The sequence below is a fragment of the Passer montanus genome, unplaced genomic scaffold, assembly GCF_014805655.1.
Source record: "Passer montanus isolate IOZ18808 unplaced genomic scaffold, ASM1480565v1 scaffold29, whole genome shotgun sequence".
Lineage (NCBI taxonomy): Eukaryota > Metazoa > Chordata > Aves > Passeriformes > Passeridae > Passer > Passer montanus.
Window position 1 is genome coordinate 10,368,227 of NW_024367596.1, and position 285,577 is coordinate 10,653,803.

Genomic DNA, 285,577 nt, shown 5'->3' on the forward strand with positions numbered 1-285,577 from the left:
TTGTGTGTCAGCAGCAGCTGATTTTTTCAGTATGTTAGATACCATTTTATAGCCAACCACTCTGTAACCTCTACCCCACCAAAATGGAAATGCCTTCTAAAGAATACCTGTAGTCTGCCCACTGCTTAAAGACACTCACCTGAATTTCAGCTACACCATACTCAGGGCTGTGGTTTCCTGAGCATGAGGAGCTGGGTGCAGCCAAAGGCAGCATTCCCTGCAAAGCCAGGTGTTCTCTCCCGCTGGCAGCTGTGACTCAGGCTGAGGTAGGACACACACCACAGCACTTGGATGTGTGGCTGCAAACCAGGTCTTCTTCAGCTGCCAGCCAGTGCCTCAGGCAGTGCTCAGGGCCACAGGCACTGCACTTTCCTCTGTACCTCCTCAGTGTGCAGGAAGAAAGAGGCATCATTCGCCTCATGTAGCATCAGGATGATGTTAAAAAAGGTTGGCATAGAAAACAGGTTTTTAGGCCTGTTTAAAATCAAACCAAGTAAACTAATGCCCAGTTGAGGAAGAAGCTGGTAGCAGCACTGTGGCCAGGTCGCAGGTGCCCTTGGTTAACTTCCAATCTGCTAAGCATCACCTGCCTTTTCACTGGTACCTTCCCAAGTTCTGGAAGGCAACCAGCAGGAACCTCAACAAGAACCTTGCTGCAACCTCTCTCTGACCATCAGGACATGCTTTTGGCATCCAGGCTTTTGGGAAAGGGGACAGAGATGAGTAGGTAGGCCACGGCAAATGACTCCAGGTAAGTGTCATGGAAGCTGCAGGACGTCTGGAATCTGGGAATATGGGAGCAGGATCAGGAGCCTGAATTAAGGGGTATGTTCAGTGGGGATATGCCAGCTGCAGGCATCAAACTCTCACTGTGATAGTCAATTGTGTTGTCACACTGATCTCTCTTCAACCAGGGAGGGATGTGCAACCCTGAGGGCTGCAGAAGGCACTGGGAGAACAGAACCTGTGTCACAGCTTTACTGCCATGCACTCTTCAATCTCTGCAGCTAATGCAGCTCATTGAGAACCACAGCCCAAGCCACATCCTTCCTCCTTCCTAACCATCAGGATATGCCTCCTTTTTGTGGAGCAGCGAGAAGAGACACATGCAGATGATGAGAGGTGCAAGAGAGAAGATTACTCTTTTCTGGCAACTTCACTCCTTTTCCACCTGGTGTTGGTTCCTTTCTCAAAAGCATACTTTGAGAAGACATGACCCCTTCCAAAAGGTGCAGGAGGCTGAGATCTACATTGATATTTATCTATTATTGTTCTATAGTGTACGTAAGTGATGAAAACAGCTACTGACAGCCTTGCAGGTTAGGCAGAAATAAATTGCCTGGAACTACAGGTTCACATCCCAGCAGTAAAATTTCCAGTCCTTGAGATGCAGCTAATATCATAGCCAGGAGCCTGCTGACTGTTCAGAGATTGATGTTAATGACCTGCTATGCAAAAGCATTTCTTCCAGGACAGAATCTTATTCCCCCCAGTGCAGCACACACAGTTCCTGCTGCCTTCCACCCCAGAAGTGGCTGCATGTCTGATTCTGGCCATGTACACAGCAGTTTGTCATGCATGCCAAGACTCTCCAGCATGCAAGGCATTACAGAAATGTAAGACAGGATCTGAGCTATGACAAGCAGAGTGCAGGGCATCATATTCCACTGTGCAGAAGGGGAAATAGGGATGCAAAATATGTTCTTGAGCTGAATAAGCCATTTCAATAAAGTAAGGACTGAGGTGTACTTTTGCCTCCAAATTTTAACCAAAATAATACCATAATGCTTCTCACATTGTTCTGTCACAGTTAACTCATGAAATTACCCCACCTCCATTGCCACTAGCTATTTTCTAGTGTAGGAGTTTAATTTATCATTCCAATCACTGTAAAATACCCAAAAATTAGGGCAAAGCAAACAGGAAATCTTGTAGCTGGACTGCAGCAGGGTGAGTAATTTCAATATTCAGTGCACTGTTCATCCTCTGACCCCAATGATTACTTTTAATTTCTCTTTTGACCTTCTGTTAATTTGACTTCCTCTTTGAGAAAGCATTTCAGATGTGAACATTTTTTTAGGTCTTCTTGCTGTTTCATGATTTGTGGTTAGTTTCTAGCTGGAGAAAACCAGAGAAAAATCTCTCTGGTTAGCCCAGTGTAATCTAATCTAGTCCAGCTGCAGCCCCTGAGCAACAAATTGCAACATCTAAAGATTTTTCAAGCCAAGTAGCACCTCATCACATCCAGTCACTGCTTCCACCTGGAGCAAGGGGAAGATGGGAGCCCCAGCAAGAGGATGATGTGTTTGGGCTTAGAGTGCATCCATGGGAGAGAGACCCCCAGTGCAAAGCAGGGCCAGCCACTATCTCTGCCCTTTAGCAGGAGTTGCAATGTGTCAGCCAGGAGTCTGAGCTCTCCATCCTTTGCTGGTTACAGTGGTGAGGCTGTGCAGCCTCATGCCTGCAGGAACTGTTCAGCAGCATCTGCAATCTCTGTTTCTTTCTGCTGTGGGATGGGCTGGTGGGTGCAGTGCTGGCTTGTGGAAGGGCTTGAGGAGGGTGATGGCTTTCCTGTGCTCTGCAGGGTCCGTGTGGCTCCTGAAAACCAGGCAGTCAGCAGCACCAGTGTGCACCAGAATCTCAGCTTGCACAGGCTGGGGCTCCCATCACACTCACAGCATAGGTGGCACTGGGTGTGCAGGGAGGACAGCTGGCTCTGTGTGCAGCAGTAACCCAGGAGTTCACACTGCTTCTCAGGAAGGATTTGCTGAGCTCTCTGTTATGTGTCTGTGTAGCTCTGGACAGCTCAAAGCTGCTTTGGCCACCCGTGCATCAGCTGTGCTCAATGCCTAGAGTTGCTTGGGGATGTTTGATTGACAAAACATTTTGGTATCAAGGGCCTCTCCACACCCTCTGGTGCGATGTGATCCCTGGCTCACAGACTGAGCAGGACTGTTTGGGAGCCCATCCCAGTTCTATTTAGACCCACACTGAGGGTAAGAGACCACGGTGTCAAAACTATACCTGATGTGACACTATCTGCTGGGATGGGTGAGGTGCTGGGCAGGCAAGCTCTGAGGCAAAGCACAAGTGTCTGAGCTCATTCATCTGCTGTGGCAAACGACTGAACTGAGGACAGCAGAGCCCAGGCCTTCCTGTCTCACCACAGCCTGGTGTTCTTGAAAACAACCAGAGAGGCTGTTTCTTGTTTTGGGGAATTTATTCCCTTCCGCTTCAGTTCTTTAAGATCTTTGCTCTGGGCTTGCCACAGGTTTTAGTGCCTGGTGCTCAACCATGGCTCAGTGAGCCAGGTTCAGCTGTTGCTATGCTGGGCCTGGGAGCTCTTCAGCTCCTCATGTGCACTCCAGAGGAGCTTGTGGTGGAGCAAAATCTGCTTCTGCACCCAATTTCTGGATAGGATTGGCTGCACTGTGCTCAAGGAGCAGTCCACCCAAGGAACAAGGGCAAAAGCTGGCATGTCTCAGGCCCTGGGCTCTGTCCTCTCCAATATGTGGTGCTGCAAAGGGGCACAGGCAGCAGCTGCTGACGTTCCAGAGTGCCCAGCTCCATAACTAACCTGGCAATCTCCCTGCTGGTCCCCACTGGGTGCTCATTGGGTTATCACAGCCATCAGCAGCCCCAACGACTGGCAGCAGCAGCAGGGTGACTCACCTGGCCTGGCCCTCCTTGCACTAAATCTTGCTATCAAGATGATAATCTGCCGGTAATTTTTGCTCCAGCTGAGAGCTGTAGACCTGCTCTCACGCATCCTGCTCTCCCTGCAGGCAGAAAGCTTCCCCCCAAATTACCCCACCCTCACTCCCTGTACCCACAGCCTCTGGCCACTCTCCAGCACATTGTCTGCTTTGGAAACCAAAAACCTCTGCCCTAGTACCTAATTTCAGGAATTAGGCTCTGGAGGCCAGTGAGGTGCTGTGGAAGATTCAGGCAAGTGCATTTTTGTGGAGGTTGCAGTGCTGAGGCCATCCATCATTCAGCCAGGGAGGCGGTGCCCACGCTGCCCTGCTGGGCGCAGTTAATGCTGAGCAGCTTTTCCCTCAAAGTTTCCTCCAGGGCCTGTAATGCCCAGACAAGGACATGGCACATCATGGCACAGCAGTGGAAGAAGCCATTGGACCTTCAGCAGCTCCAGAGCACAGACCACAAGCTGTGAAGTGCAGATGGGCATTGCTGCACTAGTAACAAGCACAGGTCATGACTGTGTGTCCTGCTCTCTTCTCTGTTCCTCCTGTCACCTGTCTACCCCCCTTTTCTTTCTCCCCCTCTCTCTCTTGTGGGATGTTATATGTGATATGGGGCTTTGTTCAGAGAGGATGCTGTACTGCAGGGCTGGGCTGAGAACTGACAGCTGATTTCTGGCTGAACAACTCACTCCAGTCTGCCTGGGCTCAGTAGAGGTGCCGAGAGAAACTTTCTGAAATCTGCAACTGATTTCCCTGGTCTGACTTTGGGATTTGGGGTCTTTGTGAAAAAAGAGCCAGGCATGCACATCTAGACCCTACCGCACAATCACTGGCATTTAAGAAAAAAAGAATAAGAAATTAAATAGGTGTTTTGCTTCTTCTGATTTCTGGGAGGAGCTCCATGTTGAGCACTTGACAGATTTACCAGTTTAAAATGTCCTTGGAATGGGAGTCTGAGTCATCTCTTCTGCTGGAAAATGAGCAGTGCTGAAGCTGTGCCACCAGCCATCAGCCCTGCAGTGACACTTCCAGGGATGGTGAGAGGCCCATGGGAAAGCTTTCTGCTGGAGGTAGGCAGAGATTTCTCTGTGTCCAGAGGAGAAGCATCCCTTATCCATAGGGATATCAGAGCTACCAGCAAAGCTGAAAGGTCTGGCTGATATTATGAGGGCATCTTGGGGCTGGGTTAGAAGCCTCTGGGGTTTGTCTGAGCTGGGACTGTGAGGAACCTTAATGATGTGTTTCTGTTTTACAGCTACTAGAGATACAGGAAGCAAGTATCCCCTTCATATGTGAATCCACAGACCAGGAGTAGAGATAAGGATGATGTGAATGATCTCTTCTTGCACATCCCCTTCCTGTGGACCCCTTTGATCTAATTTACATTATTATTTATTTCAGGGTGACCAGTGTCCCACGTTGCCTTGGAGGTCAATCGAAGTTCACCTGTCGACTTCATGCACAGGATTTCAACCCGTGTCTGTGATGAGTGATGAAATGAAATTCACAGCTTGGAATAATTTATCCAGCATACCCAATCAAACACAAACATCCTTTGTGCTTGAAAATGAATCAGGGCTGGAGGCAGCTAGCCTGCTGCAGAGGTTTGTGATAGATTAATGAGCTGAGAACAAGCTGCCACCTCCACCCCCATCATCAGTGACTTTCCAGTGTGAGGAAAGGGACGCTGAGCTGGAGGTGAAGGATATACTCTCTGATAAGTGTTGCAGTGGGAGGTGAGAAATAAGAGCTCCAAGTGGAGGAGGAGAGGGGAAAAAAGACAAGCACTGTCCTCTGTTAAGCAGGGTACAGCTTAGACAGAGCAGCTGCCTGACAGTCTTCTGGCAGGAGGGTCAGGGCAGGAGCAGCCCTGTGCTTGCAGCACATGTTATTGAATGCTACCCGCAGGTACCAGGGCAGCACCGACTGTGACTTTCTGACTTCTTCCAGTCACATGGGAAGGTCAGGGGCCTGTGAGACGAAAGGAGATGATGAAACAGCTGACAAGGTCTGCCCTCAGTGAGGTGCAGTAACACCAATGCAGAAGGGCTCATATCCCAGAGGTTTTTTGTGTTTAAAGATGAAAATAAAGTCTGAATTTGAGTGTCACAACTCAGTGATTTTTAATTGGGAAATTCATGTTTGTTACTCTTTCTTTTCTTTCCCCTTTAACATGCCAGCTCTGGAACTGTGACAGAGGGTTCAGGCTGTGACAGTAACATGCTTCTCCTGGTGCAGAGTGGCTGCAGCATCAGCTGAGCTCAGCTCAGGGGGTGATGAGCCTGTGGTTCAGCTGGGGAATGGTTGTACATGAAGCCAGGGCCAGTGAGCCACTTGCACTTCTCTGCCCTCATCTCAATACTCACTAACATCAAAGTGAAATTTCAGTTCCCAGATTAGCAAGTTTGAAAGGGTGAAATGTATATTGCCTGAAAGTGAAGAAGCCAGAAAGCAAAGCCAACCTTTAAGTGATCGTTTTGAGTACACATTTTTTGTGATTGTTTTTTTGTGGGGCTTTTTGTGACTGGGATAAACCATACTTCAGAGAGACTTTGTGATATGAGGCTTTTATAAGTGATTAGCTGATACTGTAGGTTTGACAACAAAAGAAGATGAAAGAGACATTTCAGAGCTGAGACCATGGGTTGAGCTGGTGCCTAGTGAGGAGAAGATTTTTAAATTTGGTGCCACTCATGTGCCATGTGCTCAAACACAAGAACACTGCACTGTTGGGCAGCTGGCAGGAGAAGCTGCTACCAAAGGCAGAGCTGGGGAGCCTGCTAGGTCTCCACCCTGACAGCGCTGCATTTTTGGGCTGTCTTCTAAAACCTCATTTATCAGTGTGTGCTGGGGGTCCACAACTGCATATGGCAGGGGAAAAAGCTGTGCTGATCCACTGACTGGCTGGGATCAGCATCTCCTGCCTGCAGGCTCAGATGAACAAAGGTGGTGTGAAGTTTTCCTTCCAAAGGCAGCAGGCAAACTAAGCTGATTTCATAATTTAAAGCAGCTTCTGGGGTTCTCTAATTATGCATCTTCCTGGTGCTACATCTCAAACTCCAAACCCACACACTTTGAGTGAAAAGAGTAGCTCCTGCCTCTTGCTACCTGCTCACTGTTCTGTCCTTTCACACCAGCCCTGGAATGGTACTCTGGAGGGGTGGCTTCGCCCTGACTCCTGTAACATCTCTTTATGTCCAAAGAGGAAGCTCCCAAGAGACAGAAATTTGAACCATCCTGTGCAGGGCCAAAAACTGGAATTTCATGATCCTCCTGAGCTCTTTCCACATCAGGATGCTTGATGATTCTGTGAAGCTGCAGTACCAGCCACTGAATGGACTCTGGTAGCTGTGGGAACCAGGCACTTCTCCTGCTCCCTTGAACCAGTTTCTGGAAGCACATCCCTTTGAGATGAAAAGAACCTCATCACTGGAGCACAGCTCTTGCACATGGAAACAGTACTGGCTTTCTTAAAGCACTGTCCTATCTGTTCTTTTGCAAGGAAATGTGAGAGATTTATTTTTAAGCCACATCTAATTTAAAAAAACAAATAAAGGAAGTGGTTTGGGCATATTTTACTGTGCACTAATGAACTGTAAAGGATATAGTCTAAAATTTTCAGATGTTTCGAAAGCAGCCCTGCAAAAAGCAAATACACTTCACAGAAATCTCTTTGACTTCTAGGTTGTTTCCTTTGTGTTGGTGCTAAACCAGAATCTCCTTGAGCTGATGATATTTTCACTGTCCTCCCACCCCCCCTGCTTCCTAACCGCTGACAGTGGGTGAAAATATTCATGTTTCAGTCCAATACCTTTATATGCATTTCACACTGGGTTTTTTCCATTCCCCTGGGGTTGGGCAGGCCATGATTATCACTCTAATAGAGTTAATTAAGAGCCTTGAGGCCCTGACGTTTTGTTTTCTTTGGGACCAGACCTATGGCTTGGGCCTCTGAGCTACCTGCTCTGCCCCATCCCTTTTCTTAGAAAAACAGCCAGGCAAAATCTGGCAATGGGCTCTTCAGGAGCTGTGTGCAGCCTCTGGCCCGAGCTGGTGCTACAGGATCAGATGCAATGTCTCCTATCCTACAGCTAAGGTAAGCTTCCTGGAAAGGAGCAACGTGTGCTGATCCTTAACTGTGAATTGGACAATAGCTCAAAGAAATAAATTTACCCTAGGAAGTGAATCAGCAAGACAAGACATGTCCCCAAGAAGTCCATCTCCGGGATGGGTTTGATGCTGGCAGAGCAGCAGCCTGCTCAGAGAGCAGGTGAAGGCCATCAGGTGGGGGCTGCACTCACTTACCTTTAACACCTGAGAGAACCTGCCCCCAAAGGGAGCTTTTCCACTTGCCCCAGCCTTATTCAGCTCAATGGGAATCTCTGAGATCAGGTAAGGACTTTTTTTTAATAAATCCAGGAGCATAGGATCACTCCCAAGTGTGGAATAAAATAATAAAACACTTTCATGTGGGAATCTTGCTGTCCTCTGGAGAGTTATAGAGATCAAAGGCTTAAAACAGTGTCTAATTGCAGGTGAGGTTATTCCTGTGAAACAATTGGCCTGTGTGCACGCGTGTGAAAATGGAGAGGGCGCGTTGCTAGCAAACTGAACTGTGTGCTGTGAAACTGCCTCAGTTTTAGGGAGTGTTAACTATTCCCTTGCTGGATTATGATTCTTTTAAGCAACCAGTTTGAGTCTGCATGGTCTTAGTACCCCACTGGCTCCTGTCCCCTTTCTCAGCTTGTAACTGGAATGCAAGTCCAAAGAGCATGCACAGGACATAAGTGATGGGGAGAAATGAGGAAAAACTGCTGTGGTGTTCTGGAGAGGAGACCATGTCCTTTAGCTTGTGAAAGCTCCTAATGTAGCAAAGAGGAAAATGGATATTTGAAAGATAAAATTTGGGGGCCTGAAGCATTTGTCTCAAATCTTCACAGGAGTGTTCAGTAACTTAAAGGATGAGAGTAAACTGTAATTGTAAGTTAAACAGACAAACATAGAAAACCAGGGTGAGAACAGACAGTTTTACATCAAACTGAAGGCTCCCAAGGAGGGGCTCTGAGCAGGACAGTCAACCCTGGCTTGTTTACTGCTTCTGTGGAAACTATGATGAATGAAAAAACTAAAAACTGTCCTTAAGAGTAGCAAGGAGGGGAAGAAGTTGAGCTGGTAACTGACCGCACAAATGGCCTTAGGAATTCCTGTCTGAGAAATGTGAGTCTGGAAAGGATGAGCAGAGCTGAACAGGAACAGCCCTTGGATGCAGGGTAGCCAATGTTCAGGACACAAGGCCTGGGGCTGGCTCTGTGGTGAACCCTGTCTGGTCAGAGGAACAAACGAAACATGACCAGTGAGGAGTAGAAACCAGGACCTGAAGTTTTCAAGGGTCATGGCCTGATCTGGGGTCTTGTTTTAACACCCAGGAGAGGAGAGGCTGAAAAAGCCAGGGAGAAGGAACAGGAACTCGAGGGACAAGGAGTAGTTCTGTGTCAAAGCAAAGTGAAAGGCTCTGCCTAAGAGAGTTCTTGAGATAGTAGAGAATTGTGAAGAAGTGATGAAATGGAAAATAACGAGTAAAGTGCACCTATTTTCCCATTGCTTCTCTTTCCTATGAAAGAGATGCTCAGTGAAGAGGTTAACAACAAGCAGGTTTTCAACAGCTTGAAAGTAACCAAGGCAATGTCTTCTTTTAGCTTTTAGGCAATTTATTGTGTGTTTTTTTTTTTTTCTTTTTGAGAGTATCTATGAACTCTGCAGATTGATAAACTGTGAAAAGGCTACTGACATGCATCTGAGCCTCAGGGGCCTATGGGCTTGTAAGAGGGCCACTAGTCACATTGTGTAGTCATTTGAGGTCTTTGTTCAGAGACAGGAAGAAAAAAGCCTGCATCCTTGTTTGATCCTGGGCTTTTGAGGTTCTGCTTCACATCCTTATAAAGTCTGAGGCAAGACACTTGTCCTCTGAACTTTGGAACATGGCTGTGGCTGCCACTTAACCCCTCTTTTCACGACAGGTATCTTCTCTCCTCCCTGCACCAATGGCCTAATTGCATGCATGAGTGTTGACACAGGGTGAAAAGAAGAAAGTCTTTAGTTAAGCAATTAGTTGTTGCCATTGCAGGCCCTGCCACAAGATAATTGAGCGCCATTAAGTAATGTTTGGTTCTGAAATGTAGCAATTATCTTGGTAATTGCAAGGATGTTCCTTGAATTCTAACCCAATTTTATTGACGTGTTGAGTGTTTCTGCTGCCATCCAAGCTGTTGGAGAGCCTGGTGTGAGACAGCAGAGAAGGAAAGAAGCTTGTTCTCTGAGAGAGCCTGCCAAGAGTGATAATTTGGTGATGCTTTTCGTGTTGCAAGCACCTGATATTGAGCTGGCTTCACCCTGCTCTAGCCAAGACCTCTCAGCCTGGGCAGGGAGATCTTGCCCTTCCTAAGACCAAAGCAGAGCTGGGGTGGTGGACCCTGGGATAGCATTTGACCTTGCCAGGGCTCTGTTTCCTTTCAAACGTGCAAGTCATTTTTGCACAGCTCCAAGCTCTCTTCTGGTCTTGAAGGCTTGCAGTCCAAGGCCTCTCCTCTGCCAGGAGTGGAGATCCGAGCTCCAAGGGGATGGCATTGGCCACTAGAGGGTAGCACAATTAAAAACATAAGGAAGTCTCATTTCTCGGAGTGGATCGGCTGTGCCGAGGATGCCAGCAGGGATGGTCAGACCCCGTGGGCACACAGTGCCTCCAGGCTGCCCGCTGGATGGGGCAGTGCAGGACCAGGAGCAAACTCATGGCCAGGAGGGGACTTGCCACAGTGGATCAGGAGCACGTGGCAGCAGAAGCAGAGCAGGACTCCCAGTGCTGCTGCTCCTCTTCCTGGCCACCATCCTCATTGCTCCGTCCTCTCCAGAGTCCAGGCTCCCAAAGGAACCTTTTAGCTTGGCTCTGCTGTTGGCTTAATGTAATTTCCTGGTCTGCAGCTCTGACTCCAAGCTCAGAGCTGGGATACCACCATGCCAGATGGCCAATACCAAGGTCTTTCTCCCTTTGTGAGTTAACACATCTATAAAAGACTTCTTGGGTTAAAAATAAAGAGTATGTATTGTTCTTCTCTTGGCCTTTGCTGGCGTGTACAAAGTGCCATGCACACTACCAGATAGGAATGCAAATGGTTTTTAGAATGGAGCTATTGTATGAATGGAGATAAATTGGTGGTGGGTCACAGAAGAAGAAAGGTTTTAATTTTAAAGCGTGCCTCTGGATCCAAAGGTCAGAGTGGAGCCATCCTCCCTTGAACAAAATCCCCACCACAACACTGTATTAACATGATACTTAAAAATGCAGCTGCGCTCTCGGGTTAAAGTCCTGGCTCTGCAGAGAGCACACTCTGGCAGGATCAGTTTCAAGGATGGAGAAATGCGGTGTCTGACGCACACTAAAATGTCTGTGCCCTGATCTGCTGTGCAGCAATGCATCAAGCACGTCTTGAACCATGGGCTCTGCCAGCTGCCAGCACGCGCCAGGCACAGGGGGTAGTTATGATGGTAATGCAATTAATTGGGGGGATGGAGAAGGCAAGTGCTTTCCTTACAGTCGTGTGGCTCATTAGAGCAATTGCATAGCACTGGCTGTGTGAAAGAGCTTTTTCTCTTCAAGGGTATTCGTAGCATGCCAAGAAGTCTTGTTACCTCATGGGGGTCGTGATGATGTTTCCTTGCAGTGTTTGGGGCAGCATCGGGTCACAAGCAGGTGCATTGCAATAGCACAGTGCAGTGCTATGACACTGCTGTGAAAGAATCCGAGTGACTCAAGGTAGAAGTTTTTCATTGCGTAGAAAAGGGCCAATTTGAAACTGATCCTCACTAGCTGCAGGACATCACCACTGTGGTAGCAAGACATAAGAGCACAGAGTGCTTGTTTAACTGTGAATATACCCTTGTAACTCATGGGGCAAAACTGTAGTCTTTGTGCTGTGTCTGCCCATTTAAAACCAAAATATTTATTCACCAGATTGAGACCTATCAGTTTGATACATCTTCAGAGGTCATGCTGGTCAGCTGACACCATGGAAGGAAAGTTTAACCTGTTTTTTAAATCAAAATATTTATTCACCAGATTGAGACCTCTCAGTTTAATACATCTTCAGAGGTCATTGCTGGTCAGCTGACACCATGGAAGGAAAGTTTAATCTGTTTTTCCAGAGTACCCTTAATGTGAAGTGACTCCTTGCCCATTCACACACGCACACTCACACACACATACACACCAGTTAAACTCCAAGAATCCTTGCAGTATTTCCCCTTTTGCATGGGTTTTATACCATTCTCACACACACATACACACCAGTTAACATCCAAGAATCCTTGCAGTATTTCCCCTTTTGGATTGGTTTTATACCATTCTGGTCTCAGATACATAATCCCCTTGGAGCCGTCATGTTCAAGCCCCACCTTGTGGTTTTACAGGCTGCAGGGTGACCTGGGCTCTTGAGTTTGTGCTTTGGAGAGCACTCTGTGTGTGTTATAGTCATATCTACAGTGAGGTCATTGCCTTCTGGAAGAAAGGTGTCTTTCCTAGAGACATGGGCAAGGAGGCAATGGACCTTGGATGCACCAATTCCTCAGAAATTGAGCAGCACGTTTCCCCTGTGCCTTCCCTTATTGCCTCTTGCTGCATTGCTCTGGGCTGGTATGTGGGCAGGGCTGCCCAGGGTGGCCAGCAAAGGCTGGGAAGCTCTGGAGTGCCTTGCAGAAGGAAATGAACATTCACCAGCTGGAAGCACAGGTGTGAACCATTCCCCTGGGACATTGGAAGGACGAGCAAGTACAGTAGTGTGTTGAGTTGTGCTTGTTGGCTTTTTCCTTGTTGCCTTAGGCAACAAACAAGCCTCTCCTTAGCCCTCGGGTGGCCTGGTCTGGGCTCTGTATTCAGCGTGGCACACACTGCTTCCCTGGCCTGACCCTGACCCTGGAGTGCAACGGGAGGAAGATGACTGGGAGGGGGAGAGCACTGGGGCTATTTTTGCTCCCATATCACTATCTAGTTAGACTCCAAGATGCTGTCCTTCACTGCTGTCTGCTGCCTCGCTTGCTCTGTGGCTCTCAAGTGTTTATCACTGACAGGCTGTGAGCAGATGGACTGGCAAGAAGAGATAAATTTGACCCAAGAAGATGTCACTTGAGGAACAGCTGAGGCTAGTGTTTCACCAGATGTCCCAGCTTTAACCCATTAGCAACTTCAAGGAACTCAGCATTGTCAGTGGCTTAAACACTCTCCATTACCATACAGTCAGGGCACAAGAACTATTGTTACAACTTGCACAATAAGCAGATATTCCAAGTTTTTCCAAGGGGGCTGCCATGAACTCGAGCCCAATAGGGGCCTGCAGTAGTGCTGTGTACCATGGTTAATGGTGTCCTCTGCAACCTTGGCTCAAACAGCTAGAGTTAGTCAAAATGTTACCCATTTAGTGCTAAATGAGTCCAGCAGAGATGCCACATTATGGCAATACTGGCAGATGCTCCCAAAGGCATCTGTGTGATTGGGGTACTGATTTTCCCCTCCGTGGTCTGACTTGAGTGTCCGAAGAGGCACTGCTGCTTCTGCTGCCAGATTAAATGTGCAAGCATGTGCCTGGTGGCAGTGTACCTCAGGCTGTGTCTATGTGGGCTGTTCATCACCAGGCTGTGCCTAGAAAATACTGCAGAGCAGTGAATGAGCCCATGTGGGTGGGTGGATATGCACAGCCACTTAGTTAGAGCATAGAGAGCACTTTCCAGCACCCTGGATGGAGAGAACACACAGCACAGAGCAGTGATGGCTCTGCATCTCAGCCACTGTTTCTGTAGCTCTGCCTCTCTGGTCCTCCAGGAAGGGCTCTCATCTGCTGCTCAGATAAGTTTAACAAACCACATTTAAACTGCTTAAAGGAAGTTGTGGCTGTAAGGTCATTCCTGAGTGCAGAGATGTGAGAATCTCTAGATATTTGAACCAGTGAGAGCATCTGGTTGTAGCCTGATCATGGGATCATCCCCCACAAGGACATTTTCTCCCAGCTTCTGCTAATGGCTTTATCCTGGCTTGTTGGAGATGAATTTAACACTGGTTTTGTTGGTGTAGCAGATCCTGCACTGGGACAGTGTTCAGGGTGGCAGAAACACAGGCAGGTGTCTGTCATTTCCCCATGTGCCCCTTCTTGCTGTCAGTCTTGTCAAGACCTAAGCATCTTGGGGTTATTTCCTATGTGAAGTTTGAAAAATACAAAATACCAGGTTTACAGTTTATATCTTGTGTTAAACCCCAGCTTGTCACCTTTAGCTCTGATGAATCCATTACCATGTACACTCCCAACTGACACAGCCAGAAAGCCCAGGGGAAACTGAGCACCTTTTCACTTGCTGGTGTTATTTAATGGATGTTTTTTTACTCCAGGCAAAATTGAGTCTAATCAAATTGCCCATTTCAAATTAATTGCCTTGCTCAAGGCTTGATCTGGGAGGTGGAAGAGCAACTCCTCTCACTTTATCTGGGAGAGTGTGAGGGAGTGTTTGGCACTGTATGAGCCTATTTCAAATGCAGCACTTCCCTTGCTGGGTCTCCACTGTGTGATTCTGGGGAAGTCACAGGTTCACATCTGCCTCTATCTTTCCTCTAAAGCCCCAAAATGAGCATCCCTATTGGCAGCAGTCTGTGCAGTTTTCTACCAAATTTTGTAAAACATTAAGGGTCAGATTCTCAGCCGGTATAAAACAATGTCCTCAGATCCCCACAAATCCTTTTCTTGCTGAGGTGATGCCATACACTTCCAGACCTAATTCTGCTCAGCTGGGAGAATGCTGACACTGAAGTCAGGGTTTGATGTGTACCAGCAGAATATTTTCTTGGCGATCTTCAGGGGAACCACTCAAAGCTGAGAGCTCCATACTGCAAGGATTGTACTGCAGACAATTTTTATGCCTGAGCAGGGTTCCAAGGGCTTGGCTGTGAATGCCAGCATTTACTCAAGCTGCCCAGCTGCTTTTGGATGTGTGTGCTGTTTACATGCAGACTCCAGCTGGTTGCTACAGTAGGATTTAGCAAGGCAGGGTCTGTTGGGAAAATGCTTCCCTCTGCTACAGAGATGAGGCAGTGTCTGTGCTGCTAGCAGGACAAGCTGGCTGCTTTTATCACCCTGGGACTTGCCTTCTGGACAAGAAAAGTCACCAAATCTGCCTCAGAAAGGCAAAGGAGGTAGTGGTGTTAAGCTATACACAAGATGCTGGCACTCCCAGTGCAGGGGCATTTGATGCCTCTGCTGCATTTGTAGGCACAGCTTTGCTGTCACTTGGGAGGGCAAATAAAAACTGAAGTACAGAAAGAAAGAACTCCCTCTTTCTGTCCTAGCAGTTTTGGTTTTGGCCCCAAAATGGCCTCCTTTCCTAGGAGATCACCTCTTCCCAATTCTCCCTGTCCCTCTGGATGTCACAGACAATCTTCACATGGGAAGATACAATAACAAGGACTGAGTTTCTTGAAAACAGTGCTCAAATGGGGAAAACTTGAAGCTGTTCTATGCACTAGGCTGGGAATCCAGAACCACTGTGGGCTGACTTTCTCAGACTGTCCATATGTGAGTGGGAGTTTTAAATATCAACATTTCATTGGCATTTAATTCAATGTTTCATTCAAAAGGGATTTTTTATTCCTCCAACTTCTCTCCCTCCTCCCCAGAGTGCTGGGAAGTTCATCCCAGAAAAAAAAAAAAGAAAAGAGAGACTGGAAGATGTGTGTCCCTTGGGGTTTTTTGAGAACAGATAAGAATTGTGGAAAGTCCCATAGGTATGCATTTTCCTTCATTACTCAATCAGACTTGGCGTTAATATTTCTTAGGAACCTGCTGCTCTCTATTTCACACAGTTTGATTGTTATGACATGTACAGTAGCTGAAATTGAAAATCCATTGAACTGGAGCCAACATCTTCTCAATGGCCACTGATTGGGAATTCTGTGATTTATTTATTGATTTTTTAGATACCTTTAGATACCATGGTTCACCCCTGCCTTTCCAGAGGAGCTGAGCATTTGTGAGTGCTCTGAAATAGAGCATGACATGCTCCTAGGTTGGCAGGTTTAATGAGATCTGTGGAGCAGCTCCTGCAATCTCATTATTCTACTGCCTAGTAATTGTTAATGAGAATTCTCTTTGCCCAGAAAGTGGGATTTATCATAAGGCTAGAAACTGCTGGAGCTTATCAACTAGTTTCTTATTAGGTTCCTCAGTCAATGTTTGCTGATTAGAAAAAGAAGAATGTATTAGAAATGCTACTTTTAGGAAAACTACTCTTGAGAAGTAGAATTTTGAGAGTTTGCTGATGTATTTCTGATGCATGATGAATTTTTTTTTGTTATTGTTTTAAAACGTTGCATGAGAAAATGTGGATTTGATTTATTGGGGATTTTTTATTATTTGCTTTTTAATCAAGAGAAAAGCAAGAGAATAAGATGCCTTACATCATTTTACTGGGCAAAATTGTTACTCTTTCAGTATTTTAAATGTATAGCCCATGTTACGCCATAGAGCAATGCTTCCTTCTTGATGGAAGAGAGAAGCCACAGATGTTATAATCAAGGGCAGAACAGTATGAGCTGCCTGGTCACATCTGGGCTGCCTGCTGGGCAAGGTGCTCCTCTTGCCATTCAGTCCATGCTCTCCTTCATCCTGCACAGCCTGGATGCAAACCCACACGTGGGCCGTGGCTCAGGTGACCTGGGAGCAGTGGGGGGAGACCTCAGTGCCTTGTGCTGTCCCCCACCATGCACCATCCTGCAGTGCCAGCGGCACAGTCATGTTTTGCCTGACCTGGCTTGCCCCTGCACCTCACCCTCCTTGCAGCAATCCCAGGTGAGGAGAGAACCATTCTTAGAAAGGCCCCCAAGACCCAGAGCTGCTGAGCTCAGTGGTCCTCTGAGCTCGAGCCAACAGGGAGCTGGGCAGACATTTGCTGGTGAGCTCGTGTGGCTACAGAGCCCTTGCCTTGCTGAGCCCACACGGGGCTTGGCCTGGCCTCAGGGCTCACCTGCTCTGAGAGCAGCAGGTGATTTCCAGAGCAGCCTTCCTGGGATGGCTGGGTTCACCTCCGGGACGGATCTCGGGGGTTCACTGCGGGCCAGGCGTGAGGAAGTCACTGCTGCTGCCTGGCTTAGATCTTCCAAAACTGCTGAAGGCACAAAGGAGAACAAGCAGCAGACAGCAAAGGGAAGATTAATTGGCCAGCTGCCCGAAGGGCTGGTTGGGGTTGTATTTCTTGTTCTTACTCTTGCAAATTTCTTCAGGATTGTAAATCTTGAGTTGTTTCCCAAATGGGGAGACTTCAGGTGTGTTTTTTTAAATAAGTAAACCTGAGCATACTTAACTTTGACTCAACACCCAGGAATTCCCATTGGCTTTATTACACACTGACAAGCGTGCTGGGGAAAGCAGAACAGATCAATGGCTGTGTTTGAAGCGGGCCATAAATCACTTGTGACACCAGGCAGCAGATTGAGTGACTCGCCTTGTTCCTCCTCCCCTCCCAGCACCCAGCGCTGACCCCGGCTTGCCACCGAGCCCCGGGGAGAGCTGCCCGTGGCTAATGCTGCAAATGAGATTCTGCCCCAGCCAGCAGCAGGCAAACCCGAGCCAAAGGTCTCTGCAGGGAAAAGTCAGAGGACAACAGAACGAGTCCGACAAGGAGTAAATTTAAATGGGTTAAATCCTGCCCAGCTCCCAGCACCTTTGCTCCGTGCTGTACCCACCCTTTTCTCTGTGCCCCTGTGAAATCCTGGCTTTCCATGAGTGCCTGTCCCTGCCCCAAACACGCTGTGAGAGCCTTTAACGTCATGGGTTGGGCAATGATGATGTTAGAGCTGCAAATGGGAGAGGAATATTTGTGATGCCAGACGTGGGAATTTGGCCTCTGATGGGTTTTGACTTTTCGGAAGGAGCCGAGATGGGCAGATGGTTTTGAATTTAATAATTTCTTCACTGGAAATTGTAGCCTTGGGGTGATAGAAAATCAGACATAGCCCTGGTCTAGACAGGAGAGGGGTGTGAGAACCTCCAGAGTGCCAAGCACTCTCCTCCCCTGCCCCTGTGCGCCAGGGCTGGCGTGGGAAGGCAGGGACAATAAGAAAAACTGCTGGAAAAATCACACCATTCTCTTTTGAAGCTTTCAGACCGCTCTTTTGTATTTAGTGATAGATTGAGATCAAAATTAGGGAAATTATAATTTTAAAAATGAAAGCAATAGAAAGCACAGCCACTCATCCAGTCTGGTTGAAACCCTTCTTTTTGGTGGGAGGAGAGAATGAGGTCTATATTTTCTTTGTGCAGGAAACAGTTAAGCAACTAAAAGAAACCCACCCCTGCATGCACAGAGCTTGCTCCTTCCAAAGCAGTACAGGATACTGGGAGTGCCTTGTGCTGGCAGATAAGAGATGCCAGGGCCGTGGGTCTGCCCACAGGCAAGATCTTAATTAAAAATTATCTGTATTATATCAAATATTTTACTGAAATTTTTCAAAGTTGTTTCCATGTCTTGTGCTAAAAAGTAACCAAGGGAATATTTTGCAGGTTCCTGACATTCATACTTATATCATGGACATCCTTTTTTTGTTCTAAAAAAGTCTAAGCCCTGTGCTGATACAGATTTGGTAAATAAGAGGTCTTGGTAACATTGACAGAAATTTTTTCTTTTTTTTTCTATGTCAATAAGAACTGTAGGAGAAGCAGGAAATGCCATTCATGATAGCATCTTCAAGCTTTTCCTCTTGAAAAAGCAGACCTGTAATGGACACCCAAGGGCCCTGCCCTGTCTGTGCAAATAACCTCAAAATTCAGGAAAATGCAGTAGAAATCAGCCACTCTGGGGATGGGACCCTTCCAGCCTCGCAGGCAGGGCAATGTGCAGTGTTAGCACATACCAGAGGACTTCTGCCAGTTGTAAAAAGGGAGTTTGATGTTTGTTGGCACTTTGGTTCCTGTGCTCTGGGAGTGGGCAGGCCTGGCCAAGTTGCTTTCCTTTGTGGGTTTGGGGTTTTTTTTGGGTTTTTTTTTTTTAAGGGAGTTTGATGTTTGTTGGCACTTTGGTTCTTGTGCTCTAGGAGCGGGCAGGCCTGGCCAAGTTACTTTCCTTTGTGGGTTTGGGGGTTTTTTTGGGTTTTTTTTTAGTTGTGTGTTGGGTTTTTTTTGGGGGGGGGGTGAGGCAAAGCAAAGCATTCAAAAATGGAAACTCTGGTGAGGAGATAGATTTTCTTTCCCTCCATCGTGCTTCTCTCAAGCACCACTCAGTTTTATTTTACAGGGTTTCCCTTTCATCTGAAACCTTCCAATTTCAGGCAGGTTAGCTTGCCAAGGTGCACCTTCCCTTTCATAAATATTGCAGTAGCTACAGGCTATGGAGAGTTAGCCAAGCCAGTTCTCTTCATCTATCATAATCTCACCCCTCCCTTAACCCCCTCCTCTCCCACTCGCTCATTAAATAAGAACAAAAGGTAAACCATAACCCTCTCACATGCCACATTAATATATGGTATAATTTTCCAGTTCTGCCCAGTTCTGGTATGGCAGCTGTGTGCTTGTGTAGAAAATGGGGCATCCCTCATGTTGGGAGCACTTGCAATCTTGTGTCAAAACTTGCTGAACACTGGAACATCCTGGGCTGCCCAAATGCTGCTCAAATAATGAAGTCTTGGGCACTTTTTGTCCTCTGTGCATTAGAGGTGAAGGACCCACCCCTGCTGCCCAGAACCCAGGAGGCAGCTTCCCAGACTCCTGTTTCCCTGGCCTTCAGCTCATGGAGGGTTAGCAGAGCTGCTGTCTCTGATGTTTTGAGGGTCGGGTCTTTGGGGAAGTGGCACTTGCTCTGCCCTTGCCTGCTGTGGAGGTTTTCTTTCGGGTCTGGGGCTCTGGGAGCTCTGCAGCTCATGCTCCTGCCAGGAGCCGGGGCTGCTCTGCCTCCCACCTGGGCTGCAGAGGAGCTCAGTTTAGTTCTGCAAACAGAAATGACTTGAAATACAGGTTCCCAGTGCTCAGCTAAGGAGGGAATGCTTTTCATTCCCTGTGGCTTTCTGGCACTGCTAGCACACAGGAGAGTGGGTTTTGTGTGCACCCTCAGTGCTGGTCTGTTTAAGGCTCTGTACACAGGCGCTCGTGTGACTGCAAAAAGGCACTCTTTAAATCAGTGTGCTTTTAGCGTGCTTCCAGGATAAAATTACTTCTGGTTAAAGCAGCCAAAGCCAAAGATAAGCAACTAATATCTTATGGAATTAACTCATGGAACCACTCCTTTGTTGTAGTGTCATAACACCAGATTCTGCACTGTGCCTAGTCCTGTTAGTGGCTGCATTACAGCAGTGTCCAGAGCCCTGGATGCTCTGACTGTGCTCACCCCCATGCACAGTGAAGTTTACAAATGCATGTAAGCCTGAGAACATAAGATGATGAAATGGGTGAAGTATGAGACCAGAATCTATGAAATTATTTGGAAAAGTTCTGCTCAATAATTTCATGTAAAGAAGTATAGCAAGGAAAACAATTCTTCTATTTTCAAACTTTCTGGGAAAATGTGACATCCAAACCATTGGCATTTTGTTTGTTTACTGGGTTTTTTGTTTGTTTGTTTTTGGAAAACACAAACAATTATAAACAAAGTACAAAACTGCGATAAAATCTTAACTTTTCACCAGAAGATGGCTCATACCTTGCCACTTACACGCAAGATACATGGAATTGATCTCACAGTCACAGGGGTGACTATGTGATGAATGTGGTCCAAAACCAATATTTCCCTTATGCTTTCTTAGAAACTTTCTAACAAACTCTGATCATCACTAGACAGAGCAGGTTATATGGAGATGGGCTTTAGGGCAAACATGCTTTGTCTTAGCACCCTCCTCCATTGCTCCCAGAGCAGAGATGCACTGCTCTGCATTTTCTCCAATCTCTCTTTCCCCTTCACTCTGAGTACCTTTTGTTTCTGTCCAGGGCTGAACTGTTCATCAGGGGCTCTGCTGGACCCTTGGCTGCTGCTCAGAATGGTTTTCCCTCCTTCCCTCTTTCTAAAGTGTCTCCCCTTGCATGCCCACACTTACGTCTGTCAAGGACACCAACAGGTGACACCTTCCTCCTCCCCACCACGTCAAGGCTAGAAAAGGCTGTGGCAAAGGGAGCACTTACAAATAAGGCCAGATTTGGGGACCAAGGTCCATGATGCATTTTTTTATTTATACCCATGCACGCACACTCGCGCGCATGCTACAATGACTTCAGGGGACTGAGGGGACTTTCCGCAAGGATTAACTGAGTGTGCCTCCAAGGTAACACAACGAGCTCGCCTCGGCTGCTGCGTGCTCAGCTAGGGCTTTTTGTCACAGAGAAACTGGTTTTTTAAAGGGCTTAATGTGGTTAATGAAAGATATACTGGATCCGACAGTCCTAATCTGGTGAAAACCTCACAGGAAAACTAAGCATGTGTGTAATGGGACTTCTTTTTAAATCATTGCTAGATTTTGTTACTGATAGTGCACTACTATAGAGATGGTGTCTGCTAATTGTCATCTGTATGTGAACAATGTGCTCCTGCTCCAAAGAGTGCACAGATCCAGATGCTGGGTGCAATCTGATGAAGAGTGAAGAAGATCTGAAGACTGAAAAATACACCAGATTTGTGCCAAGTAGAATTCTCTCCCTAAAGTCCAAAGTAATATGCATTATGGTTGAACTAGATCCTGAAAAAAAATGAGGAGGGAAGAGTATGGACCTTCCTTTTGCACCACCCTTACCTCTGTCAGACACTCAATTCACCAGGTAGATCTTTGCAAGGTGACCAGGCAGTGGTGACAGAAAATGCTGGTGGTGTGGTGACAAGGTGGAGTATTCAAGGGTCTCTCTCTCAGATGTTTTGAAGAATTATCTGTCATCTTTTTAATGTCCATGGCATGCTCTTGCTCTATCTAAACCTTAGTACAGCATCTTCTAAAAAAGCATTTCTAGTTCATCATTAGTTTAAGGCATCCAGACAGTGTATTATCTTAGTACCTGTATTATCTATAAGGTACAGAGATCTGTGGGCATCACTCATTGATGCTAAAGACCTCTCCTGAGGCAGAAATGAAGAAGTAGAGCTAGAAAGCTGTGGGTAGCACCCATATGAGCAGCAGTACATGTAATACATAACTAGCATTTCCCAGTGGAAGATGCAGTGAGTGCACCTTGGACGCTGGGTGTGTTACAGGGTATTGAGCTTTGGGACAGGTCTCCTGCTGTGGGTGGTACATATGCATTTGAAGGCTCAGATCTCAGGGAGCCTTTACAAAGCATGAGAATACTGCTACTGACATCATGGGACCAAACTTCACTTCAGTCCTGTATGCAGACACGTGAGTCTGTGCTGTATGTTATGAAAATAGGCCAGTTTCCAAATGAGAGGTTTGGTGCAGACCTGTCCCAGAAACTGTCACAAAGGTGGGGAAGAAAGGTTGTTGGTCAATAGTTTTTGGTGCAAGATGAGGAGCCAGTTGTGCTGGTACCCTAAACTGAGTTGAAAATGCTGTGAGGGTAGAGTTTCTGGAAAATAACCCAAAATGTAGAACAACCCAAACCAAAAAATGCTCTTGAGGTTATGCTACAGTGCTGGAGAATGACAGATGCGTGTAGGAATAAAGAGATTTAGAGAGAGTGAATTTAGACTTTCCCAAAGGACAGTTTCATGTGCTGCAGGGAGCTGGGAGAAGGGATCAAAACAATTTGTTTTTATTCTGTCCCAATCCACCCACTGATTGCTGACCTCGTGTCTTTGAGTGGCTGTAAGGCAGAAGTGAAATTCCTGATGTGAGTTTTCTCCTGCACGCTGAGCATCAGTGAGGGAGCTGCTCCTCAACAAAGGTCTTGCCGTGGTGCCTCCCAGACTTACCACACTGCAGTCATGGGGAGCAGGAGCTTCAGCCTCTCCTCCACCTGCTCTCACCACAGCTCCTTTCATGAGTTATGTGCACACTGCATTCACGAGCACAGGCAGCCACTGAAGAATAATTTAATAGGGTTAATTTGCACAGCTTGACCCCAACATGTTTCTGCTCATCCCAGGAGTCAGCTGGTATCAGTAAATTATGATTTTGACTAACCACATGCAGTTTAGTGTCTGTAGAAGCACTTGAGGCTCTTCAACACTCATACTTGCAAGAAACACCTACATGGGGTGACCAGGAAAGATGAGTGGGGAGAGCCTTATCCTGCCCAAAAACCCAAGAGTGCTGCTGGAGAGAGCAGGAACAGATCAGCAGAGTGGCAGCTGAGATACATACTCTGCAACACTTTGCTTTCCTTCTTGTTTTTTTTTTTTTTTCCTGGCTGACATTTAGGCAGTAGGATAGGCAAGGTAGTATTTTTAAAGTCACATTGTCCCATTGGGGATGTAAGGGGGTTTTGGCCAAAGGTCATTGCTCATGAAGCAGTGCAGAGTTTTAGGGAGGCTGAACCATTACCATGTTGTTTGGCTCTGGCTGAAGCACTGCCAGAGCCTGGCCAGACCAATTCCTACTGGTTATTTCATTAATGCCAAGACCTTTGTGCTGAGTTTTGCTACATACCATCAAAGCTCTTTGCTTGTCAGTGGGACAAGGGCTCCTAAGGCCCCAAGGGTTCAGGGATCAGCTTAATACTTGCTCTCCTGTCCAAACCCAGCCTCATCTTGAAAGCTTGGGGTGGCTGGAAGTGGTTACTCCTGGTGACTGGGAACTTAATTTTGCTCCTATTGACTGAGTACTGATGGATGAACTCAAAAAGGCCTGGTTATCCTTCATCAAGGAAGTATCAAGCATTTGAAAAATTACCCTGCTTAGCAGTTTAATCTTTTGATACTTCTTTGAATGTTAAGTAAATTGAAAGGTTTTTCTTGACAGGTTTTTATTTTCTTCTTCTGGTATCCCCTGGAGAAAATAAGATAATTTAGCCATGTGCTTTACAAGGGTCTATTCAGTGTTGGTGGGGCTGAGTCACATGCTTGCTCTGACTGATGCCATCACACCCATGAAACACATAACATGTTATTGCTCAGTGGCTTAGCAACATGCACTCTACCCTGCCTCCTGCAAGCCTCTCACCTTTGCCTTCCCTTCAGGGCCAGTATTTAGCAAATAGAATTTGCAGTGCCATGGTTACCAGAAAGTAGGGCTTGGGACCTTTGAGCCATTTGCCAGTGTCTTGGGTAATTTCATCAGCTTATAATATTATAGCACCTTTTGCTAATTCAGCATTTCATAGAATTGTAGCTGCTGAGGCGGGAGTCAGATTTTGGGGAGTCTCGAGATGGTGTCATTTTGTCTCTCACTGCAATGACAGCTGGAGCTTTCACATGTTGAAACCCAAGAGAGAATTAGGGAACTTGTGTTTAAGCTTTCCATACCATCTGCCAGCACTGGCCAGTGAACTATAACATGTGTACTGTAATATAATGGACATCTAAGCATTTATATGGAAGGGAATTAGTTGCAAGAGGAGAACTCCAGGAGCCCAGAGATCTGCTAAAGGCTAAGGACTGGAGTAACCCAAGCGCTGCCTCCGAGTGTACCCATGTATGGCTCGGAATAAGTCTGAAAACAGGACACGTCCTGGTGCTTGCAACCAGGTGCTTTCCCAGACCATCCTGATACTTTCATGATACTTAATAGCTGCAAATTCCATGAATGTGTTTGGTCACCTCCTCCACTCCTTTAAGCTTTTATTGACCTGCCCTTTCCTTGAGCTGATGACCCCAGTCCACAGTGCCCAATCCTGCACATCTTGCTGCCATTGAGTGCCAGAACCTTGATTGTTTTTTTCTTAATATTCTGCCTCCTGGATGTGATCCTGGAATATGGCTTTTACTTGGCAGACCATGGCCTTTCCCATCCAAACAGCTGTCAGAGCATTGGTGAGGTTGAGGTATGTCAGGTCAGGACCAGGCAGAGGAAAAGGGGGCCCTCAAATAGAAAACTGACTCTTACAAAATGTCTCCTTTTGTCTCCAAAATCCAGTGAAACCATCACTTCTCACCTCAAGAGCCAAAATTTAATTTTATTACCAAATTTCTTCTGAAGTCTGAGCTCATGTTGTGCAAACAGACAGATTTACGAATTTGTTTGTGCAGAATTAATCACCCCAAGTCTGGTGGCTGTGTATCCACCCTGCTGGTTATTCAGATGTTCTTCAGTGCAGGGATTGTTCTGACTGTGCACCAGTCAGCAGCTGCTCCCTGGGGTGTCTCATTGGTCACCTGCCTCACGAGCACAGCTCTCACTCCTCAGTGAGCTGAAGCCCACAATATTTTCATGATGCCCACACAAGCACTTTCAGGGTGAATGTGCCTCAGTGAAGAGCATTTGTGAACCTTCCTTGTCTTTCTCCAAGGACCTTGCCAAAGGAAAGGACCCTCCTTTTTCTTTTTTAAGGAAAAATGCTCTCCATTGTACATGAAGTGAATGCACTTGGAGCAAAATTGTTCCATGAAATCTAGTATTTATTCAAGATCACAGATGCAGGTATTTAAGCACCTGAGGCTTCACAGAAGCACCCAGAGGCACCAACTTTCAAACATCCCTTGTTCTGCAATGCCAGGTTTTTTTCAGACACTCTCAGGAGAGGTGAGAGAGAGCCTGGAAGACAGCCCAATTCTGAGACACTGCTCAGTCCATATTTTTCTCTGTAGGTAAAGTTTCTTACAAAAAGAAAGCTAAGAATTTGGGAGTTTAATGCCTCTGGGAAATTGCATTTCAACCCCTGTCTTGCTTTATGCATCTGGTTTTCTTACCAATGCTTTGCAGGATTGCATTTCTTTGATCAAAACCAGGAAGGATTAGCTCAGCTGGGATTAAGAAGGACCCATGAGCCTGGCTACCATCACTGAGTTTCAAGCACAGATCCCTGATGGAGTTGCAGAGAGACAGAGGTGCCTTACTCAAAAAGAGTGCCAATACAGAAGCAGTTGACAGGAGATCTCTCCCTGACTGGTGTTCAGATTTTCAGGACCTTTCCTTTCCTAACTTTTTTTGCCTAAATTCATCTTGTTTTACAAGCCATGCCATTTTACAGAGTTTTCATTTAAGAGGTTGAGTTCCTGCCTATTGTGTCAAATGCAGCTCCCTAGGAAAGGACACAGGCACTGTTCCCTTTACAGCAGCCAACAATATCCATTGTCCTATGAGAGCACTGCACACACACAGACACCTACTTTTCAGTGAATTGCATTTAAGGTGAGGAAAGAGAGCCAAGCTTCATTTGCTGCAGGCAAAGCCCAGGACATAATCTCTTGCACCATGTCAGAGGATGTGCAATAGCTCATTAGGCAATAGCAACTTCATCACACCTCAGATCCTCACATCCTGACCAGTGTGGGAGGAGGATGGGAAGTAGACCATCCAATTTCCTGACATCCTTGTGTGTTGTGTCATCACAGTAGCTGCAAATCTATCTTGAAGGTATTTTTACTCAAAATTTCACTCCAGCCCAAAACCAGTGTACACACTCCTGGTTGAAAAGAAGCATGTCTCCAAGCAGGCAGCTGAGCTCAGATCTCCCAGAGTGGCAATAAACATTCTCCAAAGGGCAGGACAAATTCAGAAAAACTGTTGAAGGCTCCTTGGCATCATCAACTTTCACTTTGGTTTCCACTTAGCATCTTCCTGAGGCAAGGCAGATCTCCCTCCACCTGTGCTCTTGTGTGCCCTTTGTGCTGAGATCACAGCATGGGATATTTTTGTAAATTATCTAATGACCAAACTGAAAAGACAGTCTTTCTAAGGTTACCACTGAAGGCAGGGCGCGACTGCAGAGCACAGTATCCAAGCATCTTTGCTTACCCCGGGAGGGTGGTTGGCTGCAGGGCCTGCCCCGTGCACCCAATGAGAAGGGCTGCAGGGCTCGGGTTAGCAGGATCTCCGTGATATGAGCCCCCATAGGGTTTATGTCATACCTATATTTCAGAAGTTACAGAATGTGGAAGATATTATTACCAAAGAAGCATGTTGCAGAGCCAGCTCCTCTGGCCTAACGACACCTTCTTTTTAAAGGTGTCTGTGTAATGCAAATTTAAAATAAGGGCTGTGGAATGGCTCTTTATGAGAAGTAATATGAATTCCTCTTGTCCCTTTACACAGAGAATGGAATGGTTGTGCAGCAGTAAATGGACCTCAGGAGAAGTCCAATGTGTAAAGCTGAGATCTGGTTTGGGAGAGCACAGTATTAGCAAGGGCAAGTCTTGTGTTCACAATGACACTCACAATCTCCCTTCTGTACCTGATGCGAAGCTGAAATTATTCCAGGACATGAATACTGTCGTATTGATTCTGCTGATGCATCTGTTAGTTAAACACACTGTTCAAATATTGTAGTCTTGGAATTCAGGGTTTTTTTAATGGTTGTGAAGTCAGGAAAAAGTTTGTCCTTGTTTTTTTAATGGAAAGTTATAGGCCCTTTGGTTTGTGATTTTCAGTCTTTCTGAATTATTTTGTTTACTTGTAATCCTGTAATGTAAATAAGCTTACAGTAGCTCTAAAAAAGGGAATCTAAAGTTGGTGGGGTTGGTTAAAAGAACTTTTCATCTAACAATTTTTTTCTCACTTTGGTTTACACTGTGGTGTTTGAACTTTTATACTTTTTTAAGCAATCTCTCCTGGTTAGACAAAGCATTTCCTTCAGAAGCAGTCTTTACTTTCCATATGTGCTGTGCAATGAAATCACCACTCTTCTGTCTGCATCCCAGGACACCAGAGTTCTCTCATTCTGATTATCAAAACTGCCTGTGGTAGGAAAGCAGTGATTTTAGTAGTTCTGGACCTTGGGCTGAGCAAGGGCTCCTGCTCTCCCCTGGAAAGAATGCCAGATCCCTGGTCATGCCTAAGAGCATCCATTCCTAAATCTGGGACTAAGCCCTTGACCATGGCTGGAGAATTTTTAGGACTGAGGCACCTGGTACAACAAAGGTGGTCCCAGAAGTGACTTCAACCAGAAAATTGCAAGCAAATATGGTTCTGTGCACCAAAAAACTAGCATAAGAAAATTCTATGGCCAGCTCTAATGGAATAGGAACTTTATTTCTACTTTTTATATTACTAAATGTGCCCAAGTGGCAGTATCTTCTATTTTGGGGAGTGGAGAACTCTGGAGGTGTATCTCATCCCGCAAATGCAATGCCAAGAAATTGTTGTAGAATGATTCAGAAAGACTATTATTGCCTTTGCATGGCCTAATCCCCATCATTCCCCCAGAGCTAGGAAGACTTGGAATGATTCACTGCACCACCTCTTTATACAAATTGGGCTGCTGTGAAGGAGGAACCCCCAGAAAAGTACAGCAGAGAATGAAATCAGGGCAAAGTTCTCAGTCATGGCTCTGAATTAGCAGAAATTTTCAGTGTGTAAAGGAAACAAGGCACTCAAGCCCAAAGGTTCATAGGCATATGTGAACACTTGTCCCTCGAGCAACAAGGAATTGTTTAAAGGTAGGATACTGGAGAGATCAGGTTATAAGTTAAGAGGCAAAGTTGGGCCATTATGAAGGGTTCTCCTGAAGTGCATCTGGGAAACTCTTCTGCTTTTTGAGAGAGGCTCATACACAGGTGGCTCTCCTTTGTAGGGATACATTCTCCTGCAGGAGATACAAAACCTCTTTGGATGCTTGAGGTCCTTATCTGGCTTTGGAAAAGAAAAGATGCAAAACCTTTTCTTAAAAGACAGAAAATGGGGCAACATTTGACTTAGTCTATTTCCAGTCCTAATTGCCTCTGCAGATTTTTGCTTTTTGATATTTTTCCTAGCCCTTTTCCTTCTCTCACACCCTCTGTAAAATTGGTTGGACAATATCCCATCTCTGCGCCTGACTTTCTGTGCCTGACAGGCAATTCTACTTTTGCCTCCTGCCAGGAGTCATCAGGCCCAAGGGGATGATGGGCAGGGGTGATGTTTGCAGGATGGTGTGAACTGGAAAGCCCTGAAAGGGTCACCAGGTGTGATCTAAGGCTTGTGAATTTTTGTAAGGTTTGAGGAGCAAAACAGTAGAAGCCCAAAGTGTGTTTTTGCTTTCTCTCTCCCGACTTCATTTACTTGCTCATTAAACTCAGAAGCATGTAGCTACACCCAGAGAAAATTACTGCATTTCGTAACCTTTAATTGATTTGCCTATTTATGGGGAAACTGGTTTCGGGACTATCCTGTGCCATCACTATCACCTTTTCCTGGGTCTCTGTCTGCTTGGTTGCTGCAGAGAAGCCCTGATGTGTGTTTGCCTGGCACAGAGCTGGCAGGTCCACAGGCTGAATTCCTCACTGCAGGTTACTGAAATCGGGAGAGCTCTTATTTGTAGATGGGGCAGATATTAGTTGCAGCATGCTCAGCTCTGTTTTGTTTGCCTGGGTGTTGGTATTCCTGCAAAGGTTTTGAAACACATCAGCGTGCTGTTTGCTGCTAGTTATGTTCCTTTTCTGTGCTGTTAGGAAAGGTAGGGACATGGCTGGCATGGAAAGCGCTTCAGCCCGCAGTTACTGACAGGGTAATTGCTCCCCATGTTACCTCTCAGTCTCCCGGGATTTTCAGCCATTGTAAATTCAGGGATGTGGTGGGATGTGGTAGGATGTCCATGTGAGCTGGGAAGGAGGTAAGGGTCCTTCCAACTCCTCTTCTGTCTCAAGGACACAGTTGCTGAAAATCCAGTTCAGTGGCCCCAGCCTTTGCTTTGATGGTCACAGCTGTAAGGAGACAATGCAGGACGAGAAAATGCTGCTTAAACCACTTTGTTGACCTCAGTTTTAACTTCTGCTTCTACCTTCTGAGGCTGGAAAGCCTCACAAGACAATGCACTGGCCATGAAGACTGATCACTTGGTGTCCTTTCTGTATCTGTTGCTGGGTTTGGAGCTGGTTATACTGCTAACCCTGCTGGTGAGAAAGGTATTGCTTCAGGCTTGGATGTTACAACAGTCTTGCCATGCATAAATAATGATTGAGCTGCCCAAAATAGCCCAGGACAAGACCACCCAACCCACAGCTGATGTGTAAGTCAGAACTGAGGGTCAGCTCCAGCCTCAGCTGAGGGGTTTGCAGCTGCTCAGAGGTGGTGCTGGGTACTTGGTCCAGTAAATCCCTCCTCAACAAGCCTGGTTTGCTCAGGGAGAGCAGAGTCCCAGTGTGCTCTGCTCTGCCTCCAGCAGGAATTTGGAACATATGAGCATTGTGGAACCTTGTTGTGGGATGTCCAGACCTTCTTGGTGAAGCTGCAGCCAGCTTGGGCAAGCCCAGGGTGTGCTGGGGGACAGCAGGGCTGTGGTGGCAGGGAGACCACGGCTGCTGCTGCCAGCTTCAGGAACTGATGTCCAGCCAAGCTGCAGCACTGGCAGGAGGACAAGCAGGGCAGGCAGGAGGCTCTGCAGGAAGCTGAGACCGTATGACACAGCAGTGAGGAGAAGAACCTGCAGCCCAGAGGCACCTGAGGTCACTCTGTGGCAGCTGGGACTCACTGAGGCTTTCAAGCCAGGCTGGCTCACAGCAAGCTGAGGGCACTGCATGACCGTAAGGTGACCTGCCTTTCTTTCTAACCCAAGAGCATGCACACTTATTAAATTTTCTATGTCTGATGGGAAACACCATTCCTCAGCAGCTAGAGCTGATGCAAGAATGCTTTGTGGAAAGCAAAAAGAACATGCATCTGTAAAACACCCTGCCCATGCAGTGGGACCTTGCAAAAGTGTTAGCCCAGGGTCGCTTTGCAGCAGAAACTGGAGCTGTCAGACAGGGCTGTACTCACAAATGCAAACCCAACAAAAGCAGCCAAAGAGGAGAAAGAGTCTGTGTTTTCTTGAAAACATTTTCAACACTTCAGTCTTCATGGGTTTTCTGTTTCCTCCCCCCCCACCCCCTGCCCCCCATTGTTCCTCTCTATTTCTCCATCTCTTTCTTTCTCTTCTTTTTGGATGCCAAGTTATGCCCATTTGTCCAAGCATCTCTGCAAACCCCAGTCTGAAACCAGTCACATCATATAGGAGCCTCATTTCACTCCATCCAAACTGTGGTTCTCAAAGGGGTCAAACTGACTGGGGCCAGGAGCTGGATATTCCTTGGTTGCACTTGGCCCAGTGTCTGGAGCTTATTGCCACACCAGAAGCCATCACACACCCTCTCCCTTGAGAAAAATGACCTCAGGCCATGCCACCATCTCCAGGTTATCCCCTGCTAATTGCAGGACATCCTGGGGAAGATGGTGGCGTTTACACCTTTGATCCCAGTGCTGCAAGGTTGGGTTGTCTCTCCTGCAGGCTCAGAGAGAGTGTAGGTGTTTGCTTTAGGCTATGATGACATGAGAAATACCTTAGTGAGGCGAGGCGTGGGTGTATTGGGGCGTGACTCAGAGGAAGTCAATGTACAGGGATTTGTTTTGTGTGCAAGAGATCTATTCACTTTAGTTACCAGCATGGGTGTAATTACCTTTTTTTTTTTTTTTTTTTTTTTTTTTTTTTTTTTTCATTTTATTATTTTGATTATTAATCATGGCTTAAGAACGGCTGAGCCAATGAAGATTATGTATGCAATTTCAAAATGTCCAAGATATATATTACCAAGGGCTGACTTGAGGGAGCCAGGAAATTTGATGACAGTTTTCTAGATTCTGATGAGGGACCAGTGCAAATCAAAGGGGCTGGTAGCCTGGGGCAGGATATCTTTCTTTAGAAAGAGAATAGTGAAGGATATACTTAAAATTGGGCTTGGAGTAGTCTTGTCAAGACAACTGTGGAGGAGATCATTATAGAAACAGCAAGAGTCAAAGAAAAGGAAGCTGATTGTTTAATTAATCCAGATGTCCTTGGATTTGGAGTTGGACCTCTTATTTGTTTTAATTGACAATAGACAAGATTAAGTACATTTCTTACACAGGACAAGAATCACTCTGAGGTTATTCAAGTTTGCAGAGCCCTTAGTTTTGTCTTAATACGCACAGAGTCAATCTCTCTGCAGCAAAAATCTTGCCACAGTTTGGGGCCCTATTCTGGTTCTGGACCCCTCAGTACAGGAAGGACATTGAGGTGCTGGAGAGAGTCCAGAGAAGGCCAATGAAGCTGGTGAAGGGTCCAGAGCACAAGTCCTTTAAGGAAGGGCTGAGGGATGAGAGGGTGTTCAGCCTGGAAGAGAGGAGTCTCAGGAGGGACCTTATCCCTCTCTACAACTCCCTGGAAGGAAGGTGTAGCCAGGTGGGGGTCAGGCTCTTCTCCCAGACAACCAGCAACAGGATGAGAGGACAAACTGAGCCAAGGCAGGTTTGGGTTGGACATTAGTAAAGAATTCCTCACAGAAAGGGTGATTAACATTGGAATGGGCTGTCCAGGGAGGCAGTGGAGTCACTGTTGCTGGAGGTGTTTATGGAAAGATTGGATGTGGCATTCAGTGCCATGGTCTAGTTGACATGATGGTGTTTGGTCAGAGGTTGGACTCAGAGATCTCAGAGGTCATTTCCAACCTAATTGTGACCTGATTCTGTGATGTGCCAGTAGAGCTGCTGTGGTGTGTCTAGAACAAACCTGAGGAATGCACAAGGACCACACGGCCCTGCTGCAGGAAAGCTCCTCTTGTCACCACCCTGCTGCATTCAGCAGTGAGATCACCACAGTAATACAATTTATGCCAAACCAAGTCAGCAAGCAGGTTGCAAATCCTATAAAAGTTAACTTGAGAGAAATATTACTTCAAAGCCAATGGTAATTCATTTTCCGAGAAGAAGAGGGTAGATTGAAGTGAGAGGCACATGAATCATGCTGCCTGTAATTTGACTTCTGCCCCACTTTGAGACTAAAATCACCATGTTAGGAGGTGAGTCAAGAGAAGCAGCTGGGCTGTCTTGTGCTGATCAAAACCAAAAAATGTTCCTACAAACTGTGCAAGCCTGGAATGTTCTAATAGGCAAGTTCAGAGGATTTGATAATGTATTTCTGTTCCTTTGGAAACTCTAAGATGTGTTTGCATTCATCCTAAGAGGGAGAAACAGTGTCAAGATATTCAGGAAATAATGAGGGGATTTTTTACAAGTACAGTATGTTGATCTGGATATATTCTCTAAAATTTCTGTAATATATTTGATTAAAATGAAACTTTTATTGGCTCTGGAAGTATTAAGAATTCTGAAGCAGTTCTCAAAAGTTGGTTTAAAATGAAAGGTTTTGGTTTGCTTTGAAATTCCAATTCAAATTATACTTGAGCCAAGACAGGCAAGAGGAAGAGTGAGGTCTGGAGGTTTTTGTCATGGGAAGAACTGGGTGGTTTTTCCATGGTAGAACATAAAATAGTCAACTGGACACATGAGGCAGTACTTGCAGGCTGGAAAAGAGCCATTTCAGTGTGTTAACCCTCTTCAGAAACAAAGTGACTGGGTTTGCACAGCAAACCTGGAAGTGTGACCAGGCCGCTCCAGAGGTGGCTGGTGGTGTGCCATCAGCACAGGATGATGGGCATGCACTGCCTTCAGGGGGGATGTCAGCCCAGGGCTGCCACGTGCAGAGCCTGCCTGGGCTCCTCTGCACCCACTGCACTGACACATCTGTGTCTGCTGTGTTTTGGGAGCAGTGACAGCCTCTCTGCAGCCTGGATGGTTGTAGGTCTCCTGGAGAATCAACGAATCCTCTTCCCTGATTCATTTCCAATGCTGTCACAAATGAGGTGCCAGCATCTTCCTCTTTTTACTGCTGGAAGGGTGCATGTCACTGCTGATGTTGAGGTGTTCTCAGCCTGTAGTGCAGAATAGATGAAATTACAAAAGTCTGTTATCAAGAACAGAAAAGGGAAAGAGACAGAAAGAGGCTGGTGCTGGTGAGTGTCAGGCACAGTGAGGACTAGGAAAACTTCCAAGCTCTTTCTTGCAGTTTGTCAAATCCCTGGTTGACTTTTCCACAACTCATTCCTTGTACCTTATAAATAATACTTAAGTCAACGCAGACAATTGTGGCTACTGGTGAAAACCACAGAGAGCAGCTAAACACAATGGAAATTACTTATTCCACCATTTGGTTTTACTTTGGAGCAAGCAAAAAACTTATGAAAAGAAATGAGTCATTTTTTTTTTCATCTCCCTTGGCTTTTGTCTGCTCAACAACATGTCCTTTTTGTGTGTCGTTGTGGTCTTAATGTTTTTTGTTGTTGTTTTTTTTTTTTAAAATTTTTTTTTATTTATTTATTTACTTTTTTTCTGCTTTGCCTTCTTGGTTTATGATTGTCTCCCAATGACATTTTTTTAATTTATTTATTTACTTTTTTCTGCTTTGCTTTCTTGGTTTATGATTGTCTCCCAATGACAACTGCTAGCACCACAGGGCTAGAACCTGGTAAAAGACAAAGCAAAACCACCATGCCTTTGGGGAAATGACTCTGCTACCTTGCCAAGAAACATGTTTGGCAGGTTTATAAGCCAAGGTGGAGTTGGAGTTCTCTGAGCCCTTCTGCCCTCCTTGAAAGATGTCAGGTGGGAACCTCAGCAAAGCTAATATCTTGAGTAGCATCTCCAGGGTTGGGCAAACTGGTTCAGGTAGAAGAAACTGCAGCTCACACTGAACCTTTGCCCATTTCTTGATGGGCTGAGCCTAAATTTTGTCTTCTTCCATCTCAGAAATCTAAACCTGGAATATGTCTGTCCTCAGAGCTTAACCTTCACAGATATTGAGAAATGTATAGCTGGTATCTTACAATCTTCCTGCTGCATGTCTGCCCTACCTTGAGGGTGATTGTTTGAACATCAGCCAGAGTTTACTCCATGCACACCCATCCCAGAGTGGTGTGGGCTTCAGGCCTCCCCACAGGACCACAAACTGCTGTGTCCTTCTGGCTTTGCCAAGAGGGTGTCAGATAGTAGGGGCTGTGGGGATGCATGTGGTTAGCCCAAGCAGCCTCTTGTCATTGTTGGGGAGTCTGTGTGGTTTTTGTGAGGAAAGGGATTGAATAGTCTTCCTCTGAGTTGACTTAGAAAAAATAGAGAGAGGGGCTACATGGAGAGGTTTATTTTTGCCCTTAGGGTAATCCTGGTCATCACACCTCCATAAAGAATTGGTCTTTGTACAACAAAGTTGTTTTCCAGTTGTACTAGCCCTAGCTCATTGCTGAAAGGGTTACAAGCTGCTCACCCAGCCTTTGTCCCAGCTGCTCTAGGAGGAAGAACAATTAGCCAGATTTTGTAAAAGGACACTTGGTTTAGGGAAAGATGATCTGCTAGTTACTTCCACAGGAGTGACCTGTTAAAGCATTGGTCCCTCCCAGGTCATGTAGAATGGGAAGTGCAAGATGGCCCAGTGATAAAGAGATGCCCAAGGAAAGGAGCCTGCAGGGATGTGGCTGCAAGAGGGCATCCAGTTTACAGATGGAAAGAAGGGCTACAGGACACAGAGCAATGGGAGAAGGCACAGAAAAGGGAACAGCTTCTGGCAGGGTAATCAGAAGCATTTGCTGTCTCAGCATCTTCTGACATTTACCAGCCACTGGAGAAAATGGTGAGTGATGAAGAGCAGGGCTATGTACTGTATCCCTGAAATCTGGGATGGGCTCTGGGCTGAGGATGTCTGTGTACATTTTGTCAGTGACCCATAATGAGCAGGACAACACCAAGATTTGTTTTAAATTAAATTAAGAATTTTGGTTTAAAATGGCTCAAAATCCAGACTGCTCCAGTCTGTTTTCTTATTTTGCAACTGCAGCTGAATCTGTAAGCTCATGATGCCTCTGCCAAAGGGATGGAGGCACCCTTAACAGCTGCTTGAGCCTATAACATCAGCAGCTCTTCTAAGCAGAAATCAAAGTCCTTGAGTTAGCAAAACAATGCTCCTCTGGCCTGAAACTCAGCTCAGAAAATGCTTCCTGGTCTCCTTATGCAGCTGCTGCCCTGCTGCAGATCTTCACAGAGCAGAGAGCCTTCTGTTTATATTTTTGCTTGCAGTTGGCAGGGGTTGGCAGGTTATCTGAATACTCTATCTCTGTCTATATTTGCCTACTTCTGATCTATTGACAGTATAAGAATGTCAATATTTTTTTCCTTGTAAGGTGATATAAGTAACTGCTTAACTGTTGACTCAACTGAGGATTACTAATTCCAATAGCTAGTTAACAAATCAGCCTACACTCCAGGGAGAAGGTAAGTACCTGCCACTTCTGAAAGAGCCCTGGGAAGCCAACAGTGATCAGTTGCTTGGAGCCCAGGGCTAAGCCAGGGTGGAGCACAACGATGCTCCCTTTGGGAGGTGGCTCACCTGGCCAAGAGATAACCTGGGTGGGGCAGGAGCGGGAATGGTGCTCCATGGGATGCATTATTTCTTCTTCCAGATCTTTGGATGGTAGTTTCCAGTTACTCTGCATTTAAATTGTGGCAAGTAACTGTTGGATTCCTTTCTTTCTCTTAGCATGATTTTGTAAAACTTATCCATCTTGCTTGAATATCTTCAGAGAGACAATGGAAGAGCAGGCTGTAGTTAAGGTTTGTAAAAATGTTTGCAGGGAGATTGCCAGCCCAAATCTCACCTGGCTGGGTCACAGTGAGGTTTTTTTGCCATGTGGCAGCTGTGGAGTGCTTTTAAAAAGTAGGGTGGTTCCATGTTGTGCTGAACTGTCTTCCTCCAAGCATACAGGCATTGACTCTGAATGTGCACAGTGTGTGCAACACCTGTGCCTGCTCAGTAGTGCTTCTACTCCAATTTTTTATTTTTAGTAATCTTTGAGATACCAGAAAATATCTCACTATAAATCTCCTGTTCCATTTCTCTTTGTCTTAAAATGCTATTGAGATGGCCATGAGAACATGGCACAGGCTGGCTGTGTTTATCTGGCTCTGCTTTCTATTTGTTCTGCAATTATCTTGTAAAACACTGTGTATGCTTTTAGGCGTGTTTTGTTTCGTTTTTTCCCAGCTCTGCTCATCCCTTTCTTTTTCACATATGCACTTACAGTTAATGTTTTCTAATGGAAATAATGTCCTGCAAAGGTCTCGGGTTGAGGGAAAGGGAGGAGCTGTGTGTGAGCTCTTTTCATTATACTGAAATGAGTGTTGATCAACTTCCACTGGAGTATTTTCATGCAACAATAGCCTGGAGATGACTTTTTTTTTTTTTCCTTACAGTTCTGCCATTTGTATGAGCAAAATGAGCTCAAAATAAGTAAAAGATGTTGTGGTGGTGGGAAATGCCCATCTTGGCAGTTTGGGCACATGTCCACATTGCTCTGTTTATAGTTGGTCTGGTGTCCCTAGCTTTCATGAATGTTTTTGTCAGCTTCTGTGGAAAATACCCCAAAAGTATCAAACCTATTCTTATTTTCTATCAGTGCTGAGGGACATCCATTGTGCCCACAAAGCTTGCATTTCAGCATTTCAGCATACCCACCCGAATGCCCAGTGACACACAAAAGCAGCTGGCAGCTCTGCAGGACCAGAGCCACAGTTTAGTTACAGGTTCTGTTCTTTGCCACAGATTCTGGGTGCCTTGCTGTTTCACACCACCTTTTACATGTGAAAGGACTTCTCACATAGATTGACAAGACAAAGAGTGGGAGAAAGGAAATATTGTCCCTGTTTCTCTGGGGGAAACTGTTGCCCAGAGAATTTCATCAATGCATCTGAGGTTGTGTGAGGAGCCTGTAAGCAGATCTGAGCTGCAGTGGAGTGTAAGAACATCAGCCCTCTTCCTCCTACACAGCTGGGACAGCCACGGTGTTGATGTGACAGAGGGAGCTGTGCACCAACTCTGTGGTCAGCCCATGAACAGAGAAGCTTCCCAAGGGCCTCTAGGTCTGTGCAGAGACACAAACCTGCACCTCCTGGTGACTCACTCGGTGCCTATTTTGAGCACTGAAGACCTTCAATTTACAGACTCAGCTGCAGTTTCAAAATAGAGCTGGATTTTGAGCCACTTTAAGTAAAATCCCTAATTTGGATTAAAATAAATCTTGATAGTTTGGATCCATTATTTCTCTTTCAGTGATTAAAAAGTCCCTATCCAGGTTGGTTGGGAAAACTGTTTGCTCTTTACCTTCTTGACAAGAACAGGTATTTCCCTGCTTATCTCACTCAAAATCATCTATTTCACATTCATCATCTGAATTCAATTAAAAATAACCTGCAGCTGTAATTGTTAAGGGCTGTTTTTAACTGAACTCCATCCCAGAGCATGTGGGATTTCCCCCTACAGTTTTAAGAGCAGGTGGTCAGTGGGAAATTCCTATAAGCTCCTCAGTGTAGGGTTGCTCTTGGGGGCTGTTCTCAGAGTATCAGATGTGATTTAGCATTCATCCCTCCAAAGCAGAAGACTGATTACTTCCCTGTTGCCCTTTCTATCAATACTTGACACAAGCTATGTGAAAAGGGGGGTTATGGGGTGCAGACCCATCCCTGAGTTCTCCAGAGCATGTGTAGGTTATTTGCAATAGCCAGCCAGAGCATCCTTCTGCAAATAAGTTTGTGCAACCTGCAGTACAGTGCAGGGGCAAAATGTGCCACAGAAGCATTTTGGTTCATTTTTAACATACAGAATAGAAGTTCCCTGAAAAACTTGTGTGACTAGCATAGTTTATATCATACAACCATTAGAAGTGAATGGCTTTGGAGAGTATGTAAGCATTCATTTGTCATCCATCTCTTATTGTAAATGGGAAGCTTCCTGTTAAGAACTGGGTGAGGCACTGCCTTGCAGAAATGTGTACAAGCAGCATGAGAGATTCTTGCTTTTGTTTCTACTTTGTGGGAATTGTGCAGTGTCTGCAGCTCAGACTTCTGCAAAATCCACACCTCAGTCATGGAGACAGAACTTACTGTAGATGAGAAAAATGTGATTTGGCTTGAGTGTCTTAGCTTTTCTATCCCCTGTTCCTTTTTCAGGAATGTTGGTAAAATGTACAGTCTCTTTTTTTTTCTGTTTAATTAGACTGATTTTTTTTTTTGTGGAAACTCAAGGCTCAGTGGTTTAACTTTCCTCTCTGACTAATAGCCGAGAAAAATGTTAAAACTTGTTACTCTTTCTTTTTATTCAACTTGGCACGTGAGGAGAAATAGTTTACTTAGAGAAAATTTGGCAAGGGAGTTATCTTGATTTCATTCAAGGTCTTTGAGTGTTGTAGTGAAAATGGGTTTTGATTAGACAAAGTCAAAAGCCCTTGAAATTCTAATATGTACAGTGTAAGAAGTGGAATCCTTCTCTTGCAACTTGTCATCACCGTGTAAATTTGAGCTTTTGGTACCTCTTTCACTGGCTCTGAAAAGGCTTTGAATCCAAGAGCTGCTCTTAGAGAAAAAAGGCTTCTGCTGTCTGCTTGTTTACTTGACAACATGGTCTTTCACTTGTGGGCCAAGACAGAGCTACACTGTGCATGTCCCACCCCACTCGAATAGGAGCAGTCAGTGTGGAGCAATGCTCCCCACAGCCTGCTCGGAATTAGGGATCTGCTTGCACATTCTGCCATTTTTCAGCTGGAGAAGCTCCATTTCTACTCCAGCTAGGGAACTTGACCTCCCCTCCCCTGCTTCCTCATCCCTTAGTATCACCTTTAGTGTTGCATTAATTTAGAAAGGTACTTGGCATCCCAAATAACACACTCATACTGGAGCTTGTCCAAATTTGCATCTCCAAAGCAACTAATCCTATGCCACTGATGACTTTTTTCAGTGACAGGGTGGGTGTCCCTGAGGTCCGGGGATGCATCTTTGCAGTCATTCCCTGGAGCACTGTTTGGCTCCTGTTCCCACCTGTGTCCCTCCCAAAGCCCAGCTCAGGTAGGCAGTTTCACTGCAGTGATGCTCAAGCGGTCGCAATCAGAGCTGCAATCACAAAACCCACCTCGTGTCACTTGTGTTTTGCAGGGCTTTCCTTGCCTGTGCACATCTGCTTGGTGTGTCCCCAGGCCCTGACAGGAGCCCAGAGCTGCTTCCTTCTGCAGCAAACCCACCCCAGCTCCCTCTCAGGCCAGTGGGAAAGCAAAGCTTGCAAAATGAGTGCTTTTCCAGGCTCTCTTTCTCCGTGCTTAGACAGACCATGACATTTTTCACTTTTAACAGCGGGCAACTGGGTTTGGTGATTGGCAGACAACGGAGCCAGATTTCCTAGGGCTTTTTCTGGTGGATAATGAAGGGCTGGCTTTGTTTGGGTTTTTTTTCCAAAACTTTCTTTCCCCTACTGCATTATACTGAGGCTGTAATGTAATAATGAACATCATATATGCAGAGCAGAGAGATCCCCTGATGGACAAAGGGATCCTCTGCTGTTTAATAGAATAGTCTCCCCCGTGGCTACTTCTCCTACATCCTAGTTTTGTAGATGTTCTCATTAAAATTAATTTAAATCTGATGAAGGCTGAACCACTTCTTGCATTCTTCCCTTTAAAGAACATAGGGCACTCATGTTTTCTACCTACCTGATCACCAGGCAGCATAAAATTTGTAAGAACTGGGAATTTCCTGATCATCTGTCAGCAGCAGTGGGTACTAGCCAGTTCCAAAAGGAAAGTAGGGAAGTTATAAAGGCAGAGGGAGGAAAAACATGTTATTACAATCTTTAAAGCTTTCTTGCAGAGACAGTACCACCTTCTGCTGAAACCTTTGTAAGGAGAAATGGCAACAAAGCATTCAGAGACTGTCACTGTGCACTGGACCCTGAAGAAAGACACCTCAGCTGTTCTCTGGAGGGTTCTGTATGTGTGCTTTGCAGGGATGCACACTGGAACACACTTCTTTTTACTTGTGCTTGAGAAAATGGCTCAGTTCTTGCAGGCCTGTCTCTCTCAAGTTGCTTACATTTCCTGTCCTGTTCCCCAGCACCACCACATATCTCCCCTACACAGAATGGTTTTCATTCACTGATTCCTAGAAAGCCTTACCAGGTTAAGAAGAGTGTCTGGATGTGGTTAGCATACAGATTTTATCTGAGCCAAGGCCCCACTACAGCTCTTTGCCCCTTTCCATTTCTGATACCTCTTAAAGGACGTGTGTGCATCTCCTAGTGCTGCTTGAATCCCAAGCTACAAGGCTTTACAGAACCATCCAAAGCAGTCCAGTAATGTCCCTTTACTCTGTGCTGATCACATGGCAATTTCAAATGACTGGAGCATTTCACATTTTTGTGTAATCTCCTTAATGTGGGGGCACTTGGGGAGCTCTCGGATTGCAGGGAGTTCAGGGTAACTTGAACTTGTTGGAACACTACAAGTTTCCGCAGATCTGAGGGGGATGCTTGGTGGGGTTAGGAGCTGCAGTGCTGGCCTGGGAAATGAGGAGAGGAATCAGTAGGTCCATTTGCCTTTCTGCTGCAGCAGGCATTTACTGAATGAGTAAGGACTGGCTGTCACCTAATAGCCACCTTGCAGTGATGAAGGCACAAGAAGAGCTGCATGTGGTCTTTTGCAGAGGTGATATTTCAGATTGAAGTGGATAATGATGCTGCCTGGAAAAGTTAATGTTGGTATTTGCTGAAGATTTGGACTTCTTTTACAAGGTTACCATTCAACCAGGTTTTATTGACAGCTCATTGACACACAGATTATTATGCAAATTCTCAGAAATGCTTATCTGTGGTTTGTTGCTCTTGATCTATTCACAGTTATAATCTCCTTGCCTCCATAAATTTTCCTGCTTTTGGGAGATGTAAAATGTTATAGGAGTAACAGCTATTTAGGTGTAGCAGTTACCCTGAGTTTCTTGCTCATTATATTTCCCAGTGAATTTTTGAGAAACATTTAGGTTTATGGTAATTTAGTCAAGATTCAAGAGAATAAATTGATGAGTAAAGACATGAAGCAGTTGTGATAAGAGACAGCTAAGGAGGTGATAATTCCAGCCTCAGAAAAGTGAGGGAAAAGCGAAGAGTCGGTGAGTGACATGGAGAAGGTTATCCAGATGCTTCCTGCTCACTTTCTCTCAGAAGCTGGAGCATAAAAGTAAATTGGTGGCTGTGAAGTGCAGAACAATCCAAAGGAGACTGCCTGCAACTTGCAGCTGTGTGTTTCTTTCCTCTTATCAGAGCTGCTCTTGTCACACTTAGCCATTACATGATGTAACTTGTTACTAGAGGAAGCTGTGAGTACAAAAAGCTCCTTCCAGTTTAAAATTAGGGAACTAATGAAAGATATATGACTGGGTTATTAAATGCAATATTAACATTAAAGAATTATAAAATGCAGCAGATGGGGTCCTGGTGAGGCTGGTGTGCTGTAACCCATCTCTTTAATCCAAGGATGAGCCTGGTCCCTCTCCCTTAAGCTTCTCTTCAGGGTCCGACAGAACAGCAGAAAATGTGGGAGGTGAATCAGCTGTGGGATAATGAGACTTGCAAGGCACCAGCTTAGCAGGAAAGGTATTGCTGTGGTTGAGATCCCACCGTTCTCGAGTGGTGCAGAAGGAATCATTGAAAGCTGGGTTCGGCCCTCAGAGGGCAGAATTTCTGTCAGCATCAGTGGGGAAAGGGGGATGCAATAAACTTCAGCCTCCCTTTTGTTTTTTTGGAGAAACTCTATCTCCTCCTTGTCCTTCATCCTCTAGCTGAAGCCCAGAACATGAACCTTTGCCTTGTGTTTGTCCTTGGGAAATCATGAAGAGAACAAATGCTGAGCCCAAGCTGGGTCCGCTCCAGCAGTCACAGAGAGAGTTTGCAGGGTTATGTGGAACACTGGGGCTGAACACAGCAGTGACAGAAAGCAGAACACGCTGAAGTACAATGCTGAATGCGTGTTGTCTGGCTGCAGAGAAGCTGGTGCTCCCTGAGACATTAGTTCTGGAAGCAGAGGACCTGAAGTCTGAGAGGTTTCCTGTGCAGCTCTCCCCAAGGCCCGAGGGCATCCTGGTCCTGCTCCATGCTGGGTGCAGGGTCGGGGCTGCAGGTGCTGCCAGCATCCCAGCCTCTGCTGGCACCTGGGAGAGATGTGAGGAAAAGGAGCTTGCTGCCTTCAACAGCTAGACTGCAGCTGATTGTCAAAGACAGCTTAATTTAATTAGAGTCGAACTGGATCTTTATTTAATGAGATCTGAGACTAATTAATTTTTGGAGTCACAGTATGAAAGACGTTTTGTTCCTTTTGAATAGGTAATTAAGTGAGGCATATGCAGACAGTCAATGCCCTGCTGCATTTGCAAAGGGTTTGTTCTCCTTCTTATCTTCATCTTCTTTGTATAAGCACTTTGGAATTAGGAATTAATTGTTTTGTTGCTAATGATGTTGGGTATAATTATCTTGCTTTAGAATGACAGACTTTGTCCGAGTCATGGGTCATGGGTACAGAGTAGAAGACAAGCTGCCCAGGATGCTGAGTTGTCTTTGAACTTCCCAGAGCTAAAGCTACTTTTGCTCAGGAACAGAGTGGCCAGATGGGATCCACTGCAGAGTGGCAGGTGACAGCATTTTTCAACACCAGCTCCAGCTGGCTTTCCAGTGTGGACAAGTTGTCTTTCATGTGGTTTATCCTCATCTGGTTCTACCAGAGTAGCATGGTCACACCACAATATTTAGCTGCCTGGTTCTTGGAGAAGGAGATTTTTTTGTCTTTTTCTTTCATTTGTAGTGGTGCTGTGTGTACCACTGCACTGGATCAGAACAGCTTGGCTGTTTTGATCCTCATGCCCATAAAAGCCTCAGGGGCTCCAGTGTTTGCAAACACAAGGCAGCATCTCCTTAATTGAAGTGACATTCATTTGCAAGCCAAGAATTAATATTTTGAGTTCTGATGTTTATGAATTAATCTTGTGTGACTTGTTCCCCATTGGAACCAGCAAAATAACCCACAATGTTCAATATCTAGCAGGTCATTTCCATTAGAAAGCAAACTTGGTGTTTGAGCCCAGCATTTCTTAGCGTGTCCTTTATGAATCTTTTTTCATTTGTGATGCTCAAGACAGAAGTTCATGGTCACTGGCAGCTGAGTTAGCACACAGATGAGAACAACTTTGATTTTTCTGAGAACCATCCTTGTCCTGACTATTTTGTGGGCTCTCTTTTCTACCTCACTGCACATTTATGTGCATCATCTATACCTGGGATGTACATCTGTATGGGTCTGCTAGGAAACCAGGTAACATCCAGAAGAGTTTTCTTCCATGTGCACATGTTCTTTGTTGCAAAAGCTCAGTCTTTGAAGGCTGTGGGTTGGTACCAGATCATGGCTGTATTATCAGTTCAAGCCATTGATACAGCGTATGTGCAAAAACTTCTGACCTCAGCTCAACCCAGTAATCAAAAAAAAAAAAAAAGTACTTCTTGGTCGCCCAACTTTATCAGAAAGAAAAGGAATAGTTCATATTGACAATACATAGAACAATACATGGAAGCTAAGGCAATGAGAGTGTGTCTCTGTCAGGATACCACCGTGCCACATCTCTAAGCTGATTTCTTATTTTTTCCTCCCATCCATATTTTTGGAGATCCATTCTCATGTTCCAATGTCTTTCCAAGATTGTACCAAAACCTCTTCCAGTGGGCTGCTCCAGAATGCCACGTATTTCAGACTTGTAGCACAAACAGGGAATGCACTGTTAAACCATTTCTGTCAACCCCAGTTTCTACAGCTGCATATTCAACTTTGGAGGAGACCTGTACTCAAACACATCATCAGAGAATCCCTAAAGCCTTAATTTTGGGACTCCTGTCTATCATCTCTGCTGGGGTCTGTCTGTGCTGAATACAGTTTGCTAAAATCATGATTTTTATCTTTCATTGCTTAAGGGCTGCTTTCCTAGTCCCTGACAGAGTCATTAATTTTTTCCTACGCTTATGAACCTCTTTCTACACTTTTAGATGGTCCAAACCTCTTGGGTTTTCTTCAGAAATTCCCCACAAGAGGCATCTGGTGCTCTTGCCTGCAGGGCACTCTCTAACCACAGGCAGTAGCCTGTTTTAGCTGGCTGCCAAAATGCAAGGTGTCCTGGCAAAGTTGCTCTCCATTCCATTGACATTGGAGCCCAAGAAAGCCATGCTGGTGGCCACACCAGCTGTGTGCCTGCTGCAGGAAACCTTGCCCATATGGCTCTTGCAGGGTAGGGGATGTTTGCAGAAAGGGGCTGCCCTTCCTTTGATCCTTTCCACGTGGCAAACAAGCAGTGACCACAGGGCTCTTTGCTCTTTCTCTTACCCTTTCCAGCTCCCTATCCCAGCTCTGCCCCTCTCCCTGCTCCTGTTCCTGCACTGCTGGGAATTCCTGAGCTGCCTCAGGCACGGAGAGGTGCACTGGGCTTGCATTGATGTGGCAGGGCAGGAGGGTGCCGAGGGCTGGAGCAGGAGAGCCTGAGAGCAGGTGCACTGTGGTTAGGGCATATGACTCTGCCCATTTAATCACCTCCGAGCAGGTCTCCACCTATTCCTGCCTCTCCTTTTCTGGAAAGTTACTGTAACTTGCATATTTGTGATGCTTTCTGCTGCTGCAAGCAGGATGACTTGTTTACCTGCAAATAACTTGCTTTTGGTCAGCTGCACTACCTAAGGACAGCCTGAATCTGCTGAATGGCTTCCCCAGCCTGGCTTGCACAGTTCTTGACCACTGTGACGTGCAGGAGTTTCTCCTACAGCCTATGGCTGTTCTGAACTGAGATGATGGGCACAGAGCCCTGTGGGATCAGACCTGGCTGGATGGAGAGGGTGGCAATGCAGCGTTTGCAGACAGATGTGAGCCCCTGTCTGGCCTGGACCAAAGCCAGCACTAGGCTGAGCCATGGCCATGCTGGTGCTGGGTATATTGGTCTGGGGTCTCTGCCAGACTCAAATAACTGCACAGCTTTGGGTCCTGAGCTGGATCTTACCTGTCTGGGGCTGAGCTTGCCATGGGTCTGCCCAGGGAGCAGCAGGACAGCTCAACATACATATCTCACAGACATGGCAAATTTGTCTACAGAATCTAGTATTTGATCCATCCAGATTTCTCACCACTAGTTTTCATCTGGCATCACACATCTTGAGGTCAACAGTGTTGAGATCAGCCAAAATCAATATAATTGTACATTGTGAGTGTATCCTCGGTGCAGTGCAGCTGTCCTTGCTATGCAGGGAGCATAACTTCATCTCCCAGAGTGACGTGTTGAATTTATTGCTTGGGATGTTCAGTGAACATGGGGTGGTGGGTGGGGAAAATCCAGGGGTTTGATTAAGAATTTGTGCTATATTTGTGAGTAAGAACATGCATCTGACTCCAAGCACGCAGCTCCTGTTTGGCCTCCTGCCTTCCACTGTGCTGCTTCCTCCTCTCTTGGGCTTTGCAGTACAGAACTGGCTGGCTCAGGGGGGCAGCAAAGGAAGATCAGGGACAGAAATCATATTCAACAAAATTGATCATGTGTGGGAAGAAAAGCAGGTTTTTATCCTTTTAACTTAGTTCTTGAAAAATGCCACAGTGAGTTATTTAACCTCCTTAAGCAGATCCCCTCATCTGGCTTCCTCACAGGCATTTGCTCACAGTGTCCATGTCACCCTCAGCACAGGGAAAGCTGCTCACAGCTCTGACTCCTGTGCTGAGAGGGATTTCTGCATACCTGTTCCCCAGGCTGCTTGCTTGCTGAGCACACCCCAGGGCATGAAAAGTGAGAAAACACAAAAAAAGGGAAAGATACAACTGGAGCCTGTTAATTAAACTGAAACAATATCCCAGTGGCAAAAACCTTACTTAAGCCAGTAAGAATTCTTTTATGACTAGAATAAGGACAGTTTCAGCCCAGACCTGGATCCATGTGTCCTGTTTATATTGTTTTTGGGTCATTTAAACCTCTGATGCTTATATTTTGGTTTTGAACTTCATGTTGCACTCTCAACCATGGGCTTCTCTTGGCTCTGGTCATTTCTCAAATGATTCTTGAATGGAACATCAAAGTCCAAATCAAACAGACCTCTGTGGTAGAAAGGGAAGACACCAGTTTTCAGGGTCTTTGCAGAGATAAATAAGACGTTGCTTCGCCCAAGGGCATAACTCCACATATGATTCTGGAGAGCTTTAGGAGTCTTTGGAGAATGCTAGACTTTGTTCTGCTTCTTCCTTGAGGCTGAAGCAACTGATATTATTCTGCTGTTGCTTTCCTTATGGCCTAAAGTTGAACTAGAACGACAGAGCAGGATTTTCTGGCTCTAGGACCAGCTTCAAGGAAGTCATCATGGAGAGTGGCTTCTTTTCATGCATGGTGTCTCCTGCAGGGTTATTCTCAGTGTGCATGTTATCACCTTGTGTGATATATAATCACCCAGAGGCTAGGACATGCAAGCACATGGTTATGAATACCCACAGAAACACTGTGATCCCTTGCCCTGATGTCAGAGATAAATACTTTGACTCTGGACTCTATTATATTCTCAGAACCAAACCACTCAGCAAACCTGCCTCGTGATTCCACTCAGCCCTGTCATAATGATTTTAGAAGAAAACCACAAGAAACGTGGTGGTTTTGGGTCCTTGTCAAAGCACAGCAGAGGAGTGTTGGTTGATTACTTTTTAAAAATTCAATTTAGCTTTACATTCAGAGTGAAAGTCTGGGCGTATACCTAAATGTTAGAAATGTAAAGAGGGTCTTACCTATAATTGTGGTGAGCAACCACTGGATATCATTTGAAAACTTAGTGTGGATGCAGAAGATGAGATAATTTAAATATAATTATGTGAAATCCCACCATGGAAACTGTATGAGCTTACTCTATCCTTTCTTAGCTTTCTCTTCTGTCTAAAAAGCTATATTCTTTCTGGTACACTAACAAATATAAACATTCACAGTTCAGCTCTGTGAATTCAACCTTTTCTTCTCCTATCCTCTTTGTCTGTGCTTTCCCCAGACATGCACACAAACAAAAAGTAGCCCATGGCATGTACCTGGAGAGGACGTGCCCTCCTCTCCACAACTGGGCACGGACGCAGTTGCAGGCAGCTGCTGTGAAACCAAATCTTTTTGTGATGAATAACAGCTCTGGAGCTCACCAGGCATCTGACTATGACTGGTGAAGGGGTTGCTGAGGTCAGGGCGGCGTGTGCAATTACAAAACACTGGGCAGTTGTCCAGGTGGTTGGTGGAGGCACAAGCACAACCCTACAGCTACGAGTGTGCTTGAGGCTCTGGACAGGGCAGGGTTCAGGACAGGGCAGAGTGGTGGTGGCAGCTCAGGCCACTGCAGAAATGTCTTGTGACACTGAGCAGAGCTGTGGGGAAGGTGAGTGAGAGGCTCCAGAGTCTGCAGCAAGCTTCTCTTCCTGGGCTATCCAACAGCCTATGGGCACAGAGAGCCAGCCCCAGCTGTGCAGGGAGAGGGGGTAACCAGGCTCCCAGCTAGGCCAGATGTGCTGCTCTGGATGGTTGGGGTGCTATCATGTCTTCATCCAACCCTCGTCTCTGCTGGGATAATTATTGTTGCAGCAGCATGGAACACAATGGGGGATTTGTCTTCAGGTGCTGCTGAGCACAGTATGATGTCTGAAGTCCCACCTTTCTTCATGTGGATGAGAAACTGGCCCATGAAGTGATAAAGCTGAAACTCTTGCAGGGACTTACCCTAGTAGGATGCATGTGGTGTGAGAACAGCCGCAGCAAGAGGAGCCAGGAGCTGGGCACCTTTAGCATCCATGCCAAAAAAACCCCAGAATTTATGTCAGAGTCCTTTCCCAATGCTGTAACTGCTGATGCATCAGCTGTTCTGAATTGCTCATCTTTCTTTCAAGCCCTTGTGGGACAGGAACATCTGGGTTAGAGGCCACCAGCACGTAGCTCTGCCGTGGCCCTCTGTGCCCTGGCACAGGGAAGTTTACACTCCTTGCAAGAGGTGTGACATAGCAAAGGTCTCAGTTAATAACAGGACCTTCTTCATGTGCAGAGGATCCCCTCCTCTTCCCCAGTGCTCAAAAAAGGAGTGCAGAGGGCCCCAGTGAAGCCAACTTTGCACACCATAGATGGAGCTTTCTTAGATCTCTTTTAACGGTTGGGATTGTGAAATATTTGTTGCATCTGTAATTAGGGAGTAGAACAGATGGCTAAAGCTTGCTTATAATTAAAGTCTAATGCACAGGAAAATAACCCAATGCAGCCGGTGATTCAGCAGCAACCAAAGAATTTTAATTCTTTCTTTGCTGGGCTTAAGCTTCAATTGTAGGAACTGGGACTTCAGGGAAAGTCTGTTGCATCACTTATTACATAGGGACATGGCTTTATATTAGAGGATGGTGTGGAAATTTTTGATTGCTATGTATTAAGTTATATTGTGTGGTCTTGCTTACCTTAGTGGCTTGAAATCATGTGTGAAAAAGGCATGTGAATTGTTTTAACAGCACAGAATTGGCATGTTGCAATTCGTTTTAGAAGAGACTTTCTTAAAACCTGTCTACCTAGTCATTGATTGCCAATGCTTCAGGTTAAGGTATTTGGAGAGTGGCATTACTTAGGTGCTCTTAGACAGGAACATATTTTATTTATAAATCTGTTTTAGAAGGAGCTTTCAGAAATATCATTTAAATCACATTTAACACCACTTTCAAGTGGAGACCTCATGACAGGAGAATTGGAAGCAATTGAATAAGCTCTTATTTCCTGAGAGGCAGACCAGATTAAGAGTTAGCATCAGGCAAAGAAATACCAAGTGGTATTACTGTGAGCTTTGCAGACTCTGGAAATGGTTTATATGTTTGGGGTTGTTTTTTTGCACCCTACTCTTATTAGAGCAGAGGGAGGTCTATAATACATCCTGCCAGAGGTATGTGAAGCCAGCTCTCCCAGAAGGAGAACGTGAACAGTTCTGGACCATTCCTGAGACTGGAGAAAATATCTGAGAAAAAACCTTATGAGCATTCTCCTTCCTCATCTTCTGAGAAGAATTACTGGAAAGATTCACCTGTATCTCCCTGGGATATGGGGACATCCATTGGTCCATTAATGATGCACTTGCTGGGGCTACAGCTGCCTGAGAGGTTTGACAGGTGTCCCCTCCTTCCTGTGCAGCAGGCTGGAAAGAGCACTGTTAAGTGACAGGTTTTTCTCAAAGCTGTCATCAGCCTTGAGTGGCCACTGCTCTTTCAGAACCTTCCCTGGAGGACCTGGGTTGGCACCTCTTTGATAGTGAGCATGAAGGGAACAAGGAATGTATCAAACAGTTATTTGATATTTATTGTGGATTGTAGGCATGCAGACAGCCCATGACTGCTCAGTGGCAAATCAGCATCCCTTGCATTTTGGTTGTCTCTCAGTGCTGTCTTAAGCTATTGCAGATTTTGGTGCAGGAGTTGTGTGTATTCTGTCTGGACTCCACAGGACTAGTGAGAGATGCTAGAATTAGTGGAGTTATTGCTGGGAATCCTTGAGCAGGAGGCAGGTGGAGTTAAGATTTCTGAACTGATGTTGTTTGACCAGCTTGTGCCATGCTTTGGAGCCCTACTTTTAAGAAGGGTGACTTACGAAAAAAAAAATAAAATCAAAACCACCACAAAAAAAAAAAAGGCAGGAATATTTCCCATCTCTTCACTTTTCTCTAATGTGGACCTAGGGGTTAAAATACCCTTGTTCTTCAAGGGTAGTGTAGTCCTGCAAGACAGAGCTGACCTCTGCTTTCACACCCACACAGACCATGGTCTCTAAGTGAATCTGCAACAGGCCCCTGGAAAAAGATATGGAAAGTTAATGGTCACCATGAAAGGCAGGATTTGGCTCATGCAGCTTTTTGATGGACAGCAATAGGATGGAGAATAGAGGGACCTAGCTCAGTTTCTCTAAAACTCATGCCTGCAGGATGACTTAGGAAAAAAAATAATTTAAAAAAATCAAATAAATAAAATCAAAACCACAACCAAAAAAAAAAAAAAAAGCAGGAATATTTCCCATCTCTTCACTTGTCTCTAATGTGGACCTAGGGGTTAAAATACCCTTGTTCTTCAAGGGTAGTGTAGTCCTGCAAGACAGAGCTGACCTCTGCTTTCACACCCACACAGACCATGGTCTCTAAGTGAATCTGCAACAGGCCCCTGGAAAAAGATATGGAAAGTTAATGGTCACCATGAAAGGCAGGATTTGGCTCATGCAGCTTTTTGATGGACAGCAATAGGATGGAGAATAGAGGGACCTAGCTCAGTTTCTCTAAAACTCATGCCTGCAGGACTTTCCAGGAAAGCAGGGAGAACAAAAAGCACCCTCCTTCACCCTTATCCCTGCTCTGGAGTGTTTTTGACCTGTTACCCCATCAGGCAACAGCAGTGAGACTTGGCAGTAAGGGGTCTGTGGAGCATGTTGGTACCAGGAGTTAATGCTATGCGGAGGGATCCCGGTGGCAGGGATCCCCAATGACAAGGATCATCAGAGGACAGGGATCCCGGTGGCAGGGATCCCCAGTGACAAGGATCACCAGAGGACAGGGATCACCAGATGGCACTGTTACGCGCACTCCCAATAACTCCCTTTCCTGCAAGGTGCTGTCTCGGGTCAGGCAGCATTGCCGAGGTTTTTAAGAGGCTGATTGCTCTGATTGTTCAAAACCAGCTGTTGGTTCTCAGCCTGCCCACAGTGTTGCTGCCTGGGGGAGATTTGATCCCCTCAGGAGGAGGGACTGGGCTTCTCAAATGTAGGATTGCCTGTGTGTGGGTACCTCTGTACCGATGGTGTCACTTCTGGCAGCTTCACCTCCCAAGGATGAGCAATACTGGCTTCTGCCATCCCGTGGCCGTGGGAAAATTACCCTGGTTTGAAGAGCTGAAGGCTGAGTTGGGAGTTTGGGACAGGGAGTTATCTTTTGCCTACTACAAGGGTGCAAAGTATGACGTGCTTAGGCTGAGTCACAGCAGAAATTGTTTCACTTTGGAAAAACTGAGGTGCTAAGATTTGATTATATCACATATGAGGCTTTGTTTTTTTTCAGGGATGCATGTATGGTTATTAACATCAAAGCACAAGGATGGGGGTAATGCAAGAGACTCTCTTTTAGTTGTTATCTTCTCCACAAAGACATGAAACACTGGCTCTTCAGCTTTCCTCAGCTTTGCTCTGAAACAAGAAAGAAGGTTTTATTAACTTAACACCAAACTCTTTATTTTATGCCCATGTACTGTACTGTCACTGATTAAGTGGATTTTGTGCTCCATCCTGAGGAGGATGGACCAACTAGCAGAGTTAAGCACATCCCACCCCTAGTGTTTTTCAAACTGTAAGCCTGGAAAAGGACCTGTGCCCCTAACTGCAGGCATTCTTGGGCTCTATCTCCAGCACAGACAGGAGGGAAATTACTACCTATGGGAACACACCCACCTTAATGGTGAGCTGGGTACTGCTGGCAGGGGAGTGGAAGTGCAGGCTTTAGCAGAGGATGTGCAGGTTTGCAACCAGGGCTTCCATCGCTGGTGGTTAATGCTTTAGGGATTTTTGTTTTAATTGCTACTGTTCTTGAACTGGCTTTAATCCCATTAGTTCAGGTATGCCTGCAGGAGCTGTGCTTGCACCTTGGCTTGCAGGAGAGACATAGCCTTAATGCTGGGAACTAGAGCTCTGCCAGCCAAGCAGTGAGTTTTTGTTGTATCCTGTTTGGAAATGAGAAATTCTTTTGAGACCGATGATTTTGCATTGAGGATTTATTTTCTGCAGCTGCCAAAAGGGCAGAGAGGTTTCTACTTCTGCAGAGCAGGCAGGAGATGGGAAGGTGCAGGAACAGCAGGGTTGATAGCAGCAACATGACATTGCTACAATTCAGCTCAGCTCTGACTCACAAGGAAGAGTCAGAGGCTGTGAAAGATGAGTGATGCAGCAATAAACTTGGTTTACTGCATTTCTGTATCTTCCATCGAGGCTGACAGTAAATGCTCTCCTTGTTAGGAACTTTCTCTCTGAGTCAATCTCTCCACACAGACAACTTGATTCAGCAAATCTTTTGCTTTGCTTCACGTAGGGGAAGCCTCTTCTGTCATTTGCTGCAGGGCTGGTGCTGCTGCCTGTCACCAGCACTTCAGAAGCTGATACCCTTGGAATTCCATGAACCAGCCTCTGCAGCTTCTGATGTGAACACCTGGAAGATATGAGCAGAGCGTGAGAAAACTCTGGGATGGGTCTGTGGTGAGAGGATGAGCGTGAGTCTGGGCTTACAAAACTGATGGGAAATAGCAGGGAGCTCCCAGCCCTGCCCTCCTTCCCACCCCCTCCACTGCACAGCAGGGCTGGGGCAGACCTTCACCCACAAGGGATGTGGTCACTGAGGTTCCTGTCCCCAACCTGGGCTTGACCCTCCAGGGTGTGATGACACCGTGTGTATTTGTGGCGCAGCTCTTGCCAGAATGCCAGACATGTCGTGCGGCAGCTGAATGGGGAGACCAAGCCTTCCACCTACACAGCCCCTGCCACCCCTTTGATATGCAATCCTGACCCCACGGCAGGGTGTTGCCACCTGTCCTGGGGTGCTCTGGCCTCCAGACCCGCCTTAGACCGGGCTGTGGCCCCGCTGTGTCTCGGAACGCCTGGAGATGTGGCACAGCTGACGTCAGGCAGGGAAATTCCCTCCCTCCTGCCTCGGGTGGCAGGAGTTTCCCGTGGGAGTTGCACAGTGGCCTGCCAGCTCTCGAGGACAGGGCAGGCTCTTCTGGGACCAGAGCTGAGAGAGAACCTTGCTTCTGATTTGTCACTGTAGTCGCTGCTCTGTGTTTTTCCTTCTTCACCTGTGCCTGAATAACCATAAGGCTTGGCAAGGCAGATGGAGCAACATTCCAAATTTGGTCTCTTAGACCTGTTTCACTCTGCTCCCTCTTCTTAGGGAAAAGTGCCCTGGTTCTTAGTAACAGTAGAAAGAAACCTCTCCAGTGCTCACATCTGCTCTTTGCTGGTGCTATTACCCTTATAGTTAGCTTTGTTTGATGACTCCTGAAAGGGGAGAAAATGGAGACTGCAGCTTCCAAAACAAATGTTCAGCTTCAAGTCTGCTCCTATGCCATCTCCTTCCAGCTTGAAAACAAGGGTCAAAAACTTTCTGCTGCCCTGACGTTTGGAGAAAGAAGACACAGTGTGGCCCTCAGTGGTGGGAATGTCTCCAGGAGAGGGGACATCCATGGCTGTACTGAGGCTTAACCAACAGACTGTGACATAGGAAACTACAGCTCTGAGGACCTTGATGGGGGGTCAGTGAGATACAAGGCTGATGGATTAGAAGTGAGGCCAGCCTCAGGCAAGCTTTTTGGCTTGGCCTGATCCCATGGAAACACAAGGAGTTGGCATTTCCAGGCAGCCCAGAGCACAAGTGAATTAACCTGCTGAGATGGGTGCTCTGGGCTTTCTCCTAGAACCAGTCTCTGCTCTGGGACTTGGAAGATGGGAAAGCCTAGAGGAAACAAAGGATGCCACTCAGTGTCCCATGGGAGCTGGAAGTCTCCATAAGCATGTGGGAGAACAGGAAAAGAGTAAAAAGTGCTTTGCTAGAAGCTGTGGGGTTGGAGTAGAAAGGGAGGCGATGGGAAACTCCTGTTGTAACTGCTCTGGGTTACTTAAAAGTATTGATAGTTTCAGGATTGCTCAGGCAGAGAACTAGGGCATGCCCTGAAAAAACTACAAAGCAGATGATGGTGAGGGATGAGAGCATGGAAGACTTGAGCTTTTCCCCTCTGAGGTGGTCAGTCTTCCAGCCCCTGTCATCTGATCTCCTGCTGAGGCAAGATCCTGGGGACAAAGACTCAGGAAATGGTTTGTGCCTCATGAAAGTATCTGTTATCCCTGCAAAGGAAAACACCAAGCTATACTGACCTTTGCTGTGAGTGGATGATGCTCTGACACTACAGATGTGACACAGGAGACACCAAAGGCAGCCAGACAGCTCTGAAAGCAGTTCCTATTGTCCTGTTGAGCAGGGCTGGAACTTTGTTTCCTCCTAACCCTGCCTCAGCAGCTGATGGCCAGCATGAGGATTGTGCAGAGCTCCAGGTGTGTGGTATTCACAGGGAGCTTGAAGCTGGTGTGTATTTTAAAGTCCACAGTTGTTGGCTCTGAGATGTCCAGGTTTAGCAGGAGAAGGATGTGGGGAGTGGTGCATTGAGACACCTTTGCCATCTTCTCTCCAGATGTGCCTGTAGGGTTGTGCTGGACTGCTGGCCCAGGGCATTGTCATCAGTCCTGGGCCACACCTGGCCATCGGTGATCAGGCATGACCTGCCCAGATGTTGCACAGATGTGGGGAGCTGCTGCCTGGGCTCAGTCCCTCAGGCCCCACCAGCAGCTCTGTGCTCCCCAGGGAGGGCAGTGCCAGCACAGGGGGCCTGGGGTGTGAGTGCCCTTCTTTACTGCTTGGTGTTTGCACTGGGCACAAAAGTGCTGGGGGAATGGGCAGGATCGTGTGTGGAATTGTGGTGGTTTTATTTATTAATTTATTTTTTAAGTTTGCTCTCCTCCCCATCCCTTGTCTCTCAGTATGGAAGGTGCAGAGGGGAAGGCTTGGAAAAAAGCCAGAAATTTGACACTTCTGAAGCAGTGGGATCAGAAATTAGCTGGAGGCAAAAATCTGAATTCTTAAGGAAGCTTTTCCCCTACTATCACAGCATTTGGGTACATCCTCCAGATCCTGTGACAGTCATACTCTTCTTTCCTCTTTTTCTTCACTGGAGTTACTGAAGAGCTGTCTTTTCTTACTTCTGTTCATGAAACTCCTAAAACTTTAATTCCTTTGAAACCTTTAAACATCCCTAATATTTAGTTAAAAATTGAAAAATCTGCTCAAAAGGCATGCTGATGCGGCTTTCTGTTCCCTTGGATAGCCAACCTAAAAACATTTCATTGATGGTAGGAGGGAATGATTTGATTCTCTTCAGCTTTTTCTAATGAAAAAAAAAATCCCCAAATATCGCACAGACTTCTTGCTCTTAAAAGAAATTAATTATAATTTAACAAAAAAAAAAAAAAAAAGAACCAAATAAACCAGAAAACAAAAAAACCCAACCAAACCAACAAAGGACCACAGCCACTCCCCTGGAAACCCCGAGCTGTGAATGAATCGTTTCATCCCCTGGCACAAAGGGCGGGTCTGATTGCAGGCAAATCCTGAAGCCAGCAGTTGCAAAGGTGGCTCAGAGCAAAGCATCTTCCTGTCTTCTTCAGCTCCAAGTGGTTCAGAGGTCCCCGAGCCACGGAACAGGGCGGGAGGCTCAGGGATGTCAGGAAGCTGCCTCTCCCTTGTGCCCTTTTCAGGAGCGGGGCTGCTCAGGCATCCTGACCTTGGGTGGCGGTGCGGGGACCACCACAAATCCCCCGCAGCCTCCTCCCGGGATATAAATGTTTGCCTCTGCTCCGAGATAATCTCCCGGTCATTTCAGCCGCAGCTTGAGCGGAGAGAGGGTGCACGGAGGGGTAACGGGAGAGTGTCCCACAGCTGTTTCCTGGCTGTTTGTCTGCCGCAGACGTGGAAGCGGCGGAGCGGAGCGGGGCACCGCATTCCTGCCCACCTACACACATGCTTGGTGCGCTGCCTGCCGCCAGCCCCGGGCCCGGCTGTAAATCCCTGTCCAGACACGGCCCCGCTCGCTGCGGGACGCGTGCCCGAGCGGCAGCGAGCGCCCAGGGTGACACCAGCCCCTTTTCCTCTCGGGATCTGCCACTGTCAAAAGCTCCCCCTCGCCTGTGCTCACAGGGTCACAGAGCTGTGGACTGGTTTGGGTTGGAAGGGACCTTGAAGGTCAGCCGGTTCCAAGCTCCTTGCTGCGAGGAAGGGACATTCCCACTTGAACAGGTCGCTCACAGCTCCATCCTGGACTTGAATGCTTGCAGGGATGGGCTGTCCACAGCTTCTCTGGGCAACCTGTTCCACTGCCTCACCACCCACACTGCAAATAATTTCTTCTTAAAGTAAAGAATTTCTCCCTAAATTTCTTCCTAAATGAAGTTTACTAGTCCTCATGTACTCAGACCCCCCCTCCTCTGAAATCCCAATTCTCAAACATCTCGGGCTCCATCTCCTAGTAGGTTTCCTTTAAGGCAGTGCAAATGAACTTGGCCAAATACCAGGGAGCCCCGAGAGCCTCCCAGCTATGCACGGGGCACTGGCAATTCACACAGGCACACACCCTGTGCTTGTGTTTCCACTGCTGACTGTGCTATGCAGCTGAGAGGAGCTGCATGCAGCCTCACTGCACTGCTCAATATCTCTGCCCAAATTCCTTCTCCATCAACCCATAGCTGTGTGGCTGTGAGCAGGAGGGACGAAGGCTGTTTGGGTTGCAGGAGAGAAATCAGGACACTTGCTGGCTTTTGCAGGGGGCTTTTGTACACTACTGCAAGTGGGTTTCCATGGCTCTGTTTTCCAGTTAGTTAAAGAAAAAGGCATTCTGAGGTACCTCAGAACATGTCCAGATCTCTGTGGGAGGCTGAAAATGTCCAGTTCTCCAGGAAAAGCTGATGTGTGCACTGCCAAAGAAAACCAAATCATGAGCAATTTGCATTTACCCAACCCCTGGCATGAGGGGTGGCACAGGTCTTAGGTGGCCCCTTTTGAAGTTTTTGTGGAAATGTCCTGGCTAGAAATGTCTCTCATCAGTGCCTTGTGAGTGAGAAGACAGCCCTGCTACAGACCACTATTTCTCATCAGAATTATGTGGTGCTGCTTTTTTTATTTTTTTAATTTTTTTCAGGAGAAGTTATTCTTTTGCTCTAAATTGCTAGCTGGAGACTACCGCTTCTTAACTGCAGCACTGCAAGATGTGTTCAGCACTGCAAACAGGATCCACAGGATTGGGGGTTTGGGTTGTAACAGACTTGTATTTACTGTGCCTGGGGTACCAAGGCTGTGCAGAGCTAAGGCAGTGTAAAACCAAGGGCAGCTCCACCCTTGGAGACAGGGGCCAGCCCAGCAGCAGCAATGTCAGGAGCTGCCAGTTTTACTTCACAAAGCCCTGGGGATGTGTGATCTGGACATGTGCTGGATGAGGAGGCTGGCCAAAATCAGAAGAGAGTCTGTCTCCAGGTGGGAGTTACTCCCTGCTCCCAAAGCATTGGCCACTGCACCCAGGACATTCTGGGAGAGACTCTTCTCCAGCTCCCATGAAGAAGAAGTAGGTGGAGCAGGGTTTCACAAGAACAGCACTTTTCTCATGACGTTTCTTTTGCCTTTTAGGATGAAACCTATGAGGAGAGACAAACTTTTCCAGGCTGTTTGGAGAGCACACAACGCATGGCCACTCTTCCATGAAGTCAGGCTTGAGGAGGTACCAGCTAATCCTGCCATGGGCATGGTAGATTAAATCCAACTAGCTTCTGGTATTTCTCCAGGAGCAAGCATGAGGTCTCAGCAGTGTGTCCAGAGCCCAGGCTGCTGCCTGTGTGCATGGTTGGTTATCCATGCCCACATCCATGGGTGCAGATTGAAACCACGTCCTGGAGTATGAGAGCATGAACCCAAGCTCTTGCTCAAATGGTCTGGGCAGGGAAAGCACTTCCATGCTGTGTCTGTGCTTAAGGGTAGATGCTCAAGGCCTAGACTGAAACCAGCTGGCAGTGTGGACCATGAGTTGGTGTGGCCCTCCTTGCCCATTCCCTGGAGGTATTTGCCCACAGCCCCAATTTCAGCAGCAGGAGAAGATGCAGCCACTCTGAAGCTCTCCCTGGGCTTCTCTGTGTATGTGCAAACCCTGCTGTGAATCTTTCCCTCTCCTCCCTAGCAGATTTGGAGATTCCCATACCTCTTCCCCAATAAGACAAGCTAAAAGGTTTGATGTTTATTCCAGGGTTCAGCCTAAGAGAGAAAAGGTATTTGATATTACAGTTCTTCCACGGGCCAGGCAGGGAAGCAGTGTCCAGCAGTAGGGAGCCCTTAACTCCAGTTAATAAACATATCCTTCACTTCCAGCCTCTCTTCCTTGGTGAGTGCCACTTAGTGAAAGCTGCTTGGACTTGGCCGGGGATCAGCCCTGCGAGTTTACAGGATTCACAATTCACAGATGTTAGAAACTATCAGGCTGAGTGTGGGTGGAGAATGTCAAGTCTGAAATAGCTCTCCTGCCACCCTGGCACAGGCAGCAAAGAAAATGTTTCCACGTGACATTCTTCGAACCAACATTTCCTACAAGGAAAACAGAGGGGAAAAATAAGAGGCAATTGCTGCCATCTCAGAGAACTCCTGACTTTTGCTCCAGGGGTGGCTGGAATTTGTGCTGACACAAACTATGCACTATAGGTGAGCTATAGGGCAGTCCCTTACACTTCTCCTGTCCACACAAATGTATAGGTCTGCCTGAAGATGCAATCCCTCTGGTGCACAGATATGTGGGTGCTATTTTTTTCCTGCTGGAATCCATTTTAATTTAGCTCCTGATTCATATTTCATTCATTCTCCAAACCCACAAAACCAGGATAGGTTTACAGCCTGTACTATTTGGATAAATCATGGAGGGGGAAAAAACAGGGGGACAAAACAGGTTGCTTTCCTGAATGATTTTCTGTGTGACTCAAAAGAGAGAAGAAAAAAAGAAAGAGGTGGTAGAGAGAGAATTAAAGCCATCCTTTCTTCCTTTCATGCTTCTTCAGGAAAATCAGATCTGCTTTTCATCTTTGGTAGTTTGTTTTGGTGGATTTCACTCTTGTTTCTCTAAGCTTTAGTGCCTGAAAAAGATGTGATTTCTATTTTCTTACTTTTACTTTCTCCTCAAAATAATTGAAAATTTTGGGGGTTTTTTAATGTGTAAAATGTATATGTTATTTGGAGGGCACCAGAACAATGCAAGACTTCTGTATCATCCCACTTTTTTGGAAAAAAATGAAAAGGTATAAAGGGAAAGATTAACAAATATATCTGATAACTTTCTTGCAGGGAGGAGGGCAGGAAGGGGAGGCAGAGAGACAAAAGTTTAAAAAAAGTTATTTTTAATTGAGGAATTTCCCCGTATTTTGTCATTCAGTTTTGAAACTGTGACCACAACAGATTGTGTGAACTGTGTATGGTGGGAGGCAGACCGAAAATTTCCCCAGGCAGCTACAAGCAGGTACTAACCCCAGAGCTGACAAGGGAAGCTTTTAAAGTAGGATGAAATTCAGCACAGGCGCTGCACCCAGCAGAGGAAACTCCAGCCATCTGGAGACGAGGATGACCAGCGGCCACAGCAGTTTGTAAAATTGCAAGAGCTGCCAAAATTAAACTGTGAAGTCAGGCGGGAAGGCAACCAATGACCGGCGAGATCAGAAGTTCAGAGAAGCCCCAGATGAGCTCCCAACAACAAGTGTGGCCAGCGTACACCAAAGTTTATTAAGGATGTTGAGAGGAGGGGAAAATATCTGTGCAGAAGATGCCCAGCTGGCGAGGAGGGAGTGGTGGTGATGCTCGGGTAACTGGACGAATCCCATTGGCCAAGCCCCTGGCAGATCCCACCCATCCGCAAGTGTAAAATAAATCTCTAAAGTTGTACCTCGTGTACCACTTGACCTTATTGCTTTTAGCCCGCTGGCTTTATATCTATTTATTTATTTTATTTCAGTTTGTCCCCAAGGAGGGGCTGGAAGGAAATGAATTTTGAAGCAGCACCTTTCACCACCTTGCCGTACTACCCTGATCCCTGCATCCCGCGGTGAGTGTGAGCGTGACGTAACCCCGCTATCGCCGCTTCCATCGCGGTCTCCCCTGTAATTGTTAACTTTCCTGCTGTCGGCAGCTGGGCTGCACGCGGAAAAAATGTGCCGCTCTCTTCATGCTCAGTGGAGCTTATTATTATTTTTGGCTTTCTAACAGGTTACTGTTTAATTATAGGCATCCGTTTAAGATATCCCCTTTTCCTCTTTGGCATTAGAGGGGAAAAAAAATATATGATAAATAAGACAAAGGCTGATAGTATCTTTCCCTGGTGTTTTGGAGCAGAAGGTTACACTGTGCTTTGGGTGGTACAGGAATGGCTTTAGGTTTCTGTTGTGTGTTTGTTTGTTTCTTTAAGTGAAAAAACTCCTGGGAATGATATGAGCTGAACTATTGAGCCCTGAGATTTTGAAATTTAAAGGATAAATATTTAATTCAAAAGATTCAGAGAAGAAAAAACTGCCTTCTAAGAGAGAGCAATTTTCCAGGAATATTTTTTCCTTCTGTCTAACAGCCGGAGTCAGAGCTTGACAACCACTCTTATTTTAGCTTTGTTGTTATGCCGAGTTTTATAATTTTCCAGTAGATAAAAGAGCATGTCCACACGAGGTGTCACAGTATCACATTGTCGGTTTGTTTGTTTCTCCCAATAGAAGATACTATATTTAAGCATGCAAATGACATGTAGATGGTATTTTTCCAGTCGTAAAGTTCGGAGAGGTGAATCCTCTGGGCACAGTCACTTGTTGAGCTGCTTTATAAGACTGGTTTCTGTCTGTGTTTTGTAAAAGCCCTGGCTGGTGTCTCACTGAGGCATTAATCCCTGGAAGAGTTAATAGTTAACTCTGCATCCTCCACAGGGTGCTGGGGAAGTGTACCCTGCTGCATGGCTCTGTGTTGGAGAAAGGGCTTGGCCACCATCACCAGCCCATGGCATTGCAGGCAGCTTTGTGATCTCTGGGTTTTTTCCCCGCTGTTGCACTTTGTTACAAGGTTTGTGGGGGCTTTTCCTCCCCCCTAATTCGGGTGTTTGGTGCCACTGCTGTGTGAAGGTCCTGGGGAGGAGAGTGGAGACCTGGCAGCGAGGAGGGGCCGCGTTTGGGGCCAGCAGAGGGAAAGGAGAGAGGCTGGGAAATAGCGCACGGTCCTTGGCCGCGCTGCCGTGGCACAGGAAGATGGAATGAAGCCGGGGGTATTGGATTCCCCAGGGAGACCTTCCACAACACGAGCCCAGGGCTGGCCAGGCACATGCAGCCACGCTCTGACCTCCTGCAAATCCACCCAGCCCCGCTGAGCCCGGCGGGGATGTGCCTGTGGCCAGGAGAAAGCAGTACCAGAGCAAGGTGCATTTGGGCTGGCAGCAGTGCAGTCTTCAGCACATTAATGTTTCCACGGCTGGAAGCCCCAGCCAGGCAAATTCCAAAACTGAAAATGAAGAAAAGGGAAAAAAGGGAAAAACCCCTGACGTTGGAAAGTGAGAAGGTGCACTGGGAAGTGTACCTGAGCTCTGGGACAGCTTCCCAACCTGTCAACTCCTGTCAGTTTGTATCCCACCTCAGCCCAAATAACAGGTTCTGAAAACTGGTGCTGTGGCTCAGGCAAAAAAATCAGCTGGAGCATGAATTAAACACAAAATGAATCCATTGGCTGTATTTGGTAGAATTTTTTAAATAAGCCTTTCAACCCCTAAAAATCTGCCTCATCCAGCGAGTCAGGCCTTACAGTAGAAATGCTGCTCCTCTCCACATGCCTTAGCAGCATGATGACTTTTTAAGTGACCATTGCAGTGTGGGAAGCCTCAGGAGAGATAGAATTTGTGACACCCCTCAGTCATAAAACCTGTTTGAGATGTAGCTTAGAGTAACAACATGTCTCAGCTGTTATGCATGTCTGTTTACATGAGCCAAGAGTGGCATTTGTTCAATTGTTAGTGACTGTGCTCTGCCACAGGTCAAAATCAGCTCAAAGATTATCCCAAAGATACTTTTCTCAGTCTGAGACATAGATGGTCTTCATCTTTAAGCTCCACTGGCTGCATATTCATGATGTGTTATGTGACATTTCTGACTGCTTTAACAAAATTCAGTAGTTTCAGAATTGCATTTATTTTACACAGTTTGAAACACTTCTGCTTTGATGTGGCCAAAATACTGCATTTAGCTAATACCAGTGCACTTCTTTGCAACTTTAAAATTACATCTAGTAATTATCTAACCAGCAAACTGATAACATTGAGGTATGCTGCCAAAAAACCAATAGTGAAAAGTGTTTTAAACCCTATTAAACTGGTGGGAGGGTATGCATGCCACACAGATTTCCCTGTAATTCAGTGTGGAGGGGGAAGCAGTTATAAATCCCAGTTAACTCTAAGATTTGTGGCTTTGATTTACCCTCTGCTGTTGCTTCATCTACTTATCTCTTCAGTTTGGGGGTGTCCAGCAGGAGGACACGTGGGAGCAAGATAAAACATTTCCTCTGTCAAGAGGTGAACACAGAGCACACCGAGGACCATCAGCTAATCTACCTTTATGATGCTCATGTGCCTTATGCCTGTTATTTCACACACCACTGTGAAAGGATATATCCATAGAACACAGCAATTCAGTGCTGCAGATGAGGAAAAACAGCTGAGTGCCCAGAATCTGTGCTGTGTGTGATTGTTTAAGCCACTTCAGCCTCTGTCTCAATAGGCTAGCTCCCTCATTTAGGCTATTAAATTATTTGTAAATGTGGGTATCAAAGCAAAGCATCACAAAAAAATCGTAGGGAACTCAGCTGGGTGACAGGTCACAGCCTCCTCCTTCACAAACCCACTCATGGCTGTGTGCTGGAGCTCAGTGCTGGAGCTGCAGCCCAGCTGACAGAGGGGCAAAGGAACTGTGGGTGCTGAGATGGGGATGTACATCCTTTTGCAGAAGTGAAGGATGCAAATGTAGGTTGTGACTGAAGTGAGGTTGTTTGGACAGGTGTATCCTGAGTCTGCCCATCTTTCTTCTTCTTGAATAGAAAGAGCTGAGAGATGCTAAAATTCAGCAGACCTCAAAGCCTTTCTCCTTCTACTTCCCCTGTAAAGGGAAACACTTGGAATCAGGAATATGCACACTCAGTGCCCTGGTTTTGGGACTTTGGAAGTGCTGCTGTAACAACAGAAGCACCTGCACTGGAGTGCCAGGCCACTGACCCCCAGGAATGGTACCGTGGGAGCTCATCCTCTGCTGCAGAAAACCCAGGTCAGCTCTGAGTCATAAAAAGAGCTGATTATCTGAAACAGGCGGGATTTCCACCTTCCAAGAAATGCCCACCTAGCTGCAGCTGAAAGCCACTAATGTAAGATGAAAAAGGCACTGTAATTATGATCAAAGTCCAGCTGTTGAGAGCTATGTAATTAGTATCTCTCCCCAAAGCTGCTTTTTTTTCAGCTAATGCCTGGTTGGGGGAGTGATGTTTACAGATAAGTTACTTGTGTTCTTGGAAATAATGGTCATTAGGCTGTGTTTTACCCAGGAGCCCTCTTCTTTGGGGGCTGTTGGGAATGCACCTGCTGGTGCACTGGACTGTAGTCCTGCCTGGCTGCTCCTCCTTCTCCCCATGCCCAGGCTAATTGGTGCCCTCAGGATTTCACATCATTGCTGTTTTGAAGGTGTTCACCGTGGCTCACTCTTCCCTTTTGAATGAAAGGGCTCTCACACAGGCTGCTCTTTCTCCTTTCATTTCTCACTTTGTATTCTCAGCACAATGTGATACAGTCCAGCCTCCCAGTTCTTGCTAATAACAGAGGAACAGCCCTGAAAACCACTGCTCTCTGCAGCATCTGTGCTGGAAACCTGATTTCTCAGACATGGTCCTGGGTTTTGAGGAGGTTGCTAAAACCAAAAAATCAAACAAACCCCCCAGCCAGGTATGTAGAAAAAATGATCTGTTTTTTAGAAAACAATGAGGAAAACTGTAAGAAATTACTTAAGGAGGGTATTATAAATTAGTTGGAACAGAGGGGAGTGTTTGACCCATGGAAACAACATCTGTTGGGTGCTGTATCTGGGTGGATTTTGGTGAGCAGGGCATAGTTCCAGGCAGCCAGAGCTCCAGGGTTCAAAGAGATCTTTCATCAGGAGCACTGCATGTGTCACTTCACCTTCCCTCACTGGTTCCCACAGGTATCAGACAGGGCTGGTGAACGGACTGCAATGATCTGATAGGAGTCTGGCCAAGGTCAATGCTGCAACACAGCACAAGGGTGGAAACTCACTGTACCCCGTGCTCATCACTGCCAAAGGCACCAGTGACACTGCAGGCTTCTGTCCCTTGGGCTGGGAGGGGACAGATCCAGGCAAAACGTGCTGGCTGCAGGCAGCAGAGTGCTGCACCCCTCATGGCTGTGAATCAATGCTGGAGTAATCCTTTCACTCAGGTGTCAGCTGGGTGACATTGTGACAGAGATTTGCTAAAGTTGTCACAGGGCTGTGTCCCACAGGAGCATCTCATCCCACGTGCAGGCTCTGCAGAATCCTTGCATTCTTCCCTTTCCTCGTTCTATGCATTGCTGAGGAATAGCTGAACTCCTGCTATGACAGAATGGACAAATTTCAGTTGCCTTCACCTATGTAATGGGAGCCCAAATTTGCTGTGTTGGCAGAAAAACCTGAAGTCAAGTAAAGAAAGACACATGACTTGGTATAGATCTGTTTGCAGAAACAGCCAGTGATAGTGCAGGTACTTCCAGAGGCTCAGAGAGGGTCCAGAAATTGTTCTGAGCAGCTTGTGGTGTGCTCAGGGCAGCTTATGACTCCTGAAGGAGCAGAATTGGCTCCATGCAGGAAGAGAGGTGAGTTTTTGTTTCTGGCCTTTGTGAGCTCTCCTGCAGTCACATTCACAGCTATGCTGCCACCACGGGTAAAAATTCCATGGGGGAAGGACCACAGCTGGAGGCAGATGCACATGAGAGGACAGCATTCCATGTGCCAAAACAACTCTTGGCCTCCTGGGCGGGAGGGATTTGCAGAGCAGCTCTACAGTGGATGCCAGCATGGGACCTCCCAGCTGCCTCCAGCACCTCATCAGGCATGGTGAGGAGGGGAGGGCATTTATCTCATGTTTGAGGTCTGTTCTTTGGTCACTGGCCTGTTCTTGTACTGCAATCTCATCAGAAGATGGGTTTAAAATACAGAATCTTTGCAAAACAGCACTCAAGAGTTGCACATTAAACCCTCTTCACTTCTCTCTTCCTGGCAGAGCCCCTGAAGTCTGCTTATCCCTGCTGCCATCCTCCATTCTGTCTCTGCTGCACCCTCTTTACTCCACAGTCACTGACAAGGACAGCACTTTTTCCTCTTCAAAACAGTTTAGGCTTCTCAGGAAAATACTTGTCTGCTTGGAGGTCCTTTTAGTGCTGCTTAAAGGATTAAAGTGGAACCAAACCAACCTTTTTTTTCTCAAATCCCAAAGGACTGCAAGGAGAACATGTGAAATCTTTCATGGGGTCCTTTGTACTGTGAGGAGATAATACCTGATTTATAGTGCCTTGTCCAACTTCCAAAAATCCCGAAGAAATTAAAAAAGCAAGTTCTTAATAGTTCATCTGTTCAGAGGTGTTTAGAATGTTCATGGTACATGTTATAATTCCATGCTGATTTACATTGTACCTTCTGCTACAAGTTAATTTGCAAAAGTTCCTCTCAACAAACACCAGGATTTCTGGTCTGATACAAAGCAAAAGGGCTCAGCTTCAATTTGGGGAAAAATAAAACGCTCTGCCATTCAACATGTGTCCAAAAGAGTATTGCAGCCTTCTGCATAAAAACATTTCAATAGGAGTGAAAGTACAGGGGAGGAAGGAGAGGCTTGGATGAGGAGAAATCAAGGAGACTTGGCTTTCAGTTTGGTGCCTGGCTCTAAGCTAGTTTGGCATCTATGTGAAAACTTTCCTGGGAACACAGACATGGTGGTGGGAGCCAGAGGTTATACTGCCATACAAATTCTGACTTCTTTTTACCTTAAAATTTTGTAGCCCATGATGAATTTTGTAGCCCTGAAATGATCAGAAGGAAAATGTTTTACTGTAATAGATTTCTGAGGTTTGACTAGCTCTGCTGATAAAAGATAACATCAGCTCAGAGAGCTTCATGAAAACATCTGTGTCTGTTCTTAGGCCTTACTTGGGAGTTTTTGGTGCCTGTTTACAATCACTCCTGTGTAGCAGATCACCTCCCCACAGGATTTTGCTGCTGAGTCATTTCTAATCAGGTGTTTAAATGCCACAGGTGGTCTGATGTGATAAATACCAGTACACACAAGCAAGGGGAATTCAGTTAGTGCATGGAGCTATAAAGAGAACAGCCACCTCCCCAAGTGAGAAGGGGGAAACCCTGCAGTAAGTGATCAGGGCTTCAGTAGGTTCTTTGCAACATAAAAATAAGCCTGCTTACAAAACCCTGCCCTGGGAGGTTCAGTGCCTGTGTGGTTTAGTAATGTTGATAGGCACAAAAGTCACTGCAGGCTGAACAAATGCATGGAAGGAAGATTGAATTGTGCTGGTGAGCTGGATGTTGCAAACAGCAGTGGCTCAGCTTTTGTTGCCAGCAGTGTCTGGGGAGCAGGAGCAGGGGGAAATATCAGTGGGATGGCTGGAATTGCTGTCAGTGGGGTATATGGGGTGGCGGCAACAAGTGGGAAACTGTAGTTCAGCTGGCTTTGAGAGTTAACATGGGCATTAGGTGATCAAATGCTGCAGGGTTAAAAAACTCTCTACATAAAAAACCAAAATTTCTTTACACAGTTTTCCAAGTTTGGTTGTTCATATTTATGAATTTTCATCTTAAAATATGCAGGCTGGAAGCATCATTCCTGTTTTTGATGAAAAGGGTGATGCTATATGTATTCATAGCACTACAGCAGCTACAGCTTTAAGATTATCACAAGCAAAAATCATAAATCACATTAGGTGTGGCAATGTATTGATAAAATTATAGGGAGCCAACCCTGTAATTTCTTAGCACCCGGCATAGTTACAAAAGCAAAGATCCTGTGAGTGCTCCAGGTAGCATTCCCTTACACACCAGCAGGGTTCCTGACAAACAGTTCATTTGTTCCTGTCTCCCAGGACTATAATCTGCTCTTAATTCTTTGTCCTTCATCTGCCCTGTCTTGGAGCTATTTTGTGACACACAGAAAGGTTTTTGTAAGTGCTCTTATTTTTGAGAGAAGGATTCTCTGCCCTTGGGCTCAGGAATAGCTGCCCTGCCACAGAGTTGCTACACACTGAAAAATGCAGCCCACATGGTATTTAGCAGAAGAGCTCCTTTTCCTGTAGGAGTATCACTGGTGGCGAGGATGAGGAGCGGCAGTTAATGCTTACCATCCAAAACACACCAGAATTCACAGGTTGGCTGGGGAGCTTCAACGAAATTCATATTACAGGAATCTGCACCTAACATCTGCTTTGCTGGTGTTTCTGTTTTGCATTTTAATTATTTACTGAAACTCAGGATGTTGCTGTTTACAGTTTCCTGCTTCTGAAGAGTTCTGGGGACTTTCTGTATTATCATGATGATTTATTTGATATTTTTAAAAAATTCAACCTGTGAGAGAAAGCTTGTGAGAAAGACTTAAGTCCCCTGAGCAGTTTATAAGGAGTTTGTGTAACTAAAGACAGAAGCAGTTTTTGTAAGAGTAGGCACCTTAGGGAGCCAAGTGCCTTACCTGGCTCAACATAAAATGTCACAAGCCTTTTGCAGTAGTCAGTCTGAGAAGCCTCCTGTTCTAAAAAAGAAGCACATATTTAATGTCCCTGTCAGTCCCTCTCCTCTCTCACTATATTTATATGACTAAAGGCCCTGCAATGCATAGTTTCCCAGGGCTGAAAATCAGCGTGGGCTGCACGATTTCTCTTGCTCTGCTTCCTCTTGGTGGGGGGGACCATTCTGAGATATTCCATGTGGGATGTCCTCTCCCTGCTGCCTCCTCACAGTGGCCAAATTTGGGAAATGCCTGTCCTGTGTGCACTGGGACAGCAGCAGCTCAGCACCTGCTGCTCAGCATGCAGGGGTGCCCACTGCTTTCCTGGAGGTTGCAGCTGCAGCACACCAAGCACTTGGCCAAAAAAACCCAGGAGCTGTTGGGGCAACCCTGGCAGAGGCAAGATCTGACTCCTCCACATGTCAAATAAGTTCAAATCTCAGCAAGTTTAAAAGAAGCTCCACTCTTGGCAGAGTGTGTTACTGTCCTTGGGACCATGTGCCCTTAATACTACTGACAGTGACATGGTGCAAGCAGGGAGGAGGCTGCAGGCAGCATGCCAGGCTTTGGACAGTGCTCAGAGCATGTTACAGGGCTACAACCTCATCATGAGCCATCGGGGCCACAGCCTTTTGCTCTTTGAACCACATAACCTCCACCTGAGTTACAAGCAGGGCAGCCAGGAACTCAAAGAGATCTCCCTTGCAGGGCGCCTGGTTTGGGGGTCCAGCCATGCTTGTGATTAACCCTTCATCTGGGGGTTTCTTTCAGGCAAATAAATAAATAAATGAATAAAGCAATTTTTTCATTCTGTGTTGTGTTCTCTGTATTGGTGTGATGGAGTAGACAGTGAAAACTTAGAGATGCTGGTTGTACTCAACACTGCAAAAGTTTGGCACACAATAATTAAGAAAGTCCCATTTCTGTGGGAAATACTGAAAGCTCCTTGTAAAAAATAGCAGTGAAATCAGGTAGATATTTTTATTGGGTAAATGTTGTGATAGCAGGAAAAATACTAATGACCAAATTTCAAAAGAGGGAATTTGATTTTGCAAGCCTCAGGAAGATGAGACTTCTGGCCACTGCCTTTCCAGAAGTTTGCAATTTTCCTTATTAAATATCTAAAATCACTGGAGAAGAGTAGTGATGAAGACTTGTTATAGCTGTATTTTTCTCATGACTGACAGCTCCTGAAAATGACCATGCCCACTTTTATTTCTGGGTCTGTTGCTTTACTTCTTTTAATATTCCCTAGTGATGAAGATATCTGATTATCTGAAAGGATATGGCTAACTGGTTTAGGCTGCTTTGGGCACTTAAACACTGCTCCTCCAGGAAAGATGAGGAGTCTCCCCGTCTGTGCAGCAGAATGCAATAGCAGAGGTGTCTGAGTTCCTACTGCCCCACGTGCCCCCAGGCACCTGCTGCAGATTATTGATGGTGGACGAGTGGGCCATGGAGTGATTTTGGATTAGAGAGACAAAAACTGGTCTCTGCTGTCTTCAGCTGTAGCTGCAGCTGCGCAGCAGAGGCTGGCATGTGGCAGCAGGGCTGGAGGCAGCACTGGCCCATCAGGAGATGCCTCAGCAGAGAGTTGTGCTTGTCCTCGCCTCTCCTGAGGGGAGGATGCATCCCTCCATTCATCCTGCTGTGAAACTGCCAGGGCTGTCTGGCTACAAAACTCCTGTATCAACTTCAAAAGTTAGACCCAAATACATGTTCTCAGCTGGGTATTTGAAATAGAGCAGATAATACCTATTACTTAGACCAAAGAGATTTATTATTTTTTTTAAAGGGACTTGCAAATGTTTTGTGGCTTCTAGACAGTTTGCCTGTAAAGTTTTTCTTACAACACTTATTTTTGGACTTGGACCAAAAATACCTCAGAATTTTGAGGGCTGGGCCTGGATTTTCCACTTGTGCTGCTTTTGAGAAGACTTTCTCACTTACTGCAGTAAAAGATTTCATCTCTGTCCAGCAGCTCTGACTCTTCCTTCTCCAGATGGGCACTGCTTCTCACCACCACTACAATAGGCTTGGGAAAGGGATTGACTGGAAAAGTGAGTCACAAAATAATGCAAATGTTTTTAATTGGTTTTGGGTTCAAGAATTTCTTAAAATTGATTATTTACATTTTATTTTATTATCTAAATTTGGAAAGTCTTGTTTCCCTGGGGATACACCTATTGTTAACAAGTCTTTATGTGCTTTACCAACTTGGGGATTATATCTTAGGAATGGAAGAACAAAGCTGGACAGGTTACCCAGGGGCTGGGGGTTGAGCTTGGGTGTCCTGAGCTCCAGGTTTGCATTCTAACTCTGGGCTTCTCCACACAGGTTGAGTGGTCTTTTCCGGGTTATGAAGAGCTTGTACCCCAGACTAGAAAGCACCAATTGCAGTGGGCAGGTGGGGGAATTGCTGTGGCAGTGCTTCACCTTGGCCAGGGCTGAGAAAGAGAGTGGGCGTCAGGGCTGAGCAGACAGGAGGGGATGTCCATGGCTGAGCTTCTGAGGATGGATAAGAAGGGGGTGTCAAAAGTTGAGTGGGAGATAAGAGATGTCTGGGAAAGTTCACAAGATGCTGAACAAAATCCTGAAGGAAAAAAATAGGGTAAACAGTTAGGGGAGAGAGTCTCAAGTGCTGGTGGATTGCTGAGCTGCCTGAAGCCCTGAGGATGAAATCTCTGTTATGCAAAAGTGGTCCCTGTTGTCAGGCTGACAATGATGATATGTAGATAACTGATTAGATGAGCTGTTGATAGGAAATGCAGTGGGTTCCTGGGCTGTGGAGGTACTGAAATTGCTCGGCTTCAAGAAGCCACCACCAGCAGTTTGCAGGGAGCAGGCCATGCAGTGCTCATTCTGGGAACACCAGTGGGAACGCAGAGGGAGTCTTTTCCTTCCAGAGGAGATCTGCAGCCAGCACTGGAGCAGGGCACTGGTGTGGGGCACAGGGCTGCTTTGAGGGGCTGCCACAAAGCTGCAAATGTTGCATTCACTGCAGGCAGTCTTACTCAAGATGAAAGGAGATGATGAAAGGAGAAAAATCCCCCTTGTGTTTTGCAGCATGGTGAATTAGGAGGATTACTCTGTACAGACAGTTTCACTTTCTTTGATTAGGTCAGTGTTGCCTGTGCACTGAAGACTTGAGTAAAGAGCAACCAGGAAGCTGAACCATCCCTTCCTACCGCTTTCCATTCATCTTACACACATATGCTTCCAAAAGACAAATCTAAGTCACAGGGAGATCAGGAGGCACTGTTAGACCCTAACAGAAGACTCAGCATTGCTGTGAGACAGAACTGCTTTATTTCCCCCAAATGCCATTCCGCTCACAGTTGAAACAGGGTGTGTGCAGGACAAGCACCCTTTGCCTGGAGAACAGGAGAAGCTAACAGTCCTCCCTGGTCTGTCCTTGACAGATGCTGTAGGACACCAGCAGTGCCACAGAGCCCTTTGCTGCTGCCACTCCCTGTTCCTTCATGTGTTCCCTACATCTCCTTGGCTGTTGACCTCTTCTGAGATCAGGGTTCACCTTTCTGGCAGTCAGCCTCTTTCATTTTCTAATGCATATCCCTGCGCGACTTCACCACTTTCTCACTGCTGCCCCTCCCCATAACCTGTGCTGCTGTCCACAGTTTTTTGTGAGAGACCAGATCACTGAAACATCTGACAAACGTGGGAACTCGGAAAAAAACTGAACCATAGGTGGAAGTTCTAGTCTGTCTCAAAAGAATCCTGTGCTGGTGTTTGTTATTCCTTACATTTGTCCTTTCTAACCCATGAATCTGTCAGTATTCTCTTGGAGTTATTTTTTAGGACTGACACATAGGAGCAGCATTATGTGCAAAGGCAATCTGAAGGGTTTAAAGAGCTTGCTGGAAGTCTAAATTTTAAAATGCTAAACCTGAAAGCTCGTCTTAAAATCGGAAGGAGAATAACGACTTGTGAGCTCAGTTCAGCACAACCTGCCTCTGCCAGGATGGGAGTCAGTCTCTTTTGGGTTCATTGAGTTAAGACCTTGGAATACAGCATCGGGCAAAAAAAAGAAGCAGGAAATTGCATTCTATAGTGTAATTCATACTGCAAAGAGAGGCTGCTTGTTGATGAAGTAGACATAGAAGGAGGTGCAATAGAGGTAGATGAAATTCAACTGCAATCTTCCTTGAGGGGGTGGAGAACTGCCTGTCTCCCATTTGGCTTTCATTCTGTCCCCCTGTTTAGGGGGTAGCAATGAATCTGTTTGATTTCCAAAGGTCTCTAACCTGTGGGAAAGGGTTACAAGGGGGTGTTTCCAGGGTGTGCTCTGCTGGCTGAGGGTGGCTGCTCCAGGCAGGGGGACAAGAACAAGTCGGGGAATTCCAGATGACATCGCCTGCCAGGCGCACGCTTGTCCCGTGCTGCCAGACCCAGCATCCTTCTCCTCTTGCACAGCTGTGAGCTTCATTAGGTACCGATGTCTACAAATCACTGCAGTGTTACAATGCAGAGCAGGGGGAATTCCAGCAGGATGAGGGCTGCCAAGTTCCTACAGTTTTAACGGTGTGATCTGAAAAGGAGCCCCCTCCCCACGCAAAAACTAAAAATATAACTGACTCCAAGATTCAGGCATTTAGACATAATGCTCATGAACTTTAAATCGTTTACCATTGGTTTTGATGCATTTCAAGGTGTAACTGGAGAAGGCAGGGACAAGCACGTGGATTGGGACTGCTGGAGCTGAAGCTGCCGACTCCTCTGTGACTTAAATCTCTGTCCAGCTCACACCCTGTGGTGGCTCAGGACTAATATATTAATTTGCACATTAACTGAGGGATTTTAAGGGGTAAAATGCTGTATAAATTCAGGAAGAAAGATTAGCTTTTAGTCTGGATTGGAATTCTCCTTCCACCCTGAACTCTGTGTGTGTCTTAAAGCTGGTCACAGCACTTTTGCAGCCCCTTGATTTTCATTCCTGGGCATCAGCATTTTGGTGTCTGAAGATAAATGAAATTTGAGAGTTTCTCAGTCAGGAGGTACAGTGTATGCTCTACCAGAAGAAATTAAGGCCTTTCCGAATTTCTCTATCTAAACACTCAAAATCACCAGTTCCTTTTACAGCAAGCACCACATTGCGACTTGGGTGACCAAGGTTGTATTTATGGCTTGCTGACTAATGGTGAGTAATTCTATAAGCTCCTGGTGTCTTCATTTTCTCCCAGGTAATATGGGAGTAATCACACTCTCTTTCTTTGTAGAGCACTTTGAGAACTATGAATAAAATGAGGCATATTAGATATCGTTATTTAGACCTTATTAATTATTTATTGGGTACATTTGTATAATGTGGAAGTGCTGTCTTCATAACACCAGATGTTCTTCTCTCTGCATCAAGGTTTCCTGATACTCCACTAGTATATTCTTTAGGGGACTGTAACTTGTGAAAAAAGAGCTAAATTTGTAGCTTACAGACAAAGACTTTCTGGCCCCATCTGCATGTCCACTGACTGAGAACTACAAGCCCAGTGACAGAAAATTGTACACCACTGATAGGCTTTTCAGAGGGAGAAGCAGAAAGCAACACTTACTCTGTAGTTTGGGAACAAGCAGAAAGAAAGCTCCAAATAATTTTGCTCGTCCACACTGAAAGATTTTATTTTACAAAGTTTTGCAGTGTGGCTTTACACCAACCTCAAGCCACAAAGTTCTGCACCCATAAACCATACTGACAATTTCTGAGAACTTTCATACTGCTGGACAAGCACAAACCAAACCAGAGCTCCAGTTTTTGAGGGAAGTTATGGAGAAATGGAGGTGCTTGGACCTCTTGAAACCCAACACAGCAGCTTCACTGAGATACCTTATTCACTTCTGGATTCCTCACAAACCATGCTATTACTGAGGAGTAGCTCAGAGTGTTGGAGCACCAAACCCGTTTTGGATAAAAACACAATGGAAACCAGCTACCTCTTGGTTGCAACAGCCTTTATTTTTGGAAGGAGGTTGCTGGACTCACACTCGCGCCAGCGGTGCTGGGGCTGCAGCCTGTGCCAGATCTGACCCTCTATCAGTGCAAGCAGGTGGCATCTGCCTTTAAGGTTCAAAGCCACAGAGGAGGAGCTGGGCTGTGCATGCTCAGTGTCAAGCCTGGGGCTTGCTTTCCTCAGGAGCTTGTGCCTTTTCCCCAGTGGTAAGTCAAACCTGGGTGTTTTGGTTTAATATCTTTCTAAGAAAGATTTCTTGCAGTGGAAGGTGGTATTTTGGGTGAGAAGTGTTGGTGTATTGCAATAGTTGAGTTTAATGGCTTTCTGTCATTGTTTCGTGGGGTGGTGAGTTGCTTGTTTGCTTTATCTTTAATCTCGTTGATATGAAGGTAGGAAAGGAGGTGATGTGGTGAAGAATGGAAGGATGTGCTTAGACTGAGCAGTGGGAGCAGAAATGGTCTTGTTTTCTCTCCACTTCATCACCACTTTTATGTCATGCTTGGCCAAGCAGTCAGGGCTTCATTTCCTCCTGTGTTGGGACACAGCTCCAGGGAAAGGCAATAGCAGTGTGGCCACAGCTTATGAGAGACAAATGCTGTGCTTTTCCTTTATGAGAAGGGTGAGTTGGTTTTGCTTTGGGTATTTTTCTGTAAACTCTGAAATGGAGTGCTGTGTGGGCACAGCTACAGGTGCGTGTTGCTGTCCTTGCAGAGATGTCACTCATCAGTGGGGTGGCCAGGGGGATCAGCTGGGACACATCCCCACTCAGGGGCTGTAGCACAGCTCTTCTGGGGGAGTGCTCAGGAGGCAGCACAACAATCAGCGTGCCTGGGGCTCCAGCCCACCTAGTGAATTTGGAGAAGTGCTTTCACCTGGACTCTGGGCTGCTCTTGTTTCAGCAGATAAATAGGACCTGGGTGGGAGGGCATGGCTGCCTGAAACCTGTCCTGGGATTCACCGGCTCAGGAGCAGAGTGCCATCGCTGCACTAAGGAACGCTGCTCTCGGTGAGGTGCTGCTGCTGTGAGAAGACTTGACTTGCTATTAATAATCCCCTGGTGGTTTTTAAAGGAGGGGCTTGTGGATGTGATGTCCTATTCAGCTTGCAGTTTGATGGGGGCTGTAAATCCCCCTGTAGTTGCTGGTGCAGTTAGTGCTCTCTGTTTGTCAAAAGCATCCTGCCAGATAGTTCAGCAGTGGGTGCAGGGACCTTCCAGACATTGAACAGAGACAACCTAGCAAGACTTACTGCTATGCCTTGTTCTATTGTAGTCAGTGTTTTGGTATAAGAGGTTGTGTTCAGTAGTGCCATTTCCTGCTATGGCCTTTGGGATGAGCAGATGTAGGTAAAAGAGGTGTTATTTAAATGCTTGTTAATAAAAAAACCATCTGGTTCATAGAAGCAATTTAAGCAATGCAATCTTGTGATTAACTTTAGGCACTCATCAATTCTTTTACTGAAAGCAGAGCACTTGCTGTTGTGGGAAAAGACAGTTAACTAAAGCAGTGAAATTTATGTGCAGATTTTATGTAGGCTTTAGCTGTTATTTTTCCAGCGGAAATCCAGACACTTAAATATGTGTTTGATAGACAGAAGCTTCTCTTCTATGTTGAAGGCTGTTAGTTAAGGAACATAGCGCTAGGTTTAGATTCTGTTGAAACCGCAGGGAAGGAGACAGTTTCTTGCCTGTAGCTTTGTGCTGAGCTGAAGTTGGTGTTCTTGTCTTTTTCCCACCTGAGAACGGGGTGCACCAAACTGAGTTTACTGTAATGCTGTGGCCTTGTCACAGCTGCCTTGCCAAAGCTGACTGCCAAATCTTGCTGCCTCCTTTGGAAATAGAGCTGTACAGGTAGTAAAGGTGTTGAAGGAGTCTCTGTGAAAACAATAACCAGGAGGCACCTTGTGCTTGGTATAGGGAAACATGCCTTTTTGGTCATCAGGTAAAATCTAGTAATGCTTTTCCTAGAATCAGTAAGCTAGGAGCTTGTTGGGCTACAGGAATAAAGATGATGCACCTGGAAAGTGTCACTCTGGAGAAATTTAGAGTTGGGTTTAGTGGAGGGATGCTGTGTCCTTAACTGGTGCAATGCTTTCCAACAGCTCTGTTAGCTGCAAAGGTGCAGAGAAACAAACCTGGCTGTATTTGTTTGTGCAGCTGATGTCTCCTGGACTGCTTGGTTGGGGCAGACTTGTGGAATTGCATCTGAACAGGACCACCAGGACCAGAGCAGGCAGGGTGAACTGGGACACTTTGTCTCTTTGAGGCAGAACTTTGTCCAGCAGTGAACTAAAGCTGGGGCATGCTGTGACATGCAAGAACCTTGTTGCACTGAGACTTTCTGAAGGAACGGTCTCTGAGAGAGGTCTAGTTTGGTGTAACTTTTTTCCTTGAAGTCAGTTCCTGTCTGTGTACTAACGAAATGTGATTTTTAGTGTACAAGTCAAAAGCAGTTGTTATAAGTGGCAAGTAATTGTTAAAAATGAGCCCTTTGATGGCTTGAGAGAACCCATTGTGGGGTTTCTCTGCCCATTCCTGGTGGTCAGGACTGGGTGCAGGGTATTGAGCAGTGCCTGTGGTCTGTCTGGGTTTAGCAGCAGAGGAGGTTGCAGAGCTTCCCACTGTGCTCCTCCGAGGTTCGTGGTGGCATTGATCTGCAGTTTATATGACAGGCTTTAGGCCAGATCTGTTCTTCTGGGTTTCAGTATGGCATTCTTGAAAGTGTCTTACCTGACTGAAAGCCTGAAAGGAGTAATTTTGGGTTCTTTGTGGGATAACTGCTGTTCTCAGAGGACTTGTGATTATTTTTTCACATGTAGTGTGGGCATGTGCTCCCGTCTGTGAGGCAGAGCTATTACCCATGCACTTCTGCATTTCATTTTTGTTTCTGGCTGTTCATGAACTTTTAAATTATACTGGAGGTTTGACTCCCTAATCACAAAAAGGATGAGGAACTGAAGTGATGCTTTCACCTATTTTGAGGCATGCCCAGCACTGGCTCCAGGGGGCTTTTAAGCCACTTTTATTTCCTTTAGCTCAGAATAACAATCTGCTCTTTTCTAAGAGCATGCAGTGCTGTGGACAGCAGAGGTGAGGAAAGCCCAGCTTTTTGCATACCAGAGTCATCCTCAAAAGGAAAGGAGCTATAAAAATTCAGGAAAGAGAGCTATGTACCTCTCTGACAGCAGCCAGAAGTAAATACTTCAGGAAAAGTGGAGTAAAAGCACTACAGTGTGATCTTCCCTCTGAAACACTCTTCCTTAATTTTGGCAGCTTAATAAATTAGGGTCTTCCATGCAACTTGTTTAGACCATTGTGTTAAGCAGGACCAATATGTGCCAAACCAAATACTAGTTCAGTTCTCTTTGGAATCCAGTGGTAACCTTGGCTCCTTGCTGTAGCCATCCCCTGGCAGAGAATGTGGTTGTTCACTTGAATTGTGCTGAAATAACTCTCATGTGGAAATTTTGCGGGACACCCCCAACCCTGTAGCAGGAAAGGTGGTCACCTGCCTCATACTCTGAAATTGAACTGAGAGTTTTTGTCAACTGCAAATAAACTGGAGAAATTCCTCCCACCCCCTTTACATCCCTACAGCCGTCAAGTATTTTGACATGGGTCTAAAAGCTGCTGTGTTTGAATTTAGAAATTGGCCAGTGGGATGAGAATGTGCAGCTGTGGAAGGCATGAGTGCTCCAGCTCTGTCACTGCTCCTCTTGGGCCCACCTATTTCTGTGAGGCTTGTGGGAGCTTAAGGGGATAAAAATGGCCAAGGTAATTAGCAGATCTGGTGGAAATCAGTTGGTCTGCCTCAGAAATTGGTGGAGGCGAGAAGGCAGTAGGCAAGCAGGTAAAATCTGATGTGATTTAACTTATTTCCATAGAAAATGAAACAAAAATATTATTTTATTACTGTAATTATTCAAAATAAAAATAAAAAAGCAACCAAAAAAACCCCAAACCAAGAAAAACCACAATCTAATACTTAGTTCACGGCCTCGGCTGCAGTGGCTGGGTGTAGAAGTCACCTAAATCATTCAAGGGCATGCCATTATACAGGCATACAGCTTGGGACAGTGGTATCCCACATTACTTAGCTTCTTCACCAAGTGAAAGACTACCTGCTTCAAATGGGAGATTGATTATTTGGGGGGAAAGGCTTTGTTTGGGTTTTTTTTTTCCCCCTGCTCTGGGATTCTTATGACACAGCATCCCAGTGGACTCTGATGGGTATTTAACTTACTGGGGAGGGTGGCCAAATTCTCTCCCATCTAAATGCAGCATCTGCAGCAGTGTGGAATGTGTGTTGTACAGCTGTGAATGTCTCAGGCATTCAGCGTGTCTCCTTTTTCACACAATAGCTTCTATTTATGGGTTTTCATCGAGCTGGACTCATGCATTCAACATGTATTTGTGTGTGTTTTTATTTTTCTTTTTTTTTTTTTTTTTTTTTTTTTTTTTTTTTTTAAGGTTTGTAGAAACTCCGAGCCCCTTCTCCTGGAAGGAGAGTTACTACCACTCAGCCATGTCCCAAAGCTCTCAGCCCAGGGAATTCCTCAGCCCAGAGGTAATCCAGCATATCTGGGACTTCCTGGAACAGTAAGTATCCCTTACGTGGCACATATGGAAGAGGTTTTAGACAGGATGCTTCCATAATGAAGCTGCTCAGGGGGTTGGTGATGGGGAGTTTGGACTCTTCTGTGCTTGTTGATTAGATATGGATGTGATGATTGGATGTGTCAGCCTGTGGTGACTGGCAGCTCTGGAGCTCTCCTACACCCAGGCTGTGGGGACCAAGTGCAGCAGTGACACTGATTCTCTGCCAGGCCTCTGCTGGCTGAGCTGGCAGCTTCCTACAGCTTGTGGTTGGCATTTCCCCTCAGGAAATGGGCTCATTGCTCTGTGTCCAGGCTGCATGTTTGCCCCTTGCTGATGCCGGGGGGGAGAGGAGATGAAGATGGTGCAGAGTTCACCCTGTCAGGTCCATTGGCTGAAAGAAAGCTGACTCTGTTCCCATTCCTGACTTGCCATGACTGATGCTGAAACAATCACTGCTGTAAATCCTCCATGAGTTCTGTCTTTGATTTGTCTCCTCTGCTCTTGCCTCAGAGTGAGTGAAAAGTCCCTCAGGGCCCTGTCCTGTTGAGGCTGCTGTAATACAGTGGTGAGGAGGTGGCTGCTCCTCAGTAATTCCTGACTTTGCCATGAGACTCGCTTGTGGTAATGCCAAAGTCCTGGGCACAGGGGAAGGGAAGGAAGGCGGGGTGGTGGAAAACGGAACTTGGCCAGTTTTAACTCCATGACTGTGTTCTTTCCAGGCCAATATGCTCGGTTCAGCCAATTGATTTAAACTTCATTGATGGCCCATCTGAAGATGGCTCCACAAACAAAATTGAGATCAGCATGGATTGTGTCCGGGTGCAGGACACCGAGCTGAATGACCCAATGTGGGTGAGTAACGAGAAACTTCCTTTACCTTTGGGGGCAGAGGGGGAGTTTTTGCAGGAGCTATTCCAGCTGCATTGCCCCAGGGCTCCTCACCTGCTCTTCTCCTGCAGCAGCAGTGGCAGGAGAAAGAGATGAGGCAGCTGAACTGGCAGGAGAGCTGAGGAGCACCTTGCATAGGCTACTCAACCATCCCTGCGGGACTTCCTGGAACAGTAAGTATCCCTTACGTGGCACATATGGAAGAGGTTTTAGACAGGATGCTTCCATAATGAAGCTGCTCAGGGGGTTGGTGATGGGGAGTTTGGACTCTTCTGTGCTTGTTGATTAGATATGGATGTGATGATTGGATGTGTCAGCCTGTGGTGACTGGCAGCTCTGGAGCTCTCCTACACCCAGGCTGTGGGGACCAAGTGCAGCAGTGACACTGATTCTCTGCCAGGCCTCTGCTGGCTGAGCTGGCAGCTTCCTACAGCTCATGGTTGGCATTTCCCCTCAGGAAATGGCTAATTGCTCTGTGTCCAGGCTGCATGTTTGCCCCTTGCTGATGCCGGGGGGGAGAGGAGATGAAGATGGTGCAGAGTTCACCCTGTCAGGTCCATTGGCTGAAAGAAAGCTGACTCTGTTCCCATTCCTGACTTGCCATGACTGATGCTGAAACAATCACTGCTGTAAATCCTCCATGAGTTCTGTCTTTGATTGATTTGTCTCCTCTGCTCTTGCCTCAGAGTGAGTGAAAAGTCCCTCAGGGCCCTGTCCTGTTGAGGCTGCTGTAATACAGTGGTGAGGAGGTGGCTGCTCCTCAGTAATTCCTGACTTTGCCATGAGACTGGCTCGTGGTAATGCCCAAGTCCTGGGCACAGGGGAAGGGAAGGAAGGCGGGGTGGTGGAAAACGGAACTTGGCCAGTTTTAACTCCATGACTGTGTTCTTTCCAGGCCAATATGCTCGGTTCAGCCAATTGATTTAAACTTCATTGATGGCCCATCTGAAGATGGCTCCACAAACAAAATTGAGATCAGCATGGATTGTGTCCGGGTGCAGGACACCGAGCTGAATGACCCAATGTGGGTGAGTAACGAGAAACTTCCTTTACCTTTGGGGGCAGAGGGGGAGTTTTTGCAGGAGCTATTCCAGCTGCATTGCCCCAGGGCTCCTCACCTGCTCTTCTCCTGCAGCAGCAGTGGCAGGAGAAAGAGATGAGGCAGCTGAACTGGCAGGAGAGCTGAGGAGCACCTTGCATAGGCTACTCAACCATCCCTGCACTCTCCCTGCTTAGAGCTAGTTTGACCTCAGGGTTACAATAATTTGGATTCTGGACAAAGTTGCAATTTTGCTGACCAAGGCCAGAGGTTCTTCACTGGTTTTTCTTCTCTTGAGGGTCATATATGAATGAAAACTTCTTTTCAGACCGTGGTTGGGTTCTTTTCTGCTTCAGTTTCTTCACACCAGAGTGTTTGTAATGAGTCTTGGCGATGGGTGTCTCAGGGATATGGCTCAAGGCTGGAATGCAGATGAGGCACTGGTGCTTGCTGGTTCATTGCCTTTGGCACTAACAGACTGGCTCGTCCTTAGCAATAGCTCTTCTGAAGAAGCCAGGTGCTTTTCTTGCAGGCTGGAGCAGGAGGTGTTTCTGGAGTTTGAGTTGCTCATGTCCTCTTTCTGTTCTTCCTGGGTTTTGTATACTTTGGGGTAAAAATAAAATGTGGTTTGAAATTTGTGTTGGTATCTGTAAATTTTCTTGTTGTTTCTCTGGATGTTTCCATCCTGAGAAAGTGTTGTTGTTTAATTCCCTGGCTAACCAACCACAGTTTTTGATGTGCCCAGTGATGGTGTGTTGGCAGTCTGTGTCCTGGAGGATTGTGTCTGCATGGAAGGAGCTCCTGGGTCACTCTGGTTGCAGTCCCTGGTGACAGGAGGTTTGACCTGTCAGTGCTGCACTGGTGTGACTGCTGGGGAGGCTGCCGTGCTCTTCCTTCTCCCTGAAGGTTGCAAAGGGTTAAAAGCCAGTTTGAGGTTGGGTATGTGCCTGGATAATGTGGTGAACTAATCCAAGTGCACAAGGAGAGGTGACCCACATCACATCTGGTTATCTTTTGATTCAGCATTTGGTGGGGGATGAGGGGTGAAGTGCAAGTCTTCCATCAGCATCTGGAGCTTGGCTTTTTTCACCATTATAGTGACATGGTGTCTCCTCAATAGTCCATAAGATTCTACATGTTTACAGGGGATTTGGATTTTCAAAGTGGACTATAAGGGTCTGTTTGGACTATGTCCTCCTAAAAAACAATTGCCAACAGTTTAAAGGTCATTAGCGGTAACTTTTCTCCTTCCATGCTGAAATATGGGTTTGTGGCATTGAGCACAAGCTCACCTCCCCATCTCCTGTCACTCCAAGCTGTCTGCAGAGCCCTGCAGTGGCTGTTGGGCTCACTGAAGGCCTGTTCAGTCTCCCCCTCCCTCAGTGGTGCAGTGGAACATGACTGGAAAGTCCCTTCCCCTTGTTCTCTCTGAGTGCTGCTGCCTGGGAAGGGGACAAGAAGCTTTCTCTAAGCAATTACTTCTTGCTGATGATGAGTTTGAGCCCAGCCTTGCAGGAGGCATTTCTGGAGAGGCCAGGCTGCAGGGTGACTTCTTTTTAAGAAGTGTTTTTCACTGACGTGACAAGCTGCAGGGGGAGCGGGGAAATTCCATCCCATCCTCACCCTTACTGTAAAGGCAGCAGCTCGGAGTACATTAATGTATGTACATTAATAAATGTTCCAGTTTGTCTTCAGTGGAAGACAGCACCTTCTCTCAGTTGAATGCTGGACAAAAGCCTTCACAAAGCAAAATATGCACTGCAAACCTGTGCAAACAGCCCGTCTTTTAAAATGAGGAAAGCTCTTTTTACTCCCCTTACCACCACCACCACCTCCCTATAAATTTGCAAACATCCCTGACAGGTGACAACTCCCCTTGCAGAGAAGTCTGTGTTTGCTTTGCTGTTTCTGGGGCTCGCAGAGGCTGCAGCTTTCATTGGCAGAGAATGTGTAGCCCGGGGCAAGGTGTTTGCTTTAATCTGAAATACCTTACAACTCTCTTCCCCTCCAGCTTCTCTTTTCCTTTGGATGGCTTCGGGGCACGAGCTTCCCTTGCACCTGTCTCTCCTGTAACCTCAGCCATGTCACTCCTAGACACGAGGTGCTGCACGCAGCTGATTGCAGCAAAGGGTTGAAGAGGGCAGATAAACACAAAGGAATGCAGCAGAAACAGAGGGGCCCTGGGAGATGAGCACTGAGATCAAGGCAGAGTGCTTTATAGTATTACATTTGTCTTAGGAAAAGAGCAAGGCCAGTTTTTCTCCAAAATGCATCACCGTGTGAGATTTAAATGGGTGCAGAGCAATTAAGAGTGATTTATTTAAAGCAATTGTCCTTGTGTGGACTTTGAAGCAATTCCAATCAGCTTTTAAAATAAGATTTGCACCTTCTTGCAGTTTATGGCTGAAAAATTAAACTTGCAGTCTTAAAAGATGTCCATCCTTGAGCCTAAGAGTTATGTTGGTGGAACCTGTGATTTTTAATTTTTTTTATTATTTGACTTTTGGGAGTACAAGTGCTTGTTCACAACAGATCTAGTATTGGGGAAGGAGCTGCAGGGCCTGAAGAAACTCTCCCACAAGTGGGCTGGAAAATGAATACGAGTCCTGCCCTGTTGAGCACCCATCAGTTTGTTCATTGCCTTGAAGATGCAGCTCATTGGGGAGAAACCTAGGGGACAAGGCTGGGTGACACAAACTCCTCTTGTCTGGGCTGTAGCCCTGACTCTTGCTGAGATCTTGCAGTTCTCATGCACTTGTTTTGAGGAAGAAATAATCTTCTGTGCCTGTGGAAGAAAGGGGTAAGAGAAACTGGTGATCTGCACTAGCTTGGGATGGAAAGATCAGAAGTGGGCAGGAGGAGGATTTTGGGTCTGGTATAACATTAGACAGTCAGCAACCTTCCCCAGCCGTGTGCCTCATGACCGGCTCTTTCACAATGTCCTGGGTGGCCTGTCCTGGCTGTCAGCTGTGCCTTTTCCTTTCCCCTGGTGTGAACCACAGGCAGGCTGGGAAACCCCAGCAAAGATCTGCCTTTTTTGCATAACTGGAGTGAAGGGCTGGTGGTCCCTGTGGGTGTGGAGAACACTTACTCTTTGCCATGGCCCTGGTGTGGGAAGGAGCTGCGGATGGCCAGGAAGGTAAGTTGCATGTGTGTCCTTGTGGGCCTCCTGCCATTCATTAAGTGCACCAAAGAAGTGGTCCCCAGCCTCTCCTGTGATCAAGGATGTAGCCAGCAGCTGTGGGGTGTGCTGGGGTGATGTCTAGTTCCCTGCATTCAGGATGAACACTGATTGCAAAGCCTGTATCCTGCAGTGCTAGGAATCAGGTAATGTTACAGCAATTTTATATTTGTCTGACTGGATAAATGCCCTGGGGCATCAGGGAGGAGGGATCTGGAGATCCCTCTCTAGGAGTGGGTGGGTGGCAGTGCAGTAACCCCTGCATTGTCCTGGAGCCCTCTTAGTGCTGTCAGCCTGCTCTACCAGCTGCAAAATTGCTTTCTCTTACCATGTCTCAGAAGTCCTGTAAACTCACTGATGCTAAGAGATGCTGGTCTGGACCCAGAGCTGCTTTGAGCTAAGGATTTCAGCAAGAGCCTCCTGGTAAAAGTGTTTGCAGAGTCTGTGAATCTTCTGCCACCACCACCCCAGCAGTGTGGCCAGGGCTCTGGGGACCCTCCTGGCAGGAGCTGGAGTGCTGTCCCCAGGGATGGAGCAGCTCGTCCCCCTCCCCCTGTGCATACCTTCCTGTCATGCCCCTGAGCAAGGAGCCGTCCTCCCTCCCGCAGCCCCTTGCCTAACCAGTTCAGCGGAATGCCTGCTCCCCAGACAGTGCCGTGGTCAGAGTTTTCTTAACCTGGATCCATCCCTCCCCATAAAAGGCAGAGAGAATTCCTTGCCTCTTTTTCCTTTTTTTTTAATATTTATTTGTTCTCCCTCGTCTTCTGCAAATAATCATGGGGATTTGCTGTGTGTGGCTTGATCAGGCAGTGCTGAGCAGCCTGTGGGGTGGGTTTCTTCCCTGGGGATGGGGGTATGTGTAGGGCTGTGTTTGGGTTTGGGTGTACAGCTTCATGGGCTGTCGGTGTCCCAAGCCTGGTAGCTGCAGAAATTTTGGAAGTGCAACATGTGTTTTATAGTTTTAAAACTGAGAGCTTCAGCTCTGTGGCTCTGCTGTTCTCCTTTAGGCACAGAGGTGGAGGTAACAGTAGGGTAGGTAGACTAGATGCCTCTTGTGTTGGAAATGGAGGTGTTGAGGCTCCCAGCCTCAGTCCTTTTACCAATGACACATCTCAGAGTTGGTATCTGATGCTTCCCAATGGAAACAAGCAACCTTTCCCATAGTTAATCTGCTGTAGGCTCCTGAAAGTGCCACCAAACCACCTCGTACAGGATACATTCCCAGGCTGCAGCCCAGCAAGCTGTAGAGGAGCTGTTCTGACCCAGGGTGGCTGCTGGCTCTCTTGTGCATGCTCTCAGCCTTGGCACCATGTAAATCAGTAATTCTTATTTGTTAGCCATGCACAGAATTCCTGGTCCCCATCACATGGGAGCTGTGGTGAGGATGAGCTGTGCATCTGATGGACAGACACAAAAAGCTCCCCCCTCCTGTCCTGCACGACTGCTGTATTCTATCCAATGCTTTCATATTAAAGTGCAGGCTCTGAACACTCTTAATTTTAATTGCTTATTGAAAGTGTTTTTCTGGGTCAGGAGAAGAGAACTCCACTTGTTGCAAGGCAATGGCTGAAGAAGCAGATAGAAGCTGGTTATGGTGGAACTGTGGGATGGAAGGATGTCCCTGTGTGCCCACAGCAGGGCGGGGAGCTGATGTGGTGAGCAGTGCAGGAATGGTGCCTCTGTGCAGGGACTGGCTAACACATGATGCCGCAGCTGCCACAGCCCTGCATTTTGTTGGGAAATGGTTTTGCACCTGGAGGATGAGGCTGATTTGATAAGGAGATGCAGCAAAGTGGCTTGTGTGGCCATCCGTTTCCATGCCTAGGTATTCCAACTGACCATGGCAGAGAAGGAAGGAAGGACTTTGATCACATCCCTGTGCTGTACAAAGCTTTTATTACTGTCTGGTTTTTGTTTGAGAGAGTTTGAGGCTTGCCAAGTTTCTCTTTCTTTGTGGTTATTTATTCGTTCCATAGCTGTGCAAAGAAAGTTGAGATTATGCAAAGACATTTCCATAATGAGCAAAGGCATTATTCTATTGGAAGCTTCCCTCCAGCACCTCTCCTGTTTGCAGTTGAACTCAGAAGCTCTCCTAATTTAGGCTTGGCTTTGTAAGCCTGCTGGTGTTTAATCTTCTGCTCTGTAGGTCTTCAAATGATATAAGCATCACATTTAGGGCTGCAGATCCAGATCTAGAAGTGGTCAGTTCTTTCAGATAAGAATGGATGTAAAGAATGTATCTGAATGTTCAGTTTAATCAAAGTCTGAAGACTTCCCTTGTCTTGTGTGTAGCAGGGCTCTGAATACATATTTGTTTCTTTAAAATAATTTTCCCTATTTCTCTTTTCTCTGATATTTGGTCCTAGTTCTGGCTGCAGACCAGGGATGGGTATGTTCCTTCTTGTAGCAATGCAGCCAGTTGATAAGTAGTATCATTAAAGCAAGTGTTTTGTTTTTAATGTCACTTCCCCAGATTCTCAGTGGTATTGAAGAAAACTAATGGGTGATCTGTGTGCTCATTTTAGAAGCATATTTAAAATTCCTTTAAATATTCCTTCCCTTTCAGCATCTTGCTGTACATTCATCTTGGGAAGGAATAAACTAATTTTAAGCTGAAAAGCACGAACCTACAGGGAGAGAGTCACAGTGAAATGGGGTGTTTCAGGAGGTGTGGCTTTAACTCCCCAACTCTAGTGCTGTGAGCACCTGATGTGGAAGAGTGTGGTAACTGCCTATATGCAAATGCCTCCAAACAAAAGAAGCAGTCACTTCAGAGAAGATCTTCCTCAAGCAGCTAGGCCTGCCTCCAGAGGTTTCCATGGTGCTACACATGCTCCTTGAGCAAGTATGGAGCAATAATGCATTAGTGCTTATTTTACATCTTTAAAAGGTCTGCACAAACACCTAATTAAAAGGCATCTTGATCTTGAAACAATACATTGTAGACACTTTTTCCTCTGGAGTTAGTTTAAGGTTTATGCTGTCTTGATGGGAACTTCACTCATTGTTTCTATCTAGTTGATAGGATCCTCTTTTTTCCACAAAATTCACCTTCCTCTGGATGTTTTGTTTGTTTTGTGTTATTTTTTTGTTGGGTTGTTTTGTTTAATTCTAAACCAAATTGTGTGAAGAAGGAAAAGAAGGTCCTTTTCTCCTGTTAGCTGGAAGGGTGATGAATTGAGCTGTCCATATCCAGCCAAATGAAAACTCTGTGGAGCTTTACCCCTCTTTGTGGGGTGAGGGGAGTAGAGGATGGGAAGCACCTCACAGTGCTGTTTCAAGCTGCAGAGCTGACCATGCCAGGGAGAGGTTTCTCCTTCCAGGCTGAGACAAACCTGGAGCACAGCCTGGGGAGTGTCCTGTTCCCCTTCCTTGTCCAGCACAGCAAAGTGTCTGTGCTGCAGCCAGCTGTGGGGTGTAGCTTTTGTTTTAAAAGCTCTCTCCTGCATTAATTGGGATTCTTGCTTTGAAGAGAGTCTTAGGCATCCAAAGTCTCACTATATATGTTGCTTTGTGGTTCTGCAGATCCTGCCCACAGTCCTCTTAATGACTGTTATTTTTTCCCTCCAATATTTCACGAGGAGACTTCTGGACTAGGTAATGTTTTCTAGTGAATGAATTCCTACCATCTGCTTTCCACTTCACTGTCACTGGTTTGATAGCACTGAAATTAATGAGGGAATGAATTGTCAGGCAGTCACAAAAAATTAAATCTGTCTCTGTGAAGCGCAGATTTAAGGAGTGGTTTGTGGCCTGGGTTCGTTTGCTCACTGCTGACTGAACTCTTCTCTAATCAGCAGCTGAATTTGCAGAGATTAATGAAAGCTCAAAGGAGTTTTCAGTAACAAATATAACTGTCACTCTAAAAGCATGGACTTCTATCTCCAGCCTGTTTAAATAGAAGGAAAAGGTACTCTGAAGCACTTTTATTCCTCCTTGAGAGCATGGATGGTCATAATGGACCTCATGGTGATGTCCAGACTGGATTAAAATTAAACAAGTCTGAAGCAAAAGTGATCAGTCTTCTGGGTGGACCAGCACTGCCAAGTGCAGCATTTCTTCATAGGAAAAAAGGCATAAACAGGTTCCTGCCCTGGGAAGTGTGTTGCACTCCAAAGCACCTGGGCAATATTGGATAACAGTGATGCTTTTATAGGAGAAGTGTGAATGGCCATGGGTTGCAGGGTCAGGGTGTAACCAGGTATTTGGAAGACTCTTCTTGAATTATTGCAAAGTGGTAACTTTCTTTTAAATACTGGATTATTGTAAAATGGCTTGGGTGGGAGGGAGCTGGCAGCAGAGCACAGGCTGGATAGAAAGAGATGCTGTGGTTCTGTGTTTAGAAACAGTTGTGCATTTCACGAGACCTGTCTGTAGTTTATGTAAGATAAGGGACTTTCCCCTCATCTGCTTGTGCAAGAACAGCCCTGGTCTGTCAACAGTTGCTCCTTTCTCTAAGTGAAAACAAAAGCTCTGTAATCTGTTGCTATCTCCTTCTCCCTTTTCCCTGGCTAAAAGCCTTGGTCTCAGGGGTGCAGGATTGTGCCATGACCCTGTCCTGCCTCCAGCTGGAGGGATGGGACTGTTTATGCCAATTAGGAGCAATTTTCATGAATTTTCTTGTGTAACTTACTCTCTCTTAACTTTTGAAAAATATTTTATAAATGTGGGGGTTTGGGGGTGGTCAATCATGCTGTGCTGAGCATCCAAAGATCCTCATGAGGCAAAAATGCAGTTTGCATGTTGAGGGCTGTTACTCCAACCAGACTCCTGGCTTGAGCCCCCAGATCCTCTGGACACATCTACATGCATGAGTGTCTGCTGACCCATGGGTTTGCATTCATTAGTGTGAAGTTATTTGCTGGCTGGTAGTTTTTTATGCTTATGTGCTGCCTTGCCAAGATATGGTTTTACCTCTAAGATTTCATAGTAAAAGCACATTCCTTTAAAAAGAATCACTAGTGTACAGTAAAAGTGGGAAAATTAGATGAAAGGTGCACCAGGAATAAGCAGAAACACTTTTTGATAAACGATCTGTATGCTTTGTCTGCCTCCTATGTCATACACCAGCTGTGGCAGGTCACTGCTGGCACTTCAGTGGGCACGACCCTTGAAGGGGTTACAGGATTTTTGGTTGTGCAGACAGTGGGGAAGGTGTGGGGACCTTGCATCACCTTGGCTGGAGAGCAGAACCTCTCTGGAGGAGTGTCTTGCTGTCTCTCATTAAATGGAGCTGGGCAGCCGGAGGGCAGAGGCCCCGGGGGCTGCGTGCGCCCTTCCTAAACCAATATTGCACAGCGGGTTGTGAAGGGAACTGGTTTTGTTTCACAATTCCTTTCCACCTTCCCTCTCCCTGCTCCCCCACCAGGTAGCGTTATCTCTTGACATGATGCCATTAACTCTCTAATTAGCCCTAGGGGTGTTCTGGGGGAGATAACGAGACTGTAGGAGCTCAAATAAGCAGCGTGCGCAGATGTTTACCCAGGGTCGGAGGGCAGGGCTGTTGTGACAGGGATTGCCTTGGGGAGGGCATGTTCCTTGGGAAGGAGAAGCCGACCTGCACCATGGGCAGAGCTCGAGCTGGGCTCTCCTGCCTTTGGCAAGTCCAGCTATTTACCCTGTCCTTTTACAATGCTGGCAAAAAAATGCAGTTAGGAGTCCCTGGGAGAAGGGATTGATCCTCAGTACTGAACACTTGCAGACAGGGCGTGTTTCTAACGTGAAGGTTTGTACATTTGAGTGTGTTTCAAAGACATTTCTGGGCTCCAGACCTGTCCCTGGGTCAGTGGTGAGGAGCCAGGAGGTTTGAGTTTGTGCTCCCAGGTGCAGCAGAGAGGTTTCTCTGAGAGCTGGAGGTGCCTGGTCCCTCTCCTGTGCATGGATCAGCTGCAGTGCCATGCAGTGCTGGGATGCACACAAGGCTGTAGCCAGTCAGCAGGCGAGTAGGATGCTGCCTTTTATACCTCACCTCTTTTTATTTGTTCTGTCTTGCCATAAATGGTTGGATTAAAAACAAAAAAGAGGAAAGTCCCTGTTTCAGGGACCACATTGTTTTTCCCTCTCTTCCTTGTGGTTTGAGCAGTGAAGATCAGCTCTGCATTACTTTTAAAGAAGGCAGGTTGATTTTTTGCCTTTTTTTTTTATTTTCTTTTGGCTCTTTAACCTGGCTTCCTGCTATGACAGAGAACACATCTGTCCCTGTAAGATCTGCACTGGAAAGACTGTCAAAGCCAATTGGCAAAGGCTTGTTTTTTGAGAATTCAGCAGTTATTCAGAGGTAACAGGGGAAAAAAATCCACCAAAAACTATGTTCTATTTTTTCCCTCCTCCTCCTGTTATCTCAGTCCTAATTTGTAAACATTTCTGAGTTAAGTGAATGTCACAGTCTGTGGTGACGCAGTCAAACCAGATGCTATTTTTGTACAAGTGGAGAGGTCTGAGCAGATTTTTTTCATTTGATCTGCAGGAAATTCTGCATGAACTGCCTAACAAGCAGGCAGGTGTGCATGCACACACCCCCCTTCTACAAGAAATTACACAATCTCCAATTAACAGTGCAGTTGTGGTAATGACATTTTTAATCGTCACAATTTTGCGCACTTCCCTTGCGACCAGAGAGGTTTATTGAGAACTTTGCCCGTGGTACTGGTGAGAGGAGCTGGGATGAGCCATGTAAGAGCACGGGGAAAGAGCATTCAAACAAAGACTCTGACTCAGCAGTTTGAGTTGGCCGACAGCTCATTTTGGAAACTTAGGGGTCTTGTTTGCATTTTATTTTGTTCTTCAGCATACCAGCAGGAGCCACAAAGCATTGCCAGAAGCTTTCTAGAATATCTGAGTCAGACCTGGGAGGGTTGCAGCTGAAACTTTCAAATCTAACTAGCAATTATTATTTTTAGTTTCCTACAGTATTGGAGGTAAATTACTTTTAAGACTTCCTTTCCTGAGGCTGAGCTACTTTTTTAATTTCAGTCCAACTATGCATCCAGAGCATAAGTGCCAGGCTTTTCTCTTGACACTTTGTTTTCTTTGTTTTCTACTTTATTCTTTTTTTGTTTGGGGTGGGGGAGAGCTTCTTGGACTCTAAAAGCAGAGTTAAACCTTGTTCGTCTGCCTTCAGTGTGAAGTCATTCTTATTAATGTTGAAAGGATGGCCTGAATCTGTTTGCTTTTTCTGATTAGGCTAATTGGTATGATAAGGTATAATCTCTGTTTACAAAGACTGTCTTGCCATGACTTCAGACCAGTACAGTTAATGAGTCCCTTGCAGAGCTGTCCAGAAGGCTCAGACAAATTATAACTATCACTGTCCCGCAGCTGAAAAGTGAGTGTGCAGTGTGAGGAGGGTGGGGGTGTCCTTTTGCTTTTATGACTCAGCCATTTAAGCATATGATATTTCAGGAAATGAAGTTTTCCTCTGAGAACCCCAAAGAGATGCTGCCTGGCTGCCATTAGGTTGTTGTAGGCTCATCTATATGAAAATTTTGTACCTTACCTGCAAAGGAGAGACTCAAATGAGGGTCTGGGAGCTTTTCTTCCTCGTGATACGGTAGAAAGGTTCAAGCTTTTACTTCTCACTTGTGCTGCTGGTGCCAGTGTGAACATCCAGGGTACGGCACCAGCCTGTGAGGCAGGAGAGCATCTTAGGAGGAGACTGCCTTTAGATCTGAAGCCAGTGAAACAAAGTTTGGGTCCCTGGGGTGAGGAGAGGGACACATCTGTGCCTGGGCTGCAGCAACGTTGGTGGGCACAGTGTCCAGTGCCTGCTCTGTTACCTCCTGCCACCCCTGCTGGTGTGCTGGTGTCCTCTTTTGTGTCCCTTGTAGATGACAGGTTTGCAAAAAGACACTTTTCCAGCATCTGATTCAAGGTGACCACACAGAGTAATGCATCTGAAACACTGAGCCAGGTCAGGGCTATGTGTACAGAGGGCAGGGATTTGTGCTGACATGTCAATTTATTCATGCTATATACACCTCTCCTTGTGTTTGACATGCAGATCTTTTTGGATAAACTTCCACGTATCTCTCTGTATCTGGGTGTTGCTTCACCCACAGCCACCTCCAGCCACCTGTGGGGCAGAAGATGGCAGATACCTCACAACAACAGTCCTGCATTAATGACCTGGAAAAGGAGGATCTTCTGACTTTCAGAGCATAGCTTTGAAACAGTATTTTACAATGACCTGCCGAGGTTGGGAGATTTATGTATGTACCTTTTCCTGCTGTCTCCTTCCCCTCCATAGTTTTTGAACTCGTAGACCAGTATGAAAAACTTGACAATATTTAGGGATCAAAACGGTCATCTGAGCACAGCATAACTTTTCCTCACTGTTAGACAACAGAAGAGCCATGGGTGACATGAATTCTTGCTTCATGTCCAGCTGTGTGTAAGCTTGGCAGTGGTGCTGCAGAGTGCCCCGTTCGGCTAACGGTGCTGTGGCTGCTCCCTGCAAACTTCACCTGGATCTCCAGATTAGCACTGGTGTGGCTTTTTGGCTTGTGCCCATCCCGGGTGAGATCAGATAAGTACATCGGGCACAGTCCCTGGTCTAAGGTGCTGCTGGGGAGATGGAGAGGAGGGCAGGGGGCCGTGGCAGTCGTCTGTTGAGTTGTTCCTGTGCTGTGGCAAACTGGCTGTGTGCTCGGCAGCTCTTGCTGGTAGCTCAGGAGCGCTGAAGGTGTGTGTGAAGCTCGGGTGGCCCTGACCCGAGCCTGGGGTATTGCTGGCGGTGGTAGGTCGGGAGGGCTCAGTGCTCCTCTCTGCAGCCTGTTCTCGGGAGTGCCTCCTTGCACTGTGCTCGGTGAGGAGGCGCTGGGAAGGTGCACTGGAAATGCTTCCAGCCTTTTTCTAACCTGCTCACAGCCCCGGTGAGCTGTGCTTGCAGGGTGAGAGCTACATCAGACCCCTGGTTCTTGTGGCAAGCGGCTGCTGCAGGGGAGGGGGACGCCGTAACCCTCTGCTCTGTGTTCTTGTTTCGCTTCCTTCCCCAAGATTTTTTGCCCCGTTTTATTAGTGGCAGCCTTAGGAATGTGCTGGCCGCTCCAGCGTGGAATAGGCTGGTGAGATTGCAGTGTCCTTTAGTTTGCAGAGCTGCCGTGAGCCCAGGAGCCCGGTGAGCAGCACAGCCTGCTCGCTTCCCTCTGCCCGTGAGCCCAGTCCCTCCCTGCGTGCCCGGGGAAGCCGGGGTTAAATGATGCCCGGGGCCAGGCGTGGCAGGGGCGGCAGCAGCTCCGGGGCAGGAGCGGGGAGCTGCTGAGGCTGTGTGTGGGTGGCAGCCCTGCCCGGGACCCTTGTCCCTCCCTGCGAAGCCCCTGCGGTCGCTCGCTCGGTGTGCGCTGGCATTTCGGCCGAGCCCTGCGTGCGGACAGGTCCTCGGATAAAGTTCGGAGCGCTGTCATTAGGCTGGGCCGCGCTCCGATGTGGATGTTTGGTTTCCTCTCTCCCCCCCTCCCCAGCCCTTTGGGAAGGTGTTCTGTTTCGCCCGGCTCGGTGGCGCTCCGGGAGGAGCTGCCTTTTGTTGTGCCGTGCATCCCGCTCGCCCGGGGCTCGGGCTGCCGCCTGCGCCGCGCTGAGCCCGCACCCCCGAGCGCCGGGCAGCACCAGGACAGGACAGGGGGCTTGTCTGCTTGCCCAGAGTAAAATCACAGTGGACATCTCTCCTGAACATCTCGGCTAAGTGCTCTTCCTATCTTTTGCAGTTTCCCGTGGGCATCCTGTCCAGGTGTTTTTTACTGAGTGACACCTAAAAACTTCTCCCATGTATTAATTTAACACCGTGAGTCCCTTTGGACGAGTTGGGGTTTTTTGCTTGTTTTTTAATCACGATGTAAGTTGGAAGCAACTGCAGAGGAGGGGGGAAAAAATCTAGCTGGAGTGGTGCCCTGCAAACACAGGACCTGTTGGCTGTGAGTGTGGATGGGAGCACACAGGTGATGGAGAATGTAGCTGGATTCTGGTGCATGGAACCAGTGACTGATTCTCAGAAAGGTCCTTGGGGAGTTTGTCCCAAATCTCCACACTGCAACACCCAAATGCTTGGCTGCATTACTGTACCACTGGTGTCGAGCACTGTGTCTCGATCCCTTCGTGAATGTTTTGGTTCTTGGTAGCAGCAAAGCCTGTGCCTGGAAAAAAACAGCTCTGGAATCTTCGTAGAAAATAAATAGGGGAGGTTTCTTGGAGTAGCTCCTTTAGAGCAATTCCATGGCTCTGTTTTGAGTTCCTAAACTTGTAGAAAAGTGACAGGGGAAAGTTATTGTTTCCTTTCTTTTCCCTGCCTGTCTCTTTCTTTTTTTCCTTTTCTCTTTTTTTGGCCATTCCCCCCCTACCCCCCTTCCCTTCCCTTTGCTTTTTAGAGATTGGTGATAAGGAATTCTAACTACTTAATGAGCTGGGAGAGGCCTCTCTCCATTGGAGTGGAGGACTCCAGGTGGCACTTTGACAGATTGGACAGGTAAGGCAGGAGAGCCCCACCTCCTCCTCCTTGCCTATAGTTAGGTATATAAGGGAAACTTCAATTATGCAGAGAGGCACACTCTGAGTCCTGTTATCTCCACAGTAGCATCACATATTTGTAGGGTCTTCTAGGGGGTGGGAGGTGTTTGTCAAAATCCTGGAGCCAGAAGAAAGAACAGCAGCGTTGATCAATTTGACTGCTAACATGTTGTACCTGGAAAACAATGCCCAGTCCCAGTATAGCGAGGTAAGGACTCTAGGTTTCAGCTGTGATATCGCTAATGTATTTTTATTTTTAGTGAATACGTGCAATTTCTTCACCCCTGAAGTTAGGTGCGGAATATACACTTGTTTTTGTGAGACTTTGGCAATTTACAGTGGAAAGCAGAGTTTGTTGGACTAAATAACTGAATGAGAGTGAACTTCAAATCTTTACATTTGGGACAGGGAATTTGTTTGGGAAGCCTGATCAGCCAACATAATTTTCTTTCATTGGAGAAGCAAGGCAAGGCAGTTTTTATGGTGGGCAATGCATACAGATTGCATTCCTGTAGCAGTCTGAATACTAGCTGTGTTGTCTGCATTATAACTCTTTTACGAGTCTTTTATTGCCAAAATTACTGCTTGTGGTTTCAAGTGGATGGTATCTAGGAAATAACTAAAAATGTGTTAAAAATCCCTTCTTAGGTTACTTTTTAAAGCAAAATAATATGCAAACAAAGGTTCTCCGCTGCAAATACTGTGTTAGCGTCCACACCAACACCTCTTTTACTCAGTGCTGTTAATACCTTGCCTCATAACTTGCAGCAGCAAGGTATTTTACACAGGGTGTTCATAGAGGATAAATGTGTGTACAATAGATGAATTTTACTTTCTACAGCCCTTTGCACTTCTTGGGTATGAGTGGGACGCAAACTTCAGGTGCACCTTTTGATTTCATTTTTTAAAATTATTTAATTGCTTTTAACCAGCTTGGGTCGATGCTTTGAAAGGTGGCCGTGGAGAGGATTGCCACACGCTGTGCAAATCTTGGAGGAAGTTACCAGGGGTTGAGGGAGATCTAACGACAATATTGGTTTACATTCCAGCGGAGACAGCAGCTGTGTTGACACTTGCCAGAGTGGCAAAGCAGCCAAAGCTCTGTGTGTGTGTGTGCGTGTGTGTATTCCTGAAGAAAAGGCTTCAAGTGGAGGGCATGGGGTATGAGCCCCAAAGCAGGCAGAACCTCAGCCACTTGGAAGAGAAAACAAAATAGAAATTGAAAGGCCGAGAGCATAGCTAGGAGATGGGACAGGTGGCGAGGAGAAGTCTGTTGAAGGTTTACTCGAGGCTTGCACGCCTGGGATGGCGGGTCTGTGACTCGGGGAGAGGTAAACTGAAAGCAGCGTGCTCTCCCCGTCCCTGTCTGCAGGGAGCCTGAACCCCGCGTGCGCCTGGTTCCTCTGCTGCCTGCATGCAGGAGACCCAAATGGGTGACTTATGTTTTTTAACTCTGTTAATTATAAACTCTTAAGTGTGGAGAGAGCACTTCTTGGAGTGTTTGCTTGGTGTTATTTGTCTGCTGCTATCTGATCAACTTTCGCTGAATAGCAGCGGTGGGGCTGGAGTCCCTATGGTTGACTGGCTGGGCTCATCTGTCAGAAGCGATGCGCTCAGGAGCGTTCTCGCTCTGCTGAAATGCCACTCGTCACTGTTGCTGTCAGGGGAGGTTTTTAAAAGGCTTTAGCTCTGATTTATTTTTATTTTTTTTCCCCCCTCCCCTCACTCTCCCTCTTACCTCCTTGGATTTGAACAAGGTGCACTGACTTTGTTCATCCAGCAAAGTATTGTACTCTGGGGAAGGAAAACCCGATTAGCATTGACTTGGCTTCGTTTCTGAGGAAGAGCAGCCTCATTAATGACTTGTTTACAAAGAGAGGGAGACTTGTTAATGCTCAATTAAAATATATTGGTGATGAAGAACCTCACCCATCTTCAGCTTGCAAACAAGAAGTAGACTTTGGCATGAATTCCTCAGAAAAGAAGAAAAAAATAAGTTCTCAATGTGCAAATAGAAGTAGTGCTTTGTTGTCACTGGTAATTGCAGTTCAGATTTTAGAGCTGTTGCTGGGTTGGTCACAAGGCAGACATAGCAACTCATGAAAAACTTAGTATAGACTAGCTTCTGGGTTTAGAAATGGACCTTATTTGAGCTGAGGAAATAATTTCCCCATATTAAAATCAAGTTTCAAGCTGAAGAGCAGGGACTCCTCTCTCATCCCAAGCCCGTTTCTTGGGGTGCTGTGCCCCGCCACCCCACGATGTTGGCTGCATGCTGGCAGATGCCGAGCTCCACGGTGCCTTTGGCCCTGGGAATGCATTCCCAGCCTGGGAACAGGCTGTTGCACAAGCCCCAGTGCAGGCTGTGTGGTCAGGGCGGTGAGCTCCCACCATCTCCCACGGCCCTGGGCCACCTGTGCCTGTGAGCGTGGTGCCCAACACCACGGTCAGATGGGTGCCTTCCAAATGGGTCAAATCTGCTTGGGAAGAGCTGAGAGAGGGGAGAAGGGTGTTAAAGTGAATCACTGCCCTGAAAGGCTGGAGGTGGAACCTGTTTGAACCACTTTTTCAGCTTAATCTATCCCAGCATTTGATCTGGGTCAGCTGTAAGAACAATTAAGCTCTTTGTTGGTAGAGCACTGGACTTGATGACCCTGGAGATCTGTTCTTGTGTGCTTACGAGTAGGAGATGTGAAAAGGAGAGAGACTTTGGGTGGTTATTAATAGGATGATGAGGTACTGATGAATAGGAACCCTTTGGATGTCAGTGTGTCTTCCTGCCTTATCTCCACATGTGGAATTTTGTGTTATGTACAGACGTTCGTGAGGAAGCATGCACAAAATTGGGTGTGAAGGAGAGAAACCTGCAAGTTTGTCTGGTCTTGTCCAAGTTTCCTGTGTCCTTGTGAGGGGAGATGAGAGCAATAGAGATTCCCTCTAGGGACTCTGGGTTCCTCTGCAGTTTGGCTGAGTGATGATGCAGAGTTTGGAGTGCTTGCTAAAATCAAATTAAATCATTGCCAAAAGAATAAACACATCTTGTTCAAACACTGATAAGAAATATGTGCCATGACTTTTGATTATATCCGTCATCCTTCCCAAAGATCTTCCTGCTCTTTGTGGGAGACAAATTAAAGACTCTCTTTCCGTTAAGATTTTTATCATCGTTTTGGGAGGGGTGGTGGTGGGGGGGGAAAATAGTTTTATACTAAAAGAACTTGTGCACTGCTTTATGGGTTTTTGGCAGCATTCCTTCATGCTGAAAATTAAGAAGAGCTCTATACATTTGACTGCAAATATCTTTGAGGTTAGGATAGCCTCTTCAGAAGGGTGCATTTCGATTTTTTCTTTTTCCTCTTAGCTTTTAAATAATAATTCGCATGTGTGTGTTTGAGCTGGCTGTGAGTCCTTTCTTTGTAGGAGCAGGCATGTGGTGCTCTGGGGTGGCTTGGAAGGATGTCTTGAGGGAGCTGGACCCCCTCAATGAGAGAAATATTGTGCCTATCTGGGATATTGGTTCAGCAAACCTTAGTTTAAGGTTAAAGAGTTTGGGGGTTGAGCTGTAACTGGTACTTTGAGCATCAGCTTCATTTGTGTGCAGTAAAAGTGTGTCCAGGGTTTACCATCCTTCATGTCAGCTTGGATTTGGCCAAGAACTACCAGCGGACAAAGCCGTGGCTTTCCTTGGCTGATTTTGCCACATGGCATAGTCATCATGACTGCATTTGACAAAGGCTGTTTCCCTCTTGCTGCCCCTTCTCTGTGGCCCTCAGCCAAACCTGGGGTAAAGGAGGCAATCTCTGAGGGATGCTGCCTGGTCACTGCCCAGAAGAGCAGCCCACCTGCTTCCTTTCTGGAGGCACCAGGAAGAAAGGACTATCTGTGCATTACCCTCTGAACCCCACATCTTGTCCTACCCCAAGATGAAAATGCTTGGATAGATGCTATATAAAGCCTATTTTTTTTTTCTCAAGGAAGAAGGCTTTGGCTGAACCTGACCCTCTCTCCTGCTTTCCTATTTGTGATGCTGTCTTGGAGTTTTGCTGGCTCTGAGCAGGCAAGCAATTCCCAATCCCTGGGGAAGGAAATCTCTTCTTGAGCTGTGCAGGATTCAGATGCGAGTTCCATGCCTTCCAGTGGCCTCTCTTTATTTAAATGGTATCAACACCCCACATGTTTGGGCACAGTCTGTCATTAGGAGCAAGAAATAGGGAGATGCATTGGAGGTTGTGTTTCTTGATGGCATCCCTGCAATTCCAGCTACACTTCTTGTGCATTCATCCATCGATTTTGCTGTGATTGCACTTACAGGATTAAAGGTTTTGTGATGTGATGACATCTGTGCAGGCATGAGAGGCATATGTCTTATCCGTGAGCTGCAAAGATCTTCTGCAAGACTGTAGAGACCCTATATAGCCAGGTTCTTTTTTTTTCCAAGAGGTTTTCAAGTTGCGTTCCAGTTGCAAAGGTTTAATCTGAGGTAGAAAAGCCTAAGGTTGGAAATGAGTTGGTCTTTGGTTTGGAGAGACTAAGGGGATGCTACTGTCCTGTTTGGGTTTGCCAGGGAATAGGGTTAAGTAGACCAGAGAGATGGGTAGTGGGAAGCTGAGAGCTGCCTCTTGCCATGTGCCCATTTCCCTCCTGGCTGAAACAAGGGGATCGTGCTGCAGGAGAAACACAGGGAAGGGCAAGAGTTGAGTGTGCTTCCAGTAAAGATCCACCCCCTCACTGCAGTGGGTCTGTCATGCCATGGATGGTCTTTTGTTCTGTCACAGGGCACCAAAAATTTCTTGTGGTAGTACAGGTAATGTGACCCTGATGTTGAGCAGTGAACTGGGGATTTTGCCTGGAGAAATCCTCGCCGTGTTTGGGTGGAGGAACGAGACCTCAGCAGATTGTAACCTGCACGTGGATGGAAAGAATAAAATGTGTGCTTTATCACACAAAAATGAAACCTGCTGACATTTGACCATCTGCACTGCTTTAACTGTGCAGTACTTGTGCAGAAATCAGGACAGCCTGGCTGTGTGTGAAGTGTTGGTACTGCTCAGTTATGTACACGCTCTGGGGTTTGTCAGTCATGTAATCACACTTGACATCAGATTGGAAATGGCAGCTCCATTTTACAATTTTCCATGGTCAAAAGAAAGGTTAGTAAGCACTATGAAATCAGGGACAGATGATCTTCTCAGTTTCTTGTTTCATTTGGCAAAAAAAAAAAAAAAAACCTGGATATTTTCTAGTATAAAAATACAGTTTTTCAGTGTGAGAGATGAAAATAGCTGCCTTTGCAGTATGGTCAGGATGTTTTACATCTTGAAGTGGTTGCAAAGGATGATCCATTTGGTTTGCTGTAAGTTGACCTTGGTTGAGACAGGATGAAATTAACCATATATATCTTCATGGTTTGGTAATGTTTTTTCCTTGGGGATTAGAATTGCTGTTTTGACTAGTTATGTTTATTGGTCTGATTTGAATCTTCAACAGTGTCACCAACACCCGATCTGATTTCTTCCAACATGAGCCCAGTTATGCTATTGCCTAGCTCCCTCAGGAGCTATTTTTCTTTCTTTTTACCTGCTTTGTTTTAAATAACGAGCTTTAAGTGGCTTTAAGTTGAATGAAATTGCTTTCTTTTTTTTCCCTGGGCATAGAGAAACACCAGAAAGGAACTTTTTCTACCTTGGCATTTCAGCCCATCTGGTGGCAACCTTTTTGTTTGCATTTCTCAAGTTATGCCTCGTGGAAGGCATAAACGCTGTGGAAGGGTTTATTTCCAGTTGCAGCTCTGTTTACTGTGAGACAGAAGCTTCAGTAGGTCTATGAAGAAGACATGGCATCTGCAACAGGAAAGTTGTGGATGTGGGATGTGAGAGGGTGTAAACCATTTGCTTTGCACTTTTTCCTCTGGAAGGCATTAGTTATAACTAGTGGAGAAACTACTTATTTCATTATCGTGAAGGGCTGAATAAAAGCGGGTGTTGCCTGGCTCAAGGCGAATTTTAAATTCTATTTACAAAATGTTCCCACTGAAAAAAAAAATCTGGAAACGCTTCAGAAAGGAGCTGTTGCACCGATGGATTTGTGCTAGACATTGTTAAACCCTGTTATTTTTCTGGCACTGCCTCCAACGCCTCTTGAGAATGTGCAGAGTAGGCAATAAAATGAATGCAACTCTTTTAAAGCTAGGTTGCATAAATCATCAGAAAGGAGAGGAGCTTCTTGTACTCTTAACAGCAGCACTCACTCCATCCTCTCCAGCAGAGAAGTGAGCTCAAAGCTCTTTGTGCCACTTGGCCTGGATTAGTATTAAGTCACTTTCGGTATCAAGTAGAATTAAGAGGAAAATAATTACTCTCCAAGGGTGTTAAGGTTCGACTTTTTTCCCCCTTGCATGTGTTTTCTGGATTCTCTGCCATCTCAGTGCCATGATCCTTGTAGTCCCCTGTCAGCTCTCCAAGGCTGTGATCTTTAGAGTGACACATGAGCTCAGCCATGGTCAGGCATGTGGGTGGGTCTCTCCAATGAATAAACTTGCTGTTCTTAAAAATCTCCCTGTTTTGTTTTGTCTTCTTCAGTTACAGTACTAAATTATTTCTGAGAAATCTTCCAGTTTTCAGTCTTCCAGAGCTTCCCATCAGAACTTAGCTGTGCTGGGAGAAGAGGCTGTAATTGTCAGATGGATTAAAGAGCTGCTTTTCTGTATGGGGCAGACCATGGCATAAAGCTTTTTGTATAGCAGCCCAGAACATATAAGGCTTTGCAAGCAATGATTTGGCTGTGAGTTACTGGCAAGAAAGGTTCATGCCTATGTTTCTCTGTACTATTTTATATAACTACACTGGGTCTTGGGTGAGAATATTGGCTCTCTTCTAAAGGAGAGCCTATGAGAGGCTGTCCAGGGTTAGCTTAGCTGCTGGGGCAAGGAACAAAGAGCAGGATGACATTTAAGGTGATTGGGGTTTTACCTCGCTAAGGCTACTAATATAAGGAGCAAACCCAGTAAGAAACAACTGTTCAGAAAGTCTCAGATAAGACACAGGAAAGGTTTAGATCCTTGATGTTGGCAAAGTAAATGTGGATCCTCTTTGGAAACTTGAATTTAAATTTGGTGACTTTATTTGAAATTACTGACCATTGTTATCAGCTCCATGAACAACCAAGCAACATAAACATGGGAGATTTTGTTTTTTTAATTTGTGCTAGAATTGAGTCACCTGGAAGCTGATCCAGGAATGCTCCATGAATATCTTGTACTTTTGCAAATCCCTTGCCACTGCTGTTTCACTTAGGGTCTTAGTGGAACAGCTAAAGGAGCAGTGTTTGAACCAGGACATGTGTGTTAGTATCTTGAGTGGATGGCTTGAGGTGTGATGTATTTCTGGGCTCATGCTCAGTCTGCTCACTTTGGAAGTGGACCCAAGTGGCAAGGCTGAGCACGCTTCAAAATTAATGCATTGATTGGAGCCCAGCAGCCTCTTGGGATGGATTCCAGAGTTTGGATCCGGATTAAACTTCCCCCCAAGGACTTTGGGAAGTGGTATACAAGGGGACCTGGTGAAATTTGAGATGAGTCCAACTTCCTCAAGATGGCAAGAAGATGAATGTTTTTACCAAGGGCAAGAAAGTGGGAGGAAACGCCCAGTTTTAGGGAGGGAAGGGGAAATATTTTATGGTGGGGTAGTGTCTGGGAATGAAAGGGATGGATTGTGTCTCAGCAGATATGAATCTTTCAGTTTTAATCCACATCTAGGAAGTAAATAAAAAGAATCTTGCCAACTTTGGGGAGAGGGGAGGAGGTGCTGGGCTTTTGGGCTGTGCTGCTGAGGCAGAAATCTCTGTGCCACAGAGCAGTGGTCCGGCTGTGTCGGGATGATGCACAGGGCTGCAGCCTCGGCAGTCAAGGGAAACAGAACAATAGGAATAGGTGGATGCCAGCAGAAGCGTTGAGTCAGCAACTGGATCTCTGCTGGATGGGAAATTACTGAAAAGTGTATTTAATCATTTTGCCTGTTTGTTTTAGCTTTTTTAGGTAACGTCATGGGGTCTTTGGGAATCAAGAAAGTATTTTTTGGAGATTGATGGCTCAAAAAAATATTTCTAAGTGCTCTGTTAAATTTGTATTCTGCAGATGTAAGTTATGTCTTTTAGATTCTCAGTAGCCTCTGCAAGCCTTTACTGTGGTTTCTCAGGGCTGCAGTTCTGTTCTGCATTTCATCCATAGTCAAAGGACTGGCTCCCTCAGGAGTGCTGGTGATGATTGACTAGAACTGAATAGATGAGTAAATGTCCCTCCACCTTCTTTCAGCAGCAGGAAAGTATGCAAGAAGTTCTTTTAAAGGAAACCAGAATATGTCCTGGCTAGGTGTCATCAGTACTCTGAAAACAGGAAACTACTGCTTGATGCTAAAGTGGGAAAGTTGTTGAGATGAGCCTTGGTCAGTCCACTGTGTTTTGTGTCTGAAAGGAATTGTGAATGTTCAAGTTGGAGGGCAGGGAGTTTAATGTGGTGTCAGATGGAAATTAGTAGGTATATTGTTACTCAAAAATCTGGAACACCTTTGTGTCTGCACAGGGAAAGGTCTGTGCAGCTGAATTCCTCAAATGTAAATCTCTGAAGCTGAATCTTGCATAAGTGACCATGGCACTGTGTGTCCTGGTGTCTGCTGCAGTCAGGAGTACTGGACAGGGAGGGAAGTACTGAAAACTGGGTTTAGTTTTGCTGTTAGACATTGGAAGCCCCATGCCAGAGAGCCCATTGGAAATCCTGCATGTGCAGTGTATGTGGCAACATGATTTAAATAGTTGGGGAAAATAATCTTGATGTTTGTAAAGCTGATGGAGTGAAGTCGCTGTGGAAGAAGCAGTGCCCTTGCATGCATGTTGTGTCTGTGTACACTCACACCCCCCTCTTTCAAAGACCAGCTTTTGTGTTTCTTGTATGCACAGCCTGGCATCTTTGGAAAACACCACATAAAGTTCCTGCTCGCCTCTGAGGAGGCTGCAGCAGTGATGTGAAGCTGTTTCTGATGTGAGCTACAGAAGCAGGGTGGGTAGGGGGGTCTCCTGGCTGTGTGGATCCTGCTGCACTGAACCCCCACAGATCCTTGGGCTCAGGCAATGCCAGCTTCGTGCAGCTCAGGAGCTGCTTTCATGCAAAAAATAATGTTGGAAGGCAAAGCCCTGCCTCCTTTTGTTCTCTGCAGTTGGGATCTAATCAGAATTTGGCATCCAGTCCTCTTGACTCCCCCTCAACCTTGAAAGCTTTTCAGTTTGCTCTTTGGTGTCCAGGCTTTTGGGAACACCATCCAGGAGTCTTCTTGATTTGGACAGAAGTAATGGCCAAATACATCAGAAAATCCAGTAGATTTTCCTTTTAATCTATAAGGACTCTGATGCTGCTGTGTAACCCTTTCCCTCTGCTTGCTCTAACTTGTTTTAATCTGCCCTTTGCCCTCCTATAACTCTTCTTATGAATTCTTATATTCCATAGTTGCACCATGCTTCAAAGAGTGGGCGTGGGGGGTTTATGTGTGTGGCTTTTTTTTTCTTTTTTCTTTTTCTCTTTTTTTTTCCTGTGTGTTTAACTGCTTGACTTATTTAACTTGCAGATTATCTGAATTTCTTGTTCTGACTAAAATGCTACCTAGCTGGAGTATTTTACTTTCATGTCTAAAAGATGATGCATTTGGATTTTATTGAGCATAATGATGAATTTGGGAGCTAACTTCAATTCCTGGTTGTATTCTGACCCTGGTTATTCACTGTCCTTGTGCCCTTTGGCCATACTTTGGTGGTTACTGAGCCTGCAGCCTTTCACTGCGGATGACACACAGATATCCTGTCCAGCCTAAGCTGCCCTCTCAACACAATAAAATGCTGCATGTCTGAGATGACTGATAACATCAGTGGTTACCGTCCAGTGAAGAGTTTAAGAAACAAGGCAGCTTTAATCAACTACTGGAGTGTTCCTCTCCAGCCCCTGCTTTTCCTCCCCAGTTCCCCATTTGTGTTTTAATTGGTTCTTCTTAATGTTTAAAGTCCTATTTTTTTTTAAATCCAACTTTCAGTGTTATTGTCCAAAATCAGCACACAGGATTTCTGGGCAGCTGTCCGAGCTGGGATCTTACAGTTGTTCTCAGCCACTGAAATTAGGCAAAAAAAGCCTCGCCAAGATCTTGGCATCTTTTTCTGGTTTTTCTGATGCAGGTCTTTTTGTCTTCAGTTATGTTTACATCTCCTGGGAGCGTGTGGGGGTGCTTTTCCTATTTGTCTGTACTTTATGGCTCTTCAGATCTTTGTTGATGTTGTGTTGTCCAGCTGGTAATAGGAGAACATGGGAAACTCTTGGCTTCTCTTTCAGTTTTAGGAAGCTGAGTGTTTGGGTTATTAATCATTTTATTTTAAGATAATGGAGTTGTAATGTCTTGTGATTTCATGCATTTCATAGAGACGATATTGTCCGATTTACTTTTTTTTTTTTTTACTGCCATCTCTTTTTTGTATGTATGTTTTCAAATTACATGTCAGATAAATTGCTGAGCACAAGCTCAGGGTCAAGAAATGACTGTGTGCAGTGGGTGGTGGGTCTTGGACTTTCCTGTTTTAAACTGTCTGAATTTTCAAAATAACTGAGCATAGCTGAGATACTCTAATGAAAGTGGTTTATATTTCTGAAAGGGATTTTTTGTTTTATGAAAGCTTTATAGCTTTCATAAGTCTAAAAACTAAAATGATCTGACTTTCAGAAACACTGTTGCTTTCTATGCAAGTAGAACTTTTTTCAAGAGCCCAATTTAGAATTTTTTTTTAAGAGCCTAAAATGCTGCTCTAGGGAAATCAGGGGTATTATTTTTATATGCACTGGAAAATATTTAGAAGTACTTACACAGTGTAGGGTGTCCAGCCTTAATATTTCTGTGAAGTGGGATGTGCTGTCATTCTGATAATCCTTGAATTAGACAAGGTCTTTCACGTGAACCTGTGGCAGGTGGTGGGAGTCAGGAATTACAGGCATTCCTGCTTTGGGCTGTACTTGTTTTAAAAGACACCCTGCTCCTGGCTGAAAAACACTTCTTGCTGAGTTAAATGAATTAACCAAGGGGCAAAAATCAAAGTTTCGCTGAAACAGAAAACTGTTACAGCTGGGGGGAACAAGACAACTCCAAAGCTTACAGCTCTTGTGGGTGGACAGGAATTGCTTTTTGTTAATTTGTCTCATTCTCTGAGCCCACAAATACTTGCATACGTGGACTCTAACTTGAACATGAAGTTGTGCTGTGTTCAACAGTACTGTGGCTCAGTGAAATGTGACCTGCAGCCGTACAGGGTATGGCTCTTAAAATTGTGCTGCTTCTGTGAACCTAAAGGGTGCAGATGTGGCACTGCGTGCCTGCTGGAATAGCTCATCCCAGTGAAAATGGCACAGACTCTTCTGCCTCCTCCAGTGTACAAGCCAGATTTTTTCAAGAGTGATTCTGTGTGTGTTTGATGTACACTAATTGTTCAGCTTCTTTGGTGTATTGTTCACCAGCTGGGCCATAGGGCTGTTGGGGATGGAAGAGATGCTCTGGTAAAGTGAGCAGAGCAGTCAAGTTTTTAAAGCTTGAAACATAGTGGTATGATTTGGGTTGGTCATTTAGTGGTGGGTTTTTTTGAGGGGAAGAGAGTAGTTGTAGGGGTTTGGTTGGGTTTGGTTTTTTCTCCTCCCCAGCTGATTGAAATGGAGTGTCTTCCTTAGGCTTTCCTTATGTGTTTAGGTGGTGTTGGAAGCTGTCCAGGCAACTTCTGGGTTTATCTAACTACTTAACATGAAATACCTGTGCAGAAGGATTGTGTCACTCATGAGGTTTTGGTTTTTGTTCTTCTTGGAAGAAGATGATTTTTTTTTCTTTATTAGTCTTGAATTTAGTTTCTTAAAATTGTACATATTGCACAGCCCTGCAGATCTCAAACAGATTCCCTTCCTAATAGTACAGGAGGAAATGTGCAGAAATATTTGTGCTCCCTGCTTACAGGTGGGATTGAGCTTAGGGAAGAGGCTGTTTGGTGGTGCTGCAGCAGGTCTAATATCCAGGACAGGAGTGATTGACTCCAAGGCTTCTTTTAATCCAGTGCTCTCTACTGCCCTGGGAACTTGTTATACCACTGGGATGGGAAATAACCTCCTCTCTTCCTGGAAAAAGCAATGACCCAAGAGTGGCATTACTCAAATCAGATAGGTTTCCAGGCACCATACTAGAACAAATCAATCTTGATAAGTGTTGGTATCTTTGGTTCAACCAAAGTTACTTGTTCCCTTGCTTTTCACATTGAGTATATGGTGCACATTATCATTTTATCTGAGGGTTTCCAAGTGCTTGGTGTACTCAGCTGCACAGTAGTTCTGTGGAAAAGCCTCTGCAAAATAGACCCACAGGATTTGTTTCCATTTTAGAACTGGAGGGAGTGTGGCTGAACTGGTATTGAAATAAACTGTGCACTTCTTCCCCTCATAGCTTGAAGGGGACCACAGCAGTGTCCAAACTGAGTTTGAAATTTTTCAGTCTTTCTCTCCCTCTTTTTTTTTTTTTTTTGAATGTTTTTTTGTTTGAGTTTTTTTTTAATATGAGAAAACAGACTAGAGAGGCAAACCAAATCACAGCTTTCATTGCAATGAGTGAGCTATCTGCTTCAGCCCTGATCTTAGCTGAGGGCCATGGGTGGAGCCCTTTATTTCTTGGCACTGCTCTGTCATGGCACAAGCAGAGTGCTGACATGGGGTATTGTATCAGCTGCCATCAGAGCAGCTGGCAGTCAGCAATATCTTGGTTAATAATTGTGATAGAAGCCTTTCTATTGAGCTTAAGGGACTTATTTCCACCTACTAAAATCCTTTGCTAGGAAGGTTTGAAAACTTAGGTGGATTTCAATATTTCTGGATATATTTGAGGTGTCTGTAATCTAATTTGGATAGGAAACATTTCTCCTGCTGCTTTTAACATAGCTGTTAACCAGCAGGAATCTGAATGTTTCCCTGGGCCAGCACTGAAATATTGCCATAAGATGCTTACTAATCCTACAAGAGGTAGCCCTAGTGCATCATTGTGGTGTGGTTAAGGACAAAGCACAGGATTTCCAAAGTGCTGTGCAAATCTTGTTGCTAATAACTATGGTAGTTTATTCGTTTCATCATCTCTTATCTTTGGAGAATAAGCACCAGGTGTTTTGCAAGGCTTGTGAGGAGTTGGACACTGTGTAGACCCAGTGGTGAGAATCAAAATGCAGTCAGTAGGTGTGTATGGTAATGCTTGTTCGTTGGTATTAGGAAGAAGGGTTTTGATAGGGGTGGAGGCATCTAGGCATTCTACACCTGAAGATGGTAATTTTTGGTCTATTTTCTCAAGTGGAGAAACTCTCAAAACTCTCTGAAATGCTGCTAATTGGGTAGTTAATAGCTGGAGCTGTGTATTTTAGGGGATTTTGGCGTGGAAGTCCCCTTCCGAGCTTTTCATGACTTGCATTAGTTACTTCCTTTCCAACGGAGGGTCTTTTTGCAGATCTTTCTCATAACCACATTAATTCACACACTGGGCTTTAGGCTGGAGAGCCAGGGCTGGGTTCTTGCTGAGAAGGACCCGGGTTTGGGTGGGCTGGGGCATCTTCCCCCGCTCCGGAGCATTTGCGTTGCCCTCTGGTGGCAAGCGCCCCGGAGCCGCTGGCTACCGGCTCTGCTGTGCCCTGTCCCCGTGTGCCCGGGGCAGATCCACCCTCCCGGAGCCAGAACCCTGCTTAAACCATCCCCGGCTTTCAATCTGGTTTTAATTCAGCAGCCCCTCCTGCAGAACTGTTTCTCCTAACCCACAAGCATGAGTTAGCATGAGAACCCGAAAGTGAACCTGATGGGATGTAGGAAGCGAAACTGATAGTTCAAGACGCGTTGTTGAAATGATGTTCCGAAATACATGGTCTAAGATCTAATTGTAGCTCTCTAATTATTTGCTGTTAGACTTGCCTGAAGGTTTTTATAATGGTTCAGTGATATTAATAGTTTCAGAAATTCGGTGGAGGGAACAAAATAGCAAACAAAGGCTCTGAAAATTAGATAATCTGTTCTTTCAGCTTTAGATGCAATTCCTTTCTTTCTACCAAATAGCTTTCTCTTTATTTCAGGAATCAGTGGTCGGGCTACATTTCAGTCATTTAAAACAACCCCATAGCAAAATATGAGCATGTGTTAAATTCTGGACTCCCAACCAGCCGAGAATTAATTCTGGATGAAATGCTGTTGTGTTCCTTTCAGTGGACGGTGAAAGGAAGCGGTGTGTGTGCAAACACACGCCCTGCAGCCCCCTCCCCAGGGGCAATACCTTGCAGACAGTCTGCAGCCTCTCTTTGTTCTCCCCACCCACGGGGCCGAGGGGGTGAATTCCTGCGTGTGCCTTCCCCGGGCCTGCTGCCCCTCTAATTGTCCTGTTGTCAGAAGGCGTGTGCCTCCCCGAGCCTTATCAGATTCCTCCAAAACCTTGCGAGCAGTTCAGGTGTTGACCCCTTGAGCGCAAACAACTGCGCGCCTGCCTTGGGGCATGGCTGGGAGACCGGGCTTAGTGCTCGCTGTGCAAACCCGGTGGCTTTGTCCCAGGGATGGAGCACCTGCCTGGGGAGGGGACCAGGGGCCAGGGAAGGTGAAAGGCTGGCGGGACTCGAAGCAGCACAAGGGGAGTCCAACAGCTGCTTGTGTCAGCATGAGGATAAGTGCAAGGAGATTAATAGTTATTTAAAGAGCAAATGGGGACACGGCATTCGGCTGTGGCATGCGAGTGTATAAATGCACTGGAATGGCTGCTCCGCCGATAACATTTAGACAGATGGTCCCTGGACTGAAAGGAATGAAAAGGATCTTGGAATATCTGAAAGATATCTTACATTTTAATGGGGCACTTATTTTATTATTTTTGTTTAATTGGATCCCAGGCAGCACCTTCAGCATTTCCAGGCTGTGCTGTCTTGTTAGCACTGACCGCTCGTTTGGCCATCTTTCCCCATTAGCTTAAGTGGCCTGGGATTAGAGAAATAGTTTTTAAGTGAAAGCTGAAACACTATTGTTCTGCTGTCTGTGTGTCTGAGCTGGTGTAGGAGACTGTTTTCATCACAGCTGTCTTCTCATCATTTGCTGGTTAGGGAGTGTGTCTGATTATAATCTCCGTGAGGAATGAAACAATTGAATGGTACTTCTACATTTTTGAGAAGTCTTCAGGTCTCACTAGGATATTCTGGGGCAGGAGGGTTGTTTTTTGATGAAATGCAAAATTATTGATCAGGTCGAAGACTCTTCCTGGTACAGCATGTCAGAATTCTGGCTCTTTCCATATGGAATTAGCCTCGAGGGAAGACGTGTACCAAAAGTCCGTTAAATAGGTCTTGGTTGAGTGAATAGCCTGCAGGAGATGAGACATAACTGTCATCTGTGCTGCCAAAGCTGCAATCTCCTTTTGGAGAAGAAGAACCAGTCTGGATTGCTCTCTCCCCCATCAACTATTTAGCTTTGAGTCCAATTAAACACAAGCTCTCCCATCTAACAGGGGTGCTGGGCACTAATAACATCCACACTGCTCCAGAGGGGGAAACTGAGGCAAGGAGGGCAAATGACTAACCTGAGTCACTGGTTCACCCAGGATTAGGACTCAATATATAATTGCTTTTATTACTCTGCTGCCTGCAGGCCTGAGACAAAGGAGGCCCATTAAGTGCAGGGCTTTTTACACGGTGAGGAGCAATCCCTGCCCTGCAGACCTTGCTGCCTGCAGTAGGGTGAGGGTGGAGGGGGAGGAGAGGTGCCTTGCCCAAGGACACAGCAAGTCGGCGAGGGAGGGAACCACCTCTCCCTTCTCTCTGCAGCCTATCCCAGCTTCCAAAATTAAGTTTTCTGTGCTGTTCCCCCCTGACCAGATCCTCACAGCACAGCTCCTAGTAGTAAGCTGATCCATCCTTGGAAGGTCCCATGTGCCTCACTGAAGATCTCAGAGCACCAGCATCACCTTGAGTGTTTAATAAAACCCCCACAAAATATTAGCTTCTTCTAGTGAAATAGAAACCTAAGGGAGAGCTGCAGTGGGTGGATTAAATTTCTCTACTTCCATTCTGAAGTACAGCTGAAAATGTGAATTTTTTGGGCACATGAAAGACACCTCATCTTTGCCAAGGGACCATCCTGTTTTCCTCTGTGAAAGGCTGAAGTGACTGGTAAAGCTGGGTGTTAAATGGCTTATCCAAAGTTCCCAGGAGAGCTCAGCAGACAGGTTGTGCCCTTCCCTTTCAGGTCTTTGGAAGAGTGTTGTGCTACTCAAAGCTTCAGTAGGGCTGCTGGGATTCCCAGTATTGAGAAAGCTTTTTGTTATGGATCTTGTGGTTGGTGCTCTGACTCAGGGAGCCTTTGCTTCGTGGCTGATAAGAAGAGGATAACCGTTGGAAAGATGAGGGAGTTGTGAGCAGAGTAGCTGAACTACTGACACGTAGGTGAGCTTGATCCCTGTGGGACTGGAGCTACAGGACATTGAGGGGCATGAGCTGCTTGGAGCCTTGGATGAGAGAAAGAGCCTGAGTCTCTTCTGCTGTGTCAGCAGCTAACAGCAGAACCAGGTGCTTTCTTGCTGCATGTTCTTGGCTGAGCCCAGAGCTGCTGGGAATGGGCACCACAAACCTTTGTGATGCTGCTTGCCTTGAGGAGGGCACAGTTAGTGCCCTTGGGACACGCACAGGGATGAGGCTGTGAACCCAGGGTACCTGACTGAATCCCACTTGCCTGCTGCTCTGTCACTCTGGCCAGTGCTGTGTTCTTCCAAGGATTAAAAGCATGTGGCAGTTGTGTAACTTTCTCCAGAATGCTCTCCTACCTTCCAAGCGTTCAGAATTTAAAAAATCAGATATGCTTGTTTTGATGGATTTTTCTCAAGCCCCAGAATGCTCTCCTAGCTTCCAAGCGTTGGTAGTTCAGAATTTTAAAAATCAGATATGCTTGTTTTGATGGATTTTTCTCAAGCAGAATTTGTCTCCTGCCTTTTTGAACTTAGGCTTTCAGTATTGTGATATTTTGTAGCAAAAAAAATCCATGTTTATTTGTGGGTTTTGTGAAGCATAAGTGTTTTGTGAAGAATAACTGTGTGTTTAAGCCAAAATTCTGCTCAAGATGTTTGCTTATTCCCCAACTCCTCTTTTAAGAGAACATGAAAATTAATTTTGTGTTTGCTCTTTTTCCATGTTGTCTAGGAATTTATCACCTTCAATCTTGCTGAGTTCCATCTTTCTTCTCATAGCCTTTTTTCCAGGCTGAGAAGTTGTCATTGACTGTCTCACATTACATTGACATTAAAAGGATTTGCTTATTCTTGTCACTTTCCTCTAAACTGTGTTCCCCTCTCTTTGAGGTGGGGGACCATGGCTACACATTGAATTTAGGTATTAGATGTATTTTTTCTGTTGACCTCTCTTTAATCCAACCTTTGCCCTTTCTGTACTCTGCTCTCAGAGGTTTGTAGTTTTGATGTCTTCCAGTTGTTTCATATATTGTTTGTACTTGAAGGCTTTTAAAGTGCTAAGTAGCACTTAAGCATAGGTAGTTAACTACTAGCAGTTAACTTTACAACTGATTCTTCTTAAGAGAAGAAGCCTTCCATGCTGTCTGTTTCCATTCTACTTGTTGAGAACTTTAATTCTCCACCACCATCTGTGGCTGGTCACTGGGAGTTGAAGGCAAGGTGCAGACAGTGGCACCCGACCGTTTTTCCTCTGAGTCACATTTCAGCACAGTTGCCACCTGAGTTAGAGGTCCTGATGTCATTCTGTGTAGTGGGATCAGATCCATGGCCTTTGTGTAGAGCATCAGACTGTTGAAGATGGTGCAGCCTTGTACAAGTTAGAGCCAGTTGCACTGTAGTGAACCTGCTGAAACCTGATAGAAGCCAGCAGTACCTTTGAAAAGGTCTGACTGTGGTGCTAGATGTAGCAAGCCTGTTGCTCTGTGATGGCTTCCTGCCCTGTAAATCGCCTCCTGGTTATGCACAGGCTGTTTCTCACTGTTGATCCAGTGTGTGACTGAGAAGCTGTGCTCCTTTCTGTTTCAGTCACCAGTGTAAAGAGGGGGATATCCTTTGCAAATCTCCCTCCTGGTGTGACAGGAGCAGTGGTGCTGAGATGGTGCTGTGCATCCTCCATGGTGGAGGCTGTGCCACGTCTGGCCAGCCTGTGCTGATGCATCTCCTTTAACGCTCCTGTGCATCTCTTTGCCTGCAGCCACAGTACACGAACCTGGGGCTCCTGAACAGCATGGACCAGCAGATCCAGAATGGCTCTTCCTCCACCAGCCCTTACAACACGGAGCACGCGCAGAACAGCGTCACGGCCCCCTCGCCCTACGCCCAGCCCAGCTCGACTTTTGACGCCCTCTCCCCCTCCCCAGCCATCCCTTCCAACACAGACTACCCAGGACCTCACAGCTTCGATGTATCATTTCAACAGTCCAGCACAGCAAAGTCAGCAACATGGACGGTAAGGACACAGCATCCCTTCGCTGCCTTTGGTCCCCTTGCCCGTAGTGACTTTATCCTGTAATACATACCCAGGCTTGTGCAAGAACAAAGTGACCCGAGTCCTCTGCAGGGCGTGATGTGTCACACAGAAGGGAGACATTTATCTTGGTTGCTCTGAGAGGGTGTGGTGGGAATTTAACCCTCAGTAATACCACTAAATCCCAGGAGACTAAAATGCCTTGCAAAAACCAGTCACGTAGAGATCATGCATGATGAACGAGTGGCTCTCTCTGGGCCTAGCAGGAGCACTGGTGTAAAACCTGAGGTGGGCATTAGCATTGCCTCAGTGCTTCCCTTGGCTTTCTCCAACATCCCTGGGTTTCTGTGAGGTTTGGCATGCAGGGCCATGCAGGTGCAGTTGGTGCTCCTTGCTCAGACCCATGGAGTGGGAGGCTGTCACTTTGTCTCCTTCTCCTCTCTCAGCTGGTATGGGAACCCCGGTGTGTCACCAGCTGGGATCAGCCCTCTGTGTTGTCTGGGGTTTTGTTAAAGGGGGTGGGGTTGTTTTATTGTAGAGTTTTGTTGTTGGTTTGGTGTTTTGGTGTTTTTTATTTAACACTTTGCTGTCAGAACACTTCCTAACAAAAAAAAAAAAGGCAGAAGCCTGAAGCCCAGCTCTTGATTCTTGGGGGTGCTGGCTTGATTGTTCAATCTCTAGAGACTTCATAGCTCAGGACACAGCACTGCTGGAGCTGTAAAGCCAGCTGTTGTGGTTTGGGGCTCTAGAGTTTGAGATTTTTACAGTGGAGAATATTGTTATCTTAAAGATGTTCAATATTTGCCTTCCTCTCCTGCTGGCACTTGCAGTAGATGCATTGAATAGTGTCCTGCCCTCCACTACCTGAATAAAAGCAAGGACTTAATTTTATTCTTTTTTTAAGCAAAAAAAGAAGGACTTCATACGAAAAGCTAAGAGCATTAAAATGGTGTGGGGTTTTTTTATTTTTCTTTTTAATCTGAGGAACTGCTTTGATCTCAGATATAATCTAGCTGCAAATGCAACTAAAAAAACCCTCCCAGCTACTGCTGCCAGCAAAGCAGCACAGCCCTTGTGCTCTCATCTGGAAAAAGATGCCATATAACCACAGATCACTCTAAGGTTATGTGCCTTATATTTTAAAAGCCTTTTCTGGTAAAATTTGTCTAGAACTGACATTAATAACTTTATTCAGAAAATTGTGTTAAGTGGGGTAAAAGTGTGATAGGTCCAGTCACAACCAGATTTTCATTTGTTTATGCATAAAAGGGTGAGGTATTTCTAAGTGAGGTTGAAATTGCATTTTTTACTCATCAGCCTGTGGAGTGATGCTCTGCTGTACTTCGCACTTGTTTTATGTCCTTGTTTCTCCTATTGCACTGCACACAATATTTATTTTCAATTCCCTTTAGGTAAGGAAACTCTTGGTCAGTTCTACTTTGCATTTCTCAGGGCAAGAAAATGCTGGCTTGGATTTTTGCTAGCTGTTCTGGAGAGGGTCCTTTGAAGGAGATATGAAAAGACGTTCTCTTTTGATACATATGGTACAAAGAATTATCTAACACAGCTGCAAGGAGCCAGAGTGTTTGATGCTGTCCTTTCAACTACAAAAAGCAGCCTTTTGAAATGAGGTTTGAACGTATGTAGTAGGTTGCTCCAGCAGAGATGAAGGCAGGAGAGCTACTAGCAAGCTTAAATGAGATGTTTCACCTCAGTGATAGTGGCTTTTTGGGGTAGAAGTGAGGGCTGAATTTCAATGTGGATCTAGGTAGTGGTCAAAGCTCAGATTACATGCTGACTTTGAAAAAGAAATTAAATTACTGTTTGGTGACTGCAGTCATCAGATGTGTGCAGCCTGGGGAAAGGCTCATTTAGCCTTCCCTACATTTTCATTGCCCTGATGTGGACCAGCAGATGCAGGCGTATTCCCCATGCATGTTGCAAGTCTGTTCAGGTCTAAGTCCATGTATTTTACTAAAGGAATGGGCTCTTAAATAGCTGTCTGATTAGGGGGGAGGGAGTGTGGTCCAGGTGTCCCTGCACTGAGCCAAGTGACCCAGATTTAGCTGCTCGTGCAGGAGCTGGCAGTGAGCTGTACATTCACAGTGGATTATGACAGTCCTGTGCTGCTGGCTGGGGACCTTCAATCAATACACCTTGTGAAGCAGAGCATCTATCCATCTTCAGAGCTCTGCCCTTCTGCTAATTAATCCACCAACTCATTTCACATGAGCTCTTGAGCAGTTGGTAATCTGCGTTCGACAGCTTTATCAGTGGGGTGGGTGGGGAAGGACGTGAAGGCTCTGCTTCCCACTGTCGTCCTGAGAAGTGTGGAAACACGCATGAAATGTTGATGAAAGCAGGAGTGATTGCCCCATCCTCTCAGCAAGAGCAAGTTCTTGGAGTTGCTCCCCCCCATGTGACTTCATACACTTTGATTAATGCCTGTCGTCTTTTTTAATGATGGATTAGGAACTTACCCAACTGGAAGAGTTTCTTCCACTGCAGTGACCTATTAAAAGTGTAATTACTTGATGGCCACACCCTTATTAAGAGTCCAAAACTTGAAAGCCTTGTTTCTTACTTTGTTTGGTTTAGTTGTCTATTTTTTTTTCCTAATTTTCCCTCTTGCAGTTCTCTGGATAACAATATTAAGTAAGGAAATCCATTGTGTTGCACTTTCCCCCTTTATGGAGGGGATGAGCCAGTCTGACCCACCTTGTCCTTCTGAGAAGGGGTTGGTGGTGCCTGACAGAGGACCTGCTGTCCTGGCTGGCACTGTGCTTCACCAGAGCTCCTCTGATCTTCTGGGCTGAGTCATGTCAGATTAGGTCATGGGAGTAAAGGCAGTGAGCTGGGGAAGAGGAATGGATTATTTCTCCAGAAAGCAAGAGCTGCTTTCATAGAGTGATTGGAGACCTGTGAAGGTACTTCAGGTTTCTAAGTCATTTTGTGCATTCAGATCCCAAGGTTACTTCTGTTGGATGTGGGGGAAAGTAGAGAGCATACTTGCTGGTTATTTATATGCTATGTTTCTGAAAAGAGACCTGGAATAATTTTTTTCTTAAAACTTTTTGGTGTTATTTTCTCCTCCAAATTCTGCAGAGGGGGAGGTTTATTGTCCTAGGACAATGGACACTCTGCAAAATCAGCAGTATTTGTGTAATATAGGCTGGGAGGAAGATGAGTGTGACAGCTTCTCTTCTCAGGGTTGTGATGGGCTCTTAATTGGGGGGGAGGAAAAAAAAAAGGCCAAAATTACAAAGAGAAACGCTAGCTGATGCTAGGTGACAGGGTGATTCCATATGTATGAGCAGTTCGCTTTGAAAATATTGCAGATTTTCTCTCTGAAGTCTTTCATGACCGTCAGTAGGAATTCCAGTAAAACATGCTGTCTAATCAGGTTAGGTCTCATTTGTATGCAATGTTGATCTAATTAATGATGACAAATTGAGATTGGATTGCAGAGGACTTCATAAGCATCCTTGATTATTTTTTTAATTAATGACCTCAGAACGTGAGTAAGGATATAAGCAGGTTAATCAGCCTTTTCAGAAGGAAAATCTTTAACAATTGAAATTCTATTGAAATGTTTGAAAACAAAAGCCTTTATAGTCTAAATTGAACAAAGTTTCTCGCATGCACCCTCATACAATAAAACCTTGAAAACCATGCTGCAAAGGAACAAGCAGTTATTGTTTGTAATGATGAAACAGAGTAGGTTGTTGAGGTTGAGGGAGAAGCCCTCTGAATTGGGTGAAGTAAGAACTTAAGCAGAATAGTGTCTCATTTATTGTGGGAGAATTCCCATATGCCCATGCATTGCAATATCTTCTCCTGTTTCTGCAGCAGAAGAAAACAAGGCATTTCCAAAGTGTGGCACCTCAGATTTTTTTGCTTTGTGGAAGTTGCGTGTCGACCTTCCCCACCTGGAGCTCAAATAAATAAACAGCTGCACTCCCTTTTCCCCCTAAAAAATATTTGGCAATCACCTGCCACTGGCAGAACCTGTTAAATGGGGGAAAGCATGATTGCAGTAGGAAAGTAAAAATTAGAATTGTATGTAAAGGTAAGTAAAAGTGAACGTTACTGCCAAATGCAAGCTATCAAAAAATCTGATCCGCCCATCCCCAAAAGCAAGATACCACCTTATAAGTCATGAGAGTCTTTTTTTAAAAGACGAACAGGTTCTTCTTATTCTCTCCCAGGTTTTTGAGCCTTTAGGGTGCAACTACTAAATATTTTCAAACTTTTCTTGATAATCACAAGAAATTGCTTTAAGGTTTTAAATGAAAACTGAAATTTATTTGCAAATTTTTGATTCTGCTGAAGAAAGACACCAAGCCCTGCGAGACTTGCATAATTCAGGTGTTGGCAATACCTGAGTTTAGCAGTTTATTCTCATGCCCTGCAGTAGGTTAGAGCTGAGCTGGGTTGGTCCTTTCGGGGTTTGTTGTGAAACATGGAGCTCTCCAAAGCTGCAATCCATGTTCCAGGCAGGCTCACTGGTTTTCCTGTTCTCAGTAAACTCGGCTGTACCTTCAACCATCAGAAAATGCTCAGATTTCAGACTCTCTTTGCTAGCAAAGCTGAATAATAGTGTGTGTGACATGCATGAAAGCAACTAAGTGGATTGTGCTGGCTGGGGTTAGTGAATTTGGAAAAGCTGCATTTTAAGGAAGCTGAAAAGAATGCACTTAAATTAGTCCACACAAGCAATAACAGGTTTTTGTGGTTGAGAGAACAGATTCCTTGGCTGGGCTATCTCAGTATTTCTATTTCAGATTGACTCATTCCATTTTTATTTTAAATACATTCTGTGTTATGATCCACATAGTAAATTCGGGACATTTTTTGCCAGTCTCTATAAAATGAATTAGAGGACTGTGCATAAGCATAGTGAAGCTGTGAGAGGGCAATTAGATGTGTACATTGCCTTGACTCAACAGTTCCTAATTATGTGTTCAGTGTTCTCTTAAATAATCTCTTCAAGTAGTGCATCATTTCAGTAACTCTGGTCATGTCCAGTATGTCCTGACTGCTGATTATCTCTCAGTATCATAAGTGAAAACTTTTTAAAGGCTGGTGACTCTCACAGTGAATATACCTGAATGCTGTGCTGAGGGTTCCTGTGGAATCTCAGCTTTGTGGTTCCTTGGTGGTGCTGGTCAGTGTCATTGGAGCTTTCCAGGTTCACCCTTTAACCTTGTATTTAAAGCTGTCAGGAGAGAGGGTTTGAACGAGGCCTTGTTGGAGGATTTTGGGTTTTCTCCTCCTCAGAGGCTCCTAGTCAGCAGGGCTGTAGGCTTTGCCTGTTTGCACAGGGCAGTTCTGAAGGGTCTTTGTGAGACTCTTTTGCACAGGGGGTTTGCAGCCCTCCCCTGAGGAGACAAACTGGGCACCTGGGGCCACTCTGGGAGTAAATGTCTTCAGTCCAGCATGTTCCCCTGCAACGTTTATTTCACTGCTGATATATCAGAGATGAAGGGACAAGATGGTGTAATCCAAAGTTGGAGAGGCGATCTGGAAGGAGAAGGCTGTGGAGGAGAGGATGGGGTTGCAGTTTGGGATGCAGGCAGGTGCAGTGCTGGGAGCTAAGGCCTTCGTGGCAGATCAGCAGTGCTGTGGCCTTCATGGCGGATCAGCAGTGCTACCTGTCTCAGGTGAAAAGTGGCTCACATTTGGCTTCCTTAAGCCCTCAGCAGCTGTGCCTGAGCAGTGCTGGGAGCTGAGGCCTTCGTGGCAGATCAGCAGTGCTACCTGTCTCAGGTGAAAAGTGGCTCACATTTGGCTTCCTTAAGCCCTCAGCAGCTGTGCCTGCTTCAAAGGCTGCTTGCAGCACATGTGGGCTCTTGGCACAGGGCAGGTGTCACTTGCCACCATCGCTCTCGTGCAGGAGAGGTGGCATTTGTGTTCTCTTGCTTGAGGAGCTTCTGAGGTGTGTTTCCCTCTGTGTGACATTACAGGGCCTAACACCAAGGCTGCTCAGGCATAAGTAACTTGTCCTAGGTCATCTACCTGGAAAGAGAGGAGCCAGGCTTATTGTCTTTGAAGGAGGTGCCTTTCTCACGGCAGGGAGGTGTTTTCAAGCTCACAAAGCTGGGAAGAACCAGTTCACCTGTGAGAACCAGTCAGGAGGGGACTGCTGGCTTCTGTTTGGGTTTTTATGCTTGAGTAAAATGAGATCTCAGTGCATTAGGTTCCCATTAGAATGTAATTGTGTTTTTTCCCCATAATATCTTTGTCATGTATATTTTGTTTTTATTACCAGTTACCATCTTCTGTTACTCCTTACAAGCAGCTGTACAGACCTGTGGAGCAGTTTCTAGAAAATGCCTTTTGATATAAGCTTGCTCTTTTTTTCCTGCTTTTTTTATGTCCCAGATTGTTTTGTAAATCCTACTGAGGCAGTGTAGCCTTTCTGTGTGAGCAGGAGTTTTGCTCTGTGCTGTTAGACCAGTGCCATCCATGGTGACAGAGCTGAGCTGTGGTGCAGGACTGTGAGGGACAGTCTGTGCCCCGTGCAATGAGAAGGGAAATTATTTACTTACTGTATGAACTGGTATTTGTCAGCACTGGGAACTGAAAATTAGGGTTTCCTGCTTTGAGTGTGTACCCTGATCTTCAAACAGCAGAGTCAGTGTGGGGCACCCAGCATGCCTGCCCTGCTGGGAGAAAGCATCAGATGGTGTGAATGACCTCCTCTCCCCACTAGGGTTTAGCTTCTTGGTTGCAATGTTTGTGGCTGATTCCCTCCCACTGTAACTGGAGATGAGTTAGAGCTCACTGCAGGGATCCTACACTACTCTGGGATCTGCAAGTGAAAAACCATGAGGCTGAACAGAGGATGGGAAGGGGTTGTGTCTCCCACTGGGGCAGAAAATCCCTCTGCTGTTTTGCACAAGCAATTTCTAGTTTTGCTGGCATCATAAATTTTTTCTTCATAATTTTAGTTTTAGCTTTTTTTGAAGGAAAACTGAGGGGAAAAATGAGGTGCAAGAAACATTTTTTTGGTTTTTAAGGAGACTTTTTTTGTCTATGTGAAGATTTTTCTACTTCATAATTTTATTTTTGAAGGAAATAATTTTATTTTTTAAGGAAAACTCTGAGGGGAAAAATTAGGTACAAGAAACATTTTTTTGGTTTTTAAGGAGACTTTTTTTGTCTATGTGAAGAGGAAAAAGCATAATTAAACATAATTTTCACCAGTGCAACTTGCACAAAAAAAAGCCCCACCTACTTTCATGAGAAAGGAATAAAGAGAATCATAATCCTGGATTAGGTATCTTTCACTACACATATATAAAAACAGCACCGTGTGAAAAGGGGGAAAATGTATATGTGTATATACACACACCAAACATACCAATGTGCCTCCAGCAGTATTACCAAAGGAATTAACTTTACAAGAAACAGCCACAGCCTGGAAAGAAGCCATTTTTCAAATAAAAGCTGAATGAGACTTGTGGTTTCTGAGAACTGTGAGAATGAAGGGTTAAAAAAACATTTCCAGATAAGAATAGCTGATGTTGGGAGATGAGTGAACATCTTGAAGTAGGGGAGGGTCACTATTTAAATCAGCTTTTCTTTTTTTTTTTTTCTCCCTCTTAGTTAAAAATTGGCTTCTGCTAAGAACAACATGTAGGATTAATGTAGTACTTTAAATCTTCAAAGTGCTGCACAAACATTAGTTCCCTAATCAGCAAACACCTTTGCTTGGTAGGCAAATCAGGAGTGGAGTCGCCATTTTAGAGAAGGGAAACCGAGGTGCCAGAAGTGCCAAAGCTTCCAAACCAGCAGTTTTGGAGAGGATTTTTTTTTCTTTTTTATGCTTTGGTTTTTTGGTGTGTTTTTTTTTGGGGGCTTTTTTTTTGTTCTTTTTTTTGTGTTTTTTAGTTGTTTTTGTTGTTTGTTTTTTGGTGGTTTTTTTTTGTTTTTTTTTTTTTGGGGGGCTTTTTTTTTGTTCTTTTTTTTGTGTTTTTTAGTTGTTTTTGTTGTTTGTTTTTTGGTGGGTTTTTTTGTTTTTTGTAGCATTCAACACTGGGACTGCCAGTGGGCTGGCATGTAAAAGCTGCTGAGCTCTCCTGGATTTCACAAGTGCTAGGCATGCAAAGCAGCCTGGCAGAGCTGAGAGAAGCATCAGCACAGTTGCCTCCTTACCTTTCCAAAGGTCACGGCTGCTGGCCCAGAAGGGAGGCAGCAGCTCCAGGGCAAGGAGGGTTTCCTCACAGGTTGCCAATTTCCCCCACACCACTGATCTCTGTAACTTAAACTTCTAACTGAGCACTGTTAGAAGATATTTCAACCCTACAAAAAAAAAAAAAAGTTGTGCAAAAACTATTTGAGTGGCTGTTGAATAAGTTGCTTTTGGGTAAATTTTTTCAGGGAGGCTGGTGCAAGAGGTATTGCTCATCATGTAGACAAAGACTGCCCATAGAGATGATCATTCCTTTCTTTAGGTCAGCTGAAATACTGCATTTGTCATAGGTATTATGTCCCTGCCAACTCTATACAGAGCACACAGCAGTTTGGAGGTGTGCTGAAGCAAGAATAATTCTGTGTGTTGCACTGGTGATGCTCTGTGTGCTGAGGGTTTAGCTCCAGTGCTTGGCAGGCTATATGCTGTTAAGAAATTCCTACTTTGTTTTAAAAAGAAGTGTCCCAAGTAGGGATGGCTTCTATACAGAAAGAGCATGAACTTTATTATGCAATGGAAGTCTTTTCATGAGGTTTTGCTGTGTGCAGGTGTGTCAGGTTTGTTATTGTAAACACAGCAGGATAGCTGCCCAAGTAAGAGCTTAGATCCTCTTGCAAACAGAGCTGAGTATTGATACAAACGTTACCATTTCCAGTTGTTCAAGATAACACTTAAACATTGGAACAAAACTTGGAGCTGCAGGAAGAGAGTGCTACTTCTCCCTCATTTGTATTGTTTTATTTCTTTTTAAATGTATTCTGTGAGAGTTTCCTTAACAGAGCAAAATATTACATGTCTGATAAGAAGCAGTGTTTTATCATCTGCTGATACATGTTAGCTGCTGAAGTCCATCTAAATTCAGCTTAGTGGAAAGGTGAAAAATGTGCTGAAGGAAACGGGAAAACAGCACCTGAAGGCTGACCTGGCTTTCATAAACAAATGAGACAGAACTTGGGTCTACATTTTGTGGCCCTGTTGTTATCCCCACTAGCCGTGATGGCCACGCTGCCTTGGGGCTCTCCTCCCCGCATGTGTTGTGCCCTGGGGTGCACCACGCTCTCCTCCTGGGGAGAGGAGGTGTCCTGGAGAGGAGGTGCCCTGCTCACTGCCTGCCTTTGGCTCCCAGCCCAGCCTCGGAGCTGCTCCTGCCCTGTGATTCAGATGTGATCTGGGTAACATTGTGCAAGTCATCCCCTCTGCTCCCCCTGTTCCCCCTTTCCACATACCCACCCTCAATACAGAACTGTGATCCCATGCTGTAAAACACTTAGACCCCTGATGTGAGATGCCCGAGGGGGGCAACTGGACACTGCTGCCTGCTGTGTGTGCCCTATCACTAGCTTTAGCTTTCAGGCCCCTTATTTTGCTTTGTTTACAGGACATCAGAGTCTTTCTACAGACTAACTTTGGAGGCACCTGAAATGTGTCTCCAGGCTAAAACTTGCTGCTTGGGTTATTGCTTCCCCTGCTTGAGATACCGAGCTTCAGCAGCCCTGGGCCTGCCAGGTGTGAGGATTCCTGACACACAGGCCATTTGGGGGCTGTGGCTACAGGGAAAGCCTGTTCCTGTTCTGTAGGCAGAGCACAGGGCTGCACCAGTGCTGCATTAGCTGTGGTGCTGAGCCTTAACAAACTCACCCTGCCACTTGTCAGGGCTCATTAGCTCAACTGTGTGAGCTGTGGCTGGGAGCTGCCTCCCTCCTGACCTTACACTGGGAGAAAACTGAGCCCAGGTTTGCTATCTGACCTTCACCCACAGCTCCTTGGACCCCCCTCTTAAAAGTCAAGGCTGGAAGGGATTCCCATGGGGAAGGGATGTGAGCAGTGCCACTGGGCTTGGTGCCCAGCCTGAAGGGTGTTTGCAGAGCCAGCAGCAGGGCAGGCAGTGCATCCGCTCTGTCTGCGTTTGAGCATCAGCACTGCCATGGGTGGGAGAGAGTCTTCCCATGAGATGTTTGTCCAGTGTCTGAGTACTGAATGATCCCTCTTCGTTAATCAGCAGGGTGGTGGCTGGTTTTGCAATGAGTTCCTTGTCTCCCATCTCTTCTCCTGCAAACCTCTCATACAACTCATTCTTAGTCATTTTTTTTAGGCCCATATTTGGTGAGTTCTTGTAGGCATATGAGCAAAGAGGACTTCAACAAAAAAAGAGTCTGTGCACTTCTAGATATCCTACTAAAACCTCTTATGGTATTGGCACTCAGAAAGGAAGTGGTGACGGCCTAGGAAAATCTTCAGAAGTGTTGTCATTAGTTCCATAAGGTTTGACGAAGACAAAGCATGTAGACTGATTGCTTTGCAATCAGTTTCTACAAGGAATTCATAAATTTGACCTTTATTTGGCATTCCCTTTGTGTGCTGACTTCTCTGATGAGTCATTTTTGCCCATTTCCTTTGCCATGCCTCTTGAGGTTGGAGTCTGTCTTTCTGGGCTTCTTTTTCAGCAGACTGATCTGTGCAAGATAAAGATGGGGAGAGCTGGGTTGTGCTGATGCTGCTGGCGTTCAGAGGGAGCGCTGCAGCACAGGAGGAGCGGCTACATGGGCGAGACGAGTTCCAGGGTGAATTTGCAGGGACACGTGCTGGAAGAAAACCATTTCCATGCTGCATGTCTGGTGTCAAGAAACAAAAATGCTCTGATGCTGTTAGTCACCCTGCTGATCTCAATCTGTTTAATGGCGCTATTTTGTTTCAGTGCACTGATATTCTGACGTGTGTTTTGCAGCTTATTTCAGAGAAGCTTCCGAAACACAGAATTCATGGGGTCCTTTCTCTTAAGGAAGATGGCTTGGTAGCATGTTAAAGGTTGATAAATCACTTGAGAAGGTGATTTCAGTAGTGATTGGGAATGACTGACTTGTGACCTCTTTCTTCTCCACCACACAGGTCAGAGCTGTTGGCAACCCTTGCTTCTGAGTGGGGAGCTCCTGGGCTGTCTCTTACACTGGACACCTGGGATGGCACTTTGTCCACAGTGTGACCCCAGTGTGACCTGCTGGCTGGGGAAGTCAGCATTTCTCTGCTCCCTGGAGGGGCAGAGCTGAGCACACAGGCAGGTGCTGGCTGCTGGGGGGGGGGTGCAGGATGGCCAGGTATTCCTGCAGGCTGGGGGCTTGGGGCAGCCTGCTGCCTTCAGCCTTCCCAGCATGGCTCAGCAAGGGTGTAGCAGTTCACTCAGCCTTTTTAAATGTTTTTCTTCCTTTTTTTTCCCCCCCTTTTTCCACTGGCCATACCAATCTGATTACACCTTCGAGGGATCATCTGCCCCTAAAGCTTAATTAAGGAGCTCGTCTGACTCGTCACTGACTCACCTGCCACTGTATGAGCTCATGTCTGACTTGTCCTAGGAAGATAGTGAAATATGTCAGGCTTCTCTGAAATATAGCAGGTTTTTTGTTTTATTGCACCCCTGATACTGCTGTTGGCTCCTACAGAGGTGAGCAGAAAGATGACTGCCCCAACTTTGTTACTTTTATCTAAACTTATAGTAGCTTGCTTCTTTGTGCCTTGAAAAACCAGATGGGGTTTTGCTTGCACAGCTGTAGGTATGTTAGAGTTAATAAAAAAATATTAAAAATTAAATAACCTTTGAGTTTTGGCTTCAGGCAAACTAGGTGAAATGATGTGTTTTGGAGATGAATGCTCTTGCAGGAGGCAAGATGTAGCTTGCAGGAGAACATCTGCAACCAATCCATTCTGTATGAGATGGGGCCAAGACTTGTTTGTATCTCAGTACCTGTTCAAACATGTTATACCATAGCAAAAAGAGATTTTGAATGCATTGAGGAAGGGTGGGTAAGAAGGAAAAGAGACATCAAGCTGAATGTTTGCTTAATAGCCTTGATTTCTTCATTAAACTTTTAAGCACTTTAATAATCTGATTAGCTGCTTTCAGAGCACGGAACAGTTTTTCCTTTCTTTTTTCTTTTTTCTTTTTTTTTTCTTAAAAGAGAAAAAAAACCTCTACTCATCTAGGTGCTGTGAGATGAGCTTGCTTTGTGACCTGGAGCAAATCCGCTAACTGTTTGCTACTTTTCTGTAGTCACCCTGAGCACTGTTGGTGGAAGGATGTTCTGTAATACACTTGATCAAAGGCAGTGCAGAGGTTCAGTTACCAGGCTGCCTGCCTGGACCCCGGAATGCAGCTCCCAGTCCAAAGCTCCTTGCAGCTATTCCCATCTCCCATGCTCTCTGTCCTCTCAGAACTGAATGTAGCATGAGCATCTTGCAACGGCAGCTTGCAGAGCTCATTTGCCTGCCTTTAATTGTGCATTTGAAATGCCTCTGAAGGCCTGTGGCAGCAGAGAACAGTTACATGACTCAGGAGTGGCTGGAGTGGTGAGGCTGGCAATAGAGGCTCTCATGCTGAGGTTCTCTTATCACTGCACTGATGGTTCTCATCATCCTATTGAGCTCTGCATTGTTTTGGGGTTGTTTTTGTAAGACAACCCCAGAGATGTACATGCTGTATTTCTGGTTTGCACGTGTAGCTAGTGTGGGTGTTGAAGGTGCAGACTGTGTATAACTGGGATTTGTTGTCAGTGGAATGTAGCAACTGTTAGTCAGATCTTTTTGCTTGTCTAGTAGGCTGAATTCCTTGCTGAGGAGATGAGAGAACTGATTTGGGCTGATTCAGGTGGACAGTGTGAACACAGTGCCTCTAAAATCCTTTCAGAGGAAAGGTGCATGCATTCCAAGTGGTCTGTTCCAGGAAGAGATGGGGTTGTAGTACTACCTGGGTAGTATTTTGCTAGTGCTTAAAACCAGCAGACTGTTGAGGTTTTTTCTACCCTTTTGTCAAACCAAATCCTGCTGTGTGACTTCACCAAAAGTGCTTATGTAAGTGGGGCAGCCCTGGTCATGTGCTGATCTTTGTCAAGACCTCTACACAAACAAATTTAAGAGCTGCAAGATGCACATATGCCTGTCCTCTGCCTTTGATGTCGACAGGGCTCTTCCACTTTGCACTGGCTCTTCAGGAGGAGGTTATTCTTACTTCCAAGTCTCCATGCCTTTGTCAAATCCCTAATGACTCTTGGTGCTGCTGTTCATGTGTGTTCCCTGGCCAGCTACCAGGAAGGCCTCCTACAGCTTGTCCACACTTGGCAGATAAACACCCATGGGAGGCATGGCCTTGGGCTCTCTGCAGTGTTGCAGGGACATGCAGGCTGTGCCTAGATGTGCTGTGTCTGTGTAGGGCTGCAGCCATGGGCAGGGTCATTGGCTCTGGCACATGGCAGCTGGAATGTGGTGGTTTAGGGATGTGCAGGGATGGCTTGCTGTGCCTGAACTTCTCCTGCATGTCACACACAGGGTCAGCATGTGACCAGGCATCAGTCCCTGTAGCTGCACCATGGCCATGTCTTGAGCAGGAGAACTGTTTGCTTTTGCCTTGCCCTGCAAGACTTATCCTCACCTGGAGAGATGGTCAGGGTTGTGTTCAGGTGCAGATTATACCACTCCAGTGTGCTTAGGGCTTCAGACAAGAAGAATTTAGGTAGTCTTCTTGTCCTTCCTTGAGTTTGCTCTTGCTGGGGCTGCATGAAGCACCTAATATGTATTTCAAGCTGCCCAAATGGGTCTCTGTCCTGATGCTCTGGTGGCTTATGCAGTCTTCCATTTCTTCTTTCAGAGCTGGGCTGCTGTGACACTTTAAAGGCTCATCTCTGGAGAAATCCTCTTTTGCACAGAGTTTCCAAAGTGATTGACTGTCTGGGGTTCTTTTTGATTGCTTAGGAGCTCCCATCCTAAAATCACTGAGAAAGGTGGCTGAAGCCACTAATGGCACTCTCTTAGCCAAGCATTGGCTTAACACTCCAGTTTTATCCCTGTTGTGTGCAAACATTGCCTTGTTCCCAGAAACCTCTGTTGGCTCCTTATCTGAATTGGGTGATGTAATTATGCCTCCCAGCCCACTATTGCAATGGGAAAATGGGTTCCTCTTGTTGGAATTTTCAAGGAGCTTGCTCCTTGGAGCAGCACACATCAGCCTGTGTGGGAATGGGGTGTTGGGGGTGTGTGTTTTGTTTAGTGTTTTTCCCCTTGGCTACACGAGCAGCTAAAACCTGTAACCTACAGGAGTTGGAAGCTTCAGGCAGAAAATTAGCTTAGGTTGGTAGAAGAGTTGAGATCGCATTTTTCTTGGCTAATTAAAGGATTAAAGGTGCAGAGATTTAGAGCGAACTGTCAGTGTGCTACAGGAGAGAGCCTTTGATGGTTGAATCCAACTTGAGATTAAACAAATTGTATTTAAATAAGAAATACATGGCAACAGTTACAGTCTATCTGGGCCTCTCCATTCCTTGGTGTCCTTCAGGGTCAGGTAGATGGTGTGCTGTGGCTAGGGCTTCTCCTCCCTCACCAGCTTCCTTCTTCCCACATGCTTCCCTCTGGGGTGTTTGAATCTGTAAAATTGGGGTTTTATTTCTTCTAACCCAGTGCTTAGTGTAAAGGAGCCTTGCACTCTCCCTTACACAATAATGAACTGCTGTCCGTCGTAGCAGTAGCGTGGTCACATGTTTGTTGTGTGTTTTGTAGTATCTCTGATTCCATTTAGGGTTTTTCTACATCCGGGTGCTTTGCTGTCTGCAGCTGGAGAGCTAAATGTTTTCACTCTTGTGAATTTTTCTGTTGTTCAGCTGAGAAGGTGGTCAGCTGGTTTAATGGTGTCTTCTTCTTACATAGTGGCTGGTAGAATTCTAGAGAGGCAGTGAACTTGTGCAGGTTCCAAGTCCTTGACTTCTTTGATTCCAGTTGATTGTCTTTGATGGGCTACACTTGCAAATGGCTTGCTAGTGTTGGTCCCAGCCCTTCTCCTGCCTTTTCATTTGGATAGCGTTACTTTCAGGGCTGCTAAGGGGATGCTTTTAAGTGTTGCCCTTGATAGCACTTGCAGCGGTGCAGGTTTATGAGATTGGTGGTAGCTATCTCAGAACAAGGGCAGGAATTCATCTGCACAGCTTGGTGCAGGGCAACAGCCTGTTCTGCCCGTGGAGAATTTGCACCTTTCTCTGTGCACATATGAGCTGTAAGGAAAATGGGAGTGCCAGACAGTGTGAGTGAATAACTTCTGATGTTGCAACTCTGTCTTGTTTTGTTCCATTTTGTTTTACTCCTTTTTAGTGAGGAAGGGGCTTACCTTTTGTTACCTGCCACCTGTAGAAGATTGTGAGGGGGTTTTGTTTCTTTTTATTGTTGTTGTTGTGGCGATTAAAGAAAATCACAAAATTGAAACTGGTAAAAAATCTGCTGGGATTCCATAATCACTCAAAAACATGGCATTACTTACTAATTGGGTGTGGTTAGTTGGGAAATCTGACTTTAAAATTATGTTTCCCAGGGAACTATTCCCATTCTCATTGTTATCCAGTAACAAAGACTGCTTTTTGGTTGGGAAAGCAGTCTTGCTTTGAATGGGCTAGGTCTTCTCACAAAGCATCTGTTGCTTGGGGTCTTCAGAGCTTGCAGTTTGCAAATGAAGCAGTGCAGAGTGGTGAGCTCTGCAGGGACAAAGGGCTGTTTGGTGTTTTCCTTGGAAAGCTATCTTCAGGTTGTGGTTGCAAGGATTTGCATCTAAAATCCACATTAATTCCTGTTATATTTCCAGTTAGATCATGCAGATGGCATTATTATCTTTGCTACCAAGTGAAATAAATCAATTGCTAGGTATTGAGAGACTTGATGTAATCTATTTCAAATAATTTATAGATCTGTTACATTGTCATGGAGTATTTGGGTAATCCTTTGGAGTTTACCTAGCAGGCTTTTGTAGATCTGCCTGTGAAGTGCATCCAGGTGCATGCAAGCTCACTTTATACACTTGTGCTTTCTTGCTGAAATTTCAAAGCAGCCTAAAAATCAGAGATCTGCACTATGCTGTGTTCAAGCCTTCCATTTCTTCTGTGGCATGTTACCGCACAATTCCCTTTGGCTTGCATGTCCACTGGGATGTGGTTTTGCATTCTACTCTTAGGGAGCAGGAGATGCAAAACTGAAGATTAGTTATTTCTCTGAGGGGTAGGAAGGACTGCTGCTAACATTTTCTGAACTCATTGCAAGCCCTCCTCCCTTTCTAAATGCTGCTCTGTGGAACAGCTTTTTTCTCTTTGCTGCAGTTGTACAGTTCCCGGGAGTATGAGACAAAATGAAGGAGTACCCCAAACCTGGTATGGGTTTGTTGATCTTCCAAGCAGAGGAGATGCCACAGCACTGATCTCATGGCTGGCCAGGGGTGAGGTGCTGTGTTTTTGAGCAGGGAATGTCCTGATGGCTGCTGCAGCAGCTCTGCTGTGTTCCTCAGCATGGAACTTGATGAATTGTTTCCCACGGTACGTAGGAAAATCAAGGTCTCAGTTCAGTAAGGCACTTGAGTGAGTGCATAACCTCTAGCACGTGAATATTCCCAGTGAAATCTCTTGGGTTCTGTTGGAGTCAGCAAGGCTACTCCCAACCTTAAAGGTAGGCATCTGCTTAAACACCTTGCTGAATCATGTCTTGACTTTGAAAGTAGGCTCAGGAGAAACCACATGAGTTGACTCAAGGACTGTGCTTAGCTAGGTCATTGAGGATGGAAGGAGAAGGCTGAGGAGGAGGATCTGGGTAAAACAGAGATCCCAGAACTCTGCAAATGCTGGCAATAGCTGACTTTCTTGCCATTCATCCCCAAAGCTTAATTGTATGAATAAAAGGTTTAAAGGTTTGACTTAGTCACCATTCATCCTAAATATTCTGGAGCTGCTGTCATGCTTTATTGACCTAAGATCTGAGTTACTGCATCTTTGTTTTCAGTAAAACTATGACTTGCTCAGTTAGATTTAATTTTTGTCTTTCCTAATCCTTATGTTTTCACTGTGACTCAGATCTAGAGTGTGGCCTCGTTGGGTCAGTAATTCCAGAAAACAGAGGGATGTTTGCAGAAATGGTTTGGTTCAGTCTGGATTCTCTATTGTCTAGGAGAAGGAGAGGGCACTTTTCTGGTGGTCTTCATACACAGGAAGAACATTTGTTCCTGCTTGGTGTCTCTGTGTGAGTTTGTTGCCTCGCTCACCATCCTGGCCCGAAAAGCTTTGCTGGCTTTTCACTTTAATTATCAATGAAATGCTCGACAAGCAGGAGAACAATATTTGCATAGATGTAATTCTGGAAGTTGAGCGTAATGTGATCAGGAAATGGGACAGGCCCTGGCTGTTATCATGGAAGAGACTTGCTGGTACTTGCACTTAGTTTAAAATGAAATAAGATCTGACTCAGGATAGTTTCCTGGACGTTAACAGAGAAGACTCAATGCCATTTTGGCAAGGGTCTGGCACTATCCTTTCTGCACAGGAACAAAAGAGATTTCTGGCAAATTCATAAATTTGTTCTGAAAGGGCTTCTAACAGTACACTGACGATTTAGAGGAAATGGCCTCCCTTGGAGCAGAAAAGCAAAGGCGTGTGTGTGTGTTTTCAGGACTTTCTTTTTCTGAGATAGAAGCCGAGGAACAAGGCGCTTGCGTGCTGTGCCAGTGAAATCTCCCTGGGAAGACATGATGCTACTTGCAAGGTATGCACAAGACAAGACCAGAGGCGCCGCAGTGCTTGATTACTGTCAAGGACTCAGTTGGAACTTGCCTTTGCTCTTTGGCCTGCAGCATTTATGTAGAAATTGGGGACGCTGCTGCTTGCTTCCAAAGCTTTGCCTTGATGGGTCCTGCCCACATCTAGGCAGGGAGGAAGGAGCGGGGGGGCTCAGAACCTATGAAGTAAACAGGAAAATTACTCACCTTAATGATGCATTTCACTGGCATTGCCACTTTGAGAGCCTGTCAGGTTTAATACTTTCTGTCTTCCCTTCCATCGCCTCCCATCGGTGTGATTAATAGTCTATTAGAAGGATGAAGTGGAGAGGTATCTGCACCTTCCCTCAGGTGGAATAAACAGGAGGGGAAGCAAAGTGAGGAGGAGAAAGGGGATCACCTTTGTCCATCTGAGCCATTTGGTCTTTGTTGAGAGTGCACATCCAGAAGATGTGCATTTACTGACTTGGTTGGTGGCCCCTTGATTTATTCCAGTTCATGGGTGAGCCCCTTGGCCTCCCAGTTAGCTACCAGCCCTGCTCCATGGGGTGCATTGGCCAGTTCCCCACTCCAGAAGCAGTCAGCACTTGGTCACAGCACAACAGCTGTAGCACTATAGGAAGGCAAGGAAAAAAATACAAATTATTTGAATGTGAAGTTCTTCAGGGATAATTTGCTCTTTTTGTAAAGTACATTGAATCTGAAACCTAAGTCAAGAAAGATCAAATAGGATAGAAAATGTATCTGGGCAAAGGTGTTTAGTATGAGAGGTCAGAAGACACTAAACCTGTTTTTAGCTTGGAATTGCTTGAACTTTCTTTTCTGTATCAGAATGGAAGTGCAAAGACTGGTTTGCATCTCCTGTGACCCTGTCCTGCCCCAGCTAGGAAGATGGGCCAGTATTTGACGTAAATACTCTTACCCTCACAACGTGCTGACCCTGTGGTATTTTACAAGTAGGCCAGTCCTTTGGCATGAGCCAGAATTTGGGTGGAAATCTGTCACCATCCAGTAAAGTGTCCTGCTTTCCAGGCTGTTGAATGGCTGGTGCAGCCTGTGGCAGAGTGCCTCATAGTTCTGAGACTCTGACACTAATATGCAGGCTTAGGATGTTGCTGATTGAAAAGACTATATTGCCAGACCAACTTTGTTGTTTTTGTTTGTGTTTTGTTTTTGTTTTTTTTTTAATGTATTCTCTTGTCCAGCTTGGCTTCCCTCTGGTGTAACAGATACTGTACAAGTGACTCATTCACTTTCCTCTGAGTTATTAATAAAATCCCCTTATTTGCAGATGAAGGAACTAAAAGGAGTTTTGTACTAACATTGTACATTAGGCATTTGCTTGTACCCTGCTTCTTCCCCTGATCTTTAGCTGGTGTGGAGCTGCCTGAATCTGTGGCTGTGTCACAAATTGTAGAGGACCCAAAGCCTCTATCTATTCTCTGTGGGCCTGCAAGATCTGACCTGCTTGTCTGGGACTTCCACTGCTGACTCATGTTTTTGAAACCAGGTTAGAAGTGGGGGGAGCAGACTAATTTTGGAGAGCTTTGGGATTTTTGCTTTGCTGTTTACTTTGTGTTAATTGAGCAACCTGTATGTATTGCTGTGCTTCTTCCCTCATGGTTGAGTTCATCACCCTTTGACTTTCAGCAGGGGACAAAAGTGACAGGGAAATGCACTAAAAATTGGTGTCTGGTTACTCCAGAGGATGTTTCCTCTAGCTGATTAGGGTTTTTGGAGTTTGGCTGGTAGGATGGAGCATGCTGCAACATGCCAACTTGAAACAAATGAGATCTGGGAGGGTAATGGTGAACACACAGCAGCTTTCCTCTTTGGCTGAGCCTGGAACACATGGCTGTAAGAAAGTTGAATCCCCCACACCAAGCTAGGAGGAGGTTTGAAATGGCCAACCTGAACTTTAAGTAAAGTAGTCCATGAGCAGAACAGGTTCTGGTGCTCAGTATCAGAGGCCAAGGCACATGAGTCAGGAGCAGTATGTGGTGGGGAGGTTTTGCTGTTGGGAGCCTGAATATGTTCTTTTCAGTTCATTTCTGGAGTCCTTTGTAACAGAACTCAGATTTTCCTTAAAATACAGGTTGAATCAGATCTTATATTCAGATTTGAGCTCACAAATTCTCTTACACACAGGCACACACTGGCTTGAACAGGCAGTGGTTAACAATGCTACCAGAAGTTAAGCATATGCTGAAGATTTTTTTACTAAATCAAGTCCTGGAGGTTTTTGCCTGCAGCATTGGGATATGCATTCTGGTGTAATGAGTAGAATTGCCTGGAAGGACTATTGCTGATTATGTCACTGTGGCAGTGTTCAGCTGCTCTGACGCTTGAGGTCATACAATCAGCTTAGTTTCATGTAGGCAAACATGTGGTCATATGTGTGCTGTCCACTCACTTGCATTACCTGCAAGCAGGTGTGTGTATTTTATAGGGATGCAAATATTTGTAACTCCAGTGCAGTGCTTTGTTAGCAGTGGGTTACCCTCTTGCTAGGAGGATGTGAAGTAGCCACTTTGAGAGTAGCAGGCCTGTAGAAGGAGGGAAGAAATGCAATGGAGTTATCCACAAAGCTGCTTTGGCAATCACTGCGATGATTAAAAATTGTGCTGTTGAATTTTGTTGGCTTACTAATTAATGCTTAATAATTGAAGTGGATGTTTTCCAGATCCACTGGATCTGGAATAATTAATAAGTAATTATTTAGACTAACATTGATCACCCCTCACTATTCTGCTGGAATTTAACACATCATAGCCTGTAGGTGAGTTTGGGTAGAATGAGAGTGAACCTCCTATAGCATATGTTTCTTAATGTTGTATTTTCCGTGGTAGGCAAATAGGTTGCTTATTTGTTGTGCATTCATGGTGAAGTTGTCACTAGCAGACGTAGATATTGAGGAAGATGTTCAGCATCAGATCAGCTTGCCTTTCAGCAGATTTGCTCTCATTTCATACTTCTACTTCACAAAATTTTTGCTGCAAAGTAATCTACTGGAAATGTAAATTACTAGACATTGTTAGCATCTGAAACTTGTTTGCTGCTGCTAAAGTTTTGATTTAGAAGCTGGCAGAGAACCTGGACACAATACACAAGTAGTGTGTGAGCTGGCTGCACAAGCTAAGGCCATTTTACTGCAGGAGTCTTGTGATTTTGGTTTTTAAATAAATTAATTTCAAAAAGATTTAAATAATATATTAGCAGAGGAAGAGAACTCACAAAATCAAAGAGTAAAGCCTTCCTTTACACTTATCACTTCATATCAAATAATGTGTAAAGCTTGCCTCCAAAGTTTTCTTTTTGAGGTTTTTTCCTCTTGATACAGGATACTTTTGAGTTGATTCTTTGTTGTTGTTTGTTTTCAAAATGGTTTTCAAGCTAAACCTCAAGAGGTTTTAATTTGTTGATCAAGTAAGTCTGTAGATATGAAACTGAAATGTAAAAGCCCACATGCATAAAGTTTTCACAGTTACAATAGTTGCATAGTGCAAAAGCAGTATGGGAAATTATCAGTGTTATTTCTGTTTCTATCGTGGCTTTGCTGACAGCGTTAGGTAGAGGTGATACAACCTGATGGAGGTAGTTTTGAATTAAATCCCCTGGGGAGCCTCAAGTGAGATGCTGAATATTGTCATATGAAGGAATTACCTTATTATCCTAAAGATGTGAGAATCTAGCAGATACTCTCAATTCGGTATTTGAGGGGATTTCAGAGGGTCTTCTATACCATGTCCAGGTGTGCATGTCCCCTTTCCATCCCGCCCTGCGAGTCGGGGTGGGTTTGCAGGCGGTGCGGCCGGGGAGCGAAGCTCACAGGGAGCTCCTGCGGGGCGGGGAGCGCGGAGCTGCCAGTGTGCCGAGGCGAGAGGCGGCTGTGCCTCTGCCACAGGCAGAGCTGCTGTCCCCCTGGCTGCCCTGCACTGCCAGAGCTGCTGTTCCCCTCTCTCTGCCCTGCACTGCCAGAGCTGCTGTTCCCCTCTCTGCCCTGCACTGCCAGAGCTGCTGTTCCCCTCGCTGGCACGGCGCAGCAGCTCGGGGGCTGCGCCCCGCGCTGCCCGCAGCCGAGGAGCGGCTCCCCCGCATCCCTGTCCGCAGGCTACGTTTCTGCGCTCTCCTCCCCGCCACCCCTCCCCTTCCCCGTTTACCTAGGCAGGTCAGCACACACACACACGCGCGCACCCATATATTTATTTTTTTCGCTAAGTTTTGCAAGGCGCAGCAGCTGCCGGCGCTGGGAGTGCCACACGCCGCGGGGCACCCCGCGCTGCCCCGTGTCCCGCTGTCCCGCGGGTGTCCGCTGTCCCGCGGGGGTCCCGCTGTCCCGCGGGTGTCCCCTGTCCCGCGGGTGTCCCCTGTCCCGCTGCCCCGCGCACCCGTGGCTCGCGTTCCCCCTGGGCGCGGGGGGATGCGGGGCCCACCTGCCTGATGTCAACATCCCGGCGGGCGAGGCCAGCAGGAATGTGCCGCTCCCCGCCCGGCGCAGGTAATTAATCCCCGCGACTGACAGGTGGCAACAGGCGGCCTTTGGCTGCGGCTCCCGGGGAAAAGCGCTCGGAGGAAGGATTTTAATAACTCATCAGCACCGTTCGTGAGCGCCTGGCGAGGCGCTGGGGATGGGGAGGGGGCAGAAGAGCCCCAGGGGAAAATGAAGGTTAAGTCTTTGCGAAGGCGAACGCCCTTGGGTGATTCACTGCCCTTCCTCAAGAGGGAAGAGAGTGTGACATGGTTTTTCCTTTGCCCCGGGGTGGAGAAATTTGGTAAATGCCTGCAAAGCACTGGTGGGGCTGCATCAGCATCCCCTCCTGCTCCCGTGCTCTGGGTCATCGCACTATGGCTTCCCTTGCACATGGGGGATGCTCACAGGCATTCCTGTTTCCTGGTGCCCGGGGCTGTAAGGCTGGGGGTTGTTGCCACACCTGGTGGATCTGTCACTGGACCTGTTGGCCATGCCCATCCATGGTGTGAATGCCAGCTATGCCCACTAGCAGCAAGCTGTCCACTTTTCTCTGGAGCCTGGTGAGACAGAGGGCTTCAAACTGAAGCTGCAACAAGTCAGCTCACAAGCTGTGTGGTTAAGGTTATGCTGAGCTGAAGGTTAAATCTGGAAGGAGATGTCCATGCGTGCAGCACTCCTCCTTCACTGAGTGTCCCTCTGGGTACAAGTTGGTTCCTAAAGAGTGTGTGTTGTGTGCGTGTGCACACGTGTGTTTGACGTGCCCCCACACGCTCCCAGCAGTTTTTTGTAAATGAAAAATTAAATCATAGTCAAGCATAGCAAAAATGTTTAAAGTGGTTGTGTAAATTTCACTTTTTTTTCTTAGTTGGTAGCTTCCTTTCTTCCCACTGCCTTTTGTTCTCCTAAATAATTAAAACATGTTCAAATTATTTTCTATTTTTTGTGCCTCTCCTTGTTTTCAACTGTGAATACTTTGGTGCAGGTAGCTATTCCATTCCCACTCTTCTAACCTCTTCTTTTTTTTCCCCTTCTTAGGGAGTTAGTTTGGTGGGGCGAAAGCATAGCTGATTGACAGCTTTGAAAACATCAAGTAAAATGAATCTAGTTAACTGAGTTGAACTAAAACATGACTGCTTGAAAGAAGCTTGCAAAAGATTTGAAAGACCTGTTGATCTGAGCAGGAGGGGCTCAGGGAGCTGTAATGCCTTAAGCCAACCTCTGGGATCACCTTCAAGCTGACATCTGTCAGCATTTGTAGAGCTGACTGAACCCCACTCCTTTTAAAGATTTAGGAGCCATAATCCCTCTGCTGGATCAGATGGTAAAACAGATATTAGAGGTAGATTTCGAAAGTAGTGTTTGGGGGATTTCACTGCATCAGAGTTTTGCAGAGGAATTGAGTACTTGGTAAAAAGCCATTGTGGCTTTTATTGCATTGAGCACTTCCTTTCAGGAGACTACAGTCCTTTATAGCAAAAATTCTCCATTTGAGATTCAAGAATGTTTTGGTTTTGCCTTTCAACCCTTTGTTGACACACCTTCAGTAGAAGGGGCTTACTAAGAAATCAGACAGGTGTTGCCTGGTGGTAGCTGGCGTGTGTATTGTGATACTGAATTACCAGCCAGGGTGCCAAGAGTGGGTAATACAGTATGTCTGCCCAGGCAGGTGGGGAGAGCAGAGCTAAAGGCACTGGAACGTTTGCACCTTTCATTTTAAAATGTATTATTAAGCAAAAAGCTAAATTCCTGACAGGCAGCAGTCGAACCCCAAAGAAAAGTCCGAGCCAAAGCTCTTTCCTCTCCCTCTTGAGTAGATAACACATTTCCAGGCTCATCTCTTTTGTTTTAAATGGCTTTCAGGTCTGTACTCTGGTGGAAGTGGTGTTGCACTCCTCAGGCTCCTCACAGATTTGTTCCTACTGCTAGATAATGGTTGTTGTCATCTTGTTAACTGATACACTTGTTTTATTTGTTCAAACTCATTTTTTATATTGGTACTCCTAATTAATTTAGTTTTCCTGCTCAAGTGTGTTGATTAATAGTCATGCTTTGGATTTCTGGGAATTGCTCACTATCTTACCCCTCATACAGCAAGTGTCAGTTCACAGCAAAATGGTGAGCAGGGGACTGTCACCTCCTGCAGGGTGGCGTGGTGTGGGACACTGAGGAGCAGCACCTGTGCCAAGAGAGTGATCCTTGCTTTCAGGCACTATCTGAGTGCACAAACAGCTTCTGCCTCGGGTTTTCTTTCTGAAGTGCCTTTGCTTTGAAATCTATATACAATATCCTGTCTTCCTCTGTGGATATAGCGATTATCACTGATCCAGGACGAAGTCACTATGACCTAGTTGTTGGCATCTATTTATGCCAGTAAATGGCTGTGCATCAGGTTACTCCTGGTTGCAGCAAAGTTGGCGGGGTGGGAAACTCAAGCCTGTCTCTGTCTGACAGCAGGTACCCCGTGGACAGATTTACACCGGTGTTAAATGACTGTCCCTTCAGCGATTACACGCTCACAGGCGTCTCTGCCTGGGGTACATGTGAAATCATGGCTCTGTGCCATGTCCCCAAGCCCTGTGCAGTGCCTGTGAGGCTTGAACTCCTCTTGCAGTCAGGTGACAAAAAGGCAGCTCGGCCCCCTGTTGCCTCTCCTGACTCTGCTGGGCACTGCCACTAAATCTTCCCACATCCTGACTGTGCTCTGAGGCAGAGGTGGGCTCCTGGTTACCCTCCTTCCCTGACATGCCAAGTTCAAGTTGTTGGCCGGAACCTGCAGCTCTTGAGTCTGCCCAGTGTTTCTTTGTTGGATAGGCTTGTTCATCATAACCCATTAGCTCTTGGCTGTTTGCTTTCTGTGAATTTAGCAGTGTGAATTTAGTGTATAGGTCTAATGCCTTGTAGCCAAAGGGGTCCAACAGTTGGGGTGCCAAAGGGTGGATGAAAAGCAGATCCCTTTCTCTGCTCACAGAGGGGCTGTGCTGTTTGATCACGAGCCTCAGTATTCGTGATGGTTTTGGGTACATCTCAGTCTTTCTGAAAGCAGTGATTTTTGGTTTTCCCCTTGCTTGTAACCCCTTGTAAAGCTTTCTGTCTTTGAAGATACTATATGTAAAATTACAGTCAGCACCAGGAGTCCTGATCAGTGACTGAGGGTGTGCATCTCTTTCCATTGTTCAATTCTCTGGATGCCTGCAGACACTGGACACGTTGCCTCCTGGCATATGCCATGCCCTCTGTGCACCCCTGCTCTTCAATGTTTATGCTTGCATCTCAACCCATCACCTTTGGGTGCCCAATTCTTTATGCTTCAGTGATGTTAAGGCATCCAAGTGATTAGTTGGCTTTTTGAGATTTTTGAGGTTTTCTGTCCTTGAAACTTTCACAGTGCTGTGAGCAAACTGATGTGTTGAAGGAAACAATGCTTTACAGGTTTTCTTCCTTTTTAAATATAAGTGATTCTTTTTCTACCTCTTGAGATGGAAAGACAACATGGTGAGCTCACTCCTACCTTCAGAAAGGAATTGCTTTTTAATTAAAAAACAATAAGGAATTTCAGGTTTAAAAGATGTATGATACAAATCACCATCTAGATGTGTTTCGCAACTTTTTTTTTTGTAATTGTTTGGCATGTTCCCCATTTCCGCGGGCTGGGTAAATCCTTTGTGGGTTTAATCTCTAGCCTGCAGGCACATAAAATGCATTGCACAATTTGGCCTTTGCATTTTAAAGAAATCTTTTTTTGTATCTTAAATACCTGTAGCATCTTTTCTGCCACATGGCAGGATGGTGTTGAGTGAGGAGGGAAGGAACTGGCTTGGTTGATGTTTAATCACTCTCTCCTACCCAGTATCTCTCGCAAGATTGGTTTTTCCTATGTTAGCAGTGTGTACACTCTGAAATGCAAATAATCCCCGACTATCACTAGCTAATCCTTTTCCTGCTGCATCATCTGCCACCCAGCCTTGCACGCGCTGGCTCTCCCCGTCCCACTGGGGTCCATGGCCACAGGGTGCTCCTGACCAGTATGGACCTGTCACTGCTGTGTTTGAACAGCTGGGAGCAGGGCTCTGTTGGCCCAGGGCTCCTAGAGACCTTTTCCTGTGAGGAAACAACCACCTTGGGGCTTTCACTTTTCTTTGTCTGCAAGAACTGAGGGCACGGAGATGGGGAAATGCCAGCAATTCCTGTGGGTTAGGTTGTTACAGGGAGAGCTCTGCACTCATAAACGTCTGAATAGCAGGAGAAAACTGAATGGCTCTGGAGCAGGGTTCTGAAAAACCTGCTGTGTTTTGGAACAGCCTTAAACTGAAGGAAAGACTGGAGAGTCTCCTTCAAGGGAGACATCCAGGAAAATGGGTTTAGGTTGTACAATACTGACCCACTTGGGACTTTCCTTGCCATCCTTCCTGCTCAGCAGATGCCTTTATTTTGCTGAGGGATTTTGAAAAGAAACTATCTACTTCAGCCTTGATGTTTTGCTGAGTTAAGGTTTCCAGATGTAAGCACACTCTATGAAAATACTGCATAGTTTACTGTTGTAGTGGGGAACATCTTAAGAGAGATCTAATATTCTCCAAATTAGCACAGTGAATAAGGGCACCTTGTTCTGTTGAAGTACTCATTGCTTGGTCACAGCTTCCCTTTTGGAGCCAGCTGCTGGGTTATGCTCTAGGTTATGGTCACTGTGGGCTGGTCTTTGGGCTGTTCAGCTCTTTTGGCGTTTGAAAAATAAAATACTGGACTTTATTTACCTCATTTTTGGATGTAATGATTTTAGTTCGGAAGTGATGGGATTACTACAAAGATGTTCAGTAGGTGTAGGAGATGATTTTAAAAGATGGCTGAAATGTCAGATTTGGTATAACTCTCAGAATGATCAGGGTCTTGATTTCAAGTACTGTTCAGTTCCAAGGTTGATGTATTTATTTAATCCCTCTGCAGGGGTAGGAGGTCTTCTTAGAAAACAGAATGAAACACTTTTATGTCTGTGGTTTTGAGTGCTTCCAGGATTACAGGATGCTGTGAAAAGAATAGCATCTGTTTTGTTAGGTGGGTGTTGGGTGTCCTTTGCAAGAGGGAGTGTGTGCCCAAGAGAAATAAAGGCTTTATTTGTTCAAGTAAATGAAGTGCTCTTTATCTGAAGATTTTTGCCTTTGGGGAAGCTAGGATGTAGATTTATGCTCTGCTATTCTACAGCAGGTAAAGGTCTAGGGGTTTTGTCACCATTCTGGAAGCACAGTTGTACAAATGCAGTGCCTGGTGCTTTCAGTTACATGTACAAAGCCATCTCCATGTTCCTGATGTGCTTTTATCCCTAGCTGAACTTCTGACTCTTCTGCTCTGTTCCCCATTCAGTATTCCACCGAACTGAAAAAGCTGTACTGCCAGATCGCCAAGACATGTCCCATCCAGATCAAAGTGATGACCCCACCGCCTCAGGGAGCTGTCATCAGGGCTATGCCAGTCTACAAGAAAGCTGAACACGTCACTGAAGTGGTCAAACGCTGCCCAAACCACGAGCTGAGCCGCGAGTTCAACGAGGGTAAGGAGGGCAGTGCTGTGCTGGCAGTCCCTCTCCAGAGCTGCTTGGCTGATGAGCGGCCACTGAGGGATGTGACAGCAGCTTCAGAGCGAACTTCTGGAAACAGACCTCCCTGTGACACCTTGTACTGCCTTTTATTTCCTGTGCTTGGCAGGAAGGATCATGCAATCAGGGCTTTAGCTGCCCCTGTGCCTGCTCGTCCTTGGGAGGAAAGCACTGAAATAAACCTCGTGCCTGTCCAGGTCGGATGGATGTCTGTCCCCGTGGCAGGCACTGCCCCTCTGGCAGCCCTTCTCTGCTCTGCTTTTGCTCCTGCAATGAGAAGCAGCTGTTCTTGTGCTCAGGAATGAGCTTCCATGTGGCTGGGACAGGGATCTAGTAACAGGATGCAATATCATCTCCAGTCCTTAATCCATGCCTCAAAGACAGAGGGGCTGTTTATCTCTGGCAGGGTAATGCTAAGTGCCAGCATCAACTGTAGGCAACGTTCTTCTGCATGTAACACTCCCAGTTCAGTATAAATGTTTTAATCTTTTACTTGCTTCTCCTCATGTTAGTGAAGTAGCAGCTGTTTTTAAAATGTCCTTTGGTTTTCTGCAAGCTCACAGGCTGGGTTCCTTTTTCCTTGGTCATTTAAGTTCACTTAAGTTCAGATGAGCATCTGTTTTATTCTACATACATTATTTATCTCCTACTGTAAAAAAACCCTGGATTGGTGTCAGTTAGCAGGATGTCTTAGGAGTCTGGATCCCATTGCTGGTTACAGTGCAGCTAGCTAGACAAGCCCCAAAATAAGCTAGGACTTGGGAGTGTAAAATCAGAGTGGAGCGAGACAGTTCTTCAAATCAGTTTTTTATATTAAGACGTGCTTTTCTGACAGGACTGGATTTATGGTTTGACCATTCAATAATGGAGTTTTAAGAAAGGGCAAAAACCCTATAAATTATTTCTGTAGAAATAGACTGTGTTTTGAGTAGGAAACGAACAGGTAATACACAAAACAAATTCTTGAGATGAACCCATAGCAGGCTCCTCTCCTCAGAATTTAGTTGCATGTTGTAGAAACACTAAAATTTATAGGAAGGAAGCTTTTAATTATTGGAAAGTGGCCTAGGAACCAAGAAGATCACGTTTCCTTCTGCTGCTGCTGCTGTAAGCAAGCATGATTTTTCAAGCTGATCATTAATTAAATGCATATTTCTTTTGCTTCTTGATTCTTTTTTTTTTAAGGATCAGGACTGATGGAAGGGAGTAGAAGAGGGCTAGTAATTGATGGGAAAAAGAGTAGGAATTGAGACTCAAAGGAATTTGCTTTGTATGTGCGTTAGAGGGAGGGAAATAAAGGCTTTCAGCTGGTGTGAAAATCCAGCGGGAGTTATCTGCTGGAAGAACTGCTGTGAGCTGCCATTCAGTTCACATTTTGGCTCACTTCTTCTGGGATCTTGGGAAGCCCTTGTTCAAGTTTAGCCACAGGTGTCCAGAGTGAGCTTGAGAAAGCCTGTGTGGCTTTGGTGTCTGGTAGCAGGGATCTTGGGAAGGGATGGTTCAAGGGCTGAGAGGCACCTGTGTGCTCTGATGGACCTCTGGGGCCACCTGCATCTCTCTTGATGGCAGATCTTGCCACTCTGTGCATGACCTTACTGAGCAGTCTTTTGTTTTTTTCCTCTTTGCCTTTGCAGGCCAGATTGCACCTCCCAGCCACCTAATCAGAGTGGAAGGGAACAGCCACGCCCAGTATGTAGAAGACCCCATCACCGGGAGGCAGAGTGTGCTGGTCCCCTATGAGCCACCCCAGGTGTGTTGTGAGCTCAAGATGGTGGCACCCTGACAAAGAAGGGTTGGGGGATGTAACCCTGATCAAAGGAGTTGGGTTCTTGGGCTTTCCCTATCCTGACCACAATGAATCTTCCCTTCTGTCAGAAATTAGCCGTGTAAAACCATCTTTATCCCTTTTAAGGAAGCTTTGTATTTGGAGCCTTTTTCATGTTGGTCCACTTGCAGCCCAGCTTGGGAAATGCAAGAGGAGGGCTTGGAAAAAGCAGAGCTTTCCATCCACCATCTCTTCTTCTCCACCTTTGTCTCACCAGGTTGGTACTGAGTTCACCACAGTCTTGTACAACTTCATGTGCAACAGCAGCTGCGTTGGAGGGATGAACCGCCGCCCAATCCTTATCATTGTGACCCTGGAAACCAGAGAGTAAGTTGTGCATCGTGAGTGTAACCCTTCTGGCTCCTCTCCAATTTAGGACAGCATCCCATCTCCTTAGGAACAGCTTAATTCAAGGGGCTGTAGGATATTTTTTAGATCATTGCAGCTGGGAGTGTGGTGGCCCAGCACCTGGGAAATCCAGGCTGGGAAACGGAAGGTGCAGAGTGTGGTGTGAAGCTGCGAGCTGCTGGCCGGTGTCCGAGATGCCAGCTGATGTTTCTCCTCACCTCTCTTCCCAGTGGGCAAGTCTTGGGCCGCCGGTGTTTCGAAGCCCGCATTTGTGCTTGCCCAGGCAGGGACCGCAAGGCAGACGAGGACAGCATCCGCAAGCAGCAGGTGTCCGACAGCACAAAGAACGGTGATGGTACGAAGCGCCGTAAGTAGCTGCAGAGCTGGGCAGATGGGGCTGTCTCTGGGTGCTTGTGCCACGGGGACAGAGTGGTGCTGTGCATGGGCTTGCAGGCAGGAGGGCATTAGGCATCTGTTCTGCCAGGGTGAATCAGACAAAAATTGAGCTGGTGTTCACAAAGCTGTGTTGGACAGTCTGGGTGTGTGGGCTTCCTTGCAGCATTGCTGGTGTTAGATTAGCCCTGCCAGTGGTGAGTGGAGGGGGTGTTTATTTGCCACCTTCCAATTGTATGTCTGGAACTCTAACCTTTTGAACCTTTACTGCTTGTTTGGGGTCATGCTGTTATTCTTTGCTTCATCTAGCCAGTGTTCTGTGCTGTGGCAGGTGTCTTCCAGCCACAGGGATCTAGACTGAGGCTGCACACAAACCCTGCTGTGCATCACAGACACCCTGGCAAGCAGCCTCTCTGTTCTCTGAAGAGAGCCAAGTCCTCACTGGACATGCAGATGTGGAAATCCACCTTTGGTTTCCCCTATGCTCAGTGAAGGCAGCAGGCTGAACAGCAGGCACAGATTATGACAGGAGGCAGACAAGAGTGGGGCTTTGTTTTCTCAGTGAGTTCTGCTCCCTGCCAGTGGTCTCACATTTGTGGATCACTGGTTCACCAACAGCTTGTGAGCCTTGTAATACCAAAACTTTCTGTAACTTTCCTGTAAAGAGCAGTGCTTGTTCAAAGTGTGGCTTGCCAGGGTTTTTTCATATATCCAGCACTCCTTGGCTGATGTGTTTCCCCAAGTGACATGGCCAGCCAGCATCTGCAGTTGTGTCTGCCTTAAGGAGCCAGGAGCTGCAAGGGCAGTTCCGGAGTGGCTCAGGCAGAGATCCCTTCAGAGCACTACAGATCTGAGCTGGTCATGCACTTCATATCTCTTTTGTATCTCTCTTTTGCATTTTTCTTCTTTATATGCTCCTCCCTTCCCTCTCCCTCCCCACCCTTTTTTTTTTTAATGGGATGCCTTTGGGGTTTCTCTTCCAGCTTTTCGACAAGGAACTCATGGCATACAGATGACATCTATCAAAAAAAGACGCTCCCCAGATGATGAACTCTTGTATTTGCCAGTGAGTTCTCTCTCTTTTTATTTACCCTATGTTTAGTATCTTAAATGGTGACTTGAGGCTCATCTAGACTTCAGAAAGAACTCTGAATGGGGTTGGGGTGTGAAAGAATAATTTTCATTTTCTTTAATTCCATGAACTACTAATTTTAAATACGTATTCCAAATAAAAAATATTAAAAATCCCACTAGGTGCGAAGAATGGCTTATGCATATGAGAATATCTCAAGCAATCTCTCTGTCCTGGTGGAAATGCTATATTTGAGATCTAACTAGTTTTCCTTGTCTGTCATTTTTGGGTCTGTGGCGCATGACCTTTCTCTAGAAAACTGGGTGTTGTCTTACTGATACTGTGGCTTTTATGTGTATTGCAATTGTAATGCAGTGATAGAAGTGAAAATATGCTGTATTAAGTACAGACTTGGAAAGGGCAAGAAATATCTCTAATTGGCCATTTAGCAAGTCATGGTGTGCTTGGAGAAGAAGGGAGAGCCAAACCCAACTCCCAAATTTATGTGCTGTCTTTTCTGAAGGCATGTAAGATTCAGCACCAGATCTGCTTATGTCTGAGGCAAGTAAAGACATTTTCTGTCTAAATAGGTTGGATCAGAATGTTGCTTTTGGCTGGCATAGATCCATGCTGAGCCATATGACAACCCCAAGATGTTCATCAGCCTGCAGTGTGAGATTATCACTCTTCAGCATTATTTGCTGCACCTCTAGAACAAAGCTAGCATTTTTGTGTGAGCATACTGTATAAACAGACTGTTTGCACCCTGCTCTGGTTGTTTACTTGACATTTTCAAAGACTTTCTAAGGTGACTATCAATAAGGTCTATAAATGCAGTCCTTTAAAAGCTTTTATTTCCCCCAACCCCCTGTCCTTTTCCTGTGACCCAGGTGAGGGGACGGGAGACGTACGAAATGCTACTGAAGATCAAAGAGTCCCTGGAGCTGATGCAGTTCCTTCCCCAGCACACGATTGAGACCTACCGGCAGCAGCAGCAGCAGCAGCACCAGCACTTGCTCCAGAAGCAGTGAGTACCAGTGTGCTTGCAGTGTCAGTGCAGTGGGGAGAGAGGAGAGAGACAAAGAAGGCTTCTGCACAGGTGTTCACAGGGACACGGTGCTCAGTTGAGGGCTGAGCAATGGGACAAAGCAGTCCTGCTTCACCCAGTGCACGTCCTGACTGCTGGCAAGGTTCCTCTCCAGTCTTTCATCCCACATATTTCATCTTTTGGCCTCAGTGGGTGAATGAGGATGGGCTCAGTGCCTGATTTGACTTCCAGCCAGAGCCCAAGGCAGAGCCATTGACAGCCTGTGGTCAGAAACCTGCTGTGTGTGCCCATCCCAGCTGGGGGATGGGTGCACTGCTGTCCCATCGCTCCATGGGAATGGCAGCAAACATGAGCCTTCTCCAGGGTATCCATCTGACCACCTTGCTAAGACTCTGTAGAGCTGGCACTGTGAGCACGAGCTCAGCTGAGTGCTTGCACCCCACTGCAGTGCACTGGAGGGCTGGTGTTTCAGTGCTACAACAACTCTTCAGGCTGTTCAGCTGTAAAACAGGCAGCTGAAAGTTGAGAGCAAAGCTGAAACACAAAAAATTGCCTTTACAGCTAGTGGGCACCTGAAAAAAAGATTCTATACACACTTCTGAAGTACTGTCAAAAACTGCACTTTGCCAGATGACTCTTCACATTGCTCATGAGAAGTTTTCCATCCTTTCTGAACTCAGCTGGCAGGGATTGCTCTGGGTGCTGTAAGTGTGAGGAGGATTGGGAAAAGAAAGGCCAAATAGGTGTCTGGGTTCCCAAAGCACTGCAGTCAGAGGCCTGGGCAGAGAATGACTTCCCAGATGGGCAGTAAGCAGTGTCATTCATGGGCATTGCTTCACCTGCTGTCTCGGGTGGCAGAAAATGGCCCGTGGGCTGTAGGTGGCTGCCAGGGCAGTGCCTGGGGTCTCGCATGTCCGGAGGCTGTAGGTATAACTCATTCCTCTGCAGAGGTTAGCATGGGGCCAAGGCACCACATAAGTCCCACTTGAGCCTGTAGGGATTTATTTCAGTGCCTTGGCCTTGTCTCAGGACTTCTGCAATACCACAGCTTTCTGCCAGATCTCTGCATGTGTTCACATTTCAACCTGTGTGTTTTTAGTGTCAGCTGGAGTCTTGTGGAGGTGTGAGAAAAGCCTTCTGCCAAAAGGTCTGGAGCATCCAGGGGCTCCAGACTCTTTTTTTTTTTGGGGCACTTAAAAATCTCATTATTGTTATTTACTTTTATCAGTCATCTGCACTGTTTGTATATACTATAGGTTGTATTTACTAGCTCCTAGGCATTGTGGCATTTGTGTGCTCTACTGCTTGTCTTCAAAGCTTCACCTGAACCACAACCATTTCAGCTGAGAAATGGTTTTGTAAGCAGGAATGGACAGCAGCAGATGACAGCTTTCCCTTGGTGCTGACAGTTGGCTTTGCCATAATTACTTTTTTCATTCTTTCTATATCAGTAGAATAGGTTCCTGGCAAATAAGGTTGGTGTTTGTGTTACCTTTAAGTCCATCATAGTAGAAGTTCAGCCATTTAATTTAATGAAACTTCTTTTGGCATGTCTCCTGGCACTTGTCCAGTTATATACTCATTTTTCTCAGTTGCTGAGTGTGCTCATGTAGGGGAGAAGGATTAAGAGCTTTAAAGGGTGCCAGGAGCATGGAGAAAAATAACTTTTAGTATTTGTCCAGAGCTGCTGCAGTTGTCTCTGTCCACAGCCTGCCATCAAGCAAGGTCTTCTATGCTGAAATGCATATTTCAGGCAATAGTTTCTTAGGTTCTTAGGGTTTTGGTGCTTTTTCCTCAATAGTCCATGGTATGACTTAATATCTGAAGGAATGTGTTCAGGGCAAAGGGATGTTGAAAGTTGTCTTCGGTTCTTCCTTCTCAAAATGGAGCAGCATCCAGAGTCACACCTTGGTGGAAGAAATGCTGCATTTTTCAGTTTACTTTTTGGGGCAGTGGGTAACATAGAGAAGCTATCTAGGTGTGTGGAAAGTTTTTCCTGTCACTCCTACAACATGGAAAGCTTCATCTTTTTTGATGAATAGGAAAAGTAAGGTTGAGATGATCATGGTGAAAGCTAGTTTTAAAAATACAAAACCGTCATTTTGGAAAACAACTGTATAATGGCTCTCGTGTGCATACAGACCAGCATTGCATTTGACAGGCCAGCAGATGCAGCTGTCTGACTGTTCTGGAATAGGAAGGACAAATCTGGTGACAATCAGCATTCTTGTGTCCCACTAGATGACCAAAATACTGCAGTGCTCCACATTGTGCCAGACCACAATATTTCTCTGTCTCATCTCCTCTCTCTGCTTGCTCCTTTGTGCATGGTTTTCTCCTATTTACTGTTATGCCAAATACCTTCATGATCATAGGTGGGAAGTTGGCTTTTTTTTCTTTCAGTTTCTATTCTTCCTTTTTCACTGTCAGATCTGGGGCCCTTACTTGAACTGCAGCACACACATTACACACATTTATTTAGAAGAGTTCATAGTCTACTACCATTTGTGTAAAACAGATTTGCCAGATGATTACTGCTGCAAGAGATATCGGGGTGGCTTATGCTTTGAGGAGGGAATGTTTCCTCATTACCCTGCTGTGAAATATGTTTGCCATCAATATTCCCACTGAGCTACCTGCACGGTCCTTAGGGTTTCACTAGAAAACAATTTTTCATGTAACAGGTTTCACTCTGCTGAGTGCCATTTTCAAAACTATCTGTGTTTCAGTTTCCTACAGCAGAGAATCATAGAATATTTCAAGTTGGAAGAGACCCATAAAGTTCATAACACCCAGCCCTACTCCTGTGATTGAAGGGTTTTCACAAAGTCTTCCAATGGCTACAAAAAAGGGGGCTCTTACATCCAAGTGGGATCTTGTACCCCAGCAAACATTTCTTTCCTATCAGCAGGGCTGCAGCTACAAGCCCACTGGCTGCCTTTCAGTCTAGTGAGCAGCACAACTCACTATCCAAATGAGGAGGAATTAACCTCATTAGTGAGCTGTGACAGAACTGAGCTATCCAATGCCTGGAGTGCTCCAGCTGAGCTGCGGGGATCCCAGTGCTTGCCGTTGTGGGAAGGGGGCTGCTGGGGAAGGCATCCTTTGTACCTTCACCTCATTAACCTCGCTTTTGGTGTGAAAGCTAACAGTGGATTCTTGCATGATTTGGTTTGGTTTTGTAGTGCTGTGCTTGCATGTGAACTCCAGGCACCTGGATAGTGTTCTCACTGCAGAATGGCCAAGATGACAGGAACCAGGTAGAAGTGCTTTATGGGCTCTGAGGATACAGTGCCTTCTGCTTCTGCTGGTGGCCCCAGGGGCCCCTCAGCTTTTCAAAGATGAGAGAGTAGTTGAGCTGTAATCAGTATGGCCAGTAGGCCCTGTTCTCCTTCTCTAGCACCAAATTCTGGGTTTGAAGTGATTGTAGTTAGAAATTGACTCAATGGAAGCTGCTACTCCTTTTGCTCTTGGTTGAATGCTTTCATCTCTCCTAGATTTGTCACTGGAAACATTATCAGGGCCTTATTTGTACCCAAGAGACTAGGACAGCATCAGGTTTCTCTATCAACTGGTTGTTTTCCCTTCCTTGCCAAGCACTCACTTGTGCCTGGGGCTTTCCAGCTTCCTAAATCTCCCTGTTACATACCCTTACTGTAGGTGCTAAGACATCTGCTTTTTCCCTCTTTGAAAGCCCATGCTGTGATCATGAAGGTGGAAAGTAACTGTTTCTCTCTTGGTGGCTGGCAAAGGGTCCTGTACATTCATCTTTTTCTTTTCTCTGGTTCCTTCTTTACAGTCTCCTTTCGGCCTGCTTCAGGAGTGAACTCACGGACTCAAGGAGAGACCCTCCCAAACAGATCGATGCCATCCTAAAACATTCCAGCCCCCCAAACCCATCAGTATATCCATAAACCGAGCTGGCAGGGTCACTTTGCCCAGCTGGCAGGACTAGGAACAGTGGGGCAAATACACAGCCTGATAGCAGCAGAGTGAATAGTGAGAGTAAACTTCTGAAGGGACTCAAACTTTGCAAAAACAACAGACACTTGTACAGACCTCTCAGCTGTAACCCATAGCATTGCGAGGTTGGGAACCACAATGTCGTCTGTCTTGGTGTCACTTTTCTCCCCTTGGTGTAACATTTTTGTAATGTGTTATTACTCTTTCTTCTTACTTCTGTATTTGTGAAACTCGGCAGGGTTTCTCTGAGCAGGTCTCAATTTTAAAATGCCTTTTGTCTTGTTTAAGTTAAAAAATGTGTCAATGGACTGGGGGGATGGAAGCAGAGGATACGTGTTTAAATGGTGTGTGATAGTCAATCTGGCCTGTTTCAGTGCTGGTCATGCACTAGTATAAGTAGCTGATGTATTTTGTACTGCTGGACAGGGAGAGATAATAATTATATGAACTGACACTGCTAAGAAATCAATTTTTTTTTTTCTGCAGAAAAGCCCTCAACTTTGGCATCATGAGTTGTTTTCACTTATTTCCAACCCTAAAGGGTCTGTAAAGTACATCAGAATTGTAAGGAAGGCTGTGTGATTTTGACTTTGCACCAGCTCTGCTGACTTTGATCCAGCTTTATTGAACTTAGGGAGTTCCTCCTGACTCTGTGGGCTTGACCCAAGTGGTGGGCTGAACTGCACAAGCTGAATGTGTGGTAGAGTTGTAATGATACCCATGTGTGCCCAGTGTCCCTGTCCCTTTGCAGCCCTGGGTGTGAAGGGTAGAGTGTCCAAAACTCCCTAGTGCCCTAGCTGTGAAAAGGGGTTGGAGCTAGCCCCTCTCCCTACAGATGTTCAGAAGTTTAGATGTTGCCTTAACATTTTCATCAACCTTCCTATCATTTTCCCCATCTCTCCAAGCCTCATAGTTCAAAGGAAAGCAGTGTCATCACATGTTGCAGTTGACTCAGCCAAGTGGCCTCAGGCCATGTCCACCTTGCCCATTAATCCTACAACCAGAGGGTCTTGCTAATTGTGTCTGAAGTGCTTCTGGGTTTAGCAAGTCCTGCACAGAAGACTTTTCTCAGCAAGGATTCATAAATTCCCACACTGCTTTTATCAAACTCTGTCTCTGAAAACCATTCATATTGGGCTTGGCTAGGAGGGGTTTGTGCCAAGCCCAGACTGTCACAAAAGAGGAACAATCAACAGGCAAATGACATGCCATGGAGTTAAGCTGGCCACGTTGAGCATAGCACTGGATGGGGATACTTCTAGTGAGGGAGAAGGAATTCGAGGGTGGACATTTTGTCCACTGAGAGGTGCTCAAACATCCTTACACAAAGAGCAGCCCCTGATGTTGGGAGAATGGGGTTCTTCAACCCAGACTCTCAGGCATTGTTTCTGAGGAACCCTGCAATGTTCACAGCAGCAAGACAGAAATGTGAGGAAGTTACTGAAGGTACACAGGAGCAGTGGGAGCTTGGTTGCAAATGCCAGTGATCTGCAGCTCCTGAGAAGCTCAGGAGGCTCTATAAATCCTGCTGGGGACCTGTGTGCCCTGCAGTGCAGTCTGATGGATTTATTTGGGGCAGACAGCTCTGACAAACGTGAGATTAGGCAACATGAAGAGCCTGCTCCCAAACGCAGAGCAGGCTGCCTGGCCACCCACCAAGGAAAAAAAGCCTGATGCAGTTGGAGAAGACTCTTATCTCTGACCATCACATCATCTGCTTCAAGGCAGCAGAGCAGGGGTCTGAGCAGGTGATGACTCGTACTGACATCCCCTTTGGGAGCCATATCCCATCTCTGGCTATCTCCAATGTCTTTGCAAGACTTGCTCTACCATAGCAGTGTGGAGGAGGGCTGATGGAGAAGAGACCCCAAAAGCCCCCTGGAGTTAAGCATATCAATAACTTAGCTAATTAAGCACCAGCAGTGCCTATTTCATACTGTTGCAGCTCTACCATTGTTCCTTGTGTAAAGCTAATCAAAATCAAGTGCCTTGTTACCCTGCCTGGAAATTCTAGGAAGTTCTTTGAGATCACAAAGCAGGTCACCATTGTTCTGCGCCTTTTTATTTGAGAGAAGAAAGGCAATGTGATTCCTTTCCCTGTGAGTGTTGGGAACCTGAACTGTAAATGCAGCCCAGATGTAGGATTATGTTTGGCACTGTTTTCTGCTCTTCCAGTGAAGGTTTATTCCTGGATTTTTGCATTTTCTGCTTCTGGATGGCAATATGGAAGTACTGTGACAGGGAAATATGATCTGTATTTAGAGCACTGCTCCTGGACCTGTTCACCAGCAAGTTTGAGGAGGCATCCACAGCTTGCACTGGAAGATTCCAGTTCATCATTTGGTGTGGCCTCTAGGAAATGCCTTGTACTCTAATGGGCAATACAGCCTCTCAGACTTCCACTGAACAAGAATGTAAATTATTTGGATCCTTTTGTTTTCTGGAAAGACTTTCTGATTTGTCTCACTTGGCTGTAAGAGGATGATGATGCTGATCTTAGTGGTGACTTGATTTGCTTTCCAACTACCAGGTGGTTATATTAGAAGGTGCTATTCTTTTTTTCTTTTATCAACTACCTGGGGCTGAAAGCAGTGTGAGTTGTTCTGTAGTCTGTCCTCTGCAGATAAATGAAAACTTTACCCCTGCTGTCTTTTCATTGCTTCTTTGCCCTCTCTGTCTTCAGGAAAATAAGCCTTTTCCTTTCAAGGAATAACCAAGTGGACTAATTGGGCCTTATCAGGTACTCAGGTTATATCAGTCTGTGTCAACTACTTGATATATATCCACTCCCTGTATTACAGCTCCATTCCCTGGAGAGCAGATTGCATCCGTGGCCTGCCTTGAGAAATTCCCATACCTGAAATCTAAGGGGAGTCATTATTGCCACCCCTGGCCCTGTGCTGTAGTTCCTGTCTGCCCAGTAACTGCTGGAGCTCCTCCTTTCCATGCTCCCAGGGAGGTACCAAGCCTTCAAACCACTGGAGTGATTGAAAAGATGCACTGTTACTTGCTTTAGAATAGAAGCAGTCTGGGTTGTGGGAAGTAAGGGCATCTCTGCTTTTCAGTCTCCTGCTGCTTCATGGGCCTTCAAATCAGCTTGATGAAACTGAGCAGCCTCTGTGTCACTTGTGAGCCCTTATTAGACTACATCAGTGACACCCCAGTGTTACACAGCCCTGTGGGAAACCTTGCTTTAAAAACCACTGTCCATGAGCACTCTGGCCTTGTGTGAACCTGGGATGTGATCCTTGGTGTGGCTGCTGAAAGGGCAGACACAGAGCTGGACAGCTCTGATTCTCCTTGTGTGTTCTTGTGTGTCTCTGCACTGGGTCTGCAGGGACAGCAGACTGCAGGCACAGGGGCTTGGGTGAAATCCTGAACTCTGAGCCTGATCTGCCCAATTGCATTTAATGAACCTTTGATGTCATTTAGGGCTGCTTACATGGCTGTGTGCTCCTCTAGCCAGCGAGGACTCTGGTCTGCTCAGTCAGGTAGTTGGTCTGTCCCAGCAGTTTGCTGCCTCTGGTGAAGGGCTGCTATCCAGTGAGCTGGGAAAATGTAGAGTTATACGAGACTGTGAACTGAACTTTGTTCATATACGGGACAAGAAAGTTCCCTCCTGACCTCTTGAGATGATCAGTATATGCCTTGCAGCATGAGAGACTGATTGCCCTCATAAGAGCTTGCACAACTACAAATGTTATTTGCTAAATAATTACATAGCCTCTTGAAGAGGGAAAACTCAGTTGCAGAATGTGACTCAGTGCCTTTTGTATCAGACTGTTCCAAGAAGTATAATAGTCTCTTAATTGAAGTCCTTATACCTTGATATTAAAATGCATTTCATTGGCACTGATATCAAAGAAATGTTAATGCTCTGACTTCTAATCTTTCTTGAGACCTAGTAAGTAAAATTTTAATGAAAATCACTGTGCATGACATTCTTATATCTGTTTTTAAAAATCAAGGAAAAAAAGCAATATATTTTAAATGGGTCCTCAAACACCATGTAGTCCTTGTGCTTAATACCAAAAACATTTTCTTGTGTTTCTAAGGCTCTTGCTATATTGATGTGTGACATTAATTTTCAATAAAATTTTGCATCTTGGTTTATCTTGAGACTTCTCTTTGGCTAGATGGCCTTTTAAACATGTGCTCATGTGATGGAATAGCTTAGTTGAAACTAGTGTGGGTACAAAAAAAAATGCTTTTGTTTTCTGTTTTACTCCCTTGAACTTGATGATGTTAATCTTGACTCTTGTGAGTATGAATGAGATAAGCGTGGAGTCCCTAAGCTGTATGTTAAAGTACGCCTTTGTTTTCTGAAGTGTTTATTCTAAAGTCTTGGGCTGGGTTGTGTTTGATTGCTTTTTGTTTTTCTTTTACCCCCAAGTATTTTGTAGTCTCCTAATTAGCTTTGCTGAGATCACTGTTGGTGGTGGAGAGGGCAAAGGCAGGCCCACTGCTGACCTCAAGCAGTGCAACTCGGTGTCCTTTGGGAAGCCTTTGTTGATTTGATTTGGAATTTTGCTGTGTTCATTGACTCCTCACCTGCAGATCGTGCAGATTTTGCTGTAAGAGACTCTTCAGGTGTGTGTTAATTTCAGCTGAAGCTCAAGTGCCTGAACCCATGAAGTAGAAATACTCATTGGTCCTAAATCCAGAAGCCTTTTGGGCTAAGGGCACTGTGAACTTGATTTGAATTTCATGGCTGGCCTCAACTTTCATAACTGGGGAATTGAAACATCAGATCTGAATCTTTCCCTTCACTCTGAAAAATCAGGTCTGAACTTCATGCCTCAGTTTCACTTCCCCTTGGGAACTGCTGCCATTGTTAATATTAATTTGTGAAGCTTCTTGTGCTTTCCACTTCCTTGAGTCTGTGAAGTTTGCTGGATCTTGTCCTGCATCTTCACTGCCAAAGGACAGTTCACACCCTTCTGTACCTCCTGTAATTGTGTAATTAGGTAACATTTCTTCAGGGCCTTAGATACTCTAGCCTGTTAGCATAGATGTTTTCTCCACCCAACACTGCAAGTCTTGAAAGTGCAGGAAGCTGGAGACAATGTAATTGTATGGAACTTGACCTTGAATGCTGAAGGTTTTAATAAATTGTCTAGGAATGAGCCTTTTCTTTCCTTTTACACTTTGCTTATTTGGAGTGATAATTATTTTATTTGCATAGAAGGAAAGCCAGTTCCCAGGAATTGGTGTAACCAGTTATATAGCCAGATGGGAACAAGTTTCCCAGTGGGAAATAAGATGGGAATGTGCCCCTGGACTCTCATGGGGTCAGTGTGATAGGAGTGCTGGGCTCTGTGGGAAGCTCTGCTCTGTGGTGACCTCTGCTCTGCAGGGTGACCATGGCTTGAAGGTACTAGTGCCTGGGAATGGTACTTGTGCCATTTCCCAAACCTTTGCCCAGTCCTACAAATGCCCCTGGTGTCAGAGAGAGAAAAACATGAGAAATAGCATGGCAGTGCTATGCCAATTGTGCTGTTGGACCAGCTTTAATGATAATTTTCTGCATGTCCCACATAGGACCCCACTCCAGATGGGATGCCACAGCCGTAACTCGATCTGGGAGCTGGGCTGCCGTTCAGAAGAGCCCAGTCTTGGCAGTCTGGATCACTTACATGGCAGGGTTGCAGCTGGGACCCTCGGGGCTGGGCAGCAGAGAGCTCTGGCCAGCCTCTCTGGCCCACTCCATGAGTATGCTGGGTGGAGTTTGGGGCTGGATGGACTTGAGGGAGGCCAGTGCTGTTGTCAGGTGGTAGCAGGAACTTAATCCTCTTTGCAAGCAGCCTGCAGGGTTTGGATACCAGGTTTGCATTAACACCAGCAAAAGCTGCCTGTTGGCATCCCAGGCAGCTCTGATCATCTCAGTACTGTTCCCTAAAGTACATGGAATCTGCCTTCAGCAAGGAGCCTCTGGCTGTTATAGCTACGAATTTTGGAAAAAAACAAGGTGATAAGCCTGACCCAATCTGAAAACTGTTTCTGCAGTCAAGTTTCAGGGGCATTTAGGATGGTTTGAGATGGTTTCCTCAGTTCTTGTTCCTATGAAAAAGTCTTTCACCACAAGGAGAGTTTAACTTAAAAATATTCTTCAAATCTTGGCACATGTTTGCTGGCATTCCATATATTCTTTTCAACTGAAAAACTTGCATAGACACTTCTCCTTAAATAGAAAGTTTCAACCAAAAATTAAGCTGTCCATTTTTTGGTATTTCATTTCAAAAAACTGCTGAGAATATCTGGGAAACCTCTTATTTCCTGTTGACTCATTCTCCAAGGATCTTTATCTGTAATGCTCCTATGGTATCAGTGATTTCCCATGCCATGTAGCCCCTTGGGTGCACACTTTCAACAGCCAGCTGCTGTTATCCCTGTCCTAACATCTCCTTGGTTTGCAGGACCTCCATGCAGTCGCAGTCCTCGTATGGCTCCAACTCTCCACCACTCAGCAAAATGAACAGCATGAACAAGCTGCCCTCGGTCAGCCAGCTCATCAACCCCCAGCAGCGCAACGCCCTGACCCCAACCACCATCCCCGACAGCATGGGAACCAACAGTAAGAAACTCTTATTCCTCCTTCTCCTCTTGCCTGTGTGCTCCCTGCTAGTCTGGACAGGGAAACTTGGCATCTCCACATGGCTGCTGTTAAGCTGGAGAGCCTGGAGTCATTCGCTGTAAACCTGCGGAGCCAAATAAATATTGCTCGCTGGTGTGCCAAGGGGCAAGGCTTCAGCATCCTGCTCAGAGCCTCACAGGGTGATCAGAGCTGCTTCTTGCTGCAGATCTAGCTGGCCGCACTGTCCTCTGGCTTTTGAGACTCGTTTCTTCTTCCTTTCCCAGCAGAGGAGATGCAAGTGTTGGCAGCATTTTTTCCCTTGGTTCAATTAAGACAGTTCTTAATTTTATAGGAATCATCTTGCAGTTCTTTTCCTCCTGGCTGCTGCTGTGTGCTCAGCAGTCCTGTAAATCCAGGATGACAGACATGGTTCTGGGGGCTAAGTTTTGTTGGGGCTTTTTTTGGTTGGTGTTTTGTTTTTTAATTTATTTCAAAACAGCTGGACTCTTGCCCACACCTGTTGCTGAGCCCCTTCTGGTGCTCTTGCTGTCTCTGAAAACAAAGCTGTTTGGCTGCTGTATTAGGTTACTCTGCTGGCTCTTTCCTGCTCCTCTCCTGTGGCTAGGCAAGCCAGGGTTTCTATCCAGCCTGTCTGGGAGGGAAGGTGACGTGATGGTGGCACTTTTCTCCTGTGAGGGGAGAGCTCCAGAAGGATTGTATGTCATCTGGTCCTTGTCCCTGCCTGAAACTTCTCATGATCTCGCCCTGTGCAGGGTTTTACAGGGGATTTCAGGCTGCTTCAGCTGTGGGTGCTGTCCTTGGGTGCTGTGCTGGGGGCAAAGCCAGGGTATGGGCGTGCCTGGGTAACAATGTGCTCCTCCTTCTTCTCTCCTCTAGTTCCCATGATGGGCACCCACATGGCCATGACCGGTGACATGAATGGCCTCAGCCCCACGCAGGCGCTGCCTCCTCCCCTCTCCATGCCTTCAACGTCCCACTGCACTCCCCCTCCTCCATACCCCTCAGACTGCAGCATCGTCAGGTGAGCGGGAGCAGGCTGCCCGGCACGCTGCCCACACGAAGGGAGCAGAGCCCTTGGGTCTGGAGCCTGAGTGATCCTGGAGCGCCGGATCCCACTGGGCTCTTGGCAGTCCCGAGGCTGGCACCCTCTGGGCACCGAGCCTCAAATCCCCACCTCTGAGCAGCTGAGAGAAACAGGGATGTTAGGACTGCAAGAAAGCTGAGAGATGCAGCATCTGTTGGACTGGTGGAGTTTGAGGGTGCCAGGCTGTCTTGCAAACATTTCTTGTTTTTCTTTTTTTCCCCTCTGGCCCCTTGAGAAGCCGTGGCTGGGGTCAGAAGCCCCTCTGCCCTTTGTGAGGTCAAACCAGATGAAAGATGCTGCCCGTAAATGAGGAATCCTTTACACTTAGGGAAGAATGTGCTGATTGTCAGTGCATGATGTGTCTGAGCCCTAGACCCCATGCCTTGCTAAAGCCCTCTGTGCATGCACCAGGCTGCCGTGGGCTCAGCCACCTTCTGGGTGACATGACCTGGCAGGAGGGTCTGTGTGAACCCTCCTGCCTCAGGACCCAGGCTGTGCAGCACTGGCTCTTAACTTTGGCAAGATGCTGCCATGAGGGCTGTCTGCTGGGTGCTGAACTGAAGGACTCCCTCGTTTGTTTGATGTGGCAGTGATGTGGCTTGCTGGCCTGGGATGTCTTGGAGGAGGTCAAGCCAAGGGTGAAAGCTTTGTTTCCTGTTGCTGCAGATTGGCTGAGTGTTTGGTTTTTCTGTGGTTTGGGCTGTTGCAGCCAGGGTGATCCTATTTTCTCTCTCCTTCCTTCCTTCCTCCTCTGCAGCTTCTTAGCGAGGTTGGGCTGCTCATCCTGTGTGGATTATTTCACGACCCAGGGGCTGACCACCATCTATCAGATTGAGCATTACTCCATGGATGTAAGTAACTCCTCACCATTTCCTTTGTTTGCGCTCTTGGCCCTGCCTTAGGAACAGGTCAGAAATCCAGACTGAGTATACTTCTATTTTTACATGATTAGTTTGGTTTAAGGCTGTTGCACATAGAGAAGAGATGTTGTGAGGTGAAGAGAGGCTGGACTTGGGGCCAGCACTGTAACTGCCTTGCCTGGCACAGAGAGTGTCTCCCCTTCCCCAGCTCTGTCTGTCTGAGCCCCTGAAGTGGCCCCAGCCCACGCGCCTGTTAATTCTGCAAGGCTCGGTTTCAGTTTACACCTCACTTGCCTGCAGACAAGTAGGCTCTCCAGAAGTGGTCTGCAATTTTCCCTCCCTGCTTCTGTTTTATGGCCTTACCTTAATCATATTCCCTTGCCACTGGCATCTCATCCCTGTTTGTTGTTTTCACTTTTTTACTCTTGCATGGCTTTTGCTGCAGGGTTGCTGCTTCCTCTCAGGGCCACTGCTCTCTTCTGAGCTGGCTGTCCCATTTTTTTCCCCAAACCTTTGGGAGACTGTGGTACTGTTGCTCCCTAGCATGGGCTGCCTTCCTTCCTGCTGCTGCTCTAATTAGAAAAGCTGACCCAAATTAACTGAAATTGGTGGCTAATTTTTTCAGAAGCTAATCTGTGTATCCTAGAGTTTAGGTAATGCAACCCTCATGTTTTGCACCAGAAATGATGGGGCCTCAAAGTATAGGTTTTTTAAGGCTATGTGTCTGTCACTAAATTTGGTTATGTTAAAGTAATTAAGACAGTTCCTGTAGAGTCACACCCAGAGCTCTGGATACTGGAGCTCAGGCTTGAGTTCTAAAATCCTTTTGCAGGCTTTGTAATTAACATGGAAATTTTTGGCCATTGACCTTCAGCAATCCAGCATCCCCCACCACTGACAGCCAGCAGATGTCCCTGAGGTTGTCTTGGAGGCCTTGCAGTCCAGTTAAGCTTCTAGCTGTAGCTCACCACGTCTTACACATGAACAAGTGTTTTGTGCAAACTAAAAATAGACTTTGTGCCTTCAAAGCAGGCTGTTGCTGCCTCATGGCCACACATGCCTGTTCCAGAGTGAGCCACCACTTCCAGGAGCAGTGGTTTGTCTTCTGCTGTGCATTGTGGCCACCTGGGCTTTAGCAGCTTTGGTGGCCCAGAGGCTGTGTTCACTCCTTGTGAGCCCAGCTTGCCCTGGGATCCCCCTGTGATAAGCCCTAAGTGCTAAGCCCTGTGCTTTGCCTTGCAGGATCTGGTGAGCCTCAAGATCCCGGAGCAGTTCCGCCATGCCATCTGGAAGGGCATCCTGGACCACCGGCAGCTCCATGACTTCTCCTCCCCTCCCCACCTGCTGCGCACCCCCAGCGGCGCCTCCACGGTGAGCGTGGGCTCGAGCGAGACGCGCGGGGAGCGGGTCATCGACGCCGTGCGCTTCACGCTGCGCCAAACCATCTCCTTCCCACCCCGCGACGAGTGGAACGACTTCAACTTCGACATGGATGCCCGGCGCAACAAACAGCAACGCATCAAAGAGGAGGGGGAGTGAGACCCGCGGGCTCCCCTCCACCCCGCCCCGGCCACGAACTGCTCAGCCCTTCATTTGTCTTCCTTCTGCTTGGTACTGCACCCCCGGATGGAGGGCGGAGGGAACCTTCTTGCTCACTCCTGCTACGTCATGCCCTGGGTGCTGTCTAGGTCGTGTTCCTGGACTGCAACCTCCACCCCAGCTCTTGCAAGGGGAAGAGCTGAGCAAAGGGGGAAGGTGGGTGGTATTTCCTTGACTACCGTTGACCTTCTTGAGAGGGCCAACTCATTTTGTGTTTTCCTTTGGGTAGAGGGCTTCTTTTCTTGACTTTTGAATCCTCACACACCTTGTGGGTGCCCTGACCTGAAACATGTTTCTCTCACCCAGCTATCCCACTTCGTAAAGCAGGAAGGTTGGAATACAATTCTAAAAAGCCTAAAAAAAACCCCAAAACCCTGGAAAAAAAAAAAAACACCAAGCATCCAAGCGCACTACAACAAAACCAAATGCAAAAAAACCCCAAGCAACCCACCCTGAACTGACAGTTTATCTGAAAAATAAATGGGAATCAGTCTGCTGAACGCTGCACTTAAACAGCCTCTTCCCGTGGAGCTGAGTGCTCTGTTCATGTGTAATATTCTCCAGCGGAGACAGCACATGCACTTTGCTGGGCAGGCCAGCGCTGACAGCACCTGCATCCTGCTTTTGCCTTGTCCCTCGACTTCTCTGGAAAAACCAAGCCTGCTGTTTCCCCTTGTTTTGGGTTGCATTCATATGTATGTCCTGGTTTGTGTCCTAGGCTTGGAAGTGTAAATAAAGCTACGGGTCACTTGAATGCTGTCCCCACCTGACCTTTAACAGTATACTGTAATACTGTACATATAACCATATGCCGTAATACTCCTGACATTTAAGCTATAGAATTGAGTTTGCCACGCAGCCTGCCTAGTTTAGCATAAGGATTTGCCCACCTAGCCTCCAGTTAAATGGAGGAGTGAGATCTGCATGCCCGTTTGTATGCCTTCAGCTACCCTAAACTCGGACAACTTTTTGTTTGGATCATGCTAGATTACTTGGGAGAAAGCGAGACTTTAGATATATCTTTAATGGGATGTAACTGGTTGTGTTTGTTGCTATAGGTTAAGTGACAAGCAACTAGAAGAATAGCCATAAGCTGCCTTAAAGCAAAGATAATCTCTGGGAACTATGGATGTTGTTATTGCAATAAGCCATGTTTACATGAGAAATTGATTTTTCTCTGTTTTTTTCTTTACTGGTTCTACCACAGTTGTGCTCTGAAGCATTTCCTCTGCTTTCTAGTGGTCCTGTGGACGAATAACTGAACAATATGTGTTTTCACATTTTTATTAGCCAAAGTACTGAGATTCTAAGGTATACAACCTAAGCTGAGGAGCAAGGCTAACACAGCTGCTTTCAAGTTGGCTGGTTCTTTTTAACAGTAAGCCTGACTTTTTTCTTTTTCTTTTGGTTTTTTTTTTCTGGGAAAAGATGTCAAAGGCAGCTTAAAGGAAGTATCTTACCTTACTGCAGCTGAAGATTCCTGTCTCAATGCAGTGGCTGTTTGTGGGCCCTGCTCTGTGTCATGAATTTCATTTAAGTGTGATATGGTTAGTATCCTCCATCTGTCTGTTGCACCAGATCTGTGTTGCATTCAAAGATTGCCTTTTGGTGGCTCTGCAAGCCTGTTTTGGCTAGCTATAAATGGTAATGCCAGATGGTTACACTCTCAAGTTTGTATATAAATATTTTTTGTATGTGTAATTTTTTGTTTTCCTACAGTAAGACATGATCCGATTTATTTCTTCTTGGGAGATGGGGTTTGACAGAACCACAATTAAATGTTGTTTGTTTTTCTGTTTTTTAATTATTATTTTTATGCAGAAGGCATACAGTTACAAATCATGTAACAAACAGCCAGTCACTGGATGAATATATTTGTATTTTTCATACTGAGATTACTGTGTTACTTTGCAGTTGAGGGGGGAGCAATTATCTACTGAAAGCCTATGGTACTATTTTATTTTGTAACACTTCAAAGAGCAGTGTCCTAGATTTCAAAGTATTTAACATGCCCAGTGTGAGAACTTACTATAGCTCTTTATTTTTTTCTATACAAAAACATGAGGGTCGTTCTGCTCTTGACTTGATGCAAGGATTAATACAGCAAGGCAGTGTTAGAGTGGGGAGACAGTTAGAGCAGGTACTTTACAAATCCCTGGAGGTGAATTAGGCTGTACTCTTCTCACCTCCAAGGTTCTGGATCTCCATTGTGTAGTCCTTCTGAGCTGCTTCAGTATTGTACATACACTGATACAAAACACACTGTCATTTTAGGATCTAGGGAGCTTCTGACTATAAAGGTTAATGCAGTTAATGCTGTGCCCAGAATTGGTACAAGAATTTCAGCATCTGCTTTTGAACTCAGCGGCGAGATGGAGTTTTTCTGCTGCATCACTAATGATTAAAATATATGCTGTGAAAACCTTTCTACTGTATGTCACTATGGAGCCCACTTCTGTTTAACTGGAATGTCAAGTGAGTTTGAACTGCTGTAGCTTTTGCCCTCCCCTGTAGAGCTGTGATTTTGTTTTGTTTTGATGCATCAAAGTGTTAATGGCTTAATGGAGCTGAGAATCTGCCAATGCTTGTAGCAATGACCATGTTACCTGCACCAAGGCGCCTCTTGTGTTTTCGAACACCTTGTTGTTGAAGTGAATGAAAATAAAAGCCAGAACTGAAAATGACACTGAATTCCCAAGCACCTTCTTTTCCTCCCTGTGCTCCTTCTTGGAAATGTCCTCCTTTGAGCAGCTGGGGCTTAGTGTCACCCTTGGGTGCAGTTTTCTGTCCCCACAGAATCTATGTGGTCCAAAGTGCTATCGCCCATCCGTCTGCTGCCTTTCTGACAGATGCAGCAGGTCAGCTCTCTAAGCCTCTTGCTGAACTGTGAGGTCTTCAGCCTTTGGCATGGCTCTTCTTTGGCCTTTCGTCAGATTTCCATATTTTTTTTCTGAGCAGGGCACCAGTTAGTGCCCACATTCCATGTCCTGCTGGAGGGGAGGGTGTGTGTGCTTAGAGCAGGCAGGGTCAGTGCTGACCTTTGATGGGAAATAGCCTTGCACCAAAGGCTTTCTTCATCACCCTATGCATCCTAGCAAAGCCATTTCCTTCTCCTTTGCATCTCAGTTTTTCTTCCAAGGATTTGAAGAAACAGGTCAAAGCTGGTGGGGTGGTTGTTCTGAAGGGGATGGGAATGGAGTCCCCTCCATCAGCTGAGGGCTTCCTTCTGTCCATGGACCACCACATTAACCAGCTTCATCACTGGTTTCTGACAGGGGCCCCACGGCTGTCTTACAGTTTTTATGGGTTATGATTGGGACAGAATGCTTAGAAATGGGGAGAGTGGCAAGAAAACCCCACAAAGGTCTTACAAGAAGAGGCTGCCCCAACCTCCCTTAGGAGCTGGTTTAATTGGGATAGGGAATGCCTGTCTGATTTCTGTGGTTCTGATTGCTGTTGCTTTTCCCAAATTATTAGAGAAGTAGTTGACTTCAGATATGAATATCCAGAGGTAACAGCACCCTGGTTGCACTCTGGCAGAATGAATGAATGTGGTATTAAAAATTAGTATGTTGGTCTCCAAAGAGAGAAGTGCTACTAGAACAGCTGTGAGAATTTGCTGTTTCAGCTGATGGATTCTGCCTCTAGATGAGCAAATTGGATCACATAAAACAAGATTTCAGTTTCCATTGAACAGGTAGGTTTCAAATATGGTTGTCATTTCTGATTGCTGTGATCCACTGCTGAAGTGGGGAACCTCTACATTGCTTAGGTTACAGTAAGAGTTCCAGTGCTGAGGAATCCCAAGCTGCTGCTCTCCCTTTTGCCCTCCACCCATACCCATTGGAATTTTGTCTTTGGATATTGGGATGCTTCATAGACAAGCATGAAGTTTTCAGGGCAGGGATCCATTACGAGCTTCCAGCTGTGTTTTGCAAGCCTGGGTGGACCTCTGAAGACGTGCATGCCCTTCTCTGCTGTTAGTCCTAAGTGTGCTGAAGCTAGCAGTCCCCTGGAATGAAGCTCACCCAGACACAACAAAACCTGGCAAGTGTCTGAGTGGAGCCTGTGGAGGGTGTCTTGCCCATCATGTTCTTCCTGTCCTGTGTGCCTCAGCAAACCCCCTTCCTGATGGCAAAGCAGCTGCCTGTGCCATGGGGGAAGGATTGCAGGACCTGGCCTCCCACTCTGCCTCTTCCAAAGTTGTTTCTCCATGGGAATACCACGTGGGCAGCCCAGCCCTGCACCGAGTCAGACCTTGGGCTGTTTGCCCTTCTGATTTACTGAGCTATGGAGTGTGTACCTCTTGTCACTGGCAGGGTGGGGGTTAGTGGGGAGCCGTGGCAGGCCCTGCAGGGCTGCCCTGCCTGGCCCCTTGGGCTGTGCCTGTGCCACAGGGGTTTGGCAAACACCTCTCTCTGCCTGCCAGGCTCCAGCTGGTGGTTTCTGGGTCCTGAGTTGTTTTGCCCCTCTGTGACCCGTGGCAGAATTGTCTTCCTGAGCACACAGCAGAAGGTGGAGGCTGGAGTGTTGGAGCTTTATTGTTGATATTTGGATACACTGGCCATGAAGGTCAAATAAACAGGAAGGAAGATAATCTTTATGCTCTGTTGGCAAGGACTGGCTGTGGCTTTCTCCCAGCTTGCTTCCCTAAGATGAAGGAGCCAAAATTTTTTCAGAGGTATATGGTAGTTGTCCTTTGCCCTGCTGCTGGGTGAGTGTTGCTATGGGCTTCCTTGGCTTAAACTGATCACAGTAGTTTTTTGGGGGGAGAGTTTGGAGGATTAACTGGTTTTGTTAAAATGTTTTGACTTCCTTGCAAACACCCCTAGTGTCATATGGTTTATTCTTAGGAACATCAACTCTGCCTTCATGAAATAAGCCTGGTGCCTGGGGCCACAGGTGAGTAAAGGAAAGACTTTGTGGGATTGGGGGGCAGGAGATGCAGGAAGTGGGGCAGGACAAGGGATCTGCAGCTACAGGTCCAGGGCATGGATGAGCACTGAGAGGTATCACTGAGGGTGCTATACTGTGGCTGTGTACCTGTAGCACTGAAGCCAAGGCCTGAAGGGTTCCTGCTACACCTCAGGGCATTGATTGTGCCCAGTGTGCTTCTGCCCTGGTGACTGCAGTCACAGCAGTGCCATGCCCCACCCTGCTCCCACAGCAATATCTGTAAGAGGCCCAGGGACCACTGGATTTTGACTTGTGTGCTCTAAGAGTGTCTGGGGAACCTTTCAGCTGATTTTCTCACCAGTGTCACAGTGCACTGCCCTTTGCCTTTGTGGTAATGCGGGCACAGCAGCCAGTGGCTTTTTGGCTGTGCTACTTCCCAAAGTGGATGATGGGGATACGTGCTCCAACAGGAGGTGTGTGCCTGCTGGCATGCTCAGCAATTACTCACCAGCAGCTGGGCTGATACCAACCATTACAGCATGCAAGGGAGATGCTTACATTGTCTCTCCCAACAGCCTAGGGTAGGAGATTAGGCTCTCTGCATCAGCAGTGGCAAGAAAGTCCCAGGGGAGCCATTCAGGGCATATTAGATTCCCACTCTGAATCATGCCCTGGAAGATGCAGTCTCATTATTGCCTGCATCAAGGCCAAGCGAAGACTAAGCTTGTTAGTTAATATTTAGCAGGGTAGCTCTGTCTGTACAATCAGCTTTGCTGAGTTCTGAAAGCTTGAGAGACACTGTCATGGCACAGCCATGTGCAGCAAAGAAACTGGTGTGGGGCTAAGGGGAACAATGAAACAAGTCAGCAGGCCTGGGGAGGAGATGGTGCTTTTCCTCTTCTGCTCAGCTGACAGCAGTCTCAAAAAGTGTCTCGGAGCAGACTTAAAAAAAAAAAAAAAAAAAAAAAAAAAAGAAACAATCGAAACAAGAGACAAGCTGAGAGCTGGCTGCACAGAAGCCAGGACTCTCCCGTGTCCATCGTCTCCCGCCGCGTGGATTCCCTGTCGAGGCGATTTGCGGGGCAAAAATAAATCACAAAACTCACACGGAAGAGGGAAGGGCGCTAAGCGCGGCCGGGCGGCCACTGCCCCCTGGCGGCCCCAGCCCGGGCTGCGGCTCCGCTCCAGCCCCGGGGACCCGCCTGTCCCCCGGCCGCCTCCGGCTCTCACCGCCTGGGCACGAGGTTATAAACCCGCCTCTTCAACCCCCTGCACCCCGCGTGCGAGGGCAGCAGCAGCAGCTCCTGTTTGTTTATCTGACACGGGCAGAATAAGCAAGTGACTTGTTGGTGTTGCAAAACGAATCTTCCTGCAGCCGCCTCTTGGGAAAAGCTGCTGCTCTCCTGCCCTTGGCTGTGCACATGGGGGATCCCCCAGTGTTGTGCCCATGCCAACCCAGTCCAGCACAAACGAGAAATTCAGAAGATGCAGACCAAAACCCATCACCTGCCAAACCAGCAGAGATGATTCCTCTGACCCCAGGCATCCCTTGGGTGCAAGGGATGAGAAGCTGTGCCCTTGGTTGGTGAGCCTCTGCCCAGAGATGCCTTCAGAGCCAGAGCCTGCAGCAGCCCTGCATGGGTGCCCCGTGCTGCAGCACCCCGGGCTCGCAGCACCGTGTGCAGCTCCACCTTCCCCTCCCTCACACACAGAGCCTCGGCTGCACAGTGCTCCCTGCCAGAGCGATACACATCGCTTCTCCCAGCTGAGAAAACACCAGCGGGGAACTGCCGGGAGCGCAGGCCGCAGCCAGGAACTCCCACAGCAGCACCTGGCTGCAGCTCCCACGGCACAGCCGGGCTGCGTGGGGAGCCCGGCACCCCACCAAGCCCTGCCTTGCCCGGCTCGGCCTGGCTCCCGGCCCGGCTCGGCCTGGCTCGGCCCGGCTCCTGGCACTCCGAGCACACCTGTGAGGCTGCGGCTGCCAGCGGCTCGTCCAGGGCCTGCACCTCAGTTTGATGGCACGTGTGGGTCCTGCTCTGTGGAGGCCAAATGTGAGAAGAGTCCCCAGAGCTGAGCAGGAACCTGCTGCAGCTCGGGGCTGTGCCGTGGAGCCGCTGTGCAGCTCCCAAGGAGAAGCTGGGAAGCTGGAGAGGATGGCAGCCACCTTGGCTGGCAGGTGGAGAATGGTGCTGTGCTGGCAGTCACGGGCTGTGCTTGTGTGGAGCCACCTCTCTGCTCACCCCTGCCTCAGTCTCCAGGTCCCAGTTTCCCTGGCTGGTGTTGCCACAATGTTGAGGGAGCCTGGAAAGATTGGCTTTGAGTTCCATTTGCACTCAATGATGTGGGAGGGCTGCTCAGCTCTCAGGTGTGGACAGGCGTTTTTCAGGCACTTCTGTTTCAGTGTTCAGCATTTAGCCCAACCATCTCCAGGTTTTACCTGTACTTCTCATTTCCCCACCAGCAGCACCAACATGAAGCTAGGCAGAAGAAGGTTTGAAGGCGAAGATGTTGTGGTGGCCCCTTGGAAGGGATTTTCAGCTCTGCCCTAGAACAGTGAACTCTAGCAAGGTGTTTCCCAGTTTTTTAGGAGATTCTCTGATGTCCTCCAGTTTTTCCTGAGCTTCCTGAGTGAAACCCCTGGAAATCTGCTGACTTCTTCCTGTTTTCTTCCTGAGGTTGTTTTCATTTGTTGGCTGGTTTGTTTTTGTTTTTGTTTTGTCTCTTTGTGAATCTCTGATTAACTCAGCTTCTGATTCCTTGGCAGTCACCTCTGGAGACAGCGCTGAAGATTTCCACACATGTGATCCATCTTCTTCTTGGCTGCATAGCCCTCAGTGCTGGAATTGGGTAAGAAATGTTACAACAGACCCTAGTACACCAGAGCAGGGGTGTTAGGAAATAAAATATTGCACAGTGCTGCGTGAAAAACTCTTTGATTAATTAAAGGCGTGGGCGGCTACACAATTGCATCAAATTATCCACGCGCCATGGCAGAATGTGAGATAAAGGCATTGATTTCTTATTCCAGAGACATGGTCAAGCAGCCCTTGCCAAGCCTGCAGAGAGCTGCTGGCCTGAAGGTGAGCAGGAGTATTTCCATGGAGATGTTTTCCACAGGAGCAGGAGGTAAGGGTGGCCTCCACCATGCTGTGCCTAGAAGGTGCTGCAATGCCCGTGTGAAAGGAGCCTGGCCCCAGAGCAGTGCCCACTGCCCTCCCCAGGCTGATGCTAAGCAAATACCCAGCCCTGAGCACTGGCCTGTGGAGGCCAGTCCTCCCGCTCTGGGGAGCCTCAAACCCACAACATCCTTTGAAAATGCTGAGCAGGCCTTCCCTTAGCTGGAGGAGTAGCCTGTGGTGATTTCTGGCTGCCACTGAGGGTGATTTGCTCTCCTTAGAGAAAAGTTTTATTCCAGCTTTAAGTGACTGGGTAGCAATACATTTGCCTCTATTATGGTTTATATTCTAGTTTTCCTGCTGCTTAATTAGTGATTGAACAGGAGGAAGTTGTTTAGGAGCTATCAGCGGGCAGGACTGTGCTGTGCATTGGAGGTTTAGGGCTCACAGTAAAAACACATGCACCAGAACCACACACAAACTTGGTTTTGCACAACTCTAACAGCAGAGAATCAGCTTGCTGTGAAGAAGAGATGTCTGAACGTGTTTTACCTGGCCCAGAACCTTATCATTTTACCCAGGGGTAAAACATGAGCGAGTAACCATTAAGGCAAGTACGTTAGTCAGGCCATGGGCAGCAGCTGTCTCAGATGGTTTCAGCCCTGCCTCGGAGGTGAGGAAATGGGACATGACCGAAAGCCCTGCTAGGGTTGCCAGCAGCCACATGAAGATGGGCAGGTGAGGAGGTGAAGGCATCCTGGATCCTACACAGGCAGTGACCAGCTGCTCTCTGAAGAGGCCCCAGCTGAATGAAATTGGAGTTTGTTTGTTTATTTGCTGTTGTTTTTGCAGTAGTGTCCCCATGGCCAGGAAGCAGAACAGAGATGTTTCAGAAGAGATAAAGCCAATGGAGAGAATCTAGCTGAAAAGAAACTGTAGCTCTTGAGTCTCACATCTCCATTTGAAGTGAGGTGATACTGGGCCTGAGGAGAGCACAGATTAATCCTTGCATGCCTGCTTAGGCCAGGGCATCTGGAATAGCTTTGACAGCTGAGACAGGCAAATCAAACCCAGTGAAACTGCAGAAAAGGATGCCCAAGACTGACATCTACACTAATTCAGGCCAATTTCCTAAGTCTGATTTTCTTCCCATTCATGCTGGTATAGCTGGCTGTGAGCATGCTCCCTGCAAGTGAGAGAAGAGCAGTGCTAGCTGGGGTGGCCAGGCATGACAGGGAGAGAAAAGGTCATGGTGGTGTTCCCAGAGCTAGCCTGTGTTCCCAGGCAGCACTCTGACCTTTTCCCCCTTCTAGGGTAGAACAGGATGATCCCTTTGGTGCATTTATCCCTGTTCATGCCAAGTGTGCAGAGCTGCCTTCAGACTACCATGGCCTGGCACACTGTGACTATTGGCTTGCAGAGCTACTGAAGGACAAGAAAACAAAAAGTCCTGTTGGGTTTTCTCCAGAAGCTGCAGGTATTTATAAGGAATTAGCAGCAGCCGTGCCATTTCTTGGGAAGGGTGGAAGTGCTGGAAGTGAGATCAAGTTTGAAGGCAGCAGGGGAGAACCCAGGGCAGTGCCTGGGGTGTGCAGCACGTGGGTCTTCCCAGTCCTATGCAGTGCTTACAGTGGGAGCAAAATGGGATTAAAGCTCTTCCCCATAGCCTGGAGCATGGGCTACCCAGCAGGAGCTTCTGACCTGGAAATTTCCTTTTGCTGCTAGGCCCATCACAAGAGCAGGAGAGATGTTTGTTATCTTTTCTGGTGGCGCCAGCAGTTGAGCAAGAGGAGTGGGAGGCTGGCTGCTGGCTCCTGTATCCGTGCCATCAGGAACTCCCACCTCATCCCGCTGGGTGGGGGACTCACAGGCTCGGTAGCATTCCTGGTGTGGTGCATCTCCCCTTTTGTTTCACTGTAATTAGTCTGAAAAGGGAGAAAGGATGTGGCATCTTCCACCTCAAGGGGAACTAAAGGCTCATTAGCAGGGTGCGGGTCGTGGCTGCAGGGGCATCTTATGGGCAAACAGGGAGGGACGTGCCCGGTGCCAGCGGAGCAGGGCAGGGTGTGTGCTCATCAGCCAGGATTTCTCACTCCCTGCAGCGCCTGGCTTTGGTGCAGGCACGTTTACTTTCCCTGCAGCCTCTCAGGAGGCTCCAGAAGGGTGGGCAAGGCCGAGATGCCAGGAAAGCCTTGTGGCAGCATCTTGTGGGCTTGTGGCTGACAGGGTGGACCTGGCAGGTTGCATGGCACAGAAGAGCACAGCACATCATTTGCTCGTGGCTGAACTTTTGGAAGATGCTCATGAACATCCGTCTCTTCATAGCCATGAGCGAGATGGAAAAACCCTCTGGGCTGCTCTGCTTGCAGAGATGCTGAGAAGGCTCTGTGAGTCACCCGGGGAAGCACAGCGTACAGCCAGGCTCCAGAGAAAGTCCAGATGCACTTCATCCCATCCCTGAGAGTCACTGTCTGGGACACAGCTTGGGGTGGGGATGGGTATGCTGTGTTTGCTCAGAGCGCCTCAGGGTGTCAACCACACATGGCTCAGGGCTTTCCCTGGGCACTTCAGTGACAAACCCCTTCCCTGCAGCTGTGCAAAATGAGTGCAGTGATCACCCCACTGCTGCTGAGGAGTTCACAGCCTGCCCCATCCTCTCCCAGGACCATGGGCTGACTTCATTTTTCCTTTGATCCGCTGGCCAGAGGAAGGAAGGAGGGGCTCAGCCTTTTCCAGTGTGCTTGGTGGGGAGAAAAATGCTGTGGGAGGTGGCTGAGAGCTCGCTCTCCCCACCTAGACAGGGAGGCCATCCACCCACACCCAGTTCTTCTGCTTGGAGGAGCCAGGTTGTGCTGTAGGCAGGTAACTGTCACAGAGTAGATAGACGTGAAACTACTCAGCTTCTTCAGCCTCACCCAGGGCCAGAAGGGTTTTTTGAAAACAAAAATAAAGGGAAAAATACAGTCCCCACCCTTCCACCCATTTTGGTTGGCAAATCAAATAAAACAATCTCAAAGCTGGCACCACAGGAGCAGTGAATGCCAGCTCCCAGCCTCTCACATGAGGTGTTGAAATTAAAGGAGCTGAACAAACAACCCCCAGGTGCCTGGGGGCTGCAAACTGGTTTTAAGATGCTGGTGGGTTGTTTTTTCCTCTGTGGTGGTGGGAGCAGCTCCCCACAATGGCCACGTGACTGGGGAACTGCCCCCTATAGCAACTTGGTCACCCCTGGGCTATGGGCACACGTTGATTTGGCTCAGTGAAAAGGGCTTAGTGAGAAATGCATGTTACCACAGATGGTTTCCATGGACATCCTGGCCTGGGGCAATGCAGCCAGTGACAACATGGTGAAGGGGACATCAGGCTCAGCCATCACCTAAAATATGCCCAGCAGGGGCAGGGAGCCCTGCAAGGATAAGCTGGGTGCCAAGGTGTCCCACAGCAGCTGGAACTTCTGCCCTGGATGGATACACTGGGCCCACAGCTCTTGGGTTGTTGTAACTAATACGAGTCTTTAAAATACAGGTGGGGGGTTTCAGTGGTTTTACAGACAAAATTCCCCTGCTAAGGGCTATGTACACTCAGAGGTGGCTCTGGGTTTGCCATGAACAGATCTTGTCATGGGCACTATGAAGATTTTTTCAAAATTTGTCAGGGGATCCACATTCTCCTCTCTGGGGGTGGGAATGGTAAGACAGCTTCTTCTCCACCTATGCTACAGTCTAGTTACAGCACTGTGAGCAGCTGGGACATGCTCTGCAGGGCAGTCACACTTCTTCACAGCTGCTGCCACAATGCAGTCAAATCAAACACTCATTTCTTGCACTGGGGCTGCCTGAGGTGCATTGGTGGCCAAGTGGTGGCCTCATATCTCAGCAGTAAGATGGGGACAAGCGTTTAACCTGATGCTGTCAGGAGCACTGCAAGGAGGGGATCTTACCCTAGGCTGCCCTGGGATACCAGCCCCACTCCTGGCACTGCCAGGATCAGGCCGGCCAGTCTGCTGCAACATTTTACCCCTGAGCTTAGGAGGTTGCAGAAAGGCCCTGTGTGATGGAAGGGTGATTTTCCCTGGTGTTTCCCCCCCTGGCTCAGCTGCTGGGCTGGCATGCAAGGCCAGGCAGGAGGTGCTTATCAGCTCACCCCATCAGGGCAGCAGGAGAGGGTGCCCTGCCATCTCTGCTGCTAATCTCATTACAAATAAAGGAGGAGCAGAAGCTAAACTGAGCCCATATAAATTCCCCCTGCCCTGCCCTGCTCAGCTTCAGGAAATACCTACTAGAATTGCCATTCTCATTATCTAAACCATCCCTGGAAACAATCATTAGCTGACTTTCCCCTTTGTCAAGTGTGTCTTGCTCACCAGCCTGCTCTGTTTGCCCACAGGGCCCCCAGAGTGCCTGCTCCCAGCAGGGCTCCCAGCAGGACACACACTGCAGGCTCCTGTGCACACTTGTGCTGTGCCACCACAGCCCTGCACACTGCTGCCCAGCCAGACCACTGCTGGACCCTCTCCCCTGAAATTCAGGGGTGCTTTCAACCAGAAACAAGGTGAGGGTGGCCAGGGAGCTCTCTGAGTCACCTGTTTAGCTTTCTCAAGTTCCTCTAGTGTGCTGCAGTTATTTTTGGTGGGGTTGGATGCTGGCCAGGTGGTTGGGACGTGCTGACATTTATGATTTTTCTTTTTCTGCGTAACAAAAGTTTTGCTAAATGAGAAGGAAACAAACTCAGTGCCAGCTTTCACCATGTGTTTAAAACAAGATAAAAGCAATTCTGGGCTGGCCGTGGTATCCTCTAGAGCTGTGGAGACAGCAGTTTCCACGGGGGGATGGTCAGGTGGTCCACACACGCTGGGCTCCCGGAGGAATCTGGGGAGCTCTGTTGCTCTCAGTGACATCTGTTAGACCTGTCCATGAGGAGCCCCAGGCCCCAAGGGAAGGCAGGGCAGTGCTTGGGGTGAACAGCAGGGCAGGGTCTGACTGTGCATGGCTGCACTCTGTTGGGTCTGGTCCTCTCACTGACACAAGGCATCTCATCCATCTGAGTGCTGGTTTGGAAGTGGAGAGCTGGGAGGAGAAGCACACATATGTGGGGCCATCCACACGTGGGGAAGAGCACAGTGTCTTGGAACCTGGCCTGGGTCAAACCCCATTGCACAGGCAAGCAGGAACACATCCTCCAGGAAAAAGTGGCTCCTACAGTGGGGTGTAGACCTAAGGAGCAGTTGTGGAAACAAAAGACATACATACTTCTTTCCTCTTTTTATGTAATTCTTCCCCAAAGCAGGACTAGCCCATTTTTATCTCACTGCCAGCTGTTTTGTTCTTTTTTTCCCCCAGGCTGGGCAAGGGCGTGGATAGGAGGAAACAATTTTATTTTTTTTTTTTTTTTTTTTTTTTAATGACAGTTTTCATGGGAAGATGTTCAGCTGCCTGTGAGTGCCCAGGCTCTGCCCAGGTGTAAGCAGGAAGGATGAGCAGGGCTCAGTGCAAACTCCATCTCCTTGCTTTGCCCACTCTTTTCTGTGGCTGAGCTGGTGCAGCTCTCAGGCACTCAGGAGCTGCAATGCAAAGCTGACAAACCAGGGCAGGCTCTGCTCCCACCCACTGCCACAGCACCTCTGAGGTGGGGACACCCCTGCACAGGAACTGCCAACCCCACGGTGGGGATGGTGCCACCCAAAATGTCCATCATCAGGTCAGAGAGCCAGCAGCAGGGTGGGGGTACAGCAGCAGGGATGCAGCCCTGGGGTGGGGTGGAGTGGCAGCAGCAGAGGCTTTCAGCCAGGTGGGCTGCTGGCAGAGCTTGTCAGTGGGGCTCACGGGGTGATCAGAGCTGCTGTATTTTGGGGGTATCAGTCTAGAGCCTGGGAAATAAAGAGGACATACAAGAAGACCAAATACACCATAAATTTACCATAGCCCAGCTTAGAAATAATGGGGATTAGTCATCATCCAGTGGAGTTGTTGGAGACTGACTGTCCACATGGCTCTAAGCCTCCACAAGAACATTGGCAAGGTTCAGTTGCTTTAAATTAATGCCTCAGAAAGTCTCTCAGGCTAATGCCTATGGAATGTCCAGGTTCTTTTAGACTGTAGCCACTGGACATAAAGAGCTCTCAGCCTTGATTTTGGATTCAGAACTTTCTAAGTAGCCACAAGTCTTATTTTCAGGTGAGGTTTCAGGAGTGAGCTTTTGGCTGGAGAGAAGCTTTCAGCAGCCACTTGCAAAAGGCATTTACAGCCCAAGGGGGCTCAGCCTTAGGCTTTCTGCTGGCCTTTCTTGGAGGTTCTTTACTTACACAAGGTTTTTTCCATGCTCCTGCCCTCTGCACGAGCCATCAGGTGCCTTGCTCAGCTGTCATGTCCTGGTAGCGACTGCTCCCCAAGCCTTGGTGCTTTGGCTGCCACTGGCCCTTCACACTCTGTTGCTGCATCCCTGACTGCAAAGTACGGTCTTGCCCTTAATGAAGGCATCATTTAATCTGTGCTGCCCTGAAATATGATGGGCTTCCCTTTGCTGAGACAGAGCAGGCTCCCCCAGTGCCCCCACAGCCTGCAGCAGCTTTGTGCAAGGGCTGAGTGAACTTGGCTTGGGCCCACTTGGACATGAAAGCAAAATGAATCTCCTTGGGAGTAAAGGTCCCCTGGCATGGATTAAGAGCATGCAGGCTTCACTTTCAAAACCACATCCACACCCAAACACACAGAACCACCTCAGCTGTTTTAAATACTTTTAAATTCCATTGCGTTTCCTTTATGGGTAGGTTGTTTTTTTCCTCAATGACTGTCATAAATCAACCCCGCTAATCCCACTCTACATATATTATTATCATTATTAGGGAGGGCACAGCTGAGTGAACAAGGAACTAAGGCATGGTTCACCCACCTCCATCTCCAAAAGGCTCCTGTTGCTAGTGACAGAACTGGGGAATGTACAACACATGGCCAGCTCCTAAATGGGTTGTGCTTCCCTTTGGTGGGCAAGCCTTGGAGCTGGCCTGGGAGCCATGAGGTGTGCTCTGAAGTGCACAGCAGTTTTGAGCTCAGTGCTGTGACTGCAGGCACTGCCTCCCTGGGGAGCTGCTTCATGATGGGGCTTTAGGAAGCAGCAATTACCAGACTGGCAGGTCAGGAGAGGAGTAACAGCATGGACCCAGGTAGGAGGAAACAAAAATATAAGTGCACTAGGTCATCCCTGGGGCATATTTGATCAAGGAGTGTATACATCCCTTCTTTTAGCAGGGATGCAGGAGCCCTGCAGGCACTCTGGATGTGACCCTGACAGCTCTGGCAAATGCCAGGCCGCTATATCAAATCCAAGAGTTAAAATCACTTCTCAGTCGAAGCCACCTTGGTGGCAACCCATCCCACTTGGATACAACAGGTGCAAAAACCTACTCTGTCACTTGGTGCATACCCCAAACATCTCTGCTACTTGCTCCTGTGAGGCTACAGAGTGCCAATAAACTTGGCACCCACCTCTTGCTGTTGCAGTAGAAATACAAATCTACTTCTGAGCTAGACTTTGCCAGAGCAGAGAGCTGGAAAAACAAACAAACAAACAAACAGGAAAAGTGCCTTTGACTCACTGCATTCCTGTTTCCTGGCTTCAGCGTGGCCCAGGCTGCCAGCAGGTCTCACTGGCAGAGCAGCACGGTGAAGGGCATGGCCCAGGCTGCCCAGAGTGCTCTCCCTTCTCGGGGCACGTTTGCAGTGACTCCTGCAGTGATGCATCCCCGAGGCTGCTCCCAGGCCCTGCAGCAGAGCTGTCTCACCGAGGGGGCCGTGGCCCTGAACAGCCAGCAGTGCACTGTTCCTCCTGCTCCCCAAACTGCCTGCAGCGTGTCCGTGATGTGGGAGTTACTGCACAGCTGGACACACTGCAAGGCAGAGGGACAGCAGCCAAAAGCACACACACAGTCCCCTCTCCCCCAGCATGGAGAGGGAGCTGTGCTCTCAGGTCTGAGGCAGCAAACCCCAAAGGCACAGGTACCATCATGAGACAGAACCCAAACTCTCCAGTCTCTCCTTCTAATATTTGACTGAAGAAAGACAAAGACAGGCCCAGATGTGTTTAGTTTATTTTCCCTGGATTTAGACACAGCTCTGGCTAACAGGAACAAACAAACCATGACCTGTGCCAGCCCCTGCACCTCCCTGCAGCAGAACCAGCTGGTGGGAGGGCTGGGGCTGCACGGAGGGGCAGCTCTGCAGGATGCACTGGGCAATGCTTCCTAGGGGATGGCAGCACAGGCCCACATGGAAGGTGCAGCATTCAGAGTCAAGCTTTGGATGCAGCAGTGTTGTGCATGTGGAGGGACTGTGAAATGGGGGTCAGCTCTCCAAAGTGAACAGTTGCCCTCCCCTTCTTCTCCCCAGCTTTTCCTCTGGCTGTTTTGAAAGGGGATGGAGTTAAGTATTTACAGAAGAGGCACTCAGGCAGGGAAGGCTCTTCAAAGGCAGGACCTGTGGGCAGTTCTTTGGGGAGCCAACCTGATGAATCTTTTCAACTATCTATGAGGGAAGGGAGATAACAACAAAGGAATAAGCAATGCTGGTAGCTTAAGAATGCCCAGAGCCTTTTCCTCTGCAGATGCAGCATTGAGGGAGATGGAGTTAAGTATTTAGAAGTACTCAAGCAGGGAAGGCTCTTCAAAGGCAGGAACCTGTGGGCAGTTCTTTGGGGAGCCAACTTGATGAATCTTTTCAACTATCTATGAGGGGAGATAACAACAAAGGACTAAGCAATGCTGGTAGCTTAAGAATGCCCAGAGCCTTTTCCTCTGCAGATGCAGCATTGGAAGACATGCAGCATTGGAAGCTGCATGCAAATGGAAGATGCAGCAAATAACTCTTCCAACATTTTTCTGGGTGGTAATAGTTCCCTCTTCACAGTCTGGGCCTTTATTTTTCCAGATGCAGAGTTTCCTTCTATCTTGCCCAGGACCAGCTTTTGAGGAGGTCTCTACAGAAGGACAATCTTTGTCTACAGCCTTTGCAGCCAGTGCCTGGATGGGAAGAGGAGGCTTCTGAGCCTGGGAGGTTTGAACAGGCACAAGCTACAGGAGCAAAGAGAAAAGACAATTCTCTGTTGCAGATTCTAAGTCCTGGGAATGGCAAAGCTGGCAGAGGGGAGCAGAAAAGGACTGACAAAAGAGCCAATGCAGCAGGGAGCTGAGCAAAGCAGTTCAAGGATGTGAACTCCAGCAAAGGTCCCTGCAGTGTTTTCTGGCTAGATTGCAGCCTTGCAGTAATTTCAAGTGAAGATTGCTGAAACCTGCCTTTTTAGGAACTGCATTCCAGCAGCAGAAGCAGCTGTTGGGTCAAAATAAAAGCGGCCCTTATGTCTGGGACAGAAATCCTGTGACTCAGTGCCTGTTCTGACTGAGATAGGGGCTGCTCTGATCCCACACACAGGATTAAATTTAATGGTTGGGGAGGAATGATTTACTGGCCTAGCAGCAGTTACTTGACTACTTGCTTTCACTGCAACATCGTCAGGCTGGTCCTCTGAGCAAATAAATACTGCCACACCATGAACATCTGCTGCTTCTGCACTGCCAGGATGGGAGGATGTGCCAGGACATCCAGAGTACAGAGCTACACCATGACCATCCAACACCATGGCAGTGTAACTTCCTAAGTTGCTTTCCAACAGGGACCCAGAAATTATCACCACAAACTTTGGCTTCTACCAGCAGCAGACTGGAAGCTCAAAGGATGCAGCGTGAAGCAGCATCCTTCATGTTCCCAGGCCATCAGCAAGAGAAGGGAGTGAACATGAGTGACAGACACTATTTCACCAGAGTCAGCTGCAAATCACATCCCCTCATGCCTGTGCAGAGCTCATGGCCCTGCTCAGCAGCTGATTTCCAGAAGCTCTGCTCAGAATTAATGCCCAAACACCAGCCTCACATGGCTACAGAGAAATCTCCACTTTGTCAGGACTTGGATTTTCCTTTGTTTTTTTCCCCTAAAAGGCATATTTAAAATGGTGAGAGACAGTCATAACTCCAGTTTTTGTGCTCCAGTTTCCCCTAGCAGGAGCAGGAAGACTGGTGCATTAGGAACCTGAGAATTTTCTCCAGCAGATGCTAAAGCGAAACAGCTACTTTTGGTTGAGAAAGAAAAAAAATGGGTTCTCCAAGCGGGTAGATTGGGCCTGAATGAGTCCTGAGAAGAGAAAAACAGGGAATGCTGGAAGCAAAGGCAGCCCCACCAGGAGGGGATGAGAGTTCCAGCAAAAGCTGTGCCAAACACAGAAGAGGCATTCCTGAAACTCCACAGTCATATTAACCTGTTAATTTATACAGCATCTCTGTACAAAAATAGAAGGGTTCTAATAAGATTAACAATATTAAATAAATATTTAATAGAAAAAGTCTTTGGCCTAGTTCATAGCTCATCCTTTGGGTTGATGTTCATTTCACTGGGTCCTAGATGCTCCTGGTCCAACATTGCAATCACTTCATCTGCCTGGATTCGTTCCTGCAAGAGGGGAAGGGAAGAAATGGTAACAGCAGAGCTTCAGTGCCTGCTCTAGCTAATTCACTGAGGCTCAGGCTGTGGGAGGACACACAGCAAGGATTTTACCCCAGAACCAGCAGTGTAGGTGAGAGGATGGGGGAGAGCCTGGGACTCAAGCTGGGGATTTGCTGGGCAAAATTAATCAAATCCCTTTCCACCTCAATGCCTGATTCCCTCCTCTCTGCAGGGCTGCAGTGGTTGGGGCAGAGCTGATGTTCTGTAGCTCCCTTATCACACTTCACTGGCAGCCACTGCCACAGCACACCCTCCTCCTGTCCCCTCTGCTTGTTGTTGATTTCCAGCTCCCTGGGCAGGGCTGATTTCCTACCATACAGGCACCAAGCCTGGAGGAATTTCTACTAGTGCAAAAAAACTGTGAGACACTGAATTACGTGTCTCAAAATAAGCTTTTTCCCAAACCTCGCAGCCCACCTCCATCACAAGGCAAAGGAATGAGGGTTTTGCATTCTCCCTGCATTTAGTTTTGCTTAGTCTTGTATCTTTTATTTTTACAGAGCAGAATTGCTCCCAAAGGGAGGCAGGGGCTGGTACAGCAGCTTTTTAAAACAGAATGTGGAGAGTGCCTGGTGAAAGGCATCACAGCCCAGATTTTCCAAGGCATCTTGGGTGCTCAGAGCCATGGACTTCAAGTTGCTGAAATGCCAATGGGAGGACTTAGCAGCAGGACTCACACAGCACTCTGGGCTGTGGATGGCTCTGCAGGAGCTCCCCATCCATCAGGCTGCTGCCACTAGGTGTCAGGAATGGCCAGCCCAGCCCTGCACGGAGCCCTTCCACCCCCATTCATCACCCCAGCCCAGCGCTGCACCCCACGGGCCAAGGGCAATGTGTGCCCAGGACCAAGAATAGCAGGAAAAACCTCTCCTGGGGCCACCAGCTCCTGTCACGGGAGTGCTGCTGCGGGGACTGTAATGGGATGAAAACAGATGACTGGGACTGGAGAAAATATGATGGTCCTAGTTCCTGTGAGATGCTGGGTATGCCCCAACTCCTCACACAGGATGGGGGGACTCACCAGCTCTCTGTAGAGAGGGTCCAAGGTGAACCAGAGAGCCACAGCGCAGCGCTGCCCTTTGGTGACCGCCTTCACCCCGTGGGGGTTCTCGCCGCCCGACGAGAAGCTGATCATCCTCCCACACTTGGGCTTGATGGAGGCCTGCAGGGAAACAGCACAGCCAGGCTGGCAAGGGACTGCACACGCTGGCTTGGCTGGGCTCACCATGCTCCAGGGCTTGGGAGCTCACTGGGCATCCCCTGCATCGCCCCAGGGCCTGGCGAGCTGCTCAGGGGGACGTGTAGAGCTCTGGGCATGGCTGGCAAAATGTGTGGGGTAAATAGGGAGGTGTGAAGCTTGCTCCTGCTGAGCAGAAATGGTGCAGAAAGGACATAATGGCATGGAGTCTCTGCAAAGCCTCTCCACAGGTGACCACCTAGAGCAAAATGGGGCCATGGCATAACTCCAGGGAGGTCCAGGGTGAGCCTGGCATGGCTGTGAAACACCTCTTTCTTTCTTCTCATGGCAGAGTCCACAACAGTCCTGCAGGACCTCAGGAGGAGAATTGCCAACCAAACCAACCCTTGGGCACTTAGGTAGACACAATCTACCCTCCAGCTTCTCCAGAGATCCCAGCATGGTGCCCAGACCTCTATCCAACCACAGAGTGGGTGCCCAGCTTCCTTAATGGCCCCAAACAGAGGTGAAGGCTCATGCCTGAGCCACATCCCTGTCAGGGTCTGATGTCCACCACTGTCACCCTCTCTGGAACAAGATACCTGCATCTGTATGGAGACACCAGTTCATGTTTCACCACGAGATGAGGTGGCAGCTCAGCAGTCCTCCAGGCCAGGGACAACTACCAGCCTTCCCTGCCTGCACTGGGTGTGGGGAGAACCCCTAATCCACAGGTTTACTGCTTGGCATGGCCTCTGGGGAGGGAGCACATGGTCTGTGCACTTCTGCAGCAGGACTTTGTATGGGCTTTTTGCCAGGTAGGAGCCACAGGCTGCCAAGGGAAGCCCAGAGCCCTGAGCATGGACTGCTGAGGAACAGCTTTTGGCCCAGAGCACCAACTCACTGTCACAGTTTTGGCGTCCATCTCGGTGAAAATGAACTCGCCACCTTCAAAATCTGCATTCATGTACAGGAGGGCACTGGGGAAGGAAGTGGGAAACCCTGGTTAGGAGAGCACTGGGGAGGTCTCAAGGCTGACCCCCACATCCCAGACAGATCCCACATTGCTCCACTAAATATGGGTGGGGGACAGCCAGAGGGAGAGAAGTCCCTGGGAGATTCCTTCCTACCTGTAATCCCGAAAGGTGTAGGCAGGAGGTTCCTTCCTCCTGAACAGATCCCACATTGCTCCACTAAGATATGGGTGGGGGACAGCCAGAGGGAGAGAAGTCCCTGGGAGATTCCTTCCTACCTGTAATCCCGAAAGGTGTAGGCAGGAGGTTCCTTCCAGCACTCATTGGCTTCGGGGTCCAAGAGGCAGTTGTCAGCATGGATGGGATGGCTCAGATCATTCCTGCGCTCCTGCTGGCCTAGGCAGGACCATGTGGAGGAAGGGGGAAGGAGAAGGGATGGATGAGATGGAAATGCCATGCTCTGTGGGGTCCCATCACAGGGTGGGAGCCTACCCTGACCCCACTCCAGGTGGTGTTCACAGGTGAGAGGAGGAAAGGAATGGCTGGGGAGAAAAGGCAACATCTGAAGACTCAGATCTGCACAGCTCTGCCTGTTCCCGGCTGCAGTGAAGTGAGATGGAGAGCTGGGGCTGGGGTGGAAAGGAGAAGGGACAAACATGAGGAGGAAAGAGAAAAGGAAGGAGAAAATAGGAAGAGTTGCAGATATAAAAACCAAGAGACATCCCAGAAATTATATTTTTTTGGGACAGCACTACCCACTTTTTGCTGCTTGGGATGCTGACTTTGCCCAGCCCTTGGCCACCAATTTAAGCATTTAGCAAAACAGAGCCACTCTGAGCTCATAAACCCCCATGGAGGGCTGAAGCCCTCCCACGCTCCAGTGCCAGCCCCAGCTCCTCACCGGAGAGGGCGGTGCGGCACACCAGGTGTGTGTAGGAGAAGTAGAGCGTGGAGTTGAGCAGGAAGTAGGACTGGACGATCCTGCGAGCCTTCTCACTGATGTCGTAGAACAGCCGGGCACTCTTCAGCGGGACACGGCCCTCGTAGCCATACTGGGCAAGGAGAGGGCCAAGGAGAGGTCAGTGTCATGTGCAGACTGGGAGGGAGGGCACGGGAGAGGAGGAAAAGGAGGGAGCTGTACCTTGAGGGCTTTGAGGACAGTGGCTCCTTCAAATCTCTCATTTGGGGTGTGGGGGGACGTTTTGCCCCTGTAACCATCTCCAGCCAACATGATCCCCTGGAAAACAGAATACAGATGAGGGGTGAACTGGTGTGTCAGGAGAGAGGGATCTGCAATGGGAGTACGTGGCAGTACAATATACAATGGCAGTACATGGCACCCTCTTCCCAAATCCCCCAGGGCTGCATTCACTGGGCCAGGTGAGTTGTGGTGGAAAGGTGCTGCAGCTCTCTGTGAGCACAGATGCAGGATATCAACCACCCCCCTCCTAACTGGGGGTGTTCAGGCACCCTCAGTCCCTTCCCAAGCTCAGTTAATGGTGAATGAGAAGGCTCAACCTGTGGATGAGCATCCTTTGGGTTGTTATAACATGGGGAAAGAGCTCTTTCTGCACAGGCTCTGTCCTGCAGCCCAGCATGGAGCAGCAGCTCCCATGCTGCAGTTATGAGTGTGCACTGGGGACAAGCATCCACCTGCTCTCCACAGGCATCCTGCCATCAGCAAGGCATGAACCCATGGTCTCCAGGGGCTGAGCACACCTTCAGCTGTCACACTCAGCCCAGGAACATTGCCCACTCACACTGGCCACCCTGTGCAGCTCCCGGCACTGCTCCTCCGAGATGACATTATCCAGCAGCACCCGCTGGGTGCCATTCAGCTGCTGAGAGTTGTAGACAAACTTCACATCGCTGTACAGCAGAGGGCCCCCTGAGGAGAGACACAAAACCATCCTGGTGAACATGCCCTGGCCTTGCTGACATCTAGTACAGAGGCTGGAGGCCAGCTGAAGTCACCCAGGTGTGCTGACAGGCAAAGAGCTCCACAGCAGAGAGCAGTGTGGCCTCCCATCAGCAACAAAAGAAACAGAAGCAATGGGAACACAAAGAGATGAAATCAATTTGCTGCAGGAGCATCAGCATTTTTCTGTCTTCTCAATAGCTGCCTTGCAAATGCAGGGACCACAGCCTGGAAGCACCAAACCCCAGTGGGACACAGGGAGAGACAGGGGCAGTGGATAACTCGGCTCTCCAGCCCAGCTGTCAACACCAATGTAGGCTCCCATTGCATTTGTGCTGTGTGGATGCTTGCTGCTGGCTTGGCATGCAAAGCCACCCTCTGCAAGTGTCATCAATGTTTTTTGTCTGTCATACACAGAGAAAACCTCACATGGTGCTGAGCTTGCAGCAAGCATTGCTCTTCCCCAAGGAGGAGGGCAGGCAGTGGGTGAGCCAGAGGACTCTCGGGATAATCCTCCTCCACTGAGGCAAAGGAGCTGCCATGGCTGTCCCTGCCACCCCTCACATCCTGCCTCTGAGCTGCCTCCCTCTGCCTGCAAGCTTTTTACGAGAAGTTTCAATGCATCCCCATCAAACTGGACTGATCAAAAAAAAACAGAGCAAGGCCCCTAAACCACCATCTTTTGAAGCCTCTTCCACGAATATCCTCAAAGAACGAAAAGGAAAGAAATTGTAACAATAAAAGCCTAAACCAGATGTCTCTCTCCAGGAAAAAAAATTAAATACATCTAAACTATGAAGAAAATTATTTGTTGTTACAGAAAAGCAATGAAATAGAGGAAACAGAGCTGCAGAGTGCCTCCCACCATGTGGCACAAGGCAACTTCTCTGTGACAATGCTTTTGTAACTTTTACTTTTCCTGTCTATTGAGTCAAAACTGTGTTCTTGGCAGGTCTCCTTGGCCTATGGAGGACACGTAAGCCCCACAAGCCCTGTTATTAGCTCACAGCTTTATTTCTGAAGAGTTAGGAAATGGAAAATATGGGACGTTTCTGGTGTTCACTGTGCTGATTTTGTTGCTCGATAACCACACTTATTGCAAATGTAGCTGGATCACAATCAGAATTCTCAAATCCATACTCCTGGCATGCTCCAACACAGGGCTGAGTCTTCCAGCTCAGCTGTTCTTCCCCAGCCATAAGCACAAGAGGGATGAGCATGGAAGGCATGGCTCAACACTTCCAACATTTCTCCTTGTTCCTCCCAGGGAACAGTTGGGCAGCTCTGTGCCATGGACACTGAGCCCTTGTCCCACACTGACAGTGTGCTTTCCTTGCCTCTGCCTGCTCTAAGCCCCAGCACAGAGACAGACATGCCTTCCTGTGTCTGTGCTCTGTGAAAAACACCCCAAAGAAACTGAGGAATTCTTTGGACTTTTGGGAGAGAAGGAATTGGCAGAAAGGAGGAAGGGGGGAAGGGTAGAAGTACAGAAGAGTACAAAATCAAAATAGACTTTTCTCTTTCGGCCTTTTCTTTTTCCAAGTAAAAAGAGAGAAAGAAAAAAAATATATCAGAGAAAGGCAGCAGCTGGATGGACAAAAATCCCAGTTTCTTTTTGATGGTTTCAGTTTTCTTTGTAAACAAAAATATTCTGCAAGTAAACCAGAATAAGAGCATAGAAAGAAAATAAAAACAGAAAGAAGGACTCTGAAATTACTTGGTTATAAACAGCAAACAGGCCAACAAATATAACTCAACCAGCTCTTGGCTTAAGCAAGATCTTTGGTATCTTCCTGTGGTAATTGTCTATTTTATGTACAGCTAGAGAAGGGATAACAACACTCTGAACACAACACTGAGCAGCTGGACACAACTTGGGCTGGGGAAAGCTGTGAAATTCCCCAAAAAGCGCTACCACCCACTGCATTACAGGGAGGTTTAATTGCCTGCTGCTGTGGAGCTGGCTCACTAGAGACACAAGACACCTCCTGGCTTAAGACCCTGTTGTTTTGCAGCAAGGACTCTGCTTTGGTGCTTGGCTACAATATTGTTTTTCAAAATTGTTAAGGGGAAAAATCCTGTCTTTAGTAGATGTCACGGTATTTTCTGTGGCTGCTGAAAATGTGCTGAAATCAGTTGAAATGTCTGCTGACAGGCTTATAAACAAGTGATTTCATGTGAGCTAAGACATGAAATCGTAAGCTTAGTCTGCAAAGAGAAGTGGTTGCTTGTATGGTGTGATCCAGCACATTTAGCAAAGCATCAGGACAGGCTGCTTCCAGCACCCATCCTTCTGCAGCCTGGACAACAGGGAACACCCTGATCTTAAAAGCACCTGGACAGAAGGCTACTGTTTGCTGGTTTGCTTTCTCCATGGTGAGAAAGACCCAGCCTCCCAGCTCCACATCTCAGGGCTCTGTACTGAGTAGCCCAGCAGGTGCAAAAAACAAGTCCAAGGGCACAGCAGTGCCCTGGGATCCACAGACCCAGAAATTCTGTGGCAGCACTTGTCTGTCTCTCAAACAAAACTTGAACTCCCTTGAACAGGAGTGGCCCTCACTGCTCTGTGGCCAGCCTTTACAGTCTGTAGTCTCTAGCAACAGGAAAAATATCCCAATTTTGTTGAGATATGTTCATCAGCCTTACCCTCCTTCAGCTCTCGATCTGGCTTTGGCATGGGTTTCTTTGTCAGGGACAGCCGGGGCCCATCCTCGGGTTCACTGCTGATGCTTGATGGGACACTGAGGAGCAAAGGAGAAGAGGAACATCACAACTTTGGCCACAAGTTCTTCAGCTTGCACTTCTGCTCCCTTTTGAAACTAACACACAAAAACCCTAAGCAAATCAGTACTTTGTACAAATGTCACAGCCATACAAGCTGAAGCACTCACCCTGTCCTGTGGCAAACGTTGCTTTTCTGGTAATGAGAGCAACAGTTTCCACCAACAAAGCACAGACACCGACAAATCTGACCAGCACCCCTTGCCTCAGCAATCAAGTTCTCTCTAGACCACTGCTGTTTTTGAGGCACTCAGCTAAAATAAGGTTCTCGTGGGAATGTTTGCAATGGCAAGGGGAAAAGGGCACTAATTCAACCAGGATGGTGTGCTGGGTGGGTGGGCAGTACCCCTGAGTGGCAGGCTGGTACCCCACCATGAGCACATCCCTTGATCCCACCCTGGGAATGGTGAAGCTGCAGCTCAGCTGTGGCTCACCTGTGCTCGTCCTGGCGGGCGCCGTACCTGTTCCAGTAGTTCTGTGGGAAAAGAGAACACAAACTTCTTAATTTAATGCTCCATCCAAAGCCAGGGCTTTACCTGCTCTGCCTGACTCCCACGGACATCAGCCAGCCTCTCTGGCTCCATCCCACATGACTTTGAGCAATGGCCTGAGTTAACCAGATTGAAAATGTGGACGAGGCTGTCTGTGCCTCTCCTTCACCCCAGGAATGCCTTCTTTGCTTTGCCATCCCCGTTTTCCTATAGGGAACAAACCAGGCCAGGACCCAGCTCCTGATTCACCTACACAGGGCTGGATTTACAGGAGAGGGGCAGGGTGGGGGGTCCCAGAGCTGAGAGGTGCTGGCCCAGCTCAGCCAGGCGTTACCGGCTCCGTGTAGGCGTATCCCAGGCCGGCCGCCGCCACGCGCAACAGGTGAGACTCCAGCTTGTGGCGCCGCAGCAGCGTTCTGGCTTCCTGCAAAGAGAGGGAGAACAGCAGCAGTAGCACATGCCCAGCTTTTGCAAGACAGTGGCAATGCACCTCTGCTTCAGGGGGGTTTGGTTTTCATGTAGTGCTGCAGATTGCTTCAGGTTGAGGGGTGCTTGGAGCAACCCCAGGCAACAAGGTTGAGCCACTCAATACACGACAGAAGGTGTTGAGCAACTCATTTAGGAGGCCTGAATCCCCAAAACACATGTCCATAGCTGGCAGAAACTCCTGAGCACCTTGGCGAGCCTCAAAATAGCTGGGCAAAAGGCTGGCCAGAGAAACCCCAGAATGAGGGCAAGTTCAGGCTGGTGGGGCAGGGACCCTGGCTGGGCTGTGCCTCAGTTCCCCCATGGAGCCCATGGCCTGGCCCTGGGATGCACTCAGAGCGCTTGGATGGGGGCCACAAAGCATAGACAGCTGGAAACTGTCCATCAGAGGGCTTTCTTTTGAATGAAAAATCTGCAAACAAAACACTGGTATTTCTCCTAGAAAACTATTGTGCAAAGCAAAAATAAATTCTTTTTTTTTTAACAGAAAACTTCAAAACACTGTAAACAATTAAATGTTTTCGTCAACTTCAAGGTTTTTTCCTTAGATTCATTTTGCGAGGGAAAACAACATTTTTTCTTGTTTTCCTTTTTTATAATTTTGCTTTTCTTTTTTAGTACTTTACCAAATTCACCTTGATTTGCCTGGAAGTCATGGAATTCCCAAAGGAATGGAAAAAACAGTTCCTGCCAACACTCTATTTATGGTGTGAGGGGAATGACCTGGGATGGGATGGGATGGGATGGGATGGGATGGGATGGGATGGGATGAACTTCTGTGTGGTGAGGAAGGCAGCCCCAGGGCCACAGATAAGGGCTGCCCAGACTGGAGAGGAAGCCTGTCCTGCTGGGTGATGGAACACACACAGTTTGGTTATTTGACCCCAGCCTAACCTCTCTGTGGTAGCTCAGCTACTGCCTGCAGAACAGGCTGAGCCCTGAACTCCAAGCTAAGAGACTTGAGAGCAATGCTGGGATCCCAGCCTCCCCTAGGAAAATATTTCTCAGCCCTGTCTGCAGAGATGCTGCCCTTTGCTCAGTTTCTGTGCATTCCTCCTCCGTGTGTCCTCCGGAGCACTGAACAAGAGGAGGGTTTGCACTGTTGGTCACTGCCCTCCCTGCCCTTGCTCAGGCTTTACTAGGCTGAAGTCCCCATTTAAAGCAGATCCTGTCCACTGGCTTCTCCTCCACACCAGTGACTCTGAACTTGCACCCTGAAAATCACCAGCTCAGCATCACCAGCGAGCCCAGCACTTCTGCTTCTCTTTTTAAAGTGGTCCCACTTGGGGAAAGCTGCCAGGCTGCTTTAATTTCCACCAGATTTCTTTGTTAAAGCCTCCCACAAGAGCTCTGAGGTGTCACTCACTCACCTTTCTGGGTTTGATGGTGGCTGGATCCACTGTCCCTTCCAAGAGACCCTCGTAATAACCTGCATTCTCCAGGACATCTTCATCATCCGGGTGGAACAGCAGGTAGGACTTGGCACACTCCAGGGCTTTTACGTAGTCACCAACTGGGGGCAACACAACAGTGGTCAGAGGGGCACAGGGGGCTCACACAGAGCCCCGGAGGGGACTCTGCAGGGAGGGAAGCACAGCCTGAGCTCCCCCATCAGCTGAAGCAGCAGCCCAGGATTTCATGGGGCTCTTTTGATACCTCTTTGTCTTAAGCACTCACTTCAGGAAAAGGAGTGCTTAAGGAAACTGAGGCACAGAAACATCAAGGAAACTGAGGCACAGAAACAAGACTTCTCTGCCATCATGCACAGACCAGGCCTCTTTGTCTTAAGCACTGCACTTCACCAGCAAGGAAACTGAGGCACAGAAACAAGACTTCTCTGCCATCATGCACAGACCAGATGGTACTCAAATTGTATCCTGCTGGATGGGCAGGACGTGGATACTGTCTGGCATCAAACTGCCTCTCTGTGCAGCATCTCTCAGGGCCCAGGGGTTTTCACCCACCCCAGAAAACCTCTAAGTGGGCAGAGGAAAAAAGAAGCCTGTACACCATACATGAACTGACTCCTCCTGCTTTCTTCCTGTTGTGTTGATGAATGAAGAATCTTTATGTTTTAATAGAAATTTTGACCCTTGCACAGTCTGCCCTTCTCAGCAAAGAGTTTTTAGCAAAAGCCTGAGAGAGCAGATTTCTATTTTCTTTTATGTAACAAAACATAATAAAATAGCATACAGAACCACACAACTGGCACGATTTTTTAGCACTGCCAACCCCTGACATTTTGCCATGTTGGCAACTCCTGTCAACCTTACTGTGAATCCTAAAATATTTGGTAATTGGCAAAAATTGGCATCTTAGGATACGCTTGAGCTAAGTCATGTATCTGTTATATATTAATTTAGAAAATATATCAGTTATCAGTTTGTTTCAGAAAATGTGAAACATATGAATCCCAAGGATTTTAATATTAAAAGGCAAATTAAAGGACCCTAAAAAAGCATGATTTATTTAAAGAATAGTAATGTTTAAGCTAAAGGTTGGGCTTTTAAAACCTGCCTGATGATCTAAAACACCTTCATAAAACTACTTCATTGTATTTCAGTCAACCTGACTTTTAAAGAGACAATTTCCAATGCCTCTTTTGAAGAGACAATGCCCAACTTTTGAAGAGACAATGTCCTTTGCTTCTCTTTCAGACCATGCCTCTGCCTCACTGCACTGAAGATATCAGGGGAAAAGAGCCTTACTCCCACGTGGAACAGCTTGAACCTGCACAAAATGAACAGAACCCAGCAGAGCTGTGGGGAGCAGTGCAGTGCTTTACCTCTGTAATAGGCAAACTGCAAGTAGTCGTAGTGGAGGGGAAGGAAGTTCTCGATGGGCGAGATCCGGCCCGAGCGCGTGGCCAGCTCCCGGACGCAGTCGTGCTTGCAGGCCAGCACCTGCATGTAGTGATCTGCCAGGAAAAGAGCGAGAGGTGGTCTGAGCTGAGGGGATGGTCATGGTGCCCAGACAAGGACAGACAGAGGTTCAAACTGCTGAGCTGAAGGATGTGCAACTCACACTGCTTTGGCCTGGCAGGTGAGTGTTGTCCATCATGCACAGACCAGATGGTATCCAAATTGGATCCAGCTGGATGGGCAGGACGTGGATACTGTCATGCATGGAGGGAAAGAGCACAGGCTCCTTCCCAAAGCCAATTTGACAGAGTTGTAGTTATATTTTTGCCCCCTTTAAGGAATGCCTTCCTCCTTCTCTCAACTGCAGAGGGAGCTTGAGCATCTCTTTAGTGCAGCAGGAGCTGCTGCTGCAGGTGGCAGGTAGCACTTCAACCCCAAGAGACAAACACAAAGCAAGCAGAGAGGTGAAGACAAAGTGATCACATGTGCTGCCACACGAAATCCAGCTCCAGACTCCCTTCCTTTGGCTCATCCTTAATCCTCTCCTTTCCTGCAGCAAGAAAGCTCCGGAGGGCACAGAGGTTTAGCTAAGAGGGGTTGGTGCAGATTCTCAGCATGGCCAAGCAAGGCCAGTCTGAAATGTCCAAGGTGCAAATCTGGGCAGCAGAAATCCCCCTGTTTGCTGCTTCTCAAAGATGAGGCATCCCCTAGGGAATCACAAGCACATGGTAAACATGTGCCATTAACAAAGTTTCTTGACTAGTGGGACTCCACGGTATAGGTGTTGTACCAGCTGTACAATTTCAAAGCCAACACTGACATCTGATTCCATTTTGGAGCCTTTGCTGCAATGTACTTACAAATCTAATTTGCTTGCTCTGTCTCTGCACACAATTAAAAACCTTAAGAAACAAACACAGGCTTGAAAATAATCACATGCTCGGCTACCAAAGCATTTCTTAGAGCTGCCATAAAAACCGCCTGAGGAATTTGCAATGAAATCAAGTGGAAACTCAGAACAGTGCCTATGTGCTCTTGACAGGTAGCCTGAGTAGTTATCTGACTTACCATGCACATCGAGGGTATTACATTAGAAAAGCAAGAAGGGAAAGGACATAAATCATATTCTTGTAATTTAAACCTGTTTAAGCATCCTAGATCTGAAATAATCAATCCATCGCTGAGAAGCACTGCTTTTTCTTGGTACTGTAATCAATTCACTGAAATATATCTGTCCTTGGGGGGAAAAGGTGAGAGTGTTTCAACCCCAAAAAGCAGCACAGCAAATTAGTTAGGGATTAGAAAGAGAAATGAGTTTTGAAAAAACCTAAACTCTCGTTTTCTTGGTATATTGCATGTTCCTATCCCTACTGAAACATCTGGGCCTGAGTGCCTTGGACCAGGAGTGAACTTTGGATTATGCTGTCCTGGAAGGAACCACCTAGTTTCCTACAGAAAAGCAGTTGCATCAAGGACCTTATTTCCCTCCCTCAACTCCATGTTCCTTTGGGTGCCTGAATGGTCCTGGGGTTTGGGGTGTTATGGCCAGGCACACATGGCCAAGCCTCAGCACTTGCAGGGACCCTCTGGCTGTTGTTCCCCCCAGGTGATGTCCTGCTCTGAGCACCACCACACCATGACCCTGTCTGTGCTCAGGAAGGGCCAGCACAGAAACAGCTCAGCTCACTGGGGCTGAACTCAACTTGGGGCTGTACTCAGCTGTTTGTCCTGTTTGAAGAGCAGCAGCTCTCAGTGAGAAGGATGCTGGGTTTGCTTTGCCACTGAAGGCTGCTCTCTGGATGGGTGTCCTGGTGCTCTGGTCAAAGCTCTGAAAGCAGGCCTGATCAGCTGACAGCCACACTGGTACCAAGTCAGCCTTTCCAACACTTCTATTTTTTGCATGGGTAAACAAACCCCACCAGGGCAGCTTCCCATCCGGTATGCTGGTGGTTTCTCCTCTTGGTTGTTTCAATTGTATTTCCTGTCTCGACACAAACAGAATTATGCAAACCCAAAAAACATTCTGCATCTAAGTGAAGTATTTTCCACATAAGAAGCAAGATTTCAGGGCTTGATGCAACTCCAAGACCATAAGCAGACAAATAAGATTTCTGTCACCAAACAAACCTTTATTTATTGCTCTTCCTTCCCTTACGACTAATTAAATCTAATCTCATTTCCACTGAGAATGAACTGTTTTAATCCTCTCTGGCTCAGAGCCACACATGCAAATCTGAAGATTACACAGCAATGCTCAATTCTCTCCAGAGATTTCAGTCAAGATCATAATTAGGTGGGCCTCCACTAATGACAAATGCATCCTTTTGGATGGGGAGAAAATCCATGTTACGAGCCTTTTTGGCAACTTTCCTGGCCACTTGGAGCATGGCCAAGGGAACTCTGCTGCTCTCTTCATATGCTCTCAGAAACAGAAAACAAAAACAAAGGCCAGCCATGTCTAGGTTCCAGGGAGGTGTGTGAGACTGTGTACAGGGGAAACGGAAGCAGTTTACGATAAAGCACCTAAACTTCCAGCTCTAACAGCAAGCTGCAAATGCTCCACACATCTGGAAATGCAATTCTTCTAGCCCAGCTTCTGTTCAGGACCAAAATGAGATATTCTAGCTCACCGTCTTCTGAGTCTGCACTTTCTGGGCTTCCAGGTGCCTCCTGCAGTGTTACTCACCAGCAGCAGAGATGGAAGAAACTTCAACAAATCCAGCCAATGACCCAAACTCCATAACTAAAAACATTTCAGGGCCAAGGATGAGAACTATAAACATGCAAAAAGATCTCACCTGCAATAGCTTCGTAGAGACCAGCCTTGTAATCCAGGTACTCGTGCTCCTCAAATCTCTGCGGTCCCTCGCACATGACCTGGCAATCCTCATCCTCGGAGTAGTATCCCTTCAGGGCACGCTCCAGGAATTCAATGGCCAGCTGGTACTCCTCCCTGTCATAGTGCCTCACCCCAGCACTGTAATCCTCCTGCAAAGCAGGTGGGCAGAACACAAAGCATGAGCAGGCCATGCTGCCTGGAGCACAGCATCCTGCCCTTGCCACTGCAGATGCTTCTCAAAAGAAGGTACAAGGGGACTGGGACAGGGACAGGACAACCTCCCCAAATACCTATCAGATATAACCACTTGTACAAATCATGTTTAAGCCATCAATAGACTTTTGGACCAGTGGAACCTAATAAACCTGCCTAAATGCTCTTCTGAACTCCTCCATACTTAGGGAATCCTCAGTGCCACTGCTAAATTATGCATTATATTAAAAATAATTTTTTTGTTTGGTGTCTTTGTTGTTTTTACCCTCCCACCAAACAACAACACTGAATGCCAAGAGAACAGACTGGTCATTTTTCAGAATGGCCCCTAATGAGCACCTCCATCAATTACACCCAACAGCCACTCCTGCTCCCTTGAGTCTTGTGAAATTGGGAAGTTGGGGGTGGCCCTGGCATTTGACTTGGGCTTTTGCTGTGTGGAGGTGGAAACAGCTGACACTCTCCTGCCTGCCACTCTGCACCCTCACCACCACAGCCACCCATGTGCATGTACCCTGCCTAGGTGGGAGAGCTCAGGTCAAAAGAAACACACAGGAGCCAAGATCTGTCATGGAGGAAACACAAGGGAGCTGAGATGTCATGGAGGCTTCCATCAAAGCTGTCTGCTGGTGTGTGTTCACAGCCATGGATGACCCCACAATTCTCTGAATAGAGGGACCAGGCTGGGGATGTAGCAATCAAACAAGGAGCAGAGTGCCTAGAGAAGGCAGGAGCAGGCTTGCATTAAGGGAAAATGCTGAAAGGGAGAGTTTGTTTTTCTGTATTTGCAAAAATTTCCCCATTCATAGATTAATCTCTTTTGTCCTCCTAATCTCTCATCTCCAGACTTCCTGATACTTTAGTTGGGCAGCCTCAGACTCACCATGTGCTGCCTGGCCTCCTGGTCAATCAAGCTGACTTTCCCTGACGTGGTCTTGTAGTTCTCCAGGTCCTGCTGTATCTCCATGTGCTCAGGGTTTGCCATGAAGAAGGTGTGAGCTGCATTGGCTGCCTCCTCCAGCTTGTTCAGCTGTAACAAGGTGAGAAAGACCAAGTGAGACTGGCGATGTAGAAAGTAAACACAGCAGTTTGTGCTGCATCCTCTGACACCCTTTTGACACCACTGGATTGGGAAATGATGGGATAACCAAGGAAAACCTGAATGCAGAGGCTAAAGAAAAAAGCTGAATTGAGAGGAAAGCCCCATGTAAGTGAAATGGAAAGAGCTGGAGCTCCTGAGAGCCAGACAAGTCACTGCAACAGGATCTGTTAGTGATGGGATCCAGCCTGTCTGTTGGTGATGGGATCCAGCCTGTCTGCTGGTGATGGGATCCAGCCTGACTGCTGGTGATGGGATCCAGCCTGTTGGTGATGGGATCCAGCCTGTTTTCCAGCAGCACATCCTCTCAACTCAGCTACTCCAACCCCCTGCACAGTCCCAGGTGGAAAGATGCTCTCATGACATATGAGGTGGAGAGAGAAGGGGAAAGCAGCTGCAAAGGCTGCTCTCTCTACAAGCCTTGGAACCTGAGCTATGTCCAGGCTGAGGATTCTGCTTGGAGACAGAGACTGAGGACCATTTATCAAGCTCAGCTGTGTATAGCTGGAAAAGGCCAGACTCTGCTGATGGTGGCAGAGGTATAAAGAGAGGCTTATTTTGATATACCAAATTATTTTGGGTCTAGAGAACTGAGACCAGACATCAGTTTCACCCTGGAGAAAGCCTCATAAACAAAGAGAACTGCTAGTATTGAACACATCCATGGCAGCTGCTGGGAGCATCAGGAGCAGAACAGATGTTCAGGTGAAACCTCTGCACGAGCTAGCAAGAGAGAAATCACTAAAACACTTGCTTCTGAAAGAAAGCCAACACCACTGAGTACCAGCAAGCTGCAGTCAGGTCCCTAGGATACATCAGCAGCCTGACCCAAACCTGTCAGCCAGGGCCAGGCTCGTGCTAGCCCAGGCCAGGCTGTGTCCAAGTGTTCTCCCTGACAGCAAAACCCACACCAAGCCCTGTGCCACTGCTGCAAGGCTGCTCCTGAGGCACCAGAGCCAGCAAGCCCAGGCACATCCATGGTACAGCAGCTCACCTGGACAGGCACCCAGCAGACAAACCCCACCAGCAGAATGGGAACAGAGACCTGCAGGGAAGCATGAGCTTCACATCCTGTCAGAGCAGAGTGGCTCCAGGGCAGAGCCAGCCCAGGAAACACACGGGAATGTCCCCAAAAGGAAGGTGAGAGCCACGGCATCCCAGCCCATGCCTTGCACACCAAAGCACAGCTGTGCTGCAGTGCCCACAGAAACACAAAAAATGTGCCTTGTGTAAACTTCAGAAGTTTTTAAGGATTATCTCTGTACTGACAACATATGCAGGGAAGCCAGATTTTACTGCAAAAACAACATCTATTCCAGTCTTTTATTTGGAGTTTTCCAAAGGACACCACTCTCCATAATAATCCCTTGGCTTTCCAGCAGGCATGAAAAATGACTACAAGAAATTTTTAACCCGGACAGCACATAAAAAACCAAAACCCCTTCAGAGTAGAAGTTTGGGTTGGTTTTTTTTGTTTTGTTTTGTTTTTTTTTTTAAGAAACATTCCTATTCAGAAACACATGTTCCATTTTGAAATAGATCATTTCACCATAATCCCGCTCTGGAAAAGTTCATTGCAGCTGGACACCATCGGATGTGGGATAAAGGACTGACCAGAGCATCTCACAAAGGGAATTTTCAGGTCCTGCTGAGTGTCTGTGGGAATGCCACTGCAGCTGGTAATTAGAGACAGTCAAGATGGAACAAAAGGTTTGTTGGAGATGTGAGCTGCTGACCTGATCCAGAGGACTGCTAAGAAGCCACTATTTGAGCAGCCTGGGGGAATTGCATTCTTCCACACCACAGGTTTCTATTCACAAACAGCACCCTGCCTGTGCAGATTTAAAAGGGACTAAAGACCTCTCAGAGGGGAAAGTGGTCCCTCAAGACACAACCTGCAACAGTCTGCTGTGGAATGTTCTTTTTCCTCTTAGCTCTAGATCCTTTTCAGCAAACTGTCAAAAACTGTCAGAGATCCCAGGATGGGCTTAGCTCTTCTGGATAATATCCACCCCTGTGAAATAGGATGAGCTTGATTTCTAGACAACAGAAAATCCCTTTCAAACAAGGCTCACTCTATGTCTAGTCCTGCTGGCTCTACACAGCAGAGATGACCTTTGGAGTTTGCTAAGTGGACTTGAAGCAGAACATTTCAACTCAATGCTTTTCCATTTATCATGTTCCATATTTGCCTTAGAAACATTCAAGCAACATGAAGAAGCCAACAGCTGCTAAGTTTGGGGAGAGTTTTTAAGTCAGTGAGTGTGTATAAAAGCAAAATTCCTAACTGGTAAGACACGTTCAGCATCTAGCTCTGACATTAGTTATGAAACACTCTGGGAAACTTTTGCCAAAACACTCTGAATTCACAAGGAGCACGATATTTTGGTGCTTAAAGGTCTGGGCTGGGACTCAGGACACCTGGACTCAGTTCCTGGCCCTGTCACAATCTCACTGTGCAGCCATTGGAAAAAAATAATTTTGTTTTCTTTGTGCCTGATTTTCCATTGTTTTTAACTAATAGCAATAAAAGTAATAGCATTTCTCCCGCAGAGTAGTAATTTTATTTATTTGGATGGCAAGCAACTTGGGGGCCATAAGCATGCACAAGCACGTAACACAAGGAGATTTTGATCTTTGCACAACAACTGCTGAATGAAAATCAGCAAGGAAAAAATGACAAATGTAGACTCACAACCTCAGTATGTGCTCTAAGCCCTGCCTGCTCACCCTGCTGGAATGAGACGCTGGGCTGTTGCTGCAGCTTTGCACCAAACCCTGTGTGTTTCAGCCAGAGAAGACACAAGAAATCAGAGCATCAGCACTGAGAGAGCCCTGGGAACACCCTGCCCTGTCCATTTTGATCTTAACATACCAACACCTAGAGCTGAGAAGGGGAAAACACAACACGTAAGTGCTGCGGGGTTCTGATGCTGGAAGATGCTTATTTTCCTCAATGAGATTTAGAAGCGGTTCATTAAAAAGTATTTTAAGCAGCAGAACCTCAGACGAAAGAATTTCAGCAAACTGCAAATGCTCAGTTTCACTCCCAGCTGGGACAATGCTGGCCTGGGCTTCAGTGGGATTGGGGCTTCCAGCCTGCAGAGGTGGCTTGGACTAGGAAGGCTGCTGTAACTGCAGCATTGTGCAGGAACAAACACAGGTTTGTTCCTGGAGAAAGGACCTGGGGTGAGCACCTTGATCATCACTAGACAACTGAACCCACTTCTCACTGACAACCATTAAGAAAATCCTTTATGGAGCCTTCATGGGCTGCAGGTGACAGATAACACAATGCTAGCAGACCTTACTATTCACTGTCATTCTGGGACCTGTCAAGGTATGTTTAAACCAGTAAACTCCATGCTGAGGAACCTGATTTGTACCTGTGATGCCACAGTCACCAAGCTCCTGGGCTCAAGAAACAAACTGTCTCACTGAAATATGTCTAACTTGCTGCTTGATTTTGTCCCCACTTCAGCTGCTGGGTGCCCTGAAGAGAAACAGAGAGGATTCACCTCATCACTGCCCCAGACACCTCAGACTGGCTCAGCTCCATGTGCAGATGGAATGTTCTGAATTCACACTTGCCTTCAGCCCTTGCAGACAAATGAACTCTGACCAAAGCCCCTCTCGTGCCAGATGCTCAGCAGGCTGGCACAAACTCCTGTCCACTTCCCGAGGGAAAAGGCCTCACAGCAGCACCATGGCTTCATCTACAATGACCCAAAACTCCCAGTCCTTTAAGTTTGCTCTCTGGAGCTTGGCAGTGGGGATAAGGAAGCGGAACAGGCAGGGTGCCAGGTCTGTGAGACAAGCACTGCACAGCTTTACAGTCGGCTCGTGCAGCCAGGGCTGCTCTCCCACCACCCCTCTGCTTGTGCTGAACACTGACACTTTGGGGAGAAGCAGCTGGAACCAGAGCAACTACAGGTATTCAGCTGCTCCCAGCTCATCCTGAGCTTTTCAGGGCAAAAAACAAGGATAAAAGAGGTGCAAAAGTCAAAGGATTTTAGAGACAACGTAGCCAAAGCAATACAGATTCTGACTGCCTGAGAAAAGAGAGCACAGGTATGATATAACCAAGACCTCAGACTATTTTTTTTACTGAGTTCCCATTGCATTGAACTTAATATCAGATATTGGCAGCTGCCATGCATTCTGTGTCTGACTGTCCCAATCCAATCTGCTTCTATATTAAAGTTTTTTCATCACATAAAATATAGTTTAAATTAAAACTTTTTTTGAGGGGAACAGAAGTAAGGTTTATATAGTGGAAATCATGTCAGATCCCTCAGCATTTCTTGCCATTCCAGGACTGGACCAACTTGCACATAACCTCAGTTAATTGCAGAGTGTAGGAACCTGGCATGGAGCTTGTGATGAAAAATTTCAAACCATTCAGCTGACCTAGAAACCAAAGTTTCCAACCTCGCAGACAATCCCTGGTTTGCTGAACAGATAATGTTTTTCTAAACTTTTCCACAGCTCCACTGCTGCTGTGTTGTATTGAAGGCTTAGTGCACTGGGCTCTGCAGGGGAAGGAGGTTCTGGAGCCTGCAAGCACAACAAGGGAAATAAAAGGTTCAGTGTCATGGAGGATTAATCTCGTTGTGTCTGTGCAGAGCTTACTGCCCAGGAGAGAAGGAACAAGGAGCAGTGAGATAGTTATAAATAGCACCTGACCTTATCTCAACTATTTTATTATTGCAAATAAGAAGGAAGAAATTCTCCAGAGAAGTTAATCAGGAAATTTTCCTTCTGCTGATGGGTCACACATTTGCAGAATGATGCTTGAGGTGTTTGCAGCCCACTATGGCACCAACTGGCCCCACAGAACCACCAAAATCAGAGAGCAAGGCAAGCACACAGCAGGAAAGGACCTTAATCAAGTGCAGGGAATAGGTACCAAGAGCCAAAGGTGTGAGACCATTCCTAAGTTCAGTACCACACCATCCCCTGCTCCTCAAACCTTTTACCAGTTTCTTGTCTTCCAACTCAAGATAAACAGAGCTGCCTCCTACCCCTGCTACTGCTGTGATGGAGGGCAATAATGATGCTTTCCTGGAGGCTCCACACATATCTTTTCATAGTTTTTTTTCAATTTCAAAATGAACACAAACTCCAGCCTGCTTTGGACAGTTCCTCTTAGACCACCCCAGCTTGTGTGCTGCCTACCAATCACTCTGGTAGACCCAAATCCAAAACAGAACAAATTTGCAGAACTGGCACAGGGAAAATCTCTCATGAAAGGAAATTTAGAAATGGCTTAGGGTTTTTTGGTATTCCAACAGGCAATTTTCAGGACACAAACATATGTGCATTGGTAGGTGCGTGGTTAAATGAGTTAACTAGATTATGAATGTAAGTCTCTAGAAACTGGGAGATACTTGGAAATCTAAAACCAAACACCACTTCAAAATTCTTCATGGAAAAAAATTCTTTCAATTAATGAAGACAGAAATCATATTTCTTAATTAATCTCTCACTTGAACCATGCTGCCATTATTTTATGTTTGCATGAGTCCATGCTGAGCAGACTGACTGAATAACCCTGTCTGAAAGGGCCATTTGGCACTAAAAAAACAAATTAGATTGACCCTCACATTCTCCTTTCCTTCCCCCTCTGACATGCTCTTCTTGAGCTGTTCCCAGGCATGTAAGAATGAAGATTTCCACACGTTTCTGGCTGTGCATTATATGCTTCAGTGCACAGTTGTGTAACAAATCCTGCACAAGGAACACGGCATTTACTCACAGCAAAACCAATTCCCAGCAGGAAGGAACCTTCCCATATAAATCTCCAGCACACTGAAGCATTGCAGGATTCATCTGCAGAGCAAGCAGTGGGAAATGTGTTTGTGTTTACTGAACCTTCGATCTGACTGATTGTGAAATACACTCTGAGCCACATTTTGTCCTGTGTAGACACTCAGTTCTGCCTGACAAACTCTGAGAGCAGCTAAGTTGTGTGTGAAACAGGATTTTCAATGAGGAAAAGGTGGGATGTATTCAGCCCTCAGGAATCTCTGCAGATGGTTACCATGAAGTTCCTGCAGCCCAGATTTTTCCTTGGCCAGATAATTAACCAGTTCTCTTGGAGATGGGTAGCACGGGAGAAGCAATACACTCACAGGCTAATGACACCAAGCAGTGCTTGGTACTAAAAGGTGAATAGTATAAAACCAGCCAGGATTTCCACAGCAGAATTTCTTCTTGCATGTCCTTCCTCCTATTGTTATAACATCCCTGTGGAAGCCTGAGCTGTTGATCACCTGGAAAAGTATCAAAGATTAGCCCAGGCATTTTAAGCTAATGAAATCGAGCAGCTGGGAACAAGCAGGATGTGACTATCCCCTACCCAGGGACCACCAGCACTCCTGTAGGTCACTACCTGTTAGACAAATAATGAGCTTTCAGATGATATTATGACTGATAACTGAGAGGCAGCTGGTCCCCAGAGTCATGGAAATACCTGGGAGAAGAAAGGTGAATCTTACTGAAAGCACTGGCGAGGAGTGAGGGAAGCCTTTGCTATCAAGGGAAGAAAGTCTTATGCTTTTAGGGGAAAACCAGAACAAAACAAACTTGGCAGACAATTAAAAGCAGCTTTGCAGTTTAGATGTGAATTTTCTCCAGCATCCTGCCACCATGGACACTGCAGCTAATCAAGCTGCACTGACTGATAACTGGGTCAGACTCCTAACCCAGCTGTCTCCACACTGGTATCTCTATGGAAGTAATTACTAAAACACTTAAGAGAAACACAACAGAAAAATCTGAGACAAGCAGAAAAATTTTCTGAGACAAGCAGAAAAATTCTAACAGCAGAAACTTTCCTCCCTTTCTACGGTTTAGCAATGGCTCAGCACCTCTCAGAAGAGTCAGACATGATGAGCTGTTGAATGCCCTTTGGGAGCCAAAGTTTCCTCTGCAGATGTATATGCTTGTCTGCTGCTACCTAACAACATCCAAACAGCTACGTGTGTCCCCAGAACACGCCCTGCTCTGAAGAGACATGGCTTTCCACCACCATCCCAGAGCCAGGAAGCCACAGCGACCTGGTGATAAATGATACTTGTTTTTTTGCAGCCCTTTTATGCTGTAAATGGAATTTTGTCAACAGGCTTAAGGGCTGTGCCAGCCTGAGGACTGCCTCCCTACCTCTCCCTTGAGCAACAGAAAAGTCTTCTCCTGGAGGAGGTGCTGACTGACTTGGACAGTCACCATGCTCAGTTTATGGTATTAGCACCAGAGCTTTGGTTTGAAAAGCAGAGTGCAGAGCCCTGGGGGTGGGCTGCAAACAGGATTGTGCTATCTGAGGAAGAGGTTATCTCTCCCTGCCCTGATCTGTGATAGGGCAGCAAAGAGAAAAGCTAACAAACCATAAATTTCAACAAGAAAGTGGACTCACAGCATATCTGTGCATTGTTCCCTCATCCAAAACCTTTGACAATCTTCAAGGAAATTATTTTAATTCACATTTTTTCCAGACACAATATCTCTTGAATACATTTTCCTGGGCTCAAGTCATAAACCAGCAAATAATGACAGACACCTGCTGAATTAATGGAAGCCATCATGATGGTGATGGACATTAGGGCACTGCAGATCTGATTAAATAAACCATCAGATTCCAATCCAAGCATTTTGCAAAGTCTGTAGAAGATCTACAGATTGGGGGTGAGCTGTGCTCACCATGAGGGGAACTGACTGACACCAAGGGAAAGCAAACTCAGCTTATGCCTTAGGTGGGTTTGAAGAAAACTGCTATATTTGAGAAGAGATTTCTGTGCTGATTCTGCACTACTGGGCCAGCACGAAGGCACTGCATTGGAAACAAAGTTTGCAGAGAAAAGGAGCGAGTACAAGGAACAAGTGAAAATATACCCATAGTTCTGCAATTTAATCTTGGTTGATCTGAAAAGCAAAGGAGAGGTCCTGCCAGGAACACTGGCTGCCAAGTTCAGTCCAAAGGTTTGATTATCCCGGGAATCTTCCCCCAGCAGTGGCCAGGGGTGGACACTTGTGGGCAAGCCATAAATACATGGCGGGTACACAGTGACCCTCACACACAGGGCATTGTCAGCCATGCCCAGCAGCTTACAGGCTTCCTGAACCAGGATCTGCTTCTGCACCACTGTGCTCAAAAGCCACTGATGGCCCTGTCCTCCTGGGAGTTGTGTAATCCCTTCTGGAACTCATTTATACAGGCTGCAATAAATAAGGGATTTGAGAGATTTTAAGACATCAGTATATTATTTTCACCAGAGCACACATGTGGTAGAGAAAGACCTACCACTAGGCTATGGTAGTTTTCAGAAAATATGGAACTGCAAGGCTCACTCATCTGGAAGGAAAGAGGAATTGCAGCGGCGCTGCCAAACTCCTCAGTTCCTCCAATGCTCAGTGTTCATAAAACTCAAACCCATCTGAACACAACAGGGATGGGGCTTCCCACCAAAAGGCATCTTCTGAAATGAAGGGACACGAAACAGGGCAGGGGAAGGGGTCCACAAGGCACCTTCTCATCCTGAACACTGAGAGCACATCAGGTCTCAAGGGTTGTTGGCAGGATGAGTATGCTGGCATGGGATGGACTGTGTTGACTTCACAGCAGAACAACCTCCAAACATGTTCCCTGCAAAATCTGACCCTGAGATTTCTGGGGGAGAGGGTCTCTTTCGTAAGGGCTGACACACAGCACACTGAAGAACCCACCTTCGTGCATTGCCACACTCAGTTTACCCAGCACCACTGAAGAAACGTGAATTTCTTTTGCAGAGGACGTAACTCTACCCTTGCAAATGCACTTCTTACCCTCCTCCAGCTCCCCCAGCTTTGATGAGCACTGTTACTAATTTGAGAGAGGAGTTGCTGGCTTTGAGAGTAACACCAGTCTGGGTGAATGACACCTCTGACAGCCCAAGGGCACTGCATGGAGATGTGTGCTCTGCTACTCAGGCTCTTGGTGCAGCTCCAGAGGCTCCTGTGGATTTACAACAGGGCAGATTTGGCTCGTGCTCTGGCCACATACCACTTGGACAATCGTCTCCATACATGACACACACCACAAGTCTCAGCTGGATTTGCTATTTCTGAAATGAAAACACTTTGCTTGCTTTCCCCAGCCTTGGCTTGGTAATCATTACTAAACACTTATCAGCTAGACAGCCTTCATTTCCTGAGAGCCTGGACCTAATTACACCAGGAAACGTGCTGCTTTTTATTCAGACACTGAGAAATGCTGGTTTCTGAGCCCTTCTATTATAAAGTTTAACTTTGTTCTGATTAGTAGAGGGTAGGGGAGGGCAGAAACACAGCCAGACCTCAAGAGGCAAATGCAGTGATCATTCACAGAGATGCCCTGGCCACACTCTACATCATTAATAGTAACAACAAAACGCCACAGATATTTCATCTCTCTCCCTCCCCTATTAATCTCAGCTGAACCCTGCGAGGCCCCTGCAGAGAGGTATCATTTTCCCTGAATTGCAGGTAAGGAGTCTGATGTCTCTCAGCAAATCAGAACCAGACCTCGGGGCTGCTCTCCTAATGCCATTCCTCGAAGGAGTGAAACGAGCCCTGCAGCTCCATCCCCTTATCAGGACATTCGATCCCGCGGGGGGATGAAGGAGCCTTTGCCAAATGTGCTGCACACAGAGCAGGGCTTTCAAACCCCTCCTTTGGGGCCCCACTGGGATGCTGAGTTACAATTGCCCACTTGTAGTAGAGCCCAGAGTATCGCCATAAAATCAAACTGTTAGTTAATTAGTGGATAAAAAACCCCCTTATAACTGCACAGTAATGGAGTGCCATTAGCACCAAATCACAAGATCTGCTGCTGCTGCAGCATCACTTTTACCCTGTGAGCTGCCCAGGAACTGCTGCCCATCCTGGAGGGCTGCCAAACATCCCCATCCAACGGGAGACACCTACAGCAAACCTGCTTGGAAAACAAAGGCAAGGAGACTTGAGCTAAGGGCTTGCGCTTCCACTGACTGAGGCTCACAGGCATCCTCACTGATTCTATTATCCTGGCTTGGTAAAGAACCTACAGAAATGCACAGTGGGTCCTCCCAGTGGTGCAGTTTTCCCTTCACAAGAATTAGCAGAATGACATGGATGGGATGTGTTAGTTCCCAGTTTGACCAGTTCACACGTGGCCAAAGGAGTGAGTGACCCAAGGGGAAGTGGGCACATGTCTATCCTTGAGAGCAGCCAAGAGATGTGCCCTCTGCCAAGGGCTGGTCAGTGGCACATCCCACATTTCCGACTCTGATGTACTTTCACCTTTCTTACTCACAAGTTGGAATTAAGACACAGACCACTACTCTGGGCAAGAGCAGTGCATGGACTGGGCACTCGGTCTGCACACATTCCTCTACTGGGGGCAGATGTGGATAGAGCCAGGCAGGATTCCAGCCACAGCCTGGATGAAGTTACTCACACACAGTGTAAAGCTCCATCTTCTGACACCCTTGTGGCCCTGCTTGCTGGAAACCCTGTACAGACACACCCCTCCACAACCTCCTTCACATCAAGGGCTGGAAGGCATCCGTGGTGATGGATGACCTTCACTGCTCTCCTACCCAAGCACTGGCTCCTCAGTTCCTCAGTTCTCAACTGGCACCGGGAAGAACATCCTAAAGGATGCACGTGTCACTTGAGGCAGGACACAGGTGTTTATTCCATCACTGCTTGCCTTGCTCTGCCTGCCTGAGATGGAGAAAGCAGCTGCTTGGTGCAGCTCCAGGGAGGGATGGCTCCCTCTGAGAGGGAGCCCTGCCAGCTGCTGCAGGATGATCCGGAGCCCGTGGGGAGCTGCACAGGAATGCAGCAGGATACCCGGGAGTGGTGTGTCCCACAGGGATGCTGTGGGGACCCCCCTGAGCACAGGCTGTCAGCACTCACAGCACTGCAGCTCCGTGCTGCAGCCCCAGCACTGATGGCACCCTGACAGACAGTACCTGCTGTATGGGGCAGAGCTGGGCTCCACAATGCAGAAAATGAGGAGCTGTCTGCCCTTGCTGAGGACACATGAAGTCATGCTCCTGTGAGAGGCCAGTGTTTTCCAAGCACTGGGGTTCTGCTTTCAGTTGCTGGCTCTGGTTCTGATTTACTGGGAATTCTTCTTCCAGGCACTAAGCACCCCCATGATTGAGTTTCCTTGTTGAACAGGAGCACAAACCTTTTGGCCCTGACTGCTGGGAGGCAGAATGACAGCATTTAAAAACCTCAGATGACACGTCAGGGCTTAAGACATTGCAAGATTTTTCTGTTGATCTGAAAATTATGCAGTGTACTCCTGTAAGAGCTCACTCAGTCCTTATAAGTGGCTCTTTGTCACTGTTCCCATCCACACCCTGGTTCCTCTTTGAAAGGCAAATACCATCAAAAGCTGTTTATAGAGACTGAGATCTAGAAAAGAGAAGTCAAATAGGGTCAGGCTCTCTATGGCTTTGCTGCCCTGAGCTGTGGCCAGGGGCTGGCTTCCTGCTCCCACCGTGATTGCAGGGAACACTGGCCCATTTGTCCAGGAGCCTCCGACGTGGGTGGGTGGGTGGCTCCTGCCCCTCCGCAAAGAAACATTTCATCTCCACTGGAAATAGCTAAGACGGAAAACGTGGATGATGCCAAGATTAAGAAAGAGAATTAGGGAAACAGAAAGCGTCCCTAATCAATCATGCTTGGACAGTGAGGGTTTTATGTGCACAAAGACTACACTTGAAATTCATTTTGCATTTATCCACAAGAAAGAACAAAAAATATAGTGGCTGAGGAAGTTGCCAGATGTTGATTCACCCTTTTGCTTTCTGTAAATGTTTCCATTTTGTTGAAAACCCGATCAGCAAACTCAGATACCCTTAAAAATTATTTATGTAGAAAATAAGACCTGCAAGTAGCTTCAATGGCAGCACATGACATGGACAAAGGCAGAGGAACTCTGCCATCTAACAGACTTCATGCCACTGGCTTTTTTCTGGCCTGGAGCAGCAGAATCAAACCAGTCTCTCACTGGTACCAAGTCTGGTTATCCTTGGCACAGAAAAGATAAAGGTGAAAGAAACAGATATGTCAGCGCAGGGATTTAAAAAAAAAAAATAGCTAAGCATTTTAACAAAACTTCTGGTAAGGATGCTAATCATCATCTGGTTCACAAAGATCCTTTAACTTGGTTAAACACAACCCAGGGTGACAGCACAGACAGTCAGAGACACAGAGTCACAGAGGGCAGCGAGGCAGGAAGGATGTAAAGACATCCTATGGGACTCGCCCCAAACCCGAGGGGAAACTACAAAACCTGAAAAATCCCATCACAGCCAGTGAGAAGGATCTGCCACCATGCACCTCTAACAACAGCTCAGAGCATCCCAGGCTGGAGAATGCAGGAGCTGCAGCGCTTTCCATCATTTCTGTTCTAAACAGAGATTTACAGCCAACTATCGATGGATTAAATAAGGTGAAGACTGTCACAAGTCTGTTGTTACATTTACTCAGCCTCTGGCACGTGCACCTAACCATAATACTGCATCTAATTTTGGTTTTGCTTTTTAAGAGAATTAGTTTGGACTTAGTTTCCACAAAATTCTTCTGTTTGACTTAGTGAACAACAGCTGTTCATTTCAAGAAGCTCTTGGAGAAACATTCATCTGCTCCCAGATCAGACTACTGTTAAAAATGCAGAACATCCTTCTAACACTACCAGAAGGATTTGTACTTTAAAAAGCATAAATATGAAGAACTTTTGAAAAATGTGTTTTGGTCATTTCAGAAGCTAATTCAAAACATAAATCCTTGCAGGTGTAACTTCACTGGAAACACGTGGCTTTCCATCCAAAATAAACCTGGGGCACAGAATAAAATCTGCATGACCTAAATGGCGACTTGGCAAACAGAGGCATGGGCAGACTTGCAGAGTTAGCATCAGTGCTGCATTCAGCCCTCTGGGTTATGATGTACAGATGCTGTCTGTGACAGCAGCATCCCTCTCCACTGGCTCTCCGGGATCGCGTCCCTGGAGAGGGGCACAAAGGCACTTGCAGCAGAAACATTCCAGGAGCGACGTAAATGTAGGAAAGAACACTGGTTTCCAATGACAGCAGCAGAAAGTTCTCTGGCTGCCAGACCACAAACAAGCTGGAGGCGTTTTCCTCCCTCATCCTATTTGACACGAGACCCGAGCCAAGCTCCTCCAGCAGCTCTCCGAAGGATCTGCCCTGAGACCGCCCGTACGTCCGACTGCACTGCACAGGCCTGTCCCTGCCCTGGGAAAGGGAAAAGGCTCTGCTGTGCAGGACAGCAGCAGCAGCAAAAGCTCTGTCTTGTGATGGGGCAGGAGAGACAACAACCTCCAATTTTCCATCAGTTCTGGGCTGGATTTTACACCAGACCAACATCAACAGTAGCAGCTTTTGACTGCTGGAATAAAAGGGCTGCTCTGAGTGAATCAGCAGGAGGACCAAAGCCTCAGGAGCTGCACCCCTTGGTTTGCCCAGGACAGGGTGGGCTTCCCACAGCAGCTAGAGATTCAAACTCACTTTCTGGTATGGGCTGAGGGCTTCCCACCATGTCCAGATGCTCAAACTAGGGCTGCAAAGCAACTGCTGCTCCCAAGGACCATATTATACTTTTTTGTCTCATGCTCCACAGCTCAGCTGGCCTGCTGGTCCCAGGCTGTTCAGGCAAAGAGGTCAGACTTAGGTACCCATTAGCTGCACAGAATAGTTTTCTTTGTCAGCAGATGACAGCAGCCCAAAGAGATGGCTCAGAGCAGGGCCAGTGCAGCCCCAAACATGTACGAAAGGTGGGCAACTCCTTCACTCACCTCAGCCCAGAGAGCTCATGAGCGAGGCTCAGGAAAGGCACCAGAGGCCAAGTCTGGAAGAGGAGGACAATGAGAGCAAGAGAAATACAATAAAGTTTCTCTTTTGGAAAACAGATGGCACCAAACCATGCAAAAAGGCTTTATGATCCCTCAAGCAGGAAATAAGTGATGACATGCTGTCATGTTGCTGTGTCAACAGCTGACACATCGCAGCAGGGTAATTTCACAGACTCCCACGTTAGTTTAAAAGCTCTCTTTGAAACCACAGAGCTAGGGCAGAGGCACTTGAAGGCACAGCAATGGTTCTGCAGCAGACCCACTGCTGAGGATTCAGTGCCTCAGGAGCCAGCCCTGCACAGAGAAGCCACAGCCAGCCCTGCCATCCACTGAAATCATCCGCGGCTCACCACAGACGGCTGCTGATACCAGACCAAAGCACCAGCCTCCCTTTCCTCTCCCCCTCCAAGAAAACAGTACCCTGACCCAAAGTGTGTTCAAAGGGCTCATTGTTGTCTGGCCAACACACACGATGCTTGAAACTGGCCTGCAAGTCCTCAAGGTTGTGGACAAAGTTCTGCACGTCTCAAGCAGACTGCAGCACTTGTGAGAGTCTCCTTTATCCTTAAGAGGGCTTTTTGTTTGCTTTAACATTAAACAGAAACAAAATATTGCTCCCTCTCTCCCTGTCTTTCTTCTTAGAAGCAGGCACTGGCATTTTCACCAACTGAATTGCCAGGCAGTTTTTCTAAGGGTCTGTATATTCACTTTCTCTGCTTTTTTTAGCAGTGGGGTGCAAGAGATGAATCCTTGAGGATTGATACACATGATCCTGCCATTACAGACCCCAGGAGGGATATCTCCAGGAAACCCTGCATTTCACTGTGCTGCCAACTGGAGCTGCTTTTCTTCTCCCAGCAGTGGGTCCACCACAAGTCATATAGTCAGACACCAGCAGAAAGAACAAAACCTGTGTTCCTTACAATCCTCATGGAAAGGATACCCCTATTCAGCACAAATTCTGCAAAGCCCATTCTGTCTCTAGGTAATGTCTCCTTTTAGGATCCAGTTTCATTTCCCAGCCCATGATATTAGAGACAGCCTGTGTGTAGATGTATCTCCCACTGACTTTTTCTTTTGAGTGTGATCCTGCCCTTGGGAGGAGTTTGCTGAGGTTACCAAGTGAGCGTACACAATCTTCTCTTTGGAAAGCAGCACATTAGAAAAGGGTCTGGGCTCAGACCAGAATAAAAGCTTTTGCTCATTAACCTATGAATGTAGCCTCTCCCCTGCTCCAGGTGAGTGCTCCATGCCCTGCAGCAAGCATCAGCAGCAGATCTGCTCTGCCCCAGCTGCAGTGCTGCTGGCCAAAGCAGGAGGCAGGATCCTGGGCCATGGCTGTGACTCACACTCCTGACCCTGCCAAATAAGTAGTTTGGAGCAGGGATGTGACAGGCAGACTCAAATTAGAAAGCTGGTGAAACTAAAGGAAAGAAAATCCTCCTCAGCTCTCCTTGCTTGCATCCAGCAGGGAGACTGGGTGTGCAAAGTGTGAGAGGTGTCAGGGCACAGTGGTGCTGCACTGACACACAGATGGGCTCTGGCCCTTCCTCTACCAGAGGGAAATGCCCTTTCCCGCACTCCACCAGCTGCTCTAGAGGAGTGATGGCCATGTCCACGTGTTTGGCACACAGCAGGCAAGCCAGTGCCCTGCACAGGTGAGTCACCCTCCTGCACAGGGTGCTGCCAGCCACACTGGAGCTGGGGGGGTCTCCCTGCCTTCCCTCTGCTCTAGAACACCCTAAGAGGTAACACATGCCCCAAGGATTGCCCCAGCTATTGCACTTCAGGCTGGGTGGTTCCGAGCTCACACACAGGAACAGGAAAACATCAAAACTTAGAGCCATGACAGTCAATGGCAAATCTCCTAATGCTAAGTGGAGTCCAAAATACAACCCCAGGTAAACTGGCCCAAAAAAACAGATGCTCCAGGTTGCCTGTTTCTGAGCAACTTAATTCACAGCTTTCTCAGATGGTAATATCCAATCTGCAGATGGTGAAAGGGGCACTTTTGAAGTCTCCCAGGTAGAAATTCAAATTTCTATGACTGTACTTTGATCACTATAATGAATAACCCTATAACAGCAGGAACCACAGCCCACAAACACCAGTGAAAGAAATCTGAACTAGGATGAGTGCCCTGCCCATCAATCACACTGCTGTGAAGAAATCTGAAGGCATGGTCATGATGACCCCTCTTGCTTATGTCCCTGACCCAGGTGACTTCCTACAGGAAAATCCACTATATCCTGTTACCCACACACACACTTTGCCCCAGAACCTTCTTTGCCAAGTTTCAGCCCACGGATGAGATTTGATAGTCAAGTTAATGGCTTCAGTATGTGTCAGGTCAGAGGGAGAAGGATGACAAAGTCAGCCTGACTCTTTCCCACAGCCCTCTGTGCCTGGTAAATAGGAAAAACACCAAGAAAGGGAGGAGGATGCTGTGCCACAGCCCTTGGGAAATCCTGCTGCATGACTGGCTGGGCAGGGTGGATCAGCTCTCAGGCAGGCAGGGCTGATATTGTCAAGGAAAGAAAAGGGCTGATTAGGCTTTCTAGCACTAATAATATCAAAACAGAATATTGCTTTCATTGGCAGTGAAGCAGAAAATGAAATGGCGCAAAAAGGAGAAGCCTCAGGTGAAGTGGACTGGAATAATGTCAGGTCTGGAGCAACAACAGCCCTCAAGTGCCCTTTATATTTGAGTTTTTCTCTTGCACATCGGGAGGTCTGTGAGGTACAAGCTATCAACTCCTACTCACCACCCCATGGGAATCCTCCCACTCTCCTGCCTTTGCCCTGCTGGTAAATTGGCAAGTGTCTGCAGGCTAAAGCAAGCCCCTGGGAAACATGAGCCAGGTGGTGCCAGTGCCCACTCTGATGGCTGGGGGAAGGAAGAACATCCTCACTTGCTGCCTCTGAGAACAATTTAAGTTCACTTCCTTCAGCCCAAAGGGGAGTGAAGATGTTTTGCTGGCATTTAACTCCAGTAATGAATTTTGGTTCACGAGTCTCACCCACAGGCTCTCAGCTCTTAAATCAAAACCTGCAGAGGACATCTCCTTGCTGCTACAAGAAACACAGCCTAGACCTTGCTAGACTTTGGTGCTGTGGCTCTCCATGCTGGGTCCCTCACAGTCCACCACCCCACAGCCCAGAGACAGCCTGTACACTGATTAATAAACTAAAGCACTGACTTTTTGTGACTACCTACTGCTACAGCATTATAAAAAAAGAAAGAAAACAAAAAGCAGGAGTACCAAACAACAATTGAAGCAACTTCCTGAAACTCTCTAGAGTGTTCCTAAATTACCTAATGAGCTTTTTTTTTTTTTAATTTTTTCATGCAGATCCTGTGTAAAACCCAGAGCACACAGCCAGCAGGTACACCCCACAGTGGGGCATAAAGGCACTGTGAATCTTCAGGATGTTCCCAGGCCAAAGCTTCCTCAAGCATTACAGCTCTTATCATCCAAACACACAGGCATGCTCACACACAGCAGCAGCATGTTGTGACAGCATGCCAGCTGTCTGCACACCTGCATGCACTTATATATATTAATTATATAGTATGTATTATATATTATATAGATATATAATATAGTACATAGTATATAATATATATTTATATTATATTATATAACATATAATTATTATATGTTATATGTTGTATATTTATTATATATTATAACAAGGGCAAACTGTATGCCTGGAGTCAAAGCCAGGTGGAAAGGATCAGTTATCAGTATAGTATATAGTTATATAGTATGTATTATATATTATATAGATATATAATATAGAATATAGTATATATTTATTCTATATTATAGATTATAATTCTTATATATTATATGTTATATATTTATTTTATATGATATATTTATTATATATTATAACAAGGGCTAACTGTATGCCTGGAGTCAAAGCCAGGTGGAAAGGATCAGTTATCAGTTTAGAAGTGGTGTGATGCACCTCAGCTCCAGAATTCAAGCAGCTGGGCAGAGTTCAAAGGTATTTTTCCTTTTTTTCTCTGTGCTGAGTGTCTTCTCCCCGACCACCCTTCCTTCAGGAAAAGCTGAATGCAAACTGCCTGTTAATTGACAAAAATAACTGAACAAACCGGGCTGCAGCAGGGCTTAGCACACCTCCCAGCTCAGCTGTCCTTGGACCCAAAAGTGGCCCAGCAGAGCTCAAGGGGCTGCCTGCAGTGACCAGGGTGTGAGCTCAGCTCGCCCTGCCAGGGCTCCACTGACCCCTCTGCCCAGTGACTCCGAGCCATGGGAACCTGCCACCCTCTGCAGGAAGGGCCACAAAGGGTCAAAGGCAGGGACACTGGTGGCTGCACGTGAGCAGGGCCATGGAGCAAATCCCTGCGCCCTCCCCTTCTCTGGGATGCTCACACCCCGTGGCTTTTGCTGCTTTCAGTATTCTGTGCAGAGAACAGATGCCTTTTCCATACACAAAATGAATTCTTTCCTTGCTCTCAAGGGGGAGATGCTTCCCTCCTACACATCCATCAGGTTAATGCACATTTACAGCTCCTCCAGGGGAGGGAAAGACCAGGCATCCCCACTGCACCTCAGATGTTCAGCACTTTGCCTCCAATAAGTAGAAACCCCTCTGCTGCTGGAGGGCAGCCTGGCAGAGCAGGGTCCCTGAGAGTGGAAGGGCACTGATGGGGGCCAGGATTTGGGTCTATCTGGCTGCTGGAAGCACTTCAGCTGGCTCTGCCAGAGAGAAAAAAATAAATTAAATCAGTAAAAAAAACTAGGAGGCCGGGGAGTTAATGTCATTAAGTATCTGACAGCTGGAAAATGTGAGCAGCCATTGTCTGCAAGCCCCCACAGCTCCTCCGGCCAAACCACTTTGCTGAAAGCAGCAGTAATAAAGGGCAAAAGCCAAGACTGGAAACACTGACCCCGCTTGCTGCCCTCACTGAGGGAACAGGACAGCTCAGAGGTCACCCTGCCCCAGCTCGTGGGTCCCTGGCTTCCCTGCACCCCCTCCCTGACCTTGTCCCCCCGGCAGCTTTGAGGCAGCGGCTCTGGATCGGTGCCCTGAGGAGGCTGTGGCAGGAGCTCTGTCATCTGTCACAGCTCCAAGCTGTGCTCCATCTCCACCCAGCACTGCTTGGAGCTGCCACTGTCACCATCAGGTGAGCAAAGTGCTCTGAGCACAGCTCCAGTCCCCACTGAGCTGCCATGGGGAGGGAAGGAGCAGGCCAGCTACAGTCATACCACCAAACCTCAAACACTGCTCCTGCCCTTCTCCCATTCCACTGATGGGAGATGCTGTACACCTCAGGATGTCCTGGCAGCTGAAACAAAGCTGGTCCTCTGCAGCCTGAGATCTTTGCACTGTTTCCTCGGTGTGCACGAATGTCTTAGCATTGGCTGCATAAAAACAGAAAGAAATCCAGAGCTTCAGGCACATGCAGCATCTTCCACCAGCCAACAGTGGCCAACAATCCTAGGGTATCAACAGCTTAACTATTCCTTAACCCACAGGCTACCTTCCCTTCCAGCAGCTGAGCCTGAGCCAATGCCACCTTCCCCAGGCACAGGCTGGCCACTGAGCTGCTCCCAGCAGCACCCTGAGCCTCCTCCAGTGTCAAACTGATCTGGTGCCAGCATGAGTGGGAGCACTCTGACAGCACTGCTGGGAGGAACCTTGTCCTGGGGAGAAGATTTGATGGTAAACTGTGGATTTTTCCCTTTAAAGCTCGCAGAGAAATTTAATCAAAAACCTTCACAGTCTAGTAGTTCTGAAAGTACTGAACTCAGGCACTGAAACTACATCCCACTTCACCTCCCAGAATAATGGGCAAACAGCAGAGAAATTTAATCAAAACCTTCACAGTCTAGTAGTTCTGAACTCAGGCACTGAAACTACATCCCACTTCACCTCCCAGAATAATGGGCAAACAAACCAAAGATTCAGTTCCAGGAGGTCCTTTTAAGCAACTCCAACTTATGGACAAATTTGTGGGACCCCTTTTCCTTAGTCCATGTAGCAAGCTCCAGTTTCATCTGATCACAGGCAGACACTGAACTCTGCTGTCCCACCAGTCAAAGGACTTGAGGTAATTTCCACTGGTGCAGGTCAATCGACTCCACACTTGAACAAGAAATGAAGAATTGCCTTCATAGCAGTGTGAGAATTAAATCTGACCTGAGCTCTTACCCAGAATATTTAATTCTCATATAGCAGTGTGAGAATTAAATCTGACCTGAGCTCTTACCCTTTCACATACACACACACGCTGAGGTCTCTCCTGAGTTACTCTGGAGCACCAAATCCTGCAAAACACTGAAAGACACCAACACCCCTTGGCCTGAAGAGCTCTTTGCTCAGCACCTCATCAGATGACACAGCTGCAACAGATCTACAGCAACAGCACAGCATGTTCACACTCCTACAAAGCAATAACCGAGATCCCAAAGACATTCATTTCCTCACCACTTCCCCTGACAGTGCAGAGTCCCACGCACTTCTGCAACAAACAGGAGGATTCTGATCAAGGCAATTCACATGGGTGTAAGCCACGTTTTCCCTGGCATCTCCCTCACTGGATGCTCATGAACTCCAACAACCACATACGAGCATCTCACAGCAGCTTGTTCCAAAGCCTTTGTGTTCCCTTCCAGGCCATCTGCCTTCCTCTACCTTGCCTTCATCCAACTGGGAAACACACATTTAATTACATTCATTTATGTTCAAAAAGGCCTACTGAAAAGTAAGTGGATTAAAAGCTGGTCTGGAAAAAAAAATTAAACTCTATTGCAGCACAGCACAGGCTGTGTATTTGGGCTGCCATGTAATGCAGGCAACGGGAATTCTCTGCAAGAGGCATTGGGAACTTAATGTTGCAGCACAGCCAGTTGCAATGCACTTAACAGATGTCCGAGACCTACAGCCTCATCCATCTACCTTTGATCTTATGTTCCACTCCTTCCTTCCAAGTCTGAGCAGCCATTTAACCACAGCAGAGGCTCAGTGCTCTTTGTAGATGGATCTAAACCCCACTCGGAACTCCAAGGGCAGGAGCTGCACATATTCGTCTGCAGGCAGCAAAAGAACACCCACTCATTCATGCCTTCACCCATGCCACAGTCATCCAACACCCACAGAGGGATATTCTCCTCGAATATGGCCCTTCCATTGCAGCAGACAGTCAATGCTAAAAACAGGCTGGCTGGGAGCTGGTGACCGAGTCTGAACATCAGCCAGGACAATGCTGCTCAGCCTCCAGCTCGCCAGGAGAGGACCCCTGCGCAGGCAATGAAGACGAAGAGATTTTGCAAGCCTTTCCTACCTCTGTAAGCCCAAGTCCAGTAGTGCAAGATAGTAAAATACTAAAAATAAAACAAAAAATAAACATGTGACATTAGAGCTGAAGAGTGAGACGGGTGAAGCACCAGGTTTGTCTCCCCCTCGGGTGCAGAGAGCCCTGAGTGCACAGCAGTAACACAAGCCCTGTGCTTCCAGCCCCTTCTGGTCACTCTGCTGGGGCTGCACTGCTCCATGCTCACTGCCTACCCCAGATGCTGGCACGGGACACCCACACTCTACACACTCAAAGCAAACATGGGGGTAGCAGAAGCAAACCTCCAGGACACTCCATTCACATAAGAGTTGGGCTCAATGATCCCTGTGGGCCCCTTCCAACTCAGAATATTCTGTGATTCTGTGACTTGTTAAGCCTGAAACCTTCCCTTCCAACCTATACCCTACCAAGCTGCTGCCTCTCAGACTTGGCTCCACGTGGGGAAGAAAGAACAAGAGAAAGAAAAATTTGCAACAGTTTTTTGCAGCCCAGAGAAAAAGTTCAGCAGTGTTTGGCAGATCATTAAGACCTGCACAAATCTACTCTGCTCCAAGCTTCCTCTGAGCTTCCCCCTCCCAGTTCTGCTTGCCTCCCTTCCCTGGCACAGCCAAGATGCAGAGCTGGCATGTTCTTACCCTTAATTAAGCAACAGCAATTAGGCAACACATTTTTAAGCGGTTCTCTCACAGCCTAGCTTGGGAAAAGGCTGGCTTCAGCATTAAACCAGCAGCTGTGTACAAAGTGCCAAATCAGTGCATCACCACGAGGGAACTTGATATGTAAACAGCCTTGTCAGTAATTACCCCAATGTTTTCCAGTGAATTGCTGCAGCTTCACTCCATTAGAGCCTCGGCTTCCTCGGGGGCTGAGCAACCACACAGGGATGCTGCACCAAGCAGGGCTCAGTCTGATGCTTAAACCAAAGCCCAGGACACTTGACAGGAACAACCTGGCTGAATATTCAGAGTTGTACTGGCAGAGCCATGGTGACGTGGAGTGGTCCCTCTCAGCACAGTCCTGGAGGATTTATCCATCTGTCCCACGGGCTCTGGGCTGATGTTTGTTACAGCAGACTGCACAGGAGAGAGGCTGGTTTTCCACAGCCCCTGGAGCTGAATTCAGATACTGCTGCTCCCTTCTCTCTCCCTCCCTTGGGAGGGGCCCAGCAGATAGCAGGGATGGGCAGGTTTCCATCCTGCAGACATGGAACTGGACCCAGCTTCATGTGATCCACGTGGTGCTGCAAACACATTCCAAGATCCCTGAGAAAAACGTGGAGCAGCTCTCGCACAGGCAGCGCTGAGCAGCTGCAGAGAGAGTGGTGCCAGGGAGCCAAGGCTAAGCTGGGATCCACAGGGAACAGCAGTGCCAGCTCTGCTCTAAAGATTTCCTGGGTTTCTTAGGGATTTTTTTTTTTTTCCCAGTCATGGCTATCCCTGCTCTGCTCCAATAAACAGGAGAAGGCTGCCAAGGACACCCAGTAAATCACACACATGCTCTGCTCCTCTCAGCTGAATATTTACAAATTTCCAAAGTGCTGAACCTCTTCAAGCCATTCAGTTTCTGCTTTCATCTGAAATATCTATCTCAGTGCTTCTGAGATTTTCCTGCAGTTATCCTAAATTAACAGGGATCGGAAACCAGGCTTCATCTGTAACCCTAAAGGTCAATCACATCATTTTGCTTCAACATGCCAAACAGACAAGACGAAAACAAACATATGAAGTTTCTCAAAGGAGTATGAGTGAGAGAGTGAAGAGCCCTCTCCCAAAGGAAAGCAAAAGCCCTAAGTAAGAAGGATGATTTAAAGCAGTTATTCCTATCTGTCTAGATAGTTGTAACACATGCAATGCCTGGGTGTAAGACACCACAAGCTATGTGAATTTTCCTTCTATTTCCAAGAGATTATAAAAACATTCCTTGCTACTTTATGAGAATGACACCACAAAAATTCTGCGTTCAAATTAAAGTGTAGTTTCACATATCTGAGGGGAGTTCAGCAGCCCCAGGTCAAGCACAAGCAGTTTGTCCCTGCTCCAGCTCACAACATCTGTGCTATGCTGCAAGCATGCAGGAATCCCCCCCCAGAGAACAGGGAGATCTTCACAGCCTGAACCGCCTGGGAACACAAATTGCAAGTTCCAGATTAAAAGCCACCACCAGGATAGCCCTGATTTCACCAACATGGGCAACAGCACGCACTGCGTGTCCTGGGCTCTGTGGGTTGCCCCATCTGGTACCACTCCTTGGGCTCCGTTCCCAAGGAGGCAGTGGGCACTGGCATTATGGGGGACCTGCCTTAGCTCTGAGAAGGAGGCTTGCAGACTCCCAGCTACCCAGAGGTGGTGGGATGTGCCCCACAATCTGCATGTCAAGGATCCAGAAGCAGAAAAGTGAAGACAAAGCCACATCTCCAGCTAATGAGAGTGGCTGGTTCTGCCCCTGCTACTTGTGCTGCCCTACTGGCTTTCACATTCCAAGGGAGCTGTCAAAAGGTCAGGTGAAGAGAAAAATACTGTCACTAACAGCTCTGAGCTATAGGGCTGGAGGTCCAAGCATGTCAAAATGATTGACAGTGGTCTGAAGGGACTGCACACAGCTGGAAGTTTGAGTTTTCTTGCTCCTGCCAAGGCAGAAGAAAATCCAGCATCCCAAGGTGGCTTCCAAAATAGTCCCTTTCCCTAATGCTCCTATCTCCAGCTACATGTGACTGGTGGGGAGAAGTGGCTGTGTGTCACCACTCGTGGCTCCAGACCCAGTGCAGGGACTCAGACCACAGTTCCCACCAGCACAGCTCTGGCTCTCAGTGCAAGAGAGGAAATCATACTCCAGGTAAACATGGACTATGGATTTAAACTCCATATTTGCAAGCTGTGTTTTCTCAGCAGTTAAAAATAACCAAATATGAAGAAGTATCATGAAAGCTTTTCCAGGGACCTCACTTTCTAGCCAGTATTCAACTCTCAAAGTAGCATCCCTCATTTCTAATTAATGTACTGCTTCATTGCCTTTAATAGCACTTTACCCCAAATCTGCAATTTCTCTTCTGCCTAAAGCACTAATTTCCATTACCTCAAGAGGTATCAAATTCCAAATTTTTGCTTCAGCTTCAGGTTTTCACGCTCAGGTTACAGACACCTCATTAGCCTCCCCACATCTGGTTCAGACTACAAGGTGCTCGTTCTGTGACACGCCAGAATCAGTCAACACGACTGTCTGGTTACGTACAGGCTCCAAAATGTCTCATGTGTAAGAAAAAAAAAAAAAAAAGAAAAAAAATTAAATTAAGCAGATGGCCCACAGAGCAGTGAGATTTGCAATTTTCTTCCTGGAAAACTTCTGGTAACCCCAGTTCCAAAAATAATACTAGGAATAGCCCTCCATGTGGGAAGGAAGAATTTTCTAAATACCTTTGATCTCTGTGTTCCAGAGAAGGGAACTGACACATTAATCAGAATATATTGCTGAATGGGGTTACTCTCTTACACCACAGGGCAAAACCAAAGTGGGTATTTAAACACTGGTGTCCAGCTCCTGAAAGAAATTTACTGTGTTGGGTTTTTTCTCCCTGGGATATTTTTTTTCAATTAACAAAGCAGAAACATATCAGTTCAGCTCTTCTATAGTCTCTACTATCATCTCTCCCCTAAGTCACTGCTCATCTCCTACTAAATTTTCTTTCTAACAGTTCTCACCCAGAATTTTATGCAGGCTTGTATGTGGCCTTTTTATTATATAAGCACAGTGAAAGTTTACAGATATAATGAATTTATCCATGGCTACAAGCTCATTTCACAGGTGTGCACGTGGTGAGAACTTTGGTGGTTACACTGAAGCGACAAGTCCAGGTACTCAACAGTCCAGAATAACCTTGGAGCATCCCAAAACTCTGCAGGATAAATGTCACTCACACACACCTCCCCTCACACCTAGGTTTCATTGCAATCCAGAATTCACAGGAAAAGTCTTTCCAGATGGGACCCCCAGCACACACCCTCCTCTCCAGAACTTATCACCACTCACAGAGGACACCCACACCTGTCCATCTCCTCCTCCACCTGATCAGTGTGAAAGACTCTTGTCATCTAATTCCTCCTTTTGAGGAGGCTTCCTCGTTTTGGGAACAGCATCTTCCAGCTCCCGGGTCCCCTAAGGAGGACACCCACACCTGCCCATCACCTCCACCTGATCAGCCCTTGTCATCTAATTCTTCCTTTTGAGGAGGCTTCCTCGTTTTGGGAACAGCATCTTCCAGCTCCCACAGGCTCTTCTCCCCACCCTCCAGCAGCAGCAGAGCCGAGTCCCTGGACACGTCCTGGACACGCTGAGCTCACGTCCCCTTCCCAAACTGCCTCTGTCTGCAGAGGCCACAAGCTGACAGCATTTGTTTGGATTCCATTCCTGGACAGGACCTTGCTTGAAGCATTTGATTTTCTCCACTTATTCCACTTCCCTTCTGTAACATGAAGCAATACTTTTTCCCCTATAAAAAGTGAAATTTGGAGCATGCAACCTAAATTTCAAGGTATTTATAATTTTTGGTCCGTGCATGCTCAGCATTACCCTGCCAAGCACTACTTGCTGCTGGGAAGGCTGACAAAATGTGATCAGCCATAGACAAGTGAACTTTAACTTCACTAGAGGATGGAAAATGGAAAAAGGAAAAAATAAATGGTATCAAACACTTGTCACTTTTGCAGTGGTATGGGATGATAACCCACACGCATGACAACTCATCACAGACTGGTCTGCTGTTGTCTATCAGCAGTTTACGGCAAGGAAAAAGCCAGGAGGAAGGGGAGACAGGTTATCAGCTCTCTTTGGAGATAATAGAGTGAGGGAGAGGGGTGGAAAACACATCTCCAGCTCTCCAAAGACAACTTTAGCCCAGGGAGCACACATTCTGTGTGGCTTTATCCATTGACATGATTGGAATAGACACACGTGTTGAGCTGCTTATTGGTGCTTACATCATATAGGATGTGAAGGCATACAGGAAAGCAGAAAGTCTGCTACCCAGTTTGGATAGCTGGGATTTGGCACAGCTGTCTGACCTACATTAACTTTCCATCCACTGGAGTACTACTTGGAGGAGATTCTTAACCACTGCTTTTGTATCCTGTGCTTCTAGTTTGTAAAACAAGTTAATTCACAAAGAATCTGCGTTACCTCAGAGGAAGAGAATGATGAGAGACTTCCTCTGTCTGGATCTGATAATTCATAATCCAGTGAAGGAGAATTTGCTTATAAGTAGAACACTAAGGATCAGTTGTCCTCACCAGTAGCTGCAGCTTCAGGAGCTGCTGTGGAGCTGCTGAGGAGCTGACTCAGACTCCCTGCCACAACCTTATCCTGTTCACCAGCTCCCAGCAGGGCAGGGGGCTCCCTGAATGCCAGCTGCTTCCACAGCAATATCCTGCAGCTCTGCCCCTGCCCTCCACACCCCTCCTCATCAATCTGGCAGTGTTTTCCAGCCTGACAGGCAGCAGCACCCAGCATCTCCCACAGATGCTGGCGTGGGGAGCATGTGTGGCCATTGCACTGCACACCACAACACAAGGGCTCAGCACCATGAACTCTCCTGCCCTGGGAACTGCAGAATCCCACTGAACAACAGGAAGTATTAAATCAGCATCTCCTCTGGAAAAACACTGCAAGAAGCCACCCACGGGACAATTCTGCTCCTGCTCTTTTGGCCCTGAAAGCACCTTCCTCAGCAAATGAACCTTCTCTGACAGGAAGCGCTGCCTTTGTCCATCCCATTGTCTCCAAAACATCTGCACATGCTGTCGGTGCTCTCGGGTGGGCAGCATCCCCCTGGCCCGTGCCTGTGCCAAGGAAGAGCCTCCCCCAGCAGGAAGGGCCCTTTCACAAGCACTGTTCCCTTGAGCTCAGCCTTGACTCAGCCTTGGCCCTGCAAACACGAGGGCCACGCCTGCCCTGCCAACGATCTGATTCCTGCAGAAATGTAAGGGCTAGAATGACCTGAAGAATGTGGGCTGCTCTTGCAAACAGCCTATCTCAGAGTAACATCAGTCCTGGCGTTCCCACTGCAGGACACCAGCAGCAAGAAATGCCAGGTCTGTGCTCTGGGAAAGTGGAACCAAGTTAAACACACATCCTGCAGAGCTGGGGCAGGGACAGGAGGCAAGAGAAAATTACTCTGGAAGGTCTGGTCCAGGAGGGAGGACTGAAATCTACAATCAAAAACACACAGGGGAGCTGAAAACACACTTCAGATGCAGGCTGACATATAAAAAGAAAGGTGGTGAGGAACCAGAGTATAGCCACTGGCTTAGTTTGTACCATGTAAAAATGTTTATCTAGGTATCAGGAAAAGAATACCCAACTTCAAGGTAATTTTCCTTTGGGAATTCAGAATTCTCCTCAGGAGGATTTTAAAAACACATACAATAATCTGGCGTGTTCCCATCTCAAGCAGATGGCTGGACTACAGAAGTTTCTAAAGTATCTCTCAATGCAGCATTCACACGAATCTATGATCTCTGAGAATTAATTACAATTTCTGAAAGATCTTGAGCACTTTTAATTCAGAAAATTTGCCAGGCCAGATCATTTGCCCCAGTTCTTAATGAAGCACTGCAATTGCTAACTGCCTTTTATATTGAAAACAAGCATCCTGTTTGTGCTCTGAACATGTTTTTCTGTCCTTCCTTGAGTGCCCAGTGCTGGCCACTCTTGGGGACATTTAGTGTAACTGGATACAGCTGCTCTCTCTGTCAGTTGCATAAAAACAAAAACTGAAAGCAAACCTCCTCCTCCCCCAATCCCATTAATGATGTATTTTCTAGTGCACACGAATGTTACTAAGAGTAACAACAGCAGTAACAAGAAGCCTGGGGCAAACAGGTTTTCTCACTAGAAAATCCAAATGTAGTTTCTGCCCTGCATGTCCATAGTCTGTTATTGCGAGGAGCTTCAAAGGAGCAGAACGGCAGGCAACAGTTTGTGACACAACTGCTATTGGGCTCAAGTTTATCTGGGAGGGATCTTAATTGAGACAGAAAATTTGTAATTAAGATTGGAATCTCTAACAACCTTCCCAGCACCCAAACAAGAAATTCTAGGTAGGAAACTGTTTCTCATCCAACTCTGCCTCCTCCTGACACCAGAAGTCAATGGAGCCCTGTGCTGGCCAGGCACCTCTGATTTTGTGCTGCCTCCTGGCACCCAGTTGGACCCGATGGTATAGACATGGGAAAAGAAATGAAAAAGCTGCTGGACTGATACCATGGACATCTTTGAAAACAGAGAAGAAAATCAATGTGTAGAACAAGATCAGTGTGTCAGGGCAGGCAGGCAGGCACTGGTGCACCACTGCCTCCCTTCAGCCTTCTCCTCAGCTGGTGCCTGCAGCTTCTGCCTGACCTACTGCTCCCACCCAGGGCACTCATGAGCCTCTGACTGTTTCCTCCTGCTGGGAAACATGCCTCAATTCAACTGAAGCATCTATTGCTTGAGAAGCATCAACAAGTCACTTGATGAAATGTACATAAGCACTTGACACCTTTTAGGATAAAAGTAGCCAAAGGAAACTGGGATTCATCCCAAAACACACTAGACAATCCACATTATTCAGATGGTGATATACCTGTCTCATTCCAGTCCTTCATCTCCTCAAGCAAGATAAATGGCAAAGGAAACAAACCAACACCCTCTAAACTTTCCCTCCCCAAGGATCCAGTTTCCATGAGACTAGTCTGCCTTGGTTGTAAGCTGGAAAATAATAAACCAGAGCTCTGTTCTTTCTCAAGGGCCAAGATGAAGAAGCTGTGCACAAGCAAGAACGAAAAAGCCCATGACTCTCTACATTTTCCAGGCTCTGCTCCAGGCTGGCTGCTTATCACCGGAGCTGTGAAAGAAGCACAGCAGCTCTCCTCCTGGAAACAGATTGGTCACATGTCACAACACAGGCATCTTCCAGCATCTTCCCCATCTGCCTTCCTGAATCAGCACCACTGCAAATTCCCAGCCCAGCAAGGTCTCCCATCTCCAAGTGCCACAGGAGCCAGCACACAGCCCAAAACGTGACAGTCAGGAAGTGTCCTGAGTCCCCAGGAATGAAGCAGGAAGCCAATCATCTCTCCAAGAGCCAACACCAATGTTTGCCTTTGGAACTTCAACTCCTGCATGGAAAAGACATGAAAATCCAGGTCATTCCTCTGCTCTTTCCCTGAAGGATGAATCAAGTCCCTCAATTCTATTTTTAGCTGAAACCACAACGGGAGGTCTGCAAGGGTGGAAAAACCTGGGAAGTCTGAGATGCAGCCCACATCGTGTCTGGGCTGCATCTGTGTGACTCAGCAAGCTGTGAGGGGGTAAGATCAGCATCTGAGCTACACAAGAGCCTCCCCTCTCCTTGCAAAAATGTGCAGTTGTGGCACAGCCAGACTCCGAGCAAGCAGGGTATCTGGAGGTGAAATAAAAATGTTTTCCTTATCTAGCAGATTACAGCAAGGCTTTCTCAGCAAGGAGGGTGAAATGTCAGCTGTCTCAGAGAAGCAACTCTAGCACCACAGCTTTTATGGTAAAATGGTTTCCTGCATATCAGCCAGAGAGGGACCCAGGGGCATTGCCAGCATCCACTCAAAGACAGGGCAAACCTCTGTCTTGGACACATTAAGAAAAGACCAAGAGTGTGTCTCTGGATCTCAGCCATTCACGAGTGTGTATGCACCAAGAGTTGCCTCCCCTCACACCCCGCTTGTGGGTTTGGTTAGGTCTAACCAGAATTACAGGGTGGCCCAGGGTGGCTTTACTGATGAGCCTGACAGCATCTGGCATGGGAAGGACATGAATTGCAGGAGTCGATTCACAACAACAGTTTAGAGCAAACACTCACAGCTTGCTAATGAAGAGATAATTCTTGTCCTCCTGCCAACACGCAGAGCTCAGCCCCCCTTGTGGTGTGGTGAAGCCTCTTTCCTTCTGCAGTTACTTGCAATGAAAATGTGCAGAGCAAACCCTCCCACCTGCACAGAGATTCAATAGCTACACCACTGAAATTTATTAACAAATTAAGAAAGGGATGGATTTCTGGAGAGGCTCATGCTCTCCAGAGCAGGGCAGACCCTGTTTGACCTTTCCCCCAACCACCCTTATGGCATACACTGCTTTTTTTGGTTTATTTTTCTTAACTTTTTCTATGAAAGGCAACTTACTGGGCTCTTTCAGTCTTCTAAACTGAATAATTCTAACAAGACATGGTGTGATCTATGGCAAAGCATATGATCACATTCTAGTGCCTTCACACCTTTTCGTCTTACCAGGGTGGTGAGTGCCTGATGCCCAGCAGATTCTGACCAGAGGCACAAACCAAGAGCAGGAACTCTCCTTCCTGCCTTCACCTTGCTGAACATGTACACTCTCAGTAATTTATTTACCACATCAGTGCAAGCACTCCAGGCTCTATGAGCTGAAAGAACTCCAAAGGTTTGTGCACCTGTTGCTGGCTCTGAGCATCCCATCCTCTAGTACAGAATAGAATCACACACTGGCTCTGTGCAGATTACACAGGAAAAAATCATTAGTTAGAGGGGAAAAATAAAAGCCATAACCACCATGGAAGAGGAAAGCTGTTAGATGGGGTTTTTGTGCTTATTCCCTCAGCTAAGGCAAACTTCTTGCCTTGGATCTCCCACAGCACAGCCAGAAGCAACAGCTAAGTTCTTTCTCAGGACAGAGAGGTCTTCTCATCTTCTCTCCTTGCTTCAACAACTTTGGATTGAACATGAGCAAATAACATCACTCATTTCTGCCTGATTGCCACCTTGCTGCTTAAGCAACAAATAATGTGATTAATGAAATTTTGAGGGAGAAAACAAAGGCTTTACTAAACACAAAACATCAGCTAAACGCTGTGAACTTTTCTTAAATTCCCTAGAAATAAAAAGCAGCTGCCTGGCACCAATTCCCCCAGCAGCAGTAACTGCAGCATTTAGAGCAGCTCTGGGTGCTTCTGAAAATAGACATGACCTTGTGCCCAACAAAATAATCCCTTAATTTTATAGGTGTCTGAATATAAAAAAAGGCTGAAAATGAGAGTGTCTGGGGAGGCACATATTGCCTGGTGTCTAAAAAGGTCTTTCCTTTTCCTCTCCAAGCATCAGCAAGTGGAACTTGACTTGATTTAAACTGGTACGTGTGGGGTTCAAGTGAAAAATCTTTTCACTTGATGTTTAGTTTGCCATCAATTTCAGTTGTTTGGGCTTAGGCCACTCAAAGAAAAAAAAAGGCAAAAATTAAAGTCTTTCCCAAATTCTAACAGTATTCCACAGCAAGGAAAAGTCCTCAGCAGCTCCATGTAGTGGCTGCTGGCAGAGGTTTGTCTCAATTTTTTACAGGATATTTTAGCTTCTCTACATAGCAGTGGCATACAGTGTGATTGTCTCCTTGCATGAAACCAGATGAGATGAAAAATTGGCAAAAAAATGCATTTTTTTATTCCTGGGTAACTCTTCTGATCTATGTTACAAATAGCAGGAGGAGTCAGGCTAGAAGCAACCTGGATGGGGCTTGGTAGTGAATGTGGGAAGGGGATATTTGTGCTGAGGAGGATTTGCACCATTCTGGGGAGGGCTGGAGTTCCTCTGCCAGGAATACTGCCCCTAAGAAATCTTCTGACTGCTCACACCACAATGCCCTGCTGAACCAATGGTGAATCAATGACTCAATACACAAGGCTCTGGAACAAATTTTAGAGAGAAAGTAGAGAAAAGTCTCACCAGAGCACATCATGAAACTCTGGAGTTATTTAGAGCACAGAAAATACCAAGAATGGCCCATGAAACAGCAGCTGCTTGGGACTGGTCTGTTATAAGCTACTCTAAAAAAAGTACTGAATATCCTAATTATGTTGAAAATTATACATGTCACCTTCCGTATTTAGTACAAAGTGGCACAGAGATAGCCAGGAGTCAGGACACATTCTTACTTCTTTAGCAAGATGCCACCCAGATCCATATGCAGTCTTGGCCTTCTCCCCTGTTATTTAAACTACAATAAGCTGTGCTCTGCATTCAAGGAAAAAGGGGGGTGAGGGAATGAATCCAGACCTTTGTGGGGAAGGTTTCAGTGAAAAGGCTGGCTGCTTTTCTGTGGTTACTGAGGTAATGAACTTCAACAGGGGCTTACACAATGTCAGAGTGGAAGAAATTCAAAGCATCTACGAGAAGGGTTTTAAGTTACTCAAAAGCCTCAGTGATAGGATTTCAGAGCCAGCTACTCTGTTTGGACACCAACGTGCAAGTGAACACATCTTTCCAAAGCACACGCAGCCAGGCTGCTCGCACTCCCAGCCTTGTCCCAGCCATTCATAAGCAGGAGTGTGAAGCAGCAGGGCAAATCAAATAAATGACTTCATTCCTCTGGAGATATGAGCAAATGAGAACAAAGAGAGCAGTTACAAATTCAGGGTGCCATATTTTTGGCAAGTTTTCTTCTACAGAGGAACTAGGAAAGATTCAAGGAACACAGCTGTTACATTCATTCCTAAGGCTCTGCACTCATGAGTGCACATGAGTGTGCATGCACAAGCAAGCTCCCAGATCTCCCAAATTTACAAACCTCCCTGCCCAGCTCTGTGGAAGATACCACACAGCAGTTTAACATACTAAGACTTGTGCAATTGGATACAAAGATGTGTGTCTGGGGTAAAGCAGGGTTTGGGGTACTGCATCCCATGCCAGGGAAGCGTATCCTTTTTGCTAAGGCAAAGGCCAAAAGCTCTTGGAAAGCCTCACTTTATAGTAGAAAAGGTGTTTATGGACATGCTATGACACTCCCAATTGCTAACCTGGGGCCTATCAAAACACCAGTCATTGTAAATTTTCTTCTGCAGCAGTAATGTCTCTGTAGTTCAGAAAATAAATGTGTCTATGCTTGCTGCTGAAGACCACTATCCTATTGTAAATATGAAATCTTCTACTATGAACTAGGAGAAAAAGTAATAACAAATTTTGGACATGTTTCAGTGATGTGAAAACCCAATGCACACTACCTGAGAATAACCCTGGTTAAACCTCTCTGCCTACCTGGCCTGCAGGATGAGTCCCTGCTGAGGAAGGACCAAATCCCCAGTGGGACAGTGCTGGCTCTTCCACACAGGCACTTCCACACAGGCTTTAGGAAGTGAAAGCAGAGCTACATGGCCTTCAAAACCTTCAAAGATGACAAGCTGAGAGACATGAACAGCAGCTGTTTGCTTTGTGCAGGGTACAGACCCTGTGAGGTGTGACCACCAGCTCCCTCTTTCCCAGCATAGTGAGCCTGCCTGGCTGCTTCAGCCCCAGCAGGAACTCTTGCTCCAGTTTTCTACAGGAGGAAGTTCAAGTCCAACCTTTTGGCAAGTTCCTCCTTTCAAAACAAACAAACCCATCACTGCTCATCCTCCTCAAACCCTGGTACAGGCAGGTGCCCCTCAATACAACAGCATCCCCATGACCTCCTCCTCCAGTCTGGCACAGGACTCTGCCAAACACATTTGATGCTGTGACTCTTTTCCCCAATTCCTTTGTCACTTCTCTTCCCTGCCCCACTTTTCTTCCTTACACTTCTCTTTCAGCTCTTCCACGAGTGGAAGACAAAGCAAAATGTGCTCCAGTGCTGAAATTTCAGTTCACCTCATGAATTTGAAATCAAGCAGAGTATCAGCTTTCCAAAACAAATCTCAGTGGATGTTGAAATAATTATTTTTACAGCAATGATTTTTTTTTGTTTGTTTAAAGTAAAGCAATATGAAAAATAGATAAAACCTCGCTGGAAAGGGAGAATCCCTCTCAGCAACTCTCCTCAAGCAGTGCAGCTGAGGCAGCATGAGCTGTCAGCCCTGCTCAGCCCTATGGCTGATGGGTCTGACTCTCCTTGCAGAAGCTCATGCTGATTGTAAGGGTCTTGCTGATGAGGTTCACCAGAAAGAAGTAGGGATATGTGTGGAAAAGATGCACAGGGTAATTTATGGTGAGCTATAGAATGGGATTTATGGCATTTGGCCATAAAGTGCTGTGACAGAGGGATGGGATTGGGTTCAGGACATTCAGGACACTTTACCCTTCATTCTCAGCCAGATGAGTCCTGTGAAATGAAAGCTGCTGCCCCTGGACAAGGCAGCTGGCTTTCCACATTCAGTCCAGGTCCCAACCAGAAAATGTTTGTAACTCAGAAACCACTCCAAAGAAAATCCTTGAGTCACGTTTTTTACCATGATCCTATCACGCTTTGAAGGCCTAAAACAAGGACAACCATTATTCTGCATCCTGATGATGATTTTGGACTCCCACTCATCTGAAATGCTCAATTTCCCCAGGTCCCAAGGATATTATCAGGTTTTAAGGGCCCTTTAAACAGCAGCAGCAACAGCTCAAGGAGAAACATCTGGAATAAACATACCAAAGGTACTGAAGTCAATGAGATCTCTGCAAAGGTAGTAAGGAACACCTGACTGCAAATGTCTGCTGTATGGAACACAGACACTGCTCTGCTGCCTGTGGAGCAGCTTTAACAAAGGGATGGAGCTGACCTGCCCTGGCCCTGCATGGCTGACACCCACATCTCCTCCTCCACGTGCAGGACAGTCGTGACAGTGAATTGCCACAGCTGTAGGACTGCTCTCCTCTGAGGGACAGTTAGCTCGTGCCCTGCTAATAAGCCAGGCAGCACCACTGACTCTGAGCAAACTGCTCCATAATTGGCCTTTTGCAGAACAGGACATCTTTAATTAATCTGCTACTGTTTATGTGTGCTGTTCCTGCGGGAACTCGCTCACGGAGCACGGACACCACGCAGCGCATCCGACATTCCCCAAACATGTGCTGTCAGCCATGTCTCACAACACTGAGTGCCTGGTGTGTAATTACTGCACATCAAACCCATCCCACAGATGGGCAAATCAGGGCTGGGAGTGCTGGGCTGGAGCAAACCCAGCCGCTGGTGTTCTGCCTCAGGGGCTCTTCTGGTGTCTGGGTCACACGCTCCCAAATAAAACACATTTGGGACCATCAGGGCGGTTGCTGAGCCTGAGGTCTGCCAGATCTCATCTGAGCTCTGTGCAGAACAAAAACCCAACAGGCTGCATCCAACACACGCCCTCCAGCGCACAATGCAGCTGTGCCTTAGTAAGTCATCAGGCATCAACCTGAGTCATTAGAACAGATGTGAGTCCACAGCAAGTACAGGCACCACTTCAGCTCTTTTTCTTTCTGAACAAGCTGCATCACACTCCCTTCCATTTATCCCAACAGCCTCCATCTCAGTGCTTTCAGATTAAAGGACAGAAACACCATTAGACATTTCACACAGCTTTACTGCTAATATCAGCAGGTCTCAAATCCAGGCACCTGTGAGGACTCTGCTAAATCCATCACAAACTTACAGTGCAGTCCATCAGTCAGAGCAGTTGTCCTCAGCATGGACCAAGATCAAAGTGTGCAGCTCAGAAGGCTTCAAACCCTGCTATTTTCAGCAGCCTTTGGTACATATCTCTGTCTGAAATTCCCCAGCACTGACATCCTTCTGTTGTCACCCGTCACTGGTTGGACAAAGTCTCTGACTGCACTCAGCAGCACCCTGGATCTGAAACAAGAGATAGCTGAGTGCTGCTTTTTGGCTAATAATGCTAAGCAAAAGCAGATCTAGTTTTCCGTGCTCAGGACTGCTGAAGCACTAAGTGCTGATAAGAGCAGAGGGCCAAGATTGCTGGCACATAAAAGGAAGAATACAGCACAGCCAAAATTCTACTGCAGTTTTGCAACAGGGGAATCTACAAGGATAACCTCCAAAATGCCTGATGATCCTCCTGACAGAGAGGAAACACTATGAAAAGAAAAGCAGATTCTCCCTTCCTTGTCTTCCTATATTTTTTATCCTTCCAGACCTAGGACTCAAGAGCAAACAGCAAAATTAAAACAGTTGAACTCACAGCTGTCTGGGCTTAGCTCTCCTCCCTCAATAGCAGAGAATAACTTCCAAAGCTGCCATTAAGTGGCTTAAATAAGATGGACTGTAAAGTGGTTGATATAATGCACTATTGACCCAGCTGTGCCATTGGCCAACTGGCACTTAAAAGCACTGACAGCAACAGCAGCACCCACTTGGCACACTAATCCTGATCACTTCCCAAACACAGGTTTCCAGGCTTGAGTTTCCAGGCTTCCCAAACATTCTTAGCCCAATGAAATAATCCCTCACTCAGGGGCTAAGCACTGCTGGCTCTTGTACCTGAGCACTCCCTCCCATCTCAGGTAGGCAAACCAGGAGGGTTTTGCTGCTCATCTCCCCAGCTCCATGCACATCTGAGCACACACCTAGAGCACGCAAGAGCTCAGCTGGCAATCCCACTTAGCAGGACTTTGTTATTCAGCACAGGTTGGCTGCAGTACCAAAGCAACCCCAAAGAGCAGCACAGAAGTTCCCCAAGGACCTGGAACCCTTTCTGAGCAGGGCTCCACCACTTAGGAGCTGAGCTGTAACATCCACCATGTAAAACAGCAGCAGAGGGACAGGAATGTAAACAATAAGCCTGAAACATGCAAACCTTCACTATCTAATACTTCTCAAAAACATCACAAAGGACACTATGGCTTCTACACTGTGCTTTTCAAGATAGCTGAGTGTACTCATTGCTGGCAACTCAGTGACAGCTTTAAGTGCTGTTACTTTCAAAGAGAAAGTCCAGATGAATGGTTATTCAGGTCTATCTACCTGGTCTGGTTTGATTCAAAAAGGATTAGAAGCTAAAAATGGTTTATTTACGAGTCTGTCATCTAGCCAGATTTCACAGAAAGGATCCAAAAATATATTTGGAAAACAGAAGCACAGTGATTAAAGAAACAGTGATTTGGAGTTAAAAACGCCACCATGGGAAGCCTTGTGCTACAGTGCAACAGTCATTTTCTAGGAACTGTTTTTTTGAACAACTCAAACAGTAATCAGGTTGGAATGAGTCTCCCAAGATGGGAAAATCTCTTTTGTTAAATCTCAGATCTGAGTTTGGCAACATTCAAACAATCATAGCCTACTCCAACTCCCAGAGCTTCAGCTATCACATGGAAGAGCCCAGCTGCCAAAACTGGAACTGCCCTGCACATCCCAGGCCATCAGGGAGCTGCAAGCCTTGCAGAGATGTATCCTCTCACAATGCTTGCACACCCAGGCACCGATGTCCCCTGTTGTGCTTTTGTTACATCCAAGTCCCTGAGGCTACAGGAATGAGACCTGAACCCAGCATTAAAGCACTGAGTGTGCACAGGATCTGCCCCTTCAGAGGGCAGTGAGGCTGGGCAGGGAGTGCTCAGGGTACAGTCAGAAAGATTCTGCCAGTCTGGATGGTGGAGAGCAAACTCCAGCAGCAGGAAGGGTGGCTGGCAGAGCACACAAAGGTCATGCTGATGGCAGACAGGGGTGCAACAGCTCCAGCTCCACCATGCAGGCAAAAGTGCTGCATGAAGCCAGCCTGAGACCAGCTTCAGCTGGAGACTACAGCCCAGACACGGACATTACCTGGGGAAACAGCTCTGGGAGAGCCTGAGGATGTCCTCTGCATCCTCACACACACAGCACATGCCTGCAGGGAGCTACCACAGCCCTGCAGCCCAGCCTAGGCTGCACAGAAGGGACGTGCAGCTGACAGCTGAGTGGACAAGCTGCTTCCTCAAGTGGCACATGGCTGTTTTGTTTGGTACTTGCCTGCCTTGCAGCAGGATCCAAGCTGAAACCAAGTTTTACTGAGCAGCACCCCAGTGAGCCAAGGTATGTGGCTGCAGGATTCTGTGACTGATCCTGGAGTGACAACTCCAGAGAAGCAGCAGAGCCACCTGGGCACCAAGGTGCAACACTTATGTTAAAGAAAATGGAGCAGGGATGACAAACAAGGAGCAACCATCTGCCAAAAGACATTTAAAAGATATTTAAAAGATCTTAAAAAGATATTTAAAGCAAAGGGAACAGTGGTGACCAGCTTCCCCAGCAGCCCACAATGGGATCTGCAGTTAGAGCAGCACCCTGCAGTGTGCTGAGTGCACCAGGGTAATTAAGAGCACAAGATGCACCAGCACCACTCACTCAGCAAACCCTGCCCCAAGCACCTCTCAGCAGCACAGATCAGGATCTGCACCACCAGGCAATAAAAGCCTCTCCCAAAACAGCATGAGTCCCCTCTACAAAAACAGCCTTTCCTGACCCAACTCTGGAGCTCAGTGCATCTCACAACTCTTGTTTAACAGCCTGCAAACTCAGCCCCTGGATCAGTGCTGCCCACAGGTAAGAAAACTCCTGTCCATTCTCAGCCCCTGCAACAGAGAGACCAGCAGCTCCATAAATAGGAAAAATGCGGGTAAAACACAACATTTTCCTCTCTCACACTAAAATATTTCACTAAAATCTTCCTTTCAGACTATTTCAATGAAACTTTGCAGTTTCTCATCTGCTTCCAAAGACACAGAGTAACTCAGGTCACAGATGCCCCAGAATATATATTAACCTTAGAACAGGCAGTGCCTTGGCAAAAACCACTTTAAAAGCAGCTTTCTAAGCAAGGGAACCAACAGACTGTGCTTCAGTCCCTGGGCAGTCACAGCAACACCTTTGGCAAATATTCTGAAGGATATTTTCCAAGCTCTTTCTGTACCCCACTGATCTTTCCTGGGAAGGAATATGGCTGGCTCCATCTTCAAAAGAAGCTGCACTCGTAGCCCTGGGCAATGAACTTCAGCACATCTCCCCACTGCACCCTTGGGAGTCCAGCCCTGACCTCAGAGAGCTGTGGGTGGATGCAGTGCCCTACTTGCAATACTCTGGGGCAGGATTTACCCACCCTTTTTTCAGGCAGAAGGCTCTGCAGATTCATGTGCTCCCACTTCTAACTCTGACAGGACACAGTGCAGTCTCAGGCTCATCTTTCTGCAGGGATGTGATGTGAGATCAAGGCCACCATTGCAGCTGCTTTGGAAAAGCCATGGTGGTGTCTAACAAGCATATCTGTGATGTATCTGTTTTTTTTAGTTCAGGTATACCAGGTACATTCTGGTGGTGCAGACAGTCAATTTCTGACAATGTCCCTTCATTTTCCTCTCCTTCACAAACTTTCTGCGCCCTCCCAGATGTTCCCATGACCCTCAATAAAACCTTTAGTGCTGCAAAGACAGAATTTTCTCCTGCCTGTGGCTAACCCACATCTAAAACCTGCTGACTGCTCTGCATCCCTGGTGCTGGTGACACTCTCCTGAGCTGCCTGCCTGCAAACCCTGCCTGACCTGAGGAACAGCATTAGGGCAGGGAGCAGGGGACAATGGCCACTGCCACCAGGCCACCTCTCAATGGTTGTGAGGGGACACATTCCCTGTCACAACAGCATGGTCAGCGTGCTGTCCCACACCCTATCTGCTGCCCATCCCAGCAGGAGCACAGACTCAGCCTTTCATCCAATCCTGAAAGAACGTGTTTTTCTCCTCTCTCTTTTTTTTTTTTTTTTTTTCCAAGTGAACAAGAAGCTACAAGTGAGTATTTGGCCTTCACAACTTATGGGCTGCAGCCAAACCCTGCCATATGTTCCAGCTAATACATGTGGGCTTTGCTTCTCATCCAAGAAAGAAAAAAAAGGACATTTATGAGTTGGGATTCAGCAGGATCATGTGGGAAGGAAGGGGTGGGGAAGTGATGCTATTTTTGTTGCTATAATTATTTGGTGGCCAAATCCCTGACCCTTGACATCAGCCCTGGAGGGTCTGTTTAACTGACCAGTTGTCATGGAAAGGAGAAGGACTGGTTGGGAGGTACAGGCTGATGAGGAACAGCTCTTTGCTGCCTGAACCCACCCACAGGCAGACCCCCTGCCTTCATTAGTCATCACCAGCTCACGGCCAAGAAATAAAAATGTCAATACCTTATTGCTGATACACTGGCTGGAAACAAAAGCATGCAGGGAAGTTCGTGCCCTCCTTCCTGCCATCCCTAACTGCTGAAACACACTGGCCAAGTCCTGATCTCAGCTTCCCCAGTGCTACAGCAGAGGAACTCCACGGCCTCAGCTGGGTCACTCTGGGTTCACATCGATTTATCCAAACTCAGCCTGGCCTCACTCCAGACTACACACATGGAAATATGCCCTGTGAGGAGCACAGGGGTTCCTACTCCTTGGGAACAAACCCAATCACAATGACTAATTCATACCACCTCCAAAGGAAAAAGCTAAGATAAATAACCCCTCAATTCCTTGCTCCAGACGTCCAGCAGTGCCTTGAGCCCAGAATCCTGCTAGCAAGGCTCCAGCAGTGCTCAGGAGGTTGGCAGTAAAGCAGCAGCTACTGACAGCATGGTTTCTCACCACTACCGGTGCCATCCACGATGAAATCACCAGTTGTACAAGAAATTGGAATAATCCTTGCTGAAACCTCAGCCACAGCTAGAGAATACTGGGCATAAGCTTGCTTAGCAGGGCTGAGCTGCACTGCTCATTCACATGCAGTTCATCATCAGCTGCCGTTTGTTATTCCTGTGGCCAAGGACAACAAAAGGGCTCTGCAGAAGCCAGAGCAGAGCTCTCAGACGTATGGATGAGATTTAACAGGCAGCTCAAAAAGCCACTTAACAAATCCCAGCACACCAAGGCGCATGGACAGGGCAGGACAGCAGCAAGGCTCTGCCAAGGAGCAGCCAGCAGGGGAAAGTGCAATAACCACGAGAAACTGAGGAGATGCAAGAGCAGGGAAGGGGCAGGTCCCATCCCAGCAGCAGGAGCCTGGGCTCTCCAGCAGGTCCCTGGGTCCCATCCCAGCAGCAGGAGCCTGGGCTCTCCTGCACTGCTGGTGCCCAGTTTTGTTCCACTTGGGACATCAACCTGCACTGGGAGGCCTTCAGATTAAGGTCTCAAAAAATCCACTCAAACCACGTAAGCTACACCTGCCTCATCCATCCCCAAAGCCACGTCACCAGAGATTGCCAAGAAATAAGGAGGAATTCAGGGTTACCTTGTTTTCTCCAAAAGACTGCAAAATATTGCAGGCTGGGACCCACTGCACTGGGTCTATAATTATTAGGATTTTCTGTATTATTTTATATAGTATATTTTGAAGCCCTGGCAGAACTGCACAGCCATGAAGTGAGAAAGAAGAATTTGGCAAGACAAGAAGAGCAGCCCTGGCTATCAAATGAATGATTACTAGGCTGTATAAAATGAGCTTAGTGGGTCTAAGACCAGTAGGTGTTTACTGGTTGTGTCCTGATTTGCTGGGCAGTGCTGTGCTAATTTACTACCAATCGAAATGATGTGGCAAACTGCAAACACTTTAGTTTTGCTTTTGGATTTACTCTATTAAAAATAAATAAATAAAAAAGAAAACAACTGAACAAAAACACTCAAAAACAAAAGAAACCAGGAGAAAATCACTACAACCAGCTAGTCTAATTTTTAGTACATCACAAGCCCAACTTTAGTTCTGCTTTTGGATTTGCTCTATTAAAAAAATAAATTAAAAAAAACCAACCAAATGCAAACACTCAAAAAACAAAAGAAACCAGCAGAAAATCACTACAACCAGCTAGTCTAATTTTTAGTACACCATAAGCCCATACTCAAGTCCAGAAAGCTGAGACAGACTCCTGTGAAGACACAGACATGACAAAGATGTACCTAGTCTGCATTTGCTGGCAGCAGAATTGAATCATTGGGTCACCTCTTTCCCTCTCTGACAATACTTTCAACTCTAAACATTTTAGAAGCATTTCATTTGAAATAGTCAGCAAGAACAGGAGCAGGGGCAGTTGGGGCAGTGTCCCGGGCTTAGGGCAGGACTAAATATCCTGCTCTAAACCCAGGACACTGACCCAACCATCAAGACTCAAAGTTTTCCATCCCCATAAACTGAGTTTATTTTTGTCCTAAATAATTTTAACTTTCTGAGCACTAACATTTACCCTCTGCTGAGGAGTAGGAATGCTTTCTCAGAAAATCTAAATAAAGAGACGTTCCAAGAGATTAAGTCTCAGATCTATTTATTTATCCAGTATCTGAGTAATACCAATTCTCAAGATGGAAGATAAATAAACACCACTAATAGTAAAAATCCAAATAACAGTGATTATCTGACAGTTTTACTATAGGTCTTCATCTGAGATGTCACATAAATCCTGCAAAAACAAGACCAACTGCACAGGCAGACCTTGCAGGACAGGTGGTGCCCGTGGTGAGAAACAGCTGCTCCCCCAAAGACTTTAAAGTAAGAAGTTTTACACATTATTCTGTGTCACTGCCCTCGAGATGCTGCATGTGAAGCCACATTTCCCCAAAGGCTGTGGCTCACCCCAGGACAGGACCCCATTACCTGCTTAGGTCCATGCAGCATTGTGACACGAAGGAAAACTGAGCAAAACGTTCATGGAAAACAGCAGTCCTTGAGTGAAACACACCAAATTCCCTAAGCAACTACATTGGTGTGAATCCAGAATTATTCTATAAGCTCTAGGTAGGTGATCCACATATCTGTCACAGAGACAGAAGTCTCTGGCCCTGTGAAACACACAGAGGTGGGCAGCAAGTAGTTACTGGAGGTGGAAAGGATTTGGTTGAAGTGTCTCAACAACCACCACCCCAAGGGTTGGTACAGGCACTCAGACACCCAAATGTGGCTCGTGGAGACATCACAGAAGCACTGACGAGGACAGAACAACCAGACTGGAGAGGTTAAAGGCCAAGGTTTACATACACAGCTCTCCTTCCTTGGGTCTGGATTGTCATAAATACAGAGTCTTCAAAGGCAGAACTGGAGTCAGGCAATAATCTGTATCACAAGTGTTTGTGAAGCCTGGCCTCCCACTTGTCTCTTTTGTTTCTCTCCTGTGGTCCTTTATCAAGTGATCATTGTGCCTGTTGCATTTCAGATATGCTGGTGGTGTGGGTGGGCAGGACAGCCCAGTGTGACCCAAGGACATGTTCCCAGCAGTGCCTCCAGCACTGCCCATCTGCTGCAGTGTGGAAAACCCAGCACTGAAGATAAAAGTGGAGGTTCTCCCCAAACAAGACCTTGCTTTAAAAAAAAAAAAGAAACAGCTTTAAAGAACAAATAAACAGTCTCTCCTACAACATGGAAAACCTAAACATTATTGTTTTTATGCATGCAACACATGAAATGATGGTAACAGAACTGAAAAACATCTCAGACATGGCAAGGGGGAGCTCAAGCCAAAGACAGGATAAGCCAGACACAGTCGGGCTCTTGCCCCTTTTGCTCCACCTACAATCTGGCATTACTAAGAGAGAAGCAATGTCCAACATGCTGGGGACTTGTTTTATTTATTGTTTTAAACACAAGCACAGGCTAAAAGGCTTTTTCTCATCTAGATCCTGGTGGTTACAGACTACGTACGTACAATTCCTGCCATGCTTCACTGATGTGCAATGGGGCACTCAGGCAAGCAGGGAGACAGCACCACTGCAACTCAGTATTTACAAACTGGGAGGAAGTGCTCAGCAACAGCACAATATCCACAGAAAATTAAAACAGGCTACAGCCATCAACCCAGCAAGCAAGCCAGGGAATGCTGTGGCTGGTAACAGGATGAGACAAAGGAAAGAGACCTCAAGGAGAAGGTCAGTAAGTAGAAGAGAAACAAGATTTGGTTTTGCAATTGACACAGTGATCAACTTTTCCAGGTTACTCGTTGGTTTTGGACCAAGGTGACCTGTAGAAGTTAGACTGGGGACTGGAAATAATGCTCTGTCACAGGATTCATGGCAGACCATCCAGGGCAAGCTCCAACACGGCTCCTGAGTCAGCAGCTCACAGCAGCAAACACTGTCACAGTGTACATTGTGTACATTTCCTCCTCCACTCACTCTCAGAACTATTAAAACTCCAAAACGTAGGGTGAGGAACATCATGGCCTGCAGGCTAGGTTTTTACAGAAACAAGATGACTACAGCAGCAAAGCAAGGAGGACATGACTAATAAAACATTTAAGAGGGCAAAGTGATCCTACCACACCCACTGCCAAGCCCAGAGGTTATTTCTTTGACAAAGACCAAGCAGCCACCACAGAGCTGAGACTCACCAGCATTTGGCAAACTGTCCAGCCCATGGGACACAACAGCAGAAACACACTGAAGAACCTTCTCTCTGCGGGCTGGAGAGCACACTACATGCATTGCATGTTTTCATCTTCTCAGTTTCCACACCTTCTCAAACCCACTCCACCTAACTGCCTCAACCAGATGCACCCACTATATTTCCAAATTACCTGAAAACACCAGCTATCTAGGAAGAGAGTCTTCCTACTTAAACACATATTGAGAAGCCACAAAGTAGTCTTGCAAACACATTTGGACTTGGGCTGCTTGTTCAATGCAATCTGTCTGCAGTCTGCAGAGTCTGCAGTCAACTTCAGGAGCCTGACCCTGAGCCCAAAGCTGACAGAAACCCTTAGCTGAATCCACAAGCTGTCCCATTCCTGCAGTGCTCCACAGCCTCCCCTCTCATCATGCAGTCACCAGAAACACTCAGATCATGTCCGTGAAATAGAAAAGTGGTCTTCAGAAGACCACTGTTTCTGTTTGAGAAAAGTATGTATAAATTAGGAAATAATTGATAGGATGATGAGGATGATCACATCAAAAGCTGATAGAACATGTTTTTGTAGAGGGATAGCACTGGTATTTCACCTACACACATCATCACCTCCCTGCCCCCTTACAGTGCTCTATACAGGAATATCTTCTGCATCTGCTCAGAAGCAGGAGCAATGCAGCCCAGTGCAGCTGCTGCTACCGTCCAGTTTAAAAAGTCCCAAAAAAGCAAAAAAAAAAGGAGCAAAAAAACTCCAAAACTTTCAATTCTAGCACTAGTTTTCCAGCAATTCACTGCAGAGTCTCATTCACATCATCACCACTGGGCCAGGCTGTGCTGGTGCTTGCTCTGCAGTGAGACCAGAGGCAGTGGGAGACCCCAGCCTGTTCCCAGGGCACCAAAAGCAGTGGGGAGCCCTCCCTGCTCCCAGGGCATCTGGGTGGCTCTGCTGCTCCCAAAACAGCAGAGGCACGCACAGTGCTGGCCAACGTTTGGCTGTGCATCTGTCCAGCAGGACTGAAAGCCTTTGCTTTTCCTACCCCACAGGAGTGTTGCAAGGATTGGTTCATGTATATTCAGCACCGTTTTTCAAAGCGCTGCACAAGAGCCAAACCCTTCCATTTTTTTTCATCTGTTCCTTGCTCTGTCACTCCCTCCTGACGGGATGTGTTTCTCCCCTCCTGAGAAACAAACAAGCACGAGGTCAGCAAGAGTGGGAGGGGGGAAGCACATTCCAGGCTGCTCCTCTTCTCTCAAACCACAAATGGCCACCAAGCCCTGCCACCCTCCCAGGGCTCTGTACCAGTGCTCAGCATCCTGGCCTCGTGATGCAGCCCAGGGAGGAGCTGGACAGGATACACAGCAGGGTGTTTAACCTCATCTCATTTCCTCCTTGGTTTCAAGAAGCAACACACGAGGGTGAAGTGGCCACCCTCAGGGCTGTGCAGCCTGTCTGTGCACCCACAGCAAGGCTGGGGGGCTCTGCACAAGCCCCACTTTGAAACTCCCCTTTTCAGACAAAATGCTGAGCAGATGCTGCAGCCAAAGTCAACGCAGAGGATGTGGAGCTGATCATCCCAACCCCCAGGGAACATGCCAGCGCCTTGGCACCCAGCCTTGGCATGAGGGGATGGTTCACATCCAAGTGTACGACGGCAGACCTCGTGTTAGGTGCAAGTGCAGGCAAATCCCATGTGGGGTGTTTTCTCCTGTGCACAGACTTGTTGAGCCAGAGCAAAAGGGCAATCCTGGGAGCAGAGCTCAGGTACAGGCAGCAGCCAGGTGGGGACGTGGACAAATCACTGCAGGGTGCTGTGAGGGACCAGGCTGGCCAGAATGCTGCTTACAAAACCCAAGAGAATCAGAAAGGGTTAAAGAAAAAGTTATTAAAAACATGAACAAGTCTAATCAGAGAGTAGCTTCCCTTGGCTCCAATGCCCCACACCTGGACAGCCATGCAGATAACAAGAACATCCACTACTCCATCTGAGAGCACTGAAATCAGTGTTAGCATGAACATAAAATCCCAGATGTTGCAAAAGCAATTAAGATGAGTCACACATAAAATAAATTTTTAAAAAGGCTGTTTTCAACACATTGCTTTGATAAGCTTAGAATGCCATTTTAAATGAGGAAAATAACCTCAGTCTCAGTAGAAGCATACATGCAAGAACAGCCCATACCCCAAAATTTTCTGGTGTTTTATATATCAATTTTACTGAAGTGGGAGACAAAAACCCTATTATTTAATTCAGAAGAAAGTTCTTCAGTAAGATTGACATCAGTGAGTCTGAAAAAGGCTTTGAAATCAGATTAAGAAATCACTTACTTTTTTAGCATGACAAATTTTGTGTCACTTCCCATAGATGCTGACACTACATAGAATATCTTTTACAGTAAGGACCATCAGCTGCACTGGCACTGCACACAAGCCAAATTACAGCTCCAGTTCACCCCCAGCATTTCTCTCAGGAACTCTATGCATCACATGGCCACTGGAGTTTAAGCCAATGCAGTTCTAGTCCCTGACTTGTAAAACTGACATTAAGGCAGTGACAGAAAAGGAAACATAGAAAAAGCAATGCAGCTATGATTTTCCACTAGGTTTCAGAGTGCTGACAGTTTGCTTCCTTGATGTGTTGCTGCATAAAAACTGCACCACAGGCACCAGCACTGCCTAGGAAAGATGTTTGCTTGTCCACCTAGAAATGGATTTCAGCAGAACCACCCTCCCTGTGCACCACTACGCAGGTCTTCACCTATTAAGTTGCCTATAGCAACCAAAAGGTTATGAATGTGCTCAAATAAAGCTGAAATCCACAGGGAGATGTTCCAGAAATGCTTTAAACATTCCACTTGGCATGAAACAAAATTCCCAGAGTTTTTGTCCTTACTAGTCATGAACAGGAAGACTTACTACAGGTAGCTGGCCTGACAGAGCACAAGTCTTGAATGAATAAGAAAAATACCATTATCATGGTGTGGGTTGGTGAGAGGGGGTTGGGTTTTTTCCCTCTGGGATTTTTTCTTCTTTTTGGCAAGGAAGTTCAAAGAGTAACACCATCTTTTAAGGCAGAAGTTACTGGGATAAGAGGATGATACTCAGGAGGTCAGCTGCGGCTAAATACTGACTGCACACTGTTACTTTGAAGAAATACTGCAAAGTACTTCACATCACATCAGGACAATGACCATCAGGTCCCTGGAACACAGGTTATGTACCTTCCAGCTTCACCTACAGCCCCAGCTCCTGAGACATGGAATCAGTCCAGCTAGTCTGAAAGGGAAACACCTCTGGCAGAGGGCATGGTGGGGTTACTGAGGGGTTTTCCCTGCAAACTTAAGGCAGACAATTTTCAGAATTATACTGTGTTACATTATAACAAAAACATCCTTTCCCCAAAGCAAACAGAAAAAAAACCCATCCAAAACAACACAGGAAAAGCACAGGTGAACCAAAACTGGAGAGAATCAACGTTGCTATCCAGGATTCTCTGTCTCATGAGCACTGACCGCACACACCAGAGAGAACGTCGCGGGGGACCACACCTGTACGGCTCGGGAGAGACGGCAGAGGGGGCACACCCGGGATGCTCGGGAGCACGGAACCGCGGGCAACCCTTTGGAGAGGGCGCTCAGGAGGGCCGGGCGGTGCCTACCTGGATGTAGGCGCGCTGCAGGTAGCTGTAGGGCACCCTGCGCTGGAAGTCGGAGCGCACCTCCTCGGCGGCGCGGTGCCGGGACGCGGCGCCCAGGCGCGGCTCCTCGCAGCGCCGCACGCAGTCTGCGCGCCGCAGCACCGAGCCGAAGAACGCCAGGTCCCCGCCGGCGCCCGGGCCCGGCTCCAGCGCCCGCTCCAGGCACCGCGCCGCGCCCGCGAAGTCCCCGCCGTAGTACGCCTCCACCCCGCTGGCGTACAGCGCATCGAAGGGCTCCAGCGGGCCGCCCTCCGCCGCGCACCCGCCGCCCGCCGCCGGCAGCGGCAGCAGCAGCAGCGGCAGCAGAGGCAGCAGGAGCAGGATGCACAGCCGGGCCCCCCCGCGAGCCATGCCCGCCGGGCGCGCTCGGGGTGCGGGACGGTGCGGGCTCCGCGCCGCGGAACTCCCTGCAGCGCGCTCCGTGCAGCGGATCGCGGCGCGGTGCGATGCGGGGCTCCGTGCGATGGATCGCGCTATAACGAGACGCGGGGCTCCGTCAGAGGCAGCGGGGCTCGGCTGCGGTGGCGGCGGGGCCGCGGCTCCATGCACGCCCGGCCTGTGCCGCTCCCGCGCCGCCGGCACCTCTTAAAGGGCCCCGCGCCGCCGGCCCGGCCCCCGCAGCGAGCCGGGGGCGCGGCAGCGGCCGGGGCTGCTCCGAGCATCCCCGTCCCCCGCGGCCGCCGGGGTCTGCCGGTGACGTCGGGAAATGTAAATCGTCCCGCGGTGATGTCAGCGGCAGCAGACTTTCCTCCCGCTTCTCCCTGCCGCGCTCCGCACCTCCTCCTGCCGCCCCGCATCCCCACGCTGGCGGCCTGATTCAAAGGATGCTTGGTTTTGTCTCCCTGCGAGGCTGCTGCTTGGAGCTGTTTTTCGCTGAGTTCTCCACCCCGCTTTGCCTTTCTTACCCCGGCACCCTCCTGCCTTCGGGAATTCTGCAAATAAATAATCTGGGATGGGCACAGTGAGTGGCTGGCGAGGCTTTTTCAGCTCCCAGCTGTGTGTTTGTCTCGATTCCTCCAAGATTTCTCTCTTCCAATGCTGCAATGCCCTGCCTTGCCAAAAATGTTACTCTTTTTTTTTTTTTTGCATGAATTTTAATGCTTTCTTGTGACGAGACGCTTGGCAATGCAGACTGGTGACACATGAAAAAAATATATTTGTCGGCATTTTAAATAATCTCAGTGTTGAACACCTGTCACCAAGAAGTTTTTTCATATTAACACAGTCAATTTGGCTGAAATCAGCTGTTCCTGAGTGAGGGGGAATGACCAAACCCTGGATTTGGCTAGGTGCTTTACTGTGAGATGTTCTGGGCTCTGCTACTCCAAAGTCTGTGCGTACAGCACTGTCCTCAGTAGGGTCTCTCACAAGGCATTGTGGCCTTATTTCTTTCAGACATTTCAGGAGTATCTCTACAGGTACTGCCTCTCTTCTCGTAGACTAAAACAGCTGCAAATGGGAGATGCTTGAAATCCACTTGGTCCTGACTTTGTTACTGCAATAAGCCAGATGTTCCTCACGGTCATGCTGTGCATCCCCCTCTACTGCTCCAGTGACTTTGATCAAATCATGCCTTGTTTATACTGCTGTGTCCTGGATCAGAAACAGGGCTCGACAGCCTCTCATTGGGCAAGTGATTAGATTATGGAGTCAGTTTACCACAGTTTCTCATAAAGGAAGTTTTTTTTCCACATGACTGGAGATTACTAGAGTTCTTGGTGAAGATCTTTCCCATCTGGCAAAGATTTCATAACAATTGTCCTTGTTGCTTTCTTGCAAATTGGCACAAAATGTTTAAAAGTTTGGGTGTCCCTCCACCCTTCTGCCTACCAGGCTGGCATGCTGGGGAGGGTATCACAGCAGGAGAACCCAGCCCTAAAGGGGTATCTGCAGAGGAAGGGGTATGTGCTGTAACCATTTGCCTGTGCAAAACAAAGGTCTCAGGTCCAGATAAAGCCTTTTGCAAAGAAAAGTTTATCAGCACTCCTCTGGGAGTGGAGGTGACATTATGAGAGGGCTACTTAAACCTTCTCAAGGGTTCCAGAGGTGCCACTGGCGACTGCAGAAGTTTAGAGCTGGGGAGAGCTCTGCCCCAAATCACAGCGATAAAATGCTTGGGAATGTTCTGGGTGAATGTTCTGAATGGTACATCTCAGGTGATCTGTTTGCAGAAGTGCTGTACCCAATTCCACATTGCTTCCAAGTGCTGTACCCAATTCCACATTGCTTCCAAGTCAGCAACATCTCTGTGCTTGCAGTGGTAACTGAGGCCCTGCCTAGGAAGGAATGCAGAAAGTACATGAGTGACTGGAGAGAGAAAGTCAAATAAAATGTTTTATTTCACACTGCTGCATGTTCTGATCTTTATTTTCATTAAAAATCCTTTTTCAAACAGTGAAGAAGAAGTTATTTGTTCTGACCCATTGTGCTGCCCTTCTTGCAGGGTTTTCTCTGTAGGCACCCACTCACTTTAGGACCAGACTGCCACCACCCCACTTTGCAGTCTCCTGCCTGGCGTCACACTTTCTTTGTTCACAGACATTTGGCACAACCTCGCCTTGGTGGTCTGTTGTTAGCTAATTGCAGCAAAGAGCTCAACAAGAGTTGGCACAGACAAGGCTCTTAATCCAGTGTATCTCTCCAACATTCAGTGCAGTTGCTTGAACAACCACTTTCAGTTTTACAAGCCTGCTCACTGCCAGAAGCAGCAAGCAGATGGAAAGAAGTTTGCTGGTCCCTTTATTATGAGTCTTGTTCTTGCAGAAGATCTGCACCATAACATCCAGCAGTGCTGTTGCTACAGCCATCATCAGCATCATGAGCAAGGTAGGCTTTCCTCTGTGGAGCTGGAAAGGAACTGGCTTTGGAAGCTTTGCTTCCAAAACAAATATAGAGAGGGTTTCACCCAGCACAGCAATTACTGGTTTAGGATGTTACAACTCTGAATCAGGCCCCAAGATGCGTGAGATATTCCTCATGCCTTTAATGAAAGGAATAATTCTAAAAATGTAACAACTCAGCCCGTGTTCAGATGTTGATCCTGGCCTCTGTGCAGTTGTTTTGAAAAACCTTTTCCTACATAAATAGGTTCATCTAGAGCTTTTAATTTTGCTTGAAAACTCTGATATGTGAGTCAAACCACTGATGATTTGGCAAGAAGATAAGAGCAAAACTTAAAATGCTTTTCAAAATGGCTTTCCAATGTGCACTGTACAAGCAGACCTGGGTTTCAAGCCCTCCCTGTTTCATTTGCAGACTTGCTTTCATATTTAATCATGGACAAACTTTATAATTCCAAATCAAACACAGATGACCTCTTCAGCCATGTACCTAAGTGACATAGAGAAATTTGAATCAGATGGAAAAGTACAACATACCCTTATTAAACATACCCCTGTATCTTTGGGCCTGTCTCTGATGCATTGCTCTGCATGGGCTGCTGATAACTTGAGGTCAGCACAGGTGAACAGGTCTTTAATTTTACTTCCAAAGCATTTTAACTTCTACTTCCTTCTAGCAATATTTCTGTTGGCTCAGGACCTGGGAGCAGTTATCACTTTCTCCTAGACATCTGACCTGTGATCAAACACTGTCTGTTGTTATTTCATAAACTACTACCTTGAGAACCTGGAATGTCCTCTGTCCTAGCAGCCCTCTATCCTGACATTTCTCCAATGCATGTCCACCTCCTATCTTGCTGATGACAGCCTTGTTTTCCTTAGTGACTTCCTCTTGACATTACCTCTGCAGAAGCACAAAATGATTGCCAGCAAAGCTCTGCTTGCAGTGTTGCTCTAAATGCATGACCTGCTCTTGTACCCTCACACAGACTGTCAAGATTATCTCGTATCCTCCTTTGCAGCATCCAGCAAAGTTGCCTTGGCACAGGCTTGTCCACTTCTCTCTCTGCTGCACACCATTATTAATACCAGCCTTGACAGCTCATTCTTTTCTTTGTCCTTGTCTGTCCTGTCTCTCTGCTTCATTTTATGGGATTTACTGTACCTCTGCCTGGTTTGAACAGGGTTTTGTGTTCTAGAATTTGCCATTGCTTTTCCACTGCAGCACAAACCGAAACTAGCTCCCCAAAGCCATCTCTGCAATCATCCCTCCACTGTGCCTCCTGAAGCTTTAGACATGTGTGCTTTAGTTTGCAAGTGCTATGTGCTACACAGAAACCCCTGTGCTGCATCTGTTATAAAAACCTTAATACAAGAGCACAGACAGATACAACATAAGGCTTGCTGTTGGCACTCGGCAGAGAAATACAATCCTATAAATCACATAAGCAGAAGATCTTGGTGTCTTCCCATGTGTAGACAATAGTATGAGCCTTATTGAATTCCAAATGCCTTCACACTTTTCTTACTTGGAAACTTGAACTTGACTGCTGTTGTAAATTAAAAAACAATAAAAAAAAAGTTCAAGAACTTTAAAATACAGAACCAAAGGCACATTGGTGTCTTGAAGGAGTTGGCTCCATGCCTGTCACATTTGAGCTTGGATTTAAAATACTTCCATGGCCTATATTATTTGGGATGACAACAATTAATAACACTAAAGAATTATTTTATTGTGCTTTACATACCACTTTTCCTCCACTGACAGACAAAAAGTTTTACATAACTAGAGTTGCTGTTAAGAACAGGAAGGTACCTATAAATGATATAAACTGGGAAAATTTAATCGGGGACTCATATGACACAGTTATTTTCAATGCATAGTCCGGAGTTAATGAGACGTGTGAATGTCTCCATTGTGCAGCTGTCTGAAGTTCAGCTGTGAGCTGTGGCAGTTTCAGAGGGGAATTCATGGCTGCTGTAATGGGAGCGAAGTGGGTGACATTGCCCCAAGGATGGGTCAAGTGCAGAGCGTGCGCTCGCACAGCCGGAGCCTGGCTCAGCTCACGGCGGGGTGGGGTGACACAAGCTGCCTGAGGTGGCCTCTTTCAGTGGGGCTTGAGGGACACAATGCATGTGGAGCCCCAGGTGACACTTCTGTCTGATAAACTGCAGCCCCCTGTGGTGGTGTGTGGGTGGAGAAGAAGGATGGGATGGCAGAGAGGCCACACAGAGCAAACCTCCTCTTCCGCCCGAAATGAGGTTGATGGAGATGTGTGTGTGCAGATGGAGTGGCCCAGGCTCCTGGGCAGCTGGTGTGGGCATTTGCAGGCTCACCACCTCCCCAGGGAAGAGCTTCCCATGAAAATCCTGCCCTTGAAAGCCTTTGGGGTAAACATCCAAAGGCTTTTGGATCTGATTCCTAGGTTTCCTTGTGCTGGCTGCAATGGGGCTGCTCCTGCCAAAAGTGAGGCCTGAGCTGCCTCACCTCAGCTGAGTGACATGGAGGAATCAGAGTTTGGGAAAGTCAGATGTGGGCACTGAAGTGAGACAACAGGGAAATATTCAAGGGCCTCTCGAAAGCTATCTGATGCAGTTTGTGCTTTTTTAGTGGAAATGGTAAATGAACCCTCATTAAAATCAATATAACTACCCCTAAATCCAGTGTGGCCATATATTTCTTCTGTATGACCTCATGCTTATTTTTTGTATGCATTGATTTATAAGCTGAGCACCTTGATGCTTTTCTCTCTTTTTGTTTGTTTGTTTGTTTGTTTGTTTGAATGGTTTGGTTTTGTCATTCCTCTTATCAGCTCTTTTCTGGTTTCAAATATCATTCAGGATTCAGAAGACATTTTAAAATAAGATTATGCATAAGCCATGGGGCAGCTGAGCCAGCTCAGGTAGATGTTGCATCCCATCCAAAATATAATTTGCAAACAGCAAAGTTTGATCCAGAGACCTTTCTCCCTGTATTGCCCAGCAGTGAGAGACTGTGACTCCAAGAGTAAATATTTGTCTTCCCCACAGAGCCCTCCACACGAGCCAGACCCCAACTTATTGAAGGAAGAAGGAAATGTCAGGCAGGGGGAAGAGGCCCACAAGGAGGGCAACTCAACAGGAGAGAATGGAGAGCTGTCACAGGGGGAAACCCAGCATCCTGCCTGTGAAACCTGAGGGGTGAAGAGAGCAGCAGTGGAAGCCCAAAAGGCAAAGTCCACGGAGGAAATGCAAAAACAGTCTGGCAATGGCAGGACACAGCAGAGAGGAGCTCCCTGGCTAAGCACCAGCAGTGATAACTGTGATCCATCCCCCTCTGGGCCATCCCCAGCAGGACCACAGCAAACACCAGAGGCTCTCACCAGCATGGCATGGCAGAGGTGTAGAGGGGAATCTTGTGTTGTCAGCCTTTCCCAAGTTTAATTTTATGATTCAGTGAAAAAGTGGGGGACTGAGAGACTATGAAAGACATTAAGCTGACTTTTTTCACAAACACTGGGTTCCCTGTGGCTCCCCTCTCACAGTCCATCTTTGCTGTACATTAATGCAGTTCTGACTGAGCTGACCAAGAGGTGCAAATAACATCCACAGCCCTATCAGCTGCAGCACAAGGGAAAACAGAAGAAATTATGTACATTTAAGTATAAAATTGAATAGCTTTTGATCTCCTTAAAGGCCTGCCCTGGTTAAAAATCAAAAACCTTCATGAGGGTGAAGTGCTGTTGGGGCAGATCACAGACATGCTGCATACAGAGAGAGAGGCCCAGAGGTGATTAAAACTACACTCCAGAGCACATTTGGCTGAATCGTTTTTACTGCAAGGTGTTAGGTTTATATGGCCACAGTTTTCATCCTAGAGAATCCTAAAACGTTCTGCTAATGCTATACACATAAAACTCACTTCACTACAGCTGCTAGGCAGACAGATTGCTGGCACACTGCTTCCCACCCAGATGTGGGAAGGGAATAACCAACCCAGGACATCTCAGCAAAATCCTGTCTTAAGGGAAATTACTCCTGGGAAAGGAAGCAGAACTGGAATTCTTAACATTTTGTGTAATGCAGAGTCCTCTGAGGTGTCTTGGGCACTCTTTACAAATGCAATACTGGAGTCAGAGTGCTGGAGCCAATTGTGTGACCCTGGGGCAAATGAGAGCAAACACAAAGGTTTCAGAGTTGTGCTGGGAGCCTGTGATGTGCCCACATTCCCCTGGCAGTGGATCCATGACTCCTGCAGTGCCATGCTTGGCACCAGCCTGGGAGCACACAGCAGCAGGGGCACCTCCTGCCCCCAGCCCACCAGAAACCTCCTAACACTCAGTCAGCTCCAGCTGAAAGGAATGAGGCCACTGAGGTTCTGTGGCCAGCTAAGGTGTGCAGGAGATTGCAGCATCATTTCTCCTCTCATCCCATCCCTTGTGCCTGTGTCAATAACTGGGGAGAGGTGGATTCTGCACAGGAACTCTGTAGGGCTGTTGCTGCTGGAAAAAGGGCTGGAAGGGGTGAAAGGAGGAAGGAGACTTGGAAGGAGTGGATTAATGTCATGATTTGTTGAACTACTGCAGGCCAGTGGAAAACATTCAGTTTGGAAAAGAGTCTGCCAATCCAAGCAATGACATATTCCCTCGTTCTCTGTTTCCTTCTCTTCCCCCATGGATAACATTTAGGCTTCATTAGAGCTGGACAAACTCCCCTGCAGCAGCAAACTCACTCTGGTTTCACAGTGGTGTAAATGACAGAAAGACTGAGTATGGAAACCATGGCATGTGGTGTAAGGATATGGAGTGACTCCAGTTGGCTCAAGAACAACACTGTGAGATCAGATCTGCCTCAAGCCCCCCTGTGCCACCCTCTCCTGCCCTTCTGAGGGATGCCAGGCTCCAGGGCAAACAACTGCCCAGCAGTGGAGGCACAGAGGGTGATGTAACATCAGCTGTGGGACATACGGCAAGAGCAGCAGATCCAGATGGTGATAATGAAGTGGAGAGGAGCAAACACCCTGTCTCATTGAAGTGTTCCCTGTAATTATAGGAGTTGCAGAACAGAAACACTCTTGAGGAATGGGAAGGGAAATGGCCTCTGTGTTCCCTGTGGCGTAGCACTCTGTGAAAGCTGATGTTTCTCTGATTTGTGGCTGTTTCTCTGAGGGGAGCATGGAAGGCTGTGGAGGGAGCAGATTCCCAGCACACCACATGCTGTGCACCAGGCAGGGAAGCAAGCAGCCTGAAACCACCCAGGACAGAGGCTCCAGCTCTCCTGGCTCCGTGCAGGGACACCCACTGCTGGCTCAGGCATGGAAGGTGAGCACCCCAGCAGAGAGCACAGCCTGTTCAGTACAGCTTCAGCAGTTTCTCTGGGGCCTTTTTTTGGCTGAGGATGGAGGAGGGAATGGATTTCAGCCTTACTGTAATCACTAAAAATAGACCCTAGTATGCATTTGCTCCCTGTCTCCTACATTGCATTACCTCTGGGACTTCTCCAAAAAAAGATTCTGGAGGGTAGCCAAGAGGAGAGGATGCCTAAACACAGTAGCAAGGACTCAGTTTTCCTTAATTTGCTGGTTTCTGTTCCAGCTTTTAATGGAAAAGAAGTAAGGCACAGACAGTGCTGCTTTTGTATCAGCTCCTTGCATCGAAGGGCTCAGCTGTTAGAAATTAGCCTGTGGTTACTTTTTTGACCCCTGTCATTTGTGCAGAGAGCAGTGATCTGGTCTCACAAGCATCCCCCTGGCCAAGCCTTCAGGACTAGGAGTGAAATCTGCTCTATATGCCAGGTCAAGAGTGGTTTTTGAAGCATATGTCCAGAGAAGGATAGCTAAAAGCCTCAGCAACCTTTTGCTGCATTAATCCATCACACTTTGACAAGCGGATGGCTCAAATGAGCTGGATCCTTTATGGAAGGAGAAAAGATGTTTCTCATGAGAAGTGAGATTTTAATAGCAGAAGAGATATGGGAAAGCTTTAGTCTCAGTGCCAGGGTGTGTTTCTATTTAAGGAGATTCTGACCTTTTTTTGTCAGGAGAGATTGCTGTGAACCTGGCTTTGCAATGGGCCAGACTGTGTATTTATTTCTTTAAACAGCCTCCATTGTTGTAAGCCAGGAAGGTCACTCAGAGCAGCAGCTGCAGCAGAGGCTGGCGGGCACCCCAAAGCAAAGGTCACTTTGCAGAGCACTTCCAGAGGATTAGCAGTCAGCTGGGTGGAGATGCAAGCCTAAAAAGCATCTCAGAAGGTCCTTGGCCATAGCTGGGGGCACTCTGGGGGGGCTCATGCCAGTAGGGATAATGCTGTTGTGATTGACTCCCAGCTTTTAACCAGCACATGCTTGGATTTGCTGGGCTGGATGGGTTGAGAGCAGGGGATCCACTGGGGAATGTGGGGAGTCCTTGCTGGCTCCCAGCTGCAATCTAGGGCAGTATTGCTGTGAGTCTCCACCATCCTTTTGGCCATCCTGTGCTTCAGGGCCTCAGTTTAGTTGGCATCTCCCAACTAAAAGGCAAAATTGAGCCTTTATTTACAGGTGGTACCCCTGCTGCACTACCAACAGCAACACTTACAGCACAAGCTGCTGCAGAGGGGAAAACCCAAAGCTCAGTTTTGTTGTGGCATCTCCCACTGGAAGAGGCAGCAGAAATCCTTTTCTGCTGAAGAGTAAAGTGCTGTGTGAGAACAAGAAGGGAGCTCTACTCCACTTTGGGCTCAGACCTCTTCCTGCCACTTCAGTCACGACAGAGCTTGAAATCTCTCCTCTGTGGCAGCCCCTGAACGGGCAGGCCAGAGCATCCTTGTGGCCAGGAGATCTTTCAGATGGAGCTCCAGGCAGGCTTTTGAAGCTCAAAACTCAAATTGAGGTAAGACACATTGCAACACACATCTGAGGGAACAGGGCTTTTACTTCCCTGCTACACGCTCCAGGGGACTCCAAAATTTTGCCGCTACAGAAGAAGCAGGCAATGCAACAAGAGCCTACCCCGAGGGCTCGAGGATGCTCTCAGCCCTTGAATAGAGATGCCAGAGCTGCTCAGAGGGCAAAAGGTCAGCACAGCCTTCAAAATTTTCTGAATGCCGGTGTGGAAAATGCCCTCAAATACCTGAGCCCTGCAGCAGAGTGGGTAGAGAGGCAATTCCTTACTTCAGAGGGACTTCTTCAACATTCCACACAACCAGGCAGGGCTCAAAGAGTGACAGAGCCCAGAGAGAAAAGAAACAAGGGATTGATGGGGTATGTGATCAAACCTATGCCCCTTTGGAAGCCTTAATCAGTAATCAGTCTGTTGTTCACAGACAGCAACGTGTCTTGGGACAAATTCTGCTGATACATTATAGGCTTTTCAAACACATCCTGTGCTGATTTTCCAAACTTCTGGGAAAAGGAGAGCATATGGGGGATTCTGTGCCCAGTTAATTTTATGGAGTGCATTGAGTAAGGGTGGATTTGTTTTCTGAGCTAGACATGGCTTCAAACATGGCTTTGTGTTTCTTCATTGAGGAGGCAGGGTACCGTTTTATTGCCTTGTGTAAATTGCTTGTTGTTTTATTGAAGCATAAAAACACTTGGCAAGGCTACAGCGTCCCATTATCTTTCAACTGGGTGGGCAATAATTCCTTAAACAAACACAAGACCTTATTAAACCCTCAAATACCTAGAAATCAAAACAACATAAGAACAGGGACATCCAATATGCTGCAGGTAACAAAGAAATGAATGTGTTTTTTAACTACTGAACACAATTAGATCTGGAAAACCACCTTGAAAGCTGAAATGAAAGCATGTCTGATGTTAGCACTGCCTGCAGTGTTTCCTTGTGGTTCTGCTTCTGTGTCTGCCTCTAAGCCTGCTACACTTTATAAGCACTGAGCAAATCCCAAAGAACTTCTGATATTCTGCTTCCAGATGGGTTTGCAGATATTAATCCAGTAGGGAGAGGTGGCAAAGGGGAGGCTGGCAGAGATCCTTGTATTTGCTCAGCCACTGGAGAGGGATTTGTGCCAGAACTGGACTCTGCAGCAGGGCTGTTGTGGTGTCTCTTTGAACACACACAGGATGGAGAGCAAGCCATCAGCTCAGCCCCTTCTGCAGCAGTCCTGCTTCTGTGAGAGCTGACCTCATCTCAGAAAAACCTCAGCACATTCAGGAATTTGTGAGTCATCCCTGGGAAACTTTCCTCCCTCTGCACTAACATCTGAACAGAATAGCTCACTCTGCCTGGCCAGAGCTCCCCTACCTGGTAGGCCTTCAGGGGATTTTCCCCAACTTCAGGAAAGCAGCTTGCAATCAGGATCCTGTGGTATATCAGTGGCACCTGGAGTGGCTGTGCCCACAGCTTTTCCTTCAACTGCCCCCTCCCCAAAGAGCAGCATCCTGGTGGAGATGTAAGGGACAGCCCTAGGCCAGGGGGATGGCTCATGGACAACACAGCAGCCAGAGACAGAACCTGAGGAGAGAAGACAGCAAAATCCAGCTGTGATGACGGTGCCAAGGGTTCATATTGACATCAGGGTCAGTACCAGCTGGCAGCACCAAGGGCACCTCCCAGGGCTGTGGGTTTGGTGAGCCACCCTCAAGCCCCAGCTGCTTTAGAACTGTCATTCCTTCTGGCTCCTGTCCTTGTGGCACATCTCCAGCCAGAGGTCACCTGGGAGCAGAGGAGCCAGCTTTGAGCACTGCTCCCAGGACACAAGGGATCAGGCCTGTTAGAAGCACTGTGCTCCAGTGGAAGGGAGATTTTTCAAGCTCATGATGGTCAGGTTGACAGGAACACCAAAAGTCTGTGGCCTCCTTCCTCCCTCAGCAGTCAAGGCAGGTCTCTGCAGGACATTACTTGTGGCTCTGCAGAGGTCCCTGAGGACCCTGCCCTAACACCTGAAGATGGGGTGAAGAATGGAGAAAGACACATGCAAAAGCATTCTTCAGCATTCTTCAGACTTGACAGGAGAAATAACAAGCAAGTAGAGAACCCAAAGTGAACCAACTCTGTCCTTTTCACACTGGGGAGGTACCAGTGCCCATCAGCTGGTGCTGGATTTTCCCCAGTTGATGCTGTATCCATCCCACACAGACTTTCCAGGGGGTAAATGATGCCTGCTAAAGGAGCCCAAGGGAGGTGTTTGGATTTCCAGGGGAGCTGCACCTAGCATGTTTGTGTTAAGAGAAACCCTTCTTCAATATGTGAAGCCATTCCCATCTGCAGAGAGGGCCTGCTCAGTCAGATGTCTTCCCCAAATGCAGCATTTAGGAAAAAGGAGGCTAATTCCTGCTCTCCGATGGGAGAATGGTGTGGAAGGAGCTCAGACAGCTGGAGGAAATGGCAGTAGAGGCATGAGGAATTCTCATAAATCATCTGTGACCATTTGGATGCTTCATTTTATACTTATGCCAACATGCTCACTCTCTGGGCCAAACATCACTGATTTTGTTGGAGTTTCCCCAGTAAGGCTTGGCTGGGATAAAATGGAACCTTTTTTCTTTAACTGTGTGTCCACTTTTTCTTCACAAAACATCACAGGAACTCATTCTTTCCCATGCTGCACCCCCAGCTTTGCAAGCACACAAACATTCCTGTGCGAATAGAATGAGCTTCTGTGCTCAAAAAAGAAATACTTGAGGTTTTCCTGACATGGCCCAAAAGCTATGTCAAGGCTGGGTTTCTTCTGCCCTGAGCAATGAGCAGGGTCAACACAGAAGTGGCCAGAGTTAGCCCCAAATACAAGAGAAAGCTGATGCCAAAGCAGTTCATCTCTGCAGTGGTTTGGCCATGGAGATTTCTTCTGCACCTAGCACAGAAAACCTGAAGTCTGAGACATTTCAGTGACATTCAGCAATGTCACAATAAATTCTTGCATTTGTGAGCTGCCTCTCAGCATGTCAGGGAGAAAGGGCCAGGCAGGCACCCATGGATGCAGCCCAACCTCTTCTCCCCCAGGCCTCCAACCATCCTGGTTGTCTTATTTTTGTCTAAGCTATATTTTCACTCCTTTATCCAAACAGCTAGGAGAGAAAAGATCAAGCTATGATCTTAAACTTGTTTTGAGCTGCACTTTTGTCATGTATCAGTGCTACCCATTTATTTCAAAAAGGTTCTGCTGATTTCCAGCACAGGCTGTAAGGTCAGCAAAACACAGACCCAGGATCATCCCCCTGGGGCAACTGCTTCCCTCTGAAGGGCTGAGGTAACAAACACTGCTCTGCACCAAAATGATCTCCCACTGTGACATGTGCATGTGAGAAAATCAGAGAGAATCTCTCCACACAGGGAATATTTCAGTGGCTGTCAGGTAAAACTCAGCCACCACAGGGCAAGAAACAGGCAACTGTGTTGGTGCACACCAGTTATGGAGCTGGCCCAAGCATTAGATGCAAGGTTAATTAGGCACCTCATCATGAGGCCAGGAAACAACATAACCTATTATAGAGACAGGATTTTTTACATAATTCATCTGTTATGACAGCACTCAGGATTTGTGCAAAGTGCTGTAAAAATCCAGAATAATAAAGCTTCAGTCCCCCTCTCTCAGGATCTCACAATATAAAACCAGAAAGCAGGTAGACACTGAGAAAAATTAATAAACAGAAACTTATGAGGGCTAAGTTCATGACAAAACCAAACCTAGGGAAGCTCCCCCTTCTCATCCATCCAGCCTCTAGTTATGGAGAAGGGTCCCAGGCTCCTGCTGCCTTCCCTGCCCTCAGCCCCAGCCTGGCACCTTGCAGATGGGAGAAGAAATGCACCCCTGTGAGTTACAGGGTTTGACATTCACCCAGTAATCCAGGAGGATGAAAAGACTTCCATGTTGAGCCTGGCCAGGTTTCTGAAAGAGGCATAGGAGTGCAGAGATGCACAGGAGTGATGCAAGCCCAGAAGAGGCTGAAGAGCCAGGGACACTGAAGGCAAACCACAAATAAATGGCTTTGTCAGGTCATGCAAGGAATTTCTCTGTTCCTAAACTGGCTAAGGAAAATGAAGGATAATGTGAAGCTCTCTGAAATCAGAGGGTGTCAGAGCTGAGGGTGCTTTATTTTGCTTCCTGCTCTTCCTGTGAGCTGAGTGCTCTTCAGGAGCTCTCCAAGGCATATTGTCCATTATTCACTCTTCCTTCCTCCTTCCCCCTCAGCACTGGGGTTTGCTCACACCACAGGGTAGATGTTCAAGTCATGGGAAACAATTTCATCCTTTGTTTTCTCCTCTTCAGCTTGTAGTTCAGTGCAAGTGTTTAAATGCTGCTCTGAGGACACAACTTCACTTTCAGCTTTTCTCTGACTGTTTTGTGCTGTCTCTAAATGCTGCTCTGACATCCATTAATTTCTTTGTGCAAGAAATAAATGCTATTACCTCCATGTTAGCTGTATAAATTAATGCATACAAAATGAAAATGAAATATAGGGACAAATTTTGGTGTGCCTGCTGGGGCATCAATGTGCTTATTTTTCAGGGTATGGCATATTTGTTCTATCTAGAACACAATTTAATATTAACATCAGCCATATCAGTGAGCATCTACAGGCCCCATCACACTGAGCAAGTGCTGCAAGAAATGTTTCAGACACCTGTGACTTGCCCAGTTTGGGCAAAGCAGAAGACCTCACACTCACAGTGGGCACTCCCTGCCAAACCTCCAGGCTTGGGCAGCACTTTGTTTTTGCAACAAACCAGAGGCAAGAATGCACAGAACTACACATCTGTCCCAAATCTTGGCCACAGAGAGTAGGACAATTACAGCTGAAACGTTCCAAACCCAGGGAAATGCTTGAGATGGACAGACCACAGGGACAGCTTTAGCTCAGAGTGCTTAACAGAGTCACAGGAGAAGGTCTGGGAGGTGCTGCCCACAAGTGCAGGTGGGCCCCCAGCCCCAGCTCAGCGCTTAGGGACAGCTCTGCAGCAGTCACCAGGGTCCTGCATGGCCAAGCCCTGGCATCTCCCCCAAGCCAGATGTCCCTGTGCTGCTGGGACAGAGCCTTGAGGAGCATGGCTAATTAAAATCGAATTATATTATAATTAAATTGTTTATTATATAACTATAAATTATATTATTATAATTCTATATTGTATTTCTATATAATTAAATCTAATTTTATATACTATTATATATTATGAATTATTAAATTATAATTAAAATGAGTATGCATCATTAAAAGCAGCATGAGTAGGAAATGGCAGTGGAGGCCGGGTGCAGCCTCTGCATTCTCTTCCTCTGAGGCTGAACAGAAGCCCAGATGGATTATTTTCAATATCAACAACTATTTACTGGTCTGGGAGGGACTCTGCAGGGTTATGGCCCAAGCTTTGTTGTCACAGCATCCAGCCCCTGCTCCAGTGAATAATTAGAGAGTAACTGCTGGAAATAGGGAGAAAACCATGCAGAGTGGCAGAAGGTGGTGTGCAGCACACTGAGCTGGGGCCAAGCTCCTGGCAGGGGCTGTGAGGGTGGCTCTGTGCCCAGGCAGGGCTCGATAGGAGATGCACAAACAACTGTGCTGCTCTGAGGCCTTGGCATGGCTGTAGAGGGACTGTAGGACTGGACATGCCCTTTTCCCCTGAACTGTAAAAACACTTCTGGCCACTCTCACCCATTTGAAATAGCAAGTGTTTGAGTGCTGGGCAAATTCCAGGCTGGATAGCTTCATTATGCCTAGTTAAACGGTCATGGTGGGTTTTAATTAAGCTCATAATTCTTTTTGATTGCCTGCTCTAGGCATTTGTGCAACATCACCAGACACTAACAGACAAGTGTGAGATGGAATGTGGGGAGTTCTGGGCTCCCTATGGCCGTGCTGTAATTGTCATTGTTAGGGCACCTTTCACAGCCAGGTAAACTGTCACTAAATCACCTGCACAGCAGATGTTTGCTATTCTGACTGCAGGTGCATCTGCCAGGATGGTTAACCTTCTCCAAGGAAATCTGAAGGATGATGGCTCCAGAGCAAGCTGTCAGGAATCCTGCTTGGATTGTCCTTGCTCTGCCTAGAAGCAGGGAGAGAAGACAGCAAAAATTAAAGTATTGGGCAGGTCCGTGTTTGACTCTCAGGTCCTCTGGTGGCCCTTGAGCCCAGAAAGACAGGGGTTCAGCAGTTTCCTGCACTGTCTGTGTCCTCCTTGCCCAGTGTCAGTGCTGGGCTGATCTCCTGAGTTGGTTTTACTGCTGGGGCTGCCTGAACCAGCCAGGCTGGGCATTCCCTGGGCAGGGGAGCTGCGGCACCACACCGAAGGCACCACGCTCTCCTTGCAGAGCAAACACAGCTCCTTCCTGATGGTCTTGGTTCCCATGGAGATCCCAAGGACATCAGCACAACAAGGGCTTGAGATGACCCCTCCTCCTCCCCATCCTGCACAGATTACAAGTACTACAAGCAATGCCCAGCCACTGTGGGGTTCACAGTCTCACTTTCCAGGAGCAGCCTGTTTGTTGCATGGTACATTTGGGGTTGTGGAAAAATTTATGAAGTGTGCTTGTACTTGACAGCTTTTTCCAGGAGGGCTTTGAGTTGTTTTTTTTCCAAGAGTCTGCATTCAGTTACAGCCCGGAATATGTGATCTCACAGTGTTTGTATTTATGCCTCTCACAAAGCCATTTTTACAGCACCAGTATCTATAGGTTACTGTGAGGCACCCAGTGAAGTCAGAGCAGGGTCACCCCAGGGTCACCTGCCTCCTACGTGCAGCACATCAGCTTGGCTGCAGGACAGCTACAGCTGAAGCTGCTTTCTGTAGCTGGGAGCTGAAGAAATACAAGCAGGGGATATTAAACTGATGAAATGACACAATGTGAAGGGGAAATGCACTATAGGGAAAACACTCTCCTGGCTGGGGTCAGTCATGAGCATTTGATAATGGAAGGGGGCTTTTCCATCACCTGTTCCCACACTGGGAAAAGGTGCAGTTCCCTGAGCAACAAGCTCAGAGAGCTTTCATAATTTTTTTAAACAGCCTCTGAGGCCTCAGGATGTAAAATTTCTGTAGTGAGATACTTTTGTATCTAGTCCAAGATTCCTCAGCTCTCCCGGGAACACTCTCCCCACTACACAGGTGACACTCTTGTTACCTATCGGTGTAACAGGAGGCTGTGAATTGTCATTACACCATGCAAGAGATTTGGCTCTTGCATGGAGAGCTCTTTTTGCCTCTGCTGAACCTCTTTTGAGAGAAAAAAAGTAACCTCCTTACTGGAGGAAGGGAAAACGGTGTAATAGAACAGAAGAGGTGCAGCAAAGGTTTGAATCTCAGCCTCTCACTCCAACCTTGCAGCCTTTTCTAGGTAGCTGAGGAGACACAGCCTTTGTGAGCTGAGTGCATGGAACAGCCATGACATGGGACAAAAGCAGCCCATGGACGCTGTGGAACTCCTGGAAATCTACATCTCAAAGGTCCCCCTGAAATGAGCTCTGCTGCACACACAGCTGTGTGAGTCTGTGGAGTGGGACTTGGACCTTGTTGTGTGATAGAAATGGGATAAACACAGGCCTTTTGGGTGATTTGGCTCATTTGCCAGATAAGATCTTTGCTCAGAACAGAAATACCAGGCTGCACATTCCCACAACAAACTGGACTTTAGAAACACCCTCATTTTCAAACTGATCCCTCCACTGAGATGGTTCCCAGTGCTCCAAATTCACAGAACTTTTAAGAAAAAAGTGTTTCCTTTTTCCCTCATTCAGGACTCTGCTGCTGTTGTTGGGTTTGATCTGTTTTTATGAAAGACCTAAGTGATAACACAGCCATTTCCACAGCTCACTGCTGCTGAATGTTTTATCCTGTGGAAAACCTAAGCCCTCTTTTACTCATTAAAGCAATCGAATTTATTCTGCCAAATAGCTCAGAGGCATTCCAGCACCCACTGGAAGTGGTGGTAGCTTTCCCACTGACTTCAGCGTGCACAAAATATTCCCAAGACTGGAAATCCCAAATTACCTGCATCTGTTCTGCACATTTCTGAAGCCTTCCAGCTACTAACAAGACCATCGTGTTGGAAGAAAAAGTACAGCTACATGAAACATTAGTGAGAATGTGTCTCAGCCTAAGTCCTGGTGTACTCCAGTTGATTGGAAAGCTGCCATAAATAAATCAGGATTTGGCCTCACAAGTGTGCTGAAAATCAAGGCCAGCTTCAGCATGCTGCAAGTGCAAGGAGCAGCCCTTGGCTTGGGCTTCATGGAGGGTATTATCCAATGTTATGGTTTCTATGGCTGCCCCAGAGTTTGGATTTTTGTCCACAGCCCCTTCTTCTCATCTGCTTGGCTAGGATGAGTGCAGGGGGGAGAATGAGGATCCCTGTAAAGTGGGACAGTGAGAGTGGCTTCCCTTCTCTCCTTGGAATGGGAAGCAGGGCAAAAAGGAGAGTGTAGGAGGGTTAAAGTACAGGACTGTCCAGGCTGTATTTTGGGAGCTGGAGGGTTGCAAGCAAGCAAGGGGTTTGTATTGCCAAAGAAGTTTGGGAAGCAGTGAGATTGTGGGGGACACGTGAGGAGAATGAACCACTGGAAAGAAGTTATGGCCACCCTGGTCTTTCTCTGACTCCTACCCCAGCTCCTTGTCTCCTTGTGCTGCCCTGCTCCCAGCTCTTCCTTTGGGGCTGGAATGCAGGGAGGATAGCTGAAAACTGAAGCAAGAGCAGAGGAGGGACAAAGGTGGCCAAGAGGAAGCTCTGAGGGTCATGCTGGGTGTAGACAAGCCCAAGGAGAGAGAAAACCTGCGGGAGATGACGTGAGGGAGTCCTCCCTGTTCCTGGATGTGGGGATGCTTGCCCAGGCTCTCATCCTGGGAGAGTTTATGCTCTAAAAGATAAGATGGGAAAATAGCAGCCCACGGTGGAAGGTCGCTCTGTTTCCCTCCCCATGCACTGCCCTGTCCCTCCAGAGGGCTGATAACCTGTCCAGGTGACATGCTGCTCAGCCCCACATCCCCTGCTCCCTGGTGTCCCATCCACTCCCACCAAAACACAGCAGTGCCTCAGCCCTCCATTCACCCCCTCTTGGAGGAGCGAGTCCTTGCCACCTGAAAAACATCTCCCTTTACTAGGGAAAGGTAAAAAGGGAATTTCATTTGGCAGAAGTATAAGCATTGGGTTCAAACAGCTCTTGCTAACAGAGTTAAGATGTACAAGGCAAAGAAAAGAGAAGTGATAGCACAGGTGAGGCACAGAGTGATTCTGCCATCCCATGGCAGAATTTTGATGTCTGAAGTTATAGCTGGCAACCTCTTGAAAGGGACGCTCAGCATTTCAGGGACAAAGTCTCCTGGCTGTACTGGGAAAGCAGAAAACACACTTTGGGAACAAAGTCACACATTTCAGTGACAAGTGTGGGCTCCGGGGAGCACAATGATCCAGCCCTCGGCCCTCCATTCCCTGCGAGGCAGGCGAGCAGCCCCCCTGCATCCCAGCGGGGAAGAAAGGGGCAGTGGAAGGAAGGTGAGAACCAGGCGGCTCCGGGGCGAATTCCTGCTCCATCCTGGAGGAATTCCTTCCCCCATCCTCGGCACGGTCCCGAGCAGACAAACTCGGTGTCCAGCCGCACAGAGGAGCTGGCAGCGGGGCTGCGTGTGCTGCGGGGCAGCTCCGGGGCGCCGGGCTCCCTGCGGCCGCAGGCGCGGTGCCGTGCGGGGCGGATTTGGGGGGAATTCCCGGGATCCCGGGGCCGGCTCCGCTCCCGCAGCGCCGCCTCCCGGCCTCGGGGCAATCCCGCGGGATCCCCTCCTCTGTCTGCCGCCCTTCGCCCTGCCGCAGACAGCTTCCTCTCCTCCGCCTCCTCACTGCCCCCTCCCGATGCCTTGGCTTGTAGCTTTCGTGTTTTCCAGATCCTGCATTGCGTTATTATTGGATTCTGTGTTGCGTTCTATACTGCATTAGTACATAACTTTGAAGTTCATATAAAGTGTTAGGAAGTTCTCCTCACGGTTTAGTTAGACAAAAACAATCCTTTTCCAGTCTGAGAACCAAGGACACCGTTGCGGCTTCAGGCTCAAAAAGTACAAACAACAGCAAATTGAGGAGGGCAAACTGGGAGGATGGGACTTCAAAACCTGAAGCTGGTTATGAAGTCCCATCCTGATGCCAATATACAAATGGACCAAAACTTATAAAACTGTGAAAACTCGTGACTCATAGTTCATCTTCTGCCCAAGGTGTATCCTTTGAAGGCCTTTTTCATAAATACCTACTTTATTCCTTTAACTCTGCAAGCCTCTGTCCCAGGCAGCCTCGCAAGGCATCACTCCTAGCTCTGAAATGCTCGAGGCACGCTCTGCTCCAGACAGGGCTGCCGGGATTTACCACGTGGAATGTGTAAATGGATTGATGCTCTTTATGTGCTTCTTGCCACCTTACTCAGGATGGAGAGCTTGCAAACCTGCAGGTGAAGCAAGTCCAACACCAGCCTGGCTGTGCCAAAAAAAGCACCAGACTTGGTCCAGGGACCTGAAATCCCAGGTGTTGGTCTCTGCTTCAGACAAGTGAGCTGATGGAAGAACTGTACGTTCCTGCTAGAAAAAATGAATGGGATCACAACAGCTTATTTCACACAGACTGGTCATGTCAGTCCTGACAAGGTCACATACAGAAGAGGTTACAAAAACTCTTCTGGGAGCCTGCTTTAAGTTCTCAGGTGAAGTGAACACTGTCTGCCTGTGTGAAAGGCAGTAATATAACCATCATCCTTCAGATACCTACAGCATTTTACAGGGATTAACTAGTTAACCCACATAACCACTCTAAGCAACTTTTGCTGAAGCATCATTGCCCCCCATTTTATATATCACAAGTAGCAGAAATTCTCCAAGCCCAAAATTCAGAGCCGGCAGCTCCCATACTTTAGGCCAGTGATCAATAATTGCTCTTGCTGTCATCTTATCCAGACAGGTGGATGAGCAAGGCCCATGCATGTAGGTACAAGACAGAGGGTGCAAAGTACTAATCTGGCTGACAGGAGGGACTGTGTTCATGATTTCTTAAGTTAAAGGAACAGCATACATCCCATGAGGCTGAACACTGCCTCAAACAGAGTAGGAAACCTGAGGGACTGACCACATCCAGCTCATTTTGTTTTCATGTATCAAGGGAAATTGTCAAGTTAAACAGCCTACACTGCTGGTGTTCCTCTTTATTTTATTATCTTGTATAACAGCCTCCTGAAAGCCTCCTGTCTTACTGGACAGTGAGTCAGCCCTGAGCAGAGGATCCTTTTTCTTCCTGGAAAGTAAACCCAGAGTCTGCTCCAATATCTCAACATTCCCACTTGTGTAGAGTTTGCCAAGCTCTGCCCACAGACATCTCAGACATGAATTGCTTGTGTAAACCCCCACACTAGTTTTTATAGGATTTATGTTGTTAGTAATGTGAGACCAAAGGCTCCCCCTCAGTCATGACTGCTCCTGAGGTATCAGTTTGATCTGGAGATGGTTTTTGTGTTTAAGGCCTTCTCAGCCCTCATATCTTCTCCTTGTAGATCCTAACCTGACTGTCCACCACCTGGATTGATGCAGAAGCCCTGTGACTGTGGTTTCAAAGCTGTGCCAGAGCCTCCATCACAAAGGAGCAGCAAGAGGCTGCACAAAGCTGGGACAGGCTGCCACCGTGCCCTGAGGAGCACTGAGTGAAGAGGGACACTGGGTGGTGAAAGGTTGTTACAGGCTCTGCTTTAACTGCTCTGGACTGTGCACTGAGGCCAAATACACCTTCCTGCCTTGCCCAGGGACAGCTGCCTGTGACACAGGGTGGCACGGGCAGATGGGTACAGGAGCCTTGCACACTGCCTGGACCATCTTCCCAGGATTTGCTGCCATGGCTTTGTGATCCTGTTCTCCAGAGACTGTCCTTACCCAGCAGTGAGCAGAACAACTGCTGGACAGTTTGAAAATGTGGTTTTCAGCAAATGGGTCACATCACATCAGGAGCCAATGTCCCAGCAGAGATGGGAGATAAAGATTCCTCCCCACACCCTTCCTCTCCTCATAGCTAGACAATGAATTTCCCATCATTGTCCTAGAGAAATCATCTCAGGGAAGATCTGGAGGAGGATAAGAAGGATCTTACAGGCTGGTTCAAAGAGTTTGGAGGCAAGGCATGAGAACACACCACGTGGAGAGGCAGACAGTGGGGCAGCCAGGAGGAGCGGCACCCCGGTGTCGCAACCGAGGGCAGGAACCCGACGGAAAGGGACAGACAGCAACAGGATGTGCAAGCCCAGCGTGAGCAAAGTAGTCTGGTTGGAAATCCACGCTCCGGGGAGCGGCTGAGTGCAGGCGCAGCCTGGGCGAGCACCTGCAGATGGAGCTGCAAGAGCAGGTCCTGAGCAGCAGCAGCAGCAGCATCCCCTGCCTGCAAAGTGAGGTGCCAGGGAGGTGAGGCAGGCCAGGCAGGGCTGGAGAGGGACACAGAGGCTCTCACCTGGTCAGACTCTGTCTCAGGAAGGTGGAGGCCCTCCAGGCTGGGAAATAGTCGTGTTGAGAGGAATCTCTGCTGCTCTGTAACTGGTTTCCTAATAGGGTGAGAAATCTCAGAGATGGGGATTGGACAAAAGTGCCCTGAAGAAGCACGCAAACCTTTTCAGGGCATTTGCATTATTTCAAATAAGTTGAAAATGGTGTTCAGCACAGTTTAAGACAGGGTGTGAGACTACCATACCATGAACCTATAGAGCCAGCTTTCACCCTGCCAGGCTTTTCAATTAGCATAAATATTCAACATTCACTCACCCAGAAAAACTGACCCTGTCGCCAGGGCCTGGCTATAGGAAATCCTGCTAGACCTTACTCAGATTTCTACCTTTTCCTGCCTTTTCTCAGAGGAAAAGCCTACATGTCACCTGTTGTCACTCAAAGCACTCTGTGATTCATGCAGTTTTGTGGAAAACTGTTCCCTCCTGGCACACAGCCTCCCGTGAACAATGTCCCCCAGCTGTGTCTTGCCCAGGGGCACACGGGGCTCCCTGCACACGTCCCTTTGGTGCCCCGTGGCCCTTCCCTGTGCAAGGCCAGCTGCTCCAGGCTCTGCAGGGCGCTCAGTGCCTCTGCCCAGCGGCAGTTCCCCGGCAGCTCGGCTGGCTGCACTCTGCTCCGCTTTGGAAGTGGCAATGCTACAAGAGGATCCAGGAGCAGCAGGTTGCTGCATTCTTGGTAACAGAGGGAAAAAAACCCCAACAACCCAGCGAGAGAGCAGAGGTGGGGGAGTTCAGCTGTAGCAGCCTTTGTGTCAGTCTGCGGTGGGAGGAACACTGGGGTGCTACAGCCCCCGAGGAACACTGCTGGCTGGTAAAGCCATTTCACTTTGAAAAGAAAGTCCATCCCTATGCACCCCTCCTGGGTCAGGCATTGACCCCATTTTACCCAAGAAATATCTATTTTTTGCTGATATTTGGTGTGAGGGCAGCCCGGGAGGGTGGGGGTGTACAAAGAGATGGTCAGCCGGCGAAAGAGAAAAAAAATGCTCAGCAACACAGAGCAGTGTCTGCAGCCCAGTTCATTTCTCTGCCGAGCTCCCTACAGCCCTCCGAGCCCATCTCCTCGTCCCAGCAGCAGGACGCTGCTCCCAGCAGGATGGAGCCCTACCCACTGCTTCATTTCCCAGGCTCAGCTGCTCCCAAGTGACCCCGCTCCCTGGGAAGGGGCTGCTCCATCCAACTATCTGAGAGGCCGAGCAAGGAAAGTCTTTTTTGGCAGGAGAGAAGGACCTGGGAGGCCCCTGGGCTCAGGTGACCCACCCGACCCCCATCGCAAACAGCTGTAAATCCTCCCACTTGCCGCCGCAGCATTCCCGGGCACTCCCCCTCTCACTGGAGCTGGGGCTGGCTCTCAGAGCATGTCAGTGCTGGCCAGCCTTGGAAGGTAAATATGCAGCTGGCTGACTTACTACTGATCAGAGGGTTTTTCTGGCTGAGGACGGAGCTGAATTTAACCAGTGCATGGCAGAGCTGGGCACAAGATGTCAGGTGGGCTTTGCCGGGCTCCCTGCAGGACCAGATGTCCCAGATCCCTTTATCCAGTTCACCAAAGGCTCAGTGTGGCCCTGCTGGAGAGCCGGGGGTGTGGGGGTGGCACGGAGCACCCTCAGCCCCTTGTCGGGACTCACTCAGGCTCTGCACATACTGGGTTAGTGGTGAGCAGAGCATTTCCATGGGCACAGGAGGATTAGGATGGGGACTGGCACCAATATCCCCCAGGGATGCACTGCCTGCTCAGCAAGTCTTTAAAGAATGGTTAATTTGGTAGAGATTAGCTGAATCTCCCTATCTATCCTCAGAGCCTCTCCCACCTGTGCTCATTTGCAACAGAAAGCTGGAAAACAATCTGCCTCATTGCCCTTCCTCCACAGGTTTTCTCCCAGCTCCATCCCATCACTCCAGCAAGGCTGCTCTGGGAGTCCCCACATTCCACTGTCACCTTCTCACCCTACACCTCCACCAGCCTCTCCTCCCCAGCCAAGCCTCCAAGCCCTTCCCCCTCTCCAAACCAACCCTCCCTTCCAGGATCACCCCGCTCTACCTCCTCCCCACCCCAGCCTCTCTGCTGGCTTTTTCTCCCTCCCTGCCGGGGAGGTTTGGCTATCTGTTCCCCACGCTGGGGAAAACCCTCTGGCAGGGCTGTTGCCTTGGCTCCCTGCCATGCAGCATCACAATTTTGGCTGGCCTGGGGCAGGGGGGAGCCCACGGGTGCCCCTGCCAAAGACCAGAAAGATCCAGAAGCTTTCCGAGCACTCTGCCTGCGGTTTAACACAGTTCACAGGTGCCCGGTGCCCTGGAAACCCGGCTCATAGGAGTGACTGCTGATCGCCACCACGGGAAATGGCACAGGAATCGCACCCGCCGCAGGTTTCAGCTCCTGCCCTGGCACACGGAGAGATGAAACGCGCAGCTGAGAGCGCGCAGATCAGGGCGACACGAACTCCTCCCCAGTGCCGGCAGGGATCCCGGCAGGATGCGGGGTGCTGGCTCGGGGGGCTGCCCCGTCCCGGCTCTCAGCACAGGGACACGGCAGGGTCGGGGACAGCAGCAGGGACACGAGGCGGTGCGGGTGACAGGCGGGCACAGCGGGCACGGCACCTCCGGAGCCGCGGGGAGGGCGAATCCCGCTTTGCTCCCGGCTTCTCCCGTCGGTGAGGGAAGGAGCCGAGATGGCTGCTGCAGATAGCGGGTGCGGGTCCTGTCCCTTCGCCGCACTGACTGCCAGGACCCGGGCCACTGAGGATTTGCAGCCCCTGACGCAGAGACACAGGATTTCTAAGACGTTTTTAAGATTTTTCTGGTACTTTGGTTAGGCAACTGCCTGCTCAGCATAGTTTGCAATGCAAACACCACGCAGGGACCACCTCCCCTGGAGCTGCTCAGGGGAGCCAGGACCTGCTAAAACTCACCATCACTTTCTTTTTTCCTCCCAGCTCTAGTCCTTAAGGCTTGACCGCCCATGCCTGATTCCCACCCAGCTTTCTCAGATTCAACAATATTATCCCTGGGAGTTTTAAACTCAAATACATAAAAAAAGTCTCATGCAGTTAACCTAAATAACAAACTCAGGGTTTCCAAGAGACAGGCAGCCTTTCACCAGCCCAGCCCAGGTACCCAAGGTGTGTGTATCTCTGAGTGATCACACTGGATAGCAGCTGGATATTTGCCATCAGCACCAAACCCTTCTATTAAACCATTTTCTGGAGCTGCCATGGCTCATCTTGGCCCTTTCTTTTAAATGGATGGAAGGAGTCAAGGCTCCTGTACAGGGGAGTGCTCCAGGGACACATCCTCCACCTCTTTACCCTTTTGCAGTGCCTGCACTGGAGCACAGCATCCCTGTGTCCAGACATCCTCTCTGTTTTTTTTTTTTTTTTTTCCTGCTTCAAAAACCATCAGTTTCCAGTGGCAGAATATCCCCCTGCTTTTAGGCAAGACCTGTGCTGGGAGTTATTGCTTAGAGGGTGCCAGCTTTCAATTCCTCCACACTTCAGTCAGGAATGCCCTTCTTTTTCTTTCTTTCTTTCTTTTTTTTTCTTTTTCTTCTTATTTTTTTCCAGGAATGTTGTAAGTAAATTCACAGCTGAACAACAGTGGGAATAGAAGCCCTCAGAGCTGAGGGCTGCCTACGTTACAGGTATGGTAATTCCAAACTGATCCTCCTTTGTGCTGATAACAGGGCTGGCTATTGTTTTCCTGAAGTCCACATGTCTGAAAACACCGCAGGCGTAGATAATTGCAGTGAGCATGTGCTTTTGAATCTGTTTCTAAAACACGCCTGGGATTTAAGCTTTTTAAAAATCATGACCCTGATTCTGCTTTTTCCAAACTCAAAAGCAAAAATTCCCTTGGCTCGAAATGAAGAAGGGTCTAGCTCTTAAATGCAACTTACAAAGGGGAAAACGTGCCCCTCTTTTTCTTTTTTGTGATGAAAGACCAAAGCCTGAAAGCTTTCAGCACTTCCCCAGTTTCTTTCTCGCCCCCACTCCCTTTAATTTTACTTCCATTTTTACGTGTAGAAAGTCAGATCTTATCGGAAGTGACAGGACAATTTGAAACTCTCCAGCTTTCATATTTTTCTCTGTTGATGATGCTCATTAGGTTAAGCTTTGTCTTTGGCTATGACTGGTTTCTTTCAGCTTCTGGTTGGGCACTTGGCTCCCAAGGGCCACCCTTTCACCCTTTCATGTCGTGCCATTGGACAACTGAGACTGGAAACATCATACAGCTAAAGAAAGGAAACAAGTTAGGAATAGCTGAATGAGCTGGATGTTCCCACAGGCTATTTTCTGGTGATAACCAAGGTACCTTTTGGCTTCTTTAGTATCTAACAGGGTAAGAGAGGTTTGGAGACCATTTTCTTTGGCTCCGAACTTTCATTTTACTGTTGTTGGATGTGAGCTATTGCTCTGCAGTTCCTCCATCACTGACACACCAGCAAAACACATGACACACAATAGAAAACGGGGAAAATCCTGAATAAATTGTTCTTCAGTTAAATATTTCTAGGATAGGACACATGAAAGGAAAAAAGAAACTTTGACCTGTGTACCTGCGTGCCTCTTCCCTATCTCCTCTTACACCCCAAAAAATTTTGGCCTGGCCAAGGTATAAGGTGCTCAGAGTTACACCATTGTGGGGCTGGCTCAGCCAGGACGAATATGAAGTTGTAAACAAGTTGTTACTCAGGCCCAGCTGCCCCTGGTGAAGCAGGGCTGCATGGCTGATGTTTGTGTCCTGGGTCCTTCGGCTCCTCCTAGTGTCCCAGCTCGGAGGGATTATAATTACATCTCACCTTACCGATCTTTTTGGCTTGCCTGAATTGCTTCCACAGACCTGCTCGACTTGTTTGGCTGCTGCTTATTATTCAGCACAAGCCCCCACCCACTGCCCTTTCATGTGCATTCATGTTTGTGTCTAAAAGCCACAGAGGGACATTTTTTGAGAGGGAAGGTGATGAGTGTTTGCTGCTGCCTGGACCCCCGACTCCCCAGAATTCTGGGGCCAGTCGTGGGGCAGGGGTGAGTCCTGTGCTTGTCTCAGTGCACAAAACAAGGACAAAACAGTGGCTGGTTTGGTGAGAGTGACTCACTCCATTTCAAAATACGGAAAATTTAATGAGACGCTTCCTGAAACCTGAGTTTTGCTCCCACAAGGCACAGGACAAAACACAAACCAGGATACAGCAAGAAGCTAAGGTGAGGGTGTAAATACAGACTCGATTAGGGACAGAGTGGGTTCCTTCCTGCTCCCCCACTTACAACTGCAGAGCGAGTATCACACAGGCAGGTGCAGGCAGTGCTGATGGAAACAGCCTCTCCCGGTAAAATTTTGCTCTCTCTGATGATTCCAGCTCCCAAATTCACACTGGCTTAGACACTACCAGTGAGAATCCCTCACTGAGCATGGGGCTGTTTTTTCACTCTAGGGCTGATCCTTACCTGTTGCAATTATGTGTAGAGGAACCTGATAAGGGTTAAGGATGACACAGGAGATTTCAGACTGCTCTGATTTCTGCAGGAAGAAATGGTTGCACAGCTCCCTGAGCAGCAATGAAATGGAGGGGGGTTCTTGCAGCAGGCATCTCACTGCCTTTGCATTTTGACATTGCCCTTTAGACAATGGCCTCGGCATGTGGCCACAGTTAAGCTTGCACTGAAATCCATAAATCCTAGAGTGACTCTTGATCAAGTGTCTGGTTCACCTGACCCTGAAGTGACACCATGGTTTAGAAGCTGCTCCTCAGTAAGGTCAGATGGGAGAGCTGGGCTGAGTCAGCCACCCAGACTGCTGACCCACTGGTCTCAGCTCCTAGCCTGTAGTTCCTCACTCAAGAGTGTCCTTGTACCCATCAGGATCCCACACTGTCACCAAGCTGTGCCAAGGTGTCCAAGAGCTGAGCTCCTTCAAGGGAGCAGCTCAGGCTGGACTCCCTGAGGAGCTGGTGTGCATTTCCCCATCCTCTGCCCTAGACAGGCTCAAAGCCAAAGCCAGGGCCACCTTGAACAAAGGAGCCTGTGCTGGTGCTGACCTTTGGCATGTCCGTGTGAAAGGGGGAAGATTTAATTCACGTTCATGCTCTGGTCAGTTTGGAGGCTGCTACTGTCCCCCCAAGGCAGTGCCCTAACCTCGAGCTGGTGGCTTCTCTGAGTGGCTTCCTGTCCTCTGCTCCAGCTGAGGAGTGTCTGGGTGTGAAAACACTCATCAGGGACTCAGGACAAGCCTCACATGCTTCTGGTGAGTCAACCACCACTCTGGACGTCTGAGTGACTCAGTATCTGTGCCCAAAAGCTGGGCTCCAGCAGGTGCTCCATTCCTGCTCTGTTCCTGCTCCATTCCTGCTCTGTTCCTGCTCCATTCCTGCTCTTCATGCACTGCTGTTGGGCCAACCCTGTTGCAGGAAATGGCTTCCTGGCTTCTGTTTGGATGGCTGGACACAGGCATAGAGGGGGAGAGGGGATCATTCAGGTTTCATCAGACTTCTGAGACACTGCTGGCATTGGAGCAAGCCTGAGCATGACTGGAGTGAGGCAGTTGGGACAGCAAATTCCAAGGGAGGAGAAACTGCACCAGAACAAAGGAAGTTTGTTTGGGGACAGAAACACAAAGAAAAGTCCTCATTGTTGCAGCTCTAAGAGAGAGATTAAACTGTTTCTAAAGTTAGGTGACTGCTCCCTGCCCCTAAGCCATTCCTCATTTGTCACCCAAATTATGTTTAGACCTGGGGCAGCACCTACCTGTATTAAACTGAATTATTTGCATCCGAAAAGAGTTGTTAAAAAAGAAGGTTCAGGCAATGCAACTTATCTTGCTTATCTGACCTCCTCTGACGTGATCGTTCTGTATCTGTGGCAGAGGCAGATGCAGAAATTCTTCCTCCACCTGGACACTGCTGCTGGTGCTGCCAGCTCAGCCTGGAGCTATGACCAGGCACCTGCTCCCTGCTAAAGCTCCTGCTGACCTTAATGGAAAAGGGGAGAGCCTTTTTTGGTGACTCACAGCATTGAATATCATGTTGGGAAAAGAGCAGTTGAGATCAGTAAATTAGCTTGCTTTCATTTACAAGAGTGACTGTTCTGTTGGATGGGAACAGGGAGGCAAAGGGTGGTTTGTTTATCCAAACCGAGAAAGGACTCGGTTTAAGTTTCGGTGGCTGCTGGAAGTCCAGAGTCAATAGCTGAGGATTGCCTCAGGGCACTTCCAGGTCGGAAAATCTGATGGCATTTTCAAATAGTACAAGTCTGCAGAGATTGTGATAATTGCTGGATTAGAATTGATGTGAGCACCCAACTGAAGCAGGGGTTCACCGCTGGTTTTGTCAGAGGCTTGTCAACCACAATTAGGATGTTTTATTGTAACTCAAGGGCTTCCTAGTCAATCAGCTGCAGTCACAAGCTTCTGTGATCAGAGCCAAGGGAGGCCCTTTCCCAGTGGAGTCCAATCCATCCCTTCCTGCTCCAGCAAAAGGAAAGGTGAACATGTTACATCTTCAATCTGCTGCCTGCTTAATTCAATCTAGATAAAAGCTGGCTGTTACTGTTTACTGAATGGTAGCTATGGACAAGCTCTGTTGGTTTGAATATGGATCTCAACCAGATGAGAAAAGGGATACGTTGCCAAAGGTAGCTGTTCTAGCAGGATAAAAGGAAAACCTCTTCCCTTCCTGTGTTGTTACAGCAAACAAATGGACTTAACATTTTTCCCAGTGGGATCCCCCCACAAAAAAAAAAAGCAGAAATTACCCCACAAATGGCAGCAGTTCCAAGGTTTCATTACTCTTATGATACTGCTAGAAGTCTTTTTCAAGCAGATGCTGGAATCACATCTAAGGTTCTGGCACTGGCCTTTGCAAACAGTCCAGCGTGTGTGTGTGCCACCTACAGACATGCATGCTTGCATAAACACACTTTTTATCCTGTTGGTCCTAGTCAGAACAGATCCCCATTCTCCACTCTACTGAGCAGTTAAACTTCCCCTGCTGGAAGGCTCCCTGTGCTGGGCTGGGTTTGTTACACTGACATACACACACACAACTTTTCCAAAAGATAGAATTACCTTGGGAGCCTAACTTCACCAGTCAGCTTAAAATCTGACTGCTCATCTGTAACAGAATCTCACTAGTTGGTTTTCACAAATGAGCAAGAACAGCTACTGCTGCTTTTTTTAATTGCTTCCATCAAGCTTAATGGGATGTTGGAGCTGAATGAGTGTAAATATACAGAGGCGGGTGTGGGAATGTGTCCCAGGTTGCACCCACCACATTCTTCTGGTCTTCTCTGCAAGAAGATATCATCACTACAGTAACAATCCTGAGCCATCCCACAGGTTTTGGGACGGATGGAGCCCACATCCTCCCTTCCCCACCTGCCCTAGTCAACCAGAGATAAGTTGTGGGAAGCTGACTCTGCGCCCAGCCCGTTCCTCTGATCTGTGCATGCAGCTGCCTCCACAAACAGAATTAAAGCCACATGAGAAACATCTAGCAGGAAAAAATAAATCTCTGACATGGAAGAGAGTTCACTGCCAACAGGAGCCCCAAGGATCATGGGGATGCAGAGTTACTGGTGTTAGGAGCAGACCCATGCTTGTGGGGAGGGACATCTTCTGCCATCCTAGGCTGGGTGTCATGGCACATCCAGCAGCAAGTGCACAGGTGGTCTCCACAAATATGTGCAGCCTATAACCTATCCTGGGAAGAAAAACACTGCTACTGGCACTGGGCAGAAACAGGCTTTCATAGGAAATAGCCTCAATTGCTCTTGAGAGGAAAAGCTATGACTCTGAGAGGAAACTTTCCATTTTTTATTACTTACATTGTAAATTGTTTTGCAGTTGAATTCCATGGAAAGAAAGAAGAGTGTGTGTTTAGGTTTTATCAGCATTTTTCTTCTGAACTTCTATTAGTTCTGCAAAAAGATAAAAACTCAAATGTCCTGAAAGAATCTCCAGTGGGAAGTTGTTATGGATGTTGTAATCACTCTTTTAGCTCCCATTTGTCCAAGAGATGTGAATCAAAATTACCCATGTCACAGGGGAGTCCCAAACAAGCCTTTATCTAAATCTCATCATGGAAGAGATTAGCAGATCCACTGCTTCACTTGCACATCTCTGCTGCAGCAGAGCTTGCCCTGCATTTAATGTGCCATCTGTTCTGTAAGATATGCTTAAGTGAACTAAACAGGGACAAGACTATGGTCAGTTCTGGGACCCTCTGTGCTGTATTTGTCCTATCATTTCCATAGGTATGCCTTTAAAATTAGAAGGAACAGCCAAGTTATGCTCCAGAAGGGAGCCCAGGAGCTGCAGGCTCAGGGACACAGAGCTGAGCACTGGCTGTTTCACTGGAGCTGTTACTGCACTCCAGTCATGCATGAACAAGTTGATTTAAGTGTATATATTTGGTTCTGTCCCACCCTTAATATATTATGTATTTTTCCAAGCTCTGAGCTGTTTCTATGATACCTGGCACAGCTTAGCTGAAGCCACTGCTCAGAGGGGCTGAGGGCTGACACCATTTATGTAACATTGAAACCATTTTTAGTAGAAGTGCACCAATGGAAACCTCTGCAAATTCATGTGCACTGTGTGCCACTTTTCTGTGCCCCTTTTGCACAGCACAGATTTCATTACCCAGGTGAATAATAGGAGGAAAGGGAGGGCTAAGTTCTGAACACCAGGACATAGATAAGCAAGTTTGTCCATATTAGAAGGGAGTAAGCTGGCTTAGAGTAGGTACTTTACAAAACAATTTGAATCCCCTCCAAAGCCCTTGTATTTTTGGGTCCAAGCAGATAAAGCAATGCAATCCTTCAAGTGTTCTTGGTGTTGACACACACTGCTGAGCTCTGTGTATGCCAAGATAAAGAGGCAGCCTCCAGTAGTCCATTATTCAGTGCTAGACAACTTGATTATGATGGAAACAAACTACTCTTTTGCAATATTGACATTGTGATCTATGGCAACAAGTTCTAAAAGGCCTGTCACATTTTGAACTACTGCTATGGCCATGATTAATGCTTTTAACTTATTTCAAAACACCTGATATGTCTTCTTTGGAAAAAGGTTCATACTGAGTGCAATTCTGTAAGAGCAATTTTCATCTGCTCTGGACTTTGGTTATGATATCATCATCTTTTCAAGCTGGCCTGAGCCTGGCTCTGGGAACAAATTGTAAGGAAATTCCTATTAAAACATTGTCTTGCAGTGATAAGAGCTGCCCTGAATCAGGACTAACTCTTGCCTTCAGTAGAAATAGGTGTGTGCAAGGAAAATTTCATCATTCCTCTGAAATATAGGACTCCAGGCAGACTCTTACTTAATGTTCCAGTTTCTGAGGAATCCCGTGGAAAGCCTGGGAGCTTTGCTGACCTGCCTTGCCCAGGGAGTCATTGGTGCCAGAAGTGTGGTCTTACCCCACCACTCTGCTTTTCTCCCTTGCCTCTGAGCTGCAGGGTCTCTGCCTTCTGCTGGCCTGAGCACCCACTGGCAAACCCAGCAGAGAGCTCTTCACTCCCTCAGGGTGAGTGAAGAGAGTCCAGAGGTGGCAAAAAGAAGGACTCAAGAACGTATGGCTGGCAAGGATGGAGCAAGGGAGACTTCTCCCTTCCCAGGGCAGCTTGAGGACTGAGTGGTCCATCTGTATCCTGTGCCTGCAGACAGAGTTAGTAACTCCACACCAGCACCCACAGAGCTCCCTGAGTGTGTGGTGCATTTGTGGAGGAGGAGAAGCACCAGCACAGATGACAGAAGACCCAAGCCCAAAGCCTCCTGGATCTATAGGCATTTCACTTGGTTTCAGGTATTTAAGGTTCAGGGCTATGGTTTGCCTGCTGCCCATCTGTAAGCAGAGTGAAGACACTGCCCTAACTCACTGGCTGCTCTGGGGATGATGAAGAATTTAGGTGTAAAGAGACATGTAAGCCTTGTGGAGAGAAATACTTGCTCTGGAGTTAGCTTGAGTTCCAAACAAGTGTTTTCTGTACCTGCAGGGCTCAGTGCTGCAGTGTTACCCTGAAAGATGCAGCAGACAGCCTGGAGCAGTCCCATGAGCTCAAGCACTGCACAGGTATAAGCAATTACTACTAACAAATCTACCAGGCAAACAGAGAGGCATGTTTGAGCCATGACAATGTTGTATCCCAAAGCAGCAGCTGATCAGAACAGTAATTATTTTCTGGCTGTCTGTCTAGTATCACCCTGGCACCCCAGTCTGTGTCTTGAGATCATTTGTATTGTTTCTGCTATCACTGTTGGTACTGACAATATTCTCACCATCATTGCCTGGACTCAAAAAAAAGCACAAGTTAGAGGAAAAATCATAGATAGGGGGATGGAGCAATGTTTTCTGACACTGGCTGGACTCAAAAAAAAGCTAGAGGAAAAGTTAGAGGAAAAATCATAGATAGGGGGATGGAGCAATGTTTTCTGACACTGCAGCCAGTGATTTGGGGCCAGTTCAAAAGCATTAGGGAGATCCTGCTGGGTCCTGTGCTGACACCTGAAGTCTAATTAACCCTGGCAGTAGTTCTTAAGGAAGAGTGGGTGTCACTGCAGCAGGTGCTGTCACATCCTGCCTGGGTCTGGAGGGTTCAGGGGCTGCTCCCACCCACGAAAGCCCCAACAGCTCAGCCCCAGCTGAGCTACTGCCCGTTATTTTCATGGGGATGGCGCAGCCCCGGCCCTGTGTGGAATTGTTTTCCATGTGGATGGAACACACCACAGATCCAGTGTGAGTGAACACGGTAACATCAACACAGCCTTCTCCCCAAGCTAAACATATTACAGCATCAGCAAATTACAGGGCACTGTAAATTAGACTCCCTCTTGTGCAGACTCTGCTTGCTGGGCCAAGGCCACGTCCCTCCCCGAAGGAAGACGGCAGCCGAGGGTTTCATTACTCCTCATGTCCCCTGCTCAGTGCACAGGGCTGCCTGGGCATGGTCACATTTCTGCTCATGCTCCCAGAGCTTCCATCCCACGCATACTTCCCAAAGGATGCTTTTGTCATGTTACAATATGACAGTGACCAGTAAACCTCAACAAAAGTGACTACCTGTCGGTTTGGGTCAGTTCTGAGGCATTTTTACTCATTGGGGGGAAAAAGGACACAGGGAAGGACTAGCTTCCCCTTTCTGTCCCAAGTCAGAGGACCTGAAGTCAGGAAAGGTTCAGAGAAGACTTCAGAGTATCTGTGTTGAAATCCTGGAGTCAGGTAAACAAGCAGACCTGGCTCTCTGACAGATGTGTTTTGGCCAACGTGTTTTTACCAGACCTTTTCTAGAGAATGCAGTGTGGAGAAATGTTATTGTGGGTTTGGGAAAACAATAATTAAAAGGAACCGTTGAGCTCTTTTCCCTGAAAAAACAACAATGCAGCCCACACTCTCCCATCCCCCTAAGCACAGCTGGCAGCAGTGCAGGGGTAGCCCAGGGCTCCCAGCTCTGGCTGGTGAGACACAGCTCTGCCAGCCCCGGGGCTGAGGCAGTGCCATGCACACCTCAGGGCAGCACCCCTCCGGGAGCTGCGCTGAGCGAAAAAAGCCGCGAGAGAGGAGCAGACACAGGTAAATGATTATTTACAGCTGCTGCTGGCGCTGTTACACAAGGGGAGGGTGGGGCGCGTTCCACCGCCCTTCCACGGCTTGTGGGCAGAAAAGCCGATCACCGCCGTGGTGTTTCTACTCCCCCAAGACGGAGTTAATACTGTTTACCTTGTAATAAGAATGCTATTTCTTGCTTTTTTTCTCTTGGCTGAGCTTGTTTTCAGTCTCCCCGGCTGCTGTCCTGCTGGGGCAGCTGGCTCCAAGGGCAGCCAGGAGTGCTGGGCTGGGAGCAGCAGCATCCCATGCCTCCCACCTGCTGAACCTTGCTGTGTGGTTTGAAACTAAAAGTCAAAGCCCTTGGCTGCAGTGGGAGGTGAATCCGTGGCACGGTACTAGCACTGAGCAGCTTTCTCATAGCTGGGACTTTTCTAGGAGCTTAGGAAGTAAGAAAGCTTGGCACTAGATAGTTCATGTTGTTCTTCCCACACTTTCTACTCTTTTATTACCATTAAAACCCACCTGCAAGCTACAGGACATTGGCAAAGGCTGTCTTTGTACCCCTCAGTCCTCGGGATCCTCTATCCTGATGTGAAAATGCAGTTTTTTATGTCTGTCACATCCTTCACCTTCCTGGACAAAAGGCAGGTGTGGAATTTTATGATGTGGTAGGTGAAGTACAAAAACACCATGGTAAGAATGCAGACTTGTGCAATGTCCCAGAATGTGCCACCCAGCCTGGCTGTACCAGCCAGCAACAGCCTGGAATGGTCAGAGGGATCTGCCTGGTGATGAAAACACTTTTCCAAACAGTCCTTCTTCTAGCAGGAGGGAGGACCTGTACAAATACAGTGAATCAGGACACAACGGAAACAGAGCCATTCTAGAGCAAGGCAAAAATATGGGAAACTTAACATCAAAATTCATGTTTCTGACATGAAACCTGCTCCTTGGCCTGGATGATGCACCAGATCAGAGTGGAGGGCAGCTTCTGTGCCTCAAGGCAAACCCAGCAGATGAGTTATCCTGGTGGGTTGCCCAGGGCTGGCCCCCCAGCCTAGGCAGGACCCAGGGCTCCTTGTGGCCCCTGTGGCAGCAAAGCAGGAGCACCCACAGGCTCCATAGCTCAAGGAGCTTCTGGTATCCACAGCAGGTCCCTGTAGGAAATGTAGACCCTAGGAACACCAAGTCCCTGATGCAGTATGCTAGGAATCCAGGCAGGGCTTTTCTGGAAAAGCTGTGGGAGTTGGGATGTTTTCCAATCAAGCACATGAGGCTCAACAAAGGAGTGTTTTTCCCTTTCTGCTCAGTGATGCAGATGCCCCAGCACAGGACTTCAGGAGCTGCAGAAAGGGTCAAAAGCAATCTGCTATAGAAGAACAAGCTCCTTGTCGCAGGCTGCACTTCTAGAAGCAGGGAAACAGCTACAAGGCAAATTGAAGAAGCAGTGGGAGTGGAGGAATGAAGAGTGTAATGAAGGGGGACGGGGAGGACACCCTTGCAATACTGTCTGTGTTGCAATCCAAAGGCCAGTTTGGACAGCTGGATGCAAAGCCCTGGCTGCAACATGTGGTTGTTGTGAGCCTGTGGCTCCTCTGCTCTGTGTGACACCAGCCATCTCCTCTGCCAGCTGGTAGCTGCTAAGGTGATGGGCAATAACATTGTGGGAGATACGCACTAGCTGCCAGGGCTTTGGCCACTTGTGAGGTCTGACATTGCAGGATTTATTGAAGATGTCCCCACCCCTTGCAGGGGCACGGACAAGGTGACAAGGAAAAGGTCCCAGGCTGTTCTGTGGTTTGACTGCAGCGCTGACACTGTGCAAAGAGCTAATCACAAAATAACTTTTCAGGTAGATTTAGGTGAAAGACCCTGGAAGATGCTGCTACCATTGGCAGCTTTTAGCTGTCCTTTGTGAAAAGACAGACAATTTCACATTGCTGTCACTTCACTGGCGGCCCTAAAGTTACTCCAAATGTCTCCATGCTCAGGACAAAGGCTAAAGCTGTCAGTCTGGTTACTCATCTAGATTTGTAAATCTGCTACTTTTGAGCAACTTCAGAAGCTTAGTGACATTTCCGGGATTTTCTCTTAAGAAGAAGTCCTTCATTAACTTCTTTCCCTTGGTAATGCTATTATTTCTGCTTCTGCCTTATATTAAAAAGATTCTGAGCTTGTATAAGTGTTTCACAAACAGCTGTCAACAGCTGTCACTAGGTCTCTTTGCTGTTTCTGTGATCTTAATTGTCAGTCTTCAGTGCTTTAATACTCTTTACTATGTGTTCAGAGCAATACAGAAAACAAAGCCAAATTTATTACAGGAAGCTCGTGCAAATCAGAAACTGAATCTAAAAAAGGCATTGGGCATGGATAATTTCTTAAAATTATTGAGTTGGAGAAGCCAAGAAATCCAACAGGCTGATGCTATTCCAGAAACATCTTGAGGTCTCTAACTCCTTCAAAATATCTAAGCAATATAAATGAGCATGTAATTCCCACTGACAGTGAAGTTCCCCGCATAGTATACAGAGCTCTGGCACCATGTGAATAATAAATATGATATGGAAGAAGGTGCCAAAAAGCAGTCAAAGTTCCCATTGTCTGCAGAGACAAATGCCATCATTTCATTGCAAGATGGCTTTAGCAGCAGGAATGTCAGTCACGTGCAAAGACTGAAATCCAGTGAGCAACTCCCCCAACTTTCAACCCATGCAACTCCTTTTCTATGCAAACTACAGCAGAGATGGCCAAAGGGCTGTAGGAAACGTGGCCAAGTAGAATTGCATGATCATGGCAGAAAGGGAGAGGAAATGAAAGTTTGGCTTTGAATTTTGTCCAGTTACAATATAGCAAACAAACAAACAAGGTAGCCTCTGGCTCCCGCCTCTGTGCCAGCCTCACACACAGACCTGCATCACCTGCAGTGATCTATTTTTGCCAGCTGCTGAGAAGTTTTACTAACCATTTTATAGATGGGATTGCTTTCCTCTTTTCTTCTGCCCAGGAAACCTGAGAGTAGAAGCTGCAAGAGTCCTTGGAGAGGGAGAGAGCACGAAAACATGGGAAAAAATTAATCTCAATGGAAATCCTTGACTAATTGACAGGTTGGAGTAAGAATGACCATAGACCCCAAACTATGCCAGGCAACCAGCCTGCTCCAGGCACTGCAAGCTCACTCAGCCAGCCACATGCCTGGCTGTTTTCCTCTGCCAGCTTTACAAGGCCTAATTAGCTTTGTTCCTATTGTTTGTAATTACAAAAGCAAACAGCCCTTGGAGAGTGAGAGACTAGAGGAGGCAGCTCCTTGACTGAGCTTAAGAAAATGTTTTAAATACAGTTTGCCTCTCATCACAAGTACTTAAAAATATGAAAGGGGTGAACTCAAAACCCTGATGAACAGAAAAAGGTTTCCAGGGTAGGTAGAAGCAGGGGGATGGAGCTTTGCTGTCCTGGGGAGGTATTGGTGGGAGGTTAGAAGACCCCATGCCCAACAGGAACCATTCTCTACCTGGCCTGCAAAAAAAAAAAAAAAAAGGTTCTGCTGTCACAACAGAAGCACAGTACGCTCCCTGAAGGGCCTTAGAGTGAGATGAAGGAGTGACACATGGATCAGCAGGACTCTCCCTTGCTCTGAAGGCAGAGCACTTCTCCTGGGAACACCTTGGCTCTGTGCCCCATCCCTTCCCCATTCCTGCAGCTCCCACTCCCCTGCCAGGGACAGTCTGCCTGCCCCCTGCCCCTTCCTGCTCCACCCAGGGTGCAGCCTGCCTTGCTGAGGAGCAGAGCAGACCTTCTGGTTCCTGGGCTGCAATCGGAGCAATTACTGGGTGAGTTTCTGCCAGAGGCCACAACTGCCTGACTCACTGCAGAAGATCTGTCCCCACCTATGTCTGCTGTAGATACACACAGCTAAACAAGCTCCATCCTGGCAGGCAGGCTCCCAAAAGCCCAAGTCCCACTCTTCACTTCCACATGCACTGTTCCAAGTTCTGCTCAAAAACAAGAAATGAAGTAATAGTCTGATTTTCCTTAAAAAAGTCCATTTATTGAAATTGTTTAAACACTTTGTACAAGTTCCCAGTACAAGCATCTGCTCCCTGGCTCAGGGTTAATGCAAATACAAAAGCACAGACTTCAGCAGCTCTTTAATGTGACCTGAGCTGCCACCTCCCAAGACAAGAGGTCTCCCTAGGCAGCTGCTGTGCACAGGCAATTCCCCGTGGAGAAGGGGAAGCCACATGGCCCAGCTCCAAGTACAGGCCAACAGCAACTGGAGCCTGAAGCAAATGCTCTGCTTGGTTTCTTTTAGTAACTTTATGCTGCAGGAGTCAGGTACAGAGGTACAAGGCTTGTACAGACCACCAACGTGGTATACAGCTCAGCCAGAGGCTCTCCCTGTCTACAGTAGGAAATCAAGAGATCTGATGCCTCTGAACATATACACAATTATAAAGCCTGGTCAGAAGCACCAGTTTCCTTCCATACAAAAAGGCTGAGCTTTGGAGAAGTGGCACCATCCCTCTAGGAATCACAAGACTTAACTCCCAGTGTCAGCCAACAGCAAGTGACTGAGTGGGTGTTTCGGGGAAAGGGGTGGGAACTTCTGATGAACAGCATTATTACTTTTTTAGATTTGATTTACTATGTAAGGATGGCTATATCTTTAAAATGTTTGTTTTTTCCTCTTTGGTGAGCTTGGATTACAAGCAAATGCCATAACCTTGGGTCAGTTTTCTTGGAATTTGCCTTCATATCATCACTGAAAGTGTTTACAAGAAATAGACAGGATGGAATGGCAGTGTGTGAGGTATCCTTGGGGAAACATCAGGGAGTGGCAGTGCATTCAGTTTGGTTTAACACAGCTAGCTGCATCAGGCAAACAGAGATTGGGAAACTAAGCCCAATGAGAAAGCCTTGAGGAAAGAGAAGAGTGTAAAAGGTGACCTGTAACATACATGGGGATAAAGCTTCAAGCTCAGCTGCCAGGATGGGAACATGGAGAAACAGTCACTGGCAGCACTTGGTGTCTAAGGAACAGCCACAGCCTCACCAGAGACACAGTGAAAACAGAAGGCAATCCTTTTCCTTGAGCTCTTCCCTGGCACCAGGGAAACCTGCAGATGCTTTGGGAGTCTGATAACTTCTGTGGTCTCTACCTTACACTGCATCTTCCATTAGTCAACAGCATGTGGACAGACAGTGTGGATTTCCACTTAAGCCACAGCAATTTGTTTCTGACCCTTTGTCTGCATGGAAAGGAGGGTGCTGAAGATGATGCCAATAAGACAGTACAAGAGCATTTTACACCTCTTCAAACATTCTTACATGTAAAGCCTTTTCCCCAAAATTATGTTTCCCCTTAAGCTATTGGTTTCATCATTCTGTATATATGTTCCTTTAATTTCTACACACACCACACTGGGCTCTAACTTAATGGGATATGGGACTGAATTGTTACCATCTATTTAAAAAAAAATAAAAACAACCAACTAAAAAAAGCACCAACATCCGTCTATAAAAACAGTATCATTTTCCCTTTTACTCCCAAATACTAAACTTAACCCAAGCTTGGAGGTTTCATCTTTCCAGTGGCAATACCTATGAATCTAGGCTAGCCTTCCTCCATGGGCTGGGAGAGAAAGGAGAAGTTACGTCCAGTAGCAAAGAGGATTACAAAAATATACACATTTTTGGGAGAAGAGGAAGGCAGAACCTAGAGCTTGGACTCTGCTCAGGACAGTGGCATTGTAGTGTCCTCTCCAAAATGCTTTCACTACCAGTGCTGGTGGCTCCTCTTCTTTGTTTCATTATACATAATCCTTCCCTGTGGAGGAGGCATTTTTTGGGTAGCCTCGGGTAGGTGGATATGAAGTTTCTCTCCGTGGACAGGAGCAGCAGAGGAAGGATCCCCCCAGTATGGCCAGAGATGAAGCTGCCCAGCCAATGAAGAGAGCTGACCCAAACTCAAATCTGGAGAAGAAAGAAGGGAGAAAGTGAGAATCACTGTAATCCAGAGGTATCACTTGTAGTTATACATCACACAAAGCAGGAGGAAGCAGAAACTGGGATGGATGTGGCTTCTTACAAGGCAGCAGAGCTTGGAGCAGTCAGGCTTTGTTGACCCTCAAAGCTCAAAGCTGGGTTTCTCCAGTATTTTGGGTCACCCCCAACAGCTGCAGACCAAGCTCTGTGCAAACCAGGCCTTTAGCATGTAGTGGGGCAACAATCACAGAAGTCCCACCCATGAGATCTCTGGCAGTGATGTTACCTTAAAGCCAAGACCTAAGAGCTACTTGTGGACAATGAGGTCTGGTCCCAGCTCTTTCCGCACAGCCTGAAGACAGCCCAGCTAGTTCAGAAAATTCCTTTCTTTGTTTTGAGTAACTGCTACCCAAACCTAAGCCCTGTATGTCATGGTAAACTATAGTGTGTTATACCAAGTGGGTCAGTACCTGGTGTTGACGGGGGTGAAAGGGTCATAAAAGGCCCGAGCCACTCTGTTCCCATACCACGAGGTGGCCACCAGTGCTGCCAGACCTGCACACAAAGAGAACATAATGTCATGGCTTAAGAAAAAACAATCAGCAAAATCACTGCAAAAATAAGGATGCAGCAGAATCAGCATCTGGAGTAAAGCTGAGCTGCTGCTATCCTGGAAGTTCTGAGCTGTTCCATTTAGTGCTGGTTGAGAGAGAAGTTAAGAACGGATTCGAGGCTTCCCACAGTTACACTGCAGCAAAGGCAGGACTGCTCTGCTGACAGCCTTTTCTCACTGCAGCAGGGTCAAACCCAGCTCTGCCAACACATATGGAAAGCATGAAGTCCATGTGGAGATTGTAATGCCAGTGCCAAGGTGCCTCAGGTAACCTGAACCAAAGTCCTCTAAGGAGTTCCCAGACCAGAATGTTCTAGGAGCAACACATCAAGCCCTCCCACATCCTGCACAGGATATATGCCACCTAGGAAACAGCACATTCAACACTCAACACATCTGTATGATACCAACCTGAAATGATGAAGATCACCCCACCAAAGACAGCCATCCTCATCTTCTTCACCTGGTCATCTTCCATGCACTTCATGCATTTCATGCCGGTCACAGCAACAAACATTCCAACGAGCCCCAGAAGTATTGAAGCCACCATCAAAGCCCTTGTGGCCTGCAGACTGCCTGGAAGACAATAGGATTTGAGTTACCCACAAAGTAAACGTGAGATACAAATCAAAATTCAAATTACTGGGCTCAACAATCTTCTATCTAAATATTCCTGCTCCCTAATACACAGGATACAGCCAAGCAAGACATTCCTTCTCAGCTTTAGTCTCAAGGCTGCCATGCATCAGGATCAGAGGGCTCTCTGCCTCTTCTAAAATGCATGGCAAACAAGGGCATGCAGCGGCCTTTTGCAGGAAATGACCTGGGAATTGCCCTCAGACATCTTTTGTTCCTTGATCATTTGAATCCCAATTGGAAGGACATATCTGTTTATCAAAAGAAGTATTTAGATTTAGGCTCTACCTTGACAAAGTACTTAAGCACATGTTTTAATATGAATAGTGACATACATATGAATAGTGCCACAGCAGACAGCGAGGCCCATTTACTGGTCAACACTTCCAAAACCTGTCTTTTATACAAATAACTCAGTGCTGATTTAGATGTTTTTTTTGTGCTACATCCTCGGTTTGAGTTCCGGGAGAGTACAAAAATACAACTGCAAAAGAAATAGGACTTTCCCAGACAATTGAAAAATACCTTGTTTTCTTTTCTACATAAAATATTTAGCTTAATTGACTCAAAGATATTCAAATGCTTTAAGAGCTTCTTGTGCTTTTGAAGAGTTGAAGCAGAGGGTGATGCCTCCTATAGTGAGTTCTCAGCAGACAGACTTGTTGTACCTCGGGATTTGGTTTTCATATCGAGTCATCTGAAGGCATGAAGACACACTAACTCTACGAGAATGTGAGCTACTGAACTTACATTTTCTTGGTACCAAAAAAAGGTAGAAATGTAAATTAAGTCATTACTAAAAAAGCCCTCAGGAGACAAAACACCTGACTAGCAGTGAAATAAGAGCCTGAGCTTCATTGTCTGGCAAATCAGGTTTGTTTGAACAGAATGAATTTTCATACACAGCCCTGTAAAGCCCTGAGAACAAACAGGGCTGGTTAATAAAATGAATAAGCTCCAAGGAGCACGCTGTAGCCAAGGCACAGGTGTCCCCTGACACAGAATCTCAGGTCTGGAGCTCACCCCCCAAAACACCCTGACTGCATCCTGGAAAAGCTCTGCAAAGCATTTCAGACTTGAACTGCAAGATTTAAGCCTGCAACAGAGCACATGTACACTCAGGGCTGGCAGGGTGAGCCCATCTGAGTCCCTGCCCCAGCAATGGGCTCTGTGGCGCGATCTGAAACTCAGAGCTCAGACTGGCACTGGCCAGGAGGAGAGCAAAGCCACACAGCCATCCTCTGCAGCTTCTTTACTACACTTTGTCCCACAGAACTGCTTGTGCAGGAAAATTCCTGTGACCCATACCAACACCAGGCTCTAATTGTGCTCTAAAACAGATCTGGATCTGCCCCTGCACACACAACCTTATTGTTCTGTAAACACATTATGAAACCAGTTACAAACAGCACAACAAAGACAATCAGAGCAACAGGAAGAAATACACTTTCATAAGATGAGTGTTGGCTTTCTTGGGAAAAATTCCTCAATCAGCTTGGCTAATATCATCTCTCACTTCCTTCAAAGGGGAAGGTGACACACCTCCACACCACCCATGTTTAATCAAAGCCCATCTGCTGCATGTACAGAAACCCATTAGCAAAGCCAGTTGTCACTTTAGCATAAATCACCACTGCACTATTCAAACTCGTTTTTAATTGATTTATCTCCAGTGTCAGAGATTACACTCCAAAAGTAATTTCTACCTTACAAAAGTGATGCCAGTGTTCAGAAAGGCTTCAGCTGACAGGTTGCCACCCAGGCAACCAACTCAGCTGCCTTACATTTAAGGCTAAATTGTGCCCTACAGCAGAAGCTCTAGAGAGGCTCATGGCCGAGGTACCAGTTTGAACCAGGCATGGGAAACCGTATGTTCTGCAGAGATACAAAACCTGTTTTATCAAGACTACACTAAGTTTGGCTCAGTCTTGCTGCAGAAGAAATTACTTTATAGGAGAGGGTTTTGAAAGAGTTCTTTCATGAAGCTCAAAATAGGCAATGCTATCTCTAAAAATTAGAAAAACAGTTATAAGACTGGAAAGAAACATTTCACCTTCGCACACAGTGCCAAAGGACAAACACAGGAAAATGCTGGAAAAGGTTTCTATGACCTCTAAAAACCCAACTACGAAACACACCAAAATCTCAATATGTGTAAGTATTAACTGGATGCATGCCACAACAGCTTTGCAGAAGCAGCTGAACAAAATACAGCATTGTGAGCACTCCCCAGGGCTGCCCACTCTCAGCAGACGCTGCTGGGACAACTCCCGGTGCCCTCGCCCCCTCCTCATGCATGGCTCACAAAGGGACAGAAACATGCAGGAAACTTGCAGTGGGACAGCAGAACAGGTCCTGCCTTTGCAGAACATTCTGTTCCTTTGTCCCAAGAAGCTGCAATGTGACATGGCTGTGTTAGCCAAGCGTCCTCCACCTGCCCTGTGCTCCCAGCACAGCGCTTTTGTCCTCCTACCACTTTTGCAATGTGTGCAGTGCAGTGGCCACAGTTAATCATCATACAAGCTCCAGTCAGTAACTACACATTAACAGACACGCTGTCAATGGAAGCTGCACATCCAGGAGCTGGGAAAGCTACTTTAATAATAGTTCTGTTGTTCACACGGGCCTTTCCAGATGCTTTAAAAATCAAAAATTATACAAGTACAATATTGTCTCAACCTGCTAAACAAGACAGGCTGCTGACAGCAAGTAGAAGTAATCCACAGCAATTTAACTTTACAACTTCTACCATATTAGAGGGAAAACAGGATTTCCCCCACACTCCTTGCTGCTGCAACTGTCTCACCCTCACCAACAGGAAAACCCAGGCAGTCTTGGGAGCCCTTGGGGAAAAAAACAGTCCTACACAAGGTGAGACAAAGTGTCCTGGCACCAAACAAGAGCTGTCAGATGGCAAGAGTATTTTGTAAATACAAACCAGTATTCACTCTGAAGCC

At 47.1% G+C, this 285,577-nt stretch overlaps 3 protein-coding genes and 2 long non-coding RNA genes across 13 annotated transcripts in view; 3 read left to right on the forward strand and 2 right to left on the reverse strand.

Annotated features, from left to right (window-relative positions):
• Positions 1–8,052: 8,052 nt before the first annotated feature.
• Positions 8,053–59,628, forward strand: LOC120504176. Its single transcript, XR_005627960.1, has 3 exons — positions 8,053–8,096; positions 57,725–57,815; positions 59,505–59,628. It is a non-coding gene; the product is annotated as an uncharacterized LOC120504176 (long non-coding RNA).
• A 159-nt stretch (positions 59,629–59,787) lies between these two features.
• TP63 (tumor protein p63) lies at positions 59,788–161,887 on the forward strand. 7 transcript variants are annotated; one of them, XM_039713576.1, is made up of 13 exons: positions 59,788–59,927; positions 60,078–60,167; positions 112,333–112,587; positions 140,185–140,371; positions 142,051–142,166; positions 142,459–142,568; positions 142,820–142,956; positions 143,966–144,048; positions 144,945–145,081; positions 155,482–155,639; positions 156,537–156,681; positions 157,502–157,595; positions 158,847–161,887. In XM_039713576.1, exons 3-13 carry the CDS (start codon positions 112,366–112,368, stop codon positions 159,141–159,143), a joined length of 1,686 nt encoding a protein of 561 aa, XP_039569510.1. In that variant the 5' UTR covers positions 59,788–59,927; positions 60,078–60,167; positions 112,333–112,365; the 3' UTR covers positions 159,144–161,887. The 7 variants fall into 7 exon arrangements, with proteins under 7 accessions (XP_039569510.1, XP_039569509.1, XP_039569505.1 ...); XM_039713575.1 differs by having other exon boundaries at positions 59,790–59,983; XM_039713571.1 differs by lacking the exons at positions 59,788–59,927; positions 60,078–60,167 and adding exons at positions 79,512–79,521; positions 80,244–80,376.
• A 5,283-nt stretch (positions 161,888–167,170) lies between these two features.
• Positions 167,171–176,233, forward strand: LOC120504368. 2 transcript variants are annotated; one of them, XR_005628003.1, is made up of 3 exons: positions 167,171–167,228; positions 171,605–171,769; positions 176,137–176,233. It is a non-coding gene; the product is annotated as an uncharacterized LOC120504368 (long non-coding RNA). The 2 variants fall into 2 exon arrangements; XR_005628002.1 differs by lacking the exon at positions 167,171–167,228 and adding an exon at positions 168,607–168,695.
• Positions 175,831–241,213, reverse strand: P3H2 (prolyl 3-hydroxylase 2). 2 transcript variants are annotated; one of them, XM_039713788.1, is made up of 15 exons: positions 240,545–241,212; positions 192,386–192,532; positions 191,249–191,438; positions 188,375–188,506; positions 186,960–187,102; positions 185,438–185,527; positions 185,047–185,087; positions 184,478–184,572; positions 181,674–181,801; positions 181,055–181,150; positions 180,815–180,965; positions 180,192–180,309; positions 179,844–179,919; positions 178,784–178,924; positions 175,831–177,708 (listed from the first exon to the last, which is right to left on the reverse strand). In XM_039713788.1, exons 1-15 carry the CDS (start codon positions 240,932–240,934, stop codon positions 177,616–177,618), a joined length of 2,031 nt encoding a protein of 676 aa, XP_039569722.1. In that variant the 5' UTR covers positions 240,935–241,212; the 3' UTR covers positions 175,831–177,615. The 2 variants fall into 2 exon arrangements, with proteins under 2 accessions (XP_039569722.1, XP_039569723.1); XM_039713789.1 differs by lacking the exons at positions 175,831–177,708; positions 178,784–178,924; positions 179,844–179,919; positions 180,192–180,309 and adding an exon at positions 180,328–180,542 and having other exon boundaries at positions 240,545–241,213.
• A 38,199-nt stretch (positions 241,214–279,412) lies between these two features.
• CLDN1 (claudin 1) overlaps positions 279,413–285,577 on the reverse strand; it is an 11,373-nt gene continuing 5,208 nt past the window's right edge. The window contains exons 2-4 of the mRNA XM_039713774.1: positions 282,396–282,560; positions 281,842–281,926; positions 279,413–281,359 (exon numbers count right to left, since the gene is read on the reverse strand). Coding sequence (XP_039569708.1) covers positions 281,197–281,359; positions 281,842–281,926; positions 282,396–282,560 — 413 coding nt within the window. The 3' untranslated portion in view covers positions 279,413–281,196. The remainder of the gene's footprint in view (positions 281,360–281,841; positions 281,927–282,395; positions 282,561–285,577) is intronic.

Excerpts from the sequence above, each read along its gene's own strand:
- TP63 (XM_039713571.1), top strand. The coding sequence starts at position 80,329 with ATGGATTGTGTCCGGGTGCAGGACACCGAGCTGAATGACCCAATGTGG. Across the intron at positions 112,588-140,184 it reads CAAAGTCAGCAACATGGACG|TATTCCACCGAACTGAAAAA; the intron begins GTAAGGACACAG and ends TTCCCCATTCAG. Across the intron at positions 157,596-158,846 it reads TTGAGCATTACTCCATGGAT|GATCTGGTGAGCCTCAAGAT; the intron begins GTAAGTAACTCC and ends TTTGCCTTGCAG.
- P3H2 (XM_039713788.1), bottom strand. The coding sequence starts at position 240,934 with ATGGCTCGCGGGGGGGCCCGGCTGTGCATCCTGCTCCTGCTGCCTCTG. Across the intron at positions 180,310-180,814 it reads GTGCCGCACCGCCCTCTCCG|GCCAGCAGGAGCGCAGGAAT; the intron begins GTGAGGAGCTGG and ends GGTCCTGCCTAG. Across the intron at positions 179,920-180,191 it reads TACACCTTTCGGGATTACAG|TGCCCTCCTGTACATGAATG; the intron begins GTAGGAAGGAAT and ends TTCCTTCCCCAG.